Source organism: Nyctibius grandis, chromosome 14 (genome assembly GCF_013368605.1).
Source record: "Nyctibius grandis isolate bNycGra1 chromosome 14, bNycGra1.pri, whole genome shotgun sequence".
Classification (NCBI taxonomy): domain Eukaryota; kingdom Metazoa; phylum Chordata; class Aves; order Nyctibiiformes; family Nyctibiidae; genus Nyctibius; species Nyctibius grandis.
In genome coordinates, this window is record NC_090671.1 from 4,985,799 (window position 1) to 5,197,156 (window position 211,358).

A 211,358-nucleotide genomic window follows, 5' to 3' on the forward strand; every position below is an offset into this window, starting at 1 on the left:
CAGACAAATTATCTTTATTAATTAAACACTTACTCCCTTCAGGTCATTAAGGAAAAGCTGAACATTGAAATATCCATTAAGGAATACTGAACATTGAAAGAAGTTTTTAGGTGCCCAAATTCTTTATAGGATCTTTGCTTGAGTAACTTTCTGGAAAAAAGGATTTAAGAGCATATTCTGAGCAGTTGTACGTTAAGAACGCTATGAATACCTAACCCAGGAAAACAAAACCACCCAGTAACTAAATTTTCAAACCATGTATTTTATTGACATCTTTGTTCATTCAGCCCACACTTGGAAAAACAATTTTTAGTGAGACTCAATATGTGGGATTTGGAGTGAGTTTGTAAGAACAACTATTACTGTTGCTAGCAACAAGATCTGAAGTTAGCCATCATCTACCGCAAAAATAGAGGTGGTCTTAAACCCTGCCTGAGCATTCAGAATTTGCATTTTTCTCAGCGTTTTTCCTGTCACTAAAAGGGACCACAAACATGGACTGATTGTATGGCTGAATTCAGCTGAGGCATAAAGAAGTCCAATTCCATCTGAATTAAGTAGGAAAAAACTTATACCAGGACCAAATCTGCTATGTTCTATGTTGAAAATGGGCATTGTTCACAAGGAATAATTAGAAAACCATGAACAGATATACAGTGGTAGGTGCATTTATATTTACCCTCACTTAGCTGAGCTAACATTACCAGGAATAGTAATCCCATTTTATTTGAGATTCTATTTTAGTAAGCTCTGTATAAGCTTATATTAATGACAGTTCCTACTATAAAGAGTTTATGACTGCTTTTTTTGATTAAGATGAGACAAGTATGGGACATGTAGAGGCAGAAAGAAACAGCAAATAGCACTGTGGTTTACATTGCACTAGTGCTCTCTTTTTTTTTTTTTTTTCTTTTTATTGCAAGTTAAAGACGACAATGATCTGTAACAATTCTATTACCAAAACTGTTACAAAGTTAGTTAAATTTTTTCAATCCTACAATACTCAGAATCCTGTCTGAAGACATGGCAGGTGGTTCTACAAGTGTGTCATTATAAACACTTCTACAGTATGGGCCCAGGAGAGTATAGTTTTGTTTAAAAAACACGTTAAGTTTTACATTTAGATACGTCCTATAAAACCAGACTTTGTAACAAATTGAGACAGAAGAGCCTTCCTGGAAAGGTTACTGAATATGGAGAAAAAGGTTTCTAGAAACGATTACAATTCAGACAAAATATGACAGGGAGACAAACTTGGAGACTGTAAAATCCTGAAAACTTACAAAAATGTATTTCCTTATGCTATAAAAATACTTTTTATTCCAAATCCAACTGTTTGGCTTCTTGTGATACTGTCAAAAGCTGGAGATACTCGGCTCTTTAAAGTTTGAAGGGGCCATTAAAAAAATCTTTATCTATTTAATTAGCGGGTATTCAATGGACAGTTACTGATGTCCCTGGGGCAAAGTGGTATGGCCAGGGCTCAGCTTAAAGGAGCCGTGAGAAAGGTTCAGTGTGGAACTGCTTTTATAAAGCACCAGCTGAACAAAGCTCTCCTACGAGCAGTGCAGCAGCCCTACCCGATTCAGCAGGGCTGTGGAGTACACAGGCACATCTACACACCTGGTGATGAGCAGTGCTGCAAGTGGACTACAAGGAAGAGCAGGGCAGCGGCAGATCTCCGCGTACATCGAAGCGCCACGTCCAGTTTAACCGCAGGGAAAGGCGCAGCCGCCTCCCCTCACGGGCGGGCCCGCACTCACCTGCGCGCCCCCCCCCCCCCACCACGCCGCCGTTCTGCCTCCCGCCGCCACACGCTCCCGCCACCCCTCGCGCACTTTTTCTCTCACAGACGAACACCCGGGGCCTCAGCCCCACGCCGGCTGCCACGCTCACTCCCAGCACCACAACGCCAGAGCTCCTCTCACAGACGAGCACCTCAGCCTCACAACCGCCGTTTTTCCCCCTCCCCGCCAGCCCCGAGCCTCTCATCAGCTCTCTCGCACGCCCGGCATCGTAGGCTCATGCCTATTCCTGCACCCCCACAGCTGCCTCTGCCTCAGCCCCGCTCGCTCTCTCACACAACATCACACACATTCTCTTTCGCTTCTCCTGCCGGCGCAGCCCGCCGCGCCCTTCCCCTCACACCGGTGCCCGCTGCTGTGAGGCGGCACGAGCGCGGCGGCGGCCGCGCAGGGGGCGCTGCGGCGCCTCCCGTCAGGTCAGCGCGCGGGCCCGGCAGCGCGCGCGAGCCGCGGGCTTTTTCCCGCCTGCCGTTCAGGCGCGTTCCCGCCGCTTCTCGCGAGCGCTGGCCTCGCTCCCGCGAGAGGCCGCCGTGCGCCTGCGCGCTGCCGGGCCGGGTCTGAGGAGGCGCTGCGGTGGTGGCTGCCGGGCCGGGCCAGAGGAGGGGTACGGTGGTGGCTGCCGGCCGGGGCCCGGACCTGCCGCCGAGATGAGCGGCACGCTGGCCAAGATCGCGGAGATCGAGGCTGAGGTAACGCGTCGGCCTTCTCCCCGCTCGGGGATGGGCCAGGCACGAAGCGGTAGACGCGGCAGCCGCGGGGCTCCGGGGCAGGGGCGGGGTGCGGCCGCCGTGCCGCTCCGTGAGGGGGTGACAGGGCTCTGCCGGCGCCGCGCCGCAGCCGAGGGGCGGTGCGGCCCGGCAGAGCCGCTCCCGGTGGTGAGTCCTCCGTTCCGCGCTCTTGCAGATGGCCCGGACGCAGAAGAACAAGGCCACGGCTCACCACCTGGGGCTGCTGAAGGCCCGCTTGGCCAAGCTGCGCCGGGAGCTCATCACCCCCAAGGGAGGCGGCGGCGGCGGCACCGGGGAAGGTGCGTTGTTCTGCGGGAAGGCTCCGGCCGCCTCGGCGACCTCTGCAGAAGTGGCCGCTCCTCACCGCTGGAGTGCGGGGTGTGTGACGGGAATCGATCTAACGGGATGGCTCTTGTCCGCGTAGATCGTGTCAGACTGTCCGCTGAATAGATCGGAGCAGCCGCTGTCTCTTGTCCTTCCCGGTGCAGGACCTTAGCCGTGGTTTGTGGCCCTTTCTAGGGCTTTGGGGTGGAGCCCTTGTTGAAGCATAAATGAAAGGGCTTCTGCATTTTGGCTAATATAATCTTGTATTTGCAGAAGTCGTAGGGCTTTTACATGAAGAAGCATCTTGCAGCAGCCGCCTGATTTTATATATAAAGGTGTGAATTGTGTAAGCTGCAGTGCTGAAAGGGAATGCTCCACCTACACCCAAGTCGAGTATAGCCCACTGGGAAGCCTTGCAGCCTACACTTTATTGACAGGTACATGCCATGGAGTGTTATACAGGCGAAGTGGTGCAAGGCAATATAGATTGTGAACTCTGTGTGTCGTACTTTCATCCTCCTTGTTAGGGGAGCTTACCTAGCTTTCACACAGGTGATATTAAAAGTAGTAGCAGGACTGCTGTCCAGAACCTTAGAAGACAGAAAATTTCAATCTTTAAATCGAATATTTTTGCTCCTTATTTGCAGGTTTTGATGTTGCAAAGACAGGTGATGCCCGAATTGGGTTTGTGGGTTTTCCCTCAGTGGGGAAATCTACTCTTCTAAGTAATCTTGCTGGTGTATACTCTGAAGTGGCAGCATATGAATTCACTACACTAACTACTGTGCCTGGAGTCATTAGATACAAAGGAGCAAAGATACAGGTGAGATATTTTTGTGTCTATGGGGATAAGATGGTATATCTAGGTGCAATGGTGTTATGGCTGAGTGGTGTAGTCTGACGTTAGCAGGTTAGAGGTGATGTGTAAAAGTGCTTGAGAATACATTGGAAATATTTCCATGAGGCACTAATTTCACCCTGCTTTTCACTTTGCTCTGGGGAGAAGTTCCTGTGGTAGTTCTTGTATTCTCTATGAGATGATCTATTCCATTGTACCAGTAGGGCACCAGGGGTAATACAATATAAAAGAATCAAAGGGAAAACAATTTTGCTATATTCTATTCAGATTTGCAGTAGAGTCAGCTGGTTTAGGAGAAAGGTAAAAGTAGAATTTATTTTCTCCATGAAGAAAAATATTTTTCTCATGAGTTACTTTCCTTCCTGTGAACAAATAGCTACTTGATCTCCCAGGAATTATTGAAGGTGCCAAGGACGGTAAAGGCAGAGGACGGCAAGTCATTGCAGGTGAGTATATTAGAGCTGGAGGCAGCATCCTATCACTGGTTCAGTTAGTACAGCTTGCGAGAATGAAGGGTTGAATCACCATTTCTGATGTTTTTAAAAAGGTGAATTGTATGCTGGAATTGAGCTGCCTGCTGTGAAGTAGTAGCCATTTTCATTTTGTTCTGTTTTCAGTTGTGGCTTTATATATTTGCTGAGTTTGTGCTCTCTGAGTTTCACTGCGTTGACACTGCAGTGAAAGTGTATTACCAATATTGAATGCAGATGTGATCCCATATTAAACAAGGCTGTTGTCTTCATTTCTTTACCTAGCTTTTTGTCGTCATTCTGGGATCTGAATGTAGGCAGGATGGAAGATTATTCCAGCCTCTCTGATTCTTATGTAAGGATCTGTCTGTCAGTGACGCTTGGCCAGCACTACAAACTTCAGTCTTATACTGGAATTTAAAAACAAGCAATGTACTGGCCTTCAGGGGTTTAATATTGTCATCAGTCCACTGAGCCATATCTTGTGTTGTTTTGTCTTAGATTGTGTGAGTGTACTTTTTTGAGAGATTACTTTCTTTTTCTGATTCTTAGTTGCTCGAACCTGTAATCTCATTCTGATTGTTCTGGATGTGCTGAAACCCCTTGGTCACAAGAAAATCATTGAGAATGAACTGGAGGGATTTGGAATTCGTCTGAATAGTAAGCCCCCCAATATTGGCTTTAAAAAAAAGGATAAAGGAGGCATTAACCTTACAGCCACAGTAAGTTGGAAGTTTTCTTTAACCCAAATTAAACTGCTTGAAGAAAGAGGCATTTGCCCTGGGCCCTGGTCTGCCCAGGGCCATTCCTGTGCTATGACTTCTTTAGAAGCTGAACTGCTGTACGGTGCAGCAGTCAGTTACTTCTCTTGGAGGCCATCCATACCTGTCCTAGGAGCCCACCCCCAAATCAGAGGCTTGGTCACTTTCCAACAATTACAAGTTCCGAGGCCCAAAGGAGAGTGTGCAAAAACTGCCTCTCGCTTGGTGGCTACAGCATTCTTCTGGAGAAGATTGCTCAGGTGTAGAAATAGCCAGAGATACCAAAAATCAGAACTCTGCTCTGGAATCTAGGTACCTAACAGGTAGTTGTCTGGGCACTGAACTAGTAGATACGTGGGTTTGTATTGCACCTTGTCCCAGATTGACAGGAAACACTACTTTTGAAATGTCCAATTGCAGCCATCAGTGGCATTAATATAAATAAAGCTGTCATGATTTAAATATTTTTTCCCCTCTCCTGAGGCTAACTATGGTAAAATCATAGTCAAGTCCAATAACTTAACAACGCAGCTATTATTTTTAGTAACCTATATGCAGCGATTGCTAGGTGATAGCATTATTAATTTTAATATTTGATGTGACTGTAAACTCTTCCATTCCTTAATACTGTGTCTATGTTCAGTGTCCTCAGAGTGAGCTGGATACTGAAACAGTGAAGAGCATCTTAGCAGAGTATAAGATCCACAATGCTGATGTCACACTGCGCAGCGACGCCACTGCTGATGACCTAATTGACGTTGTTGAAGGGAACAGGTACTGTTGGGACCCTGGGTTTGGCATACGTGCAATTTATATTCCAAAGAAAAGAATTGTCTCTGAGGTTTGCTTCCCTCAGAAGCTAAGCTGGCAATGTGGTATCAACAAGTGCTGTTTAGCATCTTACTGTCCTTTTAAAAAATAAGGTAGCAGTGTACTGCTGCTAGGCTGCTGTAACGGTATTTCCTTCTCCTTGCAGGGTTTATATCCCATGCATTTACGTCCTAAATAAAATTGACCAGATTTCCATTGAGGAACTAGATATTATTTACAAAGTACCCCACTGTGTACCGATATCTGCTCATCATCGCTGGAACTTTGATGATCTGCTGGAGAAAATTTGGGACTACTTGAAGCTAGTACGAATGTGAGTCCCAGTTACTGCCTTCTGTGGAGTTAAGTGTAAGGCTGAGACTGAAGAATGTCTCAAGAATGGATGAATGATGATTATTTTGTAATGGTTTTCTACTAGCATAGAACTCTAGCTTTCAAATGATTATGTCTTTTGGCACTGAAGTATCTTTGATCTGTAAATCGGAGATTGTGCTCCTCTTGTCTGTTGTGTGATGAGACAGAGTTTCCTAGCAGTCACAAGTGCTGTGTTCTGAACTTCTTGTAGGGGAATTAAACGAGGACCTTGTGAAATACAGTCCAAAATAAGTTTTAAAAAATTCCTGAAAACATGGACTTCGGGTCAAATTTAGTGCAAAGTTATGAATTTCAGAAGTACCTTTCGTCAGTCTGTGATGAGTGACATGCATTCAACTCTTAACAGAACTGGATTTAGTTCTTCATCTAGCCTTTCAGATATTTTTACTATAAAATATTATAGGTTTACCTCATACTAATGCATTTCTTTGGATGAATTTATGGATGAATCTATTAATACTCATAATGCAGTAATAGTAGTCTTTTAAACTTCTGCCAATATAAAATCTGTTGTAAAAAGGGATTTAGTATGTCTAGCTATCTGGGCTATAGACTTTGTCATTTTTTTTCCCTAATATACTTTGAGTTTTTCACAGAAAAAAACCCCCACAAATCAGAACCATAATATTGTAGGTGTTCTTTTTCCATCAACTATTTGTGTTTCATCATCTTTTAAGCAACTACAGAAAGCTTACTAGGGATAAACCTGTGCAGTTACAAGGGAGAACCTGCTGCAGCCACTGGCTACCCAGATGCATTTTTAGCTTAAAAACACCAAACAATTTACAGAGTATCTGTTGTCACCACCGAAATAGCGGAACTCAGCACACGTGCCAAGGATGACAGTGCAAATGACCTAAGAAATTTCATGATGGGTGGAAAGAGGAGGTTTTAGTATTGACTGACTGTTCCATCTGTGTTACAGCTATACCAAACCTAAAGGGCAGCTCCCAGACTACACTTCTCCTGTGGTATTACCTTACTGCAAGACCACAGTGGAGGATTTTTGCATGAAGATCCACAAAAATCTCATTAAAGACTTTAAATAGTAAGTATTACTGTAAAAGAATAATTCATAGAGAATAGACAATAATCTGCCTCCTGGTATATTCTTTCATTCTCTTCTAAACTAGAAGGGAAAACGGTTTGATTTTTTTTTTTTTTGACTTTGAATGGAATATATCTGCTTATGACAATTAAACCTAACACTTCAATTACTATATTTGATGTTCTTATGCTCTTTTCTGGATAAATTTCCTCTACGGGGAAAATGTTTTTCTTTACATTTGAAAGTAGCACTAGGTGCAGCATTACAGGCCATTGTCCTGTATGCACAAGTATTTTGGATGACTTCATACTTTGTTTTGATCTGCTTGTACTCTGGTTCACAGAGACCACTCATGCAGGTACTTGCAAGGGAATAAAAATAGCTCTTAAGCGTTGCTTCTGTATTAGCTTTGTGACAGAAATAGCTGTTGTTCTGCTGTTTGCATATTATATGTCTAAGCCTTTTAAATTTGATTTTTCTTCTCTTTTCAGTGCACTGGTCTGGGGTTCATCTGTTAAACACAACCCTCAAAAAGTTGGTAAAGACCATACACTTGAAGATGAGGATGTTATTCAGATTGTGAAGAAATAAAGTTGTTCTGACAGTTTGCCACTGTGCCTGAAATTTGTCATTGTAAGTGATAGAGAACAGGCTGTTTCTATCAAATCCATAGGAAATGGATAGTTTTTTTATGGTAGTACCTTACTGCATGGTAAAACTGATGTTTCTGGCCAACTTGTACTGCAGTGTCCCATTCTGGCAGAACTTACAGGTGACAAAGTCAGGTTAAGTGACTTTCACAAGGGCAAAAATCTTACAATGAAGCCTGGGATGATTTTCTGCTGCACATACATGTCATTCCAATTGGAAAAAAGTTCACATATCAGGACTTATTTTGTTCTAAATTAGAAAAAAACATGAAAAGCAGAGGCTGGAGAATGGTTATCATCTTTTGAAACAGTGCTAGAGGACACAGAGTTCTCTCTCTGGCTGCCTTAATCTGAAATGTTCTTGTTTGAATACTTCAAGGCTATTAATAGTCCTGCAGTTGTGGAAAAGATGGTAAGTTCTGCTCATGAGCACTCACTTTTTCAGTTGTTTATATGAGTGAAAGTATACTAGCTGCTTGTGTTAAAGGCTTCCAGTCACTAAGTTTTCTTAAAAGAATTTCCTGCTTAGTTTAGAGAAGTCATGTTAAGTTGCACAAGAGAAGTAGGCTGCTCTAGAAGCAGTGGTTCTATTGCTTTTTTAATAGAAATGAATAAAGTTAAGGTTTTTGCTCATCTTGGACCTCTTATCCAAGGTGTTAGCCTCTAGCATTTGCTCTCCTACAAAAAGGAAGTAGGGGTGTTTACTTATATATGTCAAAAATGCTCCCTCTCATGTTATTACACATAGAAAAGTACAGTGATTTCAGACACCCATTCAAGCACTAAATCCTTGCAACAGTGGTCACTACTCAGCCTGATAAGAAAGCATCCAAGCCTTGATTTTACTCTAAGCATTTTCTGTAATATTTTTTTCTAAGCTTACAAGTAGATTCCTGCACAAGTGAGCTGAACTACTGCAGCTCTGCTGGGGTTATCAGCCTTGACTGGAAGGGGGCAGAGTCAAAGCTAGGAGCAGTGAACCTCATTCACCCTTTCTTGGCATCTCATTCCTTACACTTAACAGTGGCTGTCCAAAAACAACTTGTAATTAATAAGGCTACTCAGTATCAGCTGAGAAGGGTATCACTTAAATGCAGCAATTCCATTGCATGTCTTCAGTGAGGCCAGTTACCTTCATCAAAGGACACTGTTCCTCTCTCCCCCCTGGAAGCTAAACTAAAGTTGAAATTTTCTGCAGATTCAGCTTAGTGATTTTTGCTTACACACAAGAGCAATGCTTAAAATTAATACACCAACATGATAGTTCAGTTCAGGAGCAGTTGATACAGACAGCTGGTAGAATCAACTTTATTTACAGAATGTTACTGGGAAGGTGTCAAGTTAAAAAAGTATGAAAACAATCTTAGAAGGACAAGCTGGTGATTGCGTGTTTTACACAGATTGTTTTAGGAACAACCACTAGAAGTATGGGTGACCCCCAACAGATTCCACTTGGGAGATTTCAGCTTGCTATTTCTGTACAACACTGTCTCTGCTGGACTGAAACAAACCCACCACAGCATGCTGGCAATTGTTATAATACAGTCAAGTGATTTTTTTTTTTTCTCCTGCTGCTGGTTTTGTATTCAGTGAGACCTAAGAAAGAGCAAGTCTGTGAAAATTCTGATTTTGCTTTCACCTTTTTTAAAAGAGCACAATGGCCTAAGCTAGATAGAGGACATGACAGCAGTACAAGTGAGAAAGTGAAGTGAGGAACCATGCAGTAGAAGGATGGAAGAGAACACTTAACTGTTCAGGAAGGTGAAACAGGCTTAAAAGGAACATAGTATTTTAAAACCAAATATACACAGTAAGATCACAAAACTACCCCATCCTCCCCCTTTCAAGCCACAGAACAAGACTCCAAAGGCCAGTTTCACAGTAACTGCATCAGCAGATGCACACTAGATTGAGGACAGTTCTTGAGACTCCCTTCTATAAGTAGAACTGAAGGCAGCATAGAACATACCACAGCTATGACTGAGGAGTTGAAGGGTGAGGATTTAAAGGCTCTATTTTGATGACCTTTAGTAACTGGTTTGAAAGATTAAAACAAGGAAAATACTGCAGCTAATCAGGGACCAGCACCAGCCCTCTTGAAAGAACTATGACCAGAAGGTACTTACAGCCTCTTTGCTTCTGGCAGACTAAAGATCTGACTTTATCGTTACTGTACAAGGTCCCATCCTCAAGGCTGTTCAAAGACTAAACAATTCTCTCATTTGATGGCAAGAGTCATACACACAAGGAATCGGACCTTTGTTACACAGACAGCAAGATGTGGGCCTTTTACTTTGACACTTTAGCTCCACTGAGTGCACAGTACGTGACAGAAGAATGTGAGAGGGAAACCTAGAGGAGATGAGCAGCAAAAGGCAAAGCAACTTTATCCTGTTCACTCACACTTAGGATATGCAACTTTAATCTTAAAGAAAGTCCCACATGTACAATGGAGAAAGATCCAAATCATAGGCACAACTAAAGCTCAACTGTTATCAGCTACTCTTATGTACAGCTGTATAGATTCAAAAAGGCTATTCTATGTGTATATATACAAAAGATTGTTTATACACAAGTCTGTACACAAGGGTCTATACATTTAATTTTCTGCAGGAGGAATCCATAGCTGCTACCTCTACACTAGAGAATATCAGCACTTCATTCACATATCTTACAAAAAACAAAAAATAGACACTTCCAGGATTAAACTGGCTTTGTCTTGCATCTAAATTTCTTCAGGCTTCACTATTCAAGCCATAATGGATCCTTTAGTCTTGATGCAGACATGAGACCAGGACAGGTGCCATGTGCTTTAGTCTCTCAAAAAGAAATTTTGCACAGAGTGCTAAAAATAAAAGCCCCAAAAACCAAACAGAGGTGAAGTCCTGACTATGGACATTTTTATCCAGTCTAAAGAATCACGAGTGTCCCACCCAGCGGTCACTGTTCACTGCCGGTATTCCAGTTCATCTACACTGATGACTTTAGATGGCATGGAAGGGAGAGGCTGCTGCAAGACATCTGAACCAAACCATTTTGCAAGGCCAATGGGAGAGCCACTTCTCTGGCTGGGGCGATGGTCAAGCTGTGTGTGCCCGTGAGATAATCCAGTCCGAGACAGCACGTTCTGAGGGGTTGCTTGTGCACCAGCAGGTGATCCCTGTGCTCCGGTGCCTGTGAAATGTAAAACTATTAGTAGTAGTAGTATGTGTGTAGTAGTAGTAGTATTAGTGTAGTAGTATGCTCACCAACACTGAAATTTGCCCTAGAGCAATCACCTGATAAGGCACATGAGCTGAATGTGGCTTTTACTCATTCTACTAGCCCTGGGAAATCCAGACCCCATGTGTTTATTCTCTTGTTAGCACTCCCACAAACTGCTGGTTCTGGACACAGTATCATGTAGGTTTTAACTGGAAGACCAGCATCAAATAGCTTTTTGAGATAGGTGGGTGGCCTCTCTCACCCAGCAAGGAAGGAAAGACTGCACACATGCTGCAAAAGGCAGACCTGTCAATAGCAACATCTCTCTCAAAACTGAATGCTTCACTTGGACCTTCTTCTGGCAGAAGAGCCTGCAGTGGCCAAAACTGCTAATAACCACACAAGATTAGTGATTATGTATATCTAAATTACCAAAGTTGCTTCCTGTTAGCCTAGTATACAGGCCAACAAGTACAGTACCTGGAGCAGGCTAGTCAGTGTTCTAAACTCACACTCCTGTTTTATGTTTTAGCCTACCTGATCGTTGTAGTTGCTGTTGCATCATCGCTAACTGCAAAGGTGTCCCAGAGCGTGGATTTAAGATGTGAGGGCTGGCTGTTGGTAGCGGATAAAAAGGTTGGCCAAGGATGGGAGCAGATATTCCCTGCAAGTGAGACAGGTCCACTCCAGGAGGAAGCATACCTGTTGAACAAGAGTGAGGAAACTTCTTACCTAATACGCATAAGGAACTTAAAGCAAACCAAACGTTTATATATTTAGATGGCTTGGAATTTATTGTCTGTTTTTAAAGGTAAGTTTTGATGTAATAAACATTACCAGTAATGAGTATCAGTTTGTGCTTTGCGACACAGTCAGCCTTACAGAGAACATGCATTAACTTAAGGGAAAAAAGTATGGATTACCTGCTTGCAGTAGAGGAAGGTGTTGTGGATGAACCCCCTGTGCCAGCATTCTCTGGACCAATCCTGGATGCAGTTGATGAGCAGGTCGTACAATTGGTACATGGGGAACAAGGGGTACTTGATGAACAGGACGAAGAAAAGGGCCTCCTGGTACTGGGGAGGCCATTGTAGGAGTCTTTCTACCAGTTGATTTAGGCCTGTAGTCTTGCTCTTTGGTGCAACGATTTGCTTGGGCAAGAGGTGTGGAACATGCAGAGCGTTGCAGTGCAGGTAGTTTGGTACCTAAGGTGGGCAAAGTTTCTTGATCTGCATTCTCCACAGAACTAGACAGTAGGTTATCTGTAGCTAGAATTGAATACAGCTATTATAGTCCACAGCTAGAGATTATACCTAATGAAAATTAAAGCTAATGACTGGGTTTGATAGCCAGATTCCAGGACTAGATGAACATTAGTCATATATATTTAATAGTAAGCATCTATCTTTTCTGGATGCTTTTGGCCAAATTATTTGAAAACAGTAATGAGGAGTATGTTCCACAGAAATCCCTTGACAGGAAGCTTAAATTAGGTCAGAATCAGCAGTAACTCCACCTTTAATTCTTATTTTTCCTCCTTCCCAGAAATTTTGAACTGGCAGCATGAATGAGCCAGTCCCAAAGGTGATGGGAAGTACAAGGGATCCTCCCTAGACCAGATGATAATTTGGAGTTGTGCCAGAAATTTAGCCCGAAGTGGTTTCTCTGTTTAGATGTGTCTGGGGGTTAGCAGCAGCCTTTTATGTCTGACATCTGCTTAGCAAGATATGGAACACTAAAGCACCTCATGAAGCTACTTCCACAGACCATCTAGATCAGTTAGACAAGGCCTAAAATATCTTAGAATCATCTGCTACCAGTTGAGGTAGCAGTAATAGTTGGAGTGCTAAAAGGAAAAAAAAAAGTCAACTGCATAATAGGAACTAAGTACCTCTGTAGTTACCAGTATTGAAGTAAAATGTCACAGCAATTAGGGATGTTAGTCTTACTGGGTCGGGCAACTGATATTGAGCATTTCCTTTTAATAGCCACTTACATGAATTAGAGTGACAAAATGCTTCCTTGATCTGCTACACTCTAAAAAAGCTTAATTGGTCTCAGCTTTGATTGTTCAGTTAAGATGTCTCAAGAAAGCTGTAAGTTGCTTATATTCAATTACTGATGTAGAGAGATACAGAAGCATCCTTGTTACTATGCTTGTTAATCAAGACCAGCTGCAAAGAAACAGTTTTGGTCCAGGCCTCTTAGCATCTCTATTGCTCAAATGGACAGATAAGAAAAAATTGTTTTAAACCCAACACTGCTGGAAGACTGCACTTGGAAGTGCATCCCCTCCATAGCTCTAAGCCTTCTTATTACAGGCTCATTTCCACAGCCTCATTTCCATGAATCAGGAGTGCCTAAAGTTAGCCTGGGCATATTATGTGCTGAAGCATTTTCATTCTACTCCAAATCTCTTTTGTGTGTGTTTTATTTTAAAGCCATTACAATACCTTCATTTGGCCTTTGATTTTCATCTTTACCATCACTGACTTTCATTTTCCCAGAAACTGTCTCCTCTTTGCTTTTTTCCTTGCTCTCATACATCTTGCGTATCACCGAGGTAGGTGTAAAGGAGGGAGAGAGCTGCAGAGAACATAGTAAAAAGCAACACCTTACTCAGAGCTGATTATCTAGGCTGCACTATCTTAGTTGTGGGTGGACACCAATTCTAGCACATCCTTTCCATGTAAAGCTCTTTTGAATCAGCCACTCTGTGCCCATGATTTTACTTTACCTCGTTTCATAGCTTTATTCTATAGTTTAAGCACTTCTCTTTAGCTTTCACAGAAGTCCAATACCTTTATTAAAACCAACAAGTGTTCTCAAAGTATACCTTAACAGGCTTGAAAGAAAATAGATGAGCTGTGTTTTAAGTTACAGCTGTTTCCTCTTTGCTATTGCTTCAGAACAGCAGCTCAACAGGAGTTCCTACAGAGCTGGCTTATCTGTGTTAACTCAGGACTGATGGATCTGCAGGAAACTATTGCCTCATTTGTATTTTTTCCCCCCATTCAAAGTTACACAGCATCTGTGGAAGCCACTCATTTGGTATACAAAGGTACTTGTTGATTTAGCAGCTGATAGTCTGTGTTAGTCCTGAGCTGCAAGTAAGTACTTGCCTGGTTAATTGGAGAATTCAGATCAAAGCAACATTCTACATAGTACTGAAGGCAGTGAGGCAACAGCTTGGCTTTGAGATTTCATTTATTTTCAAAGTGACCCTGAAGCTCCTAGGTAATACTTCAACCTACAGACACTTGGGTCAGTCACTTCATACCCAAAGACCAGTGTTCTCTGAAGTAGCTAATAACTTTCAGCACTTGTCCTCTGAAAACTGAAGTACCAAAACATAAGGGCCCGAGATTTCATAGTTATCTTCCTTTGGTTTCAGAAGACTAGGCCAAAGTAAAATTAATGGTGCTTCTTCAGTTTTAGGTAAGACAGAGGTCAGAAAAGGCTGTTTTCCAAAGTGAAGACATTCAGTTAAGTATGAAGTGTAATTCATTCTTGTATCACATAGCCACCAATATAACATGAATAAGATTAACTCCTTCGTGGCCTCCCTTTCTCCCATTGATCACAATTGCTATAATCTAGTTACTGCAGACACTATTACAGCTTCCCTTCAATCATTATACATTAGGTACTGACCATGCTAGTAATGGATGCTGCAGGAGCTGGAGAAGATGCATTCCCTCTGTGTCCGGGTGCAGGCGATTTAGTCACTCGCTGCTGCCTGTTAACAGACAGGAAGTCAGTAAGAAGCAGCTCTACTCTTGGCACAGAATGAAAGGCAGGACTGCCAAGAACCAAGACAAGCTTGAGTCACTAGTACTAATCTCTAGTGAAAGACAACACTCACATTAAAAATCAGCTGACAGTGTACCCCTTAAATTTTGCAGTCAGATACTCACCTGTTTCTGTAGCCATCTCTGCTTTTGTCCATTTGTGGTTTACCAAAGCCATGCTGATAGAAGTTTGCTGCCTGTATGGCTAAGTCATGTGGTAATGCTAGTCCCTCTAATGCAGCTTGCTGAATTTCCAAGGGACTCATCTGAAGTAGAGTTGTATAAAAAACAATACACAACAAATCAAAGCTTGTATTTGTGTTTGGTGTTTTTTTTTGTTTTGTGTTTTTTTTTTTTTGTTTTTTTTTGTGTTTTTTTTTTTTTTTACGATAATGAAGATTTACTGCTATAGCTACTAATGTTTTCACAAACTGTCTGCCCACTAACAGCCATCTGTTTTTTGACAGACAACAGAAGTTTCAAAAAATCTTGTACTTGAGGTACTCTAGGATGGATCCAATTGCAATGAGGTATTGAGACTCTGCTAAATTAGACTTCGCATCCTCACACTCACAGTGAGCTTAATTAAGCTTAAACATCTGAATGTAACAGATAAGTATGTGTTTCCACAAGTTAGCTCTAGACCACACAATATAGAGAGATGAATACACATTAAGCAAAAAGCATTAATCTAACCTGTGCAGCAACTGGACTCATGGGCTTCCTCACACCTGGATATGGATCACCAAGCAATTGCTGAGAACCTTGTCCAAAACCTGAAGAACATTCAACAGTTGATTTTAAAAGAACTAAGATTTTAAAAGAACTAAGTTTCTTTCAATATGTACAATACATATCCTTAAGTTAAACAAGTCTATGTGAATTAAGGATTCCTCGTGAAGACTCTCAGCTTCATTCAGTCTGAGACTTCTCAGACTCATCCCTTAAGTCTCCACAGGGCTATGTCTCTTCCTTGTCACTAGGCTAGCTACAGGGCGGCTACTGGTAGTGTTTTGCAATACAAATGGCCAAGCAGTCCCTGAAAATCAGCTTCTTATACAGTAGCTGAGCACATTACTCCACACCAGAATTTACTGTGAAGTTTAGTTGATCTGTCACAGACATCTACTTTTTTTGAGACTAATTTAACATTAGAGACTATTAAGTAAAAATGCATCTTGCACTCAAGAGACAGACACTAACCTAGTTGCCCACCAAGTGCCAGGAAGTTTTTATTGTCCCGTAAAGCATTATTTAAAAGAAACACAAGTAATAAGAAAGAAAAAACTGTTTTGCAACCAGTCTCACCAATGGGTGAAGATATTCTATGGCGCAGGTAATCTGCAGAAGCAGCTCGAGTTGGAAACACAGGTGGAATAGGGGGAGAAGGTGCCCTTTGTGTCAGTAAAGAGGCTGCAGGTTCCAAACCACCGATCAGGCCACTTAAGACATTTGATGAAGCAGGTCTGGTAATGGGTGGACCAAGAAGTTCCTAAGAATAAGTAACGAAAGAATGTTCAGAATATGATCAATTTATACAAACGAGCTCATCTTACTACACCACAGGCTACACTATTTATAGCAACTGAAAGAGACAAGGTGGACTTGTGCAACTAGATACACCAATTCTGGATTGCCCTTAGAATTAGGCACTTAGCCAGGCTTTTCATTTTCAAGTTGTAATCATGCAAAATAGCATGACAAGACAAATTTCTAAGTAAACTGAACTGGTGACTAGTTCTCTTTCCTCTATAGGGAGTCATGTCTGACTACTGATCTCACAATTGCCTTAAATATCTTATTTTCAAATAATTTTTGTCTTCTCATTGGGGATACGCTTTTAAGTACTTTCCCCCCCAATAAGAAGTACCTGCAGAATATTCTTTGATAGAGGCTGGCCCGGCATCTCTGGAGGTGACATTAAGTGGCTCTCAAGGCTCTGCTAAGAAAATTAAAACATTGTAAGTTAGATGTAGATACAACAAGCATCAGACTCATTAAAGGACAAGCCACATTTGTCTCAGTGACAGAAATAATTTCACCTGTGCTGTTAGAATGATAGTTTATGCATCAGTCAAATAAAATTCCAGCAAAGTTAAGGGCTGAGCTGGCTCACAGATCTTCCCTAGCTAAGAAAACGCCTAGTGCTAGACTGCAAACAGTTAGTTCAATGTGCCTTATTCAAGTTTGAGTAAGATACATGAATTTATATAATCGTGTAAACTGGAGATGAAACATTGGGCCAAGTGGTCAACTATGCACAAACTGAAGTGGTTGTATATTAGAGAAATATTTAAGATATTCTTTATGCATCAAAATTACATGTCAATGTAGAGGAACAGCCAGAAATGAAAGTCTTGATTTAGTGTGAAAACAGTCTGCAAATTCTTCACTATCTTTTAGTGAAGCAGGATGAGGCTAAAAGTCCTTGGGTGGAGTTTGGCAGGAAAACCAGATGCTTTAGACTCACTCAGTTGTTAGAAGGATTTTATGGTGCCAGAAGTAGTTATTGATAGCTTCTGGGTCAAGCACACTGTTTAGGCAGTTAGTGGCAGGATGAAATTTCATACTACAATCTCTCAAGTCTAAAGCTTAGTACCATCTGTTGCTTAATATTAATCTTTCAGCTAACAAGTACTCAGTTAAGCTTTATCTTAGTGCACATTTTAAAATCAAAGTTTAAAATATTAGACTGTGCACTGACACACCTCTATCAAAATAGAAGTCACTAAAGCAAGACATCTGAGCTTCAGGCAAGGGGTAGCTGTACCCATGCTACAAGCATTTTGAGAGATGCCTTTTAACAGCAGCACTGAGGCAACCATTAAACTAATACTAGCAAGTCCTCCATGAAGAGTGGACTGATGATGTCTGTTAGACAGACAGTACCTTTTCTACAGATTTATTTGTTTTTATTAAAAAAGGTTCAGACAGGATGAGTTCAAGTGTAGGAGAGTCTTAGACACTAATCAAAATGTCCTCTACAGTAGAAGATTCAGCCTTTTCATCATACAGGATCTTTTTTGGGGCAAGTATTTATAGTCTTCAAGTTCAGATATTAATCAATAGGATTAGATATTCACATAGGTCCACTTTCAAGGTGGCAATTATTAGACTTCTCACATAGTATTAGAGTTCTGGGGCTTTCAGAAACTTAGCATGAAATCAGCACTGTGAACTCTGAACTGAAAAAAGCCCCACTTTTAATTACTTTGGCTAGGGAAAAGTGACCAAAGCACCTCCCTTACTTTCCCCTCCAAGCAACAATATTCTAAATGTAAGCCTGTATTTAATATCGTGCTGTTATATCCAGTCATGGCTCACATGTTATCAGAGGGGTCATGAAGGGGGTTTCCAGTTCATAACCCATGTCTTGGCACAGTTCAGAAGAGCCAGGGGTCTGCTACTTACATTGACTTTGGGCTGTGAAGGTAGAGTCCCGCTTGCCTTCATACTGCTGACTAGTTTGTTAAATGCAGTCATATCTCCATCTTTCTTGATCTGTCTGGAGCCAGCGACATTCAGTGCGTCCTCCATTTGCTCAGCCATAAATGGAGTAGCAATTTTTCCCTCCTGATCCACTTTAAGGCCTTTTAGCCCAGCTTCAACTTCTTCCACTGAAAGTACAACTCCTGAATGTGCTGAGAAATACAGGAGAAATACTGGTAAACCATGGTTCTCTGTTGACAAGTGAGCTAGTAATTCTTGGGCCGGTGTTGAATACAAGTTGCTTGAAAACAAGAAACAGACAAAACCTTATATTCTGATATTCATACTAGTTGTTAAATCATGCCTGACCTGTGTTTAGACTGATATTCTAATAACCAAGTTAGGAGTATTGCCATGCACAACTGCAGGCATATAAGACTCTACAAGAACCTGTTTAGGTTTCAACTGATAAGTTCTCACTAGCTTTCATTTATCCTGCAAGTCATGTCATTACTACATTTTACAACTTTTTAATAGAGAATATTCATCTGACAGCTGAGTTAGTTCTTTTTCAATTAGGAAAGTTCAATTTATCTTGTACTCCAGGAGACCAGATGGTCTTGCAGCCATAGTGAAAGCAATGTCAAATTGTCTGAAGCTATCAAAAGCAGAGAGAATACATACCTGGAAAATTTAGACACTCTGGAGACTCAGTTACACACTCAGTTTGGTGTGCACAAAGTCTGAAGTAGATTTTTTTGCTCAGAAATTAAAGCTGCTATAGAAGGATTTCACTGGCATAACCAGAATATGGTACAAGTGTTATTAAGCAGTACTTTTTTTCCTGTGTATGCATATATAAATATCTATCAGTGCCCGACATCAAGGCTAGACATGCTTTATGGACCAGCTAATACACATCACAAGGTATGACACCTTAAGAGAGAAGGAAGAAGAGACAGAAGCATGCCATGGGTTGCTGTAGCAGATGTTGGCCCAAAGAAATAAGATCTACTGGAAATTTGGGCAAGAAGGTGGAGAAAAGAAACAATGATGCAGACATGCAGTATGGAGCGTGAGGAAAAACATTATGTTGGCAGAGAGGAATTGACCTGAAAACTCCACAACACTTGAAGAGCTGTACAGCAATTTATGGGAATACAGAACCCATATCAGGTACTTTTGAGTGAATGGAAGCTTCCCCGCAATTTTTTGTTCCTTCATCCTTGGTTTGGGAGGATCAAAGTTTAAAAAGCTTTTAGTAGGAAAGTCAGACTAAGCAGAACACAGAAAAGACTTGTAGTTCTGTTAAAGTCAAATTAAGAAAAAGTTCTCCACACGTTAGCTGACACTCCCTACTCCCAGACTGGATGCTTAAGAATATCTGCAGTGCTTTGATGCTTTCCTTTCTAGCTGCTCCACACAAACTGCAAAGTAGCATTACTTTTTGTTCCGTCCAGTTTACATGGCAATACATGCTGCTTGCCAAAGAGAAACCAATTTGGAATTAGACCTTGCGATGTCAAGGAACACATGCATTTTGTACCCTCCATGCATGCTATGGGCCCCAACATGCAAATCCCCAGCTTAGAGGTGCCCTTGAATGTTAAGTTTAGAGTCATCCCTGAACTCTGTTTAGATCAGCTGATGCTAGCAAAAGTGAATTTTAACAGACCAAGTTCCCTGGAATCCCATGATTCTAGCCAAGTTAACATAATTAAGAAAAATCTGTTCCTATGTTGTACCTCTATGTTAATTAATTAATGCACTGAACAGTGAGCACAGACCACTGTGCTTCAAGTGCTAGCAACAGTCTTGAGAAGTTCAAGTTTACAGTATGTACTTGAAAAAACTCACATCCTCAAGCCACTTTTCACCTTTTTAGATACTGATACTTAATGGATCAATGTGATCCATTATAGATGCTTGCAAGAATGACTTATGCTTTAAGTTTTGGTAAAGCTGGAGTTTAAGTGCCACACAGTTTCAGAGCTGACATTACCAGTCTCCAGTATGAAAAAACTTATGTAAATGCCATATACAAAGCTGGAAACTCAGACCAAGACTTGTATCATCTTAACTTATGATTATTACTGGCCAGTAAAGTGGTCTGGTAGAGTCCTGATGTCATCCTGTGATTAGGATGAAAAGAATCAGTGATGATATTGACGCAACTGAGACCCGTTGAATATTGGGTTTTCAGTAGTGCAAGTAAGCCTACAATGCTTCCTACTCCTGGACTTGGCAGTTGAGGTTTCCAGAATACCAAACCTCTTGCCTTGAGATACTGCATCACAAGAACTTGACAATATCTGAAGAGGCACTTACTGCTCTCTCTAAGCTTTTCCTTGTTGGCTGAAAGACTTGAGAGAAGAGGTTTTAAGTCCACTTTGGCTTTCTGTAGCATTTCTAGGATGTCCACTTTGTTTTCAGAGTGGTCTTCCAATGGAATGGGAGCAAAGTAGTTTCCAGAGTTCTGGCCAGGGGAGAGAATGGCTTGCTCTAGACCTGAAACAGCAAAACCAGGAGCACTGCGACATCAGTTTACCAACTCAAGGTCTCAAGATGAACATACACTGGTAACGAACTTCAATACGTCACTGAAGTTATGCCTCACACCCCTTGCGCAAGATCAGCTGGAAAGTCATCAGGAGCATGACAAGAACATTTATACAAAAAGAACTTATAGCTGCTTACTGTAAGAGCTTCCAAAAGAACATCAAGTGCTTAAACTGTGGGAGAATTCACTACCCTAAAGCTTTGTCTGCCATGTTCTTATTGACTGAGTAGGAAGGAATATGGAAGGAGGCTACCTGACCCTGTGTTGTTCTACAGTCTTACCTGCTAGCCTCTCCAGTTCCTCATGGGGTGTAGATCTCAAGCTGCTTGACCGACTTCCAGAATGACTAGGATTAGAAAACCACCTGCTGAACCTGCTGGCAGACACTGAACCTTCCCCCAGCACATCCTCTATCATCTAGATTATGAGAAAAAAAAAAATAGATAATCTTAACAGAAGCAAGATCAGCAAGATCTTTAAGAAGCTTTACTGTACAACAAAGATTCTTCTGCTACAGACAACTAGATGCTGCTTCCAGAGTTTAGAAGCTTTGAACTGCCTTTTTCTTTCCAATATAGCAGCATTTGTGCAGTTAGCATAACTATATCTTTTATTTATAGCTTTACTCTGAATAAATATTTGATATAACTGAAACAGCATAATCAGAGCATCCAAAGACCATTAACTATGCTACTTTAAAGTGGATGTGCAAAAAAAAAAATTGAGACCATTTGCCACAGGAATTAAAACAAATTAAAACAACTAGTAATTCTGACAGCCAGATGGCTCAAGGCTGGTCCCTATCACTGTACAGGAGTACTCTAATCTGCTGTATTTTCTGCAATCATGATTCAATTCAGTTCCAGCACTGGTCAAGGACAGTGCCTGGAAGGAACTGCAAAGGCTAATCTGACTTGTGAGCATCCCACAAGGGCTGGGGGAGAAGGCCAGTAGCTAAGGGCCAGCACCTTCTCTCTCCAGGCAGAACTGAGGTCACTAAGCAGTACTTCACAGAGTTAGCCTGTCAGAAGTCACTGCAGTTCATAGCGACTGTTTACTTCTTTGCTAATCATTACAAGTATTTCAAAAACAGCATATTATAAAGTTTAACTCAAACTAAAGCTCCTGCTGTCTTGTAAGATAGTATCCAGTTCAAAGCCTGCTCAACAGGCACAGATGCAGTCTCACCAGGCAGCACATTTACTTTTAGACAAAAGGAAGAACAGCTTTGTTCTGCCAGAGAAGCTGTTTTCTCTGAAACAAGGGGCACTCAACACTATTTACAACAGCAAAACTAAGATAGATTCAACCAATTAAAACCAACTGGATCAATACTAACATGTCAGAAGAATTAAAACAGTTATGTCAGGAAATATACAGATCTGCTAACACTTGTCACAGACATCACCAATACAAAGAAATAACATTACGATATGCTCTAGGCTAGTCTGAAACTCACTTCTGTGACAAATTTAACACCTGCCCATTAAAGTTTAATCAGCACATATTTTGTGACTTGTGAATTCACTGCTTTTGAAGGGAGTCACTATCTTGCAGATATGCTGAAAATCAGATTGTCAAGCCTAAAGACACATCATTTACATCTTCTATAGGGAGAACAAGCTCTCCACTATGTATTTGTCAAGTTACTGCCATTGTATGATGAGCCTTTTTTAATGCAAGCAGCTTTTCCACATTAAAGACTAGGTCAGGATTGTATTGTTTTTTAAACCCTAATGTTTCTAAACTGCATATCAGGTCCGTTTCTTTGCTGCCAGAATGGTGTTTTTTTTTTTTTTAAACACATTTACCTTTCTACAACACTAAGCCTTGTTACTCAAATTCTATTTAATAATCAGTGATATCACCTAGAATAGTCCAGAATAGCTTTTCTTCCTAGTGATGGAGAGGTCAGAATAGGAACATCAGCAGTTTATGAATTAGGCCCATGCTCAGTCCGTACTGCTTACCCCTTCTTGTGGTGAAGAGGAAAAAGCATGCTAAGATACAGACCAGTTATAGCTGTCAGACTAAAACCAGTGAACACCAACCATCCACTATTACCTCTGGAGATCAGATGTTCAAGAACTGCACACTACTAACAGAAATACCAGAATCCCCATCAAATCATGGCTGGAGCTAAAAATCCACTATTGGAAGAAACTTGTGGTGCAAGTGTCAGTCTTTTTCTTCAGCCTTGTTACTAGCTCCTAGGTATCAGTACCATCCCACATATGACTTGGGCTGCACAGAGTATCTACTAGTCACATCAGTAAAATTGTTTAAACATGCTTTTGACCGAATTAGTAGGCTATGTTTGTTTTTCCAACCCAGTAATAACAGTTCTAAATAATGAATTAACCACTATACAGAGGTTTAAGTAATCATCAGCTAGTTTGCCTCACACACTTTCTTTGGAGATGGAGCCAGTCCCAGGGATAACATTTTAGAAGTAACATCCTAACACTCTGAAGCTAATCCTCTGCAAATTCATCTTAGACTTACACACTGCATAAAGCAACTTTCGCAAAGCAAGAAGTTTCAGCTTTCACTGAATGCAGCAGCAGCAAAAAAAGCTTCTTGTGAATATAGCCAGTCTTAAAAAAAAAAAGAAAAACGCCTCACCGAAGCCAAGCCAGGAACACTTTTATCCAAGTTAAAGAACTCATTGAAGTCAAACTCTCCTGGAGCTGGTTCTTGTAAAACGGCTTCCCTAGGAACTTCTTGATCTGCTGGAGTTTCATTGGCAAGGACAGTTTGCGCTTCATCCTCTTCTGCCACTCCACCATTGCATTCTATCCCTTAAAAAGAAAATCAAGTGATTGCTGAGTCACTGAACTTTATCATTTCCTGTAGGAACAGTGCCTAACAGTCAATGCATTTGCCTAGGAATTAGAAGCACAGAACGGAAGTGATTTAGCCACCTACGTGATATTTCATCAGTTATATTGTGCTGGCTGCAGTCTGCCACAACAGAAACTAGGACCCACTAGGACTCTAGCACAGAGTTCTAGTCTGTAATTAAGACTACCCACTTCAAGAAAATAAGAACTGCCATTGAATCATGCATAAACAACTTCATCCTGATCAACCCAGGAAGTACACAGAACAGATCAGATGTTCTGTCACCGCAAGCAGACAGAGCTGTTAGAGTAAGTTAACAGCTGCTGCTGTTTTCCCATCAAGAATCCTTTCGCAGCTCCTGCCTCCTTCCTAGATGCCCCAGAGAGCAGACTCCCCGAGAGCTGGTATTTGACATGAGTTTTCTTAATATTGTCAAGATATGACACATATTGCTCCTACTCCTGCAGCAGGAGCAAAGCAGGTGTCATATTAAAGACTTACCAAGCTTGCACAGGTGCTGCAAAAAAGCTGTGACACAGCTACAAACCTAGTGTGCTTGAAACTGCACTACATTTAAGTGAATACATAACTAAACCTGAACTCTTCAGGTTTATGTTGTCCACCTGCAGAATTTCTAGCATTAAGAAGTCATCTCTCTTGCATCAGAGAAGTTTATACTACAGCTTTTGCACTGGTAATAGTGGTAGACTTGAAGTCCAACAACTGCAAACAAATTAAGATAGTCTCCAAATTCAGCTTAAAGCTATATTATTGGCAGCTGTATGTCCAAATCAGTGTTCCTAATGCTAGTATTACTATAAGAATTCAAGTATCTCAGAGCATTAGCTTAGCTTAAACCACATCTTCAGCAACCAGCAGGATATAGAAATAGACAAGACTCTTAATAGCCTACAAATTCCTGGTATCATTCAACATCCAGCCAGGCTGGGTTTTTTCAGTCTCTCAGTCCTGCCCTTCTTTTGCAGTAAGAGTATTTTATCACTTAAAGGTATCTGCAGTCTGAAAGATCAACCATGAGCCTTACATCTTGTGCTTCAGGATGACCAAAAGCTATGCAAGTTTAATCTTAAAGACTGATAAACTGCATTATTCTTTACACTTGCCTGGATCTCTAACAAGCACCTCTATATCCAGCAATATGTCATATTAGCAGACAAGCAAAGTTTTTGTCAAATTAGCCATTACCTTCTTTTAGTGAGGCTGTACGTCGTCTTGTACGTTTTCTCCCTTTATGATCTTCCTCCAAAATTTTATCATCAAAGCCTGTGAGCTCAATTGTTTCAGACTGACTTGTAGGACCAGCAGAGAACCACTCAGGTTCCTCTTCAGTGTAGGAGTCATTCCTTCTTCGCTCCCCAAAGACACGTTTGCTGTCACCAAATTCCCTCTGAAGTTGAATAATAAAAATATTAACCTTTAAATGCTGTTTCACAAGATTCCTCCCTGACCTCCAAAGCAAATGATAACCTTTTCATACCAGTTCTGTGTGGGGTTTTTTTTTCAGGTTTGAATGCACACTCAGTAAGCTTTTACATTTTAAGAACTTCACAACTGAATTTCTGCTTTATTATATCAAAAACTATTGGTCTGCAAGTGCCTGTATAAACTCAGTTTTGTATCCTGAGAAGTAGGCTAGTGGTTCCTCCTTTTTTTTTTAAAAAAAAAAAGCCTGAAAGCATGGAAAGCTTCCACCTGCTGAGGGCAAAGACAATGCCTGCTGACAACTCAAGAACTATGAGTGAACTATTAGACTTTTTAATACCTTGCTAGGAGAAGTTTGTAAGATACACAGTATTAGAGGCATCCCAGCTGATCTGTCAGAAGGATTGAAAACTAAGTTTTTGAAGCACCGAGCGCTCACCCTTTAAACCATGAATGTGCTTCTGAGAAGAAATAGGCTACTTGCACGGAACACCCAACTGCTGTATGCAATTAACCTGCCCCATGAAGTTAAGCTACCCCTGTTGCTTTTAGTACAGTGTCCAAAAACTCTGATTTAATATGCAACCATGAAAGAAAGAACAAACCCTGAAGCGTTTATCTTTGTAGTCCCTCTCACGATCTCGGTCTCTTGCGTCTCTAGAATCACGTATGTCTTTTTCACCACCCCGGTGGTCTTTATCAAAGTTACGAGAAGAGATAATTCTTCCACTGCCAATCCTACGGCCACCAATAACACGAACACCATCGTTCTCCTTTTCTAATGGGCTCCCTGCTCGACGTGAGCTAATAGCTGCAGTTACGTGACAGCCGCCTCCAAAGCTTCGCCTTTGTGGACTTAAGACTACATCCAAGTCATCATCTTTCACTCGCTCTCTTGGATCTACAAGTCAAAGATCACACAAAAAGCACTGAATTTAACGTATTAGTAAATACAAGCTAGTTAGCTGTATAATAGCCTTCTGTTCCATAGCGTTGCTGCTATCCCAGAGCTTTTTGAAGAAAAAACACTCATGATTTATTTTTGCAAAGCTCATCTAGCTAAGACCACAGGAAGTGCAGAGGAAAAAATTAAACTTACAGTTGGATATTGAGGAATCATTGCTGTCTCCTAGGAAGCATCTGCTTTCCCAATATAGACTCAAAGTACTCAGTCTTGAATTGCAGGGAAATTGCCCCCTGCACTTGCATTATGACATATGTATTTCCTATTATATGGCAAGAATAGGAGGATATAACAACTGACTGCTACCTAAGTTTGTTCTTAGTAAGTCACCAGAATACCAGGCACCAGACTATACTTGGAGCAACCAAGATTTCCTTGATACTTATTTTATGCAGTTAAAAAATTTTCAGAGACTTTGTTTAGTCTCATTTGCATCATCCCAAAGGAAAGGTTTTGCCAACAGCCTATGTTCAGCTTTGAGTCTTGTGCTATAAGAATGCACTTACCTACTATCCTACGCATAAGAGAAGTCCGATCGGAATCCAAATCTTTTTTAAAGCTTTCCACTGGTGAAGTTCTTCCTGAACTCGGATATAAAGATGCATGCCACTTCTCTGGATCCCAGACACCATCACTATGAAAATAAAATTGCAGGATTGTTCCCTACTTGTAGTCTAATAAATAATTCATAGTACTGCTGCTGAAAACCTAGAATTCACTGACTAGCACCTGTACAAGTGAAACATCTTTCATACCCAACTTGTAAATCTTTGCCTTACTATACTTTATTACCTTATACGTGCTAATCTGGATCCCTTCTGTAACAGTAAGGAAGTATAATACCCAGCATCAGATTATAAAGGGACAACATACGGACATGCTGTCCTACTAGTTATTGCTGAAGTTTGCCTGGTGCACTGAAAAATAGCTCAAGTAGATCAAACGTGGCTGTTAAGCATTCAGAAAATTTTACCTCAATCTCATAGTTTCTTGTACAATAAATTCATCTGAATAGTAAAGAGACTGTTGTTGTTGTTGTTTAGCAAGCTTACAAACACAAGCTGAGAACACTCTCACCTTCATTTTTAAACGAGGTACACTGTCAACATGGGAGAGTAATCCACCAAGCAAGTCAGCTTGTTGCAACATGACCTAGTCAGTCTGTGCTATATAGCCATCTATAGTCTTGGGAGTTTTTCCTGCAAGTCTAAGACTTGTGTTGTATGAAGTTATTTTCTGCTGGATCTCATGTTATAATCTTTGTTCAAAGCACAAAATTCCTAGCTAGATCATTAAGCCTTTCCTAGCAGATTAGTAGTTCTGAAAACGCTGTCATACACCGAAGTCTGGAGCATGTATATCTTGCATCAACATAAGGGCACTTCTTAGCTAAGAATTTTTTGCAATTTAAACTTTTATTTTGAAAGAAATTTATAGCTTTTGTATAATCAAGAGAATACCTGTCATATTTTTCAGAAAGACAAGAAGGTCTTTGCTTAGAGTAGGGACGCTCTTTAATATCCAGCAGTTCCTCCTAGAAAAAAGCAAGAAGTTAACTCCAAATCTTACCCAGACGACATTCAATTGACCCACAATATCTATTGCAGACTGCCTGTTCAATTTAGTGTTTTAAACTGACAACCCAAGTTTCCAAATATGATCATTTCATGTGAAATACTGCAGTGAAAAGTTGACAGCAAGGTTATTTTTCAGTTCTTCTACCAGTGGCCACTGAGCAAACACTTATTTGAAGTGCTAAGCCTTCCTAAGTCAGGTTCAGACCTCATTAACGCTTGAAAGGCTGTTCACATCATACATGTTTACCTATTCACTTCCCTGGACCATTCAACTTCTAAGCAAGAGAGACATAATTGATACTGGAGCTAGTAAGTTCTCAAGATGGAATCAAAATTGCTGTGTTCAATGCTACGTAAGATTCAGCAGGTAAAAAAAAAAGCATTACCACAATACCAGTTACTAACGTAGATCTGGAAATTCCAGACAAGCTTGCTGTTTCCACCACCGATTCCAAGATACCTAAATGTATGGCAGACAATTACCTGCTCTACCCAACACCAAATCAATGCTGGATGATTACTTCTGTTTTCCCACTGTCTACCAGCTTTCAAATACAGGCCTTAGTTTATATTGCACACCCCTGAGCAGTTAGTCATTTGAGGCAGACTAGTAATCAATCTACAGTCTCACTGCAGTTTGCCACATTTAAAAAGCATTATTAATGGTGTGATCATCAGTGCTTTGAATCACCATTAACTTGGCTGCAGTCAAGATGCACATTTCTGATTAAACTCACTCCTTCTCCCTAGATTACCTTTGTTCAATCTGCCTCACTCCCGACTGTACTCAATTGATTCAGAACTGTGCAGAAATCAGGGGGCAGCTGGAAGGATAAAGAGATCCTAACAGCAGACACCACGTATCAGCCAAACAGAAGCTGCAAATCTCTTTACCTTTTTCCCAAGAATACAATCTCCTCTAGAGCTTTTACATCATTATCCCCAGATGATTTAAATGAGTTCATTAGCTATGTGAGCTTGATACTTGAAAGTTTTCAGATGGCAGCTTGATAGCTGGACAAAACCTTAATATGCACACATACACACATACTTATATATCCAAGCATCACCGAGTACTAGTCTTCAGCAAAGAGTTCCATCACAGGGAGGAACACTGGCCTCTCTGCCCACAGCCTCCCAAAATAAACCTTGATCTATGACGGCCATCAGTGCTGTAATACTATCATAGCCTGATGCAGATATCACAGGTATTAACAGCACTGTCCATCACCAGACTTGAAATGGACTATTTTGTTGGCCACAAGAGGGAGTCCATACACTCTCAATCAGATCCTACTGCAATTCCACTGAAGTGAGGAAAATTTGAATTGTTTCTTGGCTTTTGCTCATTAGCTGTGCACCCTTGGAGTAACAGCTTCCAATGAACTAGAAAAGACACAGCTTGGACTATAAAACACTCTCATAATAAAGGAGATTAACACTGGCACTTCCAGAGTGTGGGTTTGGGTTTTTTTTTTTGTTTAATTCACACACCAGTACTTTTAAATGGTGAGAAAAAAAGTGCGTTTAGCTCTTATTAAACAGTTTTATTCAAACATTTTAAAAGGATTCATAGTATGAGCCAATTGTTTTCCTACTGGTAGTAAATGAATATAAACTGTTAGAAACCAGTCCCCTCTCCAAGTCAGCAGCACACCTCCTGAAACAGTGTTCCTCCCATCCCTAATTAGCAGGAAATTGGATCATGTGAAAATGGCTGTTGATTACATGAGCTACATTTAAGATGCTGGTTGCAAAAACCCGTATGATGCAAGATATTTTAACACAGATTGATTTCTGGTGTTTCTTGACTTTAGACTCCTTGGAAACCAAGAGATAAACAAGACTTGATGCCTTCTGGCACTAGTTCTGCAACTTTATCCTGATCAGAAATGTAGGTACTGAATTAACAAAACCGAAGCTACAAATGCATCGGTTTCGGTGTACAGCTACCACCAGCACTACCTGAATACTGCCCAAAAAAGCAAGCAGAATTTGAAGCTGCGTTCAGTTACTGCTCAAGAGAGGTTGGGCAAGACTAAGCCAGTGTAGATACCACTTTTACAACAGCAAAAGTTTAAAAACAGCTCCTCTCCTTCACTTTAGAGTTAATTGAATAACAAGGTCTGAACAATAGTATACTTTGCATCTTAGAAGGTTAATCGTACATGTTTGCTAAGAAGTTAAAGAGCATTACAAAGCCATACTGTTCCCATGTAAGTTTTGCCAGTTCTGAAGTACTTGGTTTATTGTTGATATCTAGTTAATATAAGCCAGCCCTCCTATCTCTACAGAACAGAGCCACAACGATATTTTTTTTTTTCTTTTAAAAAACAACCTACTAGGAAGCTAACAGTTCAGAATTCCTCAAGAAAGATAACACAGTCAGCAACAGTACACTGGCTCACTCTGTTCCAGACTTCAGGCCATTTGTTGCAAAGTATCTTAATAGATTTCCACAAAGCAATGACCACCTGTTCCCACAGCTTCCAGCAATGGGAACATCAGCCACCATTAAAGACTTTTTCTAAAAGCATGTTTCAGCAGTGATACCAAAACCCCAAACAAGATTTGAACCTTAAACCCCACAATATATCAAAGTCACTTAGTACTGAAAGAATCATTATTTACAAGTTATTTAGTCATTGTTCTTCCACTCATGCATATATTTAGGTATCACAGCTAAACAAAAGCACCTGTGTTAAAGTTTTAACACTAGTATTGGTTGGATTCCTAAGTGCTTAGGCTTCCAGCAGCCAAGTATGAGCAATCTTAAGTTTACAAAAGGCATCTTAGTAAACAGGTTAAAGCTCCTGATAAGATCTTGTGTGCTACATTTCCAAGGAAGGGGCATCTACTATAAGGAAACATTTTGGTCAAATTCTTAAGGGAACACTGCTGAAAATAGAACTAGAAGCATGAAGTGCAAGTGCCTGAGAAAGCTGGTAGAACAACATACTTCAGTCTCCACCATTATCTCTCCAGCACATGCTGTGAGGTGCTCAGGTATTAAAATAAGGCAGTGGGAATCAAAAGTATACCAAGGACAGGATTGCACAGCTACATCACATTTAACAAGTTGCTCATTTTATAGCATCTTGCAAATCCTAATCCAGGCAAAGGCTTTTCAGCCTTCACCTTACTGCTTACCTCTCACAGAAGCCTTCACCTCCCACCCCACTTCTGTGACCAACACCTCCACATGCACAACTTTTAGAGGAAAGGGGAGAGAGCTAACCTTTGTGTAACGATGTGGGTATTTCGTTGTAATTCTGTTCAACTCCACGAAAGCATCACCATTTTCAGTTTCTGTTATGCCTCTTTTATCCATGGTTGCTTCAAAACCTTTGACCACGGACCTAACAAAACCAAGCCGTCAGATTTTGAGACATACATTTCTAGCGGGGGCATTTTCCTTCCAGCCTAAGACTACTTGGTGCTTAGATACAACAGATAACAAACGCATTCCCTAACAGCACCTTTTTTTTTTTCTACTCACAGCCTCCCCCACTCCAGCCCGGCAGCTCTCACCGAGGTATGTAACCCGCTCCCGCAGCCCAGCCCGGCCCGCCCCACCGCAGCAGCCCAGCTCCTAAGCAGCTTTACCACAACAAAGATCCCTCCCGTGGGCACGACCGGGAGAAGAGCCGGCGAACGGCAGGGCCGTGGGGAGCGGGGCCGCCGGGACGCCCCCCCCACGGGGCCCGGAGGGGACGGGCGCCACTGGCGCAGGGGGGCGGGGGGGGGAAGGCAGCGCGGCCCGCGGCGCGGCCAAGGCCCCGTCACAAAGCACCGGAGCCGAGGGGGGAGGACGGCGGCGGCGGGGCAGGTGACTCAGCGGATCCTCACCTGCGGCCCCACCACTGCCCCCCCAAGCCCTGTGCCCAGGCGGCCGTACTCACCGCGCCGGCAGCAGGTCTCCCGACAGCGCTCCGCTCCGCTGAAGGCCCTACCGCCGCCCGCGGCGTTTCCTGCTCCCGGCCACCGGCTCCGCTTGGCCCCTGCCCGCCCCCCCGGCGGCGCCCTGCGCCGCGCTCGCCCCCCTTCCGCGCCACACGCGCACCGGGCCGGCGCCGTCCCCCGCCCGCCTCCGGCCCCCTCCGCGCTGGCTCGCGCGCCCGCTCCCTATTCGCCCGACTCTGTCTCTCCTCAGCCGCCGTAACCGGGGCCTTCCGCTGCCCACCCCGCACCCATTTAATGGCCCGCGCGCAGGCGCGGCGGCGGGGGCGCGCACCGGGGCTCCACCGCGCGGCGCCTGACTGGAAAGGGCGGGCGGCGGCGGCGGGGCCGCGCTCCCCCCGCTGTCTGGCGGCGTCTCCCCGCCGCGGAGCTGTCCCGCAGAACCGCCGTCTCACCTTGCGAGCGCTGCGGTGGGTGAGGAAAGGCTCGTGGCGCCCCCAGGGCCCGCAGGCACTCTCGGCGGGCAGCCCTGCGGGGGAGGCGGCCGCCGGGAGCAGCGGCGGCGGGACGTGGTGCGCGCCATGTGCCGGGCGCGGGGCAGCGGGCGGCAGCGGGGCCGGGGCCGGGGCCGGGGGCAGGGGACGTGCCGCCGCAGGCCCGCGGCTGCGGGGAAGGCGCGAGGTGAAAAAAGGGCGGGAAGCGGCGGGGCGAGCGCGGCCCCCTCAGCGCATCGGGCCGAGCCCGGCCCCGGCGGCAGGCGGCGCGGCTGACAGCTTCGTTAGCGCCTTCGTCGGGCTCGCCGCCTCCTCGAACCACACGTTTGCCCGGAGTCATGTACGGGCTCGGGGGAGTCTCCCCGTCAGCGCCCGCCTGCAGCCGAGCGCTTTCGTGTTCCCGCCGTGAGCGGCCCGTCCCCCGCGGGAGCGTGCGGGGAGGGCTGACAGGCCCTTCCGCCGCCCCGGCCTGCCCGCGGCCCTTCGTGTGGCGGCAGCGGCGGTAAGGTGCCCGCAGGAACGTACGGGTAACACCCCCGTGCCTCACGCGCGCTGCCCTGTCAGGCTGTGTGTGTTTTAAAACACCCTTTATTGGTCGTCTGTCAGAAGTGAAATTTGGCATTTCCACACGAGAGCGGGAGGAAGATCGGTGTAGTGAGCAGAGCAGCTTATTCGGAGGTACCTGAGAAATCCTTTAGTCGTTGCTAACAAGGAGCAGAAATTGTTTTCAATGTCAGTTTAAGGAATTTACTTAGTGAGCAAGATCTTTGCTCCATTTGCCTGCAGAGTTGTTGGGGAGTGGTGTCCTTAACACCCACATCCCTGCTACCACACAGAAGCCCAGCAGCAGCCCTGGTTTTCCAAACTCCATTGTTGGGGAGGTCTGTGAGGCAGCAAGGAAGGACTTGCAGGATGTGGTGAACAATGTTTTCTTCCCTGATCGCTTATGAAGTTGAATACCAGCGTGAAAAGGTGGCTACCTGTGGAATGAAACAGAAATAAACATTTCTTATCTTTTTCTTAAAATGACAAAGTACTAAAAAGTATTTATCTAAAGAGGTTGCCCAGAGAAGCTGTGGCTGCCCCCTCCCTGGCAGTGTTTAAGGCCAGATTGGATGAGGCTTGGAGCAACCTGGTCTAGTGGAAGGTGTCCCTGCCTGTGGCAGGGGAGTTGGAACTAGATGAGCTTCAAGGTCCCTTCCAACCCAAACCAGTCTGTGATTCTAAATAAGAAAGCGTTGTAGCTATTACAAAGCTTCTCCTAGCGAGTTTGCTTTTCAAACAAATACACACCGAGACTCGATACCAACCAGTGCGCCCCGAGCCTCCCGCCGAGCAGCCGTTAGGAGATGCTGTAGGCACTGGCTTTGAGAGGGCCTGAGTGGTGCTGTGTTTCACTGTAGCTCTCATACACATCGCTGTTGTGAGCTGAAATACTATTTTTTTTTAGTTCCTAAAGGCACATCTTCTGTAAGGCACCGGCTACCGGGTACTCGCAGCAGGAAGGCCCAATGGCACTGAGATGGCAAAGTTTTCCTCCATCGTGTGGCGCAGCAGCTCAGTGCCATGGCACACTTAGCCCCTTTCGCGCTGCTCGGGACTGCGGCTTATGCCTGAAGTCGACAAATATTTGTCCTGGCGGTGGCTGCACTGCGGGGGTCAAGGTCAGCGCAGCCTCGGCCGGCCCTTACCGGCGCGGCGGCAGCGGGCGGACCGGGCAGCGCTCCCCACGGGCAGCACCCCTCCCCGCCGCCGGGGGGTGCTGCGGCGCAGCCGCCGAGGAGAGCGGGCGGCGCTCCGGCTCCTCTCGGTGGTGGTGGGCGGGGCTCATCCCCCTCACGCTGTGAGGGCGGGCTGGGAGCGGGGGAGCAGCGCGGGCCGCTGCCGCCTCCGGCCCCTCCCGGCGCTGCCGCTCGCGGCCCTTGCCGGCGTCTGCGAGAGCGGGGACGTCTCGGTTAGGGAGGGCAGAGCCCCCGGGCTCCCGCTGCTGCCTGCCGGCTTCGTGTGGCGCTGCGGGGCCGCCCCGAGGCTCTCGAGGGTCGCGGTGCCGGTGCCCCGTGCGGGGCCGCCTTCGCCCAGCCGTTCCCGCAGCGGGGAGGCCGCGCCGCTTCGGCCGCGGGGTCCGTAGCGCCTTCAGCGGGGCGGGAGCCGTGTGTGGTGGCTCGGGAGGCGGGCACCGCGGCCGGGGCCTCCAGCGCCTCGAGGCAGGGTCTGAGAGCAGCGTCGTGTGGTTCTTGAGCGTTTGTCCACAAGCACAAAAAGCGTTCGGGTTCTAATTCTCCGCTGCCGAAAGGGATTTCGTGCAGGCAAGCTCAGATTGACGGCAGTAAGTTTTTGGGTTTTTTTTCTGTCACACCTTAAACCTTTCTTATAGAAATGTGCAGTTACAAGTAGGTCGCTGGTCCTAAGCCCAGGTGCTTTCACAGTCTTACTCTCCCTGAGCCCTTTGGCAGGTGAAAGGTTCTGTGCGTACAGAAGTTATCGATGGAGCTGGGAGGAGTTCCTTGTTTTCTTCATTTCTATGTGCTTGTGAAGGGAGAGAAGATTAGTTAAAAATGAAAAGGAGTCAGTTTGATGAGGTACTGATTTTGTCACCCCGATTATTAATTTATTTCTAACTTAGGGTCATCTCCTTTTTGTAGCATCTTTGTAGCACAGCTTTATTTACGTAGGCACAGTTGCTGTCTTAGGATTCAAACAGTTATGACTTTGTTGCCAATAGATTATGTCAGCACAGTGTTGTTCAGGTCAGCAAGGCTGTGAGTGTGCAGACAGATGCTTTTCATGCTAAACATCTAGAATTGCATTATGCTATTTGTGTGCAGGTCGACTGAATGGAATTCCTGTCATCGTTAAGATACCGACTGCCTTTAGCATAGATCTATTTGATGGATTCATCACAAATAACAGGAACTGATTTATGCTTTGTTCAAAGCTAATATACAACATTGCAGTGCAGAGGGTGCATTTGTTTGCTGCAGACTTGGAACTATAGCAAAATGGAGAAATCCAGAAGCAGGTAAGCCATAATAAGATGCTACCTCGCTAAAGACCTCAGCTGTAATTTATTTTTTTAAATTATGACATCTTAGGCATTTCATGGGACAGAAGAAAGTTGAGTTATTCTCATATATATGAGGGCTTATTGGTCTCCATGGAACATTATCAACCAGAAAGTGTTCCTCTTAAAAATAAAACAAAAAACAACAAACACATGGCCCCCACCCCCAAACCCATCACAAAACATAACTTTATGTGGGTTTATGTTATAATAACATTCAAATATAAAAATGATGTTCTTGAGCTTGAGGTATTAGACTGGAACGTAAGATATTTGAATATAGTTGTTGGCCCAACCACAGATTTATTCTGTGGTGTTCGTCAGTTCTCTTATTCTTCCCATGCTTTTATTTTCTAACTTTACAAGGGAGATATGATCCTTCTTCAACTCTTTATTTTTTGTGGTTACGTGCCATAAATTCTGATGGACATGGGCTGTCATCACTAAACGTGTAGCACATACAGTGTTTCAAATTTAGGAATAAGTGTTAAAGATTACATATGTTGGCAGATCATAACATATTCACATGCCTTAGACTTTAATACAAACATTTTACATGTTCTATCCGAGCTTGATTTTTTGACTACTTTGTGTTACACTAGTGTTGCGTACAGCCAGACCAGGTTTACCTTTGGAGCAGATTAGATGGTTTTGAAGGGGATTGGGCCTAATAGACATGTACAGGAACTTGTGCTGAAAGCTATTTTGCATAAATTTAAAAGTGCCTGAAACACTTTTCTTCAAAAGTGCATACAGTTGCCTTAACTGCACACCTTGACATGAACAGAATTCTTTTTTCTGCTGTACGAGGCCCACCTCTTTCAGAAAACATTCAAATAATATTTGATAGGAGAACAAGAATTTATCTCTCTCACACAAAATATAGGTCTGTTTTCTTTCATTACCTTTGTTTTAGCTACTTGCAGCTTGCTGGAACAAGCCAAAAATACTCTTATTTCCTCCTATGAGATTTTTTTTTGTGTGGGAGGGGGTTTGGATTTTGATTTTTTTGTTGTTTCTTTTTCCCCCCAGTGATTTGTTGTTAATACTGTGAGTGGTTATTCAGCTGAACTCCTCAAACTTACTAGTATGGATTGTTCCACTAACTTTGTGGAACCAACATTATTTCCTGGCTGCAGCTATGTTTTTCTTAGCTCTGTTCAGGTGATTATTAGGGTGAGACTTCAGACTACTTCTGTTGCCTGTTATGGAGTTCAAGAATGTGTTTGTGGTTCTAATGTGCAAATTTTCAGGGTGGTGGCAGTATTTGTTTTGGGAAAGAAGCTTCAATACAACTGGTTCAGCAAGTTTTATCTGGTTAGATTTTTTTTATCATTCTTGTTTTCAGAAAATTACTGCGATAAAATGCTTAGAATTCATAAAAACATACTTATTCTTCAGATTAGAACTACATGTGAAAGTAAACTGTATGATGGAAAAATATGCCTAATTTTGCTTTTTAGTGGTGAATATGTAAAAACAGGAAGGGATTTTCAGTTTTTTAAAGAAGAGACACATTTTGAGCAACACTAGGAAAGAGTTCCTTGTAAAAGAACTATGTATATAAGTGCATTTCATGTTAAAATGGTAAATTCTCACTTCAGTTCCTTAGTCCTCAAGAGAATTTTTCAGCAACAGACAGAATACCTTCATATGTTCAATAATAAAAGGCAGAAAACCACATTCAGATCTTCTCTGTAAAGGCACACTGTATGCAGACACATGGGAAGGGAAGCACAAATGCATTTTAGTGCTTTTTCATTTCAACTTTAGAGGAGAAAGGAATTGTCTGTGACATGATTGCACTGAAATGTGTCTTCCTGCTTGTCTTGGGGAAACAACTTTAAAATTCCAGGTAGTGAAAAATGCCTGATAAAGAGACAATAAATGTGTTTTAACATTTTGTAGCTGTCGACTTCTATGTGTGATTGTATACCTTTGTTATAGATTAATTTATTGAAATATTGCCACTTCTTTGCAGTTAATATAGTTTTACGCAAAATATTTCTTCTTTCCTTTTAAGTTCAAAATCTCTGAAGAAGCATGAAATCCGACAACTACCAAAGCATCAAGTGCATGCGGCTGGGCGATCTGTTGCTTCGCAATCTGCCAGACATCAGTTTCAGGACAGAGGTCATGACAATCTGGATCAAGTTGGGTATACCTGGCATCAAAGAAGAAGGTTAAAAGAACTCCAAATCAGGTGATAAGTACAAACTAATAATAATTTTTTGTACTTTTACAAAATTACTCCATAATTTTCACTGAATGAAGCAAGGGGATCAGACCTAAAGAAATCTGGTTTTAGTAGTACAAGTGCAGGCTAAGGCAAAGGTTTTTGTTCACAGGCACACCAGGCAGTTCTGAAGATGTCTTGTGGTAGCTTGAGGACATGCATTGGCACAGTCAGATTTTGTACATTTTTGATTTTCTAATGTAAAATTAAAAATGGCTGTTTAACAGTATGCTTTGATGGAGACTGCCAGGTGTAACTATTTAGTCTTGCCCTGCTGTTGTTTCTTTACTTCTTTTGTTTGTTGAAGGAATCTGGACAAAGGTGGGATGGTAATTGTTTAGAGATTAAAAGCCTAATATTTGTTGAACAAGTGGGACTGACCTAGCAACTCAGAGTTGCTGAAAGAGGGAGGCCCTGTTCATGGCTGTGTGCTTTAATTAATTACCTTCTGATGTCTTTGGTGTTTATTGGGGCCCTCTGTGAGCCAATTAACTCTTAAATCCATTTTTAAAAAAAGGAGGGGAAGGGTCATAGCATCATATATGGTTGGTGAATTGTCCTGTTAAATGTACTAATTTCAGGGTGTAGATATTTTGTATGTGCATTGATCTCTGTAGAACAAGGCCCTTAGTTTATTACTGAAACTGGCATGAAAGTTCCTATTTTTACTGCTGTCTGGGAATTGACAGAGGAAGAGTACGAAAACAACTAAGCTTTCCTTATATTCCAGTTATCTAGCAAGGAAGTTCTTCTATCTGTGGGCAAAAAAGACATTTGGACAAGTTCTCCCTCCCAAAGCCAGGTAGATAAACTTCCAGAAATCAAGGGTGGGGTTTTTTAGTTGTTTTCTTGTTGTGTTTTTTTTTAATATGGTTTAGTGCTGTACCATTGGGCTAAGAGTACTGGCTGCCAAGAAAATATTTGGATGTCTTTTGAGATCGTTTGAAGGTTTCTTTGAATATTCTTCTTGCTCCTGCTTTTTGTTTTTAATAATCATGGTTAAACTTTACTAACTATATTCATAGGGATTGCAGTTGTCTTGATGACGTTGAACTGTACAGGCATATAAATGATGGGGCATGATTGTGATACGTGCTTTAAATTTAATGATTTTTCAAAGTTATAACTAGAGATAGATCTTGAAATTCAGTTCATTTTACTGTTTGCACTGTTGTTCTTAACATATATCTATATGTACTTTGTATCTGTCTGACTTTGAAATACCTGTGGCAGATGATTTGTCTCTGTTGTTAGTGTTCTGTCAGCTACTCAAAACCAACACTTTGATACTCTTTTCTTGTTTTGCTTTAATTTGCATGTTCATTCTTGTTTGACCACACCCTTGGGAACTGAAGCAGTTCCCAGTGGAAAGACCTGCATTTGTTACAGTCAGAATAAGACCAGACCCTTAGTTCTCCGATTTCATTGTACTGTATCAAATATATTCTGACTATGTCTGCCTCAGCTGGTAAACGGAAGTTGTCCTGTGAACCTCACCGTTCTTGCTATCCCATATACTGAATTTGCACTACTTTGGCTCTGTGTAAATTCAGGACAATGGTTATTTTAATTTTTTTTTTTTTTTTTGGAGGAGTGGAAATACATTTTATAAAGTTCAGCAAGGAACATAAGCCATAATTAATTACCTTTTTAGATTTAAGGGTCCCCAGTTCTCCATTGCTTTAATTTGCAGTGTTCTCTTAATGCATCAAGTCAAAAAAAATTAATGTATAGCTCATTTCTTTTTTCTTTTTCTTTTTTTTTCTTTTCTGCTTGAGTGCTTGGAATGACTTAGCAACTTGGCTTGGGGTAGGTAGCCATGAATTGCAACGTATGAGAGGATTCATATGTGTTTGAGGGACCTCTAGGTATTCTGGGCCTAATCCTGTTGTTATTACAGACATGACCAATTTTGTTAAGCTAGTGGGATAGTTGTGATCAAAGGTTGAGAGTCTGGGCTTTTGTGCTTTTTGTTTGTTAGCTTGTATGTATTCATGGGTCCTTCTGTTTTCCTTCTCTCTATCACAAACATGAAGACATGAGAAATTTTTTGAAAGTATTCATACTCCAGTTGATGAGACTTTCCAGTTCTTAGGCTGCTGCTCAGCTCATCTTGACCACATGTAAAAATGTTTGAGAGAATATTTTAAAATAAAAAGAAAATAATTGCTTGAAATAGTAGATTATGACCATTACTTTTAGTTAGGTTATCAAAATCCTAATTCCCTCATGCATACCCTCCTATATATGAATTTTTAGTTGTTCACAATTCAATTGAAATGTAGCGTCACTTCTTACCTGGTCAGGTGTGTGTTAATTAAATCTGGGTATAAAAGCAGAGACTATTCTGCTGAGGTTGAAGAATTTGAAGGTCATATGTGACTTGTGAATCCATTTTGTGCATGGCTTAGCATCCATTGGAAGAAGAAGGTACATGAGCAGATGAACAGCTTTGTTTTTAGCACAGATGAAGTGCAACTTGCTGAAGGACTCTTAAGCCTACTTAAGTGTTCTTTGTGAAGATTTTAAATGTGGGATGACTTAAGATCAGCATGCTATTCCTAAGAACACAATGGAAATATCAAAGCGTTATAAAATCTGAAGTAGCTTTTGTGTTTGTTTCTATACATAATATTTTGTTTTAAAATAGCAAAGAACAAAATTAGCAAGGAAAATACACGTATCATTATCAACTGTGCTGGTTATTTGAGTAAAACACAGAACTGAGGATAAAAGATGCAAGTTGTTTGTAGGTCTAAAGTCAACTGGCAGTGATACTTGGCAAGTCGGTTAACAACATCTGTCTTCCCTTCCTTGACTTTACGTGAAGTATTTACAGTCAGTAAGCTGATTACTTCTTGTCAGACTTCATAGAGTCTTGGAATAAAGTGTCACAGTAGGGTAGTGTTTTTTAAAAGCAGTTAGATGCTGTTAGACTAATCGGACAAGACTGGAAAAGAGGTAGCATAATCTTCATGAAAACTGATTTGTGGTCAACCTGGAAACCTGTATGAAGTTTCCCATGTCCAAATCTTTCAACTGTTTAGATGCTTTTATGACCAGAAGATTCTTCAAAAAACTTTTGGAGAGTGGAAGGAGTGGTGGACTGTTTGCAGAGAAAGGAAGCTCAGCCTCAGAGCAGCCAGCCATTACAGGTTTGTGAAACGACTTCCTGTTGTGTGTGTATAGCAGGATGAGAAATTTTCGTTAGGTTCTGAAGGAATTGTTAATACCAGTAAGCAAGTAACCTTAACAGTACCTCTAGGCCAAGCGCAACGTCTTCATTGCTTATTTTCATATTTTTCTTCCCCTCTTTTTTTTTTTTTGTTTTGTTCTTGTTGTCTTAGGATGAAATCAAAATTTCCTATCCAACGTATCTTTAGAGTGCAACTGAACTTGAAAGAATCCTACTTGTAGACATTGGTAGCTATTTCATTGAATGGTGCTTTTTTCATTTTTAGGCATTTACTCAATAATTTGATATTCAAGGCTTGGAGAGCCTATGTATGCCAGCAACAAGGAAAGAGGAACAAATACTATGTTGCAGAGTCTCATGGTAAGTGTAGAAGTGATGGTAACTACGTTTGTTTGGGGATATACTGAGATGGGAATTTCCAAGGGAAACGTTTGCGCAGAATCTCTGTCCCTTGTACGTGTTTGCACATTGACCCCCCCCACCCTATAGAAGTGTAAGGCTTTTAGGTACAGATGGCTGACTGTCGAAAGCTGGCAGGGAGGGTCCGTTTGATGCACTACTGTGTAGCTATATAGTTATATAGTGAATAAGCTTAAGGGCCTCTCCATCTGCTCTGGATTGTGGTGGTTGTTTTTGTGGGGGTGGTTTGGTTGGGGGTTTTTTGTTTTATTTGGTGTGGTGTTTTTTTTACTTTATCACAATATGTGTTTAAATAGATATTTTTTTAATAGAATGTGTTATTGGAATTCTCTGTCAACTGTGGCTATAGAAATTAGATGCTAATTCCCTGTGGTATTGACTGCACATATTTTATCTGTGTTCACTATTCCCTCCAGCTTGTGTCTTGCAATTGAAAAGAAGCCCAAGCTTTTCAAGTGTCCCTTGTCTTATGTAGATTCTTTGTTCTCCAATGGATTTGTTCTACTGATGAAGTTGCCTATATTGGTTGCAACTTCCTTTGGTTTCAGGGAATATCTGTTTCCCTGAAGGGGGAGGATGACCCTCTTTTAAAGATGATACTGTGGTTTTGTTCTGTGCTGATTTGCAAAATAAGTTAACTAGTCTCTTTGTGTATGAATGTGGCCTCAGAATATTATATAGGCTAGCAGCTTTGGAAACAAACCGATAGGCTCTCTAGATTTCCCTTCTCACGGAGTGAGGCCTGTCGCAGGGGAGGGTGGTTAAGGTTTTAGGTCGCTTAAAGAATCACCACCAAAGATATTAGCAAAAGTGATTTTAATATGCATTTGTAAAAAGCACGACTAAACAAATTTCGAATGACAAAGTTCACTCTATTACTTACTACAAGAGGAGAAATTGGGGCAGAGTTGGACTAGGATGGTTTATACAGAGATTGGGAGTGTACAGGGGTAGAGGGAAAAGAGTAAGGAAGACCCTCCAGTTGAGTCACGAGGTTCAGAAAGGACCCCCTTGCTTTCTAAACTCCTTCGCAGAGAGGAGTCTAGGTGTGGCTGGATCCAATCCTAGTCCCAGACTTGGTCAATGGTTTATGTCTAAGGGAGCTGGATACAGGGATTTCAGTGGTATTGATTCGATATGGTGTAATGTGTTCTGTGCAACTTTGAGAGAGCAGCAATTTGAGGTTTAACACTATTATGGTATATCACAGGATTAGATTATATGATTCTCTAACAATACTTAATCAATAATCAACAATCTTATTATAATTGATACAGTGATTTAGTTAAAGATTTAAAAGGTTACTTAAATAAAATTGCATGTATGTATATACACACACAGATATAGAAACAGATATAGATAGATAGAGAGGTTAACCTATGCTTAAGATTTTTTTTTTCTGCAGATAACAAATTTTTGGAATCCAATAATCTTTGAAAGTCTCGTGAAATCACTATATAGTGAATTACTCACTATGTTTAATAACCCCAGTAATACTGAATTACTCACTCTTTCCTTTCATTGGCATCTAACTGCAGACAGTCTAAAGTATCTCGTGAGTCTAGCCTGGACATTGTGGAACCTGCCCTGAGAGGTGTCCCAGCTCAAGGGGAGATGCAGGGTCACAGCCTGCTGTGATCCCAGAGAGCTCAAAGGGCTTCATTTAGGATCAGTATTTATAGGATTGCAAGATGATTGACTTTGGTCAGTACTTTTTTTTGAGATGGCCATAATTCTTGTCAGGCAGTCTTGGCACTTTCCAGAGCAGGTGATGGTTCAGTGCAGGAGGAGTTTGGGTACATTTCTCAGGCAACAGGAGTTTAGGTAGGGTTGGGGAGTGCTCGGTCATTGTCCATTTCCTGGGCAGCAGGAATTGCAGGTGCGGTTGGGGGTGCCTGATCGTGCTAACTCACTGTGCTTGTGCCTAGGATGGGGAAGTACCAGGTAGTCTCGACTCACTGCACCAGCAGGCAGGACCAGAGTACCTAATTGCCTCAGACCACTCACTGCACCTGCAGGCAGGACCAGAGAGTGCCTGATTGTTTTAGACCACAAACTGTTCCCTCATTAATGTTGGCTGGTCCTGCCATTACAGTGTGGCCTGGTGATGGGGGGGGGTGCGCGGTGCTGCACCACCACAAGGCTGGAGTTCTTATAGAAGCAGCTGTGTGTTTCTTAGTCAAAAAGATAGAAAAGTGACCTGTTTTAAGGTAGGTTAATACTTGATTCACCAGATCACAAGGAAATCTTGAAAAAAAAAGTGTGGGTTTTTTTAGTGTGTGAAGTGGCATAAAATCAATGATGTTTTTTCTAATAACTTTGCTTCAGTAGTGTCAGTTCTGACAAGCCAGACTGTTGTGAAGAGAAAGTGCAGTGCACTGCATAAAGTGGTAAACTGGAATTTGTGACACCACTTCTGTTTTTAGCTGCATGACCAGCCTGCTAAATAAACTTGACTTCTTTCTGGTTGGTTTCTCTGCTTGTAATAGAGAATAACTCTTGAAACGCTACTGATGAACCTGATGAACTTTTTTTTTTTTAAACAAATCAAAGAAAATCCTGTAGTTCTTACCCAGTAAGGTTGTTATGCTGAATATTGTTATACAATTATATACCCTGTAAGCACTGAAGACAAAGCAATGCTATTGTCTGATAATTCACGCTGCTCTGAACAAGTGGCATGATGCTGTCAGCGTTTCAGAGATTCTTGTCAGTGTGACAGCCAGGGTGGGGGGCTGCGGCTGTGGCTCTGGTGGCTGTTGTTTCAGGGTTTCCCACGAGGTGTCACTGCGGATTGAGGGAACTGGAGGTCGGGGACAAGTGGTGTTACCGAGTAGTTAAAAAATGCCAGCTTCTTGCATGAACTTAAGATGCTGTAATTTTTTTGTTGTGCACAGCAAAGAAGCAAAAATTGCTCAGGACCTGGCAGCGCTGGCTGGTTTATGTTGTTGTTCAAAGGACAAAACGTGGGATGCAGTCTGTGGCACTGGCATTCAGGGAAAGAAGCTGTTTGCGGTAAGAACGGAGTGGGAACAGGCAGAGAGGCGCTGCCCGTAAGGCCACGGGTTTTAACTGTGGTCTGTTACCTTTTCCTGCAGTGACTTTGTTCCGTGTTTGATTTTTTTTTTTTTTTGGCGTGTGTGTTTCTGAATTCTGGTATGCCCATAGACTATGAATTTAAATGATTGTTGTTCATACCTTTTTCCAGTGAGAGGAAGGTGATTTCTTGCACCAAACTATGGAACCTGTGTTTGAACATTTCTGTAACGTTGTTTTGGCAGCATATCGTGGGCAGTGTGGAGAAGACGACATCACCAGAACTGCACTGGACGTGAAATGAATGTTTTGGCTCTGCAGCACTGGGCCCAGAGCCTGCAATTTCGAGTAAGTCCTGGGAGCTCCAGCTACTACCATTTCTAACGTTTAAGTTATATGCACATGTGACTAATATGATGCAGATTAATAAAAAAATAGGCCTTATTTGCTTTGCAAATTGAAGTACTTATGATGGAAGAACCTATTAGGACACGAGGAAATGGAACGAAGGTGCGTTAGGGGAAATTCAGATTGGACACTGGGAAAAGCTTCTTCACTGAGAGGGTAGTCGGTCACTGGAACAGGCTCCCCAGGGGACTGGTCACAGCACCAAGTCTGGACAATGCTCTTAGTCATATAGTTTTGTTTTAGGTAGTCCTGTGAAGAGCAGGGAGATGCACTCAATGATCCTTATGGATCCCTTCCAACTTGAGATTCTCTATGATTCTATGAAGAAGGTCAGTTTTTTTACAAGAAAAATTTATTTGCAAGAAATCTAGGCAAAGCAAACTGGATCCATGTCTTATATTTGCTAGGAAGCACGCTGGCCAAAGGAATTATTAGTCTTATACAATGCTTGATGATAGTGAAAGTATCAGAGTTCCCTACACCAGAGAAGGAGCCACAGGTAAATAAGAGGTAAAAGAAAACACGTGTGAGTTTGCAGCTGTGGCATTTTGAGCTGGGCATGACAGGTAGTTGCATCTAGCTCTCTAGAGTGCCAAACTCCACAGAGGTCCAATCCACTCTCTTGTTAGGAGGCAAGATGGCACCACTCAGCTGTTTGACAGCACCTTGCCTCTTTGCAAGACGTTTCTCATGTCCTGATGAATTTCTGTGAGCATGTTTAACTCCATTTTGGAGTAAGAAAATACAATCCAGCATTTCATATTCTTGAGAAGTTGTCAGCTCCTTTGGTAAATGTTCATCTTGGCTGAAGTGAAAACAGTGTGGTTTTCTTTCTTTCACTGGAACTGTGGCTTTTTGTCCATTTCATTAAAACCATGTGATGGTATTTAATTCCGCCCTTGCTGTAAGATGCAACACTGCCTGTTTGAGGCCAGTATTCTACTAAGGAGATAAACTTGTGACTTGGGAAATCTTATCATATCTCAAGATGTGATTCTGTTTTATATGAAAATACTCTGGCTGGAAGAAAGCCTCTTGTCCAAAAAGTATTAGTTTGGCCTTTTAATGGAAAAATGTGAACGTATCAAAAAAAAAGGAAAAAAGAAGTGTGATATTGACATTCTTTGTCTTTGACCTTTTCTATGCTGACATTTCTTTTGGCATTTGTTTGGGTTATTGGGGTTTTTTTCCCTCTTGTGGGGAGGAGCCTCATTGCTCATGGCTTTCACCTTTAGGTCTTACATGGAATTTCCTATTGCCTGAGTGTTCTTCCTCTTTTCTTTGTTCTACTTCCCTAATCTTGTCCTTTTTTTTCCCCTTACTGCCCTCCCTCCTCAATTGTTCTGTCAGGCTTGGTTGCAGTGGCGAGAGCTGTATTTATACAGCCAGAATGACAAGCAGAGGGAGACTAGGGCAGTAACTCACCATCAGCACTGGGAACTGAAGAGATGCATGGAAGCATGGCTGGGATACTTAAACCTCCACAGAGCAAAGAAACGTCAGAATGGTGAGTTAGGACAGAACAGGGCTCAGCTCCTTTGCTTAGAGCACAGTGATTTTCTTTTTTTTTTTATGTTCTAGGAGACGCTGCAATGTTTCTGCTCAACAGATGCTGAGATGCAGCTAGGACTGTACACTGTCACAGGCCTGGCTAGCTAAGGTTATATACAGAACTGTCAGGAAGATCACATGTTTTTTGTGTGACTCTAAAAGAAAATGCTTTACGGTTCCCTTGACAAAAACTTGCATGTTACATATTATATTCTGACTGAGGTATCTGTGAGAAGGACATATTTGGGACTATTATCAGTCAATCTATGTGTGTTTTTTCTTGATAATCAAAAAATCACAACTCATACAGGGATGGTAAAGACAACTACACCAGTTCTTTTGTTTCTTCCCTTGAAGTCACTGGAATGAGTTCAGACATTTGTGTGAACGCCTGTTGATTGGTGGTACTGGAAAAGAATCCAGCTTGGGAACTGGTAATAGGAGTATGCTGAAATGTAAGCAAGCTTGTATATGCTGAAGAAGTGACACAGTGTCTTAACTGCCACTTCTTCAGTCAGTACAGTATGTTAAAACTGCCTTTGTCATCCACAGGAAGAATATAGTCCATAGGTGAGTGTTACTGTGAATTCTTACCACCGTTTTTCAATGTTAGAGCTTTTGTCACTTCAGAACCAGTGGCTTAAATGTCATGGCCTCATCTGATATAAATGAGCCCAGGACAGAACAAGTCATGAGTAATTTGTGTGGTTTTTTTTTCTAGAGCTGGCCCAAGAACATCACCGAAACAGGATAGTCCGGCAGTGTTTCTCTGACTGGCGGCTGTCATGGGAGTGCAGCAGAAGAATGCATGCTCACCAAAAGGACATTGAAAAACTAGCAGCAAGGATTGCCTTACGGAGAGTCTTTGCACACTGGAAGCATTGTATCCAATCTATACTTAGTCCCTAGCAGGGACAGGTTAAAGGCATTCCCACGGGGGAAAGATCTAGTTAATAAACAGGAATGTTGTGCAGTAGCTTGGGTGACAACAAATATGTTATCATTAGAAAGATGTATGTAAGGCCACACTAACAATAAAACCGTTGCAAGTGCAGTATATTAGCCTGTTGACAGCTAAGAGCCTGCAGAAGGTAATTTAAGGTTGGGGAGGAATTCCTTATTTAACAGTGAATCAGAAATGTATTGTGGTAAGCCAGCAAAACTGAAAAACTTGACTGTAATCAAAACTTGTGTAGGTAGCAGTGCTGAAAATTCAAATATTGAAGCAAATTTAGATGGAGATGTAGTGCCCCTCTGTGGAGAAGGTTGTGTATGTATCAGGATGGATGTTTCTGTGTAAAAGATACTTTAACTCAGTGACAGATGTACTGTGTGTGGAAGAGACTCGACAGCATGAGCTGGCTGAAAACCACTACAAGCATCATCTGTTGGTAAGGGCGCTGTTATGCATCAGGTGGGAGAGGCTGTGGAGAGTATACGAATACTTCTGACTGGCAGTGTGCCTTTAATACTGAGTGGGGTGTGGGTGTTAAGTGGGGGATGCACCATTTTCTGCCATAGTGAGTTTGGATCTGGCCTCAGGTTTCTAAATTCCAACTATTCTGGAATCTGCCAGTTGAATCCAAATGGGGAAACTGGTGCTCTCCAGAATAGTTATTCTTCCAATTGGGAAACTGGTGAAGTAGCAGAATAATCTTGATTGTATTGGGCTACCGTGCTCCCTGGCCATTTCACCATGAGATTGCATCTTTCCCTTGGTTTTCCCTTGATTTTTTTTTTTTTTTTTTCTTCTTACCTCTACCCCAAATGTTTCTGTCTGCTTGCACTCTTTTGCTACAAGAATTATTTTTTTCACTCTGTAGTAAAGCATACATGCTGCTTTTCACAGGAGTCCAAAGATAGCTTATAGCATATGCAGGTAGATGGGTAATGGTCTGTCTCTTCCTCCCTGTGCCCCCTCCCCCCCCCAAAAAAAAAAAATCCTTAAAGGCTGTCTGAAAGGTGGGCACAAGCAAACCTCCAGCTTTTTTGGAACTGAATTATTTTCAAGTGTGGATCAGTATGGATCATCAAAAGAATGGCAATAAACCTGTTTGGATCATAGTTTGCAAACATTAGTGACTATAAGAGCACTTTAAGGCAGGATGCTCTCATAATGCTATTTACCGTGTTCATCCCTGAATCAAGGTATTGTGGGACTGTAGACTAAAAGACCTTGTGCAGGGGAGACCTGAAAGGGAAGCGGATCTTTTCTGGTTCTGATAAGGAGCAAGTTACAAGTCTTGAACTGAAGGAGGAGATAGATAGGTTGGGAAAGGACTTGGGTAGTGGTGTTGATAGCAGAATAAGGAGTTAGATGTCTTGCAGTAAAACCCTGGGAAGCTGGAAGGGAATTTTAGTTCAGCTGGAGAAGTGACAATTTGTGAGAGGAAATTGGCAGATGGTTTTGATGACAAGTTCATAAATCTTAGCTATTGCAAGGAGTAGCATCAAACATAGATTGTAACGAGCAGCCAGTTCTCAACTTATCAGTGCTTGCTGATTTGGATCACGTGAAAGTTGTGTACATTTCTTGTTGTTACAGAAACTTGGGTTTAAGGGGCTTTGGCAAAATGTCATGAACGCTCGTCTCCAGCAAATGAGAAAAAATCTGTCATACCGTCAGCGTCGAGTTACAGTGAGTTTGACTTTTTTTTTGTTCTTGTGTTAGTTTTTCTTGCTGTCCTATTGTCTTCCACTTTCACCTACAAAATACTTTTTTATTAAGTCTGTGTCTTTGTTCCTAAATACTAATAGCCACAGAAAATCTCCTGTGTAATTCAACTGTCAGTCTTAGATACATTATTTTAGTTTTCTATTTTCCTGTGTTTATGGTGACTTTTTCCTTTACCAGAAAAAAATCGTAGCAGGTTATAAAACAAGTTTGGTATATGAAGCAGTGCAGGAGGCAACCATTGCAGCATGCAGTTTCAGTAGGACATTTACTAATTTATTTCTTTGCATTCTTCTCCTCCCTCTATCTATGTTTTTTCATGTCTTTGTTGTTTTGTTTCAGGTGCTGCAGAAGTTCTGGAACCGTTGGAAGTCCCGGTTGGAAGAGAAGGAGGAAGAACAGCAGCAGGCTTTAACATCAGTGGCTCATGCCCGTTATAGGTGCGCAGAGAAATACTAATATAAATTTGTACAAATGTGGGATTTGTGGGCCTTTGGTTCTCTTTTAAGATCTGGTAATACCTTTGGGGGCATGACCATCCTGATGCCAATTGCTCTTATATTTTCAGTGAGTAATGGACAATTTGCATCTCCTGTGTCTCTGTGAAATGTGAGAGGGAGATTGATTAAGCCTGGCTTTGAGACTTGTTTAGTTTTAAGAGCTGGACGTTTTACTGGTAAGAGCAGTAGGTTGCAGCATGAACACGGACAAAGCTCAAAACACTTGCTGCTGCTTTACTTTGGGGAGCAGTAGGGCGAGCTGATGATCATGTATGCTACCTCTGCTGCTGGAGGTACTCTTCAGATCAAAGACTCTTGCTGGCAACTATCAGTACCCTCCAGGAAGAACTTACTTAACTCATGTTGTTTACCAACCTATAAACTTATAATGAGCTGTAACAGCTACCTACCAAAAATTACCTGGTAAGAATCCCAAATATCTTTTAGGCCTCTTTAGATTAGAGAAGAGCTGAGACTTGCTGACAGTCTAATTAGTACACCCACATGACTGAGTTCTGGAAATAACTGATGTAGTTTGAACTGGGTGATATTTCCACTAGGCTGTAGCTTGGACTTCTGGACTAGGATGCTTTTACCATATGCTTGTTCTGTGAGAGTGATGTAAAGTGCTCAATCATAAATATATATTAATTGCATTTTTGGGATACTATTTGATATTGATTCTTGTGCATCCCTGGGGAGGAGGCAGGCAAGCAAGTGAGTATTATCTTCATCTAGAGAGAAAGAAGCTTTGATAATGAGGGCAACTAAGCTGACCTTCTTCATAAAAGAAGGCTTCAGTAGAATCCCTTCAGTGTTGAGATCAGACCATGCTGCTCTTTATTATTTGTTGTTATAACTTTTTTCAAGTCCTATTACAATGTTAGTTTGTTTTGGTTTGCTTTATTTAAAATAAAAAAGTAGAGTAGGATTTTCAAAATATTTCCAAGGGAGGAGGGAGTGGACTGTATTTACAGTGGAGAAGAAACAAAAAGTTATTATATAATTTTTTCTTTATGTGTGTTTATAAATAAAATTAATTGGTCATAAGACAGAAAAATCTTTTGAACATTCTAAATGAAAGCAAGGAGTTCTAATAACTTCAGAAAATTCATTAATCTTGTCTCATGTGTTCTGGGTAAGATTTCTGGGGTCAAATTGTCTGTCTTTTTAACCCACGAGGACATATAGCTGCCTGTTCCAAAGAAGGCTTGCATGATTTGAAAAATCAGGTAACTATTTAAGTTGTAGGTGGATTGGTCTTTTGATGTTCATAAAATCAATCTCTTTTGTGAAGGAATTCTCCTGTGCTGACATTCTCCCTTTTTGCTTGCAGGAGGGTGTTGATGAGACACGTGTTTGACACGTGGTTGCTGAACACCTGCAAGCAGCAAGAATACCGAATAGGAGAGAAGAGGGTAAATGTAACTCTTTTACCTGGGCTTGCTTAGGAAATAGAGGGGATGATTTCTTAGTAACTGTATGTGAACATCAGTTAGCATGAGATGGACTTGGGTGTTGTAAATTCCCTTTTCCCAGGTGGAGGATCAAGTCAGCAGAAGCAGATTACAACCAATGTTTACTAATCACCTTTTTTAAGTTAAGCTGTTTATTAATAATAGAATCAAGCTGTTATTATTAGAGGATAGCTATTCACTCAGTTCATTCATTTATTCCCTCGCCCAATAAACATGCTCGTGCTCTTTCTGTCACTCTGTTTCATAGTTACCTGGGTGAAACAATATTAGTAATGAAGAGCCAACCCCAACCTATTTAAGAAGTGCAGGGTTGTACTGACAAACTAGTTACTTCTAGGTAGGTGCCCAGAAAGTCCCTTAGAAGGTCCTTAATTTCCTAAGATGTGTATATAATACTGAAGTCTTTATATATAGCAGCCGCTGCCGCCTTTTATGTGGTCTGAGTTAGACAACTCATAGTTGATGGTAGCTTGTGTGTGTGGCCTTGTGCAGATATGACTGACTCTTGGTGTTCTGAGATTATCAATTCCTGCGAATTCAACAGGACTGGTTTCTGGAGCTTATCGGTTCTCGGGAGTCTTTCACATGCTACTTATCAGCTTGTATTTTTCCTCTCTTTGGCTTGCTCTTTTCTGGTAACAGTTTCTCCATCCACATGCATATTAGGTACCTGTAGAACGTGTTCACGTAAACTCGCAGCGAAGGGGCTTTGACACGTGTCCATTGCTGTTCAACGAGAGAAGAGGAGAACAAACATTGGACAGTTCTGTGCATGTCACCTCTAAGGAATTGTCTTCTGTTGTTTGTGACTGGCCTGTGTCATGAACTCATTGTCACCTTCTTTCCATTATAGGCTGTACTTCATTTTGAAAGGCAACTGTTGCGTTGTTTCTGGTGCTTCTGGCGTAGAAGAACAGCTGCACGTTTGGAGGAGCAAGAGGACTTGGTTCGTGCGAGAGATCACTACAGTAACCTGCTGCTGCTAAAGGCTTTCTCTCTGTGGAAGCAAAATACTCAGGAGAGAAAAACAGAGTAAGAATTTTTTTTTAAAAGGGAGAATTATTTGGATTGGCCCTGGGGTGGCCTGCTTTTGACAAAGCAGCGTTTAATTCACCATGACTCTGACTCCTTATTTGTGCTTTAGAATCTGCTGGTTTGTCTTTCAGTCAATGACTTACTGAAAAGAGCAAGTGTGAACTCATGCCTTTGCTGGAGGGGTTCAGTAACATGGATTGTGTTGTAGGAGAAATAATTAAATTATTTTTCCTATAGGAGGCTCAAGGAGGTGCAAGCCTTAAGATTTCACCGTTCAAAGTGTCTGCAGCAGTCTTGGAACAAGTGGAGGGAGGTGAGAGAGTTAACAGATGGGGAAGAGCTTGAATCCTTTTTGTTATGTTCAGATTGCTTGTACCCATATGGCTAGAAATAAAATTGTTTATTTTAAACACTAGTCATTCCTAAGCTCTCCTCCCTTTCCAGGTGGATAAAACCAGTTCAGTGTGGGTAGAACAGGAATTGTGTAGGGAGGACTCCCGTTCTTCGACTTCTTGTTCACTTGTCCAGGTATAGTGAGAATGGGACTATAGTTTAGGAGATTTCTCTGGGAATGTAACCAGAAATGATGTGATGAAATTGTCCCTAGCCAGTACCACGTATGTCTTTCTCAAACTTTAATGAAGTTAGAAGTTTGCAGCAAGGCCATGGTGTATGGTCTGTGGTTGTGTACAGGTCATAGCAGGCCCTATTAGATGTCATTTCAGTTTCACGCTGGGCCTTTTCCTTACCATGATGTGACCTACCAAATGCGCCTTGCAGCATGTCTTGAGAATCTATGCGAAATTTTAGAGTTGACGCTGGTCTGTTGGTCCAGAACTGTTAACTTGAGTGAATTGCATCAGTCTTCAAGAGGATCCCTAAAAAGGGGAGGGAAAAAAAGCCTCAACTAGGCCTTTTGGAGGAATAGCAGAGTGCAGCACCAGTTTGAGTGAGAACCTGTTACAGCAAGATAAAGGATTGATGTTTCCCCAGAGACTGGGTCCTTTTCCCTCTGCTCTTTACCATTGCCTGTTTTCCCTCTGTCACGTGTACATATCTTTTTTTTTTCGCCCTCCCTCCTTATAGTATGTGGGACATCAGCGTGAGAAATGGAGGAAGTTGGTGCAAGCAGACATGCATTATCAGCACACATTACTGGGCAAGACCTTGACAGCCTGGAAGGTAGGAGGGAACGTCCTTTTCTTTGTGGGATGACAAGTGTGTGTGCTTAAGTGTTTCAGTGAGAACTGAAGGGCTGCCACCCTGTTTCTCTCCAGGTGCTTACACACCAAGTGTGCAAGGTAGAATGGAGGCTAGTGTAGGTAGGGTTGTATAAGCTCTAGCATTGCTTTTTGGAGCAAAAGAACCGATGTTATCTTGTGGCTTTGGTGAAGGGTGTATAATAGCATTAACTAGTGTGTAATGACTGTTCATCTCAGAAAAACAGCATTCGATTTCAGGGGCTGTAACCTCATTCTTTTTCCCTATGCTCTACTGCTGCTGCTGCTCTCCTACGCTGCTACTAAGAGTTTCCAGAAGTCTTCTCTCCTCAGAGGTGTTGACAGTTGAGAGAAATTTTACCTCTTACTGCTTTTCTTGCAGAGTTACCAACATAACATACAGTGCATTCTATACCAAGTAGCTGAGAAGGAGAAAGAGCACACTAGACTACTGCTGCGGTAAGCCCATGTTTCCTTGTGCAGCCTGAGAGAGAAGTGACTGCCCTGCAGCCAGATTGTTCTTTTTCTTCCACTGCCACCATTGTAAATTTGTGAGTGTTCGATGCTGAGAATTGACTCTGCTGTGCATTGCTATTTCTGTGCAGGTCATCTAGCTAAAAAAAGTCAACCTCTTCCTGGATTGCCATCTGTTTTGCTTTAACTTTTTTTTAATCTGTGTTTAGTCCCGTGAGAAACACCAGACAGCAAACTCTGTCATTCCCTGCAGTGCATGGATTCTGACTGCTGTGATATTAAAGCATCCCGGAAGATGTAGAGGCTGTCTTGCATTATAGTGAGGAGAGCGATTAAAGAGAATATCACTTTGTATTGCCTGTAGTTGCTTTTGTTTTAACTACCTCATTTGTTTTTATGCTGTACAACTTGAGTCACTTGTAGAGCCTGACTGACTCTGCTTAAGATGCTAGATTTAAGGGTGTGTGCAGTTTTTGCCCTGCCTTCTCTTCAGCAGAGACCTGAAGGGACAGAAGTTGATTTGCAAGGCAGAGTTTATAGAGGCAGCTGGTTTTGGTTCCCCTGTGAGTGGGAAGGTACCAAATGAACAAGTGAGAATCTTTCTTAATGGCTTTGTGTTTGTTTTTTAATTTTTTATATATTTTGCCTTTAGGCAGCTTCTGTGTACGTGGAGAGAAAATGCCTTTGCTCTTATACGTGAAGCTAAGGCAACTGCTCGGGCAGATGAGCACTACAGGAGAGCAATCCTGTCAAAGGTAGGGTCTGTCCAGCAGATACCAAGGTCTAAGTACAGATGCTAGTTCAGGTAGGGGTCAGGTAATGCAATTAGAAGGACCGAAAACTTCATCTAAGAGTCACTACTAAGAAAGATCTAAAAAGTGTGAGTCCCATCTTCTTTTTACGACATCTCTGAAACTGTTGTCTCTGAGCTTGTGGTTTTTCATCTTTCTTTCTTTCTTCCCATTTCACAGAAGGAAGGGAAAATCAGTAGTATGATACAGCATAGTAATATTACCTGGGGTGGGGTCATCTGGGCAGACGGGGGGACAGAAAAGAAGAATGCCTTGAAAAATGCCAGGGGACCCTCTGAAATACTGCTGTATTTAATTTGTAGGAAATTTGCACTGTCTTGCTGAGCCTTATGTGAAAAATGAGATGGAAATGGTTATGGTGCCAGCAATGTGGAGTATATTGTTTCCTCTTCCAAACAACATTGCAGTGCCAGTCTGTATCCTGTGTCTTGTTTGCATTATATCTTTAGGTGTTGCTCCAGTGGAGATACACTGCCTCGCTACAAGTGTATTTCCGTCAGCAGAAGATGACAGCTGTGATGGAGGCCAGAAAACATTTGGATATAGGTGAGCTGATGGAGGTATTAAACTCTCAAAAGACTTACGTTATCTGTGTACAGTCCTTAGAAAGACATGGCTTAGTAGGGCAATCTTCTGCGTCATCTGTACAGATGAAATGACTGGATGGTCTATTAAGCCTACAAAGAATGTCCCCATAGAATGGGGAATGACTTGGGACTCCAGTGATCTGTTGAAGGCTTCTTGTGTGACTTTTGCTTCTCTATTGGTTCCTTGTCTATATAAGTATATAACACTTCCTTCCTCAAAGAAATTTTCCATTACTAGTTTTGAGAAGCTCAGACATCTGTTTTGAGGGCCGTGCAAGTGATCTTATCAATTAGTCCTTCAGTCTTTTTCTAGTAATTAATACAGAAGGGCCCTCAGACTCTGCAAGCATTTTCATGGTACCAGCCACATTCTTGATGTGAGGACTCTGAAGCAAAAGAGGGCAAATAATTGCCTAAAAATTATAAAGAATGTCAATGGCAGCAGTGAAGAATTGCACTTCATGCCTCACTGTCCTTCACCTGAAGTGTTTCACGATCCTTCTTCCTAGTGCTGAACACTGTCAGTGCTGAGTATTGTCAGTGTTAAGTATTGCTAAATCAGTCTGGAAGAGTAGCTGGTCACTTGATACTCTCTGAGATTAATAGTTTCCTTTTGGTACATTGGTTAATTTATCTTCTCTTAACAGTGCATTTACAGACCCTGTTTCTTCGCTGGAAGAAATTAACTAGGGAGTCTCTGATGCTGAGGGCTCAGCAGCACAGGGCAGTACAGCATCACCAGCAGCACCTACTCCAGAAGTACCTGGTGAAATGGAAGGAATATCATCAGCGGTGCCTTGGGAAAATGGTGAGAAGGATCAGCAACCTCCCCAGCCAGTGACGCAGGGTGGGAAGTTGGTGTGGAGGAGCAGGCCATGTCCCCTGGTGAAGGGAATGGTAGTCTCAGCTGAGGAGGAGCATGACAGCCTCGGGCATTGAAGAGGAAGGAACATGCCTGTGTGTTGCCTGATGAAGCTTTGAGAGAACTAATAGACTTAACAGGAGATGACAAGCTGGGCTTGCCATGTGTGGGATCATGTACTGTTAACGAAATCCTTGCTGGGCTAATAGATATTTGCAAATGGGGTTACACCATAGGGCACTTAGATATTGAGGGTGGCCTCAACAGAACAAAGGGAAGGTGATGAAGGCTCTTTGGTACCTGTTCTGGTCTAGCATCATTTGGCTCAGATAAGTGGGGTTTGTCTGCAAGTGACTCACTGTTTGGTTGCCTTACAGCTACTGCAGAGACAGGGAGATCAGCTAATGGCTTATAGACTTTGCTCTGCTTCCTTCTCTTGCTGGAAGACACGGGTAAGGATTGTCCCCTGGGTGGGTATCTAGCTCCTTACTAATCCTTATCCCTTCTTCTCCTTCATATTCCATTTACACATGAGAACCACAAAAATTTATTTAAACATTTTCTGAATTTTTGGTTCCACTCGTACAAGAGACACCTTGCCATATACTGGGTGAACCGAGCAGGTTATTCTGCTGTGGCTCCACCAGCCTTCCTGTTTGGTTGATGCTCTGGCTAGTGGTTCTGGTGTGGGATATGTAAACTCCTAACCTGGTTGTTGTGCAATTTTTTTCCCTGATAGCTGTTGCAGCAGCGATGGGAAAAGCGGAAGACTGTGCAAGCATTGTGGCACTGGTCCCTTTCATTGCAGAGAAAGGTAAGTGTGTGTGGGGGTCAGGGGCAGACAAGTGGAATTTGCAGATGTGCAGATCATACGCAGATTTGACTGCAGTCAGCAGAGTGCACGTTGAATATCTGTTTCCGTTCATCTTTGGGGTGCTGTATGTTATTTTAGGATGCTGGAAAACTGTCCCTAAATCCCTCTTATCCGATTAAAAAATTTGCACATGTTTTTCCACATCCAGCCTCAGCCGACTTAAATCCCTGTCCCTTTGTCCTTGTGGTAGGGTCCTGCTGTTGCTGTAGCTCTGCCTGTTACTATCCAGTGGAAGGGAAAGTGTTCCTGTCTGCAGGGGGAGTCCCTGGCCCGAAACCTGTCTGTAACGCCCACAGCTGTCTGATGTTCATGTTGTAGGTATTTGATGCTTGGCTCAGATTTGCCAGGGGGCAACAGCAGAAGAAAGATTGCATTGAAAAAGCTACAGGAGTGTACCACACTGCTCTTCTGAGAGAAGGTGTAACCCCAGTCTTGAGGTACACCGCTGGCATGAAACAGTTGCAGGGACAGCTCCAAGCCCAGCACCAGCTGAAGGTGAAAGAGACAAGTGATTGCTCAGATACATCCAGCACTGCTCTGCTCTGTGTGTGTGTGTGTGTTTGTATGTACCTTGGAGCCCTACATCTCTGCTCTTGTTTGGATCTGACATACACTTTTGCCTGTGGTTCAAAGCAAAACACCCTGTCCTTTCATTCGGCTGAGACTAGAGCACTTCAGACTTGTGTTGCTAATTGGGAACCTTTCTTACTGAAGGTATTTCAAAATTGGCCAATTCCTACCTTAGACAATATTGCTGGATTAAACCTTTGCATGTGGCTAGGGTCTGGTCTCTAAATTCTGTGCTAGAATGAAGCATTAGAGGCTGCGTCTAATCCTGTGTTACCTTTAGCACCACTTATACCTTCAAGTGTGGGCTTGTGTCATTTCTGCGTTTGAGTATTAGCCCAGCCCCGTGTGTGGAAAGGAAGATAAGGATGCCTGTATTGATCGCTCTCTTCCTGCTCCTGGACAGCTTTCCCAGCTCTTTTCCAGATTTGCAAGACACTAGTTCCGTTTGCTAATGTGCAGCCTGCCTCATTGCAGAAGTACCCAGTTAATTCTCCTTAACCAAACATTACCCCAGTGGACCGGCTAATTTAGCTTAGAGCGCTGGTATGGCTGTGAGGTCATCAGAAATCTCAGTGCTTTTCTGCGGTGTTCTTCTCCCTGGGTGGCATGGTGTTGCTTCCTATTCTCAGCCATCAAGTGCTCTACTATTCTTTGTGTTGGCAGGCAGCCCACAACCTTCACCAGTCAGTGTATCGATGTGCCATGCTGTGGAAGCGGAAGGCTCTCTCCAAGAAATTAAATAAGCCTCATTCTTTTCTGCCACCTCTGAAGAAGCAAGTGCCATTTAAAATGCCTGATGTTAGCCCTGAGACAAGAGGACGTTCAGGAGAGGAAGAGCCGTGGTCTTCAAAATGCAGTCTACCATTTCACCTTGCTGATGGGGACTCAGTTCTCTCTGATCTGTGAGCATGAAGTTTTAGCCCCTCCTGCGTTTCTGTGGTGTATATGTAGTTTTGCATATATGTAGTCTATCTGTCTGTGTCTCTCTCATTTTTGTATTTCCAAGTTTTCACACTGATGACAGTTAGTTCCAAGTAGTTTCCCTAATTCTTTCTCTGACCCTGTATCATAAGGCTGGCAGTTATACAAGAGCTGCTGCATAAGGCGCACATCAGCCCACAAATAATGAAATAATTTGTGACGACAGGTAGACTCAGCTCGGCTATATACGTTCCATTATGTGTTTCTCAATATACAACTCTGAATTCGTGAGCGTCGGTAGTTTGTCGTAGGAACAGTTACCCAGAGAAAGATTTGAAAGGTCTATGTGATGGAACTTCTACCATCATGAGAGCTTGTCTTGTCCGAGTGATCTAGAGCTGTCACTGAAACTCCTTTTCACTGAAGTCATGTATAGGGTCTGATGAAAGGATAAACATCAAGATCCTGGCTGTGTAGGAACTGAACTTTCTTCTTGCCCTTTTCTTTGCCCTGGAAAAGCTATTCCTTAAAAAATCCGTAAAGATTATGGGCAATTGCAAGAAAAAAATCTTCCATGAAGGTTCTCAGTCCAGGACAGGAGCTTTACAGAGAAATAAGGTGATAGCTTCACATTTCTTAAAGCTAGTGTATGCTGCCAAGGAAAGTAGTTCTGCCTTGTTCAGTTCTGTCCGTTCCACCGCTCCTCATGTTGGCACAACCATTCATATGGTGAACCAGAGTGTGACATTAATGCAGGTTGAAATTTAATCTTTAAAAATTATTATTACATGCCAGGGAAGTGTTGCAGAGCAGGGATGAATGATGGAATAGGACTGTTTCTTTAGCTGCAATGCCAGCTTATGCCAGTTTAAAATAATCACGCATCTGGGGCTTTATTTGTTCTGTTTCTTCTTTTTAGAAATGCTGTTCGACAAGCAAGGTTACCACCACGGAGGCCTGACTTCCTTCTGGAATCTCTAGGAAGCAAGGAACTGCTGGGACCTCCTTTTACTAGGTAGAAAATCTGTTTTTGAAAGTAAACAAAAAGAGGGTGACTTGCAGTGGGCCTTAATGCTATGCTTATCCCTCAAATCCACTTACCTTCCTAATACAGAACATTCAGTAATTATGGGACTGTGCATTGCTCTATACTATCAAAAGGCCATGGTGACCTTAAAAACATCAGGTTTCTTATATGAAGCAGACAAGAATAACAGAACTTTCAAGTTAATTAAATAGCAACCAAGGCCTTTGTTTCATTAGTGAGAGATTTTGAGGGAAAGATAAGGCACATCACTTATTTCCAAAGTTAATAGGCTTAGTTAATAAGTAAAGTTTCCTTTTCTGTCACTCTTGCCACATAAACTCGGAAGTTTGAGTTGTGCAGGATGCTTTTTGGCTCATAGATCATATTTGCTCCACAACAGGTTTGGGTCTGTATTTAACTAATCTACTGGGGAAGCATTAATGGTTCTGGTAATGCAGAGCCAGAACTCAATAATGCTCTCTGTCTTGGCTGAATCAACTTTGCTGCTCTCAAAGGGGCTACTTTTTTATTTTACTTTCCCCAAAAGGTCTATGCTGCTGAAATTGTTCAACTAAGCAGGGGTTTCACTGTCTCGAGGTTCTGCACTTGTTTCAGTTATGGTATTGGCTCTTAGCCCGGAAAGTGAGGCAGCTGAAACTGCTCTTGCTATAGAAGGTAAAATTGCTTTTAAGCAGATGTTTAGACTGAACGCTTTTTGTGAAACTGTTCTGTAACTAGCTTTAGAGAAGGGAAATACCTATCAATTTCCTGTCAAAACCCATCTGAGATTGCTGCTTCTGCACCTCTCTTTCTCTTGTCCCTAAACCAAAATAAGGCAGGATTTTATTAATGGGTTGAATTCACAGCTCTAAAGAAATTGTTTCAGCCTGGATTAATGTGGAGAATTTGGAGCAGGGCAGGTGGGAGTAATGGAAACCTTAACTGCTTTGCTGCTTTTTTTAAACCATTGTGGTGTTTTGGGTTTGGTGGTTGTTTGTTTGTTTTTTTTTTAATTGGGGTTTCCCCTGCATAGCAAAGCAGCTAACTGGAAAGCTGTACGCCAGGGAATAACAAGATTCTCCTTTTTTGCACTGACTGCAAAGGACAAGACTAACAGGCTGCACTGTACAGGGACCTCATCCTTCCTTTACAGATCAGAGGCACCCTTTCAGCAAACATTTGTGAACAAAAGTTCTGCGCAGACTGGGAACTTAATGCTAACACCTCAAATGGAAGAAAGTACCTGTAAACGTCTGTCATCTCAAACGAGCAATACCCCTCGTTCCTATCCATCTGTCATACATGCTGCGCTCCCGTCTGTACCACTGCGGACAAATGGTGTGCACCGTGCTGTTCAGAGGCCAGAGCTATGGTCTCCTTCATCTTTCGTGCCTCAAATGAAAGCTGGAGCAGAAATGGTGAGTGTGTTGCTGAAGGAAAAGTTAGTGTGCTTACTGGGCTACTGTCAGCATGCATGCTGCTTATTGCTGGTTTTTCCTGTGGCTCTTTTGGACTGCCCAGCTGGGTGGTGAGCGATTTTTTTCCCTTGGCCTAGTTGTCATCTTAAAAGCTGACCAAATTAACTGGCTCTGAATGCCCAAGAGCTGTTTACCACCACTTTGAACCAATATTTCACTAGCTGACCGATCCACATGTGTATTGTACTGTATTTCATGCCTTTTTTCCTGGTCTGGTGTCCTTCCTAGCTGGATGCTTTTCCTAGCAATTGACTTGAGAGTGCTGCTTCTTCAGAGAGTTCTGAGGAGTTACAGTTTGCCAGCCACATTACAGGGATTTAAGAGTAACTCAGTTTAGTAGCAGTGGCTATGGCTGGGCGTCTCAAAAATTGAAATTCATTTCACCTGCAAGTAGGTGCTTGCATTTTCAACTCCTCTGTTCCACACAGAATGGGAGGTGTTAATCTTGATGAAATATCTCCAGGCTAGAAATGGAAGAGCCCATATCTTAAGCTCTACTTCTGTGGTATTTTATGAGAGGGGCTCAGCGACCACAGCGGGTGTCTGAGTGGGAGTAGGGCTTGCTCAAGAAAACCCTTTGAGGAAAAAACCGATATCATTCTGACCTTGTAGAGAGGAGGTCAGCCTGTGCGTGGTCACAAAGGAGCCCGTTCCCAAGACTCTCAACAGGAATCTGTGGAGAAATTGCGACCAAACTTGCAGCCACATTTGCTGTCACCTGAAGACTTGGTGGGAAAATGGAGTCACCAAACTGCAGGTAGGTCTTCAGATCTAAACTGTAGCAGTTGCACGTCCTCCTCCAAGATATGCAAGACTGCAAGTTAACTCCAGAAAATGGAAGGGAGACAAGGCAGTCTTGTATGCCTGCATCAGGAGGTGAAGAAATCAGTCATTCCTTTTTGGGATGGTAATACAGTTTTGTGGATTCTGCTGAATCAGGTAGGCCCTGTTAATAGGGATTGAAGGATGGGAACTCCTTGGGGTTGGCTTCTTTTGTCAGGAATGTGCTCAAGTGCTGGGGCATTCATGTATGCAAGGCTGAATGTACAGCAGAACTCGCGTCGGGAGGGAAGAATTCACCCAGTAAGGGTCGCTTAAGTTTTCCCCGTACTTACACTATGGTTGTAAAGGGGATGGATGGTGTCTAAGCACCTCTCAATATGGTGTTTCTTCATAAGAAGAAACAGTATAGGTCTGCTCTACTTACATTGCTTGTGCCTTGTGTCTCCTGTTCAGCTGAAAGGGAAGAAAGGGAGCACAGTTTCAGAGAAGAAATGGTGTTCCAGAGAAAGCTGGAAGTTGAACTCCGACACATCCAACAGCAGATGCAGTACTACTTCAGCAGGAAACAAGAACTCAAGTATGTTGCAAAGCCCCTTTAGCCACCCTTTCTTCATGCTGTCAACTCAATATTGCATTTTTTTGTATGTATCTACTTTGAAAATACCCTGTCTGTTCACAGCAGAACTGTGAATGAAACAGAAAAGCTCTAGAGATTTTTTTTTTTCTCTTTTAAAAGAGGTCACTCCAGGTGAGAGTGAACTCTCGTACATGCACAGCTTCTTTTGTAGTCAGCAAGTGGTTTAATTATACCTTTGGCAGCTACTGGAGAAAGCAGGACAAAGGTATCATTGGGTACAATCTGAAGGCAGTACAAATGAACTTGGCAGAGCAGCTGAAATTTAGCTTTTAGTTCTTTTATCGTGAGGAGTGAAAACTGAGCTTTTTCAACTGTCAGTTATAAAAAATATGTGGCTGGGGTTTGACAACTTCTCTACTAGAACAAGAAGACATTTACAAAAATGCTTAAAAGAAAATGGGGCTTGGAGGGGATTCAACTGTCAGGAAAGGAAGAAGTCAGGAACTTGGAGTAGGAAATGGAGAGGAGCTTTCAGATTTTTCTGCTTTCCAGCATGCTTTTTTTTTTTTTTTTAAAGACTTTTTGTCATTCACTGGTCTGAGACAAAAAATTGGGTCTTATTGCAAGTATCAATTGCAAGTCTAAGTTGGCTTAGACTATTGAGCTCCTAATTGGGATAAGAATCCTTCTAATCCATTTTATCAGGTCCTGTCAGCAGCAGGCACAGATTCTGCAGAAGTGGCTAGAAATGAGCATGCAAGCAGAGGACCAAGATGGTGTACAAGGAGTTCAGGAAGAATTGGATCAGGTGTGTAAACAGCAAACAAATTGAAGTTACTTAAGGGATTATCACTACACTATGCACTTAGCCTAAAGGCTGGTGGTAGTTGTGAGGAATTGTATAGTAAGCTGTTATTAAAATGCCAGAAGGGAAACTTTTAATCAGAAGCAGGCTGTTGAGCAGAACAGGCTGCTGTGTAGATGTGGCTTCCCAAATGCTCAGAAATGTGACTCCAGCTCCAATAGACCTTTCTAAGGTTATTTCCAAGCTACATAGCAGGCTTTAGTAGATTCAGTCCCAATTTTTTTTCTGTGATTTCTCAGGACAGTGTAGCTACACTACACTGACTGCATCTGCATTGCTCTGGCCTCAAGTTCATACATGCACGTGTGTGGGTCCCACACTGTTACCTCCAAAGCTAGCCAGTCCTTGGCTGTTCCCGAGTCACACAATCCTATCACTTAATGGGTCTTAAGTGGGATAATACAAAGGCTGCCAGAACTCATTCACTCTTCCTGTCAAAAAGACTAAATGCTGTCTTGCTGTACAGCTTATGCAATTGTCTTCACTTTAGTTGCAGGCGAGGATCAACACTCTCACCAAAGCACGACTAAAAGAGAGACATCACGTGCAGAACCTGCTTGCCCACCTGCGTGAGATCCAGATTGCTCTGGATACATAATGCATCTGAACCAATTTTCCAGCTCACGGGTAGGACTTTTTGCCTCTTTCATAGCAGGGGAGGATGGAAGAGATGTATACGTTCTCTTAGTCTATGTATGGCATTTTTATTTTATAAAATAAATATTTTTGCTTGGTTTATTTTGTTACTACAGCTGGTTAAAAGCCAAAGCAAACAGGAGCTAAATATACCTCATGCTGCACTCACAATACCTAGTTTAGGTTACCCTGACATTTCAGAAAGATAAGCAACACTGATAAGACTCTTTATTTCAAAATGTTTGCAATTAAATGAGTTAATGTCAGTAAGTCATACACTTTGACATACAAAAATACCGTGCTACTGATACAGTTGAAGAATTAAATGGATTCTCCATGCAGGAGAAATTCACAGCATTATCAGTACCCTCTAGGAGCTTTGCTTTCACTTCCAGGGCGCGTTGCTGACCACTGCATAACAAATAATGCTTGTTAATCAGCTAGCTCTGCACAGTATTAAGACCATTACAACGACAGCCACTTCTATGTTGAATCCTCTCCTACTTCTTAGATTTCAAGTATAGCAAACATCAGGTAACCTGTCCTCTGTTACTAGACTAACAGTAATCTTCAGATACTGTGGATGATGATGCTGAATAGGAAGAAATTAAAGCTTGAAGTTGCTTTGGCTGTGTCTGGATGCCATAGGCCCCAGTGGAAAAGGGGGAAAAGATTCAGTCGTCCACTGGAGTAAATTTGCTTTCTACTGTTAACATGATATTGAAGTTTAGTCAAAAGGCTAGTCATAGCTTTATCCTCTGGGGGTTGATGTTTGCCTTAGTCTCTTCTCACTCTCAATGGTTTAACAAAGTGCACCTTTCTATAACCTGTATATGGTAATATACTGCTGTAGGAGTAAACTTGCTAATGCCAAGAAGTTTAACAAGATAGGTGGCTGAGAGCCACTTCAAGCTTTCAAACTCCTCCCTGTGTAAAGTGAGGAAACATTGACTCTCGGAGCCAAATGAATTTTCTCCTGCTTGTCACCCAAACAGCCACCATCGTCTGAGTCATGGCTGGGCTCCATCACTTAGAGGCAGTTTATCATCTCTTCTTTCCTGATGACAAGCTAAGCATACAGGACTTGGCAAACTGGACATTTGTACAACAAAATTATATTCTATATTTTCTGCAGTGTATACAAAGAAGATAAGTTTTTCTGTAGGAAATCAGAGCTGCTCAAAGCCTACCATCTCCTTGAAGTAGCAGAAAAAACACCCAAAGCCCAAGCAAGGAAGTAATGTAAGAAATATTTCAGAGAGCAGAAAGGCAGGTTTCCTAAGCATGTCCACTCCAACAGGCTCTGGACGGCAGCGTCAGTTCTAAATGTTGGAGTGCTCAGACCTGAAACAGTTTATTCTCTAAAAACAACTGATACATTACATTGCTTTAAGACTCAATTCTTCTTCACTTTGGCACCAGGTTCTGTCAGTGCCATATAGTGCCACATTCAACAGATCCAAGGTGTTACATTTTGATTATTCTTGACATGAAGTTACAAAGAGGCTCTAAAGTTTTGCTGTAGGATGATGCTTCAGCATAAAGCTTTCAGCCCCAGCACATTCCTAGTGTTAAGTGTGAGGGCAGAAGTCAGAGCAGGTGTGGGGTTTTTATATTTTGAATAAGATGAAATTGTTGCCAGTCCATTATTACAGGATGGCCAGGTTGGCACCTGGGAGGCCACTTGGGATTGCTCCAAAGAGCTGTACTATTTTTATACACAGTCAGTGCATAGGGCATTTCACTCTGTGCATAAAAATTGGTCCTGAAGTATTTGAAACTGTTCTGTAAATACAGGAACTAATTCTTCAAGAATTTAGTGACAAAGCAAGATACACAGCAGAAAGTAAAAACATATTTTGAATGCCATCTCACTGCATCACACAAGTAAACCATCCCTTATCTCTTCCAACCCTTAATCCAAGAGGTGAAGTAACTGTCTCTCATACAAACAAAATCTTTAAGGCTTGGAATAGCAAAATAAAACCATGGATTAGGAATAGGACATACAACTTTTTGCTATTTTTTTTTTTAAAGAAAATCCCAAGACAACCAGTTTCATTGTATGGAATGTAGACACAGTGTTTTCAGCTTTAAAATACAGTGCAAAGTCCATTTTTAAAGGGACAGGGTCAGGTAAAAGAATTAGAGTTGTCTAACAGCAGGAAAGCTGGATGAGTGTAATTCATTGTACTGATGCTGTCTGTTGTACATTTTGCTCAGTTTGGACTGTGAAGCCGTACCAGCCAATTTAACTGTCTGGCACTCTATGCATTCACAGGCTGCCTTTGTATAAGAACTTCAGCTGAGTGTCTTAAAATAAAATAAATATGATAACACATTCTTTACTCAAGGTCTGAAAAACAGATATTGCAGGTACAAGGTCTGACTCAACCTGTCACTGTCCCTTTAAATACAGCTAATCTCTACCTCCACCCTTCCCCCTTGCACCAGCACAGCCTAGGAAGGCTTAGAAGGGACTCACAGGCTCTAAGAACATAATTATCCTGTGGCACATTGAGGGGAGAACAGGAAAGACTACAGGCACAGGGTGGGACAGGAACCTCCATGGTCAACATCTGTAAAGGCAGCTGTACCTGATAAATATATGGTCATTCAATTCTCTTTCTGCATTCAGCAGCATGTAAATATAGACCAAATACTCTCAAGTTTAACATAGCAGTGACACCTTCTGTTTTCCTCACCCAGGTCCTGCTGAGCGATACATACTTGTTAAGTGAAACACTCAGTGGTGTGATAAGAGTCCCTGTGTATAGAAAACCTTCTTGCTGAGAGAGTTTCTAGAGAGAGCCCAGTGCTTCTCCAAAGCGGATTTTCTGTCCGGCTTTGAGGTGGAATTTGAAGTCCTTGGGTGCCTCAAAGATCAGTACAATCGTAGAGCCTAAGTTAAATTCCCCTAAATGTTCTCCTTTCCTCATGGGGATTCCCTTCTTGTTGTTGTTGGATATGAAGCTGAAGTCATTGTAGGAACCTTTAGAATAACGGGGACTGTTGGTACGCAAGTCCTGTACAGAGAAGGAAGAAACTGTTACTTGAGGGATTTCAGTGCTCTGTATTCATTAGCACAGCTGTAGACTGGATATCCAGGCATTTTCAATGGAGGAACTTAAAATTCAAAAGTGCAATAGGAATATTAAAAAAATAGTCTATACTAGAGATGATTCCCTTTAAATCAGTCTTAGAACATCAATATTGTGGAACATAAATATTGTGAAACACCACAATTTCAGGATAATAAGATTTAAAAAATTTTTTTTTCATTTTCTTTTATTATACTTTACCAACCTCAACCATCAAAACCCAAAAGCTACTATCTTGCTCACCTGGTCAAAGTAGATGCGGATAGAGCCCACATTTGTTGCTCCTACAGCTGTTAAAGAGAAAAAGCCATATTGCCAGTCACCTGTAAGGACAACCCGTTCGTTGTGGCAGAACAGTTCCTTGATCCAGCGAGCAACCCCAGGATTCACAGACATCAGAGAGCCTGCAAGAGTGAGAAAATATGCAGGCTAAGTTGTCTGTTTTGTAGCAGTCTTGTAATGCCATCTAAATGGTATTTTCAGTATAACCGTAGCTGATCCACTAAGCAATCCTGTCACTTATTTATAGGAAGAGCAGCAAATGCTGGGCACAGCAAATGAAAGACAAGGCTGTAGTAACAACAAAGAGGTCACAGAAAGATGTGATCTTTAGTATTCTGTCCAGAAAGATCAACACTCTTGGGCAGGGCTTATATTACTGCACATTTTTTCTAGCAGAGCCACAGGGAAACTAAAGACCATGCTCATCCTTCACTGAAAGGCTGGAATACAATCTGGAGCACCAGCTACAGTTCTCCCTGTTAAAGAGCAAAGGGTTTAAATTCTCATACCTGGGAATGGTTCTTTTCAGACTGACCGGTACCCCCTCACGTCCCTCGGCTTTCACTTATTCCCATCTACAGCTTCACCTTGACTGCATTTCCAGACAGTGAAAGCCTGCCATTGAAGGAGGGAGCAACATCTGGGGTGGGAGTCCCTTTCAAAGCATCTGCCATTGTTGAAGCCTGTTCTAGCACCATACCTACTCCTCTATCACCACACTGAGGTGGGCAGGGGCTCATTACTATCTGATGCTGTTTCTCTGCCAAAGGTGTAACCAACCAACTTCACACTAGTGCCATCTACAAATTCACAAATGACAACTACTGTTAATTGTCATCTGATAGGCCCTTTAGAGACATCAGAGTAAGGACAAAGGCAGCGCTAGTCCCTAGTCTCAGCCCTGCTAGATAGAACTGAAAGAAGCCTTCTAATAAGCACATAAGATCCATCCAACAAAAGGCTACAGGCTACTAAAAGGAAGCTGAAGAAACTTTTTACAGCTTAGGAACAGGTTTCACTGGTTAACTATCCAGGGCATGAGAGCAGCCCCTTCCAGTTCTCTTTGGTAAATGCATAAAAGTGGTTACTGAGACAGTGACTGAAAACCAAATAGCTAGCTAGCTAGAGCTGACTAGGAAATACTAATGATGTAAATTGGTTAAAAAATAAAGTTTATTACAGAAGAACCTCAAAGATTTAAATCCCTACATAGTCCTTACAGTAATTTAGTAAGGTACATTCACTACACACATTTTTAGCAATAAAATGCATCTGCTTTGCTGCACCGAATCCGATAGTAGCATTTCACTAAAACTCCTTTGTTTCAATCAAGGCCTAGCTTCAATCTGGAACTTGACAGATTTCTCAGACCTTCTGGCAGGTCATTGTCTCTCCCTCATGGTGTTTGAAACCAAGTACTTAGTTTTTTGTTAGATACCAAGAAGTAAAACATTTTTGTTATCTGCTGAACTACAGTATGATGATCTGCAGAGGGGACAAAAACATCTGATCCCAGCTCCAGTAGCATAACTGTTTAGTTGCATCTTCGCCAAGCACAGGAAAAGAGGTCATATTTTAGGCTGCTGTTTGCTCTGATCTGCAGAACTATCTATTTCAGGTGCAATCTGAACAAACTGTGTTTGGGAACAAGTCAGGTCAGCACGCATCAACAGTTATTTCAAAGACTTAAACCAGCTTGAATACAGTATTACTGTTTTCACCATTTGTATGTGATTTGTTCAATTATACTACCATAAAATTCATTACCATTTGTGACAAATCACTATTCTCCCGTTATCTCCCACATGACCGTACAACCGGCTCCCGTTCAGCCATGGCCCATACCAGTGCTTCCCTCCATAGCTGCTCTGCATTCGTTTTCTAGGAACAGAAACCTACCTGGGAAATGCCGTCGGTGCGACACTCTCCAGTCAGTGGGTGAGTGGAAGCAGTGATAATCCCCTGGTGCAAGGTAGATTACACAATGATAGAGCTCATTCCCCTCCTTTGTGACTAGTTGTTGCTGAAAAGAGTTACCAGGTGGGGCTGCAAAGAAACCATGGAAAGAAAGGGGTTAAATATATTCTTCACACAGTCACCCACCATAGCTGAGCATTAGTGGTAATTAGTGGTAATTGCAGAGGATTAAATGCAGTCCACATGTATTGTTGAGACTACAAAAAGATATGCTTCGTCCAGGAATCCAATATTTCAAAGCGTTCTTTTCCCTTTACAACAAAATATAGATCCTGTGTTGTTTTAATCTTTTTGGAAACTCCTTCATTTTGGAGCTTGCCCTTCCCTAAACAGAACAGCAGAAACTGAAATCCAGTGAAACAGAATTTTGCTTCAAGCTACCCTTTTAAGAAACAGCATTTGTGAACAGTCCCTAGTTTTAAAATGCACTAGTTGCATTTGTGCTTATGTTCAAAACAACCCTACTGTTTGCAGAACTCAGTCTCCCAGTCCCCCTGCCCGTTTAGCAAAACGTGTTGCTTTCATCTAAACCGAAGGCCCTGGAGACTGCTGAGGTGCAGCAGAGCAGCAATAGCACAGGTCGTTAGAAGTACAGCGCGTGAGCATAGATCTCGTTATGGAGCAGCTTACACAGTTTTTGCTAACCAGGTGCTTGGGCACATTTCAGTCTGACAGCAGCAGTGCTGCAGCCTCATTATAATGCTGGATCTTGGAGTCAATTCTAATTGTCAATTTAACCATATAAAAAGGAACCAAGCAATTAAATTCAGATAATCAGAATGGGCCAGGCAAGACAGTGTAAAGCCACTGGTGAGAAAGAGAAGAACAAGAACAGTGACATGTTTATTCCCAAATAAAACAAAACAAAAGTCAGACCTGCTTTTGTTCCTGACAATGTGAGAGAGGGAAAAAAAGTAATCTCTCTTCTCATGATCTCTGAGAACGCTGAAAGGGCAGAGCAGAGCAAATGCAGAACTAATGCAGAACTCACCCTGGCTAAAATGCAGTTCCTCTGTGCAGACACGAGGTCCCAAGAAAGACTCCAGAGAATAAGTAACCCCTTTTACTTGCTCCACTTCACAGTTTTTTACCTGTCCAAAATTAAGGATCTTTCCATCAGAGGGACTAATCTACAGCAAAGAGAAAAAAATGAAACACATTCAGAATTCATTCATTCCTCAAAGCAGGCACGTTCCTTTCGGGGGCAGGGAGAGGCCAGCAGCGCAGCATAAAGCTTCATTTCCTTTTACTCACCACGCTGTGCAAGCAGCAGACAGGCCGCGCTTGTGGTTTCAGCTTCCTGCGGAAGAATTCGCTGAGGTTTCTATAGTGATGCAGATCTTCCACAGCTGCCTCCTTCATGTTCACTCCGAACGTCCAGATGTACAGGCTGTAAACAGGCTTCCGGAGCCATGTAGGCAGCTCCACCTGGTTCAGGCGACCCCAGGCTCGCGAGAGCAGTCGAGTTGGTACTGATTTGTACAGAGCAACCTAAAGAAAGAAGAATTGCACCACGTCATTCAGTTCTCACCGACGGCTTTCCCTTACTTCTCCCCATAAAACAAAAAAGATCAAACTGTTCCTGCTAACCACTTCCTTGAATTCAGTGCGTTATACCACACACAAAATAGCCTTTAAGTCAGCAAAAAATGGACACTGCACTTCATCCTCATTCCCTCCATTCAGAATCTGAGAGCAGATGAGGGACAAGATGAAACTTACTATAACCTTACACTGAAGCCAGGAACTCCACTCCCCTGCAGGCTGAAGCTCCGCATTCACGTTACTGGAAACTGCCCAGTGTGAGGCTTACAGAAACAAAGACACATTTCACATATTCTAGTAGAACGCTCATCAGAAGGGTTTAACATTACCAATATATTCGTTTTTGTGAATGACCAAATGAAAATTGACTGACAAATAATTTCTTGGTGTTTGATGATGTGCTTCCCAGATGCACCTACCTACGAGGGCATTTTCCACATCCCAGTATTGTACTGCTGTAATACCTGTACAATCCAAGAAACATACTATTGTGGATGCAGCTACACTGGTATAAACTTATGCCAGCCTTACTCCTTCTCTCACAACAACGGGAGTTGCTAATTGCAAGAGTATAAAGTGCCTTTATTCCTGTCGAAATATACCTTTGGACTTACACCAAAGTGTTAAGTTCTAGTAGCAAGACAAACAAATGAATAATGTTGGTAAGAGGTACATGCTGTTGATGTAACTAGACAGATGACAGTGTCTTCCTGTTAGTAATTCCAGCAGGTAACTCTTCTGGGGTTTGTGGTACTCAGTATCAGCCAAAAAGCTCATATGACCATGATGTAATTGGGGCGGGGGTGGACACCACCAAGGGAACTGAAGCCTCTGAAACCAGTTTTGTAAAATAAGTGGTTATCTGCTGAATCTGGTACAATTTTTTGAACAGTGCAGCTCAGCTACGTTTAACTCCCAACTCAGCATTTGGGTTTTTCTCTTTTTTCTTAGTGAGAGTCATCATTTATTCTCAATATTAATCATATCCTTCATAATTAAGTCTTGCAAAATACAGCCATAAACGCAAACAGAAGCACACACTGGCTGAGAGCCTGTCCATCCTATCAAGTACAACAAATTAAGATTTCACTCACAAATCACTGGCCTGCATCACATCAAAATACAGTGGTATTTCAGAAAGAAAACACCAACCTAATCTTACTTCAGATAAAAACTTCTAAATCAACAGTACCTTAGGTTATATAAGCTGATGTACTGAAGGAAAAATGTTTTGCTGGTTTATTTGACATGCCTTATACAGTGTTAATTTCTAAAATCAAGTTTCCCCAGTTTTCCATAAACACCGACTATGCAGAAACTACTGTAAAATCACAAAAATTCACAAAATTGTATTTCTTAGTAGCCTATTCTCTTCAAAAGAGTCTGGTTTTCAAGTTGATGGGGTCAAACAGAACAGTTGTTCAATGAAATAGTCTTAAGCACAGTTCTGTTGCAGTTTTCAATCAAAATATTTGTGTGGTTGTTGCATTCTGAAATGGCATCTGTGCAGAGAATATCCATGTGCAAGGCCGCCTACACCCTGCTCTCAGAGTGAGCTCTCTGCTTTCGGAGCAGAGATTTCCATATCGTTTGGACAGGCTGGATTACAAATGCTAAAAGAACTTGAGGAACAAACCCTCTCTGTGCAAAAAAGACAGAAAGCAAGAGACTAGTTCAGTGTGGCTGGGAAAGGGCAATGGAGAAGCAGTTTGGTCTGTCTTACCCCAGCCCTGATACTGAGGTGACTGAATTAATTCAGAAGTTTCTGTTGATTTTTCTGGGTAGACTCTTGACTGTTAAGAGGACAAAGAAATTATCCGCTACTGAAAAAAAAACACTTGTCTGTAAAGCAGTTAGTCAACAAAACTTTGAACAGTAAAAACTAAAGGGAAACATGAATTCATCTCTGCTTTCATACGAGTGATCATGAGCCTGTTCTGTATTAAGGATCTCTCCAACCAGCTGCCGCCAGCTCCCTTCGGTACAGAACAGCTAACACACACAAAGCGCAAGAGAGACCTGCTCACACTTACCCTGCTCATAGGCCTCCATCCCACTCTGGTCAAGGGTTTAATTGCACCGAAAGGCAGAAGATAATAGAGAATAGTCAGAGGCCAAGAACGGAGTTTCAGAGCAGGCTTAGACATACAGCTTAGCTGGCCCAACCTTCGCCTCAGGGCCAGCTGGGGAAATTGCAACCTGAAAGATTACATACACAACATAAGAGGGTCAGCCAATCTCAGCTTCAGAACCACCAGCTTCTGATAGCTGGAGATGATTTACTCCTGCTAATCTTCACTTCAACATTGATTCTGCAAGTCTTTATTTACTCCTTTATGTCGGTCAGTTCTTCCCCTTCCCAAAACAGAAGACCAGTTTACCTCAAAAAAAACCCAAAAGAAAAATCCTCTGTCCAAAAAAAGTGTTCACTCTCACAGGTCCCATTTTATGATGACACCCTCAAAAATTAAAGGCAAGATTACACAGGTGACATTTGAAAGTCACAGCTGGCTCATCCAACTAATAGCACACCATGACAGTTTACAGTGAAATTAACAAAGAGCAAAGGTTCTTCTTCCAAATGTCAGAAGATTACACCCCCAGAACACGTTTCTTGTGACTGCTCCAGCTGTTGGCTAGCCAAAGTGACAGCAAACAATATTCTGTAAGCTAGGGATCTGTGATGCTGGGACTTCAGTAAGAACTGTGTGGAGGGGCAATATTAAGGAAAGAACAGATACTCTGATGAAATAAATCCTTGAAACCTAAGACACTGAGGTCCCTGAGAGGGTTCATGTGTTGAAGGCACCTTGACTATATTGTGCCTTGGAGTCAAATTTACACAGACGTGTTGGTCATTCTCTAACTTCAGGAAACTAGCACTTATGACAACCAACAGGAGTGGCACTCCCAAGTTAATTAATACAATTTTCAAATAACTGATTCCAAAAGACATCTTTCCAGGTCTTAAAACCTTCACTGGGTACCCTTGTTCTGAACAGAGAATGTGCGGACAAAGCCGATACTGCTGGTGCTGCAAGATAATCTAGTCTCCATAGCCCAGGGACCAACTCCTTTGCCTCATAACCAACTGCATCTGTGATTTGTTTGTGATGTGGATGTCCTGGCTGACAGCAAACTCATTTTGCACAAAATTGAGCTTGAACTCATCTTACTAGCAGAGGACATCATGGGCCTCAGTTCAGGCTCTTGCAGGTGGTCTGGATGAGAGACCCTTTAGGTCCCCATTTATTCTTTGGCTTCTACTCATGAAGAAACCATTGACATTTCCAAGGTCACATTATCAAATGAAAGCCTGCCTACCCGAGGGCAAAATATTCAAGTTGTTCAATATAAAGCCACTGACTTAAATCGTGGCTAAGAGATAGTTCTCCCCACGCTGCTGAGGGCAGTACGCCTGCAACCAGGATACAGCTACAGGCACACACAAACTGGGAGCAGTACACTCTGGCTGCTCGGAACAGCTCGCTCTCTCGCTGGATTATATGGTACGAAGGATTAACTATGATACTGTGTATGTCTTGCCAAGATAGAAAGAAGCTGGGAAATTAAAAGGAATTTTTCTTGACAAGACATGCTTTTCAAAGCTTGGATCAGAATTAAAATATCATGCAGGCAGGTACAACTGTCACTACTTTGGGATGCAAGATGGTGCTTTTGGCTCAGATTTTTTCTGCAGTGAACACAACTTCTTTTCCCCCCAAGAATTAATAAGTAAAAAAACCAGAGAATAATCTGTGCATCACAATGCAAGGGGAAAAAAACCCTGAGGAGATGAAGTGCTGTCTCAGCAGAGGTAAAGCCGGCTTTCTTCTCAGCGGGAGGTGGGATTGACTCGACATGGGAATAGGAAGGGACACTTCACGTTCTTCCTCCCATCCTTACGACCCACCAGCCCGCGGTCTGCTCAAGGGCTGGTGGGGCCGGGAGCTGGGCTGCCAACATCGAGCGCGCGGAGGTCCCGCTCCCCCTCCTGCTGCTCTCCCCCCCTTCACTGCAGTCGCTCACGGACCAATCCCTTCAGAGCTGCATCCTGCCAGCTTGCTTCAGAGCCCTCAGGCTCCTCACTGCCTTGGCCTGCTTTCAGAACAGTCCCTCACTAATTTTTCCATTCTCCTAGTGATGGAGAGTAGAAAGGAAAGGAACGAAAGCCTCCTCGTTCCCCTTGTCATATAACAGCATGCCCTTCTCTGCCAATTCCATGCGTAAGGAGCTTTATAGTAATTAGGCCAAACAAAAGCTTTGCAGATGGCTGTCGCTCCTTCTGCCCAGAAACCCTCCCATCCTCCCTCCCGCCTTTCTCCCTTCGGTCACCGTTCCTGCAAAGCAGAAAATACTGAACAGTACCTGAAACGAGTTCTCCTATTTGGTGTCCCACCGGCAGAGCCAGCCGGGCCTGGGCTCTCCAGTTGTGGGTGCTGGTCCCTGGCACAGCTGCTGCTGCCGCCGTTCCCTGAACGCAGCCTCCGGACATGAATTTTAACTTTGTGGAGGTTGTAGCAAGAGGGTGGAGGGTTAGATAAAGCTTTATAGCATCTCACCATTTCCCTGTGTGCAGATCTGGTCCCTGCAGGGTGTTTGACTGACACATCGTCAGGGTGATGGCTGGTTGCAAGGCTCAGTCTTTTCTCCTCTACCTCTCTTTCCTTTGCTTGCTCCGGCACAGGAGAGAGGCCACGGCGTCACAGTTCCTAATTCCCCCGCTGGTTTGTCTCTGGATTCCCCCTCTGTTTCCCACTTGAATCTCTGCTACGAGGGTTGCAGCTATTGCAAACAAACAGGCATTGTGTCATATTTCAACATCCCACTACAAAGCCGACTCTGCACGAGATAAAAACGAGCTGTCCGTATAAGCAGTCCTTGCTTCTCGCTAGTCAGGGTGGCCATTGACGCTCAACTCTCCAAAACCCACCCCGCGGGCTGAGGCTGCTGGGCAGCGATGCACCACAGTCAGCGGAGCAGCCAGCTGGCCTTGCCCAGCTAACCCCAGCGCGGGCTGAATCCGAGGCTGGGAGGAGGAGTGGAGCGGAGAAGAGGAGGGGATAATTCCCAGCTTCAATTCTGCAGTGCAGCAGCTGCCACTAAAAAGAGTTCTGGACCGCTGGGCACCAAAAAGCCTTTCCTGCTCTTACTGGCCAGCTTGGAAAGAAGAAAACAGAAAGGAAAGGAACGTCTTTCTGTTTTACAGCTCTTGCCAGACACCAACATCCATCTCCTGAAGTCTCTTTCCATCTCAAAAGACCCACATAGGGAGCAGGTAAAGGACATTCTTCTCCAAATCCCCAGACACATAATGAAACAAGCCAGTTTTAGGGCCAGCTTGAGAATCGGGTATAAAAGTGTTAACGTATCTATTATGTGACTCTTGGTACTGTCAGTTTTTATGTCCAGTAGAACTAAAATAGAAAACATAAGTAAAGGAAACTGTTTTGTTTTTTAAAGACAGAAAGCTGCAGTATTTCTATCTGAGCATTCTGAATATACATACAGGGAAGTTTCCCTCTTTGACCCTGCAGACCACATCTCCACCACAGGTTTTCTGCATCTCCTGTTGACCGAATTTGGATTGAAACTGGACCCCTGATGCAGAAAGCGGAAGTCAGCTAGCTGCATCTCAAGACACTCAGAACAGTTTAGGGGCTAACTCTCTAGTGGTTATCCATTTCACTTCCATTTTCTGTTAGTCTGGGGTTTGAAAAAAAAATTCCTTGTTTCCAAAGCTGTCTAAACACGATGAAAGCTGTGTGCCTAACAGAGTAGATCAAAAAGAGCACTGGTGCTCTGACATGAGAGAAGGCATTGTATTGTATTAGGGATAAGGCAGGAGAAGTGGGAGGGCCAGCAGGAAAAGCTAGAATTATAGAATTAGCTAGGTAATGGCCTCCCCCTCAGGCCTTGAAAGGAAAATATTCTAGCATGAATTGTGCATTTTGATTGGCCTCCAACTCCAAGTGTTACAGATATTCCATAGAAACACCTCTGGAGTCCCCGCATTAGAGTATTTTTTTTTTTTCAGGAAGAAAACTGCTTTGTGGTATTCTGTATGTCAGGGAGTTCCAAGACCTGTGTGTATGTTGTTGTTTAAGCTGAATTTTAACAATTGCGTATTTTTTAAAAATCCAGTTAATTGAAAGAAGGTTAATTTAAGATCAACTGAAAGCACTCAAAACATACTCCTTCCTCCCTAGCCCTCTGCCAACTTTGTCTTCCTATCTAAAATATCATTCAGTCTTTCTCTGTCTGGCACAAGAAGCTCCTACACAACAAAAATGAAGCCTTCTGTATAGTAAAACGATGAAAACAGTTACCCAAGATCCCATCAAAATTCAAAGAAAACAACGAGGAGCACACGGGAGCTATTTCTCTTGATTTGCCAGGAACACTAGAAATTACCACCATTGAAGACTAGGTTTTAAACAGAAACAAGCTAAATTGACAGCATCATTTCAAAAGGCACTTCATCAGACCAAGATGAAAATCATTTTCACACTGAGCACGTGTCTTCACAGAACTGTGGGGAGTTGGTTCATCTGGCACTGGTGGAGCCAGGCAGCAGCAGGCAGAGCACCCCAACCCGCAGCCCACCCTTCACGCGGGCGGCTCGCAGCACCCGGCCGTGCCCAGCTCCCGCAGGCCAGGCTGGCGCCCTGCTCCCTGGTCTTGTCTCCTCCTCTGAGGACCTTCACCCGTGCGTGACTTTGCAGAAAGACAACAGAGCAAACAGAATCTTATCTATGTTTTCTTCAGCACTCTTCCCTTAAGGATAAGGGAGGTAAACCCACACACTCTTTCAGTAGAAATTCAATCTTATCCCCCAAAACTTTTTCAAGAAATTATTATATTCTAGATTGAACAAGCCTGATCCTATGAAAGCATGGAACAAGTTAAACAGCTCACCTGCTCTCTAAAAAAAAATGGACATTGAAATATTCTAGAACCCAATGCAGTGGGGACTACTACCGTTTAGGTCAAAACAAGAAATGTGGTGCAAGAGATTCCCCTCCAGGAAAGGAGAAATATTGGTGTTAAAAACTTTTTTTCTCCACTTCTTCAAAAAACTGAGTTCAGATGAGTAAGGAGACCTGCTTCTCTTAAGTTCTGTTCTACTGACCTCATGACATTCACCAAGATGCAAATACCTGTGTTCTGCTTAAACGCTGACATAGATGGCAAGTTGCCATCCCTGTTGCAGCTGCCCCAGAAGCAACGTACAGTTCCTACAAGAAGGCTGAAATGAAAAATCCACCCTGAGTTTACCTGCTTTCCAGGAGGAAAGGAATGAGAACTGCTGATGAAGCAGCTCATGACAGAGGGACTCTCATAATGGACTTCTTGGGCAGCAGGCAGTGCCACAAAGCCTGTGTTACTAGCTGAGACAAGAATCTTACGATTGTTGGTTTGTAGGTTGGACGTCAGTACCAGACTCCCTCATCTGTCTGAACTCACCCAGAATCCACGTTAGGTAAATAAAAGCAGCAGTTACCAGCAGGTATAAATCCCTAGAGAATTATTATCTAATAGAGAACTGCTAATCTGCCAGCTACGCAACACCATTCTGCTCTGTCAGCTCAAGTAAGTGTCAAATCCAGTGACCCCATTTAATTACTTGTCATTACGACCTCAGGCCTTTCCCTCAAGTTTTAAAAAAAAACATACAGCGAGGCATTTGCAAGACAGACTAATATGCAACTGAACTTCAAACCTGCAGTCTCAGTTTTAAATCATAAGCATGAATCATGAGGCTTGGAATGCGCTAGTCAGAGTGCTCAAAGGCCTCTGGTCACACTTTCTACATTTGGTAACAGAACTGCTGTTTAAAAAACGCACCGTACGCATCCAAATGCTGTTTTCTATTTAAGTACCAGCAAAAATAAGGTCTTGCAATCAGGGGAGAGGTACTCAGTGACCGTTTATTAAAGGTCCCATTCCTTTCCCAGCAGCATCTGTTTAGTTTCAGACACGTAACCCCTGCTCCCACCCAACCTTCTCCGGAGCCAGCCCAGCCAGGGGAACACTGGATGCTCCACAGCCAGTCAGGAGCTCCTGAACTCCGAGAACGCAACAGAACTGCTCTCATCCTGCTCGGGAAACCCGAGCGCAGGGTGAGCGTCTGCCAAGGCCACGCCATTTCCGAGTAGCGTGTTCACTTCCAGCTTGGCCGGGGAAGAGCTGGCCCACTGTACCGCTTTCCACGGATTTACGGTGCCAGCGGATGAAAAGTACCGTGCTCTGCTTTATGCAGCCTCAATTTCTAAAATTCTTTACTCTTCATATGAAGAAGCCTTTCTATATTTTTTCCTTAATTTATTACAAAAAAACCTTTTGATAATTTTCCTCTAGTTTTACATTGCTGTTTTAGTTGTATTCTATAGAGGAAAAAAAAGTGGTATTTTAAGCTAGCCATAAAAGGTTGGGTGGTTTTTAAACTTAAACCCGAATTCTGTGCAAAAAGCGTGTTATATAGTCTCAAAGATTTCTTCTGCGAAGTAAGGAAAAAAAGTTTTATCTGTTTGTGCAAAGTGACATGAAAATTGATGACACCTAAAATACACCGTATTAATGTTTTGTAATAATATTTTCCATTTCACGTTTAAAAAAAACCCCCGTATTTTAGCTTAAGGTACCTGTAAAGCAAACTCCCTGTTCTGTAAGGGATCTCCGGTGGAAGCAGAAGCCGCGTTACAGCTGCCCCACACCGCGGAGCCGGGCGGAGGCTGAGCGAAGCGGCCCCGCTGCCCTCCCCGGGCCGGAACCCCGGGACCCTGATAACGCCGCTCCAAGAGACGGGTTTTGTTTAAAGCTACGAGGAGATGACTCGTGAGAGCGCCGAGGCTCCGGGACGCCTCTCCTGAAGCCTCCAGCAAGCCCGAGACCAGCGCGTACCTGCCCCGCGGCCACCGGACCTCACGCACCTGCCCCCGCAGCGCGCACCTGGAGCCGCCGGGCGCGGGCTGCTCCTCCCCGGCGCTCCGCTCTCCCCCGCCGCAGCGCGACCCCGACCCGCCCCCTCCGAAGCACTTTTCAGCCACGTGAACGAAGCAGCGGATCACAAACCCACCAACGCGCCGGCCGCGGCTCTCCCGCCCCCGGGGCCCCGCCGGGCTCCGCGCCGCCGTGCCCGGACCAGCGAGGGGCTCCGGCCGGGCCCCCGGGCCCCTTCTCGGGCAGGGCAGGGGACCGGGCACCCGCCCCCTCCCCGGCAGGCCCCCACCTACCTCCCGGCGGTCGCGGCACGGCCCGCCCGGCCACGGGACGCCGCCGGCCCCGCAGCCGCCCCGCGCTCCCGCCGCTGCCAGCCCCCGCCTTAAGGCAGCGGCGCGGGGCAGGCGGCCCTCCCCCGCCTCCCCTCCCAGCCACTTGCGCTCCGAGGCGGCTGCAGGCCCGCAGGGCCCCGGCCCCCTTCGGAGGAGGAGCCAGGGCAGGAGAAACGAAAAGGAAGAGAAACCGGAGGGGACCGGAACACGGCGACAAGGGTGCGGGGGCCCGCAGCCCGGCGGGGTGTCGGACACTCCTGGGGACACAGGAGGTCCCTTTGTCACCACGTAGTTTCCCAAGGAGCCACCGGCCAAGGCAACAGGGAAAGCGAGGGTGCCGGGGAGCAAGGCGCGGGTGCTGTACCCGCACAGCTGCCCGGGGGGGGCTCTGGGGCCGGTAACACCGGCTGGCAGAGGTGTTCTCAGCCAAAGCAAGAAATGCACCGCAGGCTCGAGGAGTGCTCCCGACACGCTCGGATAAATTGCTCCATAATCCCAGCAAGAGGCTCAGGGAGTTGTACAAGAGGAACAGACTTACATAGTCACAAAGCCATCCCACTGGTCAGGTTAAAAAAATACTCATTTTACTCAGTTCAGTTTTCCAGAACAGCTGAGAAGAACATTGACACCATCACACACTTTGATGTTGTTGAAATTTCACTGCTTTTAACATTTTCTGATGATCTTTGTCATGGGCATTGGGCCACTCTACAAGAAATGTTTTTGTAATTACACGTTTGCTCAAATAGAACACCAAACATCAGAACATGGGAGCAAGAACGAAGAATAAGAGACCAACCAAATGGAGATTACGTTTCATTCTTCCAAAATTTGATTTAAAAAAAAAACAAGATATTTTTCCATTCTTAGCTCTTTCCTGAACTTGATACACACCTCTTACCATAATAGTGAATGTCTGTCTCCTCTGGGCCAAGAAAAGCACCTTCTGTACTGTACTGCCAAAATAGCATCCAGTATCCTCTGTTACATAAATACGAGCAGTTTTTAATATCAATAGGAAAGACTGTGGTGTTCTTACTGCTGAGAATCAAGATCCTAAACCTATATTCAAGCACTTCCCACTGTATTAATCTGTTTTTAAAAACCATGGCCTGTGACAATAAGCTGAGGTTCAAACAGGACAGAGATGTATATGGATCTGTCATGTGTATTATCAGATGTCACTACAGCTCGCTTCCCTTAAAGGTCCCTTGTCTTCCTCCTGGTGCACGTCACTCCAACACTGCTTTTTGGCTACCCAAAACAGAGCAAACTATGGAAGCAAAGGACAGCTACAAGTTGTTCCTCTCTGTAGAGAAAAACACTTATTCATCTGGTCACTCTGTTCATCCAAACTCACTCTTTGGCCAAGGTTTCCCTAATTCTTCCATCCCGTATCACCACTGCCCCAGCACCCAGGTGAGAAGAGGCAAAACGCCTCTAGTTAGCATGTGAACAGCACGCTATCCATGCAGATCCCAGCCAGGAAATGGTCTGTGACAGCAAGGATTTGAAACAATAAGCTTCCATCCATCTGATAAATATCTACCTGTCTCCCTCCAAGCCCTCTGCTTTACCTCATCTAATTAAATGAAAGCTGATCCTCCCTGGTATTCACAGTAGGAAACACACTAAGGCGTTAATCAGCTCAAGCTCTTAGCTACATAATGTCTCTAAGAAAATTATAGGGAGAAAAGGTCTATGCTAAAGAAACAACAGTTTTGTCTTTCCCTGTGGAAAAACTTAAGGGACATTTGACTTACACCAGCTTAATTTTTCCCCCCATTCTTTTATGAAGCTTGAGCAAACAAAAACATGTAGGAGCATGCTCTTTTTAATTCAATTAAAAACTACGCACGCTTCTATGACAACACTGATACCTACCTCTGCAACAGGGAGAGATTCCCTGCTGGCATAACGTGACAATTACCTATTTCCTATCTCTGCCTCCTGCTCAGAAGCAGGGGAATCTGCCTTGCACACAGAGCTGGCAGGTGGAAGATGGTGCATGTTCGCACCTGCACACGAGGTTGGTACTGTGGAATCAGAACTTAACAGCAGCAGGCTCGGCAGTGAGGGCATGTGCAGCGGTTTCTTGTTGTATGTTACTCTTTCAAAGCCCATTCAGATCACACTTGGTCTCTTTTTGCCTATGCAAAGGCTTATTCTGCTTTAAAAACAAGACAACACCCCTCTTTTCCACACTCCTAAGTGTGCTTCCAGGAATGCAAAAAACAGAATAATGGAAAATGATAGCTCAGCCAAAGAGACACTCCACTTCCCCATAAAAAGGAACAATGCAGCTCTTATTTTTCTTGAATTCTTCATTGTCTGGAATATTTCTTGCAATGTCTGAACAGCTTCTCTTTTTCCTCCTAACTGTCAAGCTTCCTTTCCCTCCCACAGAAGCATTCAACAGAATTTAAGCATATCAGCAAGGACTAGGAAACCTTCTCAGTGTCTCCTACTACTACCTGCTGCATTTGGAGCCCTGCTTATTAGTTTGAAATTCTTTGTGTGATTCCCCACTGCAAAAACCAAACTGTTTAGAGGTGTTTCATCAAAAGCAATACTCATAGCTTCACCAAGTAATAACCATCAAATAATAACAAACCAGAATATCACTATAATGAAAGAAAGATAATTTAATAAGGGAATTACCCAATTTCATACCTAAAAGTCTGAACAATAATTTAAAACAACATTTGTTTTCAAGTATCAAAACTGAACTGACATTGCCTTTTAAAATAAATACTCCATGGACACTTACCAGTCTCTTTTTTAATCAGAACATAAAACCTGTTTGAAATAAGCTTCAGCAGGAAAAGAATATACAGAAGGCATTTACAGACACATTCCTCAGGAGCTATCATAGCCTAAGCTATTAGCACCTGGGCTGTCTGGATCATATCTGATTTGGGTCACTAGTGAAAATGAATTTAGGGATTCCAGCCTAGTCCCCCACAGGCATGTGGCCAAACCACTCACAAACTGGCAGTGTGCTCAGGAATGCAAAGAAAGGGGATGCTGAAGGTCATACTGAAGCATCTCCTACACAATCCTACAATCCCAGAACTTTTAACTCCTTGCCTTCAGGAATGGCACTGAAGCAGGCACTCACCTGGCTGTTTGGAAGAATACCACGTGAACTGTCTCACACGGAGTTGTACAATATACTTAATATTTCAAAGGAGATACAGCAGTGATAGGAAGTTATGAATTATTTCTTACTTCAGTGCTGCAATAGATATTTGACCTGTGAATCTGATATACATACTGCAATTCCACAATAATTTCCAAACTCCTTGGAATCCAAAGGAAAAGGGAAAAATCCCTCAGGATCAGCAAGACCCATTCCAGACCTAGGTGTTACCTACAAAAAAAAGGTCTTGCTATATATTCACAAAGAATTGGCTCTAACTGGATATAAGGAAAAAAATTTTCATTATGAGGATAATTAAGCATCAGAACAGGCTGCCCAGAGACGCTGTGGAATCTCTGTCCTTGGAAATTTTTAAGACTCGAGTGGATAAAGCCCTGAGTAACCTGGTCTGAATTCAGTGTTGGCTCTGCTTTAAGCAGGAGGTTGGGCTACACTACTTCCATCTGAATGATTCAATGCCTACCAAACATCTTTTTATTCAAAATACATAATACAATCACTTGATTAACTATCCCCTCTACCTCCAATTTCACAAGTATTTAAAAAAATAAAGTGTCAGCCATATTAAAAGATGGAGGAGACACCAGCAGTTCCTAATGTATCATTACATTGACTTCAGCCGAAATGATAGTTAGTTAAGTGACAGAAACTTCAGTTCCATGATTTGTCAAAAATCCATTGGCAGTGGAGGACGAATTAAACAATCCCTTGTGGAATGAAAGCAAAGGAGCTTTGCATCAAACGTGGCAGAAACAAAATTGCCCCAAGTTTCTTACCTCCCACTCACTTGCAAGCTTCACAGGCACCTCTATGCCCTTCTTCTCCAGCTGTTCCAACTTGTAATCTTCATATTTTTTGTATCCTGCATATCCCCCACCTGTAGCTATCAGAACATGGAAGGGGCGCAGGCGGAAGACTTGCCCTACCGGAGCAGTATGAAGCTTCTTCCTGTCTGTAACAGAAAAAAAAAAACAGACTTCGGGAAAGAGAACAACGGAAAGAGAACAACTACACAGTAAAGAAAAAGCTATTATGTGCAGTGAGGGCTGTCACTTTAGGTGATGAAAATGTGATCACAAATCTACGACACAGAAGGTATGTATAGATGCTCCTAAGTACTCCTGTTATTGCAGCTTACCAAGTTACTGAAACTCAGCTGATGAACACTAACTGGTCATCTATTTTTTTAACCTCATCCCCCTGCCCCTCACCCCACATTCCTCCAACATTCTTCCCCCAAAAATACATAAAATGAGCTCCCTGAAAGCACCGTGGAGAAATATATAAAATGAGCTGCCTGCAAGCACTATCATACTTTCCAATATGAGATCTTCTATGTTGTTATATACAGAATAATCAATTGCTGGGGAACAATCTGTAGTGCTGTGGAGCTTCATGCTTCTTGGTCGTTAAAGCTCTCGTTACAGTTAGGGAATCCCCAAATTGTACAGCTAACTGAAGAAGGAAGGAAATTACGAGCTGCTTTAGTGTAGGTTTGGTAAACAGGATAATAGGCTGTATTCTGCTGTAATACAGGTCACCACATAACAAAAAATGACATCTAGTATTACGTCTACTTCTTACTGAGAACTACCCAGGTCCTCCTGCATAACACAAGCCTTGTGTGTCACCTGTGAGGTACAGGTACCCACATTGTCACTAAGCAACAGGTCAGCCACACAGGGCAATCACAGCCGTGGGAAGTATTTCCCTTGCAAAATCTTCAGAGAAAACAAATATGTTCAGGCTTAATGGGCTGAGTAAGTATTAGACTGTGCTGCTTCTACCTGTATTACAGCCAGTCTGGAGGTTCTCAGCAATGAGCATAAGTCACTACCGGACAGCGAAAATGCCCAAGGGAACTAATTCTCGGATACTGATTGGTGTCATTTCCACAACAATCATTAACATGGATGAGCCAGAAGCAAAAACAATGGACTATATCTTGTTCCATCAATGTCATGCTTATGGTTTGACTATGAAAGGATGCATTAACAACCAAAAGAATTCAGCAAACACCAAATCTATTTCTAGGCACCCATAGAGACAAAGCATAATTGCTTGGCAATCTGGGAAGCTTTAGTTCTAAGCAGTAGAGTTGATTAGGATTCAGCTATTCTTCATCCATGCTGCAAAGAGATGCCAAATAAAAGTAATTCTTCCTCACATTTTGTTTTACCAAGATAGTATTTTTTCTCATTTCTTTCCTACATATGTGATTTAAAACACTGTTTGAATTATATATCCTAAAATACATCATAATATGAAAACAGCTTTATTCTTACTGGAAAAAAAAAAAAAAAAAATCTTATTTTCTGGGGGAAAAAAGCCCCAACAAACAAACAAGGCAGCAACTACAGTTACAGTTAAGATTCTAGAAAATATTCTGCCCTAAAGAACAATGCTCAATGAAGGACAGGGATCATTTAGAACAGCTAAATGTTTATAAAGAAAGACTTTTATTTATTTAGAATTTACAAAGACTCTACAACCTTTCAACTTTGTATCACTATTTCAACAGAAATGTGTGTACAGAGATCAAGGATAGTCTTTAGCCCTAAAGCCTTTAACTCCCCTCCCACCACATCTTTGGTTCTAAGCTAGCAAAGCTGCTCAGCTCTTTCACCAGAGCTTAGCAAATTCCCAAACCAAAACCCCTCAGCAGGAACAGCCCTTTCTGGTTTGTATCCAGGGAGAGGTTGTTTCTGCTTCAAGAACCTCTCTTGATTACACCGACGTGAACATTTCCCTTCCTATGCTGGAGACCAAACCATTTGATGTTCCACAAGCCACAGCAAACACAGTTTAATTTGTTGATAAATGATTTGAAGAGTTGAGTTTTCCCCATCTCCAGCATTAAGGAAGCAGCACTTCTGTAACTGGTATCCAAAACACGACCATTGCCAAAGGCATCCAACATGTCACTGTTAAGCTTTTTTTTGCCCTGACAAAATAAAATTCCACACCTTTCAGATATGAATGAAATTCATACAAGTTTACAAATTCCAAGACAAAAAGATTAGTTACTGATTCTGGCAACAAAACCATGTTCAGGCAGTTGGCGTTGTTTAGAGATTTCAGCTGACCATCATGTTCTCCAACGATGCTAACACTACTGCAGCTCTCTGGCAAGCGGCATGAGACTGTGGGGAAAGCTCATGTCTTGGCACATGAGCCAGTAGAAACAAGTCCAGGACAAAAGGAAAAAGGTGTAGGACTTTTAACATACTAATAAAATATTTTTAGATGCTTTGAACCCTAAATCTGAACTCCTTACAGATAAGGCTAACCTGTTTCGGATTTCTCTTAAACATTGAGTATATTCAGCAAACGAGAATAAAAAGAAAGTAACAATTTCCTTCTCTGGAACAGATGAAAAAGACTCATTCTCCCCCAGAAACATTAAAAAATATAGGATGAGAAAGCAAACTGCATAACCAAAGGCTGCTCTAGTCTATGCAATCAATACCTCAGCTGGCAAGGTAACAAAAACTGAAGACTGTACGCAGTTGTTATACTAATGTATACGAATTTACAAACAAATATTTATTAAAAATGAACACTAACATTTGATCTTCACGGCATTACCCAGCTAGAGTAACTCCAAACACAAGCACCATTTAAATCAGGTCTTAAACACTTCATGTAAACCTACTTTGATTTCCTGATTTATTAAAATTACAAGTACAGATTGAGATCTAAAAGGATATTTATACCTTTTCTTTCTTACAGGCCTGTTAAACTGCTGATGTCTGAATTCCTCATAGCTGATAAGAGTTGCACTACAAAGCAGTTAACACAGTTGAACATTTTCAACAAATTCCCACCTGGTATGTGCTGTTACTTTATTATTATCCATTATATGTTTAGCTTGATGTTGCCCTTCTCAGTCAGTCACTTCACGTCTAACTTTATTTCACTGGCTTTCACGTTGATAATGGATGTCATTTTAGCTGTCAGGCTCATTATTCATGACTATGCTATTACAAAGATCTCTCAGCCAACATCCACACAGACTCTTCCACATCACCTTCATGACATTGTCCAGCAAAGGAAAGATACAGGCATGCTTGGCCTGCTGCTTGGCTGTGCTGTCCTGCTAGACACACTCTAGAGCAACAGGACACAAAAAATGTGGCAGGACATGGGAAACCATTAAACTGATGTAAAAAAGTTTCAAATTTCAAAATGACAGAGAATGATACAATGTAGGTGTGGGAAGTACAGGAACTTTTGGCTCAGCAAGTTCATGAAGGTGGGGTTTTTTAATACAAAACCAGTCCTAACATGAATCTCTGCTAAATTGGATTGTGTCTTTAAAAAAGTAATTTTTCAACTGTAGATTCCTCAGAAAACTAAGTAGTGTGCAGAAGTTAATTAGGAAAAATAAACCTATGGTTATTGGATTTTAATTTGCTATACAAAGATCATCTTCACTACAAAAGTTTTAGATGTTTGGAAAAGTTTAAAAGTACAGATAAAGAGATTCCGTTAGATATGCTCTTCCCCAGAGTCCTTCTTCCTCTAGCATCTTAGTATCACAATATATCGGATTAAATTTGCTTTACAAAATATTCTACTTTCTTCAGTTGTTGAGAGTAGGGAGTACAGAGAAACATGAAATCCCTCCTTCTGCATACAGCTGACCTGATGAAGCTGAGAAAGTGACACTGTTGTGACATGACTAGCTTCTAGTTTACAGTGTGCTGTTAAGTTGTAACTTGCAGGGGAAAAACTTGATTCATTAGTGTGCTGAGATGGATGTGATATGAAAAACGTGCGTTTGTATTGTATTTACATACAGTAAGGCATGTATGAAGGATGCAGAGCTGCCCAGCTGCTGTAATGTTTGAACAAATTAAACAGCAAACTTGTTAAAAAACATATGTTAAAAAACATATATTGTCAAGGAAGATGGAAACATCCCAATATAAATTTCCCTTAGGAAAAAAAAAATTAAAAAAGAGAGAAAATAGAAATGTAGCAGCCATTCACTTTATTATCCTAGATCCTTTTCTGCTGGCTCTGTTACACAGGTTTCTTCAGAAGTTAAAATCCCAGGATGATCGTGTCAGAGTATCAAAGCAGCTTAAAAAAACAGGCAAATACCCTCAAAGGGGGTACATTAAAAGAGACCATGCGGGCAGCAGATGTCACAATGACAAAGCAAGCCAGTTACTTTCTGATAAACACACACAGGTATAATGCAGTGTGAGAATGAACAAAAATAATGAGGGAAAAAGCCCCCAGAAAATTAACAATTGCGTGGCCTATTAATAAGCCCCAACAGAGATATTCCTGATTTGGGGGGCTGACATTCCCCCAGATGGGATCAGCTCTGCCTTTGCAGTTTTAGTCAATATTGCTCTGGATACCATAGCTGTCCAGATTTGCATCTCTGCAAGGTTCCTCATACCCATAAAATCATTCTGGAACAGATGGCACTTCTAAAAGAATGGAGGAAAAGCTTTCAACCATGGCTAGGAAAGCTATTTGTATAAAATGCTCCTCTTGTTAAAAGAAATTATTTCTGGTTTTGTTTTCGTTTTTTATTTTATTTTTATTGTTACAACATTTGCTATCCAGGTATTGCAAAATAGCTGAGAAACAACCAATAACACCTCACACGGAATCCTATGAAATAGCTAAATACACTCTTTTACCCCCTAGAAAACAAAACACCAAAGGAATAAAGCATAATTTGCAAGCTTGTGTCTATGGAAATGCCATGAATTGAATTGGTCTCTGATGCTGGACTCACACTTCTGCTTTAATCTCAAGAACTTCATATTCACCAATATGTGACCGTAATTTGCCTGACTTTGAGTAACCCTGAATTTAAAAACACTGGGTAGATACAAGCCTTCACTTACCACTGAAAAATGTCCTGGAAGGTGGCTGCTTCCACAGGACTCCAGTTCTAACACGCAGGTTCTCGCGTAAAAGGAAGTTACAGCTAGTCAGCAAACTGCAAATACAACAAACAGTTGCTTAAGTACAAATGTTTAATAATGCAAATGTAAGCAGTTCAATGTAGTGATAATCTTACATTCAGAAGCTGAGTAACACAGAAGGAAAAGTCTCCTCAAAGTATCATAAAATTTCCACTGAGCCTATTCCTTCCCTACAAAACCAAACACCCCCCGACAATTCAGCTGCTCCTGCAGATATTTATTTAATGTTGCATCTATTTTATCTTTTCTTTTTCTTACCAAATACTGACATATGTTCCTCTTGGGCTTCATTCTATTGTAACAGTGATACTCTTCTGCGTATTGTATGCACTCATCTTGGCAATAGCCCTTTCTGGGCAACTAGTTATGTTGTCATTATGTATCATATCCTGGCCTCTTTGGAGGTCTGAAATAATTTGTGATCGTGAATACAACCCGAGTCTTTTAAAAAAAGCAAGCTAATATAATCTAATTTCATCTTGTTTTATGTGCTGCCCTGGCCTACGTGTTTAGTAATCTTACTTTTTTTCTTTCCTTTTTTTTAAATAAGTGACTCTAGAACTGATGAGAGTTACTGCTCTCTAAATCTGCTTCCAATTTTAACATAGACCAATTTTATCCAACAGCATGCAAACAACTCCTTTAAGGTCAGTAAATTGCTTGTATTTTACTAGGGAAAACAAAAATGTTTAAAACGAGATTTCTCTACTTACAGGGAAAGGACAGAGCACAAGCATCGTTACCTTCTGTAACAACATGGCTAACGTATTTATTTCCATCCAAAGGTAATGTTTATAATGAGCAAAGTTTAATTAAGCTGTGCTGATCAAAACAAACTCTGCTTGCAAATGTAGTGGTAAATTTTGTAATGATCGTTTAGCACTTGGGATTGTTCCATCTCCACCAGGCTGCTACACAGGTGTGCCATTTAGGAACCTCCTACAACTATCTTAAGAGATGTTATGAGTTGGGTTCATGTATCTCCTTCCTCGCTATGCTGGTAGGGAGGAGGAGTACATAGAATAGTTAAGGATTCTATGAAGTAGTAATATCATTTATTAGACCAACTGGTATAGCTGGAAAAGTAAAAAGGCTGCCAGGCACAGCAGCTCTTCTTCAGAATTTGTCTGACCACCCTGTACACTGGTGAACTGTAATGCGAGTGGTTCTACCAGTCTGAAAACATATAAAATAGACTTATAACTGGCCAACACCGGGAAAAGGTTCAACCAGGATTTTTCATAAGTTTAATACATAATATTTAATTTCACATTTCTAATAAATCTGAGAAGGATCCATCCAATTGTACAAGAACTATTCCTGTTCAAAGTCTGTAAACAAGCACATTTAGACAAGTACTTGAAGACAGCACGGCAACACCACATCCTGCTGTTAAGACTAGATCACAGGCCCAAGCCAGGGCTGGACAGAGGCAGTGTTCTCATGTCAACAGGCTCAGTCCCTTGGGAAGAACCAGGTCTGGCAGGTCTTTGTGCAACGCACTCCTTCCCAGGGTGCAAATGCCCCAGCCGGGACACCTTCATTTGGCCCTCTGACCTTTCATCTGCTCTTGATCTGATAACACGCCGAGTACAGAATTACTTCATTAGCTTACAAGCTATTACATCATTCAGGGTGATTCGATTCCAGGAAGTGATTATTAAGAAATTTAAAAATTAATTTCAGGTGTCTACTGAGTTATATATAGATGTTATCTCTTTATTTAGAAAAGGAGTCTAAAAATAGCAGATTTTTGTCTAGAAATCACATAAGGGTACTAGTAGTCACTTGCTAACAATGTTTTAATGTTAGCCAAGGAGAAACAGCTATAGTTTTCACTTATCTCCATAACACAGTGTCAGTAATATTTCACTCTGCCCTTCAGCTTCATGGTCTCTATTAAAAACCACTGTATTAACCCAAATATGACAGGACAGTCCCTCCCTAAAATATAGATTTCTGTAACCAGGTGCTAAACACACCACACTGCTGCATCACCTCCCAGGATATTACTTCCTCAGTAAGACAGAAAAAGCATCCCACACTGCTGCAGAACCTGTATGTTTCACATAGCAACATGATGTAACTTTATCGTGAACAATGAGGTCAGCTGATCCACGTGGGTCACACACCAGACCTACACTAATTTGCGGTATTACAAGCCCTGCTTTACAACATACTAAAACACCTGGGGTAAAAAGAGTACTTGCCCATCAGCAAGCTGGGAGCCTGTGGGCTACTTCTAAGGGATTCAAAAAAACTAAGAACTAATCCAGTTAGCGTTAGACTTAAATTTACCAGAAAAGTTTTAGAACCCTAAAAAGTCAGGGAAAAAAAATATTAAAACTTAACTACAGCCTAAAACACTAGTATTCTCAAGACATATATTAGTCTTGATACATAATAACCTAAAAAACCCCAAAATGCACAGCCAGAACAAAACTAGCTGTACTGGCTTCACAGGAGCATCCAGGAGCTGTTCATGTTGCCAAGGGAGAGCAGGGAACCGGGACTTGGTACTTCAGCAGACAGGTCATCACAGAGGAAGGATACAACAATTAATTGCAGACCCTAAGCTCTTAACAAAACCAGTTTTTGGTGCCCAACATGGGAAAACCAGTCTCCTCCTTACTCTGAAATCTGTATAAAACAGGTAAAGATGCCAAGACTAAATGGTTTCCTGTCAGCCCCACCTTCCCTGCTCCTGACAGCCTGACTTTGACGGGTACAAGTGTGTAGGAGAGCGCTGGCCTCCTGCCTCCGCCACCCAGCTGGAGGCTGCCGGAGCGGGAGCTGCCGGGATCCCACGTTACCTTCAGCCGTGGCGAAACGAGGGACAACACTGCGCTGCCGGGCACCGAGGCCAGACAGTAACAGCATGCTCTGCGCACGGGGAGTTTCCTCCAGGTTTTGAGAGAAAAGGTGGAGTAAGGGGACTGCGTATTCTGTCTAAGAACACAGAACTGTGTCCTAGAAAGAGCATTCTTAAAACCGTTCCACTACTATGAAAAGCACAAGCTTTGAGAGTATCTCCTGTGAAGGACCGTCGGGTTCCCCTCACGGCCGGTCCTCCCTGGGGGTTACATAGCCTTAGCTGCCCCCACCTACCAACTTCTACTAAACACTTACACGTTGACAACTATAGACTGTGAAACTACGTTAAAACTCTAAAGGCCACACGCTTTTCTTTCTTAACAAAAATGTAAAACCTTCATCTTTCTCTCCAACTCGGAGAACGATGACAAGACTCCTCGCACATGCCCAGGGGACAGGGCCGAGGCACCACAAACAACCACATTCTCACCCCGGCAGGGAAACGTCAGCGAACGAGGCCGCTGGAGAGGAAGGGGCGGCTGCGGCCCCCGGCCCGGGGGAGGCTGAGCCGCCACCCGGCGCCTCCTCACGCCCCGCGCCCCCGAGGTGCCGGCTGTCAGACAGCGGCTGCCGCTTCGCCCCCAGCTCTGCCGGGGCCGGTCAGCCCCGCGGCCGGACAGCCCCAGCCCCCTCGCCGTCGGGCAGCGCGGTGCCGTCCCGCCCGCCGTGCCCGTACCTGCTCCGCCGCAGCGCAGCCGCGCCGCCCCGCGTTACGGCCGCCGCCATCTTGCCGCGCCGCCGCGTCCTCTGCTGCGTCCCGCGCGTGAGGGCGGGAGACGCGCGGGGGGCGAGGCCAGGCGGGAGGCGGGGCCGGCGCGGCTGAGGGGGAGCGGGAGCGCGGGGCGGGCTGTGAGGGGCCGGGGGTGGCGGGAACCTGAAGGGAGCGCGGTGTGTAGGGACGGGACCTTCCTCAGGGGAGATACGGAATGGGGACACGGGTACGAGACTGTTCCCCAAAGGGGGATGTGGTGTGCGGTGAGGGCTGTTCTCTGGGGGCTGGGGTGTGGGGACAGGGCCGCCCCTGAGGCGATGGGGTGTGGGGACAGGGCCGCCCCCGAGGGGACGTGATGTGGGGACAGGGCCGTTTCCCGGGGGATGTAGTGTGCGGACAGGGTTGTCCCTGAGGGTTTGTGGTATGGGGACAAGGCTGCTCCACAAAGGGGGTATGGTATCAGGACAAAGCTGTTCCCCAAAAGGAGGTATGGTTTGAGGAGAGGACTGTGGTTGTGGAGTCTCCTTCTCTGGAGATATTCAAAACCCGCCTGGCCGTGAACCTGTGCAACCTGCTCTAGGGGAACCTGCTTTGGCAGGCAGTTGGACTAGGTGATCTCCAGAGGTCCCTTCCAACTCCAACCATTTTGTGATTGTGTGTCTGCTTCTTGGGGAGTTGAGGATGAGGCAGTTGGGGTTCAGCTGCTTCCCAGCCTTGCTGTTGAGGGGCAGTAAGTCCTTGGCCACAAATATGGGAACACCAGGGATGTCAGGGCAGGGATTTTACTGGGGGGAACACAACACGGGACAGACAGAATGCTGTTCCTGCAAGTGAGATGTCGGGCAGGGTAGTGCAGTAACATCTGTTCCTACTCTGGTATCGCTTGCCTGGATCCTAGCAGCACAGAGGTGATTTTATAGAGTTATTTGGTTTCCACCCTCTTAGATGCATCCCTAGATATATGCATAGATGCTACGTTACTGGGAAGTAGCTAATTGCCGTTTTCTGATGGTAGCAGGGGAGTAGTTTCATAGGGTGAATCAGTAGGAAAAGAATTCCAGAGTCCTGCTGCTGTGTTCCCACATCCTCAGTGCTTTAGAACATGGTCCTCTCCGCTGACCTGATTACTTTACATTTATGATTAATGTTTGTTTGTTTTCCTGACTAGGCCTAAATGAAGTCTACATCATCTTCATATCATTCTTCTTTTTTCGTATCACCACAGGCAGCAGCATAGTATCTGCATAAGTATCTTAGATATGTACAGGAAAGCCTTTTATTTTTAAATATGTAAAATTTGAGCAGAGATCCAGATGCAGCCCTCATGTAATAGTAATAATGTCAGGGGATGTACATATATCCTGCACTAACATAATGATAGGATTGGGAGGACGTAAAACCGCAAAGAAGGTGGATTTGATTCTGTTGGGTGCTTTGCTACAAGTGTTGCAAGAGGCCTTAGCTTTGATGTCTAACTGCACCCTGCTGGTGGGCCTGACCGACAAGTTTTCCCAGAGGTGATTCAGGAGTGATTCAGAGGTGTAGTTAACTGAAACACACTTGTTTATAGTGTACATTAACTGACATTGACTGAACTGATTAATGATCTGTCTTGAACTAATCTTTCTCCCTGGAATTAAAAGTAAATATGTGGACGTTTAACTATTTTAAAATTACTTTTATAATGTGTTTTGTTCTTACACCATTTGTGTTTTTTTAACATCTGATAATATAATGTATATAAAGATTATAGAAACTGCACTCACTGAGGAATAAAACATACTTCCAATAGGGTACTGAGCTGTGCTAGACCTGTGCAGGTGAGCCAAGTTGAAGGGTGGATTAATACCACAGTTGTTCTCTTAGCAAATGAGAGAATGGAGATTTTAGGACTTGAGAACATTTGTTCAGGGAGTGCAGGAAATAGTGAGAAGTGTAATTCCTTCTGTGATTGCATTAGTGGGAGACATAACACCTCAACAAATGTTGCAGACCTAGGGAGGGAACTTATGAAACGCAGAGGTAAGCAATGGAATCCATGTACATGAATGCAAAAGAAGCAAGTGGGGAATAAGGACTGTGAATCACTAGGGAAGAGTATATAAGGCAACAAAAGAAATCTGGGAAAAGTATTGGCAAAAATACATGAAGCAGAGAAAATACTAAGAAAATCCATAAGATGAAGAAGGAAAACAAAACTAGGAAAGAGACTTTCTTTCTCTGGGACTCTGGGAGTAGTCAATTCTTTCCTGAACAGGAAAGATTAAACCACGTTAACAATATTTTATGCATCATCAGATCAGTTCAGTATGCACACTTCTGCTTTTATATATATATATATGTATTTTTTTTCCCTGCTGTAGAATTAATGGTATTAATCATGGCTGCTGTAGAGTAATTAAGAGGTAATACTCCAGGCTAAGTATTAGAAAACAGGGAAATAAGCCAGTTTGGATGAGACTGCTGTGCTGGAATGGAATGAAGAGAGTCAAGAAAGACAACAGTGTCCCAGTTCTGTTCTGAATTCTTAGGGAGGCATAGGATTACTTTTTGTTTAAAATTACTCAGTAGATAAACCATTATCAGGTGAAAAAATAAGAAGGACCTTTCAATATTCTGTAGAGAGATATGTTCAGTAGTTTGGACAATTCACTTAGCTTTAGATACCTTTCTTGTAAGATAGATGTAAGTCTTACCTATCTCCCAAAGGTATTTTGGTGCCTTTTGAAACAGGAGAAGCACAATTTATTTCAAAAGCAGAGGCTTACATTTCTGCCTATGTCTGTTCATAACAAAGCAGAAAATGCACGGATATTTTCCATCTGTGGATAGGAATAGGATGCTGTCCCTTTCTCGTTTGCATACAGGAATATACCATCCTCTGACTGTTTGTTTTTTTTTCGTAAATCTTGGTTTATCCTTGTTGATGCCTAAAACCCCTTTGTTCTCTTCCAGAAGCTTTGGTCATCACTGTGGAATTCCTGGTATGAGAAGGCAGAGCTTCTGGGTAGAGAGAGGATCCTTCCTGAACTGCTGTAATCATGAAGATAGTGATTTTAATTGTCCTAATCATCTTCACTTTGCTGTCTTCAGGTAAGGCTGATGCAAAGAGGGAAAGAGAAAGGTGACCTCTGGATGGGTTACCAAGATACAAACTCTGACCTATGCTTTGGTTTTGTTTTCTTCTGTGCAAAGAAGTTGCAGTTAGAACTGAGCCTGTGGTTTCCATTTGCCTGTTTGATCATTGGCAGATGGTGACCCTGTTGTTTGGAAGCAGCTTGATACATTAGTTTCTTAGTAACTCAGTGAAGGTTTGTTTCCTTTGCATAGTTGAGATCTGTGTGCTCATTAACGCTGTCAAAATGAATCCGTGTATTTCAAGCTTCTCTCCTCTAAAGCCACGACAAGTTCTTTTTGGAATTGTGCTGAATTAACGTCAAAACCAGTGGAGTACAAATGTCTGATGCTATGCTCAAAGAAATAAAAATGTCACTGTTTTAATTGTAAACATTATTTATTCTGGGCAGTATTTTTGTTTAATATTAATACATTGCCAGAGAGCCAAATGCTTAACCATCTGGAAATGACAATGTTAGAGATGTTGTAGTGTTTTCTATGCATTCAGTCCTGGTTTTCTTTACATGGTGTAAGATTCTCTCAAGTTATACAACTGCATGCTATTTTTATATATAATAATCACGTTTTTCCTCCTTAAATGTATAGTATCTTCTTGAGATGTATATGATGATATATTTCAGAGTAGAAGGCATTTAATAGGAAGAATACAAAGTAAGTTGTAGTACATCCAAGACAGAATAATTGGAGCCTAAAGCAAAAGAGGAAATTTTGTTGACATGTCTGGACTCCCTTAAGATGTAGCTTTACAGTCAGTTTAAACCAGCCAAACGCCTGTGTCCTCCTGGAAAATTAAGTTTCACCTTTTCCGTCACTTCTGATTGCATCTTCCTAACCCCTTCTTTCTGCTGGCACTGTTTTGGGTTTTTTTTAATTGGTTACTTAGTTTTCAGCTGGAGAAAGATCTGACAACTGAATAGTTCAGTTCTGCTACAGTTCTGCACAGTGTTCCTGTGCAGGTCATTTAATCTCTTTGGCACCCAGAAATGAAAATAATTCTTACTAACTTCCTGCTGGGAAGAGGTAAGGTTTTGAGGATTTTGTTGTTAATGTTTATTCAATACTCTGTTCAACACAGTACATGGTTCTTCACTGTCAATAACCAAATTATCCCTAGTTTCTGTCTTTCATAGTGGGTGTTGTCATGGAAGATAAACCTCTCTATCTTGAGGGACATCCAGCAAGTTACTTGTCATTGCTGAGGAAAAGGATAGTACATTGTTTAAAAACAGGAGAAGGTCCAAGTCACAGAATTGCCATCATAATTTCAAATAGTCCCAGATCCTCACTTCCTGGATTGAGAGATTTGGTTTACTCTGTTATAAAGTAGCATTTAATTGTGAGCTTCTTCCAACTTAAAATTTTCATACTTCTCCTCTGATCTAAGGTTTTTTGACCCTGGAGCTCTGATGTAGGTCTTCCTATTTAAAATCAGGTAGTCTTTGTCTGGAAAGAAAATGGGGAGGAAATACTATTCTAACAAAGCATGGTGCTCAGTGGTAGATGCTGTTCTAACAAAGCATGTAGTTCGATGACGTGAGACAGCTGGGACGTGGAACACCAGTTATTATCTGTTTAAAAAACAACAATCCCCTCTCTAAAGACTAAATTCAACAAAGCTAAGGCAGCTTGATCCCCTGTCAACATCCTCTCTCCATACTTCTTGTTCTTTTGCAGGCTTAGTTCTGACTCTCTAGAACTTTGCAACAGAAGTATTAAGATTGGTGTGGATAAATTATGCATGAGAATGTGTGTGTGAAAGCACCAGAGGAAACAGCAGAGCAAAGGTTAAAAGAATGGTCTGTATTGATAACCAAGGACACAATTGGCAGCGATAAAACTGATAAACCCTGGGGAATGCATTGTTTACATCCATCAAGAGTAGAAGGTCTGTGCTGTGATAAGGTCACATCACAGTTGGCTTGTTAGGAGAAAAACTGCAGTGTGATAACAGAAAGATGGGAACAACGTTACCCTACTTTGTAAGTGCCATTCCTCTTCTTGCTATCCCAACAGGAAAACAGGCCACAGTCATAAAGATGTCCTTGCCTTTGTTTCCTCATTTTGTGTGGCAACTTGCCTAAGATTCACAGAGAATGAAGCAAGAAAGGTTCTGAGGCAAAAGATCATGCCATAATAATTGTCGATTCTTGAAAAATCTACCTAAAAACTAGTTTGTTGCTGCCAGTCAAGGGGAAGCAAAGAGATATAGTAAAGATTCAATAGCAAACATTCATTGTTCTTCATGTGGGGCAAACAGAAGTGGTCTTGGTCAGACTGCTTGGGCACATCTCTTGCGTGCCTCTAAGTATGTGGATATGTGAGTGTGAGTGAGCAGAATCAACTTACTTGTGAAGTTAAATAAAATAAAATAGCCTCCCTCTTCCATGAGGTCTTAAACTGAGGTTTTTTGTTTCACTAAATCCTACAAATCTTGACTTCTTTTTTGATCCTACAGGGAAGAAATTCCGATGGTGCACCCTCTCTGACCTAGAACAGAGGAAGTGTGCTGAACTGTCCAAAGCACTTACGGCTGTGCTGCCCCTTGCTACTGCCAATTCCTTTGCTAGGATTTCTTGCATCAGAGCCCACAATACATATGACTGCATTGATAAAATCAGGGTGAGTTGACAGAGATTTTTAAAACAGGTTTTGAGTCCAAATCCTTTCTTGAAGAAGTAACTGGTAAACAGAATCCATGGGAGAATAAAACGATACTGAAATGATAGTATTGCATATATGACAAAGTACATGGTAGCTTGAGAGGCAAGAGTGAAAACCTGTGAGCATTCTACTAGATATACTATTTTACCCCAGCTAATTTCCTTGCAATCTTCAGGAGATAAGTAAAAAGCTGCTTGGAAATAAATGGACAAAACCAAACTACTAAATGAAAATTTGCTCAGAGCATTCCCCTTGCGTGTGGCTTTTGGTCCTACTCTGACTATAATGAATATTTTCTCTTTCCTTTCTTCCCTACTACTTTTAGTTCTTAGACAATCTTTTCTGAACTAAAGAGCAAAGCCTTTTTTCATATAAAAATCTTTAATTTGTATAAAATTAGACATCAGACTATTTGTAAGTGTAAGCTCTATACCAATTCTGAAATTACATTTTCATCATGCTATATGCTCTGAAAAAAATCACCAATGAAAAAGGAAGATAAGCATTTGCTGTAGAGTAATTTTATTAACATACCTAAAACTTGATTGGGATAGATAATTTCCATTTCCATTTTTATTCAGTCCCAGTTGCCTTCAATGGGGTCCAAATCTGACCTGGAAAACAAAACAAAGAAAACGTTTCTTGTTGATTCAGGGAATAATTTATTTTGTGTTTTCATTCAGTCCTGCAACCTTTGTTAATAGACTTCAGTTCCATTTTCCAGGTGTTTATGGAAAGATTACAGCCAGGAGAACTCTCAGAAAGATTTGGGGTCTTGGAGGAGCAGTAGGAGGAAATTGGGGTTGCCTTTTTCTTCAGTTGGCAACAGAATTGTGGTTTTGGAATGGAAGGACCAAAGAAAAGGCGAGAAAGGATGTTACTGGAAAAGAATAGCCTTCATTGCTAACATTTCACTATGCTTAGTAGCAGAGATTCAATTAAAAACAAAGCAAATGCTTGTAAAAGCCACTGGTTACTACTTCTCAGACAGAAACTCTGCTCTTGAAGCTGCTCTGTTTGTTTCCCTGTAAACACACTTGTTTTGAGCGTTTTGCTGTTGTTTTTAAGGCAAATAAAGCAGATGCTGCCTCCTTGGATGCTGGAGATGTTTACTCTGCTGTAAAGCTGTATGGTTTGACAGTGGTGGCAAAGGAGATCTATGAGCAAGGTAGGTTCATAAAGCAAGAGAAGAAGCTGTACTTCTGATTTGGCTAATAATTTACTGTGCAGTGAAAGGCAAAGCTCAAGAATTCTTGAAAAAAGTCTATATGTTTTCATTAACTTTTTAGGAGTATGGAGGTGACTAACAACTGTTTCTGAAACACTTAGTGATGGTGAATAATATACCAGTGGTGCTTTGTAGCTAGTAGTCTTTCTGCCTGTAGTGCTGTCACTATGACAAATTGTCTGTATCCACCCCTGCTCGCAGCACTGGTGTACTGGAGTTCTACATCTTGTAGGCAATAAGAAGGGTTTTATTCCGTCTGTGTCAATTCTTATACCATGCTCTCTACTAGTGTAACTGAACATTTACTAGTGGTTCTTTAAGAGATTAGCTTCTCTCATGAATTCTTTCCTTCTCACCCTAAAGAGACAAGAACATAAGGTGGAGAATCTTGTTATAGTAAGATTCCTCTTCATTCCTGGCAGACCTGAACAGTCTGTGTAATGAATGATTTATAAAGCAAGAATAAATAAGTCTGAGCCAAAATCAAGCATACTGTAGAAAATACTTGTGGGACATGAATCTGAGATGGAAGCCAAATTAGCAGATGGATGTAGGAAGAGACTAACAAGGGGATGGTATGAAAACAGAAGTGAATTTTATTTTCGCTGAAGAACCATGAAATCATAGTGCAATTGATATATTTCAGGTGCTAAGAACGTTCTGAGGATAAGACATAGGAGTTCTTTCCATTCCAATACCTTAACAGTGTTATACAAATGTTCAAAATTCCTGAGAAGCAATTTTGCATTTGCATCGGATGATGGAGCTGGATGATCTTGTAAGCCTTTTCCACCAGATTTTTATGTTCTTGCTTTGCACATCACTTGCATCACTCAGTTTGACAAGGTGCCATGTAGCCAGTATGTGGTAAAGTTCCTGGCATGAGTACCTATGTTTCATATGCCTAAATTTTTTTTTCCTTAGCAATGTTCACAGAAGTAGTTGAACACCTGTACGCAGATGGAAGCTGCAGAATTTTCTATTACATATTTTGTCCTATGGCAGGAAATTGTGTGTTTGCTGTGGCCATTGCCAAACGAGGAACTCTGGATATCCAGAGGCTACGAGGTGCACGCAGCTGCCACAATGGAGCCAGATGGACATCGGGCTGGAATATTCCACTTGGCTTTCTCCTTGCAAGAAATGATCTTTCCTGGGATGAGGCGCAACCTCTGAGCCAAGGTGGGTGATAGGAGCCATGGGGCTACGTCTCTGCCTTCAGCAAAAGTCAGTGAAATGCAAGCAGATGTAGAATGAACTGAGCTATGTGGAAATTGGAGGGCTTTGTGGGTGAGATATCCTCTTGGAGTGTTTTTGATACAGACTCTTAGCTCTCTTCAGAACTTTTTTAGTGACCTCAAAGCAGCAGAATTGTTACCAAAACAGGAAATCTTTGTGTTCTGTATACGACAGGGAACAAATCTTTGCAATAGCTAACCGGCACAAAGATGGTTTTAAACAAGCAAAATTTGATCACTCTGTTTCCAGCAAATGTTTCGAATTTGAAGTTTAGACAACGAAGCCAAATTTGCTGATTTATTTATTTTTTAAAGCACCATAGTCCTAGTTATGTCCATGATATGTTTGACCCCTTTTCCTTCTTCCATTTTTTCCCATTTGACTTTTTTTACTTCTTTTTGGTTCTTTTTCCCCTTACATCTGCAGTGATCAGTGAGTATTTCAATGCAAGTTGCATCCCTGGGGTTGGTGTTGCTGCTCCTCGACTGTGCGCTCTCTGCCAAGGACAAAAATCCTATGTCAGAGACAAGAACCACTTCTGTGAGACAAGCAGTAATGAACCCTTCTATGACTCCGAGGGAGCCTTCAGGTGAGCTCTGTGACACTGGTACTGAATTTACCTTTGGGGAAAAAGACCTTGTGAGGGAGGAAATTCTGTGTGATCAAAAACGAGGAGACATGTTAACAGGATGGCATTTGTCTTCCTGCAGGTGCTTGAAGAATGGAGTGGCAGATGTTGCCTTTTTAGATCATCTAACAATTATGAGTGCCACAGGTAATCCTAAAAATTCAGATTCCTTTTAACCTCTGGCTGTGCTCTTTCCTGCATGGGAGTGTGGGGGATATGCCTATATTTTTGCTGTTTCCAGGGAAAATTCAGTCTCTGCAAGCAGTTCAGTGGTATTTCTTGGCTTTCCACACAAGTCAGAAGAAAACAAAAGAGGAAAGAGTAAGTGAGCAATAATTGCTCACAGGAGATTCTTAGAATGGGAGCAGATATTTTTTTTTTTTAATGCAGATGATTTCTTCAGCCTAAAGTCTCTGATGCAGCCGTCAGTGTTTGCATTGCCTGAGTTATAAGATTCCTTTTAAAATTCAGTGTATTGAGCTGCTAGAATGTGCAGTTCCCAAATGCCTGTTTTGTATTTTTAAACTCAGTCGAGCTCTGTATCAATGTTTTTGAAGGTGGTTAGCAGTAGTATTTGCAGGTAAGTATTTTTAAACAAACATATTTACAAGGGTACAGCTTAAACAGTATTTTGGAGTACTTCTGGCTGAGGTCCCTCCCTTTGTTAAAAGAAGAGCATATCAAAGACAACTTTCCCAAGTGTGCTTGATACGCTGTGCTGCTTGCATAATCTTTGAGCAACCTCCTCTGAAAAAATGTTTTACCTTCCATCTCTGTGCCTGCTGCCTTCATGTCTCACTTCATAGATTCATGAGTGTCCTGTTGTTTCAGAGTCAGAACAACAGCAATATGAACTCTTATGTCCTGATGGGACTACAGCTGAGCTGACTGAATACAGCACCTGTAACTTGGGCAAGGGGCCTGGCCGTGGTATCATCACCCGCCACAACTTCCAGAAGATCACCAACAAATTTCTTACCATGATCCAAGTGAGTGGATATTATAAGCTGTATATCTCCAGACATGGGCTTTTCTTCTGTCTTTGTGTGGACATTACCACACAGGTTGCTGTCTTTCTTGAGAAATTTATAGTTAGTGTGAAAAAGGACTAAAATCGGTTGTTCTGGGGAAGGATCCTGCATTGGCTTCTGGAAGAAGGTTTTACTTCTCTCTAAAGTGTTCTTCTGTAGAAGGCTGGGAATAAATAAGTAAAGAAGAGAAAGATACCACAACACCCAAACTGGAAAATGGCTAATGTTGTTCATCCTGCCCTGGAATTTAGGTGAATTCTTATGTAGCTGAGGGAGACACATAGGTTCAGGCAGGGTTCACCTTTGTTCCTCTCCTTTTCTCAACTCATAAATAGTATTTGTTACCTTGGCATCCAGGAATCTGTTTGAAGCTGAACCTGAAATGAATATTTAAATACAAATTTAAAGAATTTATGAAGCCATCTAGCCCTTAAATAATCCATCAGACAGTGAGTAATTCAACCCAGTGGGGCTGGGTTGTGCTGTCACACGGACTCTGGCAGATAGCAGTTGTACAAGGTCTCCTCTTTACTGAGAGATCTTCATATGCCTTTGTCAGTGCACTTATTAACACATATCTTAGCTGTGTTGCCCCACACACAGCAATGGCTGTGCAGCAGTGTTCCTAGTACGCTTCTCAGTGCTTGCTTCTCTTCCAGTACCCTCAGGCTGAAGAGAGCTACTTTACACATGGTACTTCCCCACCATAAAGCACAGGGTGTCTTGCACCCCTTTACTGCACTGATCTGTATCACAAATGTTCCTCACTCAGCTGTACTCCCTCAGTTGCCTTTCCAGGGTAGGTGATATTGAGCACAGCCCAATAAATGGGAATAACTAAGATGGGGAAAATTCTTCAAAAAAGTGAATCACATAATGCTTTTAGGACTGGAACCTTCCACACACTGCAGTGCCTGTGGGCTTTGTCCCAGTGTGATGGAACCCTGAGTGCAATGTTACAAACCACTGATATGAGGAAGGGGAGGATGAGGCTGCCTGTTACTGCAAGGATGAGCAGATTTGTTGCAATTAAAAGTGTTGTTCTTGTCCTAGCGCCTCTTTGGGCAAAAAGGAAAGGAAAGAGCCAGGTTTGAACTCTTCACTTCAGCACCCTTTGGGGGAAAGAACCTGCTGTTCCGGGATGCCACTCAGCACCTGCAGCTTCTTGAGGAGCAGCTAGAGATTGCTTATGTCCTTGGTCTGGATTATGTAGCTCTCCTTAAGGGTCTTGGCCATGAAGGTGAGAAGCTTTCCAGAGGACTGTAGCTAAGGGAAGACAAAGTTCTCTTTCCACATTATTCCTCCCTGCCAGGCACAAGTGCATAGACCTAAACATCCCCTTAACAAAGAACAGATTGGTGCATAGGTGACACAATCTCACTGTGCTCCTTCTTTCTAATTCAGGGAGTTCTTTGGACAACAGTGTTGTGCGATGGTGCTGCATCAGTGATGCTGAGCTTCGCAAATGTGAGGAGTGGGCACTGAGCATCAAATCCGACCCATTAGTCTGTGTCCAAGCAACTTCCATGACTAAATGCATTGAAATGATCAAGGTAGGAGACTCCCACTGGTCAGAGTATACGGTAAGGCTGCACAGGGTGTGTATGTTCTTGTCTGAGCTGAACAAGAGGAAAAACAGCTTGTACACTAGAGGAACCAGTGGGAATGAGAGGGAATTTATGCAGGGGAATTTCCAGCCGTCGGGAAGTAGAGCTGCGTGGTTACACAATTCATGCAAATCCTGTTTTTGTTATTTTCTATAATGCTGTTGGCAGAGTAGTGAGGCTGATGCAGTCACACTGGACGCAACACATGTCTACATTGCAGGGAGGTGTGGACTGGTGCCTGTGGCTGCAGAATGTTACGGTAAGTTCTTATGTGACCTTAGCAAGAAGGGAGGGAATCAAAAAAGTACCATTAAATTTCCACAGTTTGTGCCATTTTGTGATGGAAGCAGGAATCAATATATATGTCCAGATACCCTTCCCAGCTCTTCCACTAACTGGCTTTAGCATTTGGTCTGGCTGTTTATTATATCTCTTCGGTAAAAGGGACAGAGAGGCTGACACGGTGCAAGAAAATTGCAAGGTTTTTGATGGGGTGCTGCCATGTAATAGGAATGACAGCAGTCACAAGATCCTTAATGGTTGTCTCTCCTCTCCAGGGGGAGATTGTGCCTCAGCTGCTAAGAGCACAGAGGAAACAGGGAAACTAATTCATCTTAAGCACAAAGGTAACAGGACAACTTTGAGAAGGCAAAAGGTTTAGATTTTTCTCAGCCTGCCTCTAGGATTTATATAGGAATGTATCTGCATGTTGGTTTGGGAAAGAATTTGCTGTGCATGTTCAGTAGGAGCTTTATAGATAATGCTGGACAGCTAGGATAAGAGCTTTGTGGTTAAGCAAAAAATGCAGATGCTGTACTCTAACTGATACTGTGACAGGAGGACGGAGGGAAGAGGGGGGCTATACCTGTCTGGAATACTTACTTCCCTTGGTATAACTGGTTGCTGTCATTGTTTTACAGCACTGCCACCAGTTTATGCTGTTGCCCTAGCTAAGAAAAACGCCAAACAGATTAACATCCGTAACCTTAGGGGAAGGCGATCCTGCCACAGTCACCTGTATAGTCCTGGAGGATGGTTACTTCCTTCCAGATACACAGTGGGAGCTCTGGAGAATGGCACTGAGAACTGTGACATTGGCTCTGGTAAGGGCTGCTCTGGGTTATCTGTTGACTAGACCATGGAAATCTGAAGCCTCAAATTTGTGAGTAAAATGGAGAAGGGGCCATGAGGATTTGACTGGCAGGTGGTGATTGCAGTTTCAGAGTGTGTTGAAGCAGCTCTTCCTCCCATCTGACTATGTGTGATTCTTCCCACTATTTAGCCCTCTTCTTGCTAGCTATTAGGATGGAATTCCATTCCTGTCTTTCCCATGTGTGAAGAGACTTTGGAAAACCTTGCCCTAATCTCACCACAGTTTTCTCTACTCAGTTTATCAGAATTACTTTTGGAAGGGCTGCATGCCAGGAGCAGATGGAAACCTGTGCAAGGTGTGTGTTGGAGACAGTGAGGTGGAAGGGGCTCGAGTATCTAGCAGATGTGCTGCAAGTCACAACGAACGTTACTACGGCAATATGGGAGCACTCAGGTAAGCCTTTTGTCAGAGTCAGAAATGCAGAGCAATAGCCAGAACTGGCTTATTATTTTGCTGATGGTTTTCTTTGGAGGTTTTTTTTTTGTTAAGCAACTGGCTATATAAACTTTTGCTAGCATGTATTTTGTTTTGGTTGCAGTTGCTATGGGATGTTCAGCTAATTGGTGATTTAAAACAGTCATGAAACCGTTTCCAGAGCAAGACAATGCTTCCAAACATGTAAGGCTTAGAGCCTTGGTACTGACGCATTAAAGAGAAGGGATGAAAGATAGTTAGAAGGTCAGAGAGCAGAAGTGATGTGGCAAAAAGCAGTGTAGGGTACAGGAGGTAATTAAATAGACTGGAGATATTAAAAAAAACAGTTAAAGCAGAGGCAGAGTATTAAAGGTGAAAGCACTCTTATAGAATACATATAATGCATTTAGCTGAATTACATTCTCTTTCCTGGCTTGGCACAGGTGGGGTTGCATGGACATTGTGCCACAACTCCGACTTGGGAGCTGCTTTAAGGGATGAAAGGGATTGTCTTATCAAATACGTGAACACTGTTCATCAAGGTCTATACTGACATCACTGACTTGGCCCATATAACCACGTAATTACAGATGAGAGCAATACTTCCAGCTACTCCTGTTTTAGCTTCAGATGACTGTGCAAACACCAGCCCTTGTGTAGTGGCTGTCTCTGATAACTTCTTGGGTTTTTTCCTGCACTAGGTGCCTAGTTGGCAATCCCAGCGGAAGAAGCTTTGGAGATGTAGCTTTCCTGGAACACTCTAACCTACTCCAGAACATAAAGAGTGAGATGCAGATATTCTCTTTTCCTTTGAGAATGTTCATTAGTGTCAGTTATTCCCACACAGTGACCATCGCTCATGAGGATCAGCTTTTACAGTTTTAATCTATGTCCATGAAGTTGTGTTTGTGACTGGAGAATTGCAAGAACCTTCCTCCATGTAGGTGTTCCAGTAAAGCTCAAAATTCAGATACTGTTCAGTTTTAGAAAGGAAAGAGGAAGGATCACTGAGTGCAGAGATCAAGGTGTGTGTTGAGGGGTAATCATCCTGGGAGACAGCGCTAATCTTTGGAAAGCTCAAAGCTTTAAAAAGCAAGTGACTTTTCCCACCAGACCGTCTCCCATAGGCAGCCATAGTGCATGTACCCATTGTTTTTAATCACAGTTTCAAGAATGAAATAGTCAGATAAGGGCGATGCTGTCAGCTGTGCTGGGAGATGTTCTATGGCTTCATCGTGACATGGCAACTTCCTCATGTTGTTTCACAGGCACTTATGGGATAAACAGTCCAAATAGCTTAATAGGTAAAAACACTGCAAATGATTTTGCCTTTCACAGTTTCTAAAACAACATTGTTACTACACTGTGAAATGTTTAAATTTCTCTGGCAAATACCGATCTTTGCAACAGTCCAGCAATTGGATTTTGTTGATGAAAATGGTTTTGGTTATAGTAGCTTAAATCCCCTCAATTTCTTAAATTATGCCCACTGCTCTAACAACCAAAATATGCTGCCTTTTCATAGAGGTGAAGAGAAAGGGAACCCCCATTGTGTTCAGCCTGATAAAGCACACTGAAATTCTAATTTAGGCAATTTCAGTAACAGAAGAGACTTTTTGAAGAGAGGAATCGCTCTAAAATCAGGTGGAGGTATAAGGGCCTGGAAACCCACAGGAATTCATACAGCAATGAGCAGTTTGTTTGGGGAAGCAAAGGACATGCAGGCTGAATTGCTTTGTTTCCAGAAAGCAACCTGATTACAGATGAAGGTGAGGCATGATAAGTTGTTCGTATGCCTTGATATTACTCTAGTTTTCAGTTGATAGGTGCAGCTTGAGTTCACTGACTTGTTTCCTCAGTGAAGACTCTACCCTGCTCCTTACGTGTTCCTAATAAGTGACCATGTAGCATGCTGCATTCGTTTTGAACATATTAACTAAACTTCTTCCTCTCAATTTTTAACATTTTGCATGAGATTCACCTTGTCTTCTGCTTTCATTTTTTAAAAAGGATTTGTTTCCACTTCATCTTCTTTTCAGATCTGGACAGCTCTGGCTGGGCAAAAGGTTATACCCCTATTGACTTTGAACTCTTGTGTCCGGACGGAACGCGTGCTGCAGTCACAGAATGGGCAGGCTGTAACCTTGGCCCCATTCCCCCCAGCACAGTCATGACTCGACCAGTCACTGTCACTAAAATCTATGACTTTCTAATGAAATCCCAGGTAAGACAGATAACAGGGCAAAAGTTAGCATGTTATCACTTGTTATGTACGACTGCTGAAAACTTTTTCAAGATCAAAAGCTTTATATACTAAATACATAAAGTGCCTTCAGGTCCAATATGAAAGAACTAAGAATGTGCATAGGATATTGAGAAAATAATTATTTGGATTCTCTAAAGGGGCATTTTGGCACCAGTTGCCATTCCGCAGCTGAGAAATAAGCCACTGCAAAACTGCAACTTTTTGTACATATAAGGACAGTGCTAGGTGAAACTGGAACCTTTTCTCTGCTAGATCTTGCTATAAAACTGAGGGTCACCAGCTTAACCTTGCTATTTATGATCCAAGCTGTGGAATGTATTTCTTTTCTGTTTAGGAATCTCTGGGAAGCAAACTGGATTCTGAATTCCATCTCTTTCGGTCGTGGAAGTATGGTGAAAGAGATCTGCTTTTCAAAGATACTACTCAGTACCTTGTTCACGCAAGTCACATGAGCTATCAGGAAATTCTTGGAGTGTCTTTCTTTCAGCTGGCAGAATCAGTGTTTAATTGTACACCTGCAGGTAAAGTCAAGTTCTTAATTTTGAGTTAGAGAAAAATGCAAAGCAGGAAGCCTTATGTGCATAGCTATTGCCCTTTTGTTTAGACTGAATGGAGAACTATGTTCTACGTAATCCTTTAGTAACAATTTTCCAAGGAGTACTGTGTTTGGAGCTCCTTTAGAGCCTCTTACAACTCCTGTCCAAAAGCACTGAAACTGGAGCTCTGCAGGAACAGAGTAACCGATACATTTTAGACCTATATGAGGATATTGAAATAGGACTGTTTTACCCCCTCCCTTCAATTCCAAATATCAGTTCTGGGAAAAGGGAATATAATGTTCATTTGGATATGCCAAACTTGGGAAAAAGATAAGAAATTTTATATTATTTAATTAACCTCAAAATAAGTCAAATAATTTCCTTCTTAAAAAGAGCACACTAGAGAACTCAAGATCAAACTTTTATAAACTTAAGGGATGGCTTTTTCATTATTTTCCACTGAAAGCTGTATGAAGTATGCATTCAGCTATCACTAAAACCGAAACTGTCTATGAGCCAGGGTCAAGCTCTTTTGGGATCTGAAAATCTGTATTGAAGTAAATGAAGATTGCACAGTAAGTTAGACTTCTGTGAGTCTTAAGTTGTTAAAGAGCTGAAATTCAAAAGGGCAATTTTACCTCTATTCTGCTGTTTTAGTGAACAGTAGCTGAAGAATTTCTTATGTTTAAAGCTGATAGCATCTTTAAGTGTATACTTTTACTGGTTTATAGGCATCTTAGACTTCTGCAAACAAGATATCTGTGCATCCTCATCGAACTGACAGCTAATACAGAGGCTTTGCAAGGCACAGACATCACCGTCAATGTTGAAAACAAGGAAATACGCAAGTCAACCTATCCAAAGCAATTGGCAAGGAAACAGTCATCTCTAGAAATGTATGCTGAATACTCTAGTCTTTTTTTTTTTTTTAAGCAGATTTTATGTTTATGATAATGTAATACTACTCATATGTCACCCCTTTCTTGTTTGGAGCATGGCATCGTGTGGAACAGCACAGGCCAGTCTGCGTAACCCACAGCACAGAACTAGGATCTGCAATTGTGTACAACTACTATGGAGAAATCAGCATTTTTGTGGAAGTAGCAGGGCCCATACCACGGACTAAAATACGAACTGTCGTGAGAGGCACAGGTTAGTCGGTAGCAGTTTGCCTTGTTGGTCATGGAAAAAAAAAAAACCCAAACAACTGACACTTTGGTAGTTGCAGCATTGTCCTCCTATATCTGTGATTTTGGTTGCAGCTAGATAGTCCTTGCCTAATACACATATATGCTAGATGTTGTATATGTAATTGCTATTAGAATCAATAGTCTTTTCTGCTTTTAACTGGCAAGAATGTATCTGCTTTTTTAACCAAGGATTTATACTAGTAAATCAAAACATTTTTCTCTCACAAATTAATGTATTAAGGCATCTAACAGCCAGCAGAACTGGATGCTTGCAGCCTTAAGGTGAAGGAAAGCAATGGATATTCATCCTTGTCAAAAACTCCAACCATTACTTTATAGTACTTTGGCACTTTGAATCTGTGATTCTATGAAGTGTCAAAATATGATTGATAATTAAACAGCATTGGTTTTACAAGCAGAAACTGTCTGCACATGATATGAAGCCTTTTGAACAGAATGTGTCAAGTATTCATTTTGCCTGTTAGCGGATAAAGATTTAGAGTGAAATGGCTCTTCCTGGGCAGGGCTCATTTCAGTTTGCAAGAGTGTTATCACCTTCTGCTCCCATGCACCCTGAACCAGGCAAGGTTAAGATTTTTAATTAAAAAAAAAAAAACAAAACCTTCACCCAAAACTTTCCAGTCCTTGCTACATATATTGCAGTTGTATTAACCTCAGCTAACAATAACTGAGATGCAAATAGTGAGGACAGGCCAGCTGCAATAGTCAATGTATCTGCCATATAAAGAAAAATATAAAAAAAATCCCTCCACCAAAAACAAAGCGAGGCAGCAGTAAAGTTCTCAGCTGTAAAATACACTGCTAAGAATACCTGGTTTTAAACAGTTCGTTTCATGCCTAGCTTGTCTTTCCTGTTGCTGACTTACAGTCACCCCTTTCCTGCCCCTTTTCACTTCCTGAGAAAGAAAAAATTTGCACCCTGTCCAGCAGCAAGGGTTTTGGATTCAGTGCATCTTAGCTGGGACTGTTCTCTTTCTCATTTGTCCCATTGTTTGACGTTGACTAATCGAACAGCAGAGAGAGGATGCAAGTCCAAACTCATTTACCTTTCAGAGAAAAAGGGGAGAGCTAAATGGTGAATGAAGCAAGTCCCAGTATGGTAACAGAGCAAAATCCTCATACACTGTGTTGCAGCTAGCAAGCTGTAGCCCTGAAGATGCAGGGGCAGAGCAGGATGCTTGTTTAGGTCTCTGAGGTGCTCCCTTCCTTTCTTTACTGGAGCTTACATGCCATCTGCAGGACCCACCTAACACTGCACGTCCGTCAGAGAAGGGAGTTATGAGAAGAGTGAAGAAATGCATCTGGCAGCTTAGTTTTGCCAAGAGCAGCATGCAGCTGAAGAGCAATAAATTGAAAATCTGGGTTATACACAAGATTTTATGGGTTAGAGGGGTAGGGGAGTTGTTTTCTGGCACAGACATTACGGATGCTTAATGGGCCTTTTTGATGTTCCCATGCTGCAGCTTTGGTTTAAAACTATCAGTCTGGTACCTTGCACCGCCTGTAGTATATGAACCACTGGCCTGTGTCAGCTCTGAATCTCTCAGTTCTGAACCTAGCAGGAACTGTCTGTGTTGTCTGGCTCCTGCTACTCTACTACCTTAAGAGATGGGTGTTATCTCAATGCTAAATAGTAGCTAGGACCGTGCTTAAAATCTCCCAGGTCTGTTTCTGTTCCTGTTAAGTACGACTACAGATAAATGAATACTGGAATTGCTGCTCGATGCCTCACCAACTGCCCACCCAGTTACTTAATGGTGTTAATCTCTGGAGATTTGACCTCTTCCCCCCATGTATGCAAGACACATAAATCATGCATATGTACTGATACAAGCCTAAAGAAGGCCTGAAAAAGCCTGAAAGGTTCTCAGAAAAATTTATTTCCATAAATTAAAAACACACAAAAGAAACAGTAAAATTTTAGATCCACACAATATTAAACAGAAACAAAATGCCAAGAGCATGATGGAGGCTAATGGCACAAGTGTACAAATTCTCATTGAGCTATTTGTTACCTTGATAGCATCATATAAACTTTTAATCCACAGTTACCATCCATATTCTAGAAGAGCACCTGGAACATAATATACAAAGGCCCACCTCAAATCAAATACAATAAATGAGAATTGCTTGCAGAAAATCACATCCAGCAAGCATCACAACTCAAAGGTATGCAGCCACAAGGCCAGCCAGGCAAATGCTGTAACATACATTAAGTAGCTTTAGCTGCTCTAGTTGTAGCATGATGAAAATAAGGGTTTTTTTTTTTCTTTTTTGGGAAAGTGATCTTTCTACCTCCCATAATACGGAAATTTAGCAAAGAGCTGCCTGGCTCTACGAAACTTACTACTACAAGACAGTACATGGCAAAAGCTTTGCAATTCTTAAGCTGCTGTAGTCATCATTCTATGAGCAATATGTACAATGTCTTTCCATGATGATACAAAAAAAAAAAATCCTCACTGGAATGGGTTCACTTTATGAAAAGGCAAGTGTACATGTGCTTCAGCTAGGGAAATATGCAAGACCCCAAAAGATGCATCCTCTGTACTTTTTTCTTTCAATTATCTGGGACAGAAGCAGCTCAGAGTGGCAAATACCTAGCTTTTGCACAGTCATCACTCCCAGTGTACAAGCAGCAAGCCACAAGGAACAAGGTTGTTCCACGAGTGCTGTAAACAGGAACAGAGGTGGGAAAGGAAAAAAGAAAAAGTGCACAAGCATGACTGACATCTGTATGCTGGAGGGGGGCAAGAGATGCTTTGTCTCAATTAGCTTACATCTCTATCATCATACAAATACTAAACCAAAACAGAATAATGCTGTATATTCGGGTTTCCACTAACTAAGGTCTGGGACAAGCTAGGCAACTGCGACATCATTTTGTAACTCCTCCAATTACTGTAAACAAAAGAGAATGGAGTGTTTTCTTTGCTCTGCTCTCTCTGCTGTAGCTGTTAAAAAGAAAGCTAAGAAATGTTATTTCAAAGCAATCAGAAACAGGACAGAGCAGGGAAGCAGACAAAAAACCCCCACAACCCAAAGGGAAAACCCAACACATTCCATGTTCTGAAGCACATTAGAGGTCTGAACTTTGCCTGGACCCACGTTTCCTCCCTCCCCACCCATATCCTTGTTTCCTTAAAGCTCCCAGTAAGATTATAACTCAATTGTGTCACAGCACTAGAAGCCTTCTGTATTAATAGAAGGTGAACGAATGCTGTGCAACAATCCCATTCTGTAGCATAAACTCATAAAAATATATATCTCACTCTTGCTATAGCTTCCAACCAGTCAATAATTGGGCTAATATGTATAGGGAAAGTTGCAAACATTTTTTAAAAGGCAGTTGACCTTTATTTTTTAGGGATTTATTTTTATAAAAATAAAGAGGATCAATTAAATTGCAGCCCAAATAGGTTAACCAGACCTTGCTGCTGAAATAGTACGTCAGTATGTTCAAAGTTTGCCTGCCTTGTTATTTTACCCTCAAAACCCAAACACCACTACTTTAAGTGTGCACTCCTCTCTCTTCTTCAGTCTTCCTGATTAAAGACAATTAGTCTCCAAAACAAGAACGTAAACTTCCAGGAATCCTGTCATATAAACTGGGAGCAAAACAAGCCCAGGTTACATTTCTTTCAAGACTCAGGCACACACAGTGTAATAATCCTCTTCCATTTCTCTACTTTCAAAGCTCTGGAATTCAACAGATTGCTTGTTAATTTTTAGTTTTCTGTTGGGTCAGTAACAGAAGTGGCAGAGCAACAGGATATAATGATGGTATTTTCAGTCCTGCATTTGTTGGGACTTTACTAAAAATACCCACCCACTAGATATTTGCTCATTTTGAAGGTAAATAGAAACTCTATTATATGGGTAGGTAAATAAGAAAGTGCAAGTTTCAAGTGACAAGTGAAAGAAAGAACAGACTAATTAAGTTTGAGCATCCCAGCAAAGACAGCTTTGCCTGAATAACTTCTATAGGCACTAAAGGGCAGAAATTACCTGAACTGCAGCTAGCATTCATTTTGAATTATGCTTCAAGTAAGTTTAACAGAAGTTATCCCAGAAGGGAGCTCTCTTCCCTCAAAAGGTATAGCTGAGAAATTGCTCAGTGCTGCATCAGATAATCACAAATGGCCTTACATAACGAAAACAAAAAATTTCCACATGCTAGGAGGCTCTTTGTACCACACTAGCTATTATGTACAACAGTGCTGTACAGAGAATATCTAATAATGAGCTACATAAATTGTAAATCTAAAATGGTAAAAAAAACCTCAAGAAGGAAAAAAAAAATATTTTCTTGTTGGCATTAAAATCAAGTTGATATTTTTAATGGAATTAAAATCACTTAAAAATGAGTCTCAAAGATTTTGCTGGTGTTCCCTGCATGCAGCAGCTCAGCTCAGTTAAACAAAACCCTCTATTTAGGTATCCTGCAGCTTAACATCCTTGTGGGCTAATTACCATTTCCTCTGGAGAAGAGGGTGGCATCAGCCAAGTAGGTAAAAACTTTACTGTTTGGGAAAATCAGTACTGGGCACAATTTTTTCTTAAAATATTACCTTTTTTTTGAGCTCAATCATATTAGAAGGTGTCCTCATGCAGCAAATAAACAAACATATACAAAGTGCAAGTTATTTAAAGTCTAGTTATTTGGGGCTTCTGCTGCCTGAAGCCAGGAAGGGCACAGAAACTCTGAAGGAACCTTCTAAGTAAACAGAAGGAACAAACAATTGAAAGCAAACCCAGACAGCTACTTTATATTATTAAAAGTCAGTGGTATATCAAGAATGTGTTTGCTAGAATTCACCTTTATCAAACACCTTATCTCCTGTCAGGTCATTCAAAACAGCCATTACAGTAACAACAGCAGACTCAAATGTGCAAATGATCTGGAGTACAGAGTTCTAGCATCACTGAAGGGGCACTACTTAATCCTTTACACTCCTACACTACCCTCAAAAGGTCTTTAAACGTAATTAAACATTAGCTGCAATTTCCAGAGGTTGGGGAAGGAATGGTAAATTCTATGTGGCTGTGTTACAAACAGGGACCTAAAAGAATCCCTCCAATAGCATTTTTAAAAAAATAGCACCTTAAAGAGGGCCACAGCCAAAAACTGATCATCAGATATTAGAACAGAGTGGTAGAGTAATGTATGAAGAAGTCAGTAGATTTCTCCCAACAGGACTAAAATACTAAAGGAGCTGACTGGACCATTTTCAGCTAAATGGCTCCCTCAGTTGCTGGAGGCCTGCTCCTGCTCAGCCTCCTTTGCAAAAAAGGCTTCAAGGTCCATTAGCTTCTGAGTCAGAAGAGCATCTAACTCCGCACTCTGTAGTGCAGCTTTTTTTGCTCGGGTGAAACTACCCACTGCTTTGATTTTGCCTCGTGTCTTCCTTTTCCGGGGAAGAGTAAAGTCCTGAAACTCTAGAATCCGCTTTCTCTTCTGCTGGCTGACAGAGATCAAGTGTCCGTTTTTCTCCTTGGGCTCTTCAAAGATTGTTTCTAAGCTCCTGGTGAAAGCAAAGGACAGAACTCATGAATACTCAAGCAGCAGTTAACCACCTTACAAGGTCAGGGAGACTGGTGGACTTCAGAACCCAAGTAAACACACTTCTAACTTCTACATTTTTACAGTCCCTCCACACCTCTTGTAATGTATACCTATCTACAGGTTACACCTCCTACAACTGCATGTTACTGCTAGGTAAATAATTTGTCATTGGTGCGTAGATATTTGGGTTGAATCTCTTTCTATCCTTATTTCAGTTCAAAAGCACAATTATAGAATCTTGATTTTATAGAATAAATAATTTGAACATTAAAAAATGTAGCAGTCTTGATAATCATGCTATACTGGATGACAGGCAGTTATTCTTAGTATTTTAAAGCGTATTTAGTTGGCTTTGAATTTTGAAAAAGTAAGTACTATACTTGGATGGAGGCTGGAATGAATGAGTAAATGAAAAAAATATACAAATCCATATTTAAACAGCTGCAAATTCTTAGTTCATATTCTATTTCACTGCTTTCCATCCAAATAGTAAAAGATACTATTTTTGAATTAACTTTCTCCACCACTTTAAACGACAGCAATTTAAAAAACTTATCTTCCTCTTAGCTTTCAGACACATTTAATCTTCTTTCTCTCTGCCTAAGTAATTTACATTTATCTTAGTTTTCTCATTAAGAAGCAGAACCAACCTGGCTGGAGGAGGGGACTTATAGTTCTTGTTTGTGTAAATTTCTTCTAAGCTAAATTCTTTCTTCTTAAGCCTGAAAAAGTAATGAACAAATCAATCAAAAAAAGAAGAATTTCAAAACCACCTCTCCACAACAAGCAGATTTACGAGAAACAAGTATGGTTTGTGTCCTACTGCCTAAACGCTAACTAATGATGCTTTAACTAATTGGGGATAGGGAGGAATGAAAAATGAGGTCATTAAGTACCTAATTTCATATAGTGTTTTTATAAGGTCTGGGTCAAGACTTGCCATTTCTGCAGAGGTCAATGTTCCTTCTAGCATTCTATGATGTTCTGAAATAATGATGCTCAAAAGAAGAAAGGGAAATCCCTTCACAGGTCACTTTTTTGTGGAAGCTAAAGACAAGACTTATGGTTTAGCAGATTAACATTTCGTCTCTTGAGACTGATTTTAAAAGTTAAGTTATTGACACAATTAGCAAGCTGCTCTCTGAAGAAATGCAGCCCTTTGTCAAAGCTGGCACTCCTGTTTAAGGCAGAAGTGAACAAAATACCAGATGACTGATTGGAAAAGCTTTATCAATATCTGGCACTGCGATTACCCACATTTACACTGAACTAATGTTCCCTAAGATCATATACCACAAACAAAGAAGGGACTGTGAAGAACCCCAACATAATTTGCATCAACAGAACTTCCTAATAGATCACCTCATCTCACTGTGCGTTGTAGAATGACTTATTTTCAACGTATGTTTATCAATATAAACTTCCTCCTTCTTTAGAAAAATCATTCCATTGCAGCTCAGTTTTCCACATTTTGCCAAAAACCCAGTCAGTAGTTCATATCCCAGTCCTTTATCCGTCCTTTCTCACTTGAAAAAAGTTATGTTCAAAGACCAATTTCTTTCTTCAGTCTTTTATACAGTTGATACAGCTGTGTCAATCTTTCCTTCCAAAGGAAGCAAACATCAGACATCACTCAGCTGGGCGTGTATGAAATAGTGGTGGTAAGAGAAGCATTTATTGAAATGATCACATTATTATGCAGGAAATGTAAGCAACAGAAGCTAGTATGAGTCCATTTAAAAGATACTGCTCACCTTTTTGGTTTGGGTAGTCCCATTGGAGTAAGATTAGGGTCTGGCTTAGGAACAGTTTTCCTGATTCGGATCTGTGAGACTTTCTTTGGCCTCTTTTCTGTGTCAGTCTTAAGAAAGAAAAAAGAAAAAAAATTAAAATGAAGGAAATAATGACCACACTAGTCAACAGAATTCCCTTTTATGTTGAGTATACCTTATCTATAGAATGAACATTTCTCTTTGTTTTGCCACCTTCTTTCTGCTTGAATAAAAGAAAGCAGCAGCACAGACTAGGACTAGCAGCCTGTTTTCTCCCCTTGCCTTTAACAGTTTCTAGGTAACAGTCATCGGCAGCAGCTTGAAGTTCTGGGGGACCGAGAGTCTGAGATATCTAAAATCTAAAATGAACTCACTTTTTTCACTTCTGTGCCATCTTGGGATCTCACACAGGCTGGAACGGAAGCATCAGCTTCATCAAGGGCATGGACCTGGAGCTCAGATGCTGAAAGCCTGGGGGGAGATGGCGATGGTTCAGGAAGGGAGCAAGGCTTTGGTAACAGAAGAGGGAATGGAGTTTCCAGACTGCAACAGAGGAAGAAGGGAACATATGTAGATTAATACCCAATTTATGCTGCAACAGCATTCCATGCTCTCACCAGATATTCCTAAATTGCAATACGGGCACAAAAGGCAATGCTTTTTCCACTACATACATACAGCCCAAAACTGCTGCAGCCCACATTGAGACTGAAACAAACTAAACTGCCATTGTATTTGAACATGTAATTTTAAACCCACTCTTTTCCTTTTCATATAGTTAAACAGTTTACAGCTCTATTTAGTAACTACTGATAGGAAATGATTAATCCTCCTTTTCTGTCAGCAAACTTCTTTGACACAACTATTAATTTAATACTTGTTGTTTACAGATATATTTAAAAGATAGCTTTTATATCTGCCATCCCAACACTGAGAAAGAATAGAAGGAAGTTTCAGCACCTAACGTCCAGTCATTCAGACAGAAAGAACGTTTATCCAAGTAAGGAAACAAACTTCTATAGTTTCACATATTCATTTCCTAAGAAGTGGCACAACACGATTGAAAGTAACAGAATTGTTCTGTGCAATGACCTACATGGTGTTCGCATTAATGTCCCTCCACACTTCTCCATTACATGATCCAGTCAGTTTACCTCACTAACATTTTAATCAGAACGCTATTCTTGGAGTGAACTGCCAAAAGCTGAAAGCCAAAATGACATAAGCAATGTCTTTCTGAGAAAGCTTATGATCCCACTACTCAGAATAAATATGAAAGTCCAAGAGACTCACCATATCTCATGACCTGCAGTCTGTAGTGCTTCCATATTCTGTACAGGTAAGTGCGGCAACATGGCATAGCTGGTTCAAAAGAAGAATGAAAAAAAAAACCAAAAAAGACAGAAATTAGGTCTACACTATAAAAAAGACGAGGGAAAAATTATTAGTATAAACTGGACTGTGAGACAAAAAATACTAATATCAGGAATGAGAATGAAAGACTTAGTTGATGAGAACAGGCTGTCAATCTTCAGCAAAATGGAATCTAAAATGGTGTTAAATATTTAAAATGTTAGGTTTTGTTCTTTATGTTGTTTCATAGGCAAACCTTTAATATTAATTTTTGCTTAAGTGTTTTAGGAATAGAATTTATGTGCTGCACTTTAAATTTCTGCACACTTCTTTTCAACTCACTGCATGCTACAATGAGTTCACTTTAAAGGAAATCTGAGTGGGGCAGAAGAATAAAGGCTACCTCATACGCACATTTGTAAGGTATTTTAGAGAAAAAACCAAACTGAGTTGTAGACTATTTTAACTTTGGGTTATTTTTCACTTTAAGTGATAAAGTTTGATTTGGCTTCTCTCCCTTTGGGATAAAGATCATTCATAGCAAAACATTCGGTTTTCAAATTACCCTTTACGTCAAGCAATTAAATCCTCTTATACTTTAGCTAACTGGATATGCTGTAACAAGCTGCCTAGAGTCTGTGGACTTAAGTATGGGAGAAAACACAAGAGCATAAGTCAGCTCTGATCTCCCAGTCCAAGGATGACACAACTCAACAATACAAAATAATAAATTCACCTCATACACAGAAGTAAGTTTTAAAGAGTAAGGTGTTTGTTTTGTTTTTAAACAATGGCAACAATGTCTTATTTTTTAGTTTAGTGCTCAAACTGTAGTTTACTGGTATGATTATTTCCAGAGTACTAATTTGTACCCTAGGAAATTCAGCCTGATATATTGACTCATAAGGAATGAAAAGGAACGCGGGTCCAATAGAACGTGCTGCGAAGTTGTCTCTATGCTGTTGTCCAACTTCATTCTTTTAGTGCAAACAGCTCCCAGAATGGAGTAGTACTTTCATAAGCTCATTCACACCTTTGGTAAACATTAGAATTTATACTAACAAGTGATAAACTTTTAGGTAAGTTATCCATTTATACAAAGCAAAATGCAGCATTAGTTACCTGGCAAGATTTTTGGTTATACGTATGTCAAGCTATGACATAAGCCAAATTCAACAGTTCTCTAGAGACTGCTGTATTAAACAAAAGAATTAATCAAATGGACTTTATCTACAGTGCTCATGAGCATATACTCTGTCCAGGAATCTCAAGACTATAAAATCGGGGACTGAACTGCCCCATGTCACTGAGGCATAAAGGGCAAAATCTTTGCTGAAGAGCATGCAAAAATCCTGTAACAGAGCTAGGAACCTCTTCTCTCATTCTGTTTCTTAGTAAAAAGATCTCAAATGCCGATAGCAAAGTTAAATTAAACATGCAGAGTAGATTTCAGTCCTCTTCCCACTCATAATGAGAATGACACACACACAAAAATTCATTACCAAGCTGAGCTGGAGCTACACTTGCTTGTGCCAACAATACATCAGACACATACTCTCACAAAGCACAGCATATGTAGAGAGGTTTCAATTAGCATAGAACAGTCATGGAATACAAATAAAAATTTAACAGAATAGCACCCCCCGCCCCTTAGGGTTCTTCCTAATCTGATATTGAGCATTTTACAGTGGTTCCAAGTGGCACTTGTTGCTCAGACCTCTGAAAAAAACTTTCCTACCTCAGAAATCCAGTTGTTCTGCAGTCACTCTGAATAGACCTAACGAAGTAGCTCACCTTTCTGCATTATATACTCTGATGCATGGTGTGTATATTTTGCAAGGGAGAAGAAAATAGAGTTAGCCATTCTGCCAAAACAGGATAGTATTAAAGAAGTGAAGGCAAATATATTTAAATTCAGCTAACAGACTGTACTGTAGGGAAGAATCATCCACGTTGAGCCTTTTTGGAGCAGAATGTGTAGACTTGAAACAGGGGAAACTGACCCTCCAATGCAAGCTGCAATTGCCCTCTCCCTCCCAAAAAGGAGCAAGTATATACCCTATACATATTTAATCTCAGAAATAAGGTGATGGGTTTTACCTGTTCTCGATGCCCACACTTGGCTGCCACTTGCAGTGATTGGAATGGAGAGGAGTGATTTCGGAGGGACAGGCAGAAGGACCGTGCTGACTCCATATGGATAGTGCCCTGCCCAAGGAGTATGGCAACGAAGAGACGAGGTCATCTGATACAGAAGTTGGATACCTTGCCCCTTTCAAACCCTGTGCGAATTGTGATATAAATAGTCTCTGGATGGTAGGAATATGACTGGTTAAGTTTCTTCTTCTTGTCCAAATCCTGTAACATCCATAGGAAGAAAGTGCTAACACTGTGTGAAGGCCAAGCATGGAGCAACCTCTTCTTCTTTCAGCTACGGCATTTCTTCCACGGTCAGGATGAAGGGCAACAGCCCTTGGGGTTGTTATAGAGAGAGAGGAATGCAGCTCATTATCTAGACTGGAATCTTCCTTGAAAGCTGTTGTATCTGAAAAGCTCTGAGACATGAGAAAAGAGAAAGTCCACTGTGAAGGCCGTGCTGGCATTTCTCCCAAAACTGGTCTGTGATGTGCAGCGTGCTGGGATGTAATTCCTGGGAGGTCTGTCACAGGACTGGAGTCCAATTTTATGTGAAAAGAAATTGGGAAAACTGGGGTATCCAAGAAAGACGTTGGAGGCTTGTGGCTCAAGTCTGAAAAAAGTATTTTGGTAGATTCTACAGGATAAAGTGCCAAAGGCTGAAAGCTGAACATCTTGGTGCACCAACTGTCAGCCCAGCGTGAGTGTAAGTTCCTGTTAATGCAAGAAAAGGCTTCCAATAGATTTTTAGATCTACGTTGGCTGTACCTCTCACCCACTGGAAGCATTTCAGAAGAATATGGCAGAGGTTTGAAGTTATGGATGCTTTTGGCAGGTGCCAGGAGTTTGCTAGCCATTGCAGACAGCTTGCTCAGCAATGCTGGTTCTTTGGTACATTTTCTAAATTTCAAGCTGTTCAACAAACTGCACCTCTTGGCCCTCTGCCTTGGCATATGCACAAATCTCATGGCTGTTTCTGTTTCCATTTTTGGTGGTTTACGTGGAAAGTACAAAGATTTGAGAAGTGTGTTTTCCTCGTCAGGGAATATTTCTGGGGGGATCTCAAAAAAAGGTGAACTTTTAATTTTTTTGCTTTTTCTTACTGTTTTCAGCTGATATGATGTGGGAACTTTTTTGCATGTCCTTCCAGGCTGTCTTTTGAATGGAAGAGGTCCTCTTAGTTTATTTGTAGTTCCAAAGGCACCAGGGATTCCATCATATCCTAAATTACAGTTCAGGTTTTCCGTTTCTGAATCCTGAGTCTTCAAAAACTGTGAACTAATAATATCTGTGGTAATCTTTGGCCTTTTGACTTCTTGTAAAGTGCTACATAGTTTATTTTCACGGCTTCTGACAGCAAAAATCTCCTCTGAAGGACCTTCAAACTTCATATTTCTTGATGTCACCAACTCATTTGAAGAGCTGCATAAGAGTTCAGAACTGCGCAACATACTTGGTTGCAGCATGATTTTTGCTTTCTCTTGATATTCTAACTTCTGTTCTTGTGCCTTGTCTGACAGATGTCCTTCCATCTTCTCATACTTCTTCTTTCGTTTAAGTACCTGACATTTCTCTGTTTGATCAACTCTCTCTGAACCTAAAGCCTCATTTTCCTTGCAAAGTGAACGAGTTAGTAGAGTGTCCTGGCCTTCTGTAATCTCCTTTACATGATCTTTGCTCTGCGCATTTAATTTGTAAGGCACACATACTTCACTGCAAACCACACAGTTTGGGGATGATGCTTTGCAACTGTTTGATAGTATACTCACAGGTGGATAAAATGGAGGTGTTGTATTATACTGCAATTCTGGTGAAGTTTCTACATCAGACGCAACTTCAGCTTGACAATCACGCACACCTTCTGAAAGCAGACTGGTACCTGCTAAATTTGTGAGCTTTGTATCATTTTTTCTTTCTTTTGAAAGATTATTTAGGTTAGATCTTGGGATTTCTTCCAAAAACTTCCCATAATTCTCAGTATTGAGAGGGACTATTTTGCTACCAGACTCTTTTGAGTCTTCTAACAAGGCCCATACACAATCTTCTCCTTCAAGAAAACAATCTATGGGCAACTTTTTTCTAGGGGCTACTTCTCTTCCCATCTTCTCTTCTACACACGTATTCTTAAACTTCTCTCCACAGTGAGTACTTTTAGGTGAGGTCACATCCCTGTCTTTTACAGTTAGCAGGCTATGCCCCTCATCTCTCACACTTTCTTTGCTGTGTGCACAAACTCTTGAGCTTTTTGCACCACTCAGAAAGCTAGCTGCCGTTTCATTCCCTGAAGATGAAATCTCAGTATTGCTGGCTTTTCTCTTAACAGACATTGTTACAGAAAGAGGTTTTGTCACTGAAGAATCTTTCCTAAAAACTTCGGCTGAAGAGGAATTACAATTATCTATTTGTGTATTCTCAGATGATGTACAAAGCTTCTCTTTCTCAGGCAGAGAGATTCCCAAGTTCAGAGCTGACAGTGTTTCTGAATCTGCCCGAGTCTCATTAAAAGACTCTTGGATGTCAAACTTCCTGAAATGGGACGGACCAATGCCCTTTTGAGCATCAGTTTCTTTACCAGACCCAAACGTTAACTGCAAGCAACAGTTATTTACGATAGATTTTATTCTCAGACTTTTTTTGTTTTCTGTCTCTGAAAGCACATTCATATTTTCTGGCTTATATGACAGACTCCCATGAATTGATGAGGAGGGCAAAAATTGGGCACTAACTGTATTTTCCTGGTCCTCCACCAACCACTTCATCTTTGGCAAAGATTGCTGCATTTTGTTTCCTGCAAACATTGGCTCTGCTTTCTCTTTTGCGCATTTGATAAAGCAAGAATGCTGTAAGCAATGTGATTTGCTATCAGAAACGCTTTCTTCAAGAGTTCCTTTATCTTCTCTTTCACATCCCTTCTCGTGTTCTTTTAGTTTGATTGTCTTCTCTTCAGTTAGATCAGTGATGAAGCCTACAAATCCTGAACAGTCTTCATTTCTCACACCATTTAAAGAGTCCAAATCCACTACATTCTCTTTTAGAATTCCTTGAAAGTTGTCTTCTCTTGCATACTTATGAACTAATGGAGGCAGGTCGTCACCTGTTTTTAACAGTATCTCTTCACTTTGACGAGAGCCAATTGATATTTTGGTTTCTTCCACAGAAGTAGCTGTAGTTTCTAAGCCAGTGTTTGGTTGGTTGTTTAAACTTTCTAAATGTTGCTTGCTGCCTGGAACTCGGCCATCAAACTCACTCTGACATGCAAGACACTGATTTTCCATTGGACAAAAGGTCTTTTCTGTTTGGCTAACATGTCGTGTTTGAATATTCATGTTGTTGAGTAATGGACATGTATCACAGATTGAAGCACTACACTCAGAAGGATTAGCTGGGCACGATGACACTTCTTTCTTCTCATATCTGCCTAGTTCTCTCTTCTTTGGGCCTAATGGAGAGTTGCAAAATCCAAAATTATGAACACACTTTTTTTTGTTCAAATATCTGACTAATACCTGTTCACTAGTCTTATTTCTCTGATTGCCTTCAGGAGCCTTTGGAGAATCCACAGTCATTTTATCAAGTTCATCTGTCTGGAGAGCACACACGCCGATTTTTTCTTTTGCCTCATCTCTGTCACAAACAATTTCACTGCCATCCGCTACCTTACAAAGATCAAATTGTTTCACAACCTCCATATTCTTATTTGAAATCTCATCTCTTACCAAGGTAGCAATAGACTTCTCTGCAGTATAAGCTAAGCAAAACATGTTTTTTGCTGTGGAAATGTCAGTTATGCCATGCAGATCTTCACCTCTGTTGCCCCAGTCATCTTCACAAGGAAGAGATCCACGTGCCAAAGGGATTGCCTTTTCACTATTATATCCAGATGAAACTTCTCCTTCCAAATTATCATTTTCTTCAATCTTATCAACCTCAACGTTAAAAGAATGACTGTTTGGGAGAACATCATCTACATGTGTACTCCCTGATAAAATAGTAGTAGTAGTGGCAGCTGTACACTGGTCTTTTATACTCTGATTATTACAATTCCAAGTGTCACTATGTTCATTTTCTAAACCAGTGACCACACTCCCTATATCTCCCGCTGAAGACTTCATGTTCTTTTGGGAAATTTTGCTTGTCATATTAGGGTTATCAAAAGTCCCGGAACTTACTGAGGACTTGAATTTGTCTTTATGAAGCACAATTTCAGTGACTTGTTCCCCTGTTGTTCCAGAAGAACCAACTGATGCTTTTCCAGATAGATTATCCTGAGCCTTGTCCCTGCTTGAAACTTCATTAGCGGTACTAGGAGGACACTCATTACGATGAGGTTCTCTTGATTTTTGTACAACAGAACGTAGAGGTACATTAAGTGTATAAATCAAATTAGTTTCTTTGCCACTGGACAAACTGTCGTTACTATTAGCTTCTGCAGCTCCAACTAAACTGCCAGCCATCTCTTCTGATGTTGTATTGCTCTCAGATTCCTTTTCAAGCAATTGTGCGTCAGGTGAATCTTTTTCTAGCTTGGTACTAAGATCCAAACAGCTGTGGCTACTGGGAGGAGAAATTTTACTGAAGGTATTATAAAAGCATACGTGTGTCTGCCCAGTTTCATGGGAAGCAATGTTGCTTGTTTCCATCGATAGACTATTTTCTTTTATATCATCCTTGCATAGATCACTGATAGAAAATTGCCACTGGTCCTTTTTCAACTTATCACCTTCTGATGGGACCATTTTAAATTTTTCTTTTGAGAACTCCTCAGGAGATGAAGCAACAGAACTAGAAACTGGAGAATGACAATGCTCAGAATTAGCACCCTCTTGAGCTTCAGGCCAGCTACGAACTTCAACGTTAACTTTCACAGCCTTTTTTCCCTGGACTTCGGCAGCCTCTTCAAATTCAGAGCTGTACGATTTACCTACACTAGCACTTACTTCCCTATGACCAATTTCAGCACTAGATAATCCTTCGTTCTTTACCACCGAGATCTGTTCTACTGGTACGGATGTAGAGGTTCGATTTTCTACAAACCCGGTTCCATGATCACCATGAGTCTGACTTTCGATGTTTTTGGGAAGATACTTTTTGGGGGTTTCATTGATAATTCCATGGACTGCAGTACTATTGTTTTCTAGTGGCATATTTCTAAAGTCCAGATAACAGATGCTTTTCAGAACTGAACATAAAACTTCAGAACTTTTTACGGAGCGTGTTCTACAGCTTTCTGCTGATGACAACCTATGAGGTTCGTTATGTTTAGGTACAGGACCAATACAGCAGTCATGAGCATTGTTTTCTTCATCCTGCTGATAAGTCTGGCAATTAGCAAGTGATGTGCTGAATTCATTAACAGGATTTCGTCTGGGTAACTTTTCTTCTCTAGTCTCCAAAACAGATACATTACCCCCTGTTCTCAATGGCATGGCAGTATGGGCTTGCAACCCATTACATTCATTTGTTTCTTGTGGATGCTCTGCGGCTGATTCAACGTCCGGGACTTTTAAAGGCTCTAAAAAATCTACCATGCTGGTTTCTGAAACCCCAGCTCTGGCCATGACTGTGTCTACATCTGGGCATTCATTGCTCTCAGGTGGAAGACCTTTACTCACTCTGTCATTTCTGTATCCTGCTTTACTAAATATCCTAGTCCCATCAGCCTTCATACCTTGTACTTCTTCAGTGAGCTTTGGCAGAGTTTCATCTGTCACCTGAACATTTGCTTGGTTTTCTTCTGCATAAGAAAAAATAAAGCAAATCAGAACCATATACTAAGTTTAGAATGCATTCAGCTTACTAAATTCCTTTCGGTTTCATACACAATATCATGTACAACGTTGGTTACCAAAACATTTTTAAAAGTGAGAATTGATGCTAGCAATTCTGCTACAAGCCCTTAGAAGAAAAAGCAAACAAACTACCCCACCACAAAGCTAAGGTAACAAATGCAATCTTTTTCAATACAGACACTCCCCACGAGCAGCAGGCATTCAGAGACCTGTATTTTTCAGATTTCTCTAATACTGAGTGAGGTGCAATGCAGATCCTATAACTCAATACATATGAAGTCATGGCCAACATCGTAATGCTTATTTGTAACATCAAAGCTCAACATAGCCAGGTACTTTATCTGCTCTATCCTAGAAATATGGTGGTGCATTGAGTGGCCATTTCCATTTCTTCTTCCTTGAAGCCATTTTTGTCAGTAAGTCATCCATAGGAAGACAATACATATCTCATTCTGTCCAAGCAATTATGATCATTAATAGACTTCTTTGGAAAATCATGAAGAACCTGCTAATTCAAAAAGTTCGTTACTGTAAATAGCTTCATATTCAAAACTTTACAGGGAACATATTTACTCAGACTTCTGCAGACCTCTTTCATATTTTCTACTAAGGACCAAGACTAGATGGCATTCTTCAACTAAGTACAAGTTCTGGTTATGAGAGCATGAAGGGATAAAGAAAATAATTGCTAGATGCAGGCAAAGTGACCAAAGCATTTGGAGCTAGAAGATTACAGATCATAATGAAATTAAGAATTAGTTTTGTTGTATTCCTTTGGATTCTGCACTTTTATTTTTATTTTTTAAAACATTAGAAAATGAACGAGTCATTTTCCCCATCTTTGCTATTACTGCTTTCATATAATCCAGCTTTGAAACAGAAGGAAATGCAAAACATCTGCTATTAACACCACCTTCTGCTTTGGGATAAATAAGTATTCAAATTAAATAACCAAAATATGTCTTGTACATAAAAGGTCTTCAGGAAAGTATACATGCTGTCAGGAAAAAGCAGAGGATTAAGTTTTCATATTGTTCTAACTATGCAGGGTAATAGTTTCTACTGTAAAGCAAAATAAATGAGCTACACAATAGCTCATCAATTTTAAATCAACAAAAAGTAACCAGGGAAAGAAGCAGGGGGTAGATAGGGATGTACAACTAAAATACACACCTGTGTTTTTCAGAGATCCCGCTATTTCAGTGCAACAGGTTCTCGAAGACCTCGCCTCATGCTGGTTTAAGTGAGGGTCCTCCTGAAACAAGACAGAAACATCAGTGGAGACTGATTGATTTTCTGAAATGTTTAGCATGTTTCAGGGCCCGTACCTGCTCAGCTAGGTTAGTTCTGAGTAACCAAACCACCAAGGAACTTCAGAACATATCAGCCCTGGCACAGAGGCAGCCTTGCAGCGCAAGTGGTTCACACAAGCACTTGTCATTCCTTTCTGATCCTATCAGTCAGCATCATCTCACCACTGAACAATGATGCATCCAGAAAAGATTTGTGTTTAGCAGCAATGAAGTCTTGCAATGCAAGCAGCTAAAACGTAAGTGGCTTAAAATGCAAATTGTTGCAAATTCGAATCAGAAGCATAATCCAGTCTCCAAATTTATCTCCCATCCCCAAACCATTACTGTACACCTCTGGTCAGATGCATGCTTTTTCTGATCTTTATTAGACCTTGCCTTGGCTCAAAACCACATAAACCCAGGAACAGACGACCTAGGTCTACATGAAAAAAAACCCCAAGCCAAACCAAACGAAGATCCCACAACCAAACTACCTGCAATTTGAAATATGTGAAAATTCATCTTGGAAAACTGAATGACTATGGAAAATTTAATGAATTTTATTTTCACAAACTTCCAAATAAATTAAACATATATCAAAATCCAGAGTTAAACCACAAAGTATTTTAGTATTATGCAACATCCAGTAATTAGTGTAAAACACACACCTATGCACCTTATCCAGATATTTCCCGACTGGTGTTCAGTCACAATGCTTTTTCTTCTCCCCTATGTTCTTTTGGCATGTGTGAAAACTATACATAAACTAAAGAAAACAGGAAGAAAGTCACTAAAAATCTCAATTTTTAAATAGAGTTTTGTGACTCCAGTTTTTAATAGAGTATTCCTTGGCACATTTTTCAGCAGTTTTGCCTAGAAATAACATTTTTATCACCAATGTTTGCTAGAGGGGAGAAAAACAGAAAATCCATGACCATGCAAGTCTTTTGTTTTGAAAGAGGAAACTAACAGTGATTTCCTCTCTAGTTACAAAAAATAATTATAAAAATGAAGGATAATCTTTATTTTTAGATTAAAAATCTGAAATAATAAACTGGATCCCCTTGTAGCATTATAATAGTGTTACCAGACTGAAATGACTATTGTGTAGTGGTTAGTACCTTGACTGGGGATGATGGTACTGGTAGAATATGCTGTACCCACAAAACAGGGATATTGGGCAAGGAGCTTTTTAAGTTGTTTCTCTTCTTGATTTGAGTCACCAGTCAGTTTTGTTCTTTGTTCTGTTACATACCTGCCTCCCACCATTCCAACAGTATTTGAGTAAGTAAAAAGCATGATACTTTAAAATACTGCTGGTCTACTGAGGTCTAACCTTTCACTGGACCCATGATAATCCAAATAACAACACACACGCCAGCAGACACAAGAAAGAAACAGGAAACCACACGGACAAAGTCCTCTGTTTAGTCACTCTAACCCTAATTCAAAATATCACACAGGGATGAATTTTTGCATTTGCTTACTTGTTTTGACCAGCCTTCCCCAGGAGTTAAAGCACAGCATTCAGCACGATACTCCTCAGCATCTTGTGCCTTTTTGTCTTCTTTCTGGTATCCATCACTAGAATGGTCTAGTTTCCTAAAGTTTCTTTTTTTATTTTTTTCATTCTCTTCAAGGTCTCCAGCCTTTAGTGATTCTGCTGGCCCATGAGAAATCACCTTGTGCGTATCACCCAAATCTTCTGGCTTCTGGCAAAAGTTTTCTACTCCAGAAGTCCTGTGATGCTCAGCTGACAGACTGTCACCGTGTCCTAGCTCAGGCGTTGATACATCAGATTTTGCATCTAATCCAACATTAGGCTCAGATACAGCCATCAGTTCAGTGGAGACACTCTCCGCCAGTCCAGTGTACGAGTCCTCTATTACAGCAGACACACAAGAATCAAGGGGACATTCCACCCCAGATGATAGCATCAGGGCAGGTGAAGATAGGTTGTCCTGAGCTTTTCACAGTTTACCCTAAAAAATAAAAGCAATGTTAAATCAACGTACGTAGGAGTAATCTCTAGATTAAAAGGAAAAGCTTCATTCTTCAAGATCCAAGCATGTCTGTTTCAGAAAGATATTTCCAAATAATTTTTTAAGAAAGAAGCTGAGAAACATTTGAGTATCTAAGCAAATGCTTCATTAATGAAAGACGACAGTATGGACAAATAGATATTCCCAAGCCTCAATGTCACATTCAAACATCTCCCTGCAGATATAACCTCATCTTCTGGAAAACCTGAAAGGAGACTATACAGCAAATCGCTATGGCTTGTATTAGACATCCCACTCCTTAGCCAAAACTAAAGTATCATTTGTTTTCCTGTGATTTTGTTACGTTTCTAATATTTGGGAAAAAACCCTCAACTTTTTTTCAGATGTTTTCCTGCTCGAAGGAACGGTTTCTCAGACATCATCCATCATACACCGTGCCTCACAGCTTTGCTCATATAAGCACCTGACACACTGCACGTAGGACGCATGGTGCCAGCACTGCTTTTCCACGGAGCCCTGGTACCAGCGTCAGGATCCTCTTCTGCCCAGAACCACACTGGTGCCCGGCAACCTGCTCTGGCAGCGAGCGCACGCAGCAGCGCGCGTCCCAGAGGAGAGGAGTTCCGACCCATCTGACACAAGCGCTGTCGGCGTAATGCAAACCCTGACATGAAAACGCCACAATCTAATCGCTCCTGAAAAGATATGGATAAACAGGTGTATGGACATGGATAAACAGGTGTATGGACATGGATAAACAGGTGTATGGATACGGATAAACAGGAATGGGCTAAGCCAGGTTTTTACAGAAGCATCGGTCACTCAGTTTACAAAAACACGGGCTCATTAGCTGAGCACTGATATCCGCGCTCCCTAAGCAAAACCAGCCTATAAAGAACAGGCTTCACCCGCGCCAGCCTCAGGGAAGCCAGGCGCCCGGCCGGCTCTAGGACACGACCCCCGTTCCGGCGGTACCGACCGACCCCAGCCACGGCGCGGGCCGCCCCGCACTGCGGGAGCCGGCGGCGGGCAGGGCCGGGAGCGCTCCTTTGTTCGAAGCGCCGCAGCAGCGCGGGCAGACTCAGCCCGAACCTTCTCCCGCTTTCAAGGCAGCAGCCCCGCTCCGACCCCGGACAGCGGCGGCCCGGCCGGAGGGGAGATCCGCTACGCCCGTCCCCGGTGGTCTGCAGCCGCCCCGAGGCAGCGCACCACAGGAGGCCGCCGCTCTCAGTAATTATCCAACGGCCGGTGCCTCCCCCGGTGCCGGTAGGGAGCGGGCTGACCCCGTAGAGTCCCCGTCGCGCCCGGGCAGGGCAGGCCCCCGGCATCCCCCCCGCCCCGCCTCGCCAGGGCCGCCGCTGCCCGCTCCCAATCGGCAGGCCTGCGCCGGAGACCGCCCCCCCCCCGCCTCCGCGGCCCGACGGCGGCAGCGCTCCGCGCCGCCCAGAGCCCTACGCTCCGCTCCCGTTACCTCAGCGGCAGCGGCCGCCGGCCCCGCTCCTGCCCGCACCGCCGCCCGCCCCGGCCCCGCTCACATCACTTCCTCATCCGGGCCCGCTCCCGCCGCGCGCCCGGCCCCGGCGGCCGTTGCTATGGCCACGCCCGCGCTGACGCGCCAGGCCCGTCCCCCCGCGCGGGCCCCGCCCACCGCGCCGCGCGCGGGGGGGTGTCCCGGCCCGCCCCTTCCTACGCGTCTCGGTGGAGGGGGTCACGTGACGCTGTCGCGGCGGCCCCGGATGCGGAAGTGGCGAGCGGTGCCGGGGGGGCCTCGTCGGGGCGGCGTCGCTGCGGCTGGCGGGGGACACGGGACCGGGAGGTCAGGGCCCCGCGCTCGCCTCTCGCCCCGCTCCGCGGCCGCTGGGAGGGGGCGGGGGGCGGCTGCGCTCAGGCTCTGCCGCAGCAGGGCTGGCCCTGGCGGCGCGGCTGTGGCGCTGGCTCGTCCCGCGGTAGCCGTGGAGCGGCCCGGAGCAGTGAGGCGTCCGGGCTCCCTCCGCGCCCGGGTGCGCGGTGCCCCCCGCTCCCCTTCTCCGTAGCGCTGCTCGCTCTGTGCTACCGCCCCCCGTGAGGGTAGCTGCCCCCGCCGGGCCCCGCTGCTGCAGACTGCCCCTGGCAGCTGCTCCGGGGGAGAAGCTCCAGCGTCTGGCTTTCCTCCGCCGACTCCTTTTATAAGTGCAGCCGAAGAAGCGCAGCCGTTTCCGCCGCTGCGTTAACGACCGTCGGCGTGAGAGCCGGCTGTGGAGGCACCGGCTGTGCTCGCTCCCCGTTCCTCACGTGCGGGGCAGCGCGCTGCTCACCCGCGGCGGCCTCGGTGCGAGTCCCGCCCGCGCACGCTGCAGCTCCGTGTCGGTTCCTTCCAGACCCACATCAGTTCCAAGTTCGAAGGTTTTATGGAGTTTAACAAACTTTGGATGTACGTTTTTTTCCCGCAGTGCCTCTGTAGCTCGGTAGTGGAATGGGCTCTCTGAAAAGCACATCTGCAAGCTCAATACTTCAGTCTCTTTGAAAGGCGTACTTTTAAGTTCCTCTGCGTTTTGATTTGGCGTGAGAGTACAGTTATAACTAGAAGAGCTTATATTTTAATTTAATAACGTGGCTATAGTTTTATGAAAAAAACTGTGTTCCTTCTGATAATTGCTAATTTAAACGCACTTCTAAACAGAGTAAATTGTAAAAGTCCTCCTTTGAAATATGCTTTATTTTAAATGAAAGTGGCAAGAAGAAAAAATGAAGTGGTTGAAGCAGTTAAAATAATGCAAACCAGTGCCTCAAAGGAAATGTTTGCTTGGCTCTGCACATCTGTAGAGCTGCCCTCTGCGGGGCACAGCTCTGCTGCGTGCGTGTGAAATCATCCAGTTGTGGATTCCAGCATCTCTGAAAGGCGTGGGAAAGAGATGGAATGACAAAACCAGAGGATATACTTGGCAGTGGGCATAAGCCTGGGTGTTCCCTTTAACGCATTTAACACAAGATTCAGAATTTATCCTTGAAATATAAAAGATAGGGTTTTAGAGAGTGGTACTAGCTCTCTGACAGGAGAGCTGGTAGAAGAGGTCGTTACTAAACTTTTAGTCTGATGCTTATTAAACTTTGTAGTGTGCCTGCCTTTCAGGTGTGGCGTTCTTGGCTCTGGTGGTACAATGTCCTTTGTTCACGCACAGTATAAAGAATGGTTTTGTAATGACAAAAGATCTGTGTTTGCTTTTATTCCTATATTAGATATGCAAGATGTCTTCAACTGGTTTTAGTCAAAGCAGCTGAGAAGAACTGGAATTCAAGATGAGAACCAACAAGGTGTACAAGCTCGTCATACATAAAAAGGGTTTTGGAGGCAGTGGTCAGTATCTCCTGGTTCATAACAGTGAGACCAGCACTCTCTTAATTGAAAGCAATTAACTGATTTAGTGATCTTTTTAACAAAACAGTGAAGATGGAACTTTGATGTGACAAGCAGTAATGCCAGCCAGAATTTTGAAAGCTATTTTTTAATAGCAAGATACAGCAGAATAAAACCACATTTGTCAGAACAGAATGAGATTGCACCTATAAAATAAAATTGCTTTATTCTACCTCTTCCCCTTTTGTCGTGTCATGTTTGTTTTAACCTTATATTTCTTAATAAGTGACGGACAAGTCACTGACTTGTGACTGCATGTATATGTGTTTCTGTGTACTAAGAAAAATGTCATTTATTTGATTGTTCCTTACTTCTAGACTTAAAATCATAGTGTGTTAAGAAAGCTTGTTCAGATTCTATAGCTAGCTACTTTCCTGCTGATGCTTCTTTTATGAAAAATACGAAAGAAGACTCTGCTTACCTAATTGAGGCATGCTCTTTTGCTGAACAAACCTTCTGTGAAAGTTCTGTGATTTGAAAGAAAAGGTTTGCCCACAAGAGAGGCCAGACTGAAGTGTCTGGATAGGGGCACTGTCATGTAGTGAATGTACTTCATTGCTGAAGTGTTAATCCTGGGCTAGGGTATTTGTGTAGAGTAAGCTATTGTGTACAAACGTGCAAGCATCTGTGTTTGGTGTGCTTCTGTTCATTGCCGTTTTCCTCATTTGTTTATGTCTTGTAGATGATGAACTGGTGGTGAATCCTAAAGTATTTCTTCAAATCAAGCTGGGAGATGTTGTGGAAATTGCACATCCCAATGATGAATACAGGTGAATTCTCTTTGTGCTGATATCAGCCAGGTGTGGTTAGAGCACTGAAAGGGCGTGTTCATGGGCAGTGGCTTCCAGAGCGAGAGGCTCTTAGAGCTGATGTAACTTTGCTTCAGGATGCTGCTGTGTTTTTTTTTCTGAATAAAAGTAAAGGAAACAACTATAGCAGGAGTTCTTCCTTCAATTTTGTGGAGTTCTTTGTGTTGGTGTTAGTTTGCTGACCTTTCATAGGGCAAGTAGCACCTGAATATAGAGTCTACAACGTCTTTATCGTCTTCATAGAGCTGCTGTTACTTAATTCTTCCATCCTATATTATTTCCTGTGCAGAATTAAAGCTTCCTGGTCAGCTGTGAAAACATAAACCTTCTTATATGAAGCTGTTCATCCTGTAGCCCATATCTGAAAAGTAGGAGTATACTTGTATGAGGTTCTGAGAAGTTCCTGTGTGACTGACTTTACCATTTAGAGTGTCATCTTTACCTAAAGAGTACCTTATAGTTATAATAGATATGAAGAACAAGACAGGGTGACAGGCAGAGAGGATGATGTATGAAGCTTTCTAGAAAATATTAATGTTTCTCTTCAGCTTATCAGATGCTCCATGTTACTAAATACTTTTTAGTGATTGATTTACCAGAGTAGACTGTTGGTATCTGAGCTTGACTACCTGTTTTTCTTTTTTTCATGCTAGTCCCCTGCTTCTACAAGTGAAGTCACTTAAGGAAGATTTGCAGAAAGGTAAAACTCTAGACTCATAGTATGCATAAGTAAAATCATAGACAAAGATTATGTGATTGGGCTGTACCTGTGATTGACTAATGCATATATTTTAACTTTGTAAGAAAATCAATGCTTTGTCTGTTTAGAAATGGAAGGATTATCATTTTACCAGAAAATGAATAGCCAATTTTAAATCTGCTTTTGGTTGAGTAATGTGGGATATGGTTTAAACAAAATTGCCTTTTTAGCCTTAAATTTTTGTTTCTGCGTTCTCTGACTAGCTTTATATCTTTTCTTCTTGCAGGAATTAATTCAGCCTAAACTTTGAGTTTATCTTGCCTGCTTTGATGTTAATGTCTCTTAAATTGAGCCGTAGCTGAAAGAAGCTGTTGTCGTTTGCTGAGGCCCGAAGTGTTTCATGACAGTCTCACCGTATTACTTTTGTACTTTTGAACCACTTGAAGTATTTTGGGATGTTCACTTCTCTGTTGTCCTTTCTTGTTTTGTGGCAGAAACTATAAGTGTGGATCAGACGGTTGCACAAGTGTTCCGACTGCGGCCGTACCAGGATGTCCATGTGAACGTTGTCGACCCAAAGGTGTGTGGCTTTGCAACTTTTTTCCGTCTGTCCCTTCACTTAGCTCAAATCAGAGCCCTGTGAATTTCCATCTGGAATAGTGTTGGAAAAAAAGGCATTTATTTTTTATTGAAAGGTATTTCGCCTTCTTTCCTGAGCAAATGAGGCTTGGGCAATTGAACTATTTGTGTGTTTGTTGTCTGCCCCTTTCTTCTCTCCCTGCCATCCCTTCTCTCTTTTTGAAGTCTATGGACCAGCTTCAACACAGCTTGATAGAAATTCAGAAATTTCAAATATCTTTAAATTCTAGAAATTTGGGATAACCAGGCAGAGCAGAGAGAAACAGTAAGTGGCCTAGTCAAAAGAAGAGCCGTGGCCTGGATTTGCATTATTTGACACCAGAGAGCCTCGTAAGAGAGGCATCTCTTGTAAATGTCCCAGCTATCAAAAGAGCTTCAGTCAGAGCTTACATTGAGCACAAGACAAAAATCTGTAGGAAACGAGGCTTCCTTAATGTCATGAACAGTGGAAATAATTTGTTTTACTTGTGCTTCCAATTTGCACTGAGACTTGTAGCACAGATTGAGTCCTTGGGCTTCTTCTCGTCATGTTGTGCAGTGTCTTGCAGTTCACAGAAGCTCCAGGTACGTGCACAACTTTGGCAGTTATTCACACGGGACTTCCCTTTTATCTTGCATCTGATAGTATTGACTTGCTTTAGAACGGCCTTCCCTGTAACATTTGGTTCTTACCAGAACAGATTGAGGGGCACTACTTAAAAACAACCAGTAAAATCTAAGCACTGTTTTTCTTCTGTTTCCCAGGAGGTGACGCTGGACTTGGTGGAGCTGACCTTTAAAGATCAGTATATTGGGCGTGGGGATATGTGGCGACTGAAGAAGAGTTTGGTAAGGCCTCTGCTCTCCTCATGTGTAGTGTGGAGGAGCTTATGTACCTTTTTCTTTGCTTGCTCTAAAAGAAAATAAGCATTTTACAAAATACAGAAAATTGAGGATGAGACCAGTGTCAGCAGCTCCTGAGGAACTTATGCAGTAAGTGGTACATCAGAATTGGAGAAATGGATCTAAGTGTGTTGCAGAAAAAATTAGTCCCATCATTTCCTGCTCCATTGCAGTAATGTTAAGTACTGCCTTGGGCACTGAAAATGCTGTTGAGAGGTTTTTTCCTTATATTCTGAATTTTAAACATTTATTGCCTTTGGAAGGAATTGAATCCAAATGTATTTCAGGTAGAAGTATGCTGAAGTATCCTCTCTTTGATAGTACCACATAATAAGCAACCATTAGAATTTTTTTGTTTCTGCATCTCTGAAGTACAGTCTTTGGCTCTTCTAAGGGTAGCAAATTAGACAAATGAACCCAACAGAAGTTGATATGTGTTAAAAACTATTTTCTGTTGTATTTTCCAGAGGTTCTGTAGGCTGAGATAGTAGTAAATATGGTCGGTGGTTTTTGTGATTTTAGGGCAGAAGTCAGGTGTTTGGGCCTGAATGTTTTTTTTATAAATTGGTCTGCTCACTCTGAGCCTGCTGTTCTTTTAACACCTGTAACTATTCTTTCTTAGGTCAGCACATGTGCATATGTCACCCAAAAAGTTGAATTTGCGGGTATCAGGTCAGTGCCTCCTCGGAGGGCTTACTGTTACTTATGATTTAGATTAATGAATCCAGAGTATCCAATTGGAGAATCTTCTCTGAAAAAATCCTTCACATTTTGTTGTTCTCTGCCTCTTCCACAGATTTCTGTCTGCACCACAGGGTGGGGGAAGGCTTCAGTCTGGTTGGGGGTGGAAGAAACTAGTAGTAGGACAGCCAGCCACACTTGTTGCCTCTGATGAATGCCGAATAATTTTCCTTTTACCTCTTATAATATTTCCCCCCCCCTTCCCAAGATGTATTCAGTTCAGATAAGGGTTACTTTGGTTGCTGTTGAGATGACAAAGGGACAAGGAAATGTGCAGATGCAGAGGGAAACAGCTGTTTGACATCTTTTGATTAAAGATCAGGTTTTAACCAAATAAACTTCTACTCTGTATTGAAGTCATCCTTGAATGCAGATTTTTGGTACATCCCTTATTTGCTCAAATACTGATTCTCTAATCTTCCTGTTCACTCTGGTTAGCAAATATTCTGCACTCTTTTTCTTGCAGAGCACAGGCAGGTGAACTGTGGGTTAAGAGCGAGAAAGTCACTTGCGGATACATCAGTGAGGACACCCGGGTAAGATTTCAGGGAGCAGGGAAAAGGAAGTTTTTCCCTTTCTCTCCTTGTCAGGTTTCTTGTAATTCTATCTTGCTTGCAGATTTGTGTGGATCATTTAAATTTGCTGTGTTGCAAGGTGAAGAATGGCAATAAATCAGGAGAATGAATGACTAGTAAACTTCATCTCATTTGCTCTAACAGCACTAGGAATTACTTGAGCTGTTGAAGTGCCAGCTCCGTAGAGGTGAAATTCCCTATGATGCAGTGGGTGCAGTCATTTAAGTTGCTCTGTAGTTAACTTCAGCATTTGGCCTTTTTAGTGAATGTACCTTGTTTTAAATAAGATCTTTCATTCCTTTGTAGGTGGTCTTCCGCTCCACTTCTGCCATGGTTTACATTTTTATCCAGATGAGCTGTGAAATGTGGGATTTTGATATTTATGGTATGTAGGTAACTGACCTGCCTGATGGTGAATGTGGATGGCAGCAGCTATCCTTTCTGCCCCTGCTAGAAAACTGCAACTACTATTTATTTCTGCCACTACTAGAAAACATGAATATGTTTGGTGATGAGAGCAGGTGCAAGCCTGCGTGAATCCTGAAACCAGAAATGTGTGGAAGTCCTGTGCAAAGAGGACCTTGATGCCTTAGATTTCTCTTGGTTTTGGCTTAGTGAGGAAGCAAAAACCCCACCTTAGCCCAGGTAGTCAGCGAGAAGTAGGAAAACTTTAGGCATTAAGAGTGAGTCGCTTATTTGTGTCATTGTCCTGTTTTTTTTTTCTGGCTTAATTCTTTAGCAAACCTGTTACTACTTCCTTTGACCATGTGTTTAGGCATATGTAACTGGGCAGCTATTCAAAACTGAGCAGGGGATCAGTTGTGCATACTATGCCTAAAAGATAGTACAGATGCTTTCCCAGCATGCTCCGAATGTGTTGGAGAAATGAATTTAAAGGTCAGATCCTTTTGACAGTAAGAGTCTTGTTTGCATCCTCTAAAATGTAGTCATACTTTTAAATCTTTTTATCATTTTTGCTTTAGTGATATTAGCATTCATTATGTGCACAGCTACTCTGATTCTAATAAAAATAATTGTCCTAGAATCTCAGGGTTAAATACACTCCATAGTTGAAGTAACTGCTGTTTTTTGATGCTTTGGAGATGTTTACTTTACAGGGGACCTGTATTTTGAGAAAGCTGTGAACGGTTTCCTTGCTGACCTCTTCACAAAATGGAAGGTAAATAGCTGACTGGGTTCATCCTGTGCTGAAAGAACAAGGCAATGCTGTCTTAATGAGCTCACTGATTTGCCAGTTTGAGGAAGACCCAGGTTGTGTCAGGCAGTGCTGAGATGTACAGGATTATGAGAGGTGGCTTCTGGGCATCAGAAGAGTGGTTACTGCAGGTCTGCATTAAATCTTATATGTGCTGAGTGACCCCAGTACTGATCTGTTGTGTCTGCTGTGTTTGTATCGTACAATTTGTGTGGAGACTCTGACTGGACTAAAGTCACTAGATGTGTGATATGATTGTGCTTGTGCAGTAATGCACAAGTCTGTTTTACACAATTTTTATTTGTTCAAGGACTCAATTCCAAATATTTCCCGGGTGCAGTGTGTAATCTGTTTAGTGCCGCTATCTTTTAGCGTGAAGGGGTTCCAGGTTGTAGTATATGGGCTGCTGCTGATGTGCAGGGTTCTTGAAAGTGAATTGCTTCAAAAACAAACAAAGCCTCACTACCTGGACAACCCAAAGCTGTCTCCTGTCTCAGTGCATGATCTGATTCAGAGCCAGGTACAACTGCTGGTAGCAGTCCTGCAGCAGACTTCCACTGACTTAAGAAAGAACCATATCACCACTCAAAAAAAGGCATATATAAAATCTGCAACCTAAATCGAAAGAATAGCTAGACAAGGCAAAAGAATCTGAAATCCTAAATGTGTAACATCTGTGCATAGTACAGCTCAGGATGGTCCCGAATGTTAAGGAGAGCCGGAGCGTGCCCAGCGGATTTGTCTCATTTTCATTGTGCTTTTTGTCCATTGGAGGGTTATTAGGAGCCCTGCATGACATGTCTGTAAAGTCCCTGTTTTGCTTTTAGGACTGATACCATGTTGGATATGGGCCTGAGTGATGCTGGGGCTCACAGGACTTTTCAGGCTTTTCCTTTCAAGGGGGTGGCCAGTGTGCTCTTTACAGCTTAATTCCATTGCATGCATTAACACTGTCACTCGTTAGTGAGGTTTTAATTTTTTATTTCTCTGGAATTGTTAGGGGCATCTCTCTAAACAGTAACAAACAAGAATACCAAATTGCCACGAGAATATATAAACAAATTGAGTCAACTGGAGTCAACTGTCTGTATTTTTTAAATGAAAGTCTTGTATTTTGGCAACTACAGAGAGAGGAGTTTCTTCAGAGACTAGAGGAGAGTGCTCCTGTTAAATGTGATACAGCCTAGAAGCACAGAATCTACGGGACAAACTATTGTTATTTCATAGAGGCCTATGTGCACTCATGCAGATATGTTAATACAGCAGCCTACATTTTTCTAGTTGCCTTTGGTCCTAGGTGTGAGGGCAAAGAGGGTGTTACTATATGTGTATATACAGTTTCCTACTGAATGTGACCCTTAAGGTTTCTTTTTTCATCTGTTCTTCGTGGACAGGAGAAGAATTGCAGCCATGAAGTGACAGTGGTTCTATTTTCTCGAACATTTTACGAAGCAAAATCTATAGGTATGTAAATTCTGTATTTTCATGTTTCTATTTTTAAACAAATCTCCTTCTCACTTGAAAGTTGGTCACAGGCTGCCAGTGACTTTTTTTCCCCTGTTCTTTTATGCCCATGTCTGAAGTATTCCCTACCCCGCGCAGCGGATACACAGCCATTCTTATGAAAGTACTGCAGTGAAAACCTTACATAGAAGAATATATGGCAATTTTTTCTCATCATGTGTGAGCTGTCATGCTGTCATTTCAATGTTGTTTAATTTTAAGCAATTTTAATATTGTGTAGGAGATCTGGTATTTCTCATTTTTTTTAAAATGGAAATAACAGCTTCTTACTAGAAAAGATGAGTCATTTCTGTACAAGAGCATAGGATAATATGTGCTTTTGCTTCTGTTTCAGAAGAGTTTCCTGAAACGCATCGTGCGTCAATTCGGCAGGATCACGAGGGAAGATTTTATGAAGATTTTTACAAGTATGTCTTCCTCACAGTTCTTTCACCTCTTGTCCCCCAGTGTATGTGCAACCCATGTGGAGGGTATGTTATTAACTGCAGGACCTTGCAACGAATTAAGTTAGCGAAAAACATCTATTTCTGAAACTGGCAGCAAATTGATGAGTAGTCCCCATTCTATCTGTGAGGGCACACCCATATTTGCTAAGTCAGTCTTCCACGTGCATGTGAATATTGTGTTGTGTGTGCTCTACTGGAATTGCCAATGAACTTAAAAGTTCTGTAGTGTTGGGAGTAGTTTTTGTGTAAGGCTTGTCTGTTTTTCAGATCTTTGCGTTCTTGAGTAGTTGAAGAACAGATGGTGCCATTGCTGAAACCACAAGTGGTTCCAGTTAGGTTCTGGAGCTCTTTGGCTGATGGTCACAACAGATGCAGCTGTCAAAGCTGCCATTTGATTCTGAACTTGGACTCGTTAGTGGTCTTGCCGCTTTGCAGAACAGCGATGCTACTGGGCATGTAATGTTGATCACCCATTTAGAAGCGAGAGATTATTCTGTCTGGGGATGTGCCCAGCTTTGTGTGTGCATCTACAGCTTAGTGATTGCTACAGGGATGCAGTAGTTCCAACTTGCTGCCTGTCAGAAGGAAGAAACACCTTTTTGTGCATTCCTTTTTTATAGTTTGTTCATCCCTTCTCATTTCCCCTTCCTAGCTTCCTTTTATGATCCTCATTAAGTTGTGCTCTTTCTAGAGTTGTAGTTCAGAATGAGAGACGAGAAGAGTGGACCTCACTGCTTGTGACCATTAAAAAGCTTTTCATCCAGTATCCTGTGTTGGTGCGGCTGGAGCAAGCAGGTACAAGAATCCTTCTTTCCCATTCTTTTAGCCTTTTCTCTCTCTTTTCTTTTTTTTTTTAAAAAAGTTGTCTGTAAACTCTCTCATTTCAGTTGGAGCCTGGTATTGTACTACTTACTGCTCTGCTGGCTAGGCTGTTTTGCTTGGCTCTTTCTGTGAGATATATCAATACCACTTTTGCCTGTAATTTGCTGGAGTGATAGGCTTTACTACAAATGCAGTTTTATGTTATTTTTTCTTTTTTTTTTGTAAAAAAAAAAAGCTAGTCTATACAGAGGTGATCATTTTTTTCTGGTTTTCCTTCTGAACACTTGTCCAGAGGGCTTTCCTCCAGGTTACAATTCTACCTCAGCACAAGGGAACTACCTGGAGGCCATAAATCTTTCATTCAATGGTAAGTTATGAACAATGGATAAAAATATACAGGGGAAGAACCATTAAAGCAGCTGCCAATAAATGTGTGTGGACTTCTGTCTCCTGTTCCTTAACACTGTGAAGAAGAGGGGAATATTAGGTGACTAAGTTATCATTTTCAGCCTCAGAAGAAATTGTCCTGTGTGTCTCTGGAAAACCAGTGGCTCTCAAATAAGAGAGTATTGAGTATTTCAGGCTTCAGGAACCATTTACCTTATTATGATGAAACTTTTTTTTCTAGCTGTGTATCTGTGTGAGAACCTCTTGGAATAGAAGTTGAAATTTTAAATTATGGAAGCATTTAAAAATCAGGTTAGATCAAGCGTGATTTAGGTGAAGCTGATCCATGTTTTTTAGCAGGGAGATGGATTTGATGGGCTGGAAGGGCTCTCCAAAGATCTCCTTTTTAGGATTCTGCACATCAGATGCCATTCTGTCACCTTAATGGCTGTCTTGTTACTCCCATGGGAGGGAGCACAGGATGTTATTTAAAATGATTAGTAATGGACTTGACTTTGTTGGGATTTTTGGGTTTGTTTATTGGTTTGGGGTTTTTTTAAAGTATTCCCTAATTCTTCCCCTTAGTGTTTGACAAGCATTACATAAACCGGAACTTTGATCGGACTGGCCAGATGTCTGTGGTTATCACACCTGGGGTGGGTGTGTTTGAAGTTGATCGACTCCTTATGATTCTGACCAAGCAGCGGATGATAGACAATGGTAAATAACTAGCGATACTGTGCAGCCTTTATGAAGGCAAACAGATGTATTTGGAAAAGCTCTAGCCTTTTCTTGCTATGAAGAAGTATCTGTTGTAACTTGTGTACTCTGGAAAGAGGGGTTACAACTGGAAGACTTGTGTCTGCACTTCATATTGAAATGGGCGGATTTTCAGAGAACTTACGGGCATTTAATTTCTTTTGTTTATGGTATAGAACTTCATCTGTTCATGCAGACCTTTCCCTTAAAAGATAATCTTGCATGACTTGCATTAGTTTAGAAGAAACGTTTCGTATATCCCCACTAGCACTGTTGGTTTGTAACCATACCATGGGACTGTTAACTCCCATTTTCAGTATAATTACATCTTAAAATCTGATATGAATACAAATTGGGCCTTCATCATATTGATGACCTGTTTTGGCTTAGCATATTAGTACTGCTTGGTAGATAGCTGAACTCTACTGTGCTTTGTTTACAGGGATAGGTGTGGACTTGGTGTGCATGGGAGAACAACCATTGCATGCTGTACCCCTCTTCAAGGTAATGCACGCTTCTTTTCCCTTCTCTCTGCTCCTACTAGAAATGTTACTCACTTTGTGACTAGCTAGACACGACCAGTTGCAATGCTTCTGAATTACTCTTACAGCTCCATAATCGCTGTGGACCTGGCGACTCCAGATTGGGCGATGACTACAATATTCCACACTGGATAAACCATAGGTAGGTGAACTCTATCAGCCTTTGCTCAACACTTCTGCTTTGCTTTCCTCTTTCTAATCTGTTGAATTCTCTTTCTTCTTTCATTGTTTATTTCCTCTGCTCTCCTTGTGAAGTAAAGACATATATTACAATAGTCTTGCAGCACTAGGAATGTTCTTGCAGAACTCCGGGCATTAATGCAACATATCAGAGATGACAGGCAATTAGCAGAGGAAGAGGTCTTGATCTTAAGCTCTCTTCGCAGCTGACTTAGTTCTAGCCTTTAGCTATGCTCGAAGGAAGTCAGGAAGCTAAGCAAAAAATACAATCACTTCAGCTAGACTGGTTATTAGTGAAAACAAATATATCCCAAATGAACAGTTACGGGTAGAGAAAATGTGGATAACATGGATAAATGTTGGAACAGTTGCAGGAAACACTGAGGCTCAGTGTTACACTGCTTCACTCCAAGTCGTGGTAGGTTTCCTTTCTGCTTTCTGATAAAAACTGTGCCATAATGCTCTCTCTTCTTTCCCTACACATAGAGATCAGGGCTCAGGATGAAATCTGCCTTCTCAGTCCTTGTTCTGCTCTAGGATTATTATTTTTTTTCTCTCTTTTAATACCTCATTCTATCTGCATGCATTAGTTGACTGCCCTGACCAATTACCATTCATAGGTTGCTTATACCGAGTGTTTTTGAGGGGCTGGAAGGCATCTGATCTTTGCAGTAGTTGAAAAGGGTGTTTGAAGACTTATAACAAGGCAGGATTTAAAAGATTCAGGTGACAAGAAACAGATCTTAATGAATAAATTGTTTCAAATGGGAGGAGGTCTGTATTTTTCAAGCAGCTGATGTGAGTCATTACTGTCATGTAAATTAGGGAGAGAGTTGTGTAAACTGCACAGTACTGTGTAGGCAGTGAAAGTTGATACCTTTCTGTAGAAAGAGGAAATTAACTGGGGAGTGCAGATGTGAGCATGTTAAGAAGAGGTCTAGACTGAGCCTGTGTGGGGATCAAAGGCTGGTCTTTAAGGAAGGAGTAGCTTCTCTCAAGTTAACCATCCGTCGGTGTTTTCCATATGTTGTCTTCTGCAGAGAAAGGTATGCCTTTTTCTCTGTCCAATAGCTAGCTCACATTCACAGGCTGTTTGCTGTCTAGCTAACCAGCTATGTTCATTTCTTAGAAGACAGCTGAGCCACTGTGTTTTTCCTTTCAGTTTCTACACGTCCAAAAGCCAGCTCCTATGTAACAGCTTCACTCCACGGATCAAGCTGGCAGGGAGGAAAGTAGGTATTTTTCTGATATATCTTTTCTTAATAGCTTGTCAGACACCTTTTCTCAGCCAAACATCAGAATCTTTCTAGCAAGTATTCCAACAGCTGTAACTTAAGTGAAAGCAGAGCTGTAATGATTGTTGTAGGGATTGTGAATGAGGGACTAGTTTGTAGGTCTTTCCTTTCTAGGATGAAACTATGTGAGAAATGTTTTAGCTACCATAAAAATTAAGAGTTTAATTCTGTAACGAAGAACTCTGTGGAGAGGAAGAAAGGTGTTGACAAAGACGTGTTTTTTACAGAGGTTTGTGACTGAGTATCAGTATTTAATACTTCAGAAGTGGTCTGACTGCCTTGCTGAGTCAGCAGGATAAACTTTAAATCCGATGCTTGATCACACTGGGGAATATTTCCTTAAAACATGCTGACTGTCTGCCTTCTCTCTGTCTCTTCTCTTTTTTCTTTTTTTATTTCTTGGTTTTTTTGGTCACTTCACACTTCCTTTGTCGGACCCTCCAGCCACTGACTGAGAAAGCAAAAAATAACCGAGATGCCTGTGAGTAATTCTGTTCTGGAGTGATCTATCCCACTGACTCCCAAACTAACAAACAGCTGTAGTAAGACAATGACACTTCAGCAAAAACACTACTGATGAGATGCGGGAAGCGACAACTGTTGCAGAAACCCATCAAAACCACATAGTCGTTATCCAGGAAGTTAATATGCATAATGTAAATTGCCTTCCTGGAAAATAACTAATATGGAGGGGTGAGTTTCTGTCCTGGCTGCTTGTCACCTGACTAGAGGAATAGATGGTATCTTTTCTTAGTGGTGAGAGTTGGATACTTCTAACTTAGAGATCTTGAACATTCTTGAAAGAGGTTCCAGTGCTATATAATTTTTATTTCAGCATTAGGGGCTCCAAAAGATGCTGAGAATGCCCTGCCTATCCAGGTAGATTATGATGGCTATGATGCCCAGGTGTTCAGACTGCCCGGCCCATCCAGAGCCCAGCGCTATACCACTTTCAGGTGAGAGGCTTGCGAGTGTACTAGTCCTAGAGTAGCCATGTTATGGTGTTTTTCTTGATGTGTAAAGTGCTTTGAGAAATATAAGGAGAATTAAGCTCCATGTGCTTACATTTGAACAAAAAGCTTTATCTGTAGTTAGTATTTATGGCTGCCTGTCTGGTATTTCACTTCTAAGATAGTGTGTGGGATCTAGGAAAAGGTGTAAGTATACTTTTTCCTTGCATCTTTAATTTTGTCTGAAGTAGAATGAAGCTAGTCTCCCTTGCTAGGTTCCTAGCAGGTTTTGCAAGCTGGGTAAGAAAGTACTTGCACAACAGACTTGCACAGAGTAGTAGAAATAACATTAGTTTGATGCACTGCTTAGTAACTGCTGCTGAATGTATAGTGGGGGGGAATCTTCCCTGAAAATGATGCCTTTCTGAATGAGAGAAGAAACGGGGAAGCTGAGTGCAGCTCAGCCATGGCTTTTCCTCGGATAAGAAAGGTTTATTATCCTCAGGTCCTGGCCATATTCATTGAACAACCTGTAAATTTTAGTGCTTTTTCCGGAATTGACTGATGAACTTGTTTTGAAGTATTTTTTTGCTTTCCTTCTTCCAGTAGTATTGCCTAAGTCTGAGGAAGCTGTGCATGTGGACTCACTTGTTAATATGAGCAGCTTGTAGAAATCCATGCTGAAAGATGCCAGTACAATTTAATGTAGTTAATAATTCCCAGTACTTTCCCTGTAGCTATGTGTTCCTCGCACTGTAGGCTCAGGTCTAGTATCTTCTAGACCACATCTATATTACCAGCTTGGTGTGTCTGTAGAATTGCATAGAGCCGAGCATGCTCTTTTCACAGCCATTGTGCTGGAAGCATTTTAATGTTCTGTTCTTCTATTGTATGATGCACAGAAGTATATAGTACCAACATAGTAAAAAAAGTAGTGATAGCTCCCTTGTAATCCTCTTCTTGAGTTCACCTGTTGAGTATTGAGTCTCTTACATGACTTGGGCCTGTTCAAGCCCCTTGATAACCCAGGAATTAATCTCTTTTTCATATCACTGGACATATCTGTTTATTTTCAGCAGGTCTGTGAGGGAGAGAGAAAGTCGTACCAGGAAGAGCTCTAGTTCCTATGACGTCTCATGCAGCCCTTCTCTGCAGAGCCGCACACTGCCCCCAGAGGAGGTGAGGAGCCAGGCTTCTGATGACAGCTCATTGGGCAAGATCTCCAACATCCTGATGATCCCACGGCCTCATCTGCACCAGTGTGAAGTCAGCAGCTCTTTGGGCTATACCAGCACCAGAGGTCAGCCTAAGGCAGATGGGAAGGTACCTAAGGTGGTGAGAGGGGAGAGAGAAGATGGAAGCTTGTGTTGACCACTGCCAGGCCAGCACAGGGTAGATGATGCTTATGTTAGCATTCATGGTACATCTTTTCCTCAGCTCCAGCTGTGACTGGGTGTGCATTCTCCCTTTGTTATCCTTGTCCAATTCCATTGCTTTTTTTTATTGGCTTGTCCTAAATAGAAGTGTCCTGACACTGATTTGCTCTTTTCCCTTGTCTATTGCCTTCTTTAATATTTGACTATTCTCCTGTGCCTGGCTGCAAATGTAGGCATATACAAGTAACTTTTTATTATCCAGGTCACCTATTATCTGTCAAATGAGAATTGGCCTTAGTAGTGAGCCCTGGGGGACCCTGCTTATAACTTCTCTCTATGGGGATTTGTTGTCATTAAGAGTCACTTTCTGGATCCTTCCTTTTGACAATGTACTGCTGAGCTATTTTGGTGTCTTAGCAGTGCTGGCAGTCTTCTTTTTTCTTTCCAATTTCATTTTGTTTGCAGACAGTATGCGGTATCTTCCACAAACCCAAGTCAAACCTAGGTAAACTGTATTCCTCCTGCAATTGCTTGATCTTCTGTAAAGTTCTGTCCCTGAAGGTTCTTTATGGTTGTTTTCGTGTCATGTTGTATGACACCTGATACCATATTTATCCTGTTACTGGAATTGGATTTACTCGTGTGGAACTGCTGTCACACAGTGTACTTCACGTTACATTCACCTTTTGTGTTTTCCCCTGCTGTCAGTTAATATACACTTTTTTCTTTGGTATTTCTGTTACTCCTTTACTTTGAAAGATAGTCTTGTGACGCAGCTGAAGGTGTGCAACTGGATGGGGATATGTGTGGAATAGGACTGGCGGGGAGGGAAGTCAGAGTAATTGAGGTTTTTCACATGTTCTAGTTGTCAGTATAGAGTGGTAAATGAGACCCTTCCTTCTCTTTGGGATTTTCATTTGTTGAATAGAGTAATTGCTGCTTAGTCAGCTGGTTTATTTCTCTCTCCTATTTCTAAATAACTACACTTCTGTTCTACATTGAATAGTAATGACTAACTGCTAGCTTGCTGAGATCGTGTCCCATGTCTTCTGGAAGTAATCCCTTATTTCAGTGGTCAAATCTGAATGTTACAAAACAGGCATGTGTTGCTCAGTTGTAGCTTCTGCTGTCTTTGGTACTCATCCTGACGTTCCTGGTGTGTCAGTCTTTTGATTTCTCAGGAATTCTGAAAGCTCTGAGTAATTCTTCATAGCTGACTTAGCAAGTGGTTTCTTTACAGCTTCATTTAGTATGAAGTGATACAGCAATGCTGTAATGACAGATGAAATAATACTCTTTCTTGTCTGGATTCTTGTTTATGTTGTAACTTGCAGTCTGGATTGAAATTGCTTTCAGCTTCTCTCCCTGCCTGCTCCTCAGGTCTCCTTATTCCCATTTCCCCTGGGGAATCTTGATATCCCTAAGCAATTCATTCTCTTGCTTGGCTTCTGTGTGATCTCACACTGACTTTAAGTTGTGTTTTCTAGATGTCCTTGAGAACATGCTGGAGTCTCAGCAACGTGACTCCAGTGCCCCTGGGAGGTTCCATGTTGGCAGTGCAGAATCCATGCTGCACATTCGGCCGGGGGGATATACGCCCCAACGAGCACTGATAAACCCGTTTGCCCCATCCCGCATGCCCATGAAGCTCACATCTAACAGGAGGCGCTGGATGCACACTTTTCCTGTGGGTAAGTGTTTCATAGCCTGTTAGATTGCTGTTACTTTTTCCTTGTCCAAGCATTAACGCAACAAGAGAACCAATGTGAACTCTGGCGTCTGGAAGGTACTCTGCACTGCAACAGAGGCTGAACTAAGGGTATAGGCTTGAGAAAACTGAGATCCTCTTTTTGAAAATATTACCATCTATTGGCAAATGTGCAGCACCAGGTACTGTGTAACAATCTTTTGGTAGATGGAGGCTGTTGAAGTGAACCATAACTATAATTTGGGTTGACTTTCAAATGCTGAATTGTTCTTGTCTTTGTTCAGCACCTTGTAAGTAAGCCCTCCAAAATGTTTAAAAGAACATTCTCCTTCATTGGCTTCAGAGGAGATGCCAGAGGTTGGAGTCTTTGAAGATTTCATGAACATGCTTTCTTAATTTCCATTAGTTAGCATTGCCTGTGTTGTTGACAAAAGGAGAGTACAAGCAACGGAGGAATCAATGCAGATGTGGTGATTAATGATCAAACTGTGACTGTGTAGGTCCATCAGGAGAAGCTATCCAGATCCATCATCAAACCCGTCAGAATATGGCGGAAATGCAGGGCAGTGGGCAGCAGGATTTGACCCATTCCTCTGCTGAGCTGCTGGAGCTGGCTTACCATGAGGCAACGGGCAGGTGAGGTCCTTAGGATGAATCTGTGTACGCTTTGCGTGAACGTCCCTTTTCCTTAAAGTTTTATATATGTTACAGTAAGGCAGTTGTAGGTTATGATCTTAAAGTTTAATAATATCATAGAATCATAGAATGGTTTCAGTTGGAAGGGACCTTAAAGATCAGCTAGTTCCAACCCCCCTGCCACAGGGGCGTTGTGCCAGTGCCACGTATGCAGTATATACTTTTATTTTGAGATATAAAGCTCTTCTGGCAAGGCTGGAGGTGGTTTACCTCCCCTAATTTGGGGAAGGTGGTGGTTTATCACAGAGAATTTGCAGTGCACAAGCAATACAATGCATCATTTGTGGAATTGTTCAGAATTGCTGTATAAAAGCCTGTGTCTTTAATTCTTGATTTATTATCCCAATAGCTGTGATGTTCATCCCAGAATAGAACATTTTTTAGCACAGGACATAGCTTTGCCTCACAGTAACTGTTGAGCGATTTCAGTGCTTTCCATTCAGTCCTGTCTTCCCCATGCTGATAAGAAATACAGCCATCATAAACATCAGGGAGGGGTTGCAAATGAAAGTACCTGTGTTCGTAAACTAGTTTTCTTTTCAAAAACAAGCTTTGGTGGGTGTTGGGAGCACATATTGGTTGTTGGCTCCGAGAAGCAAAAAAGATCCCAGTGTTATTGGATGTGGCATGGTTGCAGGGAAACTCTTTTTACAGTGAAAGAAATTAAATCATTCACTTCACCTAGGCCATTTTTCAAACTGCACAGTTGTTCTCCAATCTCCAGATATTCTTACCCGTTTTATATCTGATTATTCTTTTATTGACAACATTTTGTCTGGTTTTCACTCATTATTAAGTGTTGGTAGCTTAGGCAACTTTAGAATTGCCAATAAGTTTGTTTCTTTCATCATTAACTTTAGTATCTTTCCTGCTACATGTTTCTTTCCTCTTGCATGCTTATAGAAGTTCATGTTACATACTGTTTCTGGATGTCCAGGGTGAGTGAGGACACTGCTGGTATCCTCTGCCTTTTTCTTTTTCAGGGTTTTTTTTCTTGCTATCTTCAATACACACTATTTTGTTTTTCTCCAGACATACCAGCTCTCGGCATCCAGGTGACAGTACCTCTTTCCTGAGCTTCAGTGGAACAGAAGAGTACTCCAACGGTCTGGCTGGCAGCAACGGTGCAGGTAACAGCAATGATAGAGCATGGAGTTGGAAGAGAGGGCCCTTCCTTATTAGCAGTGACAAAGTAATAGAACCAGAAGTCGTGGAAGGTGGGTGGACCAGGCATTACAAAGTAGAAAGAATCAATAATGGAAAAAGTTTTCAACTTTTGAGTGATCTGTTAATGCTTTTACTTGGATTTTTTGATGTGTGGTAGCTTTTTGGGTTGGTTTGTTTTTTTGCGGTTTTTTTGGTTTTGTTTAATGTGTCTTTACTTCTCTAGGTATGTCTTATAAACTTGAGTATAGAAGGATGCTTATTGTTTACACATGATGAGCTCTCGGGCAGTTGTGTAGTTCCATAATAACAAAGCACTGATGTCCAGACACAAAAAATAATGAAGTATGCACTGGTATTGTTCAGAACTCTTTTTTTCTGGGTGGGGTTGCCTTAAGCTGCCACCCTTTGGATTAAGAAACTTGTTTGATTATGTATATTTTACACTTACAAGCTGATGGAAAGATTAAGTTTGGCTGTATCTTGGTTTTGGGAGAAGCTGTAAAAAAGCACATTTTTACTTTGCGTGGTAAGTTCTGGGTCAGTGTTTTCTAGCATTTCTTGTCATCATCTACAAATGCACTTTCTCTAGATTTTAAGCACTTTGAACATGGTGCTGCTTATACTAAATGTTATTCACACAGCCCAAAATTTTTGAGAGAAGACACATGTCTGTGCTTTCAGTTGAAGATTAGCACTGTCTTTCTTACCTTATCCAGACACCCGACTTAGTGGAAATTCTCAACATTTCTTTTGAATCCTGTAAGTGGAACAACATGCCACACTGAGCATTCTGTTGTGTTGTCTGTTTTTTTGCAACCTACCTTCTGATTTTATGGACGTGCTTTTTAGACAGGCACGTGGAAATAAATCTGGTATTTTGGACTATGGCTTTCAAGACTTCTTTTTTCAAAACTAATTTAAAGATTATTTAAAAAAATTCAACTTCACCCTTCTGAATTAGATTTGGATGAAAACAATTGTTTCCCCCATGCTCATACCTTGAAGAGCCATAAAGAAGTTAGCAGACTTAATTTTCTTGTGTCTCTCTTGTCTTGTAGTCACATTAAAAGTGATTTTGTTCTGTTGTTTCCTTCTGCAAATTTAATCTGAATACATTTCATTTTCTTGCTTTACTTTTTTTTTCCTGCCTTCCAGATAGACTTTGTTTGTTCTTGCAGTTACTAAACTGCGTTTCAGCTGCTGGATACAATTTGCACAATGTAGATGCAGAGCATATCCTGGCAATAAACATGCTTGCATTTTATAGAAGTCTTTTGTGTCTGTAGATTGGATATAAATCATGTATGTGATAGCAGTTAATTATGTCTGTGTAGAGGTCATTATGAGCACCTTCCCTGACTAAACACCCTCAGCCATCTGTAGCTGCCACACTATGACTCAGTGATTTGACTTATGTTTCTACCTTATGGTTTGTCACCTATGAAATGAAGCGTTTGTTTGTTTGTTTTTTAATTTCAAAAAATATGATTTCTCAGTGAGTCTGGTTCTCCTCTGCTGCCCACAGCATGTTTTCCTGCAACATGGGCTTCACAGTGAAAAATTGCCCTGTTTACATTGACATTCAGTGTGTTGTCCCTGTTGTCCAGCAGATGGTAGATGATAGTTCAGAGCAAATAAATCTTGTTGCAATTCCCTAACTAGATGGCAGATGGCATCAGCGGGGTTCGTGGAAGATGAATGCCAATTGGAGCCAGCTCCTCTGCTGTTTTACTGGCATCATCATGGAAGCAGATAACCATCTTTGTGTTAGTAAATGCTATTTAGAGTAACAGCTATGATGTTGATACCAATTTCCTGGATAGATCTACATAAGCTAGTTTTATAAAAATGACTCCTTTTAAATGTTTGGAGGCTTCCTGAAATTTGTATTTTGATAAATGCCTTTTAAGCCATCAATTTTTCTTGTCTCCTTAGCTGCTCGTCTCCTCTCATGTGCCATCAACAGCTGTTTATACAGCTACAGGGTGAACCTGCTCAGGGAACTGATCCAAATGAAGAGTAACGGGGGTTTTTCTTTGCTGTATGGATTGTTTCACTGTAACTACACAAATATTGATGCAAATACAGCAGACAGATGTGAAATGGGGGACTAGGAAGAACTGGTCAAGGGGTCCTATAGCATCATGTTGGCTTAGTGTTCACTGAGCCATAGTTTTAGTATCTGTTTTCCAGGTTAATAGGCTGCTGAGAACGAATCCATTTGCCAGTGAGAAAAATCATAGTGTCTTAAGTCCTAATCAAAATGTAAACAAAAATTTTAATTAGTCTTAAGTCCCTTATTAGTCTTTATTTAGGTTAGTATAAACTGAATTTTGCTCAAAAACTGAGCATCTCTTCAATAGGTATCATTTTATCTCCTTTCATGATGAATAAAAACTTCCTTACTATTCTTTCTTAGTGAAGTATGGACCAAGGTATATCTTACAGGTTGAATCATAATGGAAGTTGCTGCCTTTTCAGAGCATGGTAGTTTTAAACAGTCTGTAATTAATATATTGGACCTATTTAGGGCACTGAAGGCTTAATTATTACTTTTCAAATTTGTAGCCTGGCAAGAGATAAAAAGGTAGTTTGTATTTGCTGAATCAAGAAGATCAACTGTTTTGTTTCCTCCCCACCTTGTGGCAGAGAGGTGAAATGTGTACTGGTAGTTTATGCCTAAAAATATTGGAATTGCAGTAAATCTGTGTCGTGATTTTCATAAATTACTTAGACTCTTCAGTCTTAGATAATTAGAATCTTATATATGGATTCTCTTCTCCCACCAGGTGAGAGTCTGTTGTAATTTCCTTTCTTGCTGCTCCTGTTTTGTATGAAATTCTTCCTCTTAACTTATCCCTTGTTCATAAAATGAGAAAAACAATTAAAAATATTCTGGTTTGGGGTACTGGATGTATTTAAACGTACTTAGCTGGTGAGACCCTGAGACTAGCAAGCTAAATGGTTGCAGGTGACTCTTTTTGTTAATTGATTTTTTTATGGCATCGACTTTTCAAGATGTGTTTTTGCTTGTTTTTTAGCTACTGAACACTTCTAATGAGATGTTCGAATTTCATCCAAGATATCTTTTTTCCTCATTAGCTGGCTTTGTGTATTTTTTCTGCTCTGCAGAACCATGAGTTCTTTCCAAGGAGAGAAGTGCCATATTTGTAAAACATTTGCATGCTTTTGATTTATTTTTATTTGAAATGGAAGTGAAGTGCATAATTGCTTACAATAAAATACGTATTTCTTTCTTGTAGGGATGAACCTCAGAACTCAGAACAAGGATTCCTTGGAAGATGCTGTCTCTAACTCTCCGGATCCAAGTAAGCAGGAGAAAGTTTTGGAAAAGAGTTTGCATAGGTGGGAAGACAGGGAGGGAAAGGGCATGTACATATATAGAGGCATCAGGAGGTGGTAGGCAAGAAACTGAGGAGCCTGTGTGGCTTTTGGCAGTAGTTTATTTTGCCCTGCAGTAATTTGCAGGATCTCCCTGTACTGTGTATTGCAGTTCTATATCTCTTTAAGAATATGTGAAACTGGTTGTCATGTTACATTTGAAATTCTCTCCTTACCAGACACTGTTATACAAAAAGCTAAGGTTGCTGAACTGTTATCTGCCTCTCAATATGAAAAGTTTGCTTGGCACCAGCTAGCTGAAGCAGAAGTAGTACAGTCAGTTTCTGAATTTGGTACTGTTTACTGAGAAATACCTGTTTTCATCGAATACAGAAACAAGTGTGTGACTGCTTAAGAAAATATTTTCTTTATAGCGGTCTGTCCTGTATTACTTTCATGTGCAGTGTTTCTGCCATTAATATTAACATTTTTATAGTAAAATAAGTTTCTGTCTGTAAGATCTCTATGACAAGAAGTTAAGAATTAGTAGCTGGCCAAGTGCCTTGATACAGACTGAGGCAGGTTAGAATGTAGTGCAGTAGTGAATTGATGATTTGATATAATTTAGTTAGCTTTTGCTTTTTAATGTCTAATTTTACATCTCTGTAATCTCAAAACTGCAACGTAACTCTAGGAAAGGGTGTGGGGAAGGATTGCTTCCCAAGTTACTGTTTTTTCTGGTCTTCCCACCCCTCTGGATCTGTCTTCTGTTTTTATAACTGTAGAAATACTCCCTTTTCTGCTCTTCTGCTATTCCAGAAAGAGGCTGGTCTGTCATTCTTTCTCTCCTCATCCCCAGCTCCTTCTGCAGTTGTTCAGGGATGCAAAGCTGGTCTGATTTTCTTGTTCAGACTTGGAATGTTGATCTGTTTATTAATTATGAGTAACTGCACCTGACTTGCTGTAATTTTGGAAGAGCGGTGGCTGTGTCAGCTCTAGCTTTCAATCAACAGAAAATTAAAAGTATTAACTTTGAATGCCGTTTGCATGATGGGATTGAATTAGCATGTGCACTGCATTGTTTAACAAACTCTGTCTCTTTCTCTCCCTCCCCTCTTCCCGTCCTGTTTTCCTTTTCCCTTCCCATTTCACCCCTCTCTTTGTCCCTGTTGACTTTGTCAACTGTTTTTGTCCCTCATCCTTTCTAACTTTCCTCTTCACACATTTCTTTCATCTTCCTCTGCACCCTATTTTTTTCATGGGTGACCATATATGCCCCCATTGTCTGCCCCCTCAATGATACGACGAGGCAGTTCTGACGCTGTCTGCTCCCCCCGTAGTGCCAGGCTTCTGTTGTACAGTTGGAGTGGACTGGAAATCTCTCACTACTCCGGCATGTCTCCCCCTTACCACGGACTACTTCCCCGACCGTCAGAGTCTGCAGAATGATTACACTGAGGGTTGCTATGATCTCCTCCCAGAAGCTGACATTGACAGGTTTGGCCAGCACCTTCTCTGTAAAGTAACTTGCATTTAATCAAAGTGCTTAAGGCACAGTTGATGGAAGAGGAACACTTTGGAGAGTGTACCAGAGAAAGATGAATTGGTAACATAGCACCAGAATACTTCGATTTTTCTCTTTTCAGTGGTAACTTTGCACCTTTTCCGATGTTACTGTCTGACAGTATTGTTCTGTATATTTTGTGTTAGAAACTGTGTATGAAATTTTACATCTCTTCTCTTGTTCTGTCGTGTTTCAATCGAAAAAACCAACCTCAAGCTATCATCTTTGTTAATCTATTTTCTAGCAAGTATTTTGGAAACAGTAAATGAACAAATGCATGTGTACACACAGTACATGATGCTTATCCTCACTTTTGGGGATATTTACTTTAAAGAATCTTGATGGAAAATAGTGGGATAAATAGAACTTCTTGACTTGTTTCGGCGGTCTCTGGTAACTATTCTTTAATAGGGTTGGTTTGTTTTTTTTCTGAAGCTGTCTCATATTAAACATTTTTCAAACTTTCTACAACTTGCAAGACATCAGAAAGACCTGTTAATGCTGCTGCTGCTTTATGGGCACAAAACAAAAATATTACTCAGTGTGATTGAAATACATAGGAAATAGCAGGATTAATGAAGAAACACCTAACAGAAATGTCAAATGTCCCTTTATAGCAGGAAGGCAAAGTTCAGAGCAGAAGTAGTTATAATAAGATGCCATAGTGATGTGTCTTTTAATCTCTGCTCTAGACTTCTCGCTGTGGGAGGGGGTGGAGCGTTGCCTGCACACTTGCAGTTCTGAGCTCTGCTGAACATCTACAAACTGCACTGAGATTCTCTGCAAAATGCTGTAAAAGTGATCATTGGTGAATTTGTTGGAAGTTTAACAACTGTTGTAAGCAAATTTGTTAGTAGTTGCAAAACTGCTTTCAAAGACATTAATAAGTATTGCCAGACAGCTAATCACCACCTGTTTGAAGTAGCAGGGTACCCATTTTCCTCTCCTGTTCCTGCAGGCTGGTTTTCACAGGCAGAGGGCTCCGCTGGCACAGAGCCCCGTGCAGGCATAAACCCTGAGTTAGGAAACGCAGAGCTAAGAATAGGTGTGTGGTCAGCTTCCTTATTCTAGTCTCCTTAACCTTTGTGTTCAGGAGAGATGAGGAAGGAGTGCAGATGACAGCCCAGCAGGTGTTTGAGGAGTTTATTTGTCAGCGTCTCATGCAAGGCTATCAAATTATTGTGCAATCCAAACCACAGAAACCAGCCACAACTGTGCCACCCCCGCTCAGCAGCAGTCCCCTTTACAGTCGAGGTGAGTGACTTTGTATTGACAATTCAGTCTTTTGTTTTTCTCTCCTTCTGCCAATCCCAGTCACCTCTATGAATTCATAGATGCTTATTGAAGCCCTCTGTTCTTTTTTTCTTTCTTTTTTTTTGTTGTTGTTACATGAAAATCTTTGCAGTGTTCACAGAGCAGGGAATACACAGGAATAGGATATGGTTGTTATTCACTGGTTTGGGAATGAGCAGCAAGGCTCCTTTGGTAAAGCTGAGCTTAAGTGGTTAGTTCCAGGAATGAAGGTGGAGCCCAGCTTTACCATCATACCCACCAGTTTCCCAACACTTCATATTGTCTGTTCTCTAGTTGTCCTGACTAGAGAAGGCCTGTATTGGTGGTGTATGAATTGTGAGTGCCCTTCTTTGGTTGTGATACTAGCAGATCTTAACTGTAAGAACAAAAGGCTCATTGTGCTTATGCTCCTTAAAAGGTGGCCTGAAAGATGGCTAGTTTGTCTTGGGTTCAGAAGCCCAGTTCTGGAATTTCTTTCTATAGGTACAGCTTGACAAAGTTCTGACTATTGCAGTAAGCTGAAAGGGGGTGTGTTTTGCTTTTTACAACTAGGTCTTGTATCAAGAAATCGACCTGAGGAAGAGGACCAGTACTGGCTGAGTATGGGCCGTACTTTCCACAAAGTGACATTAAAAGACAAAATAATTACTGTGACTCGATACCTGCCAAAGTGAGTATCTCTCCGGTTGAGCAGTTTGCTGTCAATGTTCAGATGAACATGCTTTTCCAGCTGCCTGTACTTGATTGAAATAACATAGTGTAGAACCTTTCTCTTTAGGAGAACAAAGAGAAGCACTGCTATTGATGATGCTGAGATTAATGTTTGCGTTTTCTCTTTTAGATATCCATATGAATCTGCTCAGATAAACTACACTTACAGCTTGTGCCCCTCACACTCTGACTCTGAATTTGTCTCTTGCTGGGTAGAATTTTCCCATGAGAGACTAGAAGAGTACAAGTGGAATTACTTGGATCAGTATATCTGCTCTGCTGGCTCTGAGGATTTCAGGTCAGATCTCCTTTTCTATCCAGACTGTTCTGTGTCCTAATTGCCTCTTTTCCTTCTTGACCTAAAATTTCTTCAAAAAGTTCAGCCCACAAATGCTCAGTACTCCAGGGACACAGTAGCTGGCCTGCTTTCACTTGTGTGGCGCTAGCAGCTGTTGCCTTGTAGGAATCTTACTCTGTGTTGCTGTTGCATTATCTGATCTTTGATACAAAGTCTGATCACAAAATTCAGCATGACCCATTTTTTTTTCCTCTGCTACAAATGCAAAGAAGTATGATGGCATTTTGTACCACACAGATGCTTTTCTTGGCTTCTTACTCATTTCTGGATTGGACTCAAAACTTCCATTTAGTTTGAATCTGTTGGAGGCTTGCTTGACTGTAGTCCTACTCCTAAGCTATGTAGAGCAGGGCTTCTTACTAGCAATGTGGAATATCTCCACTAGTATCAATAGCCTTTTTGATATCTTCTCTCTACAAAACCAGTCTGTCTTTATCTTTGTTTCTTTTCAGGTCTCAATCAAAATGCCTCCTGCTCTAATGCGTACCTTCAAAATTCCTTTTTCTTTGCTTTTTTTTAGAGAAAAAGCATTTGTGGCCTGTCTTTTACAGAAAAGAAGATATATCTCTATGATACAATTACTCTGAAGATAGCCTTGTTTTCTCTTCTGCGTATCAAAGTTTTAATACTTCCCAGTGATATTCATATTGCTGACCATTCCTTTGCATACCAGCTTGCTCTCACTCAGGGACAGCAGAATGAGATTGTCACTGTACTCGCTGAAATTTACAGTAGATAGGTATGTGTTTTACTGTAAAATCCTTCACAGGAAACTGCTGAACTCTGTCCTGTCTTCCATGTTCCTTCAGCCTTATTGAGTCACTGAAATTTTGGAGGACCCGCTTTCTGCTTCTGCCTGCCTGCATCAGTGCCACAAAGCGCATCATGGAAGGAGAAGTGCACTGCGATGTGTACGGTGACAAGCCCCGCTCTGATGAGGAGGAGTGGCAGCTCCTAGATGGATTCATTCGCTTTGTGGAGGGTTTGAACCGCATTCGTCGACGCCATCGATCTGATCGAATGATTCGAGTGAGTCAGCTTTTAGTTGGGTGAGAAGCTGAGTTTGAGTTTTATCTGAACCACGTAATGAAGCATTAGCAGAGAGACCCTGAGACACTCCTGAGCAAGCTGAGGGGTGTATGTGTGTGTGGGGGGGGGTAAGCCGTACATAAAGCACAGTGCTGACCAACGTACTATTTCAGATTTCAAACAGGAGGGCCTTGTTAACACCTCGCTATTCTTGAACTAATTAAATTTACCTGGAGTGGGTACCCCATGCTGCTGTGGCTGGAAGCAGACTCAGAACAGTTAGCTCACTCACGGAGAAGCCAAGCTCTTCTGCATAGCATAGCCATGCCTTAGCCTGTTGGTGCTCCGTTTTTTCCTTAGTTGGTCTTCTCTTACCACAAGCCTGGTGTGGTAAGCCTCTTGGCAAATGTGCATTGCTTTGTGCTGCAGATATGGCTAGCCTGGACACATTATTGCACCTTGCGATGCAGATAATTGATAAAAGGGGATCTGTGAGGCAGTTAAGCTGGTGACTTCTAGCTGGGTTGACTGTGTGCTGCAGACTTAGGAAAAGGATTGTGAAAAAAGAACCATATGGGTGAATTCCTGGTGAACAGTAGTTTCAAGAGGGTGATGAGAAACTGATTGGTGTGTATCAAATTCTCTTCCAGTTCACACACTGAATAAGGGTAATTGATTTCAGAGCAAATCCACCTTTTCCAAATAACATCCATTTTATTTTGAAAATAGCATCCACACAAGACGCTAGGCTGTTCCATTTCTTGTGTACGTATGGTTTAACTCCCTTTTTAAAGGGTACCTAATAAAGCCCTGCTGATGTGAGGTGTTGTGTTCTTGCTTACTAGTGAAGCCTGGCTTGACTAAGTCAGTGCTTTCATTTTTTCTTTGTTAGAAAGGGTCTGCCATGAAAGGCTTGCAGATTGCTGGTCCAATTCCCACCCACTCCCTGGAGCAGTCTGGGCCTCCCATTGGGAAGAAAGGAACGTCAGCACTCTCAGCACTGCTGCAGATGGAAGCCAGTCAGAAGTGAGTCTCTACAACTAGGCTGTGTGAAGAGCTCTACAACATCCTTCCTATGTATTCTACCTGGGCTGGGTAAAGCCGATTTGGGGAACTTTGCCTTGAAAAAAGGGATGTGGGATCCTGCTTCTTTAATATCCATGTGGCAGGGCTGGGGAAATACTGGGCTTTTCCAGTGATTTCCTTGTATTATGTTTCCACTAATAGAATGAATACCAAAGACTAGAAAGGAAGATGGAGACCTGAGAAGTGAAGATCCAGTAATTCAGAAAGAGCATCTTTTTAAGTAGCATCTCAGTCCATTACATGTCAGATTTGTCATCTGTTTGTGATTTGCCAGTACAGTTGTTATCCACATAAGAAGAGCTTAACTGGGACGGAAGTGTGCATAGGTACACTACACCAGTTGAGTGGTCCCAGTATAAACATTGGGTAACAAATACAGCCTAAAGAAAATAGCTTGTTTGCACTGATAACATCTATTAAAATACCTGTGAAACTTCTCAGGTTCTTTTTCGGTGTTGATACAGAATGGTGTAAAGAAACTCAGAGTACTAATACCAGATACGCTGTAAACACGATTTAAAACATCGGTGCTGTTAAAGACATAAGAGATTTTAATATTTTTTAATTGTAAGATAGTATTACACATGCATAATAAAACTGAGTTTGAGGATCCATATTGTTTATGTGGGGTAAAGAGTACTTACAGAACGTTGGATTGACTCTGTGCTTCAGAGTGTGGGAAAGCAAATGTCTGAAAATACAGTAGTACCCCTCTCCAACAGTTGCCTTCAGGTGGAAGCTGGCACAGTATGTTTGAACAAACTCTGCATTCCTTCCTTTTGTGTAGGACACTAGGGGAGCAGCAAGCAGCGATGCTTTCTGGGAAGAGCTCCGGGCAGCCTTCGGAGAGTGGGAGCATTGCTATCACACCCACCTACATGGACAGCCCTCGTAAGGTAAAGACTTTCTGGTCTTTAGCTGCTATTTTTACATAAGAATTTCTCAAATAGTAGAGGATTATTTCTCTAAGCACATGGCGACATCATACCACATCTTACTCTCTAATCCAGCAAGGACTGGTTCTGTACCGGGCATGCCCTTAAGCCTTTGTGTGCAAGGACATAAGGAGAAGTTGAGGCACAACCATCCTTCAATTCTTTAACACTGTGACAAAGAGATGGAATCCCTGGGATGCTATCGCAGCATGTTTTGCTCATTTAAGTGGTATTTGTTAATTAGTCCATTTCCTTTTCTGGTAGCACATTTCACTTCAGTCAGGGATTGATTTTTAGATATAGTACTACAGTGCTGTCTGCATCTATATGAAGGCTGTCTTTAAGAGCAAGATCAAGCTCTAGACCGTGACTCTGTGAAGTTTCAGTGGAATTTTAACAGTAGAAACTCGAGTCACTTGCATCTGCTTAGAGGAGAGGACATGTTCCTGAGCAGTGATTTAGGTGTCATTCCTTCACTGGCTGCACTCCAGACTGGAGAAAACTGTCTTCCTGGAGCTCTCTTCAGGCACTTAAAGAAAAGACTGTGCTATCCCTCAGCCTTCCTGTCAACTGTCCTGTGAGTGCCAGGAGAGCAGAAGCTCCACCTCCAAGTCCAACCAGAAATACTTGATTATTTTTCTGTATTCTGGCATGAAGGTCTTTCAGCAGAAGTAACAAGGAACTGAACGAAGATATAGCACTTAAGTGTGACCTGTCTTTGGGTTCAACAGTTGAAGTATTGCAAAGAAAAAGTTCTCGGATTCCCCACTATCAACTTAACCATCTCTTTCAGTATTTTTCTCTTAGCATCTAGTGTTTTGACATCTACCCTTTTTGACCTCGACCCGGGGACACATGTTGTATTATTCTGGAGACCTGGATATTGCTAGTTGAAGTGATAGAGTAACTGCAATCAGCTTAGTAATAGACACCTATTTGTAGAATGAGAGTGTTTCCAAAACACAGATGAGATTCTGGAGCAGGTCATGCTAGGCTTGGAAAAAGTAGGTGCAGAAATTGACTTGAGGCATGTTTGCAAACTTCCAGATCGTAATTCAGGCTTTGCATTCTCCACTTCTACCATTTTGGAAAATGAACTTCATCAAACTTCCCTCTTTAAATACAGAAATATCTCTTTCTACCAGTAAAAATGGTGAAAATTCCATGTAGGACACAGGACAGAGGAGTGTTGTGTATGGTTGTTCTGTGCGGCAGAGGGAAAAAGGCAAAGATGGCTTCCTTAGCAATGGCACACTGGTGTGTTGGAAACAACGTAAATGCTAATGAGCAAATGTGATCTGGTGTAATTTTAAAAGTAACTATATTCTGAGGCCTCTCTGGAGGGCTAACTGGAGAATCTGGAAGAGTGCCTTACCAACTGAAAGCCTTTCACGCTACAGTAGTAAACACTCCTATAAATATTTACATATAGGGACTGGGAGAGAAGCAATTGGGATCTCCAGCTGGATGGCTCATGCTTGTTGGAAGGGTGCTGGTGGACAGGTGGGCTTATCAGGCAACTTTGTGCTCACTTGGAAACACCAGCAAGTGTGTGCCTCGTGTTTCCAGGACAACACAAGCCCTTTGGGGCTCACCAGCATGGGTATGTCTATTGGCTGTCCGGAGACTTGCAGCCACAGTACTGACAAATTGTCACAGCTGTGCGCTCTGTCAGCAGCCAAGGGAGCAAGTGCTTTTCTAGGATGCTATTCAGTGCTGGAGTTACTCCAAAACAGAACTTAGCCACTGGCTCCACCTTTGCTCTGTTTTAGAGCAGAACTGACAAATCACTTCAGTTACTGGGCAGTACAGTATGATTTTAACACAGTGAATTAGCTTGATGCATAATCTGTTTGAGAAGTCTTTGCCCTTATGGATACAGGGTGCTTGGCTCTGCTGCTGCACTGCATAAATTGCCAGCCATATAACCCTGGCATTGATTCTTTCCAGAAAATGTTTTATATGTGCACACCAGGGTAAGCATCATCCTAACTGCAGGCTAGACAAAATATTTTGCCTAGGGAAGAGAATAAAGAATTGCAAATAGGGAATGAAAATCTAGTTGAGTTCCACTGTCTTGTCTTATGTGATAAGAGAATTTTGACGCATCTGGAATAGCAGCTGGGGATAAATTCATCCAGGGTCTGCGAGTAGGTGGGGAACATAGCACAGGCAGTGGCTGTTTAATTTTGCATGAAGTATTAAACGCAATGTTGGAAAGATCTTTGTGATGAATTTTTCTTCCCTTTCCTTTGCACCATACCAGACCTGCATTTGAGAGGAAGAGTGTGCTTCCTGAAGAGAGCTTCTGTGCCTCTCCCTCTTTATCATTTGAATGACTGACAGACTAGGAAAAAAGCTATCCTCCTTTGGGTGTTTGTCATTACGCATGCAGTTCTACAGGTTTCTGTGTCACTATTCAGCTTTGCATTTGTGATGGAAACCCACCTGCTTTATAGAGCTGAAGTCTTTCTCGTGTGGAGGGAAGGCTGTAGTTTCAATTGGCTTCTGATCAGTGTGGTTTTCAAAACTTTGGAAAAGCATCTGCTCTAAGGAAGAGCAATGTCTTGTTACAGAGAGAGAAAGTAAGAGTATGTGTGTAACTCCTGATGCTCTGCATTCTGCTGCATCTGACGTTCTGGGTCTGTTTGGGATTTGCATTCTCCTCATACTTTATCTGTGGTCATTTCATACTTGCACAACCTTGTATTTGCTTTTCTTCAACTCCTTGTTCCTGTTGCTGTTGCCATTAATGGGCCTGCTTCCTCTGATGCCTTCAGGATGGGGCCTTCTTTATGGATTTTGTTCGCAGCCCACGTACAGCTTCAACCTTCTACTCACAGGTTAGTTTTGAATGGAGTCTTGTCATCTCTGGCTTTTGGACTGAGGTGATGGAGAGCATTTGTTGTCCTGAGCTTGCCACGTGGGGAACCTGCGTTAGTTTCCAGATCTGCTCGTTGAGAGGAAGATGCACAGCGTTAGCAGGACAAAGTGGTTGATGGTGGTGGATGCGACTGTTTCCTTCCACCATTCAATGTTTGTGATGTGCTTTGGATGTTCATGTGCCCTGCCTTACTGTCCTTTGCGGTACTGTCTTGTCAACTACTGAAACTTCTCTTTTTGTGTTTCAGTAAGTACTCGTTTTCCATCTTCCCTTGCTAAACAAAACGGTAACGGCTTACTCATCTTGTTCTTGGCTACATTTCTTCTGTGATATTTGACTGACAGCTGGCTCTGGGGAGATCCAAGTCAAATTGTGTCCTTGGATTCTTAAGCAACTGAGGGTTGAAAATATTGGTGTCATCTTGGTTTGAAAGAGTCACGGTGACAGAAATTGTTTGTACACTTAACACCAGTTAGGAGTTAGTAACAACACAGTGTGTCCATAGAAAATACTGCTGGTTGAAGTGAGCTCTGAAAAGGGAGAGTGGGTTTAGCTGGCTGTGGGGACTGTAGATTCCGTGTTGGAGCATCTGCTGGTTTTGACTGCCCAAAAAGGGACATCTGCCATTGCAGAGTGAGAGATCTTCGGGGTGTGAGAAATGGCATAAATAAAGAACTCTGGTCTGGCTATCAGACCTAAGTCAAACTACCAGTTTTGTGATTTTTTTTTTTTTTTATCTGTGCGTGTGCTGTGGATTCATCATGGCAGATCAACCCTCATATTTACACCAGCTTGAGTTATTCTGCTGTTCGTGTTCCTCTCCCCCACCTCTCCAGCTTTTATATAATATGCCTTTCCTAAACCATACGTGTTAATGACAGATGGCAATTACAGCCTGTACTTTGCCGAATCTTTCAGCATTCATGTGCTTTCTGAAATGACTTTATGTTAATTTGGTGAACTATTCAGTCTACTGTTGGAATAGTGCAAGTGTTCCTGCGGGAGGAAAGTGTTCTTGTTGTCTTGGCGACATAGGTGTGGGTGGGCGCCAACCAGCCTCCTGATACTACCCGAAGGAAGGAAGGAAGATGAGCTGGTTTTGTGCATTATGAAACTTGAATTCCATGTGATACATTTGCATATTTTTGTCTGAGAGTTAGAGTTGAAACTCTTTTTTTTCTAACTGCTTACTACTTTCCCATAGTGTTTAAGTTTCCTGTTCGGTCCATTGCATGTTTATAATCAGTTATTCACTCAAGTTGAAAGTGTCAGGTTGGGACTGGTGTTGCTGGTTTGGCAGTAGTTCTCTCAATGCAGTTGTTGCTGGGTTGGTGATCCCCATCTTTACTGGGGTCTGAATTTTGTGTTTGTAAGTAGCTCTGTAGTGATGACAAAAGTAAGACTGTATTTATCCTTTGTGCATTTGCTTGTGCTTGCCTTATTGTATTGCTTGTTGTTAACTAACTTGAGCTGAGGTACAGGTGATGCAGGGAGGGGAAAAAATGGGAAACGGATTACATCATAAATTTCATAAAGATGTTGCTGTGTTTACTCCTTGCAGGTCTCAATAGATCAATCAGTTCCTGCATCCTCAGATGGCAACACATTGATAAACACGGGGCAGTTACCTGACAGGGGCAACACGCAGACCTTGGGAAGTTCCCAGAATGTTGCAGACCAAGGATATACCACAGCTGGTGCTGCAGAGGGCGGGTAAGAAAAGCACAGCAGTGCTATACTGCAGTTCTGTTCAGTGACATTCCCCTTTCTGGTGTCAAGGAACACGCACTTAAACAGGAACCTGAGAACAAGATGTGCTGTGTCTGTCAGCACTAGGAGGCACTTGTCACAAGACCTTACTGCAGCATTTCCACATGCAGAAAGAGTGGTGGTAAAATAAGCCTTGCAACCCAGTTTTCCAGAATTAAATGAACACAAGGCCTGATTTTCCCACCCACAAAAAGAGCTTCATTCTTCAAGAAATGAAGAACGAAGAAATTCCATTTCTGAAATCTGTTAGCAGAAAACCAGGCTTTGAATTGACATCTGTCTTCTGTCTGTTTTAGCAAAGGGGGGCCCTGCAGGACTAATTGGATTGAGTAGGTTGATGAAATCCAAGAGGTTCTAACCTGGAGATGAGACACCGGGGAGGAAGCAACATTAAAAATAAACTATATTAGCACCTGTTTCCTGCGGTTGTGTATTGCAGTAAAAAAAAAAGCCAACCTCAAAATGTTTGTTCTCAATTGCTTCTGAGTACGTCTGTAGGTAATATAGTGTGCATTGGGTCAATATAGGAATGACCTGACCACCTTAGGGGGAAAATACAGGTCTGATGCTTTTAGTTGTCCTTCTTGAGATGAAAAATGAAATAAATATAGCAAAGACATTGTTGGGAAGTGAAGAGAGAGCGTTTTTCTCAAGTGTACATATTTGAACAAATCTGGCAGCTTCCTTGATTTTTGAACATGCTTCTGTTTACTTCCCAGCCCTCAGCAGTGTTCAGCCAGCACTCTGACTTCCTCCTCCACCTTGATAGAGATTCTCGAAGCCATGAAACACCCCACGTAAGTTTTTAATATAAATATGCTTAACATCTGTCCAGATGTTTTGTAAGAGGACATGAGGCATGGAGTCACTCAAAGGAGAGCCCCATGTCAGCTGTGGAAGAGTTTTAAGCTTCCTTTTGTTATTCAGTTCCAGTCTCTTCAACAAGGAATTTTGTAGAAATCAAGGTACGAGTATTGCTGCAGAGACTTCAAGTATTAGAATCCCAGAATCTTGTCAAAGCAAGAACTCTCAGTAAGACACTGTGTTGTCAGGGTCAGCTCTTCAGCTGGTTATCAAGAGCTAATGATATGTCACTGGGGGAGCATTGTGCGTTTCTTGTCCTGTATCTTTATCCCCCTTTTTTATTTCCCAGCAGTGTTTTTTGTCTTTGTAACTTAACTATCAATCAGTCCATGTTAACGTGTGTGACTTGCTGTGGTTCAGCACAGGGATCCAGCTGCTCTCCGAACAGAAGGGCCTCTCTCCGTGCTGTTTCATCAGTGCAGAAGTTGTACACTGGCTGGTGAATAACGTGGAAGGTGTGCAAACTCAAGCCATGGCGATTGACATAATGCAGGTAAGAGAACTATCAAGGGCTATATGGAGGGCCAGAAATTCCTCACTCTGTGACGAAAGTAGAATTGTAGAGGAAAGCATAGCAATAATTTCTCTTTCTTATTAAAATCCTCTTATTGATAGATATTGAAAACAGTGTTCAACAGAATATGAGGTAATGATGACATTTTTTGGAACCCTATCACAAACCAGCAACATATTCTTCAGTAGTAATATATATTATTTTCTCCACTTATATATGATGACAGTTCTGTGTATAACCCCCAATTAGCTAGTAGGTACCAAGAACTCTACATTGTATTAGAATTATGAGGCACTACAGTGTGATTTGGTTTTGGTTTTAGTTTGGTTTTTCTTCTGATAATTAGTTAATGAAGTTGTAATAAAACCAGCATATGACCTCTCTTGTATGGGTGCTGAAGTATACGTACTTTATGCAAGATGCACTGCTTGTGTTCATAATTTTTTTTTTTCTTCCCTATCAAACCATGTCAGGGGCAGAAGGTTGGAAATGTTTTGGAGTTCGTTCCTCTGCTGAGATCCCATATCAATTAATAGAGAACCTAGAATGTTCCCAACCTCTTACCTTCCTATAAATCCATCTGTAAAACCAGAGTAGGGTAAGGGAGGAAGGCAGGCATCTGCGGAAAGGTCAAGCGCAGTTTCTCGGGGAGATAAAGACTTGCTACATGTACTGAATATCAAGAGGTAACATTGCTGATATTCTCGTTAGGCACATATCTGGACAAAAAGTTATCAAGAAAAGGAAAATGATTTCCTAATGTTCTCTAGCAACCTTTTTATGTAACTGGAAGAGTGACTTCTCCTTTTTTATCATGTTTGCTCTGTTCTCTTTTTTTGTTCAGAAAATGCTAGAAGAGCAGCTTATTGTCCACGCATCTGGAGAAGCCTTACGAACCTTTATTTATGGCTTTTATTTTTACAAGATTGTTGTGGACAAAGAACCAGACCGAGGTCAGCATTGTGTTACTACAAGACTTTCCTCATTATCCCTTCGCATAATCACTAGCTGTGCTTGATTCTTATGGGTGCTGCAGCAATGGACTTTGAGAGCAACCAAAAACACTGCTTTAAAGAGAGTCAAAGAATAAAGCCTTTTTGGTTTAAAAAAGGAATTGCAGACAACATAACCTAATTTTTTTCCTTCCTCTTTTTCAGAAAGAACTACATCTGTTTCTTGATTTTGAACACTTGTTTCTAACTGGCATCTGTCCTTCCCCTTGCTTTTTGTTCAGTGGGCATGCAGCAGCCTGCCATGTGGCACACAGCTGCCATGGATGACTTCTCTGCCTTCCAGAGGAAATGGTTTGAGGTGGCATTTGTGGCAGAAGAACTCCTGCACTCGGAAATCCCAGCGTTTTTCCTGCCCTGGCTGCCCAGCCGCCCAGCCTCCTATGCAAGTAGGCACAGTTCCTTTAGCCGCAGTTTCGGAGGACGGAGCCAGGCAGCTGCACTATTAGGTAGATGCACAGCACAGGTGACAGCTGGGGAAGTTCAAGGGGATAGTTTGAAAGGGGAAGAGCAGCCAGCCAAGGGTATGATCTCACGTGGACCAGCAATAAAGCTGCAAATTTCATGCTGGCCTTACATGTGTCTTGCACATGGGCTTGTTCTCATATGCTGGAGGTGTGTTTCACTGGCTGAGCAGGCAATTTTTGCTTCTGAGTACTGGAATACAGTAAAAAGTATTCTTTAAATATTCCTTGTTCCTGAACCCTCCCCCCCATGCCATCCTCTAAAATTCAGAGAGGAAAATACTGACTTGGTCTCCTTGCAGATCCAAAGAGACTCTTCACAGCCTGTGATGAGCACGGAGGGTTAAATTGTGAGAAGAGCAGAGCAACCAAACTGTACTTAAAATGACATATCTAATTGCTTCTTAATGGCAAAAGCCACAGTGAGGTCCAGATGTATTATAAGTTTTCTGTGATGTGCTGGAGGCTTCTCAGCTAATCTGAACCATGTACAGCCAGACTCTTTATATTAAAGTCTGGGAAGCCCAGCTACAAATGATCCCTGCAGCATGGAAGCAGTAGAGTTTGTGTATGGAAGATCTTGCTGCTGGGCAAGATACCATTATAGTATCTGTAATGTGTGAAGTATGTCACAGACTACCACTTAACAGCCTGTGAAACATACTGGCTGCATGATTGACTGTGTTGCTTTGTCAGCTTTTTGTTGCATTTCCAGGCCAGCCTGAGTCACTTGCTTTTGTTCCTCTTTCCCTGTTTAAAATCATGAGAAAAATCATTGCTATGGAACTGCAACTTCAGATTTATATAGATGCATCATTTAAAGGCCTATCAATTAAGGATAAAAAGAAAATTCTGCTGTTCCCCTGGTTTTTTTTATTTGACCACCTGAAGAGAAGTGACTTACTGCTGGTGTAGCATCTCTTAAACCTGAAGTTACAGTAATCCTTGTGTATTTCTGAAAGCCTTGTTTGAAGAGGAACAGCATCAGAAATAGGAAAGCATTAAGGATAGGAAGTCTGAACTAATGGTTAATTCCCTGAAGCCAACATATGCAGGATATTTTTCCCTGTCACACGATAAATCTGTTGCCTTGGCTAGTATCCAGCCTCATTAGCTCAATGATTGGCCAGAGCTGAAGCCTGAACGTAGGCTGGCATGAAAGTATTGTGAAGGCTGGAGGTGCTTGGGCTGGATCCTGTTCCTGCTTTGACCTCTTACTATTTAGCCCAAGAAAACCACTTCATTTTTCTATGTCTGTCCTCTTTTGTGAGATGAGAAGGCTGAGACTCAGTAAGCTTGCACCTGGGGGAACGGGCAAAGAAAGGTGGTCTAGTGCCTGTCTCGCCTTTTCTTTAACACCAGCCAGGAAAGAGTGTGTTCCCTCAGCATGTGGTGTAGTTACACACCTGTGTATTCCTCCTTTTTCATTTCAGTTGGAATTATGTCCATTCTGCTATTAAACTAATTTGCAGTCTGTGGATGAATGAAAAATGCTTCCAGATTGCTCACATGCAGTCTGGTTATTCCAGGAATAATAGTTTCTTGGAGAAAAATCCAGTGTGGAACTTTTTTCTTTAAAAGGAACTGGTTTAATTAATGTTTCTGTGCTGTCCCTCTTGTAAACAGTATTAAAAAAAAAAACCCAAACTTTACCAGTTCATCTGAGGCAAGGAGCTTTACTAAACCCAGATGACTCTGGTCCACGTGACTTCATTTGTTCCTCTCTTGGCTTTGATTTGGTTGTGGTTTTTATTTCTTCCCCTCCCCACCTTCCCTAAATGTCCCGCTGTGACATAAAATTGCATGCAAGCATTGGGAGCTCTGGAACAAGCTCCATGTATCTCTAAAATCTTTATCCCTCCCAGTTCCCCTGTCACCTGCCCAGTGATTGTCCCTTTTCCCTTCCCAGTGGCAGTCTGACCTGTGATATACCTAATCTTGTCCCTTTTGATTTATAGCAATGCATGCAGTAGCAATTGTAGTCATGTATGTAGTGTAGTCTGTGACTGGAGAATAACCTGCCTGCTCCTCCCCGATTCACTCAATAAATCATTAGTTAAATACTCAATAGTACAAGACAATTGGGAAGCAGGTGAGTCCTCTTAAAATCAGATCTACGGAAGCTAGAGTTTATTCTATAAAATTAAGCTGGTTTTAATCTGAAGCTTCTGAATTCAGACACATGGATATTTCTCATCAGTTTTTAAGGTCCTTTTGATTAGCTCGCCTGGTTGGGCTGTGTTCCTGTTGCTTTACCTGTGAATTACAGCTGCAGGCAAGGTGGAGAGAGAAGCTCCAGCCCTAATGGGGAGTCTGCATTATCTGGAAAAAAGGAAGAGTCTAAGGGAGCAGGGAGCTCATTCTTCACAGTGTGCTAGTTTGGGCACACTGGACTGTGGTGTTGTCACTGACCTCTTAGCTAATGACCAGCATCTACCTGACTGAGCTGCTTTTGCTTTACAGCTTTTTGGGATATTGTTTCCCAACATAATTCGTTACAAAACTAGCACCATAACCTTCTAACCACAAGCATTGCTTTCACAGTGATATTTCCACTGAAAAGAAAGCCACAAGATGTTGGTCTGACAATACCAGACCAACTCAGAAATTGCAGATGATACATTTCCCAAAGACAAAACCAGATCTTACTTAGAAAACAAAAGTGGGTGATGTTCTTCCATTTTTATTGGGTTTTTCTTTTTTTTTTTTCCCCTGTTCCTAAGCTGCAGTAATAGCAATACAAAGGATTTTCTTATAACCTTGAAAACTGTCTCCAGCTAACTTACAGCAGAAGTGAAGGTGGGAACTTTCCATCTACCTTGAGGAAGAACTTCAACCATTTTTTTAAAATGCCATTAAGCCATTAAATTATAAGGTCATTTAAAAGCTGACCGTATAAAAGGGTATGCATCTTCCTCTACTTAAGCAAGAAATAACAATATCCATCCCTCATGCGTGCAATTAAAAAAAGGGCAAAAGTTTTTCAATAGCAGTATTGCAGCCCTTTGTGTCAATTTTTAACATCATAGAAATGTTAAATTATGTATTTGCCTGAAGAAAAGTTGAAAGTGACAACATGGTTCATAGCAGCACTTTGGTCTCAAAGTCAGGAGATCTGGGTCCTGTCCCTGACCTTGCAGTGGGCTATATGACACCAGCCAGGTCACTTCTACTTTCTGTGCTTCTCTTCCTCTCCTGCCTGATACCTGAGATTTTTCTTTCAGTGGGATGCTGGGCTGTAGGGCACACGGGGAGCTGCATCTTGGGCACTATCCCAGCACTTATTGCAAAGCAATAGAAGGTGTTGCAGTGATCATAATGCTGCTGCCTGAGTCTTGGCTGACTTTTCATGCTTTTACAAGAAGTGTTGGATATGCAGTTTTAGCAATGCGGTAATGTGGGATATTGACATGGGGTTAAAGAAACAAGAAGTTTAACTTATAATCTCCTGTAGCTGTGGAAAGTCCTGGAATGCTCCTGCCCTGTGGAACAGCACCCTGTTGTGATTTCTGATGGGGGCATATGGAAATATTAAAAACAATTTGGAATGTCTTGGGTATGAAGGAGCTGATGTTGTCTAGCCATATTTAATTATGGCACCAGTCGCTTATTGATTAGCTGCTTGACTCTTGGTTCTGTCTCTTTATTGCAGCTGAAATGTCTTTTGACTGCTTGGGGAGGTAATTCTGTGGCACAGACCCCTGATATTAGTAATGCTTCAGGTTTTTTGCCTTTTGTGATCTGTATGAGCAGCATTCTGGGACTATTCTACTAGGCCAAAAATATTTGGGGAGGAGTGGGAGGACAAATTCATTTCAAATAGCTTGTCTTGTTTCTTCTGTTCTCTTCATGTCTCCCACCATCTCCTTAATGCATCTTTTAAATATGCCCCTATTCCTTGGCTGTGTAGCTGCCACAGTGCCTGAGCAACGGACGGTGACGCTTGATGTGGATGTGAATAACCGCACTGACCGTCTGGAGTGGTGCAGTTGTTATTACCATGGCAATTTCTCCCTGAATGCTGCCTTCGAAATCAAGCTACACTGGATGGCAGTGACTGCAGCTGTTCTTTTTGAGATGGTAAGAGTCCTTGTGTCTGGGTGGCCGCAGCAATGCCCGTCTGGCCTCTGTGTCCCTTAGACTACGGGGGACATTGTCATGGGAAGTTGATGGGAAGTATTAGGGGAGAGAGAGTGGGTTGGATCGGCCCTTATTTCCGTAAGTAATTTTTTGCTAATGGTCGTTAGCCTTGCTGCATCTGGTCATCATTTATCATGCTATCTATAGCCATTCTGTATGCAGGGTAGTGTGCTGCTTTTAGTGGGTTTCATGCACAGTATGCAGAGATCAGTACGGGTCAAGGTGATGTTTAAGTCTCCCTTAGGTAAATCTTAACCCCTGAGCTGGGTCTTTGGAAAGAAATCTATTTCACATGGCATTCCTTCTCTCCCCAAACCTGAAAACTTTAAATGTCAGTGGAATTGCTTTCATGACAGGTCTTTTCCAGGCAATGCGTTCTTCCTGTTCAGCAACGCTTTTTAGCTTTTTTTGAAAAAAACTTGCTGAAAACATTTTGAATTGAAAGTGCAAGCAGTTTGTGTCATTTGTTGTTTAATTTTTAGATTTTTTCCCTTCTGTAGCTTCTGTAAAACTCAAATTATTTAACATCAGGTTTTACCCTGCCCAGCCAAATAGCACTAGGTGATTGTTTTTGCATTTATTTAAAATCTATTGCACTGTTCCAGTAAAGCAGCAGTGCTTAGCCACTGATGATAAATAGGCTGAATCAGTTCCTGAAAACAGTCCTCTTTTAAAGTGCTTTCTGATTGATGTGGCACTTAAAAAAGGAAAGCCTCATGTCTTGTGCTTGTGCTGCTTTGCTTACGAGGACACTTGTGTGCTTGCCATGCAAAGCAAGCTGAGCCTGTGGAGAATTGAGCATGTCTGATGTGTTCGCAGGGAATGGGTTGCCCCTATGCACATAAGTGCCCCTCTTCATTTTGGCGTATGTCGTATGAGTCACTGCTTGAATCTTTTTCAGGTTCAAGGTTGGCATCGGAAAGCCACATCCTGTGGTTTCTTGCTAGTTCCAGTCTTGGAAGGCCCATTTGCTTTGCCCAGTTACTTATACGGAGACCCGCTTCGAGCTCAGTTGTTCATCCCACTCAACGTTAGCTGCCTGTTGAAGGAGGGTAGTGAGCACTTGTTTGATGGTAAGAAATGTTCTTTGGTTTACCCCTTGGTATACTTTCCTGCAAGCAGGTCCCTTCTGGCATGTAGCTTACATGAAGAACCTCATGTACCAGACACGCATTAGCTGGATGAAGGTGTTCACGTTTCAGCAGCCACCCTTGGGAGGAGGGTGCTCAGAGGCGGCTGTGCTGGCAGGCTAATCAGCATGCAACAGTGTATGGGGTTGGCAGCAAGAAGTACCAAGGCACAGGGAAGGTTGTCTCCCTGCTGATCTTTGTTGCCATAATGCTGCATACCCTTATAGAGCCTATATCAAGTAGTTATTCTGTTTGACCTGATGTTGTACTGCAAGAGTCTGTTTTGCTGGTAGACCCTGCCCACGGCTGCTCTGCATTTGTATCCTGCATTTGTTTATTCTCCCTCTCAGTGAGATTAGGCTTTCACGGCTGCCATGCTCTTTTTTTTTGTTGCCATGGTTACATTCACAGCGAGAGTGTTTGCACATGAGATTAAGAGCTAGAAACTGCAATCTGCTTTTCTGCAGTGTGACCTCACCCTTTTGAGTGATGCTGTTGTGGTAAGTCTCAGGTGAAAGCTCAAAGATCAGAGAACTCTGTCCCCATGCAGAGAGAGGGAAAATTGCATTGTGAGAAGGGACAATTAGCAAAAGGCTCTGCTTTAAAATAGTAAAGATGATAGTTTTATTTTCATTAACCCTTGACCCAGTGTCCAGGTGTAAATGTAATAAAACAATCAGTGACAAATCCGTATGCTGGGAGGTCACCATAGCCCCACTGACTTTGAACTAAGTATTTTCAGAGCACTCTGGTGATACACAGCAGCCCATTCTCCTTCTTTGCCCCCTCCCACACACCCCATTATGTTCCTCTCCTTCATCTCAAGAGACACAAAAGCTAAATTCAGGGATGAATCTGCTACTGGATTATACAAGACAAGTGTCTAATAAGATGGGATTCAAGGGACAGCTGACAGAAAAAAATGTGACTAAAAGAAATGACTAGAAAAAACAAAGTACACAGGGGTCTCTGAGGAAAACTGAATTCTCAAAAAAGAAGGCAATAAAGTGGCTTTGCTAGGTAATTATTACCTTTTTTGTTTGTTTCAGGCTTCGAACCAGAAACATACTGGGACCGTATGCATCTCCTCCAGGAAGCAATAGCATACAGGTATGTACAGAGCAGAATGTCTGAAAGGTTCCTGTCTCCCTGGATAATGTAGGATGAAGACCTACGCTGAACAGTCACTCCTGAGTCGCGTGGGTTCTGTGCCGTCTGCGCCTCTGAAGTCTGCTTGCAAATTATTAGACTAAAATATAACTAGAATGCCCGGAGGTGGTTCTGTGGGCGCAAGCGGCAGGTAGATAGTGTTTCAGCCTGTCACTCATTAGCAAACCATACTCTTCTTCTAGGGAGGGCATTGCCTTTGAAAGGTGCCCTGTTATTCAAAGTTAGAAGCAGATAGACTGTAAATAGATTTATTTCTGAGAAGGGACAGTTATTTCCTTCGTGTGTACTTAACACAGTCTTGAACTGGATGACAAGCAATGACTGACAATAGGCAGGAGCCTGGGATGTGAGCTGTACATAGAAGGTTGGGCCCAGTTTAAGAAGGAATTGTTGGAAACTTTGAATACTGTCTAGCCTTACCTTTTGTGTGCTTGAGCTGCCAGTTTGTCTCACAGTGTTGCTGCCAAGGTCTTTTTCATGACAGAGAATGCCTTTTGTAATAGACTTTAGCTTGGAAATAAGTTTTCATTGGCTTGGAAAGCAGGAGAGGAACAAGTATTCTACAAACAGCAAAGAACTGTCAGGTGAGCTGCTTGAAGCTCTGTGTGGAATATTGCCCAGCGTGAAAAAACTGATGTTACAGCTTGAAACATACCCAAGGAATGTCTGTCTTGACTATCGCTCTTCCCTCATTCGTGTGCAGCTGCCCCATTTTGTCAGAGACTGCTCAGTGCCCTCCCAAACTGAGCTACTGGTGCTCTTGTTTCTGGCACGAGATAGGACAGAGATCAGTGCGGGGTTACGAGGTTTCACACTGTGCCTAGCAGGGGTGGAGAATATTTGGAGAAGCTGAGCTCTCCTCATTCCTTTTTCCCCTTGCCTTCAGGCCATAAGAAAAGGGAGCCTTGGTGATAGTGGAGGGTTTTCCCTGGTGCCCCTGCCTGGCTGGAGGAATCCTAGCTGGAGTGACTCTTTTTTTTTTTTCCCTAATTCCCCTGGTGTTTGTTTCTCCAGATTTGGATTTGTGCAAGATAAATACTCGGCCTCTGCATTCAACTTCCCAGCTGAGAACAAGCCCCAGTATATCCATGTCACAGGTGAGCAATATTTGGTGGCACTGGGGCAAGGAGGAGGCTATTATAAACAAAAGAACCATTTTACATGCAGTTTGTGTTTTGTGTCAGTGATGTTGGTCCTCATCATGTCCCTAGTCAGATGACAGGTAGGTGTGTCAGCCATCACAAACCAGAAAACTGGGAAGCAGTATGAAAAGCGCAAAGTGTTGCTGCTAATCAATGGCATTGGTTTGAAATCTTGCTTTGTAGTGTCTCTGAAACTTTTATTTCCAGGACATGGAGATATAAATAAAAATAAGGCAGAGCTTGTTCCAAGTGCAATGTAAATAAATGTGTATCTAGAAGCTAGAAGGAGGGAAGAGTTTTGGGACAATTCAGTGCTCTGTTCTCATGCTTAAGGTCAGTCATAGATGCGTCTCTACCCATACACACTGTGTGTGAGGTAGATAAAGCATTTAGGATCCACTTGCTCTCGTTGTTACTCTTCATAAATGTTGGTGATCTGTCAGCACTTACTAACTAAGCTCCATGCATGGCATATTACAGTAAAATAACTTGGTATGTTCAGAGGAGTTGCTGAGACATGAAGACAATGACAGGAGGAGAGCTTTTGGAAAATTGCAGGAGAAAGTGGAAACTAACGTAAAGTTAGAAAGATGGATCAGAGCCTACATCTTTGCTCCATTCCCCTCTACCAAGAGAAAGGCAAGACTAAGTGTGCTCTCTCCCAGTGTTGTAATTTGCAGGAAGAAGTAGCATGTAAAAGCGAAGGAGGAAAAGTGTATCCCATTTTATCTTGCTAAAAGGCAATTAAATGAAGCTCAGGCCAGTTCCCTTTTCAAAATGTAATGAGTCAGCTACGAGTTGTAGGGACTTAGGTCTGCCTAAGATTCAAGTCTTGTCTGTTTCCTCCAGGGACAGTGTTTTTGCAGCTACCATATTCCAAGCGGAAATTTTCTTGTGGGCAGCAGCGACGCCGGCGCAACTCCACCAGCTCCACCAACCAGAACATGTTTTGTGAAGAGCGCATTGGTTACAACTGGGCCTACAACACCATGCTGACGAAAACGTGGCGCTCCAGCGCCACGGGGGATGAGAAGTTTGCTGATCGGTTGCTGAAAGACTTCACAGACTTTTGCTGGAACAAAGATAGCCGGCTTGTTTTGTTCTGGACTGATTGTCTAGAGAAGATGCATGCTAGTGCCCCATGAAACAGGGTTGTATCTCTTAGGGGGACAGCTAGAAGCTTTACCTTGTGGCAAGGGAGTAGAGGTGAAGGATGACTGGAAAAGAGCCTCTCTGTTGGATTCATCTTGAGGCTCCAAGAGGATCTGATCAATATTGCTGTTGATATTCAACAGAATTTGATTAAGCCCTTGGAAAAAGAATCTGAGCTCTTGGCTTGCCAATATCTATCAGCTGACGTCAGCTTGGTGTCAAGTAGCTGCAGTCCTTGATTGCCAAAACTTCAGTTAGAGCAGAGGTAAAGGAGGGAGAGTGCAAATGGTTTTCAAGGGCAGTTAGATTCAGCAGTGTGATGGTAGCAGCTTACCATCGCTGGAAAAGATCAGTGTCGTTTGCATCCGACGTGCCTGTCAGCGGCCTGCATCTTTCCCTTTTGAGGGGTACTTGATTGTGTGAATATGTAAGATAAAACGTGAGAGACACTTGTTAAATTTCATACATGTAAATAAGTAAAAATGCAGAAAATCAAGTGACCTGGTGTTTTGTTGTAACTCCAGACAGCAATACAGAGGCGAATAATTGCCAAAAGGAAATACTGCTTCGTATGTCCAGCATGATAATGAAATGCTCAAAGCTCAGTGGTGAGGCTTTGTCTCCAGCTCTGGATCTAGAACAGCGTCATGCAGCAGGAACAAGAAGCCAGTTACTGTCCTGCAAGGCCAGCATCCAAGCCTGAGGAGAAATCAAGGGCAACTGAACACAAGATGCTGCTGATGGGAGGAACAAAGAGGATTATGAGGAGATTTTTAGGATACGTCTGCATGCAGCAAAAGGGAGATAGCCTACACTCAAGTATGTAGTCTTGTGTTTGTCGAGAAAGCTCACGTATGGCGTATGCACTTGGCATGAGGTAGTTAAAATAAGTGCAGACTGAGGGTGGGTTCACAACCAGCAGCCGGTAGCGCTGTGAGTGGGGGGGCTGTTGGCTCTTGATGCGGGATCGTTACCATTGTTATCTGTCCTCGCTAAACTGAGGTCAGCAAAGGGCTGACGCTCACAGTGGTGTTCAGACCTGATTCAAGGACAATCAGAGCTGCTTCAGTTTCATCCCCTAAACTGAGCCGGGATGATTCATCTGGTATTGGGCAGCGCCCACCTGGGCACGGGGGGTTGGAGCTGCGCGCCTCTGCGTTCAGGTCGTTTGAGCGTGTCAGAAGCACCAGTGCGTGTCTGATCCCCGTTAACACCTTAAAAAGGACTCTGAGAGCACCTCGCTGCCGCCTCCCTCCGCGGTGCGCGCAGCCCTGGCTCCGGCACAGCCGCTGCAGGGGGTGGGGTGCGGGCAGCGCTGCAACGCCCGCGGGTGCGGGGCCCGGGCCGGCAGCGGCTGCGCACCGGCGCGGCGGTCAGCGCTGCGGAGCTCCGCCCCCGGCCCCGACGAGTGTGAGGTCTCGGCTGGCTGCAGGCGGCCGTGCGGGGCAGAGCCGGCTCCGCGAAGGGTCCGGCCCGGCAGGTACCGGGGGCCGAGGGCCGCGGGGGCGGCCGGGGCCGGGGCGGGCTCCGGTACCCCGGGCTGCGCTCCCGCTGCTTCGCGGGGGGACGGGGCTGCCGTGCCGGGGTGTCCCCGCTCCGCAGCCTCGCAGGGAATGAGGAGCTTTTCCCCGTGTTGTCCGGCGGGGCTGGAGCCGGCCCAGCGGTGGGGTGTCCCCGAGGGGACCCACGGGGCATCGCGGCGGCCTCTTGTCCCCGGGAGAACGGGCGAAAACCAGCCCCGGCGATCGTTTGAGTTACACTTGGCTGTAACGCCGCCTGCCCCGGGCCTGTCCCGTGCTATTTTGGAGAAAAAACTCCTTAATTTCACCTGAACGTCTCTGGGCTTAATGTGCTGGTAGTTTTAACGTGTAAGCAGTGGGTTTAAAGCCTCATCTCGTGATTTGGGTGTGGGGGTACCTGATCCGAATGGGAGCGGAGGGTGCTGGCAGCTCTGCCGTACCCGGGGGTCCCCAGCCATGCACACAGACCGAACTGGGGAAGACTGGGGCCAGCCCAGTGTGCCGTTCCCCACAGCTGCTCCTGCTTTGCCTCCTCCTTCAGCCTCTGAGTTTTGGGGCAAGTTTAATGCATCTTTCTGAGCTCTCTTTTCTCAGCTACAAACCTGGTGTGGCTTTAGCCTTTCAGGGCCGCTTTAGGTCTAGTTTTATTTAAGTGTTTTGAGGTCCTCAGGCTGCTTTTAACAGCACAGTGAATTTCTTTCCTTTTAAAAAAACAAAAGCATACTATAGGAGCTAAAAATAGGAGATGATAGTTTTTATCTAACCACAACTTTGTGTATTGCATAGAAAAGGCTTCCAACAGGACGTAAGGATGAAGCGGTTCATGGCCATGTTAAACAGGAATAAAAACAAGGATCCCCCACCCGCCAAGCTGCTGGATCTAGCAGGACAGCTTTGCCAAGACCTCCAGAGCTCGTCTCCTGCTCTGGAGAAGCTGGTTGGGGCCGTGATGGGATGCAAACACAAGATGTATTTTCTAACTAACATCCACGTTGTCCGAGCTTGCGTGTTTGTTCATATCCATAACGGGCAGCATGACACAGCCTGCAGACTCCTGGAGGTAGGGATCCGTTCTTTGTTTCTTCATGCACACAAAAAGCAGTATTAGAAAAATAGTAGTTAGAGCTGTTAGTGCAGAGGTACCCAAACTGCCAGCACGTGGAGTGTTTCCAGCTGGCGTACAGCAGCGGAAGGTGATATGTGTGTGTTGGTTGACCTGAAACACAGGATAAAGTCTTTGCTACAGGCAGTTACTGTTAATCGGTCAAGGGGAAGAAGGTAGTGGAGTGATTATGGGGTTGGCTGTAGTTTGTGAAAGCAGGATTTTTGTTCTCTAGTGTGGTACTTCTTGGAGTTTTTCACAAACTTAGGGCTCAGGATGTAAAAGTCCTGGGGAGGGCAAGTTTAGAGGGCTTGCCAGGATGGGCAGAAAGGAGGAAGGCTGGATGCCACCACTGAAGGTGAGAGATTTTGGTCTTCAGATCAGGTAATGTAGCCCTTTTCACCAGGGGAAAAGAAGGAATTAGGCAGGCAATTCCCTGTGTACATTAGAGAAGGTACAGCGAGCCATATACTTGGATAATGCTACTAGCTTTTTCAAAACAGTAGGAATCTCCGAGTAAGTTTCTAGTTGTTGAGGGTTTTTTCCTTTATAGGAAGCCTGACTGACTACCTGGAAAGGGTTTGCTTACATACTGTTTTGTTGTAGTATTGCAAGGCAGAAGAGAAGGAGGAGCTGGTGCAGCTTTGGCATGAGATTCACTACCGGAGGGTTATGGAGAAACACCACACGGATTTTCTGACACCACTGCAGAAATTCCGTTGCAGGAAGAGGTACTGCGGCATGGGGGAACCAAATTTTTTTTCTCTGCTGTAGTTAGCAGATGCAGAGGCTGCTTTTTGCATCTCAAGATGGCTGCTTGGAGCTAGGTTTTTCTTGGCATTTTGACCACTTATGGCAATGTGAGAAAATTCCCATGAATATGAATGACTTTTTGGGACCTTTTTAATCCTGTTTTCTCCTGTGTATAGGAATCCTCCACCTATTTCCCTTTGCCCTGAAGGTTTGAAGAATCGAAACTATTCAGATGAAGTACGACAGCAACTGCACAGGTTTGCTGCAGAGGTGACAACAAATCCAAACAAGACACAGCGGGTAGGGATATGCTACTTCCAGTCCAGTCTCCTTGTCACAGAAAAGCAAAACTCTGCGATCGGAGGTCTATAACTGGTTTCAGTCTAGATCCTTGTTTTCAGAAGCCCCAGTGGGGCTGGGATTCCCCATATTTGAGCCTTCCCTAAAGGTTTCCTTAAAATAATCATCAAGTTCATGCTAAGTAATTTCACTTGCTTTGGACAGAAAGATCAATGGAAATAAGTTCCTCACTGGGCTTGTCACAGTTCTAATTTTGTAGTTATTGAGCACAGGCAGCAAAACCACCATCACTCAGAAGAGCTATATTACAGTGATAGATAGTTGTGACTTGACTGAGTTACAGCCTGTATAAAATTGCACTTTGCTTACCAGAATATATTTTGTACTGACTTAGCACATTAAATTCACAGAACTTGAAAACACCATAGGCTCTGTTGATGTTTGCATGTATCTACCTTATTTGGACAGCGAGAAATTTGTATGACATGTGAATTAATTCAGTGATCCTTGTTGACTCCTGCCTTGCAAGGTGTGAAGGCTTCAGACTTTGAAGTCTGCCTCTGTGGTGTTCAATTTTTCCAGCACCCTTCTCATATGAGGCAGGATGGCCTGGTGAATAGTTCTGCTTTGAGAAGATGGTTTATTTCTTCCCCTTTTCACAAAGCAGCAACAACTTCCAAATTTTCATTTTAAAAAACCAATCTGAACTGGGAGCGTAATGAAGTTGCATAATTAAGTCCTAAAAGGTCAGAATACGATGATCACTTATGCATTAATTTCCCAATACATTCTTCACGTACCGTGATCTCATTATTTAACAGTTTAATACAGCAGAAATTTCTCTGTGAATGTGATACAGATGTTTATACTGCTCACAGTTTGTGAAAACTATTTGATGTGGTAAATGCATTAGTGTTTATCCTGTTAGTGTCATGTTAGTGATGTGAAGCTGTCATTCTGTGGGAAATGCATTCTTTGGTCAGGTTTTACATTTAAATATAGCAATGTAAAATAGCAGTATATGGTTTCCTTTAGCAAACAAATTGACTAGGGGAGCAGGGTGGAATGTGTGTCTTCCAGCAACTCTTTTGAGTTTATAAATTGGTCTCCAGAATGGGATCCATGTAGACTTATCAGAGACCCAGTGAACAAATGTCTCTGGGTTTGAAAGCTCGTTTACTGGGCTGCTTTTGGAACTGAAAGGAAAAGGCTGATTATTTAGATGTGGTTTATTCTTTTTTCCCCTGATCTCTCCCTATACCTGGGTTTGCAGGAGGGATTGGCTCGGGACATGAACCTGCAGCCAACTCAGGTCTATAATTGGTTTGCAAATTATCGACGACGTCAAAAATCCTGCCTCACTCGTACAGAAAAGCTCAACAACTTGTGTCCCGAGAGGGCTTTGACTTACCACACAAAGGAGCAGCAGGATAAAGGATCCTACACTTCACAAACTGCAGGTTTGTCTCTTCCTAATGGGCTTAGGATGTGGTCCAGAAAGCTGAAAAACAATTTTAAATTCCCTCAGGAAGGGAAGGATATTCCTCCTCCAGAACAGCATCTATATGCTGGTGGATCAAGTGGACGTTGGAGGACCCTGCTTCAGTGGAGTGCATGGTGGTTTGGCTAGAGGCTGTCACTCCGTAGGAGGAGCAAGCATTGATAAGGCCTGTGCAAAGACAGGTGAAAAGAGATGCCGGTCTCAGAAGGGGCACCAAATGAAAGCAAATACATGGGAGGCAGCAGGTTTTAGCTCTCAGATTCTGGGATCAGGGCAGTACTCCAGTAAAACACAGTATTTCTATGCCCCTTCACAGAATCTTGACCAAACTTCAGTTAAGGGGAATAAGAGGGTTTTGCTGCATTTGGCAAATTAGAATTGTTTCATTGCTTTTTGGAGTAACTATTAGTGTTCCTTCACCTGCCCGGCCTGCACCTTTCAGATGGATCTTGTGTAGGCATCGGCTCTGAGCAAATGGAGATAACCCTCATGCCCTGTGACCCAGGGTGGGAGCAGTCAGCTGCAGATCTGGATAAGCCTCCTGAAGGAACTTATTTAAAGATGCTGGAATCCAGGTGATGTATGAAAAAGTCTTTGCAGTGAGAGTTCAGAATGAAACAACCTTTAAACTTGTTCATGGGAATGACCTTCATGTCAGTTCCCAGGGGACATCACTTGGGAGTCGTGACTCCATAGATGGGAATGGTCCATGCCCAGCATCAGGCAGTCAGAGCATCTAGCAGTTAATCTCCCAGCTGTCAAGGGCAGGATTCAAAGGTTTAGCTGGTGGGGGGGGCCCTCTTTGCAAAGCAATATATCTGGCTGATTTATTTTCTCCATCATTACAGCTTTATGCAGGGCAGTGAGCTGTATGAAGTGAGGACAAGCAAGGCTTTGTTGACCACTCACAACACTGAACAACCTGTAGCTTTTTGCACTGAGGCTATGCTGGAACCAGGAACCTGCTTTAACTCTGCTGTCCTGCAGCCCAGAGAAGTAGCAAGCAGTACTGATGCCAGCTCCCAGCTGGGTAACTTTGTCCTGTGCTCTTGCGGGTCCCTCACCTTCCCAGATGAACGGCTGGCCATGTGGCAGGCCCCTTCCAGCACCAGAGGAGTCCATGGCTCCATGTGGACCCCAAGTATAGAAGGTTAGTAAAACTGCACCCAGATCATTGACCTTGAGAGTTTTCAAGCTTCTCTTCCCTTTGTTGTAAACTCGTGCTCACTGACATGGCTTTCCAATGTCATGACAAGTGGGAGCAGGGCTTATCTTGAGCTAAGGAGTTCTGCTCCAGAAAACCTGTTGATTTAAGGTGTTGAAGCAGACGTTTCTTACCTACTCTTTTGCTTAAATCATAACTCCTTCCATAAGATAGTACTTTTCCAGAAAGGTGGATTTCTTTTAGCTTTTCCATTTCCTGAGTCACTTCAGGTGTTGTCTGCTCACCTTGCCAGTTCGCAAGCTTCTGGGTTTTTAAATGCCTGTCAAGACATTGCCTGAGCAGAGTCTGGGAACTTCTTAACTGTGACACAGTTCTCACTTTCCTTTCTCCTTCCTGTTATTCTTTCTCTCTTCCTCTCTGTTTCCTTCCTGTCCAGTCTTGTTCAGCATTCTCACCATCTCTTTTCTTCTCCCTGTTCTTCAGAATAGCCTTGATAGGATTCATAAGTGATGTCCACCTGCTTTTGCTCTAGGTCTAGAGAACAGAAAGTGCTGTGAGTGCCATTCACCCAGCCTCTGGTGAATGTGGAGCAAGGAGGGGAGGAATAGCTGGGTCAGATGTTGGGGTCACGTTGTCTGTACTCATCTTTAATATGAGCATTTATTTCAGCAGGTATCAGAGCTCCCTTGAGCAGAGTCCCTCAAGGTGGCTGTATTGAGGCCAGTTCAGGAAGAATCATTCAGCAGTCAGATTTAGAAGCTGAAAGCTTCATCCTTAGAGAAGGACAGCTAGGGACCCTGGAATCTATTCTTCCCCACAGGTAAAGGGAACGGAAAGCACAGGGCTTCTTAAAGGCAGGAATAACAATGATGCTGTGGGTCTAGCCTTGTCCTGATCCCCCGGTTGAAGGGGGTTGCAGAAGGAATGTGGTGATGCATCTTGTTCCAGGGGCCTGACACTCTCCTTGTGTCCACATCTATATCTGTGCCCTGGAAATGGGAAATGCTGTATAAGTGTGTATATGTTTTATGTGTGTTTACAGTGTAGCACAAAGGAGATTCAGGACCAACCTGATCAGAAAAGATATGAACCCCTCTCTTTAAAGCAGGTTTAGCTTCTAAGCTATTTGCTTGTTTTTCTTTTTGGCAGAAAATCATCACCTATACTGATCCAGTGAGAGCTGATTCTGTGGGCTGGGTTGGTAGGGCCCGTACTTAATCCTAAAATAGTTTTTGTAGCTTCATAACCTCATGACAAGATTATTCCATAGTGCAAGCTTTCCAAATTGGAAGACAAAGACAGGCACTGTTCTGTCTTTCTGTTTTCCACCTGTAACAAATGTTGCAGACTGCAGGTTTTCTCTGGGACTTGAGATGAATTCACAGAATCCAAAACAACAAAAATCCATGCCATCTTCTGCATGTTATACAACTTCATAATGTTACATGAAAATAAACACTGCCAGACAGATGTTATGAGGTTCCTTTAATTTACTGATCTGCAAGACAGAGCAGGAGCAGTAGCCCCATTTCATAACCCTTCTGCGTGACACTGTCCAGCGTTTGTGCTAGCATGACACTGTTGATAACACATCAAAGAGGTAGGGAGAAGCAGTTTTATTCCCACTTTATAGATGAAGAAGCAGAGGCATGGAGAGGCTCTGTGGCTTGTCAAGCAACAAGGGAACGCGGTCATTCATTGGAGATAAAGATCAGTGATTATTTGCCTCCTAGTTCCCTGCTGAAAACATTTCTGCCTTTTAATCCCCGTTTCCCAGTTGGCTTGGTGCCTACAGTTGTTCACATTCATGCCAGACTTCTTGCTCTGAATTGCTGGGGAGAACCCAGGTCTGAGGCATTGTAAACCCACCTCAGTCTGTGTTTTAGGATTCACAGGTTTGAACAGTGGCTAAAGATCATGAAAGATCAGTGAGGCTTGCTGGCAATATTTTGTCTGGATTTAAAATTGCATGTTCTGACTCTAGAGTGAGCTCATGTTTATTTTTAAAATATGTTCCACCAGTATAAGAAATCTATGGTGAATGTCTCCTTGTTGGGTATGTCAGCTGTGCCAGGAATCCACACACCCTTTATCGTATTCCTGGCAGGGGCAGGACTTGCTGCTTCATTGACAGCTTCTGGTGAGGATATAGTTATTGGAACTCTGTTCGTAAACCCTGTTTAGTGGCCTGGTCCAGCTGCCCCCCAAATCTTGAACTCCCCAGAATACCATGAACGCTATGGAACATCGATCTCTTTAGAAATGAGTGATGCTTAGGCTGCATTTTCATCTAGGCCCTTTTGCAGTTTCTCTCTAGAGAGCCAGGAGACCTTGCATGGGTAGTCTTGAGTAAGATCACTGCTCAGTGAATGGCAGTGAATGAGGATCACCTTTGTTATCAGGCAGAGCCCTCTTAACAGAGTTGCTGGATTAGAGAGAAGTATTGTGTCACCAGAGTCATCTTTAGCAGTAATGCTGCAATGAGCATCACTCATCTGGGGACTCATGAAGGAGTCTAACAGCTTAAACTGTAAGGCAAATGAGCGTTGCTATACTGGAAACACGGGGCAGTGAAGTTATCCCTGCTTTACAGGTATGAGTAAAGCACAGAGAAGGAAATTATTTAGCCAAGGTCACCCACCTGGAGTGGACTTAGTGTTATGCTCTCACTGCCTTGCCAGCACCTGTGGCTCTCTGCTTCGTAAGTGTAGGGGTAGAGCTACAAGTCAGCCAAAGGACCCTTAATCTGCTTCTCTCATTTTTAAAGTGCTCACCTGGAAAGGACTTGGCCTGAAAGCTTATTAGAACAATTTCTGTTGATTTCTTCCATGGGCTTTTTACAGTCGGTCCTACGCACTTGGGCTGTATCCAAACCTCTTATGATCTACAGGGCTGTGAGGTGGGAGTGTGAGGGGGAACCAGGCTGGAAGTTCACTGTCTCCATCTGCTCCTGCTGCCTGGCAGGAGAGTTTGATCCAGCTAGCGAACTGGAAGTCCCTGTGGGACACCAAACAGATGCTCGCCTTGACGGATAGTGGTGTTGTGTCCTCTTCACTGCTTGAGTTGGGACAGGTGGAATGTAGTCCAGCTAATGGTTCATGCAGAATCTCTCTCTCTTGTGTCTCCCATTTCAAACAGAAAAGCAGACTGAACTCTATGGAACAAGACAGACTGCATTTATGAGCCAGCAGATTGATTTAGAAAATATCAGTGCTGAGATGTTCATTGTAGCTTACTGCTTCTGCCTGCATTTTTGGGATTCCAGCTCAGTGTTACGAATCCTCCTGCTGTTCGGCTCTCCCCTCTGGAAAACGCAGCACCCCAACACTGGCAGGCAGCAAGTTCAAAATGCACAAAAGGAGGCTACTTTTTGGCACGTTGCATAACTAAATCACAGAATTTGTTGCTAAGGGCATTGTGCATGTCAGTGGGCTATGAAAAAGGATGAGACAAGTTCTTGGAGGGGCAGGGGGTTGAGTCCAGTTGTCATTAGTACATGTAATTGCCTGAAGGCAGCCTTCAGCAGCGGGGTCCTAAGACTGATTGCTGGAACCTGGGGGCATTCAAATGAAGGGCAACTTGACACTTGCCCTGTTTCTTCTGCTTTTTTTCTGTGCTGTATTAGTTGGCACCTTTGGTCTGGGCCTGTATGGCCATTCGTACCCTGGGCTATTCCTGAGAGTGATGTGGGCTGTGTTGTTGGAGTATAGATACTTTTGAGTTGGTGGTGAAGGGAGAACATCTCAAGTACCCAGTGTCTCCTACTTGACCCAGTGCCTGCAGACTGTGCCCTCTTTTGAGAGGTTGGCAGAGCCGCCAGGGGAGGTGTGGATGGGGAAGCCATGTCCCCAGACTCTTGACTGGGCGGCCTTGAAAAGCTGTAGTAGAATCGTAGCCAATGTTGTGGCTATGTCTAAAGCCACGTGTTTATCTGTTTTGACTCTTAAGATCTGTGTTTTTAAAATATGTTCCAGGAGAGAGACATTTTGGTAGACATCTCCTTGTTTATCATGAGTGTTCTGGCAGCGTAAGGAAAGCTGCAAATTGCGATGTCATTCCTGTGTACTGCTCCTGGTCAGGCTCGTCCTCCCAGTGCACAATCTGTATTTTCAGGCCATAACGATTTGGAGAAATGGGGCAGGTTTGCAGACAGCTTAACAGAACTCTGTTGAATCAATATTCTTGCCAGCAGCCCCTCTTGTCCTGCTGCAAAACATTACAGTAAGTGGCAAGTAGAGCATAAATACAAATGCATTTTTATATCATATTTTCTTTCAGTTCCTGTCAGACAGTGTTTGGCAAGCCTCTGTGCCCACCTATTTCTGCACCCTGCATGGAAGAAAGCCAAGCTTTGGGACAAAGCCAGGTAAGAGAACACACCTAAAGTTCAGAGAAAGGAGCTTAGCCCTATACCCACTATCCAGCTGTAGCTCTCACACAGGAGATGTAAAATCTCGCATCGTATTTAGTATGAAACATGCTTGACCTAAGCATACCTTTTGGAATCCAGTTCGGAGCAAGCTGGGCATTCCCTGGGTAGCATCCAGCAGGTGCTAGAAGGAGAGGTGGTTTTTTTTGGTTTTTTCCACTTGAATTGCTTCTCAGACCCTAATTTTACTAAACGTGTCATTGAAATAATGGCCAAAGCAACCTGTGCAGATCCAAAGTGGTGTTGAAACTTTGAGCAATGGAGGGCTCACCAAGCACTGTGGAAAGCAGACGACGGGAAGGTGGCAGCTTGAGGGTCCTCCCCTCTGAGGGGTTCTGCAGAACTTGACTCTGCTCTCTCAGACGTCTTAAAATCTTTCATGTAATTTTAATTTCCAAGTCTGTGTTATTGATGAGGAAAAGGGATTTTGCACTGTTCCGAAATGGCTGATAGCAGTGTACAGGGCAGGATAAAAGAAGTTACTTCCATGATCTGGATGGAGTCTGCACGCTGTATTATGGTGATTTTAAGGCAGCAGAGAATAGAAGTTGGAAATCTGGTGCTTTCAAGGGGATGGGAGCATGTCTCTGAATTAAATGTTACCTAAAAATAGGACCCAAGAAAGCCCTATCTAAACTGTACCTTGAGCTATTTTTTGGCTTCGCAGGTGTTCATCTACCAATCAGTTAGCATCCATTTCTGTTTCTCTTGCAGTGTAAGCTGCTGGAGAAAACCTTTTTAAAAGAGATTTTGAAACGCAGGAGACTGTATCTGCTGGCCTCATTATAGGAAGCGGCTGCAGCTCTGAGGGCAGTAACAGAACCTCTTTTGAGCCTTTAAAAGCATCAATATAAAGATCTGTATCTTGTAAAGTGGCCTTTTTACCAGCCATAATGTGAGCCAGATGAGTAGGAAAGCTTTGGGCATTAATAATGAATGAGCCTTTTCTAAGGTTTCCAGAGCATGCGGTCTCTAGATAGAGTTTTCATCTTGCTATTTTGCATTCTTGCACTGATTTTGCAGTGGTATAGAAACATGACGCTCAGTGCGATGTGGGCTGGGGAGCAAGATACCGTGTGATGCCCACAGATGTTAAAAGGGGACATCTTCAAATCTTTGTAGCAATTACTCAGGTCAGGAATTCCGAAAAGCCATTTTTACATATTTTAATGTGTGCTGTAGGAAAAGGAAGAACTTGAATGGGTAAATGATTTTACAGCATTCTACAGACTTCCTGGGCACTCTGTTTCTTGCTGAATCAACTTGCCCTGGTCTTATTGCAGGAATATGCACATTTGGTTACTGTGTCTGAACCACGGGGGTACAGATGTACACTTCCTTTTGTCCACACGTGGTTTTCAATTGGCTTTTCATAGGTCGTGCATCCCATAAGAACCAAAATGAGAGTAAAACAAAACAAGCAAACAAACAAAAAAGTTAATTCGTTTTGGAGGCACTTCTTTCCCTCCCTGAACAGAGCTCCCTTCCTCAGGTGATCACTCCCTTCTTCATTATTTCATCCTGGTCTTACCCTCTGTCATGTACTTGCTTTTATAGGAGCCAAAGCCTTGGGCAAAGGGAAGGGAATTGCTCTTTGCACCACTAAGAGTTGAGCTGTGCACCTATTGTACTTGTCATTTTTACACCCACATCCTGAACTTAGAGGGGAACAAGGTCTTTGTCACTTCACGCACACAGCCCTCACCACTAACGCTCCCTTCCACCCCACAGTCCTGTGCTACTGTGTGTCTGCCCAAGGAGCTCTTCCACCATGAGCAACGGCATCATTAAGGATCGTCTGTGGTGAAGCTTTGATTCCTTCCTGTGTGTTTCAGGTCCTGGCGGATCCAGTTGGTGACCCATTAACCAACGACACCTTCTGGGCAGCATGGCTGCTCTTTGAATTCTCATCTGGGGGACGAATGTGACCTGCCTGCAGAGATGCTCAATGTGGTCTGCACTTCCCCAGGAAACACCCCATCCTTTCCTGTTTTGTTTTTTTTTTCTTTTTATGAATGAGGGGTTTGACATGGAGATGAATAGAGAGAGTGAGGCAGAAGGATGAAGGCTTTTTCTAATGGTTACAAAGGTTTTTTTAGTTACAGTTTTATTAAGAATTTTGCAAAGGATAGAAGAAACCAAAGGTAAATTGTGGATTGTAGGTTTTTACCTGAGCAGTCTGAAGCTGCACTGTAGATTCTAAAAATATCAAGTCACTGGTTCTGTGGCAGTTACATATTTCTATCCATAGCACTGGTCAGATCAGAGCATGGCAGAATTTTTAGTGCTAAAGTCAATGTTCTTGCAGGACTGGGGGGAGGGCATACCGGTGGTGTTGGTATCTACTACTGCCTGTATCTCAGATTGCCCAGGAAAAGAAGGATGAATGGAGGAGGTAGGAGCTGCTGAACCCTCCTGATCCATTTTCAGTCCCCGGATCTGGAGGGACTGAAACTGCCCGGGCAGTTGTGTCACCCTTCAGGTGGTCTGCTGCAGGCGAGCACATCCTATTCAGACGAGCGCCCTGCAAAGCAGCGTGAGTTGTGCAGACTGTAGTAAGTGTGGGGCTAACACTGTGTTTGGCCGAAGGCTGCTTGTTCCCCGGGGGTAAGCTGTTTCGCTGCAGCTCTCCTGGGGAGCGTACACTACCCTGTTCCCTTTGTCCAGTACTTTTCCTTACTTACCTCAGCCTCAAGGCCGCCTGTTACCCTCCTTCATCTCACGCGGCTCACTAAAAAGCAGAATTGTGTATGAGAGTGTTAGGGCATGAGCAGCAAAGCAGACCCTTGATGCAGCTTTAAAACTAATGCTGGAAGTCATGGGGCAGCCTTTGGGGTATTTTTCCCTAAGTATTACTGCTGTTTTTTAAATTTGTATTGCAAAAAGAGTAATCCTTGCCAAACTGCAGCCCTGAGATGCACAACATGTACATGCCTCCAGTACCTTTTGTAATAAAGTTAGCAAATAAAGGTTATGAATGACTTTTTTTCTCCAGGGTTCATTTTTCAAGGTAAGGGTGTATAGTGATTACTCACACATGGTATTTAATTATATATAAAAATGCTAGCACCAGCTGCCCTGGGTACACTTGTGTGCGTTGAGACCCTGATATGTACTTTGTTTTGGTGGATCTCGCTTGGAACGCCATTTCCTCGGTGTGGGAGGTTCTGTGTTCAAACAGCGCTGTTTGCAAGGGTTACGGGCACATTTACGTTTATTTCCTTCAACAACGGGGCCTTGGGTGAATCCGAGCTGGTGTGCGGGGAGGAAAGGTGCCGGGCGACCGCAGCGCTCGCAGAAACCCCCGAGCGACGCGTTCGCCCGCTCCTAACGGACCCGCTCCCCGCTGACCGCCCCTCGCCTCCCGCAGGCGACGTGCTGTTCCCGCCGCCCCGCCGCCATGGCGGCCGCGCACCGCCCTCCTGCCTCCTCCCTATTGGTCCGCCGCCCCGCCGCGGCGGTAGCAACAGCGACAAATATATCCTGCCGCCCCCTGATTGGCTGCCGCCTCCCGCCTAGCCATAGCAACAGCGCGGGGCGGGCGCGCGGCGCCTGAGGGGGCGCGGGGTGAGGCGGGGCGGCGAGCGCGGGCGCTTCGGCTGAGGGGGCACGAGTAACCCTTGAGGCGCGGGGGGCCGCTGCCCCCGCCGCTGCTGCTGCTGGCCGCGGGTGAAAGGTACCGCGATCCCAGCCACGCTGCGTAAAATCCATTCAGTAGGTATTTGCGCTGTGGTGGGCAAGAGCTGCGTCTTCTCCGCGGCCTGTGGTGGAAGGAAAACGAGACGCTGTCGTGCGGCAGCTGCTGACACGGCTTTTGTGCAGAAGCGGCAGCCCGATAGCAAAATTCACAGTGATCTTGATAGATTTTTGTATGAGATCTCAAATAAGGTACTTTATTTCTCACCCCTAATGATGTGACATGTCACTACGATTGCTATGATTTAGCTAGTCAATGGTATGTAATACATGTGGATGAAAGCCAGAGTGGTTACATTTCCCTGCTGTTGAAGATTGATGTATTGGAGTAAACAGGAATGATGCCTCTCTTACAATAAGAGACATATTTTCAGTTCCTTTCAAATATTTGCTGCTGTTCCCTGCCAGCAAAGATGATAAAGATTAGATTAACATTACTCCACTTGTACAGAAATTTTAGGTACCTGTCATTCAAAAGTAAATAGATTATTTTCTGAGAAAACCACCCATGCTAGGGAATGCAGGTATGTTGGTTTTGGACATAACTGACCTTTGTTCTACTGTCTTAACAATACCAGTGTCCTGAGGCCTTGTAAGTTTTTTAAATAGTTCAAGAACACAGTTGTTTTGACTTTTTAATTAAAAATAAGAGACTCAATTCACCAGAATTCCTAAGGAGTGCTAGAACGACAAGTCTGTTTTCCAGTCTTAAATCTGAAAAAGGCTTTGCAGCTGAAGCAGAATTAAAGCTTTTTCTCTTACACTTTGCTTAATGAATTTAATTTCCAAATTTGGCATAGTTGTTCTCTGGAGGACAATTGAATTTTCTAGGTCATTTCCCAGGTGAAATAACATTACTTTTCTGGAAATTTACATTAGATGATTCAAAGCTTGATAGGTGAAATCCAGCAAATCAAAAGTATTTCTCATTAAGAGATGTAAAGTCAAGTGGTTGAAGTACAGTATATTCTGGCCCACTATCATCTTTGCCCTGTGCCACCTGGATATTGAATTTGCACAAAACACTTTTGAGGAGCTAATTGCGTTTGGACAAGAATTTGCAAGCTGTGCCTACAGATGATCTCACAGGGCTTGACCATGCTGAGTTACAGGTAGCTGAGCAGGGTTCAGAGGTAGGCTGCTGCTTCCCCATCGATCAGCTAGAACAGATGGATGCATAGCCACCCGGTAAAGCAAGAGATCGAGTGAATCTCTGCTGAATGCCAGTGATGCTTAGCGACTGGCCTTCTCTGCCTGTGCTGCGGGATGGAGTTAGTCTTTGAAGGACAGTGCAGTGGAGTTCTTACGTTGTATTCACATTGGGCTAGCATTTGAATTGTTCAGTTTGTGTCTTACCTTGCCCTCGTTTCCTAGGTGTGATTTGCATCCCCGTCATGTTCTGGTTTCCCTATCCTACCATGTATTATTCTTTTGTTGTTCATTCTTACATTGTTCTTCCTTGGAGCTGTAATTAGAAGCACTCTGAGCATGTGGCTGACCTGCCCTGAGCTGAATGTGCTGTACCTGCTGTTGTCATTCCTCCTCCTCAACATGGCGTGGCCTATCAAAGGAAGGAGCTTGCCCTAGATAGAAAAAAAAAAAAGCCATTTTTATCTTAAAATGGATATAAGGGCCCAAAACCTAGTACTTATATGTGTTAATGGATCACAGAAATGGGATGGAAATCTAGGAGCACTTTCAGAAGTTCTGTTACTGAGCTGTCCCCGAGGTGTGAAGGACACTTTCCCAAGAGGCAGGCATCCGTATTTTCCAGCATTGCTGCTAGAGGCAGTTTTCCTCTTGGCAGTTGGGCAGGCAGGCCTAAGACTGGCAAGGTCAGAGGCTGAGCTGTTGCCTATCAGTAGTTCTAAGTTAGAAGTGTGGTGTAGAAACGGCCGTGTGGAGGACCTGCGTGGCAGCTGCTGGTGAAAAACTTCTCTGAACTAATCCACTACAGCGCTAGAAAGGGTTCATGACACGCGAAGCAGCTTCCCCTGCTTTCAGTCCCTTGACAGTTCCTGCTGGCTATCACAGTTACTGACTGGGCACATCTGAGCACCACTCTGGACAAATGTCCAGAGATACAACTTCAAGGCCAATATTTTCAGGCAGTCTCTTGTTCTGCGTGCCTGGCTCAGCTTGCTTGAGGCCTCATTTCCAGAGGAAATGAGCACTTACGCAGCGACTCAAGCAGGGTACCCAGCGTAAGAGGCCGCTTTTGAAAATGTTGGCAAAGGTATTTTGTTTTATCCCTGCACTTCATTAGTCTTATCCCCAAGTCTTTCATGTTATGTTCTACAGTGGAAGGTCATTGTTTCAGATCAATCATTTTCAGTGAGATTTAATCCAGTTCTAAGTCAAAGTAATCCACTTTGGTAAAGTTTGAAAAGCAGTAAAAAATCTTTTGTTAAGACTGATCTGGGCTTATTTTTTTAAATGTGGCTGCTGATGCTGAGTCCTTAATTGTGTATGCCCAGCATAAGGTGTCTTTGGTGTGGTTCCAGAAATGCTGGATATCTGAATTCTGATCTTATCTGTAGGCTGCAAATGCTCAGCACCTCTGAAAAACCCTGGGATCTAGTAGGATTGGGGGTTTTATGTTCTGTTTTTTTGTTTGTTTGTTTTTACTTTCAGTATTTACTTATCACAGGTTGAGTTTTTTTCCTCTAACATGTAGAGCCTTTTTGCAATATGGTGCTCTGGTGACAGCTTCTGATAAGCAGGCTTTTTCATGTTTTCCTGTTTATGCTCGTGAATTCTGGTTACTTTCCTTAGATTACATAAAGAATTAAAAACACATTCTTGTATCTGGACAGGACTAGCAACCACTGTGGTCTGAAGCAGCTCATGAAGAGTTAAAGCTGCTTTCAATTAGCTACTGTGCTCTTGCCACTTAAAGAAACCCCCACAACTGAGCATGCTTCACAGCTTCTTGTGCATATCCCTGAATCATTCTGGCAAGTAAACCCACTGCCGTAATCTTTTATTCAGACATCGTGCTGCTTCTTCACTGGACTCTGAAATGAGCAAGCGCTTGAAAATAGCACATTTTGCCAGAGAGTTCTGAGGATTTATCAGCTCATGTCTGCACGGGATTTTGAACATGCAACAGTGTGTGAATGCTGAGTGGTACTAAATATACTGCAGTGATCCCAAACAGGTTTCAGTGTACAGACCTAACCTTTCCCATGAGCGAGCGAGAGCTTTGCAGGTTTTGTACAAATCACTGCCCTTTTGTTTTAAGGATCTTCCCATGCTGGTGAATAGATACACCATGTACTTTACCACAACTCACGGCATGAACCCTGCTCCTCCTGAGCAGCACTCGGGCAGTGTAATCTTTCTGCCTTCATTCTAGATTTTACCTTTGAGTTATGAGGGAGGTTCTGTGAAAATGATTCATGATTAATATGAAATTGAAATATGAAAAATAGTAGAATATTTTCATACACACTGTGACAGCCTAAAGGGTTCTGTTGCTTGTTAAATTCTGGTGTATGGTTTGGCTAGAAATAGATCATTGAAATTATAGTCCCTTGTGGTTTGGGAAAGAATCATCACACTTCAGCTACACCCACTCCTATCTCGTGCTCTGATCTTGTCATTGGTTACAACACCTTTCCTCCCTGATGCGTGCTTGTCTCACTTCACTGGGGGGATGTGCTGCCAGGATTCTAACAATAAAAATTATAGATAGTCCTAAGCCTGTGAAACAATCTGTCCTTACAGCACCATCTGAACATCATGCCCCATGTAAGTGCCAGTCACAGTGTGTCCAAGATGAGGTGCCCACAAACTCTCCATCTCTCTTTCTCTACCAACTCTCATCTCTACTGACTTTGCTGTGTTGTGGAAGCTGGTTAACTTCCCCCATCAACTGGTAGGTGCTTCTGTTCTCTCTCTGTTTTTCAGTGTCTTGTCCCCAAGACTTCTATCATTTAGCAGTTCCCTAAATAAAACATTTCCTTGCTGCAGAGAGGGAAGACCATTTGCTCCAGGGATGAGGAGGATGTTAGTGGCAGGGACTTTGTAGTGCCACTGCTTTAGTCCCACGAGTCTCAAGAAGAGTGCTCCAAGAGGTGCGTGCTCCCTCACTGCTACCAGAACAACCACAGTGTGGGGAAAGGCTGGGAATGGTGTGCGGTAGTTTCCTTGTCATGTTTCCTCTTCGCTGGTGTCACTTCTAGCTCTGTCCCCCCAGCTAAACATCAGCACCAGGGAGACGCCCTCTGAGACTGCTTTGGTGTCCCCAGTGGCCCTGTGTGGAGCCGAGCAGTCAACTAGAATGGCATTTCAGCAGGGAGCTATTTGTGGAACATCGGTGCTGTCCAATAATCAGATATGACTGTGGAGCAGAGCCACTGCCTTAGGTCATGGTGCAATTTTCAGTACCATAAGTTTCTCCATCTACAAATTCTTGCTGGGTGTGGTCGCTTTGCCAACAACGCTCAATCCTGCCTCATGAGAGCAGTATTTCTGAGCTCCTGCCTGAGCTTTGCTGGGAACGCGGAGCTCTGTAATGTCACGGATGATGCCTGGCATCAGAGCTCGGTAGGGTTTTGCACCCCAGTCAGCACTCTAGTAAAAGGTCTGCTGACGTTGCCATTTGCTTTCCATTTTCATTTTTAAGACATTGTAACTCAGTTTATAAATATTGTAGCAGATTAAAACTCCTAGCCTGAGCTCTAATTTGTTTTTCTTTGTGCCTTTATAGATTCGTGGAGCCACTATTATGGCTGAAGATCCAGAGCACTAGGCACTGCACGCACAGGAGAATATAGGTACTCTCCCACAGACCTTGTGTGTGTGAAATGCAATCTCTTCCCTTTCTTTAGGTTACAGTCAGACTATAGAAATGCTGCATACAAGGTTGCCTTATTTCAGCACTCTTCCTTGCAGCTGTTGGATTCAGACATGTATCTGGTTTTAGAGCAATGAGGTTACATGTCACCTTGCGGATTCAAGGTTAAGAATTTTTGAGATGCTTTAGGCTGAGAAATAGCCATTATAGAGAAGCTTCAATTAAAAAAACTAAAAGCATTTAATGGGAATGTTTTTGTGCCTATGTAGATATATCCACATATATTTGGCAGATTAATGCAGATTCTCTGGTTCAGTGGGTGAATAAGTGGTTTTAAAAATACTTCGTAATCTGTTTCCCTCGGGAGTCTGAAACTGCTGTACGAGACTAGGAAGCTTTTGGTAGACCCTACGAATTTTCAGAACTGTTGGAACACTTTGCAGACTGACTAATCTCAACTAAGAAGTTACTATAATTGCAAAGTTTCCAAAGCAGAGAAGTGTTTTGGGCATTCTGGATGGGCCCGTCTCTCACTATTCTTGCATGTGTTAGATACGTTAAAATCTGTATTTTTACATTTGAGTCATACCTTCTCCAGAACGTGTTCCTGCTGTCCATAGATAAAACTTTATCCTTAGGTAAAATCAACAGTTTTGCATTAATGATGTTAATGAATTAGGCTGATATATGGGATCCGTTCTGTTAAGGTTTTATATGTCACTGCCTTCTCTTAGAAACAGTGAAAATAAAATCCAGCTAGGAAGAAGGCACCATGCAGCTTGCCGATGTGTACGTACAACTGTGTGCTTCACAGCCCTGCAAAGAGCTATTGCCTGAATGTTCTGGCAATCAGTTTGTAACTTGCTATGTGTAATTTTTATCTTTCATGCTTTATTACATATAATTACCATTTATTCTTATTTGTAATAATATTTATGTCCTTTAAAAAATTAGCAATATTCATCTAGTCCCTTTTAAAACTAACTGTAGCATTTATTTTAAACGACATTAGAGCTTAATGCACAAAAGCCAGCAGCGTTAGAGTTAAGGCTAAAAACTTGTGGCTGACACAATGGACCGGATTTACTCAATTGCAACAGTGCAAGAGCACTGAGGAGGGTGGGAGAATGGTGTCATGAGTGAGACCCGCTGCGGTCCCCTGCCTCCAGCGTGTGCTAACGTGCATTTCTCCTCTTCTTTGGGGGTGAGAACAGATGTGAGCTTAAATGGATCTCGGTGCTGTGGTCAGCGGCTCTGGTGCGGAGCTGTCTGATGGTGAGCAAAGCTTTCACTCGGCTGTACAGCAGCTCCCGGTCTGTGCGGTGGTGCAGTGATGTTTAAACGCTGGCTGTGGGTTGAATGGAGAAAGTTAATCTCTGGTTTATTGTAAAAGACAAGGAACGTGGACGCCAGCATGTCTGCAGACACCAGCAGCAGCTGTGTCATTTGTGCAGGGCTTCTGCTTTGAGATGATTTTTATGTAAGGCCAGTACTCTTGATTTACGAAATAAGAGCTCGACTATTACTGATTGAAATAAGCAGTGAGGTTGGATTGAGTTGCGTCTCTTAGGCAAGGTAGCAGCATTGGCCCGTGCCTACCACCCCTGCAGCGAGGGATGTTTCGAAGCAGCTGGGGTACGAGATACGTGTATTTCGGTGGAACGAGACACAACTGTGTAAATACAGCGGGGCTGGGGCAGCAGCGAGCGGCCATGGCCCAGGGGCAGGGTCGGACCCGCGGCAGCGGTGCGTCCGGCCGCGCTCCGCTGGTTTCCCTGGGCGAGGCGCCTCGGGGGGTCCGCGGTGCCAGCCTTGCGCCGTGTCACCCAGCGGAGGCGAGGCGGGGGACGGCCGCCGAGCAGGGCCGGCGCCGGGCGGGCGAGCAGCCCCAGCCCAGCCCGGCCCGGCCCGGCGCCGCAACGCCCGCGCCCACCGCCCACCTCCACCTTTGCAGCAGTAAAATGCAGCAGCGGCAGCGCGCATGCGCCTCCCCCGGCCGGCGCCCCGGGATGGCTATTTATAGCAAGTGACGTCACCTAGAAATAGAACGCGGGGGAGCAGCGCCCCCTCCCCTCCCCTGCAGTCTCCTCAGCTCCGCCCCCTCGTTGCCTTCCCAGCGCGCAGGCGCAGGCGGCGGCAGCAGCGCGAGGCTCCGAGCCGGGCGGAGGGGACGCAGCGAGCGCGCGGCTGCCCGCCTTGCCGCGGTCCGTGAGCGCGAGGCGCCAAGCGTCGCCTGGCACGCGCGGCCGGCGGGCGAGCGGCGGCTGAGGCGAGTCAGTCAGCGGGCGGGCGGGCGCGAGGCGGCGGCGCCGCTCAGGTTCCCTGGTCGCACCACCCGCGCGTTCCGCGGCGCAGATCCCCGCCCCTCCCCTCCTCTCCTCTCTCTCTCTGAGGGGCGCAGAGTGCCCAGCCCAGCAGCCACCACGGAAGCGGCTATGGGGGACCGAGAGCAGCTGCTGCAGCGAGCCCGCCTGGCCGAGCAGGCGGAGAGATACGACGACATGGCCTCGGCCATGAAGTCGGTGAGTGGGGCTGGTAGCGTGGCGGCTGTGGGTCATACCCGGGGAGGAGTGTGCGGGGCGGGTAGTGGCGGGGGAGGGAGGGAAAGGAAGTCCGGGCTGGTCCGAGGCGGAGTTGGGTCCCGGGGAGGATGCGAGCCGCCGGGTCCCACCCGTGGCGGTGAAGAAAGGAGGGCGGGAGCAAGAGCCGGACCATCCCGCCGGGACACCGCGCCGCCGCGTGGGGCGGTGCCCGTCACTACCTGCCTCGGGGAGAGGTGACACAAACAGTAACCGGTCCCGACTGGACCCAGTTCCCCCTTCTCTTTTAAAATTTATTTTCTTCCTCCCTCATTTCCTTCATTCCCTGGTAGCGGCTCCCCCGCCGCCCTCCCGCTCCCGTGGCTGTCGCTGCCCCGGGGGTGTGGCTGTCCCCGTGCCCTCCTCTCGCCGCTCGCCCCCACCGCCGCCAATCCGGCGCGCAGGCAGCGGTTTGAATGCCGCCCGCCTCTCCCGGGCGCGGCGGGAGCGCAGCGGGTTCTTTCTCTGACCCCTGGGCTCCCTCCTCCCGCCCCCCCCGTGGGGGTGACGGGTTTGACCTTGGGGTGCGTCTCCCCTTCGAGGGGAGTCTGGGGCACACAAGCGGTTGGGGGTGCCGGTCCGGTGAGATGGCCGCTGCGGCGGGGGGTGTCTGGGGAAACCGCGCAGGGCAGGAGGAGCCCCTTCCTTTTCTAGACGTTTCTTTTGCCTCGCGATAAAAGGCACGAATCGAGGTCTCACCCACGAACATCAACGCTCTGACTCAAACATAGTAGTTGCATCGGGTCTAAAAGCTACCCAGTGCACAGAGAGCGTTTCCCAAGCTTTAACGTTGCCTTTTTGCCTCCTCTTTGTAGGGTAACACATTCTCAGTGCATTCCATGCCCAGCTGAATACTGACATGTGTTTAAACAATGTTACAGTTGTAACTCGGCTCCTTTCAGAACCAAGCAATGAAAATTACTTGTACTGACCTGTCTGTACTTACACATAATAAAATTGCAGAATGATCAAACTCGCTCTGTCTAGTCCCTTTTTTAAAAACAAAGTATTCATATAATCTGAATTTTAAGAGTAATGTTAATGCCAGTAAATGCTTAGCAGTGTCTTTGCTGTATCTGATTACAATTGGTTTGTTCTTGCTGTTCCTTTGTGAACACCAAAGGCCCCAAGAGGAATGGTTTCCCTCGAGAGTACTGCTGTTTAAAGACACAAGATGATTTTAGTTTGAAAGAGCAGCTTCAAATGGAGTTCACATTTTTATTGTAAGAATCTATCTGTTCAGTCTTGTTCAGGGGCTGTGATGTATGTCATGTCCCTTAAATGAGGGCAGTAAAAAGACACTTATTTTGCTGCTCTTGTTCACTTATGCTGTTGTGTCATAAATACTATGACCAGTCCAGTTCTAAAGCAGCAATGCTTCTGATTGTCAATATCAGAGGCACTAGACATTAAAATAAGCTGTATTTTAATGATACCACTGGAATTCTTGCTGCATATAACGTAGTAACAGCTCTGTTTATCTCTTGAATCTTTCAATTGCTAATTCTAAAAGACGAAAACTAGAAACCACTAAAATCCACTGCTGCTCTAGAAGACTTTTTCACTGTAGTTAGTAGATAGCTTTTTATTTTTCCAAATATTGCTGAACTATAGTGTACGTGTGGCTCTCTGAACATATGTGAACAAACAGAATACAGTGCTGTGCTTCAGGAACTATGTAAATAAAGTACATATAGCTAGTGTGTATGTCCAGTTGTCTTTTTGAACTGTCGTACTTACTATGCAATTTTCACTCACCTTGAGTCACAGTATTCTCATCTGTAATGCTACTTTTGCTCTCAAATAAGTTGTATTATGATGAGCTTCTGCAATTGGGAGCTTGAGAACCACTTGGTAAGTGAGCTGAGTCTGGAGCATTTAGGAAACATTGCATTATAGATACCTTAAAAACACAAAAAGTAAAGCTGAACTTAAAAAGCAACAATTTCCTTATTTTAAGCTGTTGATATACTGTTGCATGTCTATAATATAGCATCTACCAGTTTCTTGGCTTTCACAGGCGTTCACTCTAACATGGTAATTTCCAGAATGCTGCTCTGTGTTTGAAGTTGATTTTGTAGGTCTGAGCATAAGCTCCTATGAACTGTTGTTACGTGGGCTGCCTGTTCTCACACAGCTGATATTTCCTTCTATTTCAGTGATTGTAAATAACAGCTATTAAGAGAACTTTTTATCCATATAGAATAATATTCAGATAATCTTCGTTCACTCCAGAGGTGTTAGACTTCCTTCAACAGGAAATCAGTGTTCTAACTCGGATATCTGTTCTCAATGCAGGATATCTTTATTTGAAAAGGTTCTTTAAAAAAATTTAAAAAAACTCTAACTATAACATATCGAATGGTTTTAACAGGTGCTGTATGAAAGTAGTGTGCTTTCAGTGTAAATAGAAATCTGAATGATTAATATCAGTTCTAGATTATCACCACACTTTTACAATACATAATATAGCCGACAGCCTGATAGTTACTCCTAAAACATCAAGTAACAAAGACTATTTTAGCAAAAGCAGATTTGTGTGATTTTGAGACTGGCACTGAAGGAAGGAAAAGTATGACAAGACTGCCATTTCAACTGTCAGTATACAGCTGGAGAAACACGTTTTTCAGTCCTATCAGTTCCTTCTTTTAAAGAAAAGCCAGATGAAGTAGCAGTTGTAGCTTACATAAGGGAAGTGCTGCTCAATAGTACAATTTTTTGTTGCCATTAAACTTCGTATTCTTGGAAGAATTCTAGTATTTTGGCTTATAATGTGTGGACAGGAGAGGAAAACGAAACTTTCACTTAGTTTGCTGTTATAAATTAATGAGTTTAGTTTACTTTTTTCTAGCCAAAAGTATTTTAATAGAAAATACAATCATATGTAAATGTGCCTCTACTAAATGGCATTCTTCCAAGGGGTGTGGCATTCTCATTGCATTAAATACTGCTCCAGGATCCCAGCTATTTGAAATAACCCTACCCGGTAGGTAAAAAATTACTTCTCAACACACGGGGGAAAGATACGCTTTTAGTGCAAGTGTTAAAGGTTCTCACTTGATGGAACAAATACTCCAACATCTTGAGAATACAGCATTGAGTACCTTTGGGTTTAGATCATTCCAGAAATAGTTAAACATTTTAGTTGTATAAACCCTTAGTATTTCAGACAGTATTAATCCTAATATGTAGTGCTCAACACTTCTGTTAATTTACATTGCTTTTCTAGTATAGCTACATGGCAGTAGAGAGTCATCTACACTTTAAAATGGGTAAGATGAATCTTGAGTTATGTGAGATGTATGATTTTAAAATTAGTTATGTGTGAAATACTACTCAGCATGAAATAAATTTAAGTCTTGCAATGATTAAAGTTTTTTAAGCAAAATAGTTTGAGGTTCTAGTTTAATTTGTAGGCTTTATCTGTGTACATAAATGGACTTAAAAGTTCGGGGTGTTCAATATTTTTAGTGTTATATCACTGAGTTCTACTTCATATCAGTGACTGGTTTGGGGTTAATGAAGTATGTGTGTGTAGGAGGGGGGAATGAGATGCCTTTAATGCAAACAGTATCCTCCCTTGCTGTGAGATTACTTCCTTGCTGTGGTTTTATACAGTAAATCTAGCTGTAGAACTCCAGTACTTTATATAAAACACTGAAGCCACATGGTGCAAGAAACTGATCTGGTTTAAATTCATTAGTCTGGTTTCTATTTGTTCAAAAATTATGGACTGTATAACTTTGTATCAGGAGAGTTTTAGTAATTAAACCTGACTTTACTGGCTCACGTACAGTCATTTTTGCAGCAGCTTGCTAAAAACTGCCTCTAGCTGTGACTTCCATAGTCTGGCTAATGACAGAAGTATAATCACGTACATTCAATTGACCTGGGTCAAATTCTACTAGGTAATCTTGACAGTGTGTCGTAGATCTGCTGTCAGTTGTGGAACCTTCACTTTGGTGTGTTTTCCACGTTGAAGTAACTCAGCTTGGTATGGCCTGTGTGGGATCACACACATGGAAGTGATTTCTGAGCTGATACAGTACTGCCACGCTCATCAGCATGTGTCGTTATGAAGTCCAGGGTTGTAGTCAGGGTTCCTTTTATACGCTCCCATTTTTTTCCCAGTAAACTGCGAAAGAACTTTGTGGGCATAAAGCATAAGAGGAGATACCTGGAAGTGTTATAGAAATAAATGATTTAGACTGTATTCTTGTTGCAAAAAGCAGGCGGTCAGTCTGAGTGAAAACTGCTAGCAGATCATAGCCTGTGCGTTCAATTGCATCCTCTGGCTCAGGACTGAAAATAACCCCAAACTTAGGTGTGAGAGACAGAGGTGTGTTTGCATAAGGAAAGTATAGAGCAACACCTGAGTAAGTAAATACTACTTTGAAGTCATACTACAAACGGCTTTTCATTTTCTAAGTGCTTCTATTTTTCCTAACAGCCATTAGAAGAAAGTGTGTCTACATCTAAAATGTAAAAGTAGATTATTGCAGTCCAAGATCTTTTCTATTAAGCAAAGGCTATAGGTAGAATGGAAGATGGGAAGAAATAGATTTCATTCAGCATTTCAAGTTTTCTTTTTGGCTATGTGATCCCACGTGTGAGGAGAAACATGCCTGTTTTTATCTACTTTGCTAATGTATAGGAAATAGATGAAACAGGAGATAGCTCCATAAAGGTCACATGCCTGCCTTTGAGTCTAGTTTCTTGTAATACAGCTGTTACACCAGGGAGGCAGATGTGATTTTTAAATATATCTACATAAAGCATCAGCATTTTTTTAGCTAGGATGGGGAATAATTTGTCATGGGGTTGAGTTGATGGTAGTTGCTGATTCTCCAAGATGCATCAGTAACTTCTGATATATCTTGAAGCTAGTAAACATCTAAGCTTGTTGAATTAGCTTCTTAGTTTTTTTTTCCTTTTTACTTTAAGGAACACTTTCAAGGTGAGTTTAAGTCAGTCTTGGGAATTAAATTATAGAGCAGTCTAAGTGATGATCTGGAATAGTCTCTTAAGTGTCTTAATCTCATATCTTAAAAACTTTCATGTTTTGATTAGGAAGTTAACATTCTTTTTCCACATACAAACAACTGTTCTGCAGTTAGTCCCGAGAGATGGCTTTTTTTTTTTGTTGTTGTGCTTTACATGAATGTATCTTGAGTATTTGCTGCTATTTCTCAATCTTGCTATGTCTGGATAAGTTCTGTTAGTCTGGTGCTTACCAAGAGTTTTAGCAAACAGCCCAAGCTGATGCAACAGCTAAACCTTACTGGCTGGTCTAGATGTAGTATGAAGATGCTTCCAGAAGTTACACTGCATTTTAAAGGTTGTACTGTAGACCTACTTTTAATACTGGATGTTGAGTAAAGACCAGCCAAGATTACCAGAGTTCATGCTAGACTTTACAAGGTCCTTCCTCTATTAATGTGATGTTCAGAAATTTCTGCAAGTATGCTGTTTATCAGCACTTGCATTGAATTTCAGTTGTGATTAGGGAAGGTTGGAAGGCTTTTCAGGTGTACGTTATCTGCAATTGCAACAGTTCCTGTGCAAGTGGGCTTTATAAATGACTTTTTCAGGGTGGGTGTTGTGATGCATTTTCTGCCATTAAAAATGAATAACACCAGGAGACAAAAGACTAGAAAAAAAGCTGGAATACCCTTTCAAGGCTAGCAGTATTCCTGTAAGATTGTATTTTGTCTCTTGTGACAAACTGGATGGAATTTGAAAACCGATTAATTTATCTCCCCGTAAGTAAATACACCAGCTATATAGCGTAGTAAAAACATGTACCGTAAAACGCTGTTTTGATGTTTTGAATACACAGAAGACATCTGTCTCTAAAAGTTTACGTTAGAAAGTTTAAGAAACGACCTTAAGGAAATAGAAGAAATAATTATAACAAGGTTTAGGATGACTGCATATCCTTTTTTTTCATTATTGAATACTTAAATACCAGCATGTAGCAGGATATTTAGTTTGAAGCAGAGGGAAAGGGATGAACATGAAGGTAGCAGTTAGCTGAAGGCGAAGAACAGAGGTGGTAAGTGGAGGATGAGGCAAGAAATGGAGGTGATGACGTATCAGGTGAAGAATTAGGGTAGCTGTGGTTGCAGTCATCTTGTAGCTTTAATTTCTTTCCTCTGGAGTCTGCACTGCAAAGCCAAGAGGTGGTATGTCTGTCATTATTGTCCTGTCCCACCAAGTCCCATCCTCAGTTATTTTTGTGTCTTGTGTACTTTTCCATACTCAGGTTTTATTTTTGTGGGTAATATATCTCAGTAGTATATTAACAGATCATTATTTTTTCCATTTTTTTTTAATACTGTAAAGATAATGAAGACAGGTAGGGAAAAAAAGAGATTTGTGTGGTAAAATGATGTTTAAGTTTTACCAAACATTACTGACGCCTTTAGATCAACCACTGTGTTTGAGAACTTGAATGAGCTTTCAAGCAAAGTCCTCCAGCAGTGTAGGAATGAGCAAGTGATTATTAATCTTCTTTGGTGGATTTCTTTATTTTTGTAAAAACAAGCACTGTCCTAATAGACTAAAAGCTCTTAGCTAAGCCTTTACATCTTGAGGGAGTTAATGTCTTTACTGGAGAAGGTGGTATAGGTGGGTCATAGTAGAGATTGTTGGGAGCATGTTGATTGGAGGCTGTGAAGAAGATTGTGAAGATGTCATTAGAGTTGATTCCTGTGCGTTTCACCCTCTGTAGATTGTCCCTAATTGTATTAGGCCAGGCAGAGCAGTGTCTTTTGGGAGTTTGGGTTCTTGAGCCGCGGGGAAAAGGCATTTTGGAGATAAAACTAATTGACTTAGAATATTTTAAGAACAAAACCTAAATTCGAAAATAAGCTCTCTCATACTTATTTTTTAGACTTGGAAAGATGCACATTTATTGGATGGTTCACTGGCTACACAAGCAGTCTCAAATAGTGTAAATATTTATGACTTATTTATTGATAATATGTAAGTATTTGGTTGTGAACATTCTGATGCCTGTCAAGCACTGTAAATATGCACATTTTTAAAGAAATAGTTAATGATTTTAGCAGTGTCTGACCAAGGACAAATTTATTTTCACACCAAAGTACATATCCTTAGAATTATACTGACTTCTTTTAATGCAGTTAATGCAGTATGCATAAAGTAGTGGAGTTAAATTTTTCATCCTAATTCCTGTGAGTTTAATTTCATGTCTGTAAATTTACAAAAGTAGAACTTCAAGTGACTATAAATGTGATAGGTTTTATTCCCTAAATTAACACAGAAAGTGAAATAGGCCTAAGTACGGTATTAGAAGTATTATCCTTCCTCTAGCTCAGCTTTTTGTACTAGGAATTTGGAGTCGATCATGGTGTTTTTTCTTGATTTCCTGTTCTGTTTCTGTGCAGTTTCTTTCATGTCCTATCCCTGAAATTTGTCTGCAGCCACCAGTTAGCAGAAATCAGGATAACTTTTGTATTACATTGTATAACTGCTCACTAAGTGACTGAAAGATACTATGAAACACTAATTCCATTTGTACTATGCAGAGCTTAATCACAATGACTGCAGCGCTCCCATCTCTGCTGTTGAATGAAAGCAAGCAGCAGGGGAAAGAAATGCAAGAACTGCACCAGTTTCCAGTGTCTGTGCTGTGTTCCAGATCATAAAACTGGTATTCTAGGTACATTTAAATTCTTCACGAAGTGCATAGTCTGCGTAATTATAGCATTACACAAGCCTGACTCACTTTTATTCAGTGAATGTGCTTTGCAGTGGTTTTTAAATACCCGTTCTATTACAACAGAACTGTGGGGCTTTCCCTCTTTTAAGTCTTGACTGCAGAAACAGTTTTAAACTGTCAACATTACAAACTGACTCCTGCCTAGAAGAACTTATGAATCTTGCAGTTCATGATGGAAGTATTGAAGGAAGTTTGCATGCTCTTCTCTAAGACAAACCCTTTAAATTTTATCTTTGTCTGTATTTTCAGGTAACCGAGCTGAATGAGCCTCTCTCAAATGAGGATAGAAACCTGCTGTCTGTAGCCTACAAGAATGTAGTTGGAGCTAGACGATCTTCCTGGCGTGTCATCAGCAGCATAGAGCAGAAGACTATGGCAGATGGGAATGAGAAGAAGCTGGAGAAGGTTAAAGCCTATAGGGAGAAGATAGAAAAGGAGCTTGAGACAGTCTGCAATGATGTTTTGGCTCTCCTAGATAAATACTTGATCAAGAACTGCAATGACTTCCAGTATGAGAGCAAGGTCTTCTATCTGAAAATGAAAGGGGATTACTACCGCTATTTGGCAGAAGTTGCTGCCGGAGAGAAGAAGAACAGTGTTGTGGAAGCCTCAGAAGCTGCCTATAAAGAGGCTTTTGAAATCAGCAAAGAGCACATGCAGCCCACTCACCCAATTAGGCTTGGGCTGGCACTCAATTTCTCAGTCTTCTACTATGAAATCCAGAATGCTCCTGAGCAGGCCTGCCTTTTAGCCAAACAAGCCTTTGATGATGCCATAGCAGAGCTGGACACACTAAATGAGGATTCCTACAAGGACTCCACTCTCATCATGCAGTTACTTCGAGATAACCTCACTCTGTGGACGAGTGATCAGCAAGATGAAGAAGCAGGAGAGGGCAATAATTAAAAAGCTTTCCTCTGATCCCTCTCTCATCCACCTCACCATCCCCATCATCACCAATATTTCCTTGCCACAGTCACACTAAATATCTAGTGCTAAGCATATCTGTATTGTACAGCTGTTCAGATCTGCTGTCCACCTTATAAAGAAGCAGTTTCAGATGAGTTTCATGGGCATTGATGGACTGATTGGTTTATTGGCCCTATTTATCTTAGTTGCACTTGAGCAGTGCAGAAAGATGCATAGTAAATGAGGCATTTTTAGTTTGCCTGTTGATTGGAAAATAGGGGAAAGAATAATGGAAAGTGATTGAAGATAATTAGATTCCCATTAAATTTTTTTCCATTTGAAATGAGCTGACAGTTCTGTTGAGCAGTACATTTTGTGCATGCAAAGCAAATTAGCCACCCCAATTTTTTTCTGTCAATGAAAAGTTAAGCTGATGTGAAATGACAACCCTGTTCATCAGTTTACAATAAACTGTTTGAAATGTGAGGTTTCAGTAGCAATTTGGGTTTTTTTTGCCTCTAACTTATGTGCACAGTTTCTTTTAATGCAGTGCATCTACCTGAGAGTTTTGATACTTGTAACCTTTTGCAGTTGTTTTGAAGAATCATGAATTTATTTTTTGTAAACTCTTTGGCTGTTTAGTTGTCTGTGTATTCTGACAACACTATGTCAATGTTAGCCCATGTTAAGATGGATGACTGAGATGCCAGACTTCTAAATTAAATGTTTTGGAATTAAATGAATAAAATAAAATGCTGCTTCGGGGATGTTATCTCTATGTAAGCTGTCCTGTCTTTTGTTCAGAGCAGAGACTTGAGTTACCTAACACATCACTGATGGGTTAAAACATATTTAATCAAAAGTTTAATGACAAGTTGTCTCACATGCTAAACAAAAAAAAACCAAAACAAAAAAGCTCAGTGTGCTGAAAAGAAGGAAAAAAAACCCCAACCAAACAAAAAACCCCACAAAACCCCAAAACCACCCACAGCCATCTAGAATGTGATACCTCTCACCTGTGTTAAAGTGGAGTTTCCAAAGGTGGTACATTTAGTTATTTGCCTGGTAGAGCAGTAATGCAATTCCCCTCAGGAGCTGAAAAGTTGCAAAGAACATTACTTGTCAAACCAATCCAGAGACTTGTATTTGCTTCTGTCCACTGTAACTTCTAAATCTATTTTTTCTGAAGTGCTAGCTGCCAAATCACCTTTACACATGAAAATCCCAGTTACCTTTATTCCATATTTACCTGCTTCAAACAGAAGCAGTATATGTTCTTAAAGAATGTCTCTCTTAGCTAACCAAAGTCTAGTCCCCAAGCTTATGTTGTTTTTTGTTTTTCTCCCAACAGTTAGTGTATGTGTATCTTTATTGGTTCCCTACATACTTCTGTAGTGGTATGTTACAGAAGCAGGAAAAGTTAGCTGTTAGGTGCCGCTGTATCCAGACTGCTACTGGCACCTGAGCTAGCTCAAAAGTCATGTAAGTTCTTATTTATCTAAATCTATTTTTCTTTTATATGTGCAATAAACATTACTGGTCTGAATACCCACAACAACTACTCATGCTTTTAAAAAGCAGTGCACTGGTTATTTTTAATTATCTGGAGGATTAGAATTTTTAAAGGTAATTTGTGTGTGTTTATATATTCTATTGTCTTCTAGATAATTCGAGCTGCTTTACATCAGTAAAACTGGCGACAATTGAAAGACTAATGTGCAACATCTGTAAAAGATGAAAATACAGATCCTTGATGTTGTGCTGTTGTATCATCTTGAGGCGCTTGACCTCCTAAAGTAGTTTGAAGTGTGTACTTAATATAAATTACTACTGCCTGCCAAGGCCTGTTGTGGAAGTCACTTTTTCTTATTTGCTCCTGTTTGATCAAACAGTATACAAGTCCCTGTTTTTCAGCTCCCCTTTTTGCAAATAAATCTTGCAGTAATATCCATTTGGGCTTTACCTGTCTCCTAGATCCCTATAGCTTCTCTTCCTTTCCTTCCCCTCAGATCTGCCTACCTGCCCCTGTGGAACCAAGGTAAAACTTGGCAGTAAGACTGCCTTTTTATGTTGAAACACTCTGGCTGGTTAACAATATTATTGGCAATCACTAGGTTTATTTTCTTCCTGTTTATAGAAGTACCACTATCTTTTTGTTAATTGAGAAGCTAAGGTGTCCTTTCTCATTCTAGTTACTGCCTTGTGCAGATCCTTTGTCGCAAAACTATGAGCATCACGTAGTGTGCAAGTGAGTCTGCAGGTCTCTGACATCTCTGGACCAGGCAGTTGAAGATTAGCTGTTGACCTGGTGCATAAGGTCCAAAATGGAGACCAAAGGGATTCTGTAGAATGGTGCAGTTCGTGCATGCTTTAATAATTTCTGGTAGGAAAGTTTTAAAGTATACCAATCAGGTTGTTGTGGTTATCTGTATTCCTGTTGATCTGGGTAAATCTTTGCTGGGTATCATAAAGTATGAAATTTTATTTTGAAATAGCTTACTGACTCTACTCTGCTGGAAGGGTGGATTCCCTTCTCCCAAGCAGTATAAATTCCAGTGGATAAATCTGTTATAGCCATAAATATCAACAGATAAGATAGTTGCATATTAGGAAGCTGTATGAAAAGTTGCAGTTCCTTCGTTGTCTCTTGCTGAATCACTATCATGTCACACTTTCTCTCTAGCTGACTGGAGGCATTCTGACGATTTGTGAATGTAGAGGTCCTCAGGATGATCCTGGAGGGGATGGAGAATTAGGAATGCAACTGTGGGGTATTGCCTGCTGGAGCTGGTTATGCTTGCTCTGTCTAAAGGTGATTGATACCTCAAAACTATTTAGGCTTTCTAGCAGGTATCAGGATCTAATAGCACAAGCAGACATGGTTGGAAAGTAGCAACTGCCTTTTAAGAATTTCATACTTTGTGCCAGGATCTTCAGAGGAACTATCCCAAAGAATTAGGATAGCAAGAGCTCCCTAATTGAATGTCCTGACATAAAACTCACCAAAATGACATAAAGTTTGTCAGTGAACTGTCCAATGTAGGCAGCTTATTATCAAGTCTAGCAAAGTAGAATTCGGTGAACAGTAAAAGGTTCTCTCAGTTTTATAGACTAGTCCCCTCTGAAACATGGAAGAGTTGAAATTCATCATGAGGAACACCTGACAGGTTGTTTTCCTGCAAGTGGTGGCATGTGTTTGTGCTGGGCCACCTGTGGATTTAAGATTATACCTGAGTGATGATCAAGTTCTTCTGAGGGTGATGAAATTAAAGGCAGGTAAGTGTAATCATTGGGTGTATGCAAATAACTCTGTGCACAAGGTCACAACCCCAGAAGTAGTTCTGGCTTCATTAAAACTGTGGAAAGACTGACTGTGCTTAGGTGTACCCGTATTTTGTGTGATCTGCCTTTTAGCTTTATAGCAGTGGATGCTTCCCTGAGGATGAGGTGAGTTATTTAGCTAAATCTTCAAATAATCTGTACTTTTTTTTCAAGAAATTCATTAAGTATAAATGTCTTAGTTATCTGGGTGCTCTGTGGCATAAAGAGCATTTCTCTCCTTGTTAGAGGTTCGTAAACCAAGTGCTGACAGGCAGTTGCTCAGTGTAAGTTGATGACTGCTCATCTAATGAGTCTCAGTCTTCTAAGTGAAATTCTTTCACCTGCTTTTGCCACTAGCAGTATATTAGATTTTCAGTAGGAGAGCAGATACTTCTCCCATGTTCTCCAGTTGTCAGTGAATGATCTAGTAGCACAGGGAGTATGTTTTTGTGATTGCTTTTTGCTAGAAGTCAGTAGAGAGTGTTCTATAGAGCAAGAAAAAGAAATGCTCCAATACAATCCATATTCTTGCTTCTGTATCAGAAGCTTTTTCATTTCCTGGGCCCTGGGATTGCTGTATGCTTTTTTGTAGTCATTGCAGTAATGATCTGGAGGAAATGAAAGCAGATAAATAGCATGTGTTGTTTATTGCAGTATTCTTCAGTGGACCTTAGGATTCAGATATTTTGGAATTGATATTTCTCTTAGGTGACCACCAAGTCATGTCTTCTGTCTTTCAGTCTCTAAAATAAATAAAATCCTAGGCTACACTCAATTTATTGTTTGAAGACACCAGATGTATTTACCAAAAGGGCTTAGTTGAAGTTCACAACATTCTTTGAAACAGGAATAATTCCTATGGAAAGCCTTAAAATTGAGTGACCCCCCTGCCCCTTCCTGGGAGCTTTCTTTGCACTGCCCT

At 42.4% G+C, this 211,358-nt stretch overlaps 9 protein-coding genes across 40 annotated transcripts; 6 read left to right on the forward strand and 3 right to left on the reverse strand.

Moving 5' to 3' along the window:
- The first annotated feature begins 2,351 nt into the window (after nucleotides 1-2,351).
- DRG1 (developmentally regulated GTP binding protein 1) lies at nucleotides 2,352-7,808 on the forward strand. The gene is made up of 9 exons (XM_068412617.1): nucleotides 2,352-2,494; nucleotides 2,709-2,832; nucleotides 3,505-3,680; nucleotides 4,093-4,162; nucleotides 4,739-4,908; nucleotides 5,591-5,721; nucleotides 5,924-6,091; nucleotides 7,079-7,201; nucleotides 7,693-7,808. The coding sequence occupies exons 1-9, from the start codon at nucleotides 2,453-2,455 to the stop codon at nucleotides 7,790-7,792; spliced, it is 1,104 nt and encodes a 367-aa protein (XP_068268718.1). The 5' UTR covers nucleotides 2,352-2,452; the 3' UTR covers nucleotides 7,793-7,808.
- Nucleotides 7,809-9,135: 1,327 nt separating this feature from the next.
- EIF4ENIF1 (eukaryotic translation initiation factor 4E nuclear import factor 1) lies at nucleotides 9,136-31,658 on the reverse strand. 6 transcript variants are annotated; one of them, XM_068412805.1, is made up of 19 exons: nucleotides 31,566-31,658; nucleotides 30,902-31,022; nucleotides 27,547-27,620; nucleotides 26,593-26,720; nucleotides 25,728-26,023; nucleotides 24,886-25,087; nucleotides 23,461-23,630; nucleotides 21,117-21,252; nucleotides 20,604-20,783; nucleotides 18,258-18,487; nucleotides 16,717-16,788; nucleotides 16,155-16,338; nucleotides 15,543-15,622; nucleotides 14,973-15,112; nucleotides 14,710-14,794; nucleotides 13,509-13,641; nucleotides 11,979-12,323; nucleotides 11,593-11,757; nucleotides 9,136-11,025 (listed from the first exon to the last, which is right to left on the reverse strand). In XM_068412805.1, the coding sequence occupies exons 2-19, from the start codon at nucleotides 30,992-30,994 to the stop codon at nucleotides 10,799-10,801; spliced, it is 2,940 nt and encodes a 979-aa protein (XP_068268906.1). In that variant the 5' UTR covers nucleotides 30,995-31,022; nucleotides 31,566-31,658; the 3' UTR covers nucleotides 9,136-10,798. The 6 variants fall into 6 exon arrangements, with proteins under 6 accessions (XP_068268906.1, XP_068268905.1, XP_068268910.1 ...); XM_068412804.1 differs by having other exon boundaries at nucleotides 16,717-16,785; nucleotides 23,461-23,636; XM_068412809.1 differs by having other exon boundaries at nucleotides 11,979-12,041; nucleotides 23,461-23,636.
- Nucleotides 31,659-31,925: 267 nt separating this feature from the next.
- On the forward strand, nucleotides 31,926-63,545 carry SFI1 (SFI1 centrin binding protein). 7 transcript variants are annotated; one of them, XM_068412341.1, is made up of 32 exons: nucleotides 31,926-32,033; nucleotides 32,664-32,735; nucleotides 34,883-35,076; nucleotides 37,142-37,321; nucleotides 38,085-38,156; nucleotides 40,402-40,509; nucleotides 40,816-40,910; nucleotides 43,868-43,985; nucleotides 44,252-44,354; nucleotides 45,765-45,921; nucleotides 46,687-46,848; nucleotides 47,289-47,356; nucleotides 48,511-48,603; nucleotides 48,982-49,079; nucleotides 50,476-50,557; nucleotides 51,471-51,649; nucleotides 51,890-51,965; nucleotides 52,739-52,834; nucleotides 53,255-53,331; nucleotides 53,999-54,101; nucleotides 54,608-54,704; nucleotides 55,393-55,553; nucleotides 55,985-56,059; nucleotides 56,347-56,421; nucleotides 56,800-56,976; nucleotides 57,715-57,953; nucleotides 58,892-58,987; nucleotides 60,153-60,417; nucleotides 61,090-61,234; nucleotides 61,714-61,837; nucleotides 62,543-62,645; nucleotides 63,193-63,545. In XM_068412341.1, the coding sequence occupies exons 3-32, from the start codon at nucleotides 35,057-35,059 to the stop codon at nucleotides 63,298-63,300; spliced, it is 3,552 nt and encodes a 1,183-aa protein (XP_068268442.1). In that variant the 5' UTR covers nucleotides 31,926-32,033; nucleotides 32,664-32,735; nucleotides 34,883-35,056; the 3' UTR covers nucleotides 63,301-63,545. The 7 variants fall into 7 exon arrangements, with proteins under 7 accessions (XP_068268442.1, XP_068268443.1, XP_068268444.1 ...); XM_068412342.1 differs by lacking the exon at nucleotides 32,664-32,735; XM_068412343.1 differs by lacking the exons at nucleotides 31,926-32,033; nucleotides 32,664-32,735 and adding an exon at nucleotides 32,092-32,135.
- Nucleotides 63,546-63,549: 4 nt separating this feature from the next.
- PISD (phosphatidylserine decarboxylase) lies at nucleotides 63,550-92,256 on the reverse strand. Of its 3 annotated transcripts, none has more exons than XM_068412349.1 (8): nucleotides 92,186-92,256; nucleotides 88,555-88,649; nucleotides 83,458-83,633; nucleotides 69,953-70,189; nucleotides 69,690-69,828; nucleotides 68,621-68,767; nucleotides 66,683-66,843; nucleotides 63,550-66,364 (listed from the first exon to the last, which is right to left on the reverse strand). In XM_068412349.1, the coding sequence occupies exons 1-8, from the start codon at nucleotides 92,233-92,235 to the stop codon at nucleotides 66,140-66,142; spliced, it is 1,230 nt and encodes a 409-aa protein (XP_068268450.1). In that variant the 5' UTR covers nucleotides 92,236-92,256; the 3' UTR covers nucleotides 63,550-66,139. The 3 variants fall into 3 exon arrangements, with proteins under 3 accessions (XP_068268450.1, XP_068268451.1, XP_068268449.1); XM_068412350.1 differs by lacking the exons at nucleotides 83,458-83,633; nucleotides 88,555-88,649; nucleotides 92,186-92,256 and adding exons at nucleotides 72,277-72,442; nucleotides 74,806-75,028; nucleotides 79,480-79,542; XM_068412348.1 differs by lacking the exons at nucleotides 83,458-83,633; nucleotides 88,555-88,649; nucleotides 92,186-92,256 and adding exons at nucleotides 72,277-72,442; nucleotides 74,612-75,028; nucleotides 79,480-79,542.
- A 2,976-nt stretch (nucleotides 92,257-95,232) lies between these two features.
- LOC137670224 (serotransferrin-2-like) lies at nucleotides 95,233-108,985 on the forward strand. The gene is made up of 17 exons (XM_068412927.1): nucleotides 95,233-95,314; nucleotides 97,815-97,978; nucleotides 99,089-99,188; nucleotides 100,254-100,430; nucleotides 100,914-101,076; nucleotides 101,198-101,262; nucleotides 101,947-102,104; nucleotides 103,200-103,386; nucleotides 103,551-103,699; nucleotides 103,922-104,012; nucleotides 104,311-104,379; nucleotides 104,674-104,856; nucleotides 105,143-105,299; nucleotides 106,022-106,104; nucleotides 107,360-107,544; nucleotides 107,921-108,107; nucleotides 108,857-108,985. The coding sequence occupies exons 1-17, from the start codon at nucleotides 95,263-95,265 to the stop codon at nucleotides 108,904-108,906; spliced, it is 2,220 nt and encodes a 739-aa protein (XP_068269028.1). The 5' UTR covers nucleotides 95,233-95,262; the 3' UTR covers nucleotides 108,907-108,985.
- Nucleotides 108,986-111,195: 2,210 nt separating this feature from the next.
- PRR14L (proline rich 14 like) lies at nucleotides 111,196-130,792 on the reverse strand. Of its 4 annotated transcripts, none has more exons than XM_068412634.1 (10): nucleotides 130,719-130,792; nucleotides 128,732-129,226; nucleotides 127,126-127,207; nucleotides 125,832-125,897; nucleotides 120,128-123,602; nucleotides 117,968-118,036; nucleotides 117,049-117,217; nucleotides 116,657-116,763; nucleotides 115,553-115,624; nucleotides 111,196-114,861 (listed from the first exon to the last, which is right to left on the reverse strand). In XM_068412634.1, exons 2-10 carry the CDS (start codon nucleotides 129,179-129,181, stop codon nucleotides 114,585-114,587), a joined length of 4,767 nt encoding a protein of 1,588 aa, XP_068268735.1. In that variant the 5' UTR covers nucleotides 129,182-129,226; nucleotides 130,719-130,792; the 3' UTR covers nucleotides 111,196-114,584. The 4 variants fall into 4 exon arrangements, with proteins under 4 accessions (XP_068268735.1, XP_068268733.1, XP_068268732.1 ...); XM_068412632.1 differs by adding an exon at nucleotides 129,711-129,942 and having other exon boundaries at nucleotides 120,128-125,897; nucleotides 130,719-130,770; XM_068412631.1 differs by having other exon boundaries at nucleotides 120,128-125,897.
- A 183-nt stretch (nucleotides 130,793-130,975) lies between these two features.
- DEPDC5 (DEP domain containing 5, GATOR1 subcomplex subunit) lies at nucleotides 130,976-177,109 on the forward strand. Of its 13 annotated transcripts, none has more exons than XM_068412271.1 (43): nucleotides 130,976-131,063; nucleotides 132,464-132,581; nucleotides 133,324-133,411; nucleotides 134,104-134,150; nucleotides 134,645-134,730; nucleotides 135,534-135,617; nucleotides 136,294-136,343; nucleotides 136,879-136,948; nucleotides 137,294-137,372; nucleotides 138,106-138,167; nucleotides 139,598-139,667; nucleotides 140,062-140,134; nucleotides 140,865-140,968; nucleotides 141,288-141,362; nucleotides 141,968-142,102; nucleotides 142,584-142,645; nucleotides 142,752-142,825; nucleotides 144,026-144,095; nucleotides 144,603-144,639; nucleotides 144,994-145,114; nucleotides 146,185-146,408; nucleotides 147,972-148,175; nucleotides 148,693-148,828; nucleotides 149,921-150,018; nucleotides 153,319-153,384; nucleotides 154,711-154,894; nucleotides 156,055-156,215; nucleotides 156,807-156,924; nucleotides 157,096-157,263; nucleotides 158,133-158,352; nucleotides 159,245-159,378; nucleotides 160,226-160,334; nucleotides 163,154-163,216; nucleotides 164,819-164,970; nucleotides 165,747-165,824; nucleotides 166,252-166,384; nucleotides 167,250-167,358; nucleotides 167,640-167,864; nucleotides 171,790-171,959; nucleotides 172,921-173,092; nucleotides 174,199-174,259; nucleotides 175,334-175,416; nucleotides 176,311-177,109. In XM_068412271.1, the coding sequence occupies exons 2-43, from the start codon at nucleotides 132,524-132,526 to the stop codon at nucleotides 176,604-176,606; spliced, it is 4,809 nt and encodes a 1,602-aa protein (XP_068268372.1). In that variant the 5' UTR covers nucleotides 130,976-131,063; nucleotides 132,464-132,523; the 3' UTR covers nucleotides 176,607-177,109. The 13 variants fall into 13 exon arrangements, with proteins under 13 accessions (XP_068268372.1, XP_068268371.1, XP_068268378.1 ...); XM_068412270.1 differs by having other exon boundaries at nucleotides 131,015-131,657; XM_068412277.1 differs by having other exon boundaries at nucleotides 131,015-131,657; nucleotides 167,640-167,804.
- A 240-nt stretch (nucleotides 177,110-177,349) lies between these two features.
- Nucleotides 177,350-190,356, forward strand: ANHX (anomalous homeobox). 4 transcript variants are annotated; one of them, XM_068412800.1, is made up of 9 exons: nucleotides 177,350-177,432; nucleotides 178,920-179,193; nucleotides 179,842-179,966; nucleotides 180,165-180,288; nucleotides 181,562-181,748; nucleotides 182,232-182,364; nucleotides 182,638-182,939; nucleotides 187,233-187,320; nucleotides 189,219-190,356. In XM_068412800.1, the coding sequence occupies exons 2-9, from the start codon at nucleotides 178,945-178,947 to the stop codon at nucleotides 189,247-189,249; spliced, it is 1,239 nt and encodes a 412-aa protein (XP_068268901.1). In that variant the 5' UTR covers nucleotides 177,350-177,432; nucleotides 178,920-178,944; the 3' UTR covers nucleotides 189,250-190,356. The 4 variants fall into 4 exon arrangements, with proteins under 4 accessions (XP_068268901.1, XP_068268900.1, XP_068268903.1 ...); XM_068412799.1 differs by lacking the exon at nucleotides 177,350-177,432 and adding an exon at nucleotides 178,014-178,093; XM_068412802.1 differs by lacking the exon at nucleotides 177,350-177,432 and adding an exon at nucleotides 178,035-178,093 and having other exon boundaries at nucleotides 178,925-179,193.
- Nucleotides 190,357-198,044: 7,688 nt separating this feature from the next.
- Nucleotides 198,045-207,893, forward strand: YWHAH (tyrosine 3-monooxygenase/tryptophan 5-monooxygenase activation protein eta). Its single transcript, XM_068412331.1, has 2 exons — nucleotides 198,045-198,402; nucleotides 206,456-207,893. Exons 1-2 carry the CDS (start codon nucleotides 198,316-198,318, stop codon nucleotides 207,110-207,112), a joined length of 744 nt encoding a protein of 247 aa, XP_068268432.1. The 5' UTR covers nucleotides 198,045-198,315; the 3' UTR covers nucleotides 207,113-207,893.
- Nucleotides 207,894-211,358: the final 3,465 nt, after the last annotated feature.

Bases quoted from the DNA above. Each gene is read 5' to 3' on its own strand.
- DRG1 (XM_068412617.1), top strand. From the start codon at position 2,453: ATGAGCGGCACGCTGGCCAAGATCGCGGAGATCGAGGCTGAG. The intron at 2,495-2,708 runs GTAACGCGTCGG...GCGCTCTTGCAG, and splicing joins TCGCGGAGATCGAGGCTGAG to ATGGCCCGGACGCAGAAGAA. The intron at 4,163-4,738 runs GTGAGTATATTA...TCTGATTCTTAG, and splicing joins AGGACGGCAAGTCATTGCAG to TTGCTCGAACCTGTAATCTC.
- EIF4ENIF1 (XM_068412803.1), bottom strand. From the start codon at position 30,994: ATGGATAAAAGAGGCATAACAGAAACTGAAAATGGTGATGCTTTCGTG. The intron at 12,324-13,508 runs GTATTGTAATGG...ATTCAATTCTAG, and splicing joins AAATCAAAGGCCAAATGAAG to CTACAGATAACCTACTGTCT. The intron at 11,026-11,592 runs GTAGGCTAAAAC...TACATTTCACAG, and splicing joins ACAGCAACTACAACGATCAG to GCACCGGAGCACAGGGATCA.
- SFI1 (XM_068412341.1), top strand. From the start codon at position 35,057: ATGGAGAAATCCAGAAGCAG. The intron at 56,977-57,714 runs GTGAAAGAGACA...TTGTGTTGGCAG, and splicing joins AAGCCCAGCACCAGCTGAAG to GCAGCCCACAACCTTCACCA. The intron at 62,646-63,192 runs GTGTGTAAACAG...TCTTCACTTTAG, and splicing joins TTCAGGAAGAATTGGATCAG to TTGCAGGCGAGGATCAACAC.
- PISD (XM_068412348.1), bottom strand. From the start codon at position 74,808: ATGGTGAGATGCTATAAAGCTTTATCTAACCCTCCACCCTCTTGCTAC. The intron at 72,443-74,611 runs GTACTGTTCAGT...GTAATCTTTCAG, and splicing joins AATAGGAGAACTCGTTTCAG to GTTGCAATTTCCCCAGCTGG. The intron at 69,829-69,952 runs GTGAGTAAAAGG...TCTTTGCTGTAG, and splicing joins TCTGCTGCTTGCACAGCGTG to ATTAGTCCCTCTGATGGAAA.
- LOC137670224 (XM_068412927.1), top strand. From the start codon at position 95,263: ATGAAGATAGTGATTTTAATTGTCCTAATCATCTTCACTTTGCTGTCT. The intron at 102,105-103,199 runs GTGAGTGGATAT...TTCTTGTCCTAG, and splicing joins AATTTCTTACCATGATCCAA to CGCCTCTTTGGGCAAAAAGG. The intron at 103,387-103,550 runs GTGAGAAGCTTT...TTTCTAATTCAG, and splicing joins TAAGGGTCTTGGCCATGAAG to GGAGTTCTTTGGACAACAGT.
- PRR14L (XM_068412631.1), bottom strand. From the start codon at position 129,181: ATGCTATCATCTGGGGTGGAATGTCCCCTTGATTCTTGTGTGTCTGCT. The intron at 118,037-120,127 runs GTAAAACCCATC...CTTTTGAACCAG, and splicing joins AGTGTGGGCATCGAGAACAG to CTATGCCATGTTGCCGCACT. The intron at 117,218-117,967 runs GTGAGTCTCTTG...CCTCTGTTGCAG, and splicing joins ACTGCAGGTCATGAGATATG to TCTGGAAACTCCATTCCCTC.
- DEPDC5 (XM_068412271.1), top strand. From the start codon at position 132,524: ATGAGAACCAACAAGGTGTACAAGCTCGTCATACATAAAAAGGGTTTT. The intron at 138,168-139,597 runs GTAAATAGCTGA...CTTCGTGGACAG, and splicing joins ACCTCTTCACAAAATGGAAG to GAGAAGAATTGCAGCCATGA. The intron at 148,829-149,920 runs GTGAGGTCCTTA...GTTTTTCTCCAG, and splicing joins TACCATGAGGCAACGGGCAG to ACATACCAGCTCTCGGCATC.
- ANHX (XM_068412800.1), top strand. From the start codon at position 178,945: ATGAAGCGGTTCATGGCCATGTTAAACAGGAATAAAAACAAGGATCCC. The intron at 181,749-182,231 runs GTTTGTCTCTTC...TGCACCTTTCAG, and splicing joins CTACACTTCACAAACTGCAG to ATGGATCTTGTGTAGGCATC. The intron at 182,365-182,637 runs GTGATGTATGAA...CCATCATTACAG, and splicing joins TTAAAGATGCTGGAATCCAG to CTTTATGCAGGGCAGTGAGC.
- YWHAH (XM_068412331.1), top strand. From the start codon at position 198,316: ATGGGGGACCGAGAGCAGCTGCTGCAGCGAGCCCGCCTGGCCGAGCAG. The intron at 198,403-206,455 runs GTGAGTGGGGCT...CTGTATTTTCAG, and splicing joins TGGCCTCGGCCATGAAGTCG to GTAACCGAGCTGAATGAGCC.